This window comes from Lepidochelys kempii, chromosome 5 (assembly GCF_965140265.1).
Source record: "Lepidochelys kempii isolate rLepKem1 chromosome 5, rLepKem1.hap2, whole genome shotgun sequence".
Taxonomy (NCBI): Eukaryota; Metazoa; Chordata; order Testudines; family Cheloniidae; genus Lepidochelys; species Lepidochelys kempii.
This window is the reverse complement of record NC_133260.1, coordinates 113,862,780-114,151,137: the sequence shown is the minus strand read 5'-3', so window position 1 is coordinate 114,151,137 and position 288,358 is coordinate 113,862,780. Positions and strand designations below refer to the sequence as shown.

The 288,358-nt window shown below is 42.2% G+C and overlaps 3 protein-coding genes and 1 long non-coding RNA gene across 4 annotated transcripts; 2 read left to right on the top strand and 2 right to left on the bottom strand.

The window, feature by feature from the left end:
• Positions 1 to 75,962: 75,962 nt before the first annotated feature.
• Positions 75,963 to 195,714, bottom strand: LOC140911765 (uncharacterized). The gene is made up of 4 exons (XR_012159118.1): positions 195,456 to 195,714; positions 141,781 to 141,881; positions 79,542 to 79,625; positions 75,963 to 76,106 (listed from the first exon to the last, which is right to left on the bottom strand). It is a non-coding gene; the product is annotated as an uncharacterized lncRNA (long non-coding RNA).
• On the top strand, positions 183,467 to 191,149 carry LOC140911763 (cyclin-dependent kinase 4 inhibitor B-like). The gene is made up of 4 exons (XM_073345515.1): positions 183,467 to 184,052; positions 186,905 to 187,262; positions 187,609 to 187,695; positions 190,751 to 191,149. The coding sequence occupies exons 1-2, from the start codon at positions 183,924 to 183,926 to the stop codon at positions 187,184 to 187,186; spliced, it is 411 nt and encodes a 136-aa protein (XP_073201616.1). The 5' UTR covers positions 183,467 to 183,923; the 3' UTR covers positions 187,187 to 187,262; positions 187,609 to 187,695; positions 190,751 to 191,149.
• A 10,334-nt stretch (positions 195,715 to 206,048) lies between the features above and the next one.
• Positions 206,049 to 211,151, top strand: LOC140911762 (cyclin-dependent kinase 4 inhibitor B-like). The gene is made up of 2 exons (XM_073345513.1): positions 206,049 to 206,196; positions 208,408 to 211,151. Exons 1-2 carry the CDS (start codon positions 206,050 to 206,052, stop codon positions 208,687 to 208,689), a joined length of 429 nt encoding a protein of 142 aa, XP_073201614.1. The 5' UTR covers position 206,049; the 3' UTR covers positions 208,690 to 211,151.
• A 17,718-nt stretch (positions 211,152 to 228,869) lies between these two features.
• Positions 228,870 to 284,323, bottom strand: MTAP (methylthioadenosine phosphorylase). The gene is made up of 8 exons (XM_073345512.1): positions 284,203 to 284,323; positions 272,909 to 272,995; positions 265,255 to 265,313; positions 259,085 to 259,252; positions 245,576 to 245,678; positions 240,618 to 240,857; positions 236,671 to 236,793; positions 228,870 to 230,260 (listed from the first exon to the last, which is right to left on the bottom strand). Exons 1-8 carry the CDS (start codon positions 284,233 to 284,235, stop codon positions 230,222 to 230,224), a joined length of 852 nt encoding a protein of 283 aa, XP_073201613.1. The 5' UTR covers positions 284,236 to 284,323; the 3' UTR covers positions 228,870 to 230,221.
• Positions 284,324 to 288,358: the final 4,035 nt, after the last annotated feature.

Genomic DNA, 288,358 nt, shown 5'->3' with positions numbered 1-288,358 from the left:
ACTTCAGTGCTGGCTTTCTATTTTCAGTTGGGAACAGTGGCCACACAATATCACAGTGAGCTACAGCAGAGTTAAAAGTCAGAATATTTGGTGTTTTCACCAATGAATGCTAGAGGTAAGACTCAAACATGACTCCACTGTTTCAAGTTCCATTCTAAAAATGAATATGAAGTCGTTCAGGCACAGATAAGTGTTGAAGGGAACTTCCGAAATAGATCACTGAATTATCCTGGAGTCATTATCTCGACCATGCAGTGGATTAAGTAATGGCATTCCTTCAAATTTCAAAATCTCACATTCAGTGGGACTTCTCAAGGTGTACAGTATTACTTACTATGAATACCAGAGCTGGGCAGAATTGGGCTGTGAAATGCAGAACAGAAATAGATTATTATGAAGAAATAGAGAAAATAGTAAAAGATTCCCCACAGCCCCATGTATGGAAATTCCTATTAAATAGAAGGTTAAAGCCAGAACTATTTTTGCTGTTAGAAGAAATACAAGAAGTGTGATAGGATAGGTCAAATAAAAGATTCCCAACAGTAAGTATTTGGTTTCTCTGAACAAGTGAGAAAATGTGAATTTATAAATTGTTCTTAAATTGTTTTTCTTACACATTGCTCCATGGGGTTGGGATCTCTCTTAGAACCTTTGGCCTTTCCTTTTGTTCAGCTTTCTACTCCCTGAAAAGTTTGCATTCTTTTTGTGCCATACAGCCGATGGAAAAGTCTCTCTCACCTATCAAGGCAATCTCAGATTTAGTTGTCTCACTGGTCTTTTTAGTACATAGATGACATACAAAAATATTGTAGGGCTTTGCTGTGGGATAAGCATCATCTCAGACCTGGACAATTGCTAGCAAGGCACAAGTTTCATAGTCACAAGAGTATTCACTTTTACAACATGAAACCCATGTTTTTGTATTGACCAGAAGGAAATTAAAAATCGAAATGGCAGCAAGCAGCAGATCTGTGCAGAGAATGGAAGTTCCATTTTGTAAAGGATTTCAAGATTTTGAAATCTGTCTTTGTTCCAAATTGGAGCAAAACTGGAAAATTACAATATTCTCCATAAATGAAAATTCAGAAGGCAAAAATTTGGTTGGTGGTCATTTGAAACATTTCAGTTAGTCAAAATCAAAATATTTTGTTTCCATGTTGACTTTTAAAAATTTTATTATAACATGTATTTAATACATAATATACAATACAATTTAAGTTTGAAATGAAAAGTCCTTTCAAAATGAAAAACCTGAATTGTTTCATTCCTCACAGGTCAAAACTTTCTTCCCATTTTTTTAAACAATATTCTGTTAAAATCAACCTGATTTAGTGTTTTGATTTTGATCGAACTGCATAATCCGATGGAATATGGTTCCATCAAAGTTTCTCCAGCCAGCTCTACCTAGCAACAAGTCGGTTGTATATGAAGCTACCAGCTCATGTAGGCAGGACACATGATAAAGTGTCCTATGACAGATGACATGAGCGAATATCTTCCTGGTATTGTTCCACTGATTTCAATAGAGTTCCATCAGAGATAAATTTGGCCTTATAATTTAATGTGACAAGCTAAAAATAATGAAGCCAGAAGTGACTTTTCTATCTTCACTGGAGCACAGCTTTGCCACAGCTCATGCCTGCCCTTTGCCCTTTCCATGCACATACACTTGCCACAAATACTATCGCTCTCTCTCAACGTGCATGTCCTGCTTTCCCTATTACGCATTCCACAGTCAAACAGAATGTTCTCCATGTCTCAGGCCCACTGAAAAAAAAAATGGCTACTAAAACCTCTCCATGGCTATACAAGCTATTCTCATACAGACAATCCATTGAACAATAGTTATCTGAATCCCACATACATATGTATGAAGCAAAGCTGTCAGCTTTTAGATAGAAAGGAAGGCGTTTGCGTTCACCTTCCTAAAGGTATTAAGATTTGTAATAATTCTCGGGCCATGACAGTAGAATACTTCCAAAGAGGTTAAGTTCTAACTCTCAAGAAGGCTGTTTCCAGCTTCCTCTAGTCTCACTGTGGTCACTGGCAGTTCCATTGTTCCCAAGGAATACCTAGGAGATATCTACTACTGTTAGGGGGCAAAAGATTAGACTTTGTTTCTTAGACTGTCCAGCCCCCCACAAATCCACACAAATAAATGAATCAATTCAATGAGATCTGATATCAAATGCTCAGCTGAATCGGTCCCATGTGACTAGAGCTGATTGGGAAGGTTCCTCAGCTTCACAGTAGAATTTCTGGTCAAAACAAGAGAGATCCATCTAACTCAGAATAACCAATAGCTAGGGCATTCACCTGAAATGTGGGAGACCTAGGTTCAAGGACCTATGCTGAATCAGGCAGAGTAGGATCTTGAACCTGGGTCTCCTACATCCCAGGTGAGTGCCGTAACCCTGGGCTATCTCTCACAATTGTTTTTGTAAGAGAAAAATCTAGGTTTTTGCTCTGATGCAGAAAAAAAAATGGGGACACCTCAGTTTTTCATAAAATGAAATTTGTGTTTTCTGGCCAGCCCTACATGTGACATTTATGGAATTGCTCCTTGGGAATTATTTAGCCACAGTAAATGTAATGGCTAGTCCTTCTCCACAGTTATCTTAGTATCATTTGTGGGAATGCACAATATTATATTTTGTGGGCAGTCCCATTTGTTAGAACAAAAACTAAAGGCTGACAAACCCTTGTGTTACTGCTTGGAAGCCTGTTAAAATCAATCCTACCACTAAATTAAAAGTTTGAGCTCTCAATCCCTGCAGCCCCGACAGTCAGGGCGTGGGGTGGCTGAGAGCTCGGCCCCAGCATCAGCCAGAGCCCCTCCCCCATTCTGCCTTTTCTGTCCATGGCCCCACCCATGGCTCACCTCATTCCACCACTTTCCCTGTAGCCTCACCCCCTACTCACTCCCCTGCCCCCCGCTGTAGGCCTGAGACCAGAAAAGCTCTGTGCCCCCACCATGGTCCCATAGGTCTTCCAGCTGTGTGGGTAGGAGATTTTTCCAGTGGCCCCAAATCCATCACAGCCCTTTCCCCTGCTCTCCCCCCACCTCCCCCGGCAGTATGAGGTTTGGGGAGGCTTAGCCTCCCCCAGCCTCCATTATGCACCTCCCATGGTTACGGAGATAAGCTTTTGAGCCACATGGAGCTGTTCTTCAGGTCGACCTGAAGAAGAGTTCTGTGTTGCTAGAAAGGTTGTCTCTCTCTCCAACAGAAGTTGCTCCAGACCTGAGAATTTGACAAACCTGTCTCCAAGGTGCTGCAATGCAGGTTTAGGAATTTCTTTAATCTCATCACAGCGAGCAGTGGGGTGGGCCTCAAAAGCTATAGTTGAGATGAGCAGAGAAAAGCCTGGTTCCAACTCTGAGGGTCCTCTTTCTCCTTCACCTGGGTTCTTTGATGTCCCCAGCTCCCCACCCTTCTCAAAAACCTACGGTTAGTTACTTTTGCCTGCCTCTTGAGCTGTGACTCTCCAGTTCAGCCACCTTCTCACAGCTCCCTGTTCTTGAAGATCCGATCACATGAACCAACACTCCTGAGTCATACAAAGAGAATGGGATGCCATGTATGGCACTGGGGTGGAGACTGTTGGAAAGAGAGAGACAAGAACCTACAGGTTTTAGTCACTGATTGCAGACCCGTGAGCCCCTCACCTAGTGATACTCAGACCTCAGTGGTTCAGGAGCCAAATTAGTGATCAGCATTATCCAAAAGAGCCACAGGAGTGTGAATTCACTGTTTCATTTATTATAACACTATTCATATTTAAACAGTATGAGAGGGAAATATATATTACTCTCATAACAAATAAGTTAATAACTTAGTGCAAGTTGATAATTAATTACAAAGTAAAAGCATCCTGATTGAATTATTAACCAATCCAAGTTATTAACCAGTCACAGTGTTTTGATATCATGTGCAACAAAGAGACGAAGAGACACATTAAAGAGCCACTTGCAGCTCGCAAGCCGCCGTCTTCATATCGCTGCCCTTACGAATGCTAATTAAGCAAAACAAAATAAGAGGAGGGATTCCTCTTAGGGGTATTGGCATCCATTCATACATCCTACATGTCAGACCTAGGCCCCTGTCAGTTTATGTGGAGATTAAAGATCCAACAACCCTACTGAAGTTATTAGAAGATATCCCTTGACCTTAGCCAATGTTCCGTTTATCAATAAAAACAGGTACATCTAAAGCAGGGCATGAACTGTGGAATTCATAATAACTGCTGTGTTTGCCTGCACAATACCGCACCACTCTACTTTGTAAACTGCTTGTAGAGGCTGACCTTGACTATGAAAGGCCAATGCATATTCTGCTTTCTTTGAGCTATAGCTTTTAGATGAATTTCAGCATCATGCCCTCCATTTTGCTCACGACTTGCTGAGCTATAACTGCGCAACAATTAACGCTAAAGATTATTTTTTCCAATTTCTCAGACTTTCTTTAAATCAACACTTAAGTGTAGCACAAAGTAGAGAATAAGCTACCCAGAACCTTCCACATACAAAGGGGGGCAGAGAGAGAACATTCTTTCATGGTTCATTTGTAGGAATACATATGGGAAAAGGAAAAAAAATAAGGAAACAAGAAAAAGGAGCTAATTTAGGGATAATGAGTTCAAGAAGGACTCAGTAAAGAAGAACAAATGTATGGCAATAGATGTAAAGCTTAGCCCTTGGGCAGGATTACATTCAGAGCTTCTGCTCCAACCACATGTTGTCAAGCATAACTGAAGCGGGAATGTAAAACAAAAAAAGCCCATTTATCTTTCCTGCAGCATGATAACATCTGAGAGAAAATTAACTGTTGATTTTAGAAATACTTGTTTTGCCAAGTAAAACTTTATCTTGTGTTTAAAAATCACTCAGATTTTCCCCTTAATCCCTCTTCTCTCTCCCCTCCTGCCCCAACCCCACCCAATTTGGACAGAATTGCCCCATGAAGCCTCGAGCTAAAGTTGTAAATAAGCCAATACATTTCACACCTGCCCTCAGCGTCTGATGAAGCCCAGACACTCTAGGGAAAACATAACATAGCACTTGCTGTTACATGACCTGGTTGCAGCATGGGTCAGCTGGTGAGAATGCGGCTAATTTTCAGACAACGGCTAATGACAGGGCAGGAAAGCCTGCTGATGAGAAAGTCCTGATCCTGAGACAATGTGTACAAAAGCCTGAGTTAAGGAGCACCAAAGTCATTGCTTCCTAGTCCTGCCATTGAATGTGTGCAAAGATGGGGAGGGGGAAAGAAGAAAGATAAGGCAAAAGGGTCCATTACTAAGGGCTTGCCTTTGAATGACTGAAAACTTACCCCTTCTTACAGATATTAACTCTATTACAACTGAGTGCTTTGACTAACCCCAGTCTTTTCTGGATAATTGTTGGGTTTTACAGAGGTAAGCAGGATATTCCTCTCACAGTTGCCTGACTTTCTATAGTGTTCAGCTTCCCTAAAATTGCCCTTTCCCCAATAATGAAGATTACACTGCGTGTAACTCCCATTTTTTCTTCTTCAGGCATAACAATCTCATTCTTTCTAATCTAGCCAAATGCAGACGGAGAATGCTAGAGGGGCACAGATGTGGGTTTCCGGATTACTGATGACATCTACTACTGCACAAATTCCAAAAAGACTCACACATGGCTTCATAAGGGTAACAGAAAGACTGGGACTTTCAAAGGTGCCTAAGGCAGATAGGCACCCAACTCCCATTGAATTTTGATGGGATTTGGGCACCTAACTTTTGAAAGTTCCAGTCTAAGTCCATTTCTTTGCTCCCCATCCCCAGAAAAGTAAATCAAAATCTGTAAAGAGATCAGCCCATGATGTTCATCTATCTGTAACAATGAAGCCATATCTGAATAACTAAATCAGTTTTCCTTTGTTTTCTAATGGTTGTATTAAGCAGGTGCACTAAGTTTTGAAATTCATAGTTCAATGCCATAGAGATGGTTTTATGAAAGTTTTAATTCTTTGGACCAAATTTTCCTCTTAACTACATCCATGCAACCACATGGGCTTTAGGAAAGTTGGATGTGAATAAAAACAGAATTGGTTCTTTAATTAGTAAATTGCAGGGGAAGACTAAAGCAGGAGCCTTGGATACTAAGGGACAAATTTTGTCACCCTTTATCTAACTGAAGTCCACGACAGTTTAATTGAATCAAGGGTGACAGAATTTGGCCCTTAGAATTCCTGCCCAGCAGTCTGAGAGACCAAGAATTTGGGAAGAGATGATTAAGGGGCCATTGGAGAAAGTGAGGAACAGAGAGTAAGAATGTGTCTGCAGTGCCGGAAAAAAGAAAAAAAAGACTAAGGAATCCAGGGGTCAAATCCTGGGCCAGGAGTCATAGTTCACTCTTCATAAGGTGCAGAAAATGCTCTTTTGTTGTTGTGGTTGTTTAGGGGTTTGATAAATATCATTTGTTTATCCTAATTGTGAAGTTAGAGAGATGGATGAAAGTGCCCTTAATGAAAAGCAACTTGTTAGGATATAAACTTTAGCCTCTGGTTAGCCAAGTTCAGGCTGAGGCTAGAACACAAATAAAATGATGCCAGAGTCTGAAATTTAGGGAGAAGTTTTCAAGAGAACTCCTGTTGGACAGCCACTTATATGTGCACCTGTGCAAATGCTTTCAGCAGTTTAGCACATGTGTGTATTCAGTGTTAGAATCCGTATCCACAAAATCCATTTGGTGCAATGGGCTATAAGAATGCTGGGATTATTTCACTTGGTAAGCTTTGTGTTATGATCTGTTCTCCTTTGGGCTAGATAAATAAGGAAGGGCAGAATTCTTTTTTCCTAGGCTATGTAATTGGCTGAAGTTTCATCCTGTGCATGTGTGTCAATGCAGCCACTAATGAAAACTTAAATTCTTACAGGGTTTTTTTTTCAAATGTATTGTTTTAATTATTCTAGACTTTTCTTGTTGACATGCCTTCTGTTCCTCTCTAAAACTTTAACTATTTGCAGTGGACTCAAGATCCCACTCATAACGTAAAAGTTACATTAAAAAAGAAGGAGAATTCAACTATTACACCTAGACCATGAAGCCACATCAGTAGCTATGACTGTATAGTACACTAACTTTACTGTACACAGTCAGGACCATATTCTGATACGCCTGTAGGTTGGGATTGTCAAAAGAGCCTGAATGTGCCCAAATCCCATAGAAAGTCAGTAGGAGTTGGGTTCTGAACTCTATTTGACTTCCTTGAAAATCCCAGCTGCCATTTCCATTTTTTTCCAGTGGGAATGGTATGCAGATGTGTAGACAGAATGTGGTCAACTAAATAAAAATTATGTGATTAAATAAAAAAGGGGAAACAATTGTGGGCCTTCAAAGCAAAGGATTTTGGATACAAGAGCCATAGATCCATGTTCATAAAACATGTATAGTGTTTGCCTTTAAGCACACACACGCAAATCAACAGTTGCTCAAAGCAGCCATGACATGGGACCTGAGATACCACAAGTTTCCTCTCTGCTTAGACTGGGAAATAAGGTTGGGTATTTCAAAAGTGCTCAGCACTGGTGTAACTCTGCTCTCCTTGAAGTTAATGCAGCTTTAAACATGGATTTCAGGGAGAGCAAAGTCAGGCCAATGCTGAGTGCTTTTGCAAAAATCCAACACTAAATGTGGGGTCTTAAACATTACTGCGTGGCAACGGTGAGCAAAAGTAGGCTTTTTAACTAGTGAGCTGTATTTGCTGATAGATGCCAGGTCAAACTTATTTAAAATCAAATTGAAATACACAGGTTTAGTTTTCAAGATTTGCTAAAAAAAAAATCTATGTTATCAGTCAAAGTAATAAACTACTGTAAATGAATCTCTCTAAAGGACCAAACCCTGCTGCCTTTTCTAATCAAAACTCTCACTGAAATCAATGGAAATTTCCCCTGTGAAATAAAACTTCAGGATTTAGCCTTAAGTGACTGGCAACTAAAAATCATTCTATTCCCAGAACCATGTCGCATTGCATAAAACATTTCTGGAGTTTGGACTTCATAATATTACACAAATTCAAGACAAATATTGATCCTTATTTGATCAAAGTAATTCTCATGTTAGGTAATCTGATGGGGATAAAAAGTGTTGAGATTAGGCTAGCAAAATTTTTAAATCTTGTAAAGCAGCAATTTTAGAAATATAACTGTTAATAATTGATTTAGCAGGGGTCTCAGGCTGTAGCCAACTGTCTGTCCACACACAAACAATCTCTTGTCATATCAGTGATCCAAAGCATAAGGGGGAGAAAAATCCTAATAATCTGTAACAGGAGACTCGCTTAGACTTTGCTTAGTTCAGAACTAGGAGCAGCCATAGTTTAGGGACTGCCCTGCTAATTAAAAACCAGTGTGCAGCACAGAGTAGGATCACTCTCCTTTCCAGGTTTGGCCCACATAATAACAAAAACCTCTGTACAGTGCAACCACGTTGCTCCGATGCATCATGTTTGGCTCCACACTGTTGCCAGCTAGTAACCAGATCCTGCTGGGGACTTAACCAGTTAGTGAAGTCTTTCTATCATGGCTGCTGAGTGTGTGTCCTATACAGTACAACAGACAGGATTCAAACTGGCACCTTTCTAGTCCCTAGACAGCAGCTCTCCAAGGGCACCAGGAAAAGAAATTCCTCCTGTTCATGCCATTGAGAATGCAAAACCTGTCTTTTCTATGTCATCTGCAAATGCATCCACTGTGGATACGAATGGCTATAACAATGCACCTATGGTAACAAAAGTAACATGATCTTAACCCCTCCATGCACATTTCCAGACAGTTAATAAAGATGAGGATCCAAGACCATTTTCTTCCTAGACACACCTCTCTATGGCTCAATGTATTGCCATTTATGAATGACAACCATAACTCAAGTCCTCCGAACCAGTGTACTGGTTTTGAGCATGCGCCCATTTTAGTGGTGTGGGCCTCTAAAGGCTGACCTACATAGAGGATAAAAGCCCTACTTCTATAACCATCTAGGAAAATTCTTCAGCAATTCAAATGGAACAATAGGAGGTGGGGGCTGGATTTGAAAGCATCAAGAATATGGAGTGGGAAAAGAGCATAATGGTATTATCAGTGGGGGATTCATTGAGCTGCTCTATCCTGAGCAACAAAACATGTTTTATAACAATAATGGGCCTAATCCTGAGAGGTTCTGCATACTTGGAACTCCTGTTGACTTCAGACTTAAGGGTTAGATGTTCAAGATGGACTCAGCACTTCTCAGGATTCAGTTCAATTCAATATGAATTGCAATATGAAGGGCAAAGAATCTCAGTGGTAAAACCCTGGTAAGATAGAGACATATGGTTTTATTCCTTTTACAGAGGAGTACAGTGAAGCACAGAGAAGTAGACTGAAGTAGAGCGACTTCTTTACATCCACAAAGCAAATTAGCAGCTGGGCTGGGAATAGGATTCCTGATGCCAGTTCCCTGATGGGATAACATGGTTTTGGTAATTAAATATTCATGGTAAATAGGCCCAATGGCCTGTGATGGGATATTAGATGGGGTGGGATCGAGTTACCCAGGAAAGAATTTTCTGTAGTATCTGGCTGATGAATCTTGCCCATATGCTCAGGGTTTAGCTGATCACCATATTTGGGGTCAGAAAGGAATTTTCCTTCAGGGCAGATTGGAAGAAGCCCTGGAGGCTTTTCGCCTTCCTCTGTAGCATGGGGCACGGGTCACTTGCTGGAGGATTCCCTGCTCCTTGAAGTCTTTAAACCACGATTTGAGGACTTCAATAGCACAGACATAGGTGAGAGGTTTTTTGCAGGAGTGGTGGGTGAAATTCTGTGGCCTGCATTGTGCAGGAGGTCAGACTAGATGATCATAATGGTCCCTTCTGACCTAAATAGCTATGAATCTAATAAAAGACTACAATATCTCCCGCTGAGTGAAACAGAAAGAACTTCCCCCTCAGTCTTAATAATTCACCTTTACTATCAACAGGTGAGGAATATCCTGTTACCCAGTGGCTCCCACTGAGATCACAGGTTAATTGGGATTGAGCAATACATAGGCCTTGTTCTGACCCTCCAGATGAGGTAAATTTCACCTACAATGAAGAAATGCCAAAAACTGATTCTCACTCCACCCATCGACCTTCCACAGCATAATTAAAGGGTACTAGTCCTCACTGGATACAAAGCAAAAACAAAACAAAATGCAGAGATTCCAGTCACTACTTATTTCCCTAGAAGTGTTGCTCTTGAAATACCTTATCTTTCAAACTCCTATTTCTAAAACTTCTGGTACAATTAACCTATAATTTAAAATTGTATCTTCTCTAGCTAGAAACAACCAATAACATTTCACATGGAAAGGAAACTTTTTAAGAAGTGGCAAGATCAAAGTTGGACTTGTATTAAAAAACAAGGTACATCCTGAATTACAGAGTTTTTACCATGTTTCCATAAATTACATCCATGCAGGGTTGTGCATTAGACAAACACTGTTGTTTTCTGAATTGTATTTCCATTGTTTCAAAACTACCTGGAGCCAACTAACCAAAGGATCATCCTATCAAGTCAAAACATCTGCTTGGTGAAGTGTCTTTTTACACCTTTTGTGCCACCAAGAACCTTCTTTGGCACAGCCATGGGTGAACCGTGAGTGAAACAGGTATAGAAGAACACACTGTGCTTGTATGCTCCTTGTAAAATAAAACACAGAGTTGTATCTGACATGAATTATCCAGCTCCTTAGCTGTAATGTCAGCTGTAGTACAGCACAATAAGCTAAAACAGACCAGGCATTGTGCGACTAAAAACTCTTTTTTATTTTCACCGTATAGGCCCCACTGCCAAGCTGTTAAGAGAAGAAACATGAGCAACAAAAATACTCCTGGGTTAGTAAGTAAACTGTAGAGAATGCCCGCTTAATTATTGTCTTTATAACCAGCAGTGAGAAAATGTAACACTACTCCAGTCCCATAATAAATTTTATCAGTATTAAAATGCTAAAGTTTCCTTTTCTTCTTATGGGTTTTCAGATTCTGGGAAGGTATCAGATTGTGTGTACATTATCCAAACAATGTGAATAAGCCTCATGTATATAAAGACAAGTATTTATTGGCAGTGAATTATAGCTGGTTTTGCTCCAAGTTACAGGTTTGTGGTGTGCCAGTGATAGAAACACAGAGCAAATAACTGAATGTGTGTCTTGGGAAATTTACCTAATACTTACTGCAAATACATTTCCCATCTATGAAACGGAAATAACGAAGTTCAGGTCTTTACATGACAGACTTCCAGCATGTTGCAAAGAAAAGGAGACTTTCCCCATGCCATCTGGGAAGTCCCTGATCATGCAGGTTCAAACAAATCCCTCCAATTCTGGAAAGTCTTCTTTTCAAATCCAAGGGTATTACTTACATTATTGGATCTTCCCCCACCCCTCCAAAGAAGTTACATGCCCACATTTCCCACTGATTGCAACTGGAGTTGTGGGTACTCGGCAAGTCTGAAAAAAATCAGGTGAATGGTGATGATATAGATACACAATGACCCGATATTCACTGGTACCAAGCACATACAATTCCTGTATTTTGTCCTATTTACTTCTATAGCCCTTATCAAAATACCTATATATATTCATAGATATTAAGGTCAGAAGGGACCATCATGATCATCCAGTCCAACCTCCTGCACAACGCAGGCCAAAGAACCTCACCCACCCACTCCTGCGATAAACCTCTCACTTATGTCTGAGCTATTGAAGTCCTCAAATCATGGTTTAAAGACTTCAAGGTGCAGAGTATCCTCCAGCAAATGACCTGTGCCCCATGCTGCAGAGAAAGGTGAAAAACCCCCAGGGCCTCTTCCAATCTGCCCTGGAGAAAAATTCCTTCCTAACCCCAAATATGATGATCAGCTGAACCCTGAGTATATGGGCAAGACTCACCAGCCAGATACCCAGGAAAGAATTCTCTGCAGTAACTCACATCCCACCCCATCTAACATCCCATCACAGGCCATTGGGCCTATTTACCATGAATATTTAAAGATCAATTAATTGCCAACATATATATACCTCACCAACACTCATGAATTTAACTTCACAACACTCCCTTATTGCCTCAATTTTGCAAATGGGCCACTGAGGTACAGAGAGTTTAAAGGCTAGATTTTGAACCCCTTACTCAAACATGTAGTAACACTGACTTCGCATGAGTAACGAGTGAGTTACTGTCACCAATCTGAGTAAGATGTTCAAAGTTAGTGGCTTGCTCGAGGCCACACAGGATATCTGTGGCAGTGATGGGAACTGAAAGAATATCTTCGTGTTCACCCAGCAACGTAACCACAGGACTACCCTTTCTTCTTACGGAAGTCAATGGGAGTTGTGCTCAGCAACTCTGAAAAAGATCAGGCCATGATGCATACGAGGGTTATGAATCAGTGTCCTGTTCATTATGAGTGCTCTTCAGAACAAGTTTCAACATCCTGACTGATGACCTCGTGATCCTTGATCTGAATTTTCTTTGTCACTTCTGTTTTCTTTTCTTTATCAGCTAGTATAATAGATTTCTAAGGTCAGGAAGAGATCTTAGGGATCATCTAGTTTGCACTCCTGTGTAACATAGGCCATTTAATTTCACCCAGTGATTCCTGCTTCTACACCCAACGATCTGTGATGGAACTAGAGTATGTCTTTTAGAAAGACATCCAATCCTGATTTAGAGGCTCCATGTGACAGTGAATACTCCACATCTGTTGAAAAGGTCAACCTGGAAAAGTTCAGATTTCATGTTCAACACCGAGGAATTTAGCTAGGTAGCATGGAGTTACCCAAACTGGAATTTGGCCAGTACAATAAGGTTAAATATCCCTACTATGGGATTTCTTAATGACTACAAGTAATCAGGATCTAACTTTTATGTCTCATCTGCAAGATGGCACCTCTTGGAGTCCCGCGCCTGCCATTTGTACAAGTTTGGCAACTGTTTTGACTGACAGACACTATTTATATTCAGGGGGCAAATGATACTTCAGATTCTTGCCCCTGATTTCTTGCATATGGCAGACAATTTACACTGAAATGACAAGAGAAACGTGGACTCATCAGTTTCTTCCCACTCATTTCCATTAGGCTACATAATGGGGAATGACTGCAAGCTGCTACATCTTGATTCAGTAAAGAAATTCTTTCTTCCAGAGCTGTTAAATCTGCAAATGACTTTCTGCTTTGCAAAAACAGAAAAGTAAAGGACATTTTTTTAAAATCAAAGTTATATAGAAATATTGTTGACAAAAGCTTTTAACAACATTGCACCATTTGTTAATTTGTAACTTAACAAGATGCCACTTAGAGTAGGGAGAGTGCTTCAAGGAAAGCTCTCTTTCAATGTTTGCTCAGTGTTAATCCACAAAAGAAAAAAAAAAAAAAGAAAAAATCTACTGCCAGAAGCCAGACAAAAGACAGATTACATGGCTGTTGAGCAGCTTATTTTTCCAGATGGTCAACTCATAGACTTAGTTCACGGGCGAATAAAAGTCTAACACAGTGAAAACAAGTCCGGTAATGTCACCAAGTCAATTTAGTAAGCACAACTTGTGCTTCTCAAACAAATTATTTCAAAGTTTGGAAAGTACTCTTGAATGCATATGAATGGAATCCCATCAGCAGAGATGGATGGAATATTTGGTTAGTTGTTAAGAAAACAAAGCTGTGAAAACTTCTTTCTAGTTGTTCAGATTTGAATTTGTGTCAGCAAATGTTGCAAAAACTAGAGTTTTACCACTCATGTCTTTAAAAGATTCAAACACCCAAATCTTCTGTTCCTGGTCACTTAAAGCTCCTATTATATCAGCAGAATTTTTCAAGGCTTCTTGTGTCATGAAGAGGAAGACATTTCTGAGACAAATTTTCAAAAGTGGTCTCTATCTTTTGATGCACTGCTTTAGACACCAAGGACTTGATTTTCAGAAATACTAAAAACTAGCAGCCTCATTAATTTCAATTGGAGGTATACGTGCTCAGCAATTCTGAAAGTCATGGCAAAAATAGGTATGTGGGTATCCAAAATTTAAGGCCACTTTTGAAAACTTTGAACTTAGTGCTTCTCCGGTAGCAGCACTAAGATCACATGTCTTTGTCTACACTGACTACAAAATTGTGTTTAGCATCAAGTTAGTTTATACAACTCCACTCGGAGGTTGGCAGAATCTTGCCTTACATGTTATTACTACATTAAGACATCACAATTGTAGCTTTACATGGTTATATGACAAAGGAATTCCTCTGTCATACTGTACACCCCCCAAAAATGTAAAAACAACATTGGCCCCTCAACCTGCCTAGCATTTATTCACACACACACATACACACACACACACACACTTTAATAAAGCTTTCAAAAATCAAGATTAAAATAAATTTATTTGGCACCATCTTAATGGATCTTTCTATTATAAAGCAGTAGATGGACAATCCTGGAAAGGAGGTCATATAAATGCTTTCTGCTGGACTGTATTGTACAGTCATTCTTAAAGATGACATTTCAATTTCATACTGTGAGTACATTAAATTGGGCTAATCCATGGGCCAGAGCAAAACTTGAAAGGAATGTCAGACTGTCATTCCAGAAACAATGCAATCTGTTTTTGCAATTGAATGTAAAACAAAACACCTATCACATGCATCAATGGAACAGCCCCTAGGAAACATTGATCAATGTATGCAGTATACTGTAGATGGCTAAAGGTCACAAAAGGTTTGGCTACTTTCCTTCTCTGTTAAAAGCTAGTTTTAAAATTAAAAACTTGAGTAATAAGCCTCAATGTAGGGCATTCCCTGGGGATTAATGACCACTAATCCCCTGCCAATTGTTATTAATCCCCAGGAAATGCCCTACACTGTTCTGAGCTAAACATGAAAAACCATACATGTATATATTATTTTGTCATTTGTTTTTCCATTTGTAAGAATGCAGCCATCACTGCTGGCTCTGAGCACACATGCAAATTCAAACAGGATAGAAAGCATTACAACTAACAGGAACTAAAATCCAGGCCTCGATCCTGTCAGTCCTTACATGGTGCACAGCAGGGTGTGCCAGATTGCTTCACTTCATCTCAAGCACAAGTAGCAACTCTTCCCCGGTAAGTGCAAGATGTAGCCCTCTGTACTGAGAGGCAGTAAGTCTCAAGACCGTGGCACCCCCACCCCCTTATGAATGGTTAGTACAGATGGAGAGTTTGCTGAACAGAGACAGCCTGAGCTTTTCAGAGCAAATGACTGGTAATCAAGCCACCAAATGCCCCGGCCAGCTTTGAAAATCCTACCCAGGGGCTAAACCCTGCTCTCCTCCTGCTACTAAAGTTCTAACCAACGGGACTAAGAGGGGAACATGTAAATAAGAACTTCAATAGTATGGTCCCCAATTCAACAAAATACTTAAGCTGGTGCCTAATTTATGAGTAGTGCCCTTGACATCAAGTGAGGCACGTGCTGAATCTGAACCATGTTGAGGATCTCTCCTCAAGCAAGCATGAGCTTCCTCCACTCCAGTCTTTTTTTAACTCTTTGTGCTTATAAGGGAGTGGGTGCACCAGGGGGCTGAGTCTTGCTGATTCATTTAAAGGAGCCAGTGGGGGAGGGAGATCTTGAGCTTTGTCTTGCTTTTAATTATTGACATGGCATCAAAAACCCAATCCTATAAACACATGGCCAATAACTAACTCACACATCTCAGTTCCTACCAGGATACTATAATTAACTGTTCTCACTGAGTCATAGGTGCCATGAAATCTCACCTGTTTCCCATGAAATCCGACAGTATCACGAGAGCGTCAGGTGCTACTAATGGTGTTGTACAAATAATGGATCACAGCACTGACCATTTGGGGCAAACACGTCAGTTTGAAGGGCCTGCTGAGGACACCGACAGTTGCACTGTCTTCAATATATATTTTATAGATATATATTTTTAGAAGGGAAATAAACACTTTTTTTTTTTCGGTCATAATACAACCACTAACTGAGGGGAGCTAGTGCAGTGTATAGGAAAGGGAGCAGTAACCCTTCAAATAGTTTGAAGAGCTCTCTAGCGATGCCTACCGTGTTTTATGTTTTAGAAGCTGTCAGAAACCAGCCGGAGCTGCAGTGTGTATGTGGCTAGACAGCGCATATTTAAGACCCAACTGTGCCCATGTAGAGCCTTAATTCTTTACACAACAAAGAAATATGAAAGACAATAGCTAGGGAAAATATTCCCTGTGGACTGGTAATTCTATAAATATTCACTGTGGTGTTTCTTGTACCTTTCACTGAAGCATCAGGTATCGGTCACTGTCAGAGGAGATGAAATGCTGAGCTAGATGGACCATGGGCTAATTTAATAGGGCAATTCTAGTTATTCTTATTTAGTCCAAACAGGTTCTAATAGCGGTGACACAAGCTAATTTATTGTCATCCTGAAAATTCATGCCTCTTAGGGTCTGATCCTGAGACATGTGGACCCCTCTTCTGCAACTACCACTGGCATTAATCGAAGACGCACATTTTCATAGAAAATTTTGCTATTTTCTTTTCTACTAAGCGCATAACACTCAGACTTACTTTTTTTTTTAAACCACACACACACACACACACACCCCACTTTCATACTGTTTTACTGAAAGGGATGATGGCAAATTAAAAATCACAGACAAGATTTTCAAAGTTGGACATGTGAAATTCCTCATTAACGTGTGTGCACAACTATTTTGTGTGCTAATATCCATTATGTGCATGGATATCTGGTTTTCAAGCATGGATTTGGCCAATTGGGTACCTTGCCTCATGCAACTTACTATGTCCTAAGACAACATGGAATACAGCAGTGAGATTTTGGAGGTTTTGTTATTGGTAAGGGTGAGGTTGTTTTTGTATTTCCCCTAAACATAATGCAAAATTATAACTAGAATTCTTTTGTCCTTGATGATGTTGCTATAATTTGTGGTGGGAATATATTGTAATGAAATAAGTAATATGCACCAATCGCTGTCACCAAATGCATTGCTACCATGAACTTCACAAAGGGCCCCATTTTGCCGGGAGCGGTGAGATGCTGAATGCTTTCCATTATGCACTGAGAGTGATCAGACCCTAACTTAGCATTGAATTGTGAATGCTTTCTGAAACCATTCAATTATGATTAAGCTGAACACATTCTTCAGACAATTTTAGGAATATTACACCTTTAAGTAGTCCAGAAATCAAGATCATAATTAGGGACTACCATTTCCCACATTGTCCAGATAATTCTCCTACAATATAACCATTGTGACTACTTTGAAACCTGGGAATCTTGGGAGAAAACTTCAGAGCTGGTGTTGGGAAACCAAATTCAAAAATAGCCCTTGCTCTCTGAACACTTATATTCTTCCCTTCTCTTTGTGCTGCTTGCTGGTCCCCATTGTGCGATGATATCATTTGTGCACACATTCAGTGTTAGATTTTCTACCTGACTGAACCTGAAAACCTAAAGCTTAAGTACTAAATGTTTCCCTAAAGGTTTGAATGGACTTAAAAGGACATAGGTGCAAAAGAAAAGAAAAAGAAAAAGAAAAGAAAAGAAAAGAAAAAGAAAAAGAAAATAGAGGGGGAAAGCTGGTTGCTAAATTGTTGCAATAATCTCATGCTGTGAATAAAGACTTTCAGGGTTAGAGAATGAAAAACACACACTTCTAAACAGATTTTTTTGTTGCACAGGTGGCAAGCTCTGGAAATACACGATACTTGGAAAGATACACAGAAACCTGCTATCATTTTATTAAGTCTCCAGGACAGCAGACTTGTTTTATGATTATTTTAATTAGTTTTGGATCTTTGATCTATGAACGTTTGAGCCCAGCACTAAAGGAAAACACAAGGAATGGAAGGTTGGTTCTTACATTCAGATACATGCCAGTCCACGTTTTAACTATGCAGAGAGTGTATGTATACCCCCTTTACATTTTCTTATATTTGCTAAGGTCCTTATGAGGGTACTTGGATATAGCTGTCAGCTCTTTGAGGTCCTACAGTTGTTCAGGTTTAAAATTCCTCCTATTCTGCAGGAAAGGAGTGCCCTTTACAAGAACTGAGGAAATTGCCTTCAGGATAGGGGACATTGTAAGGTGCCAAGACTATACAAAGCACCTATATGGCCAATTAAAGGTTTCTCATTTAAGGACAGCAAATGATGCAAATTTATACCATTACTCCATAAATTGCATAGTATGCTAACTCTATGCTAACTTAAAATATGCAAAGACATGTTTTTGTCCCTAGGAATGCACAAAGGCCCAGATCCACAAAAGTATTTAGGCTCCTAACTTCCACTGATTTCCAAGGAAGTTAGGAGCCTAAATACCTTTGTGGATCTGAGCCTTTGTGCTATCTGGATTTTTGTTGAGAGCATATGGCAGGTTTAGGATCAAATTCAAACCTCCAGATCCAAACCTCTCTGAATCTTTTACACTGGTGCCTTGAAATTCTGCAGGAAAGTAGTGCCTTTTTAAGGGAGCTCAGTGTTTCCCAAGGAAAGTCCTTGCAGTACATGTGGTTTTGAGGAGAGGGAAGGGAGGAGGGTGCATCAGTTCATATTCTGAGCCCCTGGATCCAAATGTTCATTTTAGATCTGGGTCAGAAGTGAAACTGAAGGGCACATCGGTGATAACGGAGTCCCTAAATGGTGGATTTATCACCAACTTTTATTTGGTCTCTATATTTCCACCATCCATGGGCTGCAATCAGTGCTTAATTTGTAATGAACGCAGTGCCAGGGCTCAAGCAATTTTTTGTTACTTTCATGACTGACGCAGTGAGCCCAGAGTTGCCAAGTTTAGAGGTGCCAGGGCTCAGCACTGTCTGAAATATGGCATGACCAGATCTCTCAATATTCTGGGCCAACCAAAGTCTGGGGGCATCAGGATCACATGGAGAAACAAGCTGGGGCCAGCCACAGAGAGGGAGAATACTGCCAACTATATTGTCCTCTTGACAAACAGAAACATAAGACTGAATTCAGTGTCTTGCTGAAGCTGGTCTAACATCCCAGCATTTGAGTAAAACTGAGTGCAGCTCAATCTTTGCATGTGTTTGGTGTTTTGTGGCTGTGAGGAGCCATTAGTAGGACAGAAATTATGTGAGAGCTCGTCTTCTCATGGCTGCTCCCTCCGTATATGAAGCAAAATGCAGTGAAGAGACCAGTTTTCTTATCTGGGCCCCCTAAAGGGCTCCCTAAGGTGAAACAAAAGCCAGCATTAAAGAGAGAGACACAAGTACAGATACTAAAATGTTTGCAGTTGTTCAGGCTTACACAAGTTTTACAGGTGCAGCAGGTACCCAATGCACAGCCTTAGTAACCATTCAAGTCTAAGGGTTGTGGCATTGTGCCTCCTCCACAGTAGGAACATACCCATAATACACTGATGAGAAGTGTAACCTGGCTCTTGAGTTTGAGGGGTGGGGGCTAACTGAGGAGTCCCTGCCAAAGTACCCATGGATTTTTTTTTTTAAAATGACCTAGTTAGTTGTATGGGGATTGAAAAATGGACCCACAACTCAGTCCCAGCTCAAGCAGATTTGAGATGAAGACTACAGAATTTGAGACACCCACACTGCAGAATGTCATGATATCATAAAGAGAGCTCGAGTTAGTTTGTTTTTAAGTGGCATCCTATTCAAAAGCAAACCGTTCTCACAATATTCCTTCATGTACTTCTGATGGTTAGAGCTGGCCATCAGGCTAATAAATGGGTTATTTTACCAGGATTCATGGTGAGTAGAGGTGTTACAACTTTCCTCTCAGCATCACTGTTTATTTTCAGCCACTTAGTCCAATAAAAAGTTTACATCACATGTTAAAAATGTGCTTCCAAAAAACCCTAAATCAATCTGCCATCAGCAGTCTCCACACAATGGAAACACTTCCTCATCTATAGGGAGGAGAGATTACTTTTCCCTTAGCAATTAGCTCTTCAGTCACTTAACTACAGACAGATGGTGTTGCTTAAACCATTATTCTCATTTAAGATTGTACAAGAATGATAATTATGCACCAACAGCTCTGTGTAGTTCAGTGATCAAGAATCTAATTGATAGCAAATAATGTCCTCCTCTCTGTATAAGAGAAAGCGAGTTTGATTTAGTGGAAACGCCCAATTGGAAAGGTCATATGGAGATAGCCATGTGTAGCAGAATTCATTTGGGGCCTGCTTATGTCACCCTTACTCATAATGTGTAGCACTTTCCTGCAGAAGTTACAGCTTGTTGGGAAAAAAAAAAAAAAGGCAAGGCAAGTATGTGTTGTGGAAATTCTCAAAAGAAATGAAAATGTTATTATTTCCTGTGAAACGTGTTGGCTGTAAAACCATTCCCCCCATCTAAAAGTAAACAAGTCCTCCTTTTCTTTTTGAGAAAGTGAATTGAAACTCTTTGAAAAATTTATCAAAAAAGAAATGTCAGTCAAAATGAAAGCTCCATGTGAACATTTTCATTATGGTGAAAAAATGAATTTCCCACCAAAAAGTCAATAGAAATGTTTTTTACCAGCTCTATACACTAATAATCCTATTGAATCAATTGGACTGTGTGTCTAGTAAGGGACTATACAATAAGAGTAAGGCTGTCACAATTAGACCTGTGATTTTGAGCCTACTTGCAATATATCATTTACTATATGGATTTTATTAGCCTAACTGTAGGGAAAAAAAATTAGTGTTCCAACATAATAAGCAAGTAAATTTTACAACCAGCAGCCTGCATCATATTGCTTTGTGTTGGATCAAAGTGTGCTGGAGTAAGTTTGTATCTGTTATGTACCTTCATTCTAAATACCTTGGTTTTTACAGTAATGAAAACAACAAAAAACAAAGATCTCAAGTATCTCCAGTTTCCACACAATCAGTTTAAATGAACATCACATTGCACTGGTAGAAGTTGTAGCAAATCTTACTTTCCTAATCAGTATAAACAAATGTTTCCCAAATGTCACAGTGGAAATGCCTGTTCTCTTGGAATGACTTGATAAAATGGAGAACAGCAAAAGATCTTCAGGTTTTTTAAAAAAATAAATAAAATTGTTTATCCTCATCTGAATAGAAGAAAAAGCTGGCACAGGGGTTTTGTAGGGACGGGTGGGGAGAGATTGGCTGTCAGCAGAATAAGAACAGTGGTCGCTCTCTGGTTGTTATAGCAGGTTATTGTGGTAGATGGGAGTCAATTTTGACTCCCACTACAGAAAGAGGGAAATTGCTGTTGGACCCACATAGCGAACATCTACATGTCTTTGTAGCAATGCGAGACTCACCGGCGCAGCACCTCCCGCTGGTCATCCTGAGAATTAGCTCTCCAGCCTCTGGAGCACCCTCTGGAGGCCAGTGTCCCACTTGCTTCAGGCCCCTCCCCCATGTCCCTCCTGGACCCCAGTGCCCCTCTACATCAGGGTTTGCCCCCTGTAGTATCCCCATAGTCTGGATCTCCCTCCCTGGGGAATCCCCACCCTCTATCCCCACCTTGCCTCAGCAGGTGCTGCTAGTCCTCATCTAGCCCCTGCACACTGGGGCAGACTGCAGTCTGTACCACTCATCATCAGCAAGGAGGGTTTGGACCTGCTGCCTTTGCAACCTCAGTACCGGCTTTAGGCCTTCAGCAAGGCCTGCAGACAGGGGGTTTTCCTGCCTGGAGCTCCCCAGCCCTACTTCTCTCTAGGTACCCCAGTGAGCTCCCAAGCAGCCAGGCCCACCTCTCTCCACAGCAAGAGAGAGACTACATGAGCTCCTGGTTCATAGCCTTTAAAAAAAAGCCAGCTGTGGCCTGATTGGGGCATGTCCCCAGCTGTGGCTGCCTTCCCCATCAGCCTAGCCTTTGGCTCACAGCCCCAGCCCTCTGCCAGGGCTGGCTGTAACCCTTACAGGCCTGGAGCGGGTGACCACCCCGCTACAGTCCCACACCCTTGTTCCTCATCTGTGTCTGCCCTGCACTTGAGCCCCAATTCCAGATTCATGGAGCACAGAGAGGGTACCCCTAGAAGAGCTAGGTTTCATGTTGCACAGATTATGTGGATCTCTTACATTATCCTCGACAACAGGACCACAGTGGTTCTGCTGCATGTATGGTAAATAGGAGCAGAACTTTGCTAATATTAACGATTTTGACCACATATGCGTGTGTACTGGTTGGCTCAGAAGTCAAGAATAGTTTGCCTGGAACTCATACTGCAGCCAAGCAGATTTCCTATCTGAACAGCTGCTTCCTGACTGGATATCACAAGTATCTAGTATTTTTTTCCCCCACCGTTAACTTCATCTGCTCATCAGAATGTGTGTTTTGGACTACAAAAAATACTCCTCAGAAATAAATGTGGAAACCCTTATCTTTATAATATACTTGAACTAAGAACTAAATAATATCCAGGGCATCAGTAAACAGACTTAAATAATGAAGTATTGCTTGCTTTGGGAGATCCAGAATGTGTTTAATTACGGGGACCGAAAGAAAGAAGATCTTCCATAAAGCTTGTTCTTAGTCTGAAGAGTCTAAATAGAACTATGGACATGAAAATGACAATTGCTTGAATTATCATATGCTGCACACAGATATTAAAAGGCATTGCAGGAAAACCTGTAATCTGATTCAGACCCTTAGCTTTCCAAATTCTAAATGCAACAGACTGCTGCTTATCTTCATGGAATAGGGGACTTTTTCTGGAAATCAGGAGGCATTTTATGTGATGAACAATAGGGAATAAAACCTGTATGTGGAAAAGAGAGAGCTTTATAAGAGTGAATCTATAATTTAACACCCAAATCTGGTAATCCAAATACAGTGGGGAAAATCCTGGCATCATTGAAGTCTATGTGCATTTTGCCATTGACTTCAATAGGGCCAGGATGTCAATCACTGTGTCTGAAGAAATATGAGTCCCCATGCTACTTCCATATTTTATTTTACCCATGGCTGCCACTATTGTGTTCAAATTTCAGAGTAGCAGCTGTGTTAGTCTGTATCTGCAAAAAGAAAAGGAGGACTTGTGGCACCTTAGAGACTAACCAATTTATTTGAGCATAAACTTTCGTGAGCTACAGCTACTAGAAGTTCAACTACTTCTAGAAGGAGAATGCTTGAATCTGTTTCATAGCAAGGTAAACCCCAGCTAGACCCTCTTTCTTCCAGTTACCGTATTTCAGAGGGGCTCAGGATTGGAACCCAGAAGCAAACCCCCCCTCTGATTTTCATTTCGGTCAGATCAAAAACTGGAAGGGACATTTTATAAAATCTATCTTAGATTCAGCCCTGAGTTATTAATTAATTAGAGGAGCTTTTCTGGGAACCTGGATGGCACATTACCTAGAAATAGATTCTGCTGTCAAGAATACTTGCATAAATCCAGAGAGACTTCACTGAAGTGAATAGAGTTTCTCTGTTTTTATACTGTGTAGCAGAGCAGACAGACTACTAGCATTAACTGACTCATAGAATCATAGAATATCAGGGTTGGAAGGGACCTCAGGAGGTCATCTAGTCCAACCCCCTGCTTAAAGCAGGACCAATCCCCAACTCAAAGCAGGACCAATCCCCAACCTTCCCCTTGTTCCAGCTGGGAGATGACATGAGGTTTGGAAATAGGAAACACTGCTCAAGGGAAAGAAGACAAATGAGATCAGGTGAATTCATGGGACATTTATCACACACAAAAAAAGTTCTGTTAAAATCCTGAATGATACACACTCCAGGCAACCTCACTGGAGTGAATAGGGCTGTGAGGGGTGTGAGTAAGGGCAGAGTTTGGTCCGTAATGGTGATTTTCTACTGCTTATGCACTCCACATGAAACTGTTGGTATAATGGGAATAATAGGCACTGTCGATCTTCACAGAAATTAAATCTCTTGAAGACAGATTTTCTTGTTCAGGTCAAACCACTTTGTGCGTGTGTGTGGGTTTCCACTGTCAGTGTCTCCAGAATGCTCCTCTAGAATCTGAATGTAGCAGACATTGTGTGGCGGCTTAGCAGAGTACATGTGTTTGTGCTTATTGCTTTGTTTCCCTCCTTGGATAGCTGAGCTGCTTATGACAGATGAGAAGAAACTTAACACTATCTACTGACTATGCTACTTTGTCATGTGAACTAGAGGTAACGCTCCAGGCAAGTCCAAGACGACAAGGTGAAGACAGACAGGGAAAGAGAGAGGCTAGAAAAAATAAAATAAAAGGGATCTTTACATTCCACGTGGGATCTTCTTCTGAGAATGAAAACATTTCTGTATTTGTTATTTGGTATCCATGGATAAATACACATCCCTCTGTGTGTACAATACCATGACATAATGTAAAATATGAAAGGAATGATCCTATAAATACCTCTTCTCAGTCTCAACAGAAGTTTAAATCAAGGACCAAATCCTACTTGAATTAGAACCAAAACATTTGGCAATACTAGTTTATTATGCCATTTGAAAGCTCTTCAGATTTCTTTCCTAGCCTCCGCAAATAGAATTTACTCCCTTTGTCTTCCCTAGTCCCCTTGTAACCTGTTTTCCACTATTAAATGAGTAAGCACGACCTAAACCACAACTGCATAAGATTGTTACCTCCTAAGATTTAAAGTCAGATTCTCTGCTGATAGAACGGGCACAGCCCCACTTACTTCAATGGCATTTTGACGCCCACAGTTTGTAAAGGCAGTCGTGCCAGTCCATAGTTTTGCATGGCTAGCTGCAAAATTATCCCTCTGCTAGTTTGAATACAGAATTGGTTAAGAAACGACAAATAATTTAACTCATGTTCCCCTTGTAAAATTATATTGTGAACCACTTGTGAATTGAGATCTATCAATTGGTTGCATTTGTTTATGCCAGGTCTGAATTTGGCCCCATGAGCAGAACTCTGATCTTAGTTGCAGTCTTATAAATCCAAAGGAATTCCCCTGACTTCAGTGCATTTCTTTTTGACTGATACCCATGTAACTGAAAACATAATCTGGCCTTGTAGGTTTACATTTTCTAGTACTCTGTGTTGTGTCGAACTGGCTGAAAATTTCTAAATTTCCAAGAAAAATTGTTGGAATTTTCAACCAGCTTTCAATTGTTGGAGTTTTATGGTGTTGTGGCATCCTAATCATACAGCACTTCTACAGTCTGCTGTCTTTAGAAGTGGTCTCAAGCTGCAAAGTTTAGATCTGGATCTTGGCTTTCCCAAAGTGGAGGGCTGTTTGGAAGCAGAACATTGCTTTGCTCCCATCTCCAGTTGCTCTATTAGATTAGCACAGGGGTTTCCAGCCACAGAAACAGAATGATCAAGTGGTTTCAGCACTGGACTGGGATTCAGGAGATATGGGTTCAGCTACTGGGTCTGCAAAACACTTCTAATGGGACCTTGGATAAGTCACTCAAGGCTAAGTTCATACCTTGTAATTTGCCTTGAGGGTGAGACAGCATGTAGCTGCACTGCATCAGGACCACAGCAAAAAACTCACCAGAGACTCAGACAATTCTGTCCCTGATTCCTCTTTGCTCCCTGGAGAAACAAAGATGCACCAGCCCTTTTCCTGCTGCAGCTTACTTTTCCCTCTGCACCAGCTCAGCTGTGTCTGGCCACGCCCATGTCCATTCCCCATCTGCTTCTATAGGAGGCAGAGTAGCAGCCCTACAGTGGTTGCTCTTCCACGTGCATTATGATCTGCAATGTGGATCGCCTACACAGGGGAGTGACAGGGTACTTCACATCACAGGGGCATAGGTCAGCTCATGACTGAGCCCTTCCTGTCTCCATCTGTCAGTTCTCCAGTGATAACTCCTTCCTAACTCAGGGGGTGTTGTCAGTTTGACATACATTTTATTATTGCTATCTTACAAGACACATTCTAGAAACTACAAGCTCATCCCAAAGCAAGGTATAGCATACTTACACCCACATCATTCCTATAAATATCTATTATAAATTTATAAAACATGGTTTTTCAATACCCAAGAGAAAATACAATAGTAAAAAAAAGGGTTTCTTTGTAGTAAAATTACAGTGCAGCCATTCCTGACTATAAATGTGAACAGTGTACAGTTACATTGTGGCTGATTACATTACAGCTATGGTAAAACCATCAGAAACATGGTAGCTCTGTAGTCAGATTATGGCAGGCACCTTATTATTGCTGACAAAGATATGCTGATCTGTAATTTGATATTAACACCTGTTTAGTGACTCTAGTTTTCCTACAATAATTATAGCTTGTCTATAAGTTTTATTATGCTATAATATTGCTATTAACACGAAGTTATAGTTATGTTTTGAATCTGACTCGAATGCCAGGAAAATTTCCTCAAATCCTGTCTCTGCATAACACATTAAAGAAGCTCTCACACGCACACACAGTTGCAAGTCCTCTGCTGAGTACTGGGTGTTGCAATCCTTGCATAAGCATGAGCATTCAGAATGAAATGTGAGTCAGAACTCCATATTTCCTTGCTTTTGTTGGCTTACATTAGTCTGACAGCACTGCAAATTGAGGGAGATTCTGTGAATTTCATACAGCGGGAAAAGGGTTTGTGGTGGTGGTGGGTTTTTTTAGTTCCATGTTAACTAAACTGCACCAGATCCATAGCTGATGTAACCCAGCATAGCTCCACTGAAGTCAGTGGGATAAGGAATGACACTGGAAGCAATGGAGCTATATCAATGACCTCCGCTGAGAATCTGGCCCATCGGGCTTCCACCTTCAGAGCAGTCATTCTCTCTGGTAACAACTCCTTTGCATCCCATCTATGTTCCCTGGCCAAATTCCAATCTCAAGGCTCAGTTCTGGCCCTGAGGTCCATGTGTATATTTCGCCATCCCACATGAAAAATGGGCTCAGCTGCCTACACAGCAGTATATCCCCCTCCTGGTCCCAGACACTGCTGAGGTCTCTCTGTGGATCTGCACAAGGGGAGAGGGGGAAGCACTGGGTAAGCTGGTAAGGTTCACTGGCCCATCCTTCCCTGGTTCCACAGAACTCAGACTGGAGAACTATTTTGCAGCCTCACCTCCACAATGCAAATCCCCATTGAAGTAGTGTCCCACAGGAAACGGCTGTGACACTCTATACCTTGGGGGGGGAGCATGCTGTAACCCCCATATTCATCATGTGTATATATAATTGTGACACCTCATATGGCCTGCTTTATATGAAATATCGGGGAAAGGTTATGATCTGCTGAAAGCCGTAGTTCTATCTAAATATGTACATCATTAGTGCATATGAAGTGATGAGATTGTGTTGTTTGGTTGTCACTAAAACATGCTGAGAGTTGGGGAATTGTCCAGATATTCACTCCAGAGACAAGGACAAGGGAGCTAACCAATGCCCAGGCGGCATTGTCGAACAACCATCAACAGCGATTGTCCTGCAAGGGAGCTACAATGCAATGACTCACTTGCACAAGGCCACACCAGGGGAATTGCTCAACCTCACCTGGTGACTCAGCAATGCTCACCAGACATGCCTGGACTTGTGTTCTCCAAGCACATGGGACTAAAGGTATAAAACAAAACACAGGGAACCCATGGTTGGCATTTTCTCCTTCTCCCACATATGCTGCAAGCAACAAAGACACTGAGAAGACTGAAGACTACATCAGAGGAGACTGGTCCAGGTTTTAAGGGTGAAACCTGTGTACTATGAACTGCAATATCCAGTGGGGTGAGAAAAACTGCTTAATCTAGATGTTGCCCAATCTAATAGGGTTGAGAGTTTAGACTGCGTGCTTACATTTTATTTGATTTGGTAACCACTCTGACTTTTTGCCTATCACTTATAATCACTTAAACTTTATCTTTTGTAGTCAATAAATATGTTTAACTGTTTATCTTCACCAGTGAGTTTGCCTGAAGTGTTTGGTAAATCTGCTCAGGTTTGACAAAGGCTGGTATATGTCCACTTTCCATTGATGAAGTGGTGAACCAAATAATAAACTTGCACTGCTCATCTTGAGCCGTGCACAATGGTGTATTCTGAGATACGAGGCTGGGAGCTGGAGGGATTTGGCCGGTGCTTTTCTCTGTGTGATTCATGAGGGGCTCTGGGAGCATTCATGCAATGTAGCTGAGTGTAGGGCTCCACATGCAGTTATGCTGAGTGATAATAGCGCCTGTGGGGGTTGCTGCTTGTCACTAGCAAAGCGTTGTGAGAGACAGGCCAGGCTGGAGAGTTAAGGGAGCACAATGGTCCCATGATTCCAGGCTGGGCCCTGGGGATCCCATCACAACAGCTGCTGTGGATACCCCAGCAGCATGACTTCATTGGAGCTGAGCTGTGGGAGAAGGGGAGGGAAAGGCACACATACAAAGGGCCCTGACCTCCTGCAGAGCCTGGAACATCAACAGGGTTTGGGAACTGGTATCCCTGCTTGTTCCACATGGGCAAACCCCACCCCACTGACAGAACAATTGGAGTGAAAACAACATGAAAGAAGCGTCACAGAAATTTCCTCCCCTTTGCCCTTTCTCTTTGGGCCCCTGTGTGGGGGTGTATTAGGCCCTCCCATTTCCTTAGACTGGAAAGGACCTCGAGAGTTCTTCTAGTCCAGGCCCCTGCATTCATCCTGTGCAGATCTCTTCAGTTCCCTTCCTCCTGCTTAGAAAAAATTTTCATCCAGTCAGGGAACAGAAACTATATCATGTGTCTTCATAGACTTTAAGGTCAGAAGGGACCATTATGATCGTCTAGTCTGACCTCCTGCACAATACAGGCCACAGAATCTCACCCACCCACTCCTATAACAAACCTCTAACCTATGTCTGAGCTACTGAAGTCCTCAAATCGTGGTCTAAAGACTTCGAGGTGCAGAGAATCCTCCAACAAGTGACCCGTGCCCCATGCTGCAGATGAAGGAGAAAAACCCCCAGGGCCTCTGCCAATCTGCCCTGGAGGAAAATTCCTTCTCGACCCCAAATATGGTGATCAGCTAAATCCTGAGAATGTGGCCAAGACTCACCAGCAAGCCAGCCAGGAAAGAATTCTCTGTAGTAACTCAGATCCCACCCTATCTAACATCCCATCACAGGCCATTGGGCATAGCTACTGATAATAGTTGAAGATCAATTAATTGCCAAAATTAGGCATCCCATCATATCATTCCTTCCATAAACTTATCAAGCTTAGTCTTGAAGCCAGATATGTCTTTTGCTCCCACGGTTTCCCTTAGAAGGCTGTTCCAGAACTTCACTCCTCTGATGGTTAGAAACCTTCGTCTAATTTCACGTCTAAACTTCCTGATGGCCAGTTTATATCCATTTGTTCTTGTGTCCACATTGGTACTGAGCTTAAATAATTCTTCTCCCTCCGTGGTATTTATCCCTCTGATATATTTATAGAGAGCAATCATATCTACCCTCAGTCTTCTTTTGGTTAGGCTAAACAAGCCAAGCTCTTTGAGTCTCCTTTCATAAGACAGGTTTTCCATTCCTCGGATCATCCTAGTAGCCCTTCTCTGTACCTGTTCCAGTTTGAATTCATCTTTCTTAAGCATGGGAGACCAGAACTGCACACAATATTCAAGATGAGGTCTCACCAGTGCCTTGTATAACGGTACTAACATCTCCTTATCTCTACTGGAAATACCCTGCCTGATGCATCCCAAGACCGCATTAGCTTTTTTCAAGGCCATATCACAATGGCGGCTCCTGATCATCCAATACTCTGAGGTCCGTCTCCTTCCTCTGTTACTTCCAAGTGATGCATCCCCAGTTTATAACAAAAATTCTTGTTATTAATCCCTAAATGCATGACCTTGCACTTTTCACTATTAAATTTCATCCTATTACTATTACTCCAGTTTACAAGGTCATCCAGATCTTCCTGTATGGATATCCCGGTCCGTCTCTGAATTGGCAATACCTCCCAGCTTCTGCAAACTTTATTAGCACATTCCTGCTTTTTGTGCCAAGGTCAGTAATAAAAAGATTAAATAAAATTGGTCCCAAAACCGATCCCTGAGGAACTCCACTAGTAACCTCCTTCCAGCCTGACAGTTCACCTTTCAGTGTGACCTGTTATAGTCTCCCCTTTAACCAGTTCCTTATCCACCTTTCAATTTTATATTGATCCCCATCTTTTCCAATTTAGCTAATAATTCCCCATATGGAACCGTACGACATGCTTTACTGAAATCGAGGTAAATTAGCTCCGCTGCATTTCCTTTGTCTAAAAAATCTGTTACCTTCTCAAAGAAGGACATCAGGTTGGTTGGACATGATCTACCTTTCGTAAAACCATGTTGTATTTTGTCCCAATTACCATTAATTTCAATGTCCTTAACTACTTTCTCCTTCAAAATTTTTTCCAAGACCTTGCATACTACAGATGTCAAACTAACAAGCCTATAGTTACCCGGATCACTTTTTTTCCCCTTTCTTAAAAATAGGAACTATGTTAGCAATTCTCCAGTCATACAGTACAACCCCTGAGTTTACAGATTCATTAAAAATTTTCGCTAATGGGCTTGCAATTTCATGTGCCAGTTCCTTTAATATTCTTGGATGAAGATTCTTGGATGATGGCCCCCCAATTTAGTCCCATTAAACTGTTCAAGTTTGGCTTCTACCTCGGATGTGGTAATATCTAACTTCATATCCTACTTCCCATTTGTCATCCTACCATTATCCCCATTAAAGACTGAGGCAAAGTATTTGTTTAGATATTGGGCCATGCCTAGATTATCCTTAACCTCCACTCCATCCTCAGTGTTTAGCGGTCCCACTTCTTCTTTCTTTGTTTTATTCTTATTTATGTGGCTATAGAACCTTTTACTATTGGTTTTAATTCCCTTTGCAAGGTCCAACTCTACATGACCTTTTGGTTTTTCTCGCTTTATTCCAACGTGTTCTGACCTCAATAAGGTAGCTTTCCTTGCTAATCCCTTCCATCTTTCACTCCTTGTAGGCTTTCTGCTTTTTCTTCATCACCTCTCTAAGGTGCTTGCTCATCCAGGTTGGTGTACAATTCCTGCTTATGAATTGTTTCCCTTTTCTTGGGATGCAGGCTTCTGATAGTTTCTGCAACTTTGACTTGAAGTAATTCCAGGCCTCCTCCGCCTTTAGATCCACAAGTTCTTCCACCCTGTGAAGATCTCTTCAGTTCCCTTCCTCCTGCTTATAAAAAATTTTCATCCAGTCATGGAACAGAAACTATATCATGTGTCTTAGGTAACCTGGCTCTCACACCACTAATAATGAAATAAACCAACTCTATTTGTTGATAATTTGCAAACAGATAAAAGGTAAAATTTGATGAATAAATTATGTACTATGAATTCCTCACCCACCTCTAGTCATTCGCTTCATCTTGCCTGCCTAATTTGCCAGCATTATAAATTTAGCACTAGGAGAACCACCAGCATCAATGTGCAAATAGATTCAGTGTTAACATTACCTAATATCTGGATAACATCTATTGCAGTGCAGTAGATCATCCGTGCAAGGCATTCTGAACTGAAGAACAACGTAGTGCGTAGACGAAAGATACTTTCCCCATAACATCAAGATGAGGCCAGATTGTCAAAGATTTTTAGGCACCCACCTGTGTCTTTCGGTCCCTAAACACCTTTGTAAATGTGGCCAGAAGCCTAGCAGAATGAATTGCCACTGTTTTTAATCAAGTGAAAACACAGGCAAAAATAACAATGGACTACAAATTCTACACAATAAGCGGTTGTATACATGTGTCTTTTTGCATGCTGAAGGATGCAGAAATCGTTTTTTGAAAAAAGAAATGGCTACTCTACTACTTATGTCTACAGAGCCAGATACCGTCCTTTCATTGAAATGGAAGTTTAATTTCAGGCAAATTCTTGCCTACCTATGGCTAACTAAACCACCTCATGCTTAGCAGTAACCACCATCTATTTTTAAGACCTGCTTTGCTGATCCTCAGTGTTAAGATTTAAACAAATGCTTGTTCTGTGTGGACTAGAAGTATAAACCTGTGCTCCGTTGCTTCAGTGATTTATGAGTATTAAAACACATCACCAGAGCAAGACACACTGATGATAAATTATGCAAACAGCATCATGCTGCACAACATAAATAATCCAACTCAGAGAGGAACAGTGCCAGGAGATGACTGAGTTCAGTCATTCCCAGTCACAGTGTGGTGTTGCTGTTTGTCCTCATCATGTTGTTTGTACACAACTATGTCTGTTCTGTGGCTAAAACGAAGCATCAGGGGTGTGAGAACTGCTTAATAGACCTCATCACTGACCGAGTACCTCACAGTCATTAATAGGTTTTATCCTCACTGTACCCTTGGGAAATAGGGAAGTATTATCCCCATTTTACAGATGGGGAACTAAGGTAGAGTGTAGATTAAGTGACTTGCCCAGTGTCAGACAAGAAATCTATGGCTTAGCTGGAAACTTAGCCCAGGCTTTTTAAATCCCGGTTCAGAGACCTACCTTCCAAGCCCATTGGAAGGTATTTGAGTTCATTCTGATGGTAGAGGTGACTGTTTAGGGAACACCTTTGGGACAAAACAACACCCTTTATCTTTTGACTTTTGATTTCCCACTCCTAGTTTTCCCCCTTGAAGTCAGGAGAGCGAGGTGTTCCCTAACGCTTCTGCCACTTCCTGGAGCCAGCTTAGCTCGTTTCCAGTAGCACTTACCAGCTGTGACTCAAAAGATGCTTTTTCTGATGTTAAAGGCATTTATATGGTCTCTTCTCTGCTTCTGTTTTCTACCTCTTTGCTCTTGTCCCTTTCTCTTTGTTGTCTCTCACTTCTTCCAGACGCACCCCATTGTCTGTCCCTTCATTCTTTCAGTTGTCCATTTTTAACATTTCCATGATCTTTCCCATCTTCCTTTACTTTCTCCCCTCTTTTCTCCTTTTTATTGCTCTCCTTTTACTACCCTTTATCTACTCTCCTCAATGCCTTTGTCACATCTCCTCCACCCCCTCCCTTGTCTATTTCACTAACCTCTACCTGTCCCACTAGTGTCTCAGACTTAACTGTCTCTCCTAGACTTAGCATCTCCTGTCAGGCAATGCCCCATCCTACCATTTGCAGGAGACACTCAGCAGTGTGCCTGAAGAGACCCTACATAGAAAGAAGCATTCCATCTGGAATGGTGCTCCCATCTGAAGGACGCCAACATAACCAGTACAAAACCAACCAGCTGAATCTTTAAAATATGTTGTTAAGCGCTATACACAGTCTGAATGCAAAGCATTCAGTCAGAAGAACTGTGTATATTACACCTAAAAGTAATCATAGATTGGAATAAGCAAAGTAGACCTGTCAGAGGAAACAACTATTAATAAGGTATTCATAAGTCTATTTCAAATAACGAAATGCTGGTACGTAGAGGAGCCAGGGATTTGGGAAGTATCTGGACTGTAAACTTCTTAATCTATCAGGCTTAAAAGTTGAAAATAAAGGTCAAAGATAATTAAAGGCACTGATTTAAAACAACAAAGGATATGACTACAAGGCAAAAATAAAAAAATAAAAAACCACGGCAGCTCATTTCAGAGCCCAGGTCAACTGATTCGGGCTCTCAGGGTTCACCTACGGGGTTAAAAGTACCAGCATAGATGTTCTCACTCAGTCGGGCTCCAACTGGGTAAGAGGGGAGGGTCTCAGAGCCCAGGGTCCGGCCTGAGTGGAAACGTCTACACTGCTGTTTTTAGCATTTGGAGTAATTTGGCTGGTATCTCCTGAACCAATGCATTAGCAATACCAAGTGGCAGAGTCCTTCCCACTACTGTAAAGGCGGGGCAACTTCAAGTTCAAAAAAATACTAAAGTGGGTCATGATTCAGAAAAGGTTGAGAACCCCTGGGCTGGTTGCATTATGTCTTATCATTGCTGAAAGCATGAAGGGTGGACAAATGTTGAGGAGAAGCTGAACGTTGGTCAGATGACCTATTCCACTGCAGAACTACGTTTACTATTGTTGTTATTTGTATTACACTAACACCAAATCTCAGGCCCCATTGTGCTAGGCACTGTACAAACATATAGCAACAGATAGTCCCTACTCTGAAGAACGCACATTCTAAATATACAAGATGACAAAGAGTGGGCAAGTGGGCAAAAGGATCACATCGTCCAAGCAGAAGATCAGGAACTGAAAAAGAGAGAAGAAATGCTTGGCCCAAAGTCTCATAGGAAGCGCGAGGCAAAATCAGGAACCAAGCCCAGGAACAATGAGTCTGAATTACAAGACTCTCTACCCTCCCTAAAATATGACAGAGGAATATCTAGAAATGTAGGAATTGCCAGACTGGATCTGATCCAAGGTCCATCTGGTCCAGTATCCTGTCTCTGACAGTAGCCAGCACCACATGCTTCAGAGAAATGTGCAAGAACCCTGCAGTAGGCCGATGTGGGATAATCTGCCCTTCACATTAGGTCTTACCCTGATTTCATGAAGCATGATGCTTACTCACCCTTGCAAAATTTTTGTTAGCCTTAGTGATTCTAACTGTGGATATTCTTATTATCCATATAAATGTCCAACTCCTTTTTAAATCTGAATTATTTCTCAATTCCAAGAGCTTCTCAGACTAATTTTCTGCAGACACATACCTCAAACATCAAAACAATGCTCTTGTATTTCATTTTGGGTATTGGACCAAATTCTTCCCTCAGACACATCCCACAGGCAGCGTCCGCTGGACTGAGAGTCACTGTTTACACATACATCAGAAGAGATTTTGACCCACTGTTGTTTCATAGGATTTTCTAACTTTTGCTATAGACAACTTTAAATGATGGGGAGTGTTTTTCATCTTTCATTGCTTGGGACCATGAGCTCCCTCTTGTGGCTTTGGCAAATGTATTTTAAAAACAGACAGATTAAATGGATATGCCACCCTTAGATCAAGGTAAGAGTTTATGTGGTATTACAATACTGGCATAGCAACTACTAAAAGAAAAATGCTATTTTGCTCAAGAATAAATTATAACTGTCAATAAGGCAAGAGAAATAATATACATATATATTTCACCCCAGAGCCATAGGCCTTATTCTCTACTGCCTCGTTCCTGGTGCATTCACCTACATGAGTGCAAAGTCAGTGCAGAGTTGGGGTAAAATGCACTGAATTGAGAATGGTAGCACTTTACACATATATTGCACAGGTTTAAATGAATATATTATATATAGGGGCAAGACAATGGAAAACGAGGGACTGAATAGACACAGAGACTGGACTATTCTTGCCTCTACAGCTGGACAATGCAGGGAAACTTGCACCATGCCCCTGCCCTGTTTGCACCTAATTACGCATAAACACAGGACTTTACCTTTCATGGCTGTCACTCCAGCTCTAAATTTGCTTTAAAATATATGCATTTTATTAGTTTTCAGATGCAAGAGACACTGTCAACAAGTGGCCAGTTTCTGTGATCCTCAACTGAGTAAATATTTCATCGCCTTCAGTGGGAGTTTTGCTCAATTAAGGACCACCGAATATGGGCCAATATAACTCCATAATTAACCATGATACCAGTTGTAAGTTACAAGTTGTAATGTTACACAGTAGCAACTGTATATTTAGTACCACATAATACACAGCCTAATATTACTAGAGCGTGTTCAGTTGCTTGCAGTTTTAAATGGGAGATAGCATCTCAGATCACTACAGAATACAAACCCGTCCATTTTGAGCAACTGGGCAAGAAAAACAAACCATAGTTAGCAGTTAATGAATCAAAGTGTGAGACTACAACTTGGCTCGCTGATGGCTACCTAGTTAATTAACTTCTAGGCAGAAATAGTAATCTTCCTTTCCTGGCATGAACAAATCTCATAAACCCAGTGTACCAACCTTCTCATACTATATTTTTCCCCTTAACTCCATAGGCATCATGTATTTTAATACATCATGTCAAAAATAGTCTTAAAATTTTCACCTACTTTTTAAAATCACTTTCGCTTTATAAAAAACAAAACAATCACACCTAGATATTTGTTCTGTAATCCTGTTTAAGGGGAAATACCCCCTTTTTACTGTATAGCTTCATGGCCTCTCTGACTCTGGATGCTAACTGAATGAGACTGTGTTTCTTGAAGAAAACACATTCATTTAGCCAGAGTGGCTTGGTACGTCAGTTGGCGCAGCGTTGCTAAGACTCTTGTAATAACTGGCAATCCCAATTAGCAATGAGCCTTTAATGACAACCATCTCTCCCCCTTGTAACTTGTACTTTACAGATTTGCCATTTCCTTACAATAACATTTTAAATATTAGCTAATATCACAACTATGTAAACTGCAGTGATGAATACATACCTGAACAGCAGCTACATTATGTGCTTTCTAGCCACTCTTCCAAAGTCACTTTTTCCTCATTTTTTCCCCAATTATCATGTTTTCTCTGGACAGGACCACTGTCATTCATTCATTCACTGAAAAACACCATCTATTTGTTATCTTCTGTCACAGCCCTGTGTTTTCATCAGGAGAACTGTCTGCTACAATGAATGCTTACATTTAACAGTTATTGACATAACCGTTTAAATTTTGTTTCAGCACAGACTTGTGACAAAGTTGACTAGAAGACTTCATGAATTATGTCTCTCTGACCACAGTGGGTTTTTTTTTTCCTTCTCTCCAAAAACAAATTACTGGATAATAAATTAAATGTAATAACCAAATTTTATTCTGAAGTAATGTACAGTGTGAGTGTTTATTGTACACAGGGGGGACTTTCAAAGGCGCTTCAGGGAGTTAGGTTCACAACTCCCACTGAATTGAAAAATGCCAACACCTCCCTATTTTTATATACATATATACCCACAAATATATAGACACAGACAACTGTAACTGGAGGTGGCAATGCCAGCTCTGCCCATAGTGCACACAATTACATACACACATGCACATCTGTTTTAGAGTTGGGTGAATACTGGAAAACAATTTGTGAATTAGTTTGGTTTTTATTAAAAATGTATTTCTAGTGGTTTGTATTTCTTTTCTTTTTGCTTTCCACAAGTATTCTAGCAAATGAGTTTACATTGAGAAAACAGCCACTTTTGAATTTTGGCTGTATAATCCCAAATATTCACCCTAGAAACCCGATTCCAAGATTCACACTCCCAAAACCAGGCACATGCTGTGAGACTTAAGTGTCTAATCAAGAACAGCTCAGTGTCAAATACTTCCATCAAACAGCTCATGACCAAACTATGGACCAAAAATTATTCACAGCAATTACCAAATAATTCTGAATAATGAATACATTTAAGAAAATTGCAATGAGTTTGTAGGCAATTTCAATTTGCAACAAAAAGAAGCAAAAATCTTGATGTATTATTCTTTATACATTACAAGTCCAAATGTAAGGGCTAATATGAAGTTTTGTTTCTTTTAGAAGTAATAGTGCCTGATTCAGCCAACATTTATGCACATTGAGTAACTTTGCTTGTATAGATTTATCCATAGAACTGCTTATGTGCCTGTATTTACACTCCTGAATATTGGGAGACTTGGCCCCATATACAGTACTTGGTTGGTCTAATTCTTCTTTCCTGCATGTAAATCACTTGTTACTCTGCTGAAAACCAGTGGAGTTACCCCAAGATAAAACCACTGTGAAGGCCAGATCCAGCTCCCACTGAAACAAAAAAACTCAAAACTCCCAAATGACTTCAACAATGCAAAATCAAGCCCTCAGGAGCTGATCCAAAGTCCATTGAAGTCAATAGGAGTCTTTAAATTGTCTTCAATGGGGTTTGGATCAGATCTTTAGTGAGAAGGTGAAACGAGAATTCAGTCATCTATGTGCATGCACCTGCCTGTATGAGTACAATACAACATAGTTATAAAGATAGACACGTTTTTAATGCCCACTTCTTAAGTGAGTGAGTCATGGAAAACTGTGTATGAAGCATGAAAATTGTTATGATAACTAATTCTCTTGAATATATATGAAGAGAATATATTTTAGTAAGTCACAAAGATTTTGGCTGGACTACTCCAAATGTTTTGATGCGGTTTTAAATGTTTTAAAAGTCTGCCAGATTCTCCTGAAAATGAGATACTACTTGTCAGTAAACTATGTTTAATTAATATTATACGAATGACTCATTTTCAGTAAATGCAGCCATGAGCAGACAAATTGAACGCTGCATAAAAGCATTCAGTATTTCTGTGTAAAGATATATTTTAAAGTGCACATATTCTACACAAGGCACCTCTCAAGGTGAGGAAGGAGAATCAGCAAAGATGAGACTACTAAACTAATATTCAAATTGTTATTCGGGCAAGAAATTCTTATTCCCATGGAGTGCAAGTCACCCGTGTGCACAATGACCGCACAACACTGATGTCCTATTTTGAAGACTGAAGTGGGACTGAAGTTGTGAATACACCTTCTGCTGTCCCTCTGCACTAAAGGTGAATTTCACCCTGTGTGTAAAGAAGGCATGGCCTTCCACAAGGAGACATGGTTCGGGTTGTGACACAGAGGCGTCTAAGCAGACAGCTCTCACCTCACACCTGAGAAACTCACTACACCAAACACATGTAGAGTTTAAATTCATAACTTTGCTACCCACTAAAAATCATAGACTGAATAGGATGTATGGGTTATTCCAACAATCTATAACTCCCTACATGCCCCTTCCCAGCTTCCCTGCCCCACTCTTATTGGACAGGTGTTAACAGGACACTTCACCTTGAATGGTCCCTCGAAGTATGTGTTAACTACTTATGCTAAACAATCTGTTCCACCTTGTCTTTAGCTGTGACCCTCTGAGTACATTTCCCAGACCCAAAGAAGAGCTCTGTGTAAGCTTGAAAGCTTGTCTCTCTCACCACTAGAAATTGGTCCAGTTAAAGATATTACCTCACCCACTTTGTCTCTCTTATATCCTGGGACAAACACAGCCACAAACAACATTGTATACAACATGTTTTACAGGCTATTTATCCATAAGGAATAACACGTACCTACAAAAATACAGGGATGGGAGAGTGGCATTCGGAGCTTGTGGGTAGGGAAATGGATGGACACAAGGAGCCCACCCCTGGTGTGTGCAGTGAGCTCAGTGTACACAAGCTATGAAGTGTGCAATCCCCTAGTAATTAAGGATGACCTTAAAATTAATATTGAGGAATCCTCTCTCCACAGAGCTGCACAGACCTAGCGCTTTGTACTGTAGAAGCTACAGTATGCAGCCACTCGTCTCTATGCCTTCACTGGAGATTGGTTAGTTTTCTGCAATTTGCTATTGCACTCTGATCGTAATGCCTGCTCTGGAATTCCATAACGATTTCTAAAGTTGCAGCAAAAGAGCCAGAGGTTTTCAATATGACCACAGGCCTGTGCCATGAAACACTGAAACCTTAACTGTCATTTGGAGCTAGGACAAAGTCAGAGTTAGATACAGCAGGTACTAAAAAGGGCTGAATTCTCCCTTCTGTAAAACAAGTGAAAGGGAGTCAAATCCCACATCGGGAGTTTGTCAGCCAGGGGTCTCTCACCAATAATGCTAGGTACTCCTCCTGAGAATCTGACTTTGCATTGTGTCAGTCACAACAGCCCCATTGATTGCAGCTGTTGGGGCGAGTTAGGAGGTCAGGTACTACAGTGATGGGCATAAAATACAAGAGCTAGAAGAGAACAGAATAGTTGCAGAAAGAGAGATACCAGAAAAGCTTCCACTCCACATGATATGCTCTGTTCCAGATCCTATTGCTGCCCTAGTAGCTATCCACCCATTAACCCCTAAGATTCCCCTCTGTGGTCTTACTGCACACCCATGGGGTAAGGCACCCTGTGGAGTCACAACTCCTGAGGGAATTGTGCTGGCAGGGAAGGAGAGGGCCAGCAAATCACTGCAGAGAGATGGGTCCTTCCTGCAGAGGCTCTGGGAGCTGTAGGGTTGGAAGCAGAATGTCTAAACCCTTTACCTCTTACATGGCTACACCAGTAGGACAGGGCATTAGAAAGAAAATCCAGGAGGTGAACTTGATGGAATTTCTTGGGCCCTCTGTGGCTTTTTAAATAGGAATGGACGATATGGCCTTAGACAGTTATTACTTTACTAAAGCGTTAACTCTTGCTAAACACTTGGAGCTCTGGAACCATGTGTCCCTAACGTACACTATATTTAACATTAACCATAAAAATGTATATGGAAAGACCTGATCTCCTGGTCCTCCCAAGCACCTGGTCCTCCAGGACTGGGATGTGCACTTTTCCCTATAATTTATTATTACAGACTTTTAGTTATAATACATCACATTATAACTCCACCTGCTGGACAAGGTCTGTATCTAGTCTAAAGTTATGTGGACGCTGCTTTCAGAGCATTGTTTGATTTTAAGGAATTAGGAGAGCGTTGTTTTTACATCATCTCCATTTATTTATATTTCCAAGTTATTCTTTGTTATGTTGACATTAATTTGTACTCAATTATAAATTAATGTCATTAACACACATGATAAAACACAGTGGATTAGTGCAATATCATCTAGATTCTACTGGACTTGATTCAGTCAAGTACAAAACCAGGTGTGGGGGCCTTGGCAGAGGGGAGTTTGCCAGAAGGGGGTTTGTAGTGGTGTAGCGGGCCTGTCAGAATAGCCAACACTGGCTGAGGTGGCAGCATGGCCAGGGTGCCCAGACGGTACAGCCCATTAATTAATGCTGCACCTGAGATAGGGAATCCTACAAACACTCCTTGTCCTCCTTCTGAGGTGATTTCCCTCCTGGGAGCAGCTGCCCCCAATGGAGCTGGGGGGGGTGCAAATTGCAAGGCTGATTCAAGCCCATTATGTCTTACAATGGAAATTTGCAAAGAGCGGCAAAGAGTTCAGCTAATCCATCACAGCATCTGACATCCATCTCAGGGTGACTTTAAAATAATTCCAATCCTTAGATTCCTCTATGATCAAAGTGTTATTTGTTGATTAAAATTAATTTACATTTACAAGAAGTGTTTTCACCTTTTAAAGATTGTTATGCATCATAATGGATAAATGGAAAGAACATGTCATATAAGTGATCAGTAAGAGCACTTAGGCCGCTCTAAATTTTACCAGGACCCATTTTGACCCCTAGTAAGGCTACGGATCAGAGGAGGAAAAAACTGTGTCTTCAATTACCTTTGCCTGGCCCCATCAGGAGTTTAGTTCAGCTCAGAATTAAGCTCACTGTTGAGACAATAGGTAAGAAATTATAAACTCAGATGCCACCAGCACCAAAGCAGATGTGTGGGTCTCGCTTTCCTTTTTTGCCTTCAGCTCAATCTCACCTGTAACAGGGAAGCACAGTTACCATCCCAGCTGCTCTCAGCTCAACCATGTTTGCATTCCATCTAACCCTGCCATCACTCCATGTGCATTTACCACCATGTCTCAGCCTGATAAACTTCAACTGTGACCTCCTGGGTCCTGGTGCATTGGAAGAGAAAGTACGTTTTAAAGCATTGGCTTCTTAATGTGGGGAAACCCCTGGGAGAAAGAATATGGACTGGTCCCTAGTGAGGAGAGTAGCAGTGCTCTGCAAGGCTCCATCAGAAGCGTTACAGCTGGATTATCTGTGCGCAGAGCCTAAGACCATGGGAGCTAGGAAAGCAAAACAAGTTATTTACAAAACAGTCAGCTCATTCCCTTTTCTCCTGGATTTTCACAGGTCCTCTAAAGCTCCCTGGTTGCTGTATGTGAAATGTAAATCCTACCTTGCAACATTCAGTACAGTAACACTACAGTATTCTTCCCCCAACCCCAAACACCATAAGCTCTGTTGTGCCAAATTGCTATTTATCCATCGCCATATTTAAGAAATTTAAAAAAACAACAAAGTGGTGCAATAGAATAACAGCTATTTGCCATGGACAGCAGCAGCAGGATCCAAGGTGATCATTATCTCAATTACTTCAATGTTCATTTTCTCATTGGATAGCCTGGGTGCTGGAGAGCAAATCTCAGAGATAATTGTATACATTCCCTGCATTATACAGTGCACACCAGTCCCATAGGCAGCAACATGCAATTATATTCTACTAATTAATGTGCATTAATGAGTTTACAGGCTTGATGGTCCAAAGAGGCTCCCTGCTATGTGAGATCATGACTATAAGGTTCTCAGAATAGCTACCCAGTACAGACCACTTGTGGCCTGAACAAAAAAAAAAAAAAAAATTATATATATATAAATTAATAATGCCCAACCTCCAGTGAAGCAACTAAACTAAGCCCTCAGATAACCAAGAGTGTTTTTTGAGGGGTTTCATGTTTTTGTTCAGTGGCTCCCCCAATGAGTGAGTAAGGCAGTTTTAAAGCAAGACGGACTATCACATTTACCGGTAGGGAAAATTGTCCATATTTAGGGCATCCCTTATGGGTAATATCAGCATGCTGCAATTGGTACCCAGTTCACTTCAAACGCTTTTGCTAATGAAGAATCTATGCAAAGTCTCTAAGGACTGAGCACCTGCAGCTACTACCAAAGTAAAAGGCATGTTCAACATTTCTCAGGATCAGGCCCTGGGCAAATAAAGAAAATGTTTAATTTTCCCCCACTCCCTGAAAGCTCAGTAAAATTCTTAAACTTAAGAATTCTTAAGTGTTTAACTCCTATAGAAGTCAGTGAGACTTCAGCACATGCTTAGGTGCTGCCCTGAAGCAGGGTCTAGATGGAAGACACTCTCTCCCCCAGGCAGCTCTCAGAAATGTGTCCAAATATGCAGGTTTCTTATGTTTCTACGGGGCTTAATGCAATGGGGTCTTGATCTTGTATTGGCCTCTTTGGCAATACAAATAATAAATAATCATCCTGTAGCTGCATAGGTAATGCACATTTTTGGGAGCTATGTTTTGCATCCTAAGTAAAAAGCTTTTTCAGTCACTTGTGATATTGCAAAAATGCAGAGCTGTAATGAGGCATTTCAGTGCCTGGGGTGAGCAAGCATGTTTGTACTCCCTCGAGGTGACATGGGGGAGCACGTGGGGTCACAGATTTTTGCCTTCCATTTAGTACAGAGGTTTTCAAATTGTTGCCTCCTGCCAGGAGCTGGTTGGAGCCACCCGGCCTGCTCAGGCCCCTGGCTCTCTGCATTGTGGGAGCCAATGTGTTGGCTGGCTTCCTGGCAGAACCTCACTACCCTGTTCCCTGAGCCAGGCTGCCTCTGCACGGCCAGGCACTACCCAGGCAAGGCAGACAACACAGCTCCAAGCTGCGCCCCTGCCGCGTTCTTGCCTCTCCCCTGAAGGAGCCTAGCGCTGGCCTCTGCCTGCAGAGCCCAGCTGCCATGAGAGGCTCCCCACGGCACTCAACTCACTGCTGCCCTGGTGCTCCCAGCTCTGCTGCTGCTTCTCAGCCGAAGGCGACATATGGGACAATCACGTCCCGTCCCGTCCCCCCCCCCCCCCCCCGAACCTTTAAATTGTGCCCCTGGCCCCCATCAGGAGTTGTGTGTTACCACGGGGTTGAGAAGCAGCAGCAGAGCCAGGAGCACCAGGACGGGGGTGAGTGAGTGAGTGCCTTGAGGAGCATCTCATGGGGGGCTGGACTCCGCAGGCAGGGGGCTTCTCCAACTCTGTGCTAAAAGGAAGACAGAAGTCTGCGGGGGGGGGGGGGGGGGGCAGGGTCACATGACTCCACATGCTCTCCCCAGGCAACCCCATTTTTCCACCCCTGCAGCTTCGCACTCTGGGCAGCTGCCCTGCTCACCTTGCTCTGGTTATGGCCCTGCAAAAATGTCAGGCATTTTTAATGGATGTACTTGAGCATATTCTGAGAAAGGCACCACAAACCTTCACACTCAGCCAAGATGCATTCACACTAAGTATTGTGAAGAGCAAGAAGGGCCTCCCAGGTGGTAAATGTTCCTTCAAAGTGCTGAGCAGAGCTGAACTTTTCCAGCTGAAAGCTTTTCCACTGAAAAATGCAGATTTAGACTGATTAAACCAATTCATTCATTCAGTTGAACCTCTCCCACCCCAAAATAAAAATCTGAAAGCAATTAGTGATTTGTTTTGACATTTTCTAAACAAAATGTTTTGATTTTTAGATTCAAAACAACTTGTTTCTAAATTTACTACAATTTAAATTTACAAAATTTAAAAAACATTTAATGCAGCTCAAAACCTAAACAAAACCATTTCATTTCAGGTCAGGTCAAACAAAATATTTGTTACACCCCAAGCTAAAAAATTTTCAACTTTTTGATTTGCCAAAAAAATGAGAAAAAAATTTAATTATGGGTGTAATCCTGGCTACATTGAAGTCAACAGGAATTTTGTCATTGACTTTGGTGGGATAAGGAATCCTCCCAATGGGACAATTCATGTAAAGATAACAAAATCAAGCCTAAAGAAAAGGAGTACTTGTGGCACCTTAGAAACTAACAAATTTATTTGAGCATAAGCTTTCGTGAGCTACAGCTCACTTCATTGGATGCATTCAGTGGAAATCAAGCCTGTTTCTTGTTGATCCATTCCTTAAAGTGTGTTGCAGTAAGTCAGGGAAGATGCTTTCACATACATGACATCCACTTGAGCTGCAATCAATAAGCATTCCATAAAGCTTGGATACATTTTATTACTACCAGGTTAAAAAAATACTTCCAGCACTGGCAAATGTATTACTAACAACATAATTGCCTTATTATATAACTCTACTAAAAATTTGCAATACACCCAAGACATGACAGTGAAATATTTATTTAAATAATTTTGAATCAAGGAAACCATTGACTTTAAACTAGAGTTTGCTGAAAACCCTATGGCATTTTTACTAGTGACTTATAATAAAATAATTGGGTAGTTAGTAAGTAATGGCTTACAGGAGGGACACAAAATGTATCACTTGTGCAGAGAGACCCTGGAAGCAGAAAGTTGCAGTTGTCAGCATTGTAGGTTTCTTTCATTCTGCAAAAGGCAAAAAGTGTTTTTCCTTCTAGTATAGAGGCCATAAACTATACGTTAATCTGAGATTAAACTGCCTCGATTCAGTATGAAATATTTAAAGTTGAAAGAGGGGTGATCATATGTGAAGAAGGGTGGGACCTTGTTATAGCCCTGAGAGCACAAAATTCAGAACAGGTGCATCTGGAAATTATTTAAATTGCTCTTCAGTGATTTTTTTTCCTCAAGTCTCATGGTCTGATTCTCCTGTTGCTTACAGCAGCTTTACACTGGTGTCACAGCACTGACTTCTGTGCAGATACTCCTAAATAGTACCAGTGTAAGCAAGAGGCGAATGAAGCCCTCATTTTCAATTTCTGGAGTAAAAAGGTCTGATCTTGCATAGAGCTGAGCTCCCTCAATTCTCACTGGAGTCAGGCAGCTCTCTTCCTTGCAAGATCTGGCTGTAATGGGCTCAAACCAGTGCCCAGTAAAGTCAATAGGAATCTTTCCATTTAATTTGGTGGCTGTTGGATTGGGTCTGTTGGGATTTGTGCGCTAGGAAGTAATTAGTTCCATAAGGTTTCATTTACTATTTGCTCTGTACATACCTCCATGCAACACTCCTCCTTTCCCCTGTTTCATTTCTCAGAGTGTGAACGTATCAGAGTCACTCCTCATGGAAACTGATGGGTTAAATTTGCTACCGAAAAGATAAGTGAGTTTTTTCAGAAATAGTTCCTTTACAAAATAACTTTTTCTTTTAAATCCATTTTTCAGGTAAAGCTCCTTCCAGGGCTTCCATTAATTAAATTTTCATTCCATTTAAGAAGCATTGTCTTGAAAAGTATGAAGTAGTTATCAGCAACATCAATCGGAGGGGATCAAAAGTGCTCCTCCCTGACAGCCAAGAATACATTGGTTTTAGTTAGAGAGACTGGCTATTTATTCTCTTCCACCCAAAGAATCAACATACAGTGAATCCAGGGGAAGCAATTCAGTGCATTAGCTGCAATAGCAATCTATGGGATAATGACAGACCAACCACCGAAGAACAAACAATGGATACAGAGAATGTAAATAAAAACCCAGTCTGTGCTGCCAGGATTTATATCATATCCTTATTTCTGATCACCAGGTTACCAGAGGACTTTTTAAAGTCTTCGTCTGAGGGGTTAAAATTGCATAAGTTCTGACTTATTTCTGTGAACATTATGGTAGTGGACAGATTTATACTGTATCTCGAAAAACAAATCAAGACAAGCCTATGCAATGTCATGCATTCCACCCACCTGGCTCTCCAAACCACAGCACAGAGATATGGAGAGGAGCTGCCCTGGGAAAACCTCCTGTCAGAAATCATAGGCCATCTTTCGGAAAATTAAAATTAATCTTGCTGCTGGTATCTTTAAGTAATAACTATACACATTTAATGCAGTTAAGCAGAACTTAATTAGTTATCTGGTCTGTGGCAACTGATCTGAATTTGAAAATAACTGTGTTCCTGTGAAAGCAAATCAAGTGTGGTTAGCTATTCATTCAACCATTACTACTGGGTATTGAATATTTTTCTTCAACAAAAATTCCAGAGCGTAGAAATAGTTTGCAGGGAAATAATTCGGTGTACCCAGAGATATCTCCAAAATCTTCTAATTTATTTGCATAGTTCAGATCCAAGCACGTCTATGAAACAGCAGTGAGCTGGAGGAGCACTCTGGGTATTGGCATGCAAGCGAGAAAGAGTATGAATGAGCTAGAGAGTAAGCATGGGACACCTTGGGTTCTGTTCCTGGCTCTGACAATGACTAGCTGTATGGCTTTAGACAAATCACTTAACTTCTGATTCTTCACTCACTTATACCATTTTTAAACTGGCATAACTCCATTGAGTGGGTGTCATCTACATGATGTGTTAGTCCACACTAGAAAGGTGTACATTCTAGTGTGCTGCTCACTAACTGGGCCGTGTGGACCCTGCTGGTGTGCACTAAATGTTCCCTAGTGCATGTTAAAACAGTATTGTTTGAAAACAGGACTACATTAAATGCACACTAGGGAATTTTTAGAGTGCACCAGCCGGATCCACACGGGTCAGTTAGTGCACAATACAACAACTAACACACCATGTAAACAAGTCATTGGATATATTCCTGATTTACACCTATGTAAGTGAGGGGAGAGTCAGTCCCAACAAGCCAATAGCATAAAATGGAGCTAACGTGTGCCACTTTCATAAAGTAATTTTCAGACCCTCTAATAAAAGTTTTTATATAAGCACAATATACGTGTCATGATAGGAGTATACCAAATCTCCCGTATCAGAATTCCAGTCACTTGAACATTAAGAAGATGGTCTTAGGGTGTGTCATGACACTGAATATTCATTTGTTTATTAAAAATAGAGTTTGGCTATTTAAACACTTGGATTTTTGTTGTGGCAGGCACAGACAGTTTTTTTTAAAATGCTGATCCATTGTATTTTGTTGGTGTTATTTGAAAATAATTCTCCTTTGAGAGCATCCCCATAGTGGTCTGATTGCCAGAAATTAATAACACATCAAAATATCCAAAAATGGTTCACGTAGTACTTTCAGCAGTGCCTGCAGCTTGCACACACCTGACCTTTAATTCCATTTTATTGCATCTTTTGGGCCAAATCCCTATGTCCAGCAAATAGCCCAGAATTTAGGTCTGAAGCTGAGGGGCTCAGAGCGCAGGGCTGCAGCTCTTGTGCTTGCCCCCTGCTAGGGAGAACACCTGAGGAACCCACATCGTCTTAATAGACGCACCCCCGTGTCCTCAGATGCAAGGAGCCTCTATGGAGCTGTGCTACACAGGACACAGGGGGTTATGTCTGGACCTCCTGCGTAGGCTCGCCAGCTCCTACTCCCCATCCCCTCACACAGTGTAAATATACTGGTTTTGATTTGCCAGGGCCCTCTACCCATGCAAAGATGGAAGGCAGGATTTGTGCCTTTGGTTGTTTTGTCTCAATTACTTAGCAGCTGAATTGATAATGGATCTCCAGAGGATCTGAAAACAGGATATTTACTGAATCTGCAGTAGCCTTCGCAATATAATCTCACAACTAATATGTACTATTGGTACCAATAGATGTGTTCATATTATGCCTCCCTCTTCCTGCTGTAAAATAGGATTCATGTCCTTCAACAAACAGGCCTACTATTTCCTATAGACTGAATGATAGAAAGACGTACACAACATAGGGGAAATTCTGCTCACAGTGACACCAGCGTAAATCTGGATTTCAAATGGTTTATAGAGGTGTCTCTGGGAGCAGACTCTTGCCTTATAAATTCCACAGCACATGTTTACTGGACATAAAAAACATTATTTAGACCACTGTGCTTGATCACAGTTTTGTGATTGCACATTTTGTATGTAACTATTATATATAACGTCTTAGCAAACTTAGTTTGTGGTTGAAGACAGACATCGCTCATAATGAAAGACAGCTTAGAGGTAGGTATCCACTGCCATTCAAGTCTCTTTTTTTTAAGTAATATTTTCAAACACTATAAAAAATGCTGGAGGTTGCTTTTTTCCAGCCAGTGTAAATAATGTGGACTTTGTATCCATGACATCATTACATGGAGCTCTTATTCAGCTGCACAAAGACATAAGTGTATACGTGTTCTCTTACCATGTTTCTAAAATTCCAAGCTCACTAGAACTATTAATGTGATGAGCGATAGCTATTGACTGTTTAATGAAAAATAAATTAAGACACCAGCTTGTTACCATTCTGAGAACATACATCTATAAAGGAAAAGTAATAAAAAAATCTGCTTGTTTGCTCAGTTTATGGACACAAGAACTTTTCTGAACAAATGATGAAGTCAAAAATACTCCAGTTAATCACTTCACATGTCATAATGTTGAGTTAAATAGTACAGTTGGGAAAATTTGTTTTTGCCAGATTTAGGGCTTGAACCAATGTCTGCTGAAGTCAATGGATAAACTACCATCAACTTCAATGGACAGTGCATCAAGCCCCTAGAACACACTTAAAAATTGAGGGTGCTAGATTTAGAAGAGAACTCAGCATTCCGGTTCAAGTTCTATCTAAGTCTGGTAAATCACTTTTGAAAATGGGAGTTAGATTCCCAAGTCACTTCAGCTCTTTAGAAAATTTTACCCTTAGGCTATAAACTGTTTTGGTTTTATTGTTTGTTTGGTTTTTTCATTCCTGTAGTTGTCTTAGAGTCAGAGCAAGAATTTTTAAATGAAACTCTTTACTATTTGCATAACACTCATTTTCATTTGATTAAAACACTTGTACACGTTTTAACTACACTTTCCTGGAAAAACAGCAGTTTAAGTTATGGGGAAAATGTTGTGAAATGCAAAAAAATTCCTAAATCTTAAGAAAAACTTGTAACATGCTTCTGGTTTCTTCCATCACTGTGGAGGGAAAAAAAACTGGTTACCTTTCCAAAGAGTCTTTTTTCTTTGCCAAGGGCAGAAGCTCATACACAAAATCTCAGAGAGCTACGGTGTATTGTGACACACAGGATTCCTTCCTTTCCTTTTTCTTCTCTTTCCTGGGTTGGAGACCACAAAACGTTAAGCATCCTCAACTCAGCACTGAGCATCTCATATAACGAGGCTTCTCCCCTTTGCGCTCTCATACAAAATGCACATGTACACATGCACTCCCAGAGCTTATCTTTAATCAGCTTTTGATCCTTGTTAATACATTATGTGATATTAATACACATGCTACTGAGCCAAATTTGCACATTATCCAAATTGAAGGGATTGTAATCTTGTATAATTTGACTCTCTTCTGAATCACTCATCATATAAATTACATCATCTTAGTCTCCATAAGGGCTTGTCTACATGAAAAAGTTTTATCATTTATATTGATTTTACCAGTGAAACCAATATAGTTATACTGGTATAAAACTCCCCACATGGACACTCATTCTGGAAATAGAGTGGCTTTTTTTTTTCCAGTTTATCTTAAACCCCTTCCAAAGCCACAAACTAAATTGAAACAAGCAATTTCGTGCCAGAAGAAGAGGGTCCACCCACAGGGTTGTACCAGTATAACTATACCTATTTAAATTCACTCCTTAACTTATATTGGTATAACTTTCCCTAGGTAGACAAGCCCTTAGACTTGCCTCTGAATTTGTCCCTATTTTACATGCATCAGTGTTTACGTTACACTAAAAATATGCTAAATAAATACAATAAAAAATTAAGGAATGAAATGGATTTTCACTCCAGTTGAGAACAACAACAAAAAGACACAAAGTGTAAAGCTTTATTTTCAGTTCTGCACATGGTATTGCATTTGCTCATCTCACTTGTGTCATGTTGTGTCATACAGAGATGAAATTGAAGCATGAAATCTAGTTCAGTATCCAGATCCAACATCTGATGGGTTTCAGATTCAGTGTTCCAGTTCAGTTCCATCTCTAGTCACGTCCTGCCTTGCTAGCAGTAACAGAAAACCAAAACCAAACTTTCAAAGGGAGCTTTCAACTAAGTCTCAAAAATAGTGCCGGCATTTTTCCCATCTGTGTTTCTGGAAAAGCTGCCCTTTGTATGTGCAAACAGCTTCTGCACTTGCCAACTGTTGAGCTGATGACTGCTTTGGAAAACTTAAACCATTTGATGGCTCCACTGCCTAGGGCACATCTTGGTCCCCAGAGAAGGGAGTTAGATTTGACATTCCAGGAGAAATTCACCCCTGTGAATAGAGTCAACACAAAGCATATGCACCTCCTCAGTCCCAGTTAAGCCCTGCAAATCAAGGTGCATAGCCCTTGTGCTGGCCCTCTGCAATGGGGTGAATTTAACTCATTGCAAAAGAAAGCTGAAGGAAGAAAAATAGCTTTCACTATTAGCAGGTTACATTGTAATGAAGGTAAGGCGGTACGGGCAGTTCAGTAGGCAGCTTTTCATACAGGATGCCCGCTGATACTTGGGGCACACTATCTGATCTGAATTTTTGGCACATGTTACATCTTTTTATTGATGTTAATTTAAATGTATCATTAATTGCAAGCCCAGCTACTGTGCACAGTCTTGATGCTTCCACCTTAAAAAAAAAAGGGGGGGGAGGAGGCAAGTACTCATAGCTCTGAGTTAATTGATACCCAAATTAGACCTTCATCAACTTTCAAGCAGGGTTATTCCCTGCGGTCATTGGAGATTTTTCGTTAGCAGCTGATTGGACAATATGGTTTAAGGTTTTGCATTTACACAAGGAAACAAAAACAGAAAAAGGCACTCCAGCTCATTAAGGACCTCTCGAGCTGGTGTAAATCAGGAGTGAATCCACTTAAATCAGAGGAGCGACATCATTGTAAAATTGATGTAAGAGACTAGAATCAGGCCCTGGCAGTGTGATTCACTAAGACAGTTGACAATTCAAAGAGCCCGAGTCTCCTTCCCTTACACCAGGGCCAATCAGAAGCAATTCCAGGTCAACTAATTTACACTAGTGTAAAATGGTTGTAAGTGAGAGGAGAATCCCACTCCATGAATGCATAGTCGGCTCTGAGCTAAATCCTACAATAACCACACAGTGCCCAACACCCCCCTCTGCAGTGAGGACACACGCTGCAGAACAAATTGCAGTACAATGGAATGGAAGTGAAGATGGACACCGGAACTTTAGACCCAGATCTGTACTTCTCCAGAGGTTGAGGGGGGAAGGGGTATATTCAGTGTCCAGTTCAGACCCACTTCTACAATCTATCTTAGGTTCTTATATGACCCCATCAGCAAAGTATCTGAGCACCTCACCACCTTTAATGTATTTATTCTCCCAACACCCTGAGAGGTAAAGCAGTGCTATTAAACCCATTTTACAGATGGAGAATTGAAGCACAGAAAGGCTGATTTGTCAAGGCCACACAGGAAATCTGGTGAAGAAGAGATTTGAACCCTGGTGTCTAAAGTTTTAGGCTAGCGCCCCAGTCACTGGATCAGCCTCTCTCTCTCTCTCATTTCCTTTTCATTTCTTGGCAGGAAAGAGAAGGTGAAGAAGCAGGTGTTCTCTATTTTTGTATTCATACATCTCAGAAAACAGTATTAAAAAGAAGGAAAAGCTACTCTGTAGCCCCAGAGCCTGATGCTGCTATCGACATCTTACAGTTCTGATTTTAGCCCCCATCTGTGTTAGCAAAATGAGGCATTGCAAATAGGAACACAAACAACATTCCCTGAATGAATGATGCCACCCAGACTGCAAAACAAGACCCTAATTCTTCTGCATCCTGTATCCTATTCAAAACATAATCTTAATTTTCCATTGCTTAAAATAGCTAGAGCACATGTGTTGTGGATAGCAAAACATGTATGGCATGAAATGAATGTTATAGTTGGAACTAATCAACATTTTCCAAATTTCCAGAAGTTTTTATCATTTTTTTTCCCACTGAAAATTTTAAATTTTAACTATCATCTCTACCTACCCCCAAAAAAATTCTAAGATTTTCAGGTTTTCTGACCAGCTATAGAGCTGGTTGAAATTTTCCATTGATCCAAAAAGAAGTTTAATTTTTTAAAAGCAAACAGTAAAAAAAAAAATCTCACAGGCTTTTTTTTTATTTAATAATTTTTTCAACCAGCTCTAGCTAAGCAGTGTATTAATGCATAGTATCTAGCCAAGCAGAAAGATGGAGATATTCATGTAGCTGTGGATTATTTCAATCCCTGTGGACCAAATTCTCCCACTGACTTCAAAAGCATGACATACGTAAGGCCTGTAAGTGTTCTGTAGTCTCTCCAGCATGAAATTTCCCAGTGGAGTCTCTCTGGGTTAAATGAGACCAGAATTTGGCCCACTGACCAAAAATCAAGCACAGTTGATTGGATATAAAATGATCTTAAAATTAGAGTGCTAAATTTCAATTAACATAGAAGTTTCCATAACCTCTTAAACAGCCATGAAAAATGCAGCAAGGATAGTTTCTCAGGTCAGAAAAACTGCAGTTCTTCAACTTCCTTAAATTCATTAAATGAAGCCCACTAATAGCAAGATGGGTTCCTCACCCCCACTTTAGAAAAGGTTAACTATGGGCCAAAACCAGCTCCTCCCCTGGGGCCACAGAGGTCTTCAGACAGTGGAATCAGGGGATGGGGAATGGGGTACCAAAGCATCAGCAGCTGCAACTAAATACTTCTGCTGAGTGAGAGCATTGTTATACTCATAAACCAGGCCATTGATTATTCAGGAATATTTTATACATAGACTTTAATGACAGAAGGGACCATTATGCTTATGTATCCTGACTTCTTGCATAATACGTCTGTCAGAATCAAGGCAACCCAGCCCACAGTCAAGGTGTTATCAGGAGCTCAAACCCTGGCAGGGACCATACCGCTATGCACCAGAACTCTCCTGCTGATCTTTGACCTGAGTCCCAGATTTAAGAAGACAGAGGGTAGGGAACGGAGCTCTGGCATTCCACCCAGTTCAGAACAAAAGAAACTCTGTGCTCCAAAAGTTAAAACATTGGCTTTCTGACCCTAAAGGAAAATTAGAAGTGTGCACCTGTGGTTAAATTACATTGAAACAGGAGGGGGAGCTCTCACCACATTAGCCAAGGAGGAGGGGAAGCATAGCTTAACCAAGCCAGGGAGAGGAAAGGGAGCTGCGTTTCACCACCACCACCAATGCCTCTCCTTCTTGCTTTAACCCTTAGTGTACGTTATCACCTGTATGGTGCCATGCAGCCAATAGACCAGAAGACAGTGGTTTCCTGTCACACTGAGACTGCTTGTACTCTGTTTACTGGACACTGAAGGAATGGGAGCAGGCCTTGCCTGTCTGGAAACTCTGGTTTTTTAGCCAAAGCACCGCCCAGTCCTGCCACCATGCAGTCAGAAGCTGGTGTCCTACAGCTTGTAATGCAGGTGACTGGAGTACCTATGAAGGTGCAGACAAATGACAGAGACACCTCCACCACAGCATTGCCAGTAGCGGGCTGCATTTCAGCCCTAGCAGTGGCCTAGTGCAAGCTCCTCTTCCTTACCGGTCAAGACAAAGTAATGACAAAAGGAGTTCAGGGCTTCCCCAGGGAAAGGAATGAGTTTGACGCTAAGGGCGTAATAGCAACTGTTAGGTTTTTCAGTGTGACAGCAGGAAGGAAGAAAATTTAAAGCCAGGCAAATCTCAGCAGTACCAAACATTCAAAATCTTGAGTCAGGTTCCCCAAATCAGGAGACAGTCTTTAAAAAAATCATGATACTATTTTAAAGTAATACATTTGGGGCTATATTAATTTGCTTTGTAATACTTTAGTGTACACTTGGTTTATGTTTTCAAGCTTTTATCCACAACCATGAAGGCTAGAAATGTTTATTTTATTTTTTTAATGAAAGCGAAGATTCTCATGCACTCCCTTGTTTCCAGCAGCTAGGGCTTGGAGAAAAACACCAGACATTGCACGACTTGCAATAAAATCATTGAGAGTTGGCAACACTGCAGCATTAGCATACCCCAATTACACCGAGCCTCACCGCAGTAAAGCTATACAGCTAGTCATGGAGGAACCTCAAAAGATTCCCAGCATGTACATTTATCCAAACCATCAGAGCCTACAAGGGACCAACTAGTCCATGCATTCCCCCTGCCTCCACTCATCAGACCCTCCTCCAACAAATCCAGTTACACTTACCTGGTGTTGTCTTCTCATCAGAAGAGACAACCTGCTAATCGCTCATGTCTTCAGCGGACAATTAAGCAGGGTAAAATCCTGGATATTCTTAGAGTGCCATGTGATCTCCATAATGACTAGAGTTGCTCAAAACTCAGAATTTCCATTTTTGGTAGGACATTTTGACTTTCAAAATTTTTCTTTCCGAATCAGGACAAAACCAACTATTTTAGACATTGCCTGCAAAACAAAAATTCTGAAAAACTGTTTGAGACCTTGGCCAAGAAAAGAAAAGAAGCACTCAAGGCTGAATGTTCAAAAGGATTTAGGTGTTGTGTCTCTGAGCATCACAACGCCCAAGTTTGAGAGACCTAGAAAATTCATCATGATTCAAAAAGCCTGAGCAAGGCCCTTAGGCCACCTATACAATGAATTGGGAAAGACTGGCACCTTAGAATGCAATTTACAAAAGCCAGCAGGCTAGAGAGGGTAGCCTAAGGTAGCCAAGGGGAGGCGATGGTTGGAGCATGTGTGTGCTAAGCCTCACCCCTCTTGCTGGGATAGATGCCTCTGCTCACTAAGAGTAACAGCCGTGTTAGTCTGTATTCGCAAAAAGAAAAGGAGTACTTGTGGCACCTTAGAGACTAACCAATTTATTTGAGCATAAGCTTTCGTGAGCTACAGCTCACTTCATCGGATGCATACTGTGGAAAATAGAGAAGATGTTTTTATACACACAGATCATGAAAAAATGGGTGTTTATCACTACAAAAGGTTTTCTCTCCCCCTACCCCACTTTCCTGCTGGTAATAGCTTATCTAAAGTGATCACACTCCTTACAATGTGTATGATAATCAAGGTGGGCCATTTCCAGCACAAATCCAGAGTTTAACAAGAACGTCTGAGGAACAGTGGGGGGGGGGGGAGAAGGAATAAGCAAGGGGAAATGGGAAATAGGTTACTTTTTATAATGAATCAACCATTCCCAGTCTCTGTTCAAGCCTAAGTTAATTGTATCCAATTTGCAAATTAATTCCAATTCAGCAATCTCTCTTTGGAGTCTGTTTCTGTTTCGATTTCTGTAATCGCGTGACAAGGGTGATTGAAATGTTCTCCGACTGGTTTATGAACTTTATAATTCTTGACATCTGATTTGTGTCCATTTATTCTTTTACGTAGAGACTGTCCAGTTTGACCAATATACAAGGCAAAGGGGCATTGCTGGCACATGATGGCATATATCACATTGGCAGATGTGCAGGTGAACGAGCCTCTGATAGTGTGGCTGATGTTATTAGGCCCTGTGATGGTGTCCATTTATTCTTTTATGTAGAGCCTGTCCAGTTAAATGGACACAAATCAGATGTCAAGAATTATAACCTTCATAAACCAGTCGGAGAACACTTCAATCTCTCTGGTCACGTGATTACAGACATGAAAGTTGCGATATTACAACAGAAAAACTTCAGAAACAGACTCCAACGAGAGACTGCTGAATTGGAATTAATTTGCAAATTGGATACAATTAACTTAGGCTTGAATAGAGTCTGGGAATGGTTGATTCATTATAAAAAGTAACCTATTTCCCCTTGTTTATTCCTTCTCTTCCCCCCCCCCCCCCTCCCCCAACTGTTCCTGAGACTTTCTTGTTAAACCCTGGATTTGTGCTGGAAATGGTTCACCTTGATTATCATACACATTGTAAGGAGCGTGATCACTTTAGATAAGCTATTACCAGCAGGAGAGTGGGGTGGGGGGAGAGAAAACCTTTTGTAGTGATAAGCACCCATTTTTTCATGGTCTGTGTGTATAAAAACATCTTCTGTATTTTCCACAGTATGCATCCGATGAAGTGAGCTGTAGCTCACGAAAGCTTATGCTCAAATAAATTGGTTAGTCTCTAAGGTGCTACAAGTACTCCTTTTCATTTTGATTTATTTCCTCAAAGGAGTCACTGCATATCCCCTGCTCTGTCTCTGAGGCAAGTTGGAAAAATCTCTATGCTGCACTATCAGGAAGACTCACTCCTGTATGGGTGCCTGTCATACGCCTTGTTCACTCAAAGAATATCCTATCTTCTGAAGAGATTCACTGAGCCGTCTTTAAGCATGCCTGGGTGTACCAGGAAAATGGGAGAGACAAAGCATAAACCCACTTAAAATCAAATGAATAAATACATAGTAAATTGGCCTGTGGAGTAAATTGCTTATCAGAGAGAGTGTAATCAAATAAATCGTGCAGATTAAAATACAACTTTTAAAATCATTGTTAGCTTAGATTTTTGTTTCATAACGTTTTGTGTAACTAAGATTTAACAATTCTGTACAAGGTTTATTAGCGCCACCTAGTGCTAGTATTTAGAAAGTGACACCACACTACTCGTCCCCACTAAGCCATTGAGTAAGCAATATACCCACTGTTGTCCTTGCTATTGCTAGAAATATAAGATGCAGAGTCACAGGCTTTGTTTTGGCATCATCCATAAAGACTGAGTGTCAAATTAATAACCTGGATCACAGTAAATCAGACATGGAAACAGTCTGTCAAGATCTGATCACAACGCTAGTGCTGATTCTTTAGCAAATCAGGTTGCTGCCAGACACTGGAACCTTCTCATTGTCAGACTGAAGGCTGTGTAATGGCCATCTTGCCCATCCTTGATGAAGCGTTTGGTTTCAAAGCTAAAAGCTGTCTTTTTGCTTTGTTAGAATGCATTTTATTTGCTCTTCTTTTTTTAGGAAATAAACAATATAATAATGATTGGTTAAAAGAAAATAAGAAACAGGGACAGTTAGATTTATTTTCCCACATTTTAATGGGGTTTAAACACCATTTAAAATGACACACATTTCATATCGATTGCACATGTCCATCTGTCCACACGGCGTATATCTGTATACATAGATGAGATCACCCCCACTTTCCTTCCCACTCCAGCTCCTTTACATCAGATAAAGAGACTGGCATGGCAGAAAGGGGCCTTAAAAGCCTCATATTCAGGCAGGGGAGGATTCCCCTGCTGCAGGCTCTCTGGTTGACAGCTGTAAGGCTGCCCTCTAATTACCCGCCCTCACCGACTCTAGTGTAGGAGGCAGAGAGATAGGGCAGGGAGTGGGAAGGGCATGTCAGGTCAAGGTTGCAGCATAGGATGCTACAGATATTCTGAGCAGCACTGTAGCCCAGGAGCCTGATGTAATTTAGACAGCCCCCCAGAGCTTTCCAAATTAAGTTGGAGGCCCCAGAGGGGCCCCTCCTCCGAGCTAAGAGCTCTGTTATGGGCCTCTGAGAGCTGCAGCACAGAATCTCACCCATAGCCATTATGTTCCTGTACAAGAAAGATGGAAAACTAAAAAGACAACATACCAAACGTTCAGCATCCAAAAAAAAAAAAAAATGACGACTATCATTTATTTATTATAGCACCCTCCAGGGTCTGTACCTTCACATCATGAGGGGGTTTATAGTGAAGTTGACCACCTGTGTCCTTGTGGCCCAAATGGCCACGGAGGCGAAAATGACCAATAAAGCCTTGTGAAAGGGCCATTCCGGGATCCCGCAGATTGAGCTGCATGGAACTCAATACACAAGGAGGGGATGCCTCTTTGGGATCTGCCATGATGATGGTGATGATCATTTATTATATCATCCCTCTGCGCTCAATGCTTTCTGAGCATTCAAGAAGGAGGGTCTCTACTCGAAGGAGCTCACAGGCTAAGAACAGATAGACAAAGAAATAAAGGTTAGGGTTAGGGGAACAACAATATCCACATCAGCTCAATTCATTGAAGGTTGCATGTCAGAAGTAGGTCTTTAATAAGGGTTTAAATGTGTACAGTGTGGGGGCCATGTAAATGAGGCCATGGTGGTTGTATAATATACAAGAGACCACATACAAGGCACTGAGGTGAACGTGCAAGAAACTGACAAATAGGTGGACAAGATTTATTTGCACTGAAATAAAATAACTGAATAATTAAAAAATTCTATTTTTATAACAAATTAGTTCATGCAGACTGCAATGATAGCTTGGAGCAAATCCTTAATCTTTTATTACTTGAAAGCATGGAACTCAGCACTCAGGCATCTAATGAAAAACTCATTTTAGGAATAACTCAGTAAGCCAGTACATTTCAGAGATGAGTTTGGCCCAAAATCCTAAGAGTGACCACTGATAGCTTCATTTACTAGTTTTATTTACTAAATAAAAAGGTGGAATTTTCTATTTCAGTCTTAAATTGAATCTGCTTCAACCCAACTGGAAAATAAGTGGATTCGAGGAGTGACTTCCAGACTTTATGATCACAGTTTTCAGCCAACAAAGAAAAAGTAGCCAGTTTTAGTTTATTTTAAAATTGCTTGCCTCTCAACAAATTGTGAGGGATGCATGGGTGTATGTTAGGGATGGATAAATTGTTTCTGATACAATAAGAATGCCTGTGAGCTGTTGTACGGTAACTCAAACCCTCAACTTTTTGAGGGTTTAAAAATGTTCAGATAATCATTAAGAGCATGTACGTAAGAGAGATGATATGCACACACGAGTGGTTCTTGGTTTATACAGGATACCAAAATACCATAAGACCCACGAAAAGGCAGAATGGTCTAATCGTCTGAGCAGTAGTAGGTAACTAATGCCACAAGGCAGCAAAGCCTTTGCATATATGTTTAACTTAACTTTACGGGTGCCATTCAAGGCAAACTTTATCAGGCAAACCAATTTCTCCTTTCATCATGGTCTTGTGATACGACATTTACACCACACAAGATACTAAAGATTAATATGACAGGTTTCAGAGTAACAGCCGTGTTAGTCTGTATATGCAAAAAGAAAAGGAGTACTTGTGCCACTTTAGAGACTAACCAATTTATTTGAGCATAAGCTTTCGTGAGCTACAGCTCACTTCATCGGATGTATACTGTGGAAAACACAGAAGATGTTCTTATACATACAAACCATGAAAAAATGGGTGCTTATCACTACAAAAGGTTTTCTCTCCCCCCACCCCACTCTCCTGCTGTTAATAGCTTATCTAAAGTGATCACTCTCCTTACAATGTGTATGATAATCAAGGTGGGCCATTTCCAGCACAAATCCAGGGTTTAACAAGAACGTCTGAGGAACGTTCTTTTTTTTTTATATATATTTTTTACTTTTGCGAATACAGACTAACACGGCTGTTACTCTGAAACCTGTCATTATGCAAGGCACTGCATTTAGCCGTATGGAGTTGAAATCAATCAACTGCATGAAAAAACTTGTACAGATACAGACAGACATCATCTTCCTTTCCAAATGCAAGCGGACGGACATCGTACCAAAAGGACTGAAGGTAAAAAATCCATTACAATCTACATAGCACACAGACTATGCTGACAGCTTGTGCCACACGCTCTCAAAGAAACTGCGGAACCACCTGATCAACATCCTCTACAGCAAACAGGGAAAGATAAAGAATGAGCTCTCAAAACTGGATACTCTCATAAAAAAACAACCTTCCACAAAAACTTCCTCGTGGCTGGACTTTACACAAGGGGCCACAGCAATGGTTCCCTCAACCCACCCAGCAATATTGTTAACCTATCCAACTATACTCTTAGCCCAGCAGAAGCAGCTGTCCTATCTTGGGGCCTCTCCTTCTGCACCTCCACCCCCACGAACATGATATAGTTCTGTGGTGACCTAGAATCCTATTTTCAACGTCTCCGACTCAAGGAATATTTCCCACACACCTCTGAACAACATATTAATCCACAGAGACCTCCCTACCAACACTATAAAAAGAAGGATTCTAGGTGGACTCCTCCTGAAGGTTGAGACAGCAGTCTGGATTTCTACATAGAGTGCTTCCACCGACGTGCATGGGCTGAAATTGTGGAAAAGCAGCATCACTTGCCCCACAACCTCAGCCGTGCAGAACAATGCCATCCACAGCCTCAGAAACAACTCTGACATCATAATCAAAAAGGCTGACAAAGGAGGTGCTGTTGTCATCATGAATAGGTCGGAATATGAACAAGAGGCTGCTCGGCAGCTCTCCAACACCACTTTCTACAAGCCATTACCCTCTGATCCCACTGAGAGTTACCAAAAGAAACTACAGCATTTGCTCAAGAAACTCCCTGAAAAAGCACAAGATCAAATCCGCACAGACACACCCCTAGAACCTTGACCTGGGATATTCTATCTACTACCCAAGATCCATAAACCTGGAAATCCTGGGCGCCCCGTCATCTCAGGCATTGGCACCCTGACAGCAGGATTGTCTGGCTATGTAGACTCCCTCCTCAGGCCCTACGCTACCAGCACTCCCAGCTACCTTCGAGACACCACTGACTTCCTAAGGAAACTACAATCCATCGGTGATCTTCCTGATAACACCATCCTGGCCACCATGGATGTAGAAGCCCTCTACACCAACATTCCACACAAAGATGGACTACAAGCCGTCAAGAACACTATCCCCAATAATGTCATGACTAACCTGGTGGCTGAACTTTGTGACTTTGTCCTTACCCATAACTATTTTACATTTGGGGACAATGTATACCTTCAAGTCAGCGGCACTGCTATGGGAACCCGCATGGCCCCACAGCATGCCAACATTTTTATGGCTGACTTAGAACAACGCTTCCTCAGCTCTCATCCCCTGATGCCCCTATTCTACTTGCGCTATATTGATGACATCTTCATCATCTGGACCCATGGAAAAGAAGCCCTTGAGGAATTCCACCATGATTTCAACAACTTTCATCCCACCATCAACCTCAGCCTGGTCCAGTCCACACAAGAGATCCACTTCCTGGACACTACAGTGCTAATAAATGATGGTCACATAAACACCACCTTATACCGGAAACCTACTGACCGCTATTCCTACCTACATGCCTCCAGCTTTCACCCTGACTACACCACACGATCCATTGTCTACCGCCAAGCTCTGAGATACAACCGCATTTGCTCCAACCCCTCAGACAGAGACAAACACCTACAAGATCTCTATCAAGCATTCTTACAACTACAGTATCCAGCTGCGGAAGTGAAGAAACAGATTGATAGAGCCAGAAGAGTTCCCAGAAGTCACCTGCTACAGGACAGGCCTAACAAAGAAAATAACAGAATGCCACTAGCCGTCACCTTCAGCCCCCAACTAAAACCCCTCCAACTCATTATTAAGGATCTACAACCTATCCTGAAGGATGACCCAACACTCTCACAAATCTTGGGAGACAGGCCAGTCCTTGCCTACAGACAGCCCCCCAACCTAAAGCAAATACTCACCAGCAACCACATACCACACAACAGAACCACTAACCCAGGAACCTATCCTTGCAACAAAGCCAGTTGCCAACTGTGCCCACATATCTATTCAGGGGATACCATCACAGGGCCTAATAACATCAGCCACACTATCAGAGGCTCGTTCACCTGCACATCTACCAATGTGATATATGCCATCATGTGCCAGCAATGCCCCTCTGCCATGTACATTGGTCAAACTGGACAGTCTCTAAGTAAAAGAATAAATGGACACAAATCAGATGTCAAGAATTATAACCTTCATAAACCAGTCGGAGAACACTTCAATCTCTCTGGTCACACGATTACAGACATGAAAGTTGCGATATTACAACAGAAAAACTTCAAAACCAGACTCCAGCAAGAGACTGTTGAATTGGAATTCATTTGCAAATTGGATACAATTAACTTAGGCTTGAATAGAGACTGGGAGTGGCTAAATCATTATGCAAGGTAACCTATTTCCCCTTGTTTTTTCCTACCCACCGCCCTCCCCCTTCCTCAGACATTCTTGTTAAACCCTGGATTTGTGCTGGAAATGGCCCACCTTGATTATCATACACATTGTAAGGAGAGTGATCACTTTAGATAAGCTATTACCAGCAGGAGAGTGGGGTGGGGAGAGAGAAAACCTTTTGTAGTGATAAACACCCATTTTTTCATGGTTTGTATGTATAAGAACATCTTCTGTATTTTTCATAGTATGCATCCGATGAAGTGAGCTGTAGCTCACGAAAGCTTATGCTCAATTAAATTGGTTAGTCTCTAAGGTGCCACAAGTACTCTTTTTTTTTTAAAGATTAATATGGGGCTCAAAGGCCAATTAACCAGCCTGTGTGCACCTAGGGGGAAAAGCCAGGTCAAATGAGAAATAAAGCCCAGGTGGGTGAAAGCAAGGTTTTGTCTCCATAAGGAAGCTGAGTGAACCCAGTTGAGGAGAGAATGTGGAAAGTGCTGTCTTTCTGGGAAGCAATCAGAAGGGAAGGGAAGGCTGGGAGGAGGAAAAAGGAGAAAAAAAGACCAGCTAGGTATCTGCAGGAGTAAGCTCGAGAACTAAGATGGGGTCCAGCTAGAGTCTGCTGGAATCCCTGATCCAGGACAGAAGTGTGCCAACCCCTGGAATGGGGAACTGATTTATCCAGGGGAAGCAGAGCCATACCTGTGCTAACTGAGCATTGCTGGGCTGAAGGTTTAAGGGACGAGGGGTGTTTGTTTGAAGGTTGATAACAGACTCTGTGGCCAGGAAGGGGCTGGACCCTGCAAAGCAGTCTGGCTAAAGAGTCAGGACACTCCTATAGGTGGAGTAAGCCAAATGACAGTGAGGGAAACTGAGGGCCATGTTGCTGCAGTCCTGCATCCAGCCTGGAGAGGACAGGGTAGAGTGGCAACTTTACCACAGTATAAATAAATATGCAGTCTATACATCCAGCAGGAGCTACCCAACCATCTTGGAGCAGATTTATGTGCACAGGCATTTTTATTAACTCCTACCACCTGAATGTACCCCATGCATGTTACAGGTGCTGCCTTTTAGTGTTGTCTGGGCATCAGCATTACTACCGTTGTCTCTTTGCCACTGTGTTTTGCAAAATCTCCTACTATGTATAACTATCTGTCTCCTCTAGCTGTGGGCCTATCTTCTGCCACATTTATAAGGAAATGCAAGTGTAAATGCACTGATCACGTCTAAATGGCATTGCGCAGGGCATGCATAGTCCCTCACAGAGGGTGATGTTTGAGGTGGAGTTGGTCCTCCCTGGAAGAACCAGGGGGATCTAAAGTAATGTGGCTCTGAGTTCCTAACATCTATGGCAAACAGCATGGCTGAATTGTGTTTCTGTTTCAGCTCATATGCTAGAACAGTAGACAGAGGTCTACACTGCAGCCCCATGCCCTGAGTCTGGGTTAGGGGATTCATTTCATTCCCTCAGCCGTTGTATATTTCACCCCTAAAGTCTGATTACTCAATCCAAATCCAAATTCTGTAGTTCAAGCCTCTCTCTAATTATTTCTATTTAAATCTCACTTTAAAATGTCTCTTATAATATCTTGCCTATGTCTCTTATAATGCTTCTCCTCACCCCCTAATCTAGTAGGATTACAATTGAATGTATGGTTTAAAAAGCTGAAAGCATTTTTCTTTCCTTTATATTATATATTCTTTGTTGCACAGTAAGCATTGATACCATAAGGTGGGGTGGATGTTTTTGTATTAAAGATGCTATACAGAAAATTGGTTTATTACTTTGAGCTGTTTTTCCACCTCCTTTTCTGTTACAAATTATTTATGGCCAGTTATTTTAGTTTTTAAATACAGCAGAGAAGCTGGATCTAGAGACATCTGTTAGCATTAAAGACACTTTGTTTTTCTTCAGACTGGGAAATCCCCATGAATAAGAGAAGGAAATATAGGGGTTTTCCCTGAGCAACAGAGAAGTGTTTTTAAAGTGTTGTTGAAACAGGACCTGTGACAATCAACTTGGGAATGCTGTGTATCATTAGGAGTGACTCAGTAGGCTTGTTTGGGCAAAAAAGTTGTCCAAAAACTTGACAGGGATTTAATAGCAATGAACACTTTACTTATTGGTCTGTGGGATGGTGTCTTTGTCTTCTAACGTACCCCAAGGCAAGTGGAGGAACAAGGAAGCAGGACTAACAGTTACCAGGATTTTGTTCAGCTGGCTTTGTAAGGTCTGCTGATGACATGCTGGGGGCAAATGTCCCATCTGTCTGGACTACTCTTTTCTAATGGGACAAAGCAGGTGAGCCTGCCTTGGATTCAGCTCCTCTGGATTCTTTTCCACAAACCATCATATGAAGCAGCCTGAACTGATATTAACTTCCACCATTACCATGTATGTAGCTATGGTGGCAGGGGGAGGATGGGAAACATGGCTACTGCCCATATGACCATAGGCCAACAAAAGCAAGTGGAGCAAGGTAGCAGAGGGGAGTTAAGGATCAATGTGTGATGCTTTTACATTTGCATTTATAAGTAAGTGATGGAATCATGGTATTGCACAGTATTTTCCATTATTAAGCTACCGCAGTAATGTGTATTATCTTCAAGTGGCAAATGTAAAGATTTTATTGGTGACTGCTGTGTTGGGGTCAAGTTCTGCTAGTGGATGGATGTACATATGAGGTTCCCATTGAATTCTATGGGGACTTCATGTGTAGCCACAGGCATGAAGCTGCTTTTGAAATAAAAATCCTCTTTCTCTTTACACAAAAAGAGAAAATATTAGTAAAGAGGTCAGAGAAAACGTATCTGATGTCAGGCCACCAGGCAGACAACAACTGATAAGAGCAATACAAACACCTTTTAGTCACACACAGGCAGCCATAAAAACAAGATTAAATGAGAGGGGGAAATGGCAACATACAGAAGAGGATGTGTTTTATGGCTGTTTGAGGAACCTGGCCACTAAATTGCTACAACGTGTCATCAATAGTAAAACTAATAGGAAAGCAGTCCTTTTGTTTTGTCCAGTCCCATGAATACCACTCTACAGTTCACAGGCATGTGACAGGAGACACAACTTGACTGTAATATGAAGTGAATATTGCAATACACCATTTTTTTGGTTCCACCTAAAATAAGTATATGAATACAAAAGCTACCACACAATGCCTGCTTTCCTCAGATTTTTTTTTTAATGCTACGTGCATGCCTCATGAGCATTATAGTTTGGCTGTCTCATGTCCCCATTTTCCTCTATGGGCTAGGCTCTCCACCCACATTACTTCCTTCATTTTGCATCATGGGTAGGATCTCAGATTACTCAACACAGAGGAGAGACTATGATGCATCATGGGAGATGTAGTCTGAAGAGGAATCCTGGCCTATAGAGAATAATGGGAGCATGAAGCACCAGAACTACAACTCCTATGAGGCACTGTACCAATATTTCCAAATCAAAAGTTTTAATTTTTTGGCCAAAATATTTTGGTATTGGAATTTTTGCTGCTCAAAAATTATCTAGTTGAATTGTTTTTCAAGTTGTTGTTTCAGTTTTTAAATGGAAAATTTTTTGACCAGCTCTACTAAATAACTCTGTAGTGCTCGTATCAGGGAAAGTAAGCTACAGCATTTACTTTATTGGGAGATTCTACGAGGGAGCAACCATCCAATCACTATGTTCACAAAACCTGGCCTCAAAGGTGAGGTTTGGAAAATCCTTAAGGTTGATAGCTATGTATGAGAGATATAAGGACCCCATGAACATCACACCTGTGAGATAAAGGACATTTATATATATTAGAGGAAACCCAGCTGGATGTGGATACGTAAACTGCTGTTCTACACAGATCTTGTCTGCACACAGAAGTACCACTTGAACTATACCGGTATAGTTACACCAGTACCACCCCCTACTGTGAATACAGTTATTACTGGTAGAAGAGTGCTTTTACTGGTATGGCATATTTCCATACTGGAAGAGGATTAAGCTACACTGGCAGTTTTATACTGGTATAACGGTGTCCATATTAGGGGTTGTACTAGTATGACTATTTTAGTTAAAAGAAAAATCAAACCGCTAACTGACATATTTATAGTGTTGCAAAAACTGAGGTTATACTACACATCAGAGAAGTGACTAAAATTGCAACATGTGGTTACATGTTTACTCTGGGTCATTGACTTCCAGTTTAAAAATTAATTGTGCTTGAGGGGTTTTTTGTTTTTGTTTTTAAACCTACCTGCTCTGAAAACTCAATCTGAAATCTAAATTAAAAAAGGTTTGAGATTTGGGTTTATTTTACTACAATTAGTCCTGTAGAGTCAACACAGTTATATGAGTTAGATTGTTAACTAATTTCCAAATTCTGCACACACTTCCACTAGTGCAGGCTCACTGAAAACAATGAGGCTACACAGTCAAAAATGAGGACAGAATTTGGAAACAATAGGGATGCATGGGGGCAAACAAGAGCAGGCTCTACAGATACACAGGAAAACAGACATACTTAGGGACACATGAATTAACCACCACAACAGGCAGAATTAGACAACTTTATGCTATTTAAGAGAATACCAGAATTATTATTGACATGCTACAGACATTTCAATAGGTCACTTAAGCATTATAGCATCCTAGTAATAATTTCCTTCATATTCTTCTAAAAGTGTTTACTTCTACTTACCTTCTATTTTAATTATCTTTATGTGCCTGAGCCTACTCCCACATATTTTTCCAACCCTTTAAAAAAGGTTCACTTCAGTTTTTATTTACAATGACTTGGTTTACAATTTCATTTCCCAGAGAGATCTAGAATAATTCAGTTTAGAGCTTCTAGATTATTTCCCCTTTTGCTATCTCACATATCCCTTCCACTCCCTCATTACAAGGCTGTGATAAGCAAGATGAGCTGTGATTTTGCATCATCTGAGTCCCTATGTGTCAAAAGAAGTTGGGCTTATCAGGGCCCGACACCTTAACTTCTTCCGCTTTGAAGTCTTAAGGAATTCTTGTTCAGTATGGGGGAGGGGGGTTAGTAAACTAACCGCAGCAGACTCTGATTCATCTTTATACTGTCTAACTTTGATCCTTTCAGGTGTTTTATGGAGGAATGCAATCTCAATCATAAAGCAAACTTTTTCCCGTACCAACACCTCAGCATTGTGTGGGCAGTTTTCTCCATTTGTTTGCTTTCCTTTACTTGTGAGATCTGTTTCTGATCGCATATTCAAAAGAACACCTTTCTGGGTGTCTTGTAACCAGCATAAGCATTATGTTGCTGCTCTTTTTAGAACACAATGTGCTCTCCAATAACCTCTTTGAGTATTACAGGCCTGCTGAAATAATTATTTATTAGCTACCAGCAATGTCCTTGATGCTGTGCAAGATACAAATAAAGACAGCTCTTCCCCCAGGAGTCTACAACAGACATAGAAAAGAAAAGCCACAACGAGAGGTCCAGAGGAAGAAATTAAATAAGAATAAATATTATTCCTATTACAATTGTGCCTCGAGGCTATGGCACCCTTATCCTAGACTCTGATCAGCAGTGTAGCAAGTGAGAGTCACTGCCCCGGAGACCTTACAAGCTAAATACTTCCTTCGTCATGTCGATTATTATTCCTATTTTACTGATAGGGAACTAAGATACAATTTGGCTTTTGAGATATTAAGGGATGTGCCTACGGTCACAAAATGACAATAGCAGAGCTGAGAACTGAATTCAGGTTAATATCCATCTTGTCCATAAATATATGGTGTTCATTTTACCTACAGTCCCCCTTTTTAAAATGCTATGGTGGAGATGACATTTCATTGAAATGGGTTGGTGTTTGTGGGCCGCTGAAGAAGGGTCTTTAGCAGAGGGGACAGGGTGAGAGCCTGGTGCAGTGGAAATAAGAAGTCATTCCATGCATGGGAGGCAGCAAGGAAAACAGAAGAAAGAAGGAATCAGAGTGATGAGGTTGGTGTCACTGGTGGGGTTAAATGGGAAAGGAAGAATGCAATGAGAAACACGACCCAAGGCCAGGTAGAGTCATGCAGGGCCTGGAAGGTTAGGGCAAGAAGTCAGAATGAGCCGGGGGAACCAAAAAGGGACCCAGAAAGAGGAATGGGGTAACCTGACCAGGTACTGAAAAATAAACAAGATTTGGTAACTTCTCAGGGTGTGCATGGTGAAGGAGATAGAGAAGTCAGAGAGGACCTCCTTGTTATGTTGTTTCACTGGCAGGGTTATCAACAATGGACAAAGGTGGGAGAGGAGAAGGCTTGAGGTTTGTCCTGCAGTAACTCCCTGTTCAAGGATATTCATCTAGGCATATCAAATACACATCTGTGCATCTTCTTCATCTGGAACTAACAGCTCTAAAGATCAGAGACAGTAGTTCCAAAGGAAAGGGAGAATTGCCCTACAAGGACTGTTCACTCTCCTGAATTTATTATATAGAAGAAATCTTCAAGAAATATTCAAATGTGCTGAGTCCCTAGCTTGAAAATTTTGGTTTGTCAGGCACATTCATTGCCATTTGTGTGGCTAGCTCTCTGCTTAAAAGTTCATCCATTTCTGTCTATCATAATTACTACAGGTAAAAAAGCTCAGGCTTGCCTGCAGGGATTGTTTCTTCTTTGATATCTTGTTCAGTTCAGAGTGAGCATAGCCAGTGTGTTATAAATACTACAAAATATACTAAAGCAGGGTTACCCCTTATAGAACAGTTTCTGCTGCCTGTCTTGTTCCAGGTGTGTTCCACAGAAGATATAATGCCATCAGCACAGTGTATGATGGGTCAGAGAGTGTGCAAAATGGTGAAATATGCCTTTGTGACCCCAAAAATCTTTAATTTAAAGTTATATTGTGAAAATTTCTCCTACTTTACTTGGGGAAGATTTCTTTTTTCAAAGTTAAAGAATTTTTCTTATTCCTATTTGCTGATCACCTTTAATAACACATTAGAATTAGCATGTAAATAGTGCTTTACATCTGCAGAGGTTTTTATGAACATTAAGGGCCACAACCAGCCACACTTATTCAGAAGGGTGGGACCTTATTCTGGGAGCAACCCTAATGAAGGAAACGGGTCTCAGGGTGTGTAAAAGAGGCAGAGTCTGGCCCCGAGAGCCTGATTTTCCAAAAGGTAGGAATCACACACACACACACACACACACACAAATGCACCTATAGTGTGCACAAACATATGCATTAGGCATCATATTCAAATCCATTGACAACTCCATTTCATCTACCCGAAATAAAATGCTGAAAGCAAAACGAGGTCATTAAAGGGATGGCCTGCTAACCTGTACAAATGGATCTGAATCCAACTTTTGTCACCTAGTTTGTGATATTATAAAAGGAAGTGTGGAGCAGTAGGGCAGCATCCAGCTGGAGTGGCTAGAACACAAGACTAAGTTAGGACACCTTGATTCTAATTTGAACTCTCATACTAACTTGCTATCCAATCTTGGGCAAGTCACTTCCCTTCTCTGTGCCTCGTTTTCCGCATATGCAAAATGAGGCTAAAAATACATTCATTCCTACCTCACAGGGGTGCCAAGGGATGCTTGGGCTGCCCTTTGCAATTTTCAGATGGAAGGTGCTATCTACATGCTAAGTATTATTATCCTTGAAGTCTACACATCTATAGTCTTATATACTGATAATATACAGTAAAAATAAACAAGTGTGGCATTATATGAACAATGGCAATCAATAGAGAAAACCCAAATTTAAAAAAACAAAAGTAAGGAGGAATATGCGGTATGGTGGTTTTGTGTACTAACTTTTCATTTTGGAGGACATGAGTTCATGCCCTGGCTGAAATCACAAGTATGATGGCACTGATCATCTCAAACTAATCTCTAGCTGTGTACATTTTAAAACCATTGCAGGCAGATCTGCATGAAGTCTCCAGGACTGCAATAGTAGGGGTGTGTTGTACTGAAGATGAGGCATGAGGATGTGATATATATATATCACTAAATTAATTCAAACAAAAAAAACCAACCAAATGTAACCCCTCTATTAACATCTAGCTTACAAACAGTAATGCTTATTTTGCTAAGCTCAGATAAGAGTATAAGTATCCAGCTTTGCATAGCTTCTAATGGCTGACTAAAGCCAGGATGTTGGTATCATTAATATTGCACTATTCATCTTTATTGTGAAGAGTCATTTCCTAACTGGAGTGCTTGAATGAACAGGCGAGGTAGAGAGAAAATCTTGGGAAAATGCTAATTTTGCTAACAGCACAGTGCCAGCTGAAATCTGTGTGAAAACAGGACGTCTGTATTTAACTGGGTCTCTGCAGTGGTTCTATCAGCCATCTCTGCTTCGTGCACTCTTGCCTGGGAAGTATTCTATGTAGTCAACAGAGCAGAGGACTAGAAGCTAGGACTTTGGGGTTCTGTTCCCGGTTCTGCTATCAATTTTCTCTCTGACCTTCAGCCAGTCACTTAACTTTTCTTACTTGTTATGTTTCTGTGCATTTTTTACACCTCAGGAAAGGCTCCAAAAACTGGCTTATTCCCTCCAAAAAATGCTATTGATTTCTAAATTAAGAACTCATAAAAGTACGATACTGATAGACTTGGGAATCAAAACCTCCTTTCCTCTCTACAGAACCCCAGTAGTGTGGCTCAGCTCTCTTCTGGAGCTCACCTGCATAGATGAGAGGGTAGTTCTAGCCAATCCTTGTCTATTGAGAATGACTAGAAGAGTGCCAGTTATTGACAATGGTGATGGAGTGGCACGATATGGACTCCAGCTCACTTCCATTGGCTCTGAATCAAACACGAAAGGCTCAGAGTCATAGCACTTGAACCAACAAGTTGACCCCTAATCATATTTTCTGTTTCTCCGGAGACATTTAATTTCATACACTGAAATAAAGGAGCATTCATTTTCTTCCGCTGGTTTCACTCCAGGCTGCAAAGAGGAGATAACAGCATACTATGTGCAAAAGAAAAGAGAAACTTTGGACCATGTGATAGAGAACAACAATAAAAAGATCACCACATCCACCAGTAAACATTTTCTATTTAATATTTTACATCCACATCAAGTACTTTTTCTGCTGCGGTCATCATTTATTTATTTATAACCTTAAAATGTCTCATTCATAATGGATGGCAATTAACTATCGGACAAATTTGCTAATCTTATACATGTTGAGCAATCATTACATATGTGAGTAGACCCCCTGAGGTCCTGAGACATGTAGATAGTTTTGTAATACATGTTCAAAACCTAGGTCCTACATTTTTTTAAAATCAAACAGCCAATTAAGCAGTAATAAACGTTGCTACAGATTGCTTCCACATCAAATTCTGCCTGGGTACTTAAGTGGCATGTTTTAGTTACAATTACCACATCCATTTCCAAAGAATCCAATAGTGTATATGGACAGTTTTCTGAGTATGCCTCAGGAGGCTATGAACTACCTCTATCCAGTTCTAAGGTGGATCAATGTCCTTTTCAATGCTATGCAAACCTGGGTAATTGAAATCCAGCTATAAAAGAAACTAGGTTAACCAGAGTTTGATGATACCCTTCAAGACAGTAGTGAGTATGAATATTTGCCTGCTTTCCAGACTGGCCATCTTTAAAGCTTCTCTTCATTTCGCTCCTGAGTTAGGAACGAAGGGTGAAATCCTGGCCCCATTAAAGTCAAAGGGAGTTTTGCCATTGACATCTGCCATTCACAGCCAGAATTCAGCCTTTCTATATCCTACTGGTTGGCTCTCCCCTTCATCTTTAATCCTTTTAACCAAAGGATTGGATGTCTCTCAGACCTTGGCACAGTGTTGTACTGTATTTAATAATGACTTCCTAAATCTTCTACAGGCATGGACAAAAGAGTTGATCATCTTCCATAAAAATGAAATTAGCTAAGAGCTCAACCACCCTTAGAGAATAAAAGCTGTTATAAATATGTGCTAAATATTATTAATTATTAAAAGACCATTGTCAAGATAAAAATCACGGTTGGGCCTTCGCCTGAGAACTACTGTTAAGGTCCAATTACAGATATCAGTTACTTCAATCTAAAAGTACACTGTAGCATATTGACAAAACTATCACTTCTTATTCACACTGAATAAATAACACCTGTATAAATCATTTTAAAACAATGCTCATGTTCCTAAAAGTGTGAAAAAAAACCCCATCCACAACTAGTTGTAACTTTATCTATGAATATTAATATTACACCAAATACCTGTGTACACATGACTCTATATATAACAATGCTACCTCAGGCATCTATAGTGTAATCTAGAACAATACTCTTCCAGTTTTCTGTGAACCTCTGTTCTTACAGTTTGTGTACACACACACACACCCGAAAGCCTTATACCTGTCAGTATATTTTACAGACATATTTACCTGCAATAGTCCTTTTAAAAGACAAAGAAAATAAACAGAAAACAATATCTAACATGCTTTACTTTTAAGAATGCAGAATTTGAAACACAGCCTACATACACTACAACCCAAACATCTGATTTTGCAAAGTTTTTTGGTCTTCTAAGAGCCTTCTAAAGTTAGGGTCCTCCTGTATAGCAAGCAAGCAAGACTATAAAGCAGTTTGAAGTTCTTTTGGGAAGAAAAGCTTTTACGCATTGAACCCCATTATTTAACCTCTGTAAGCTAGGCTCAGGCACCACAACCCTCCAGGGCAAGACTCATTTTTATAATCTTGTTCCTGCTTAACTAATCAGCTGTTAGTCTTGTGGAGTTGTCTTCTGCCTCTATCTTAACATAAAGAAAGGTCTTGCTAATAGGGCTTCCCTATTCAGTCTGTTCTGAGATGGGTGTTATATCAACCAGGCAAGGTACTAACAGGCCTCAACAGGACTTTATTTTCAAAGTGGAAACCTCTACCAAGCTGCTGCTGCACCCTCTGTAGCTCTCTCCCAGCCTCTCAACTCCTCCCCCCTCCTTCCCATTTTCTGTCCTTTCAGACTCCCAACAGCCAGTGCTCCCAATTCTAATAATTACAAGCAACATCTAAACACCACAATAGGCCATGTCAGTCATAAAAACCCAGGTAATTCTTGCTAGATGAGAGAGCTACCTCCTTAGTGAGACGTTTCTGCTAATGGCTTTTTACAAATAAATTCTTCTCTGAATAATATGAGGATTTCCATCTTGGGCTAACCAGACACTGGACATCAATGCAAGTGACTGAATAAAACTCAGTTTTAATTATGCCACTCACATTGCATTGGTTCACTAAGATAAAACTCAGTGACAGGACCTTTGCCTCTTATGGTCTTCATCAGGCTATAGACCTGACTCAAACAGAATATGTCAGACAGTGGTGCAGAACACACTATGCAAGAGCCATTATGAGAAAGTCCCATTGTGAATTCAATGCTCTTTGAAGAATTTTTAAGGCATAGCGGTTGAGAAGTCATTGTTGCAGTTATGGGCATTCGGTGAAGAATGACATCCCTCTTTCTGTCACTGAATTTCAGCTAGTAGAAAGCAGTCTGAGACACGTTAGTAGCTCAAACAGTATCACTGTATGACAGTGCAGTAGGTTGGTCGACACAGAATCGTTCCAGATGCTCTGCATCATGTTGTCTTTGGCTCAGCTCACCCAGAAGGGGGTTTGCTCTTGTTGCAATAAGGGAACACATCAGGAAAAGTACAGGGCTAAGAAGTAAAAGCAATATAGGTCTGTGTATGTTCACAATGGCAGTAACAGCGACACAGAAAAAGTATAACTCCACCAGCAAACACTTCCTACCTAATAATGAACTTCCTTATCAGAAGTTGTTGTTTTTTTAAAGAAAAGAACAGCTAGCTGCTTGTAATGCCTGATAATCACACAGAGTCTTTTCTCCTTTCAGGATACACAAACCACAGAACTCCAGTGACTCACACTGAAAGAGCTTTTAAATGTACCAGGGACGGAAGGGCACGCTGTTTTTGCCTTAAAACTTCCTGCCAAACTCAAACTGAGCATATGTAAATACTTTTTGGACAAAGTTTTAGCAATAATGAGAAATTCACCTCTCTGTAACCCTTCCGGTGAGAGAGCCTTGCCTATCTTGTGAACTGTCAGATTGTATCCTGTTTGCTGCACATATCCTTTTTTATTACTGTCGGAAGTGCAATACTGTAATCTATAAAACTACTGTCTGCACACCAAGGGCCATAGTGTTTCTTTGTGAGGATGTGACTCTCATTATCTTTAATAATTACAAGTCATGCGTGAGATGACTGTGTGTCAGTGGGAGAGGAGTTACTGGTCTAACTCATCTGGACCGTATGCTCTTTGGGACAGGGACTGCAATTTACTAGGTTTCTAGAGTGTCTAGCACAACAGGGCCCCAATCAGTTTGGCATCTTGATGTTACTGCAACATAAACATTATATAATCAAATAATAGTCATCCATGGAACCACAAGTGTGAATCCCAATAGAACTGACTCAGCCCCTGATCCTTCCAAAGTAAACACACTGAACGCCACACACTTTACTATGTGCATGGCTATCAAAGGAGACCTTAAAAACTGAGGTTCTCTTTGCTATAGTGCACATCGGGAGTGAAATCATAGTCCCATCAAAGTCAATGACAAGACTCCCATTAACTTCAATGGGGTCGGGATTTCACCTTGGGGTTCTTTTGGGCAGGCTTCTTCAGGGGTCTGTTCTGTCTCACCGGCTGCCCAGCACATATATAGGGTTGCTCGGGGAAACAGTGAAGCCTGTCGGGCCACAGTGTCATCAATATGCAGATGTCAGGCATCTTTTTATTGAACTCAGACATGGCAATGTCTTTGCAATCCGGGTACCTGGTCAAGTTTTGGACCTAGATGAGAATGAGTTGTCTGAAGCTCAATTCAGATAGGACAGAGAGGATTCTAGATGGGATAGGGCAGCAATAAAGGTGAAATTCACCTTGGGGCAGAGAGCCAGCAAAAGGCCTATGTACTACTTAAGACCTCAAAATAAAGTGAATTGGTCACTGATCTTTTCTGGGACTCTGTACAGAGGTGGATTCCACCCTTAGTGTATTATAGGAATGGCATCTGTACACCCTTTGCCAACGGAGTTCTTATTCTGGACAATTCTTTTGAATCCCTAAATGCCCCAGGAATGGCAATTTGCTGTAGCAGCCAGATGTATCGTTTATTATTCATAAATAGAGTGAAGATTACACTTATTTCTCTGAGTGACAGAAATCCAGGCCTTTGTCACTCCCAGAGTGAAATACTCCAGTGAGAACTGAAGACTGACACTTGAAGACCATATAGAAGTGGTGCAGAATACAGCAACTTGTTTACTCAGGAGGTGTAAGCTTCAGGGAGCATATGACGCCATACCTCCAAGATTGCACTGGCTTCATTCATGCCATGCAGGTTTTAAATTTACCCTCCCCAAGTGTTACAAGTGACTACATTTCAGTGGTGTTTTAATACACATAGTGTGTTTAGGAAGACAGGCTCTTTACAAACGTAAATTACTACACTTGAAATGTTTAATCCTGATTGTCATTTATCTTTCAGCCACACTAATATCTCTCTCTTAATCTGAAAATTCTCACAAAATAATTGGGCAATACGGTTATGCATTATCAGTACAGATACCTGTGGCCCACCAAGCACTGCAGGAAAATCTAAAGCTAATTTCAAAATAAACTATATGAAGAACATATGCTTTATTTTTGTACTTAATTCACATTAAAAAACAAAAAATTCCAAAGATACCTGAATCTGTTCCAGAATTTCAGGCTCGCTGCATGGAGGCATCACAGAAACCAGGGTCTCTTACCCCAAATATTAGATGCAGCTTGTAGAAAAGTCCATGGGGCTTTGTTCCTATGGTGCTCAGGAGCTTGCAGACTTCTAGAAGGAACGCTGCAGTGGGGAAGCAGACTGTGGTCAGCTGGAAGCTGGGAAGAGTAGATAGGGCTAATTGAGGAGACCAAAGAAAGCCTTACTTTGGAACCTCTTCACTGAAAAATGTACATGGTCAAGTTGCTAGTGGACAGGGGCCAGGGAAAGGGCCCTTCTTGCATAATTTAGGTCTAAGGTAATCCATAGGTCAAGAGGCTTTGATTATCTTAATTAAAAAGCCAACTAAATACCTACACAATAAAGCTGACAGTTTTGTTATACAGTGTAGACGTCTCATCAGTTTCAGTTTACATAGCATTACAGCACGATTATGTTTCTGAACCCTCACTTCTCATTACCACCCACGTGTGCATCAGTCTGTGTTCAAACAGCTCTTTGCAGGTCCCAAGGATAATGAGCCCACAGAGGCTACCACAGGAAGGAACTGTAACTGCTGGATGTGATGACAGAAAAATTGTGACTCATGTGAAAGCCAACTACTTGGGGCAGCGTGATTCACACACATTTATAAAGTTTAGCTGCCAAGCCCATCTAGTTCCCCAGGACAAAGAAACTCACTAAACTAGCTGCTCCCCACAAGCACCAAATAGGATATCCGCTAAAAAGTCAATTGTAAATTAAGCTTACAGAAGAAAAGTGGCACTGAACATACTGTACAAAGTCCCCATACATTTCATTTAACAGTGCTATAATTACACCTCGCACCTCCATGTGATGGAACCATCAGGTCTTCCATAGAACAAGGAAATTCTATGTGTCTAAACCAGACTGTGCTCATCACTGTACCATGATTACCTAATAAAGTTACCATCACCTCAATATAAAGACCCACAAGTGCTCCACTATCTGCCGTTCTTCCCCTTAAGGAGCCAGGGAAGTCTATAGTTAGCTTTAAAAACAAACGCACACACAAAAAAACCCTGCATTTCTTTCTCCTGCATATTCTTTCAAGATCTGCAGTCACCCCTCAGTGCTGAGTCTTTTCTTCATATTTCTGCCGCCCACATTATGCATGGATGAATTAGTAGGTTGAGGGAAAGTCAAAGCTTCTGTTAAATCCTTGCCTTTGTTAACACTAGCAAAGTCCTACAGTAGGAGTTCTCCACCTTTTACATAACACAACCCACTTTTTCATACCAGGATCATCTTCAAGTGTCCCCGCCTTCTAGGCAGGACTCCCTCTCCTTAAACAATAGTGGATCAATAGAGTGCTTGGACCACACGCCCTTCCCATAGAGACACGCACTCTAACACCTGTTTGCAACCACCACGTTGAAGACCTGTGTCCTATAGTCGTGAGATCTAGCAGAAAGATTCAGATTTTAGGCCTACTGTAATCAAGTCCATGGGGGTAATTCTGTGGGGTTGTAACGGGGCTCACTCACCACTCTGGTGCCTCCTTCTGGCTGTCTTGGGGATAAGCTCCACATGTTAGTGCACCCTCTTCGAGTGCTGCCTCACCACTATCACTCCTGCTCTAGGACCCACGTCTCTCCAAGGACCGTGGCATCCTCTTCAGTGACACATCCCTCTGGCCATGCAACACACTGTGCTTCCTCCTTCCAGGGGATCTGCAGTCTGTTGTTCAGCCACTTTCCTTAGTGACTACTGCAGCAAATTGTCTGGCCGCTTCCTCGTGGCCCCAGCATCTTCTTTGCCCTTGCCTCAGGGCCTCAGCCTGCAAACCCCAGCAGCCAGCCAGGAGCCATCTCTTGCTCTCCCAGTCCCTGCTAGCTGCACTGCTCTGTCCAGGGTGTAGGCAGTTCTCTCAGCCCTCCAAGGACACAGTCCTTCCTTCCTGGGCTCCCAGCAGAGAACTGCACTCCTGTCCTGCAGCTCCCTTTTTATATGGGCCTGCTTGGCCCTGCTTGACTGCTCCCTGCAACCCATCTCTGATTGGCTGCCTCCTGCACAGCCTCCCTAGGGCTCTATTAACCTCTTAGAGCCCCATGTAGGGCTGGAGCCCCATCACAGGGTGTACATGGTAATTTGCTACAAAGGTCACTGCTACCCTGAAATCCTTCTCTGTGGCTTGCACAGACCACTGAAGGGAGAGGAAGTACATATATCAGGCAAGACTGAGACAGGGCTGTGGGAGACTTAAAAGAGGCCTGGTGAGAGCCAAGAAATTTGTTGATGCAGATTATACGTGCATTTGTGTGTGTATGATTATGAACCTACCTTTCTGAACATCAGGTCCTAAGGGCCAGACTCTGTCACCCTTACACACATTGAGTCCCATTTCCTTCATGGGGACTTCCCTCACTATAAGGTCCCACTCCATTGAGTAAGGGTGTCAGGATGTGGCCCATAATGTTTATAAAAAATACCTTTGCAGATGGGAAGCACAATTTAAATGCAAATTATTAGATGTTATTAAAGATGATCAGCAACTAGGAGCAAGAAAACTCACTGGATGAATTTAATGCTGATGCCCTGAGCTCCATCTATCAATAATGGCCCTATGCAGTGTTGTTGTAGCCGTGTTCATCCCATGATCTTGGAGAGACAAAGTGGATAAGGTAATAGCTTTTATTGAAGAAGGGCTCTGTATAAGCTCAAAAGCTTGTGTCTCACCCACAGGAGTTTATCCAATAGAAGATATTACCTCACCCACCTTGTCTCCATAATGGCCCTGTTACTTTTATGGATTTTCAGGCACTATGATTTGCAGGCCACACTCCTGTGATTTCCCCTTATTTGCCCATCCCAGCAGATGTCACCACACAGCACACTGACTCCTCATATATCTGAAGACACATCATCCCTTCCAATACCTTCTAATGCACAAAGGGCCCTTTTTCACTACAAGGGGAGGGAGTACTTCTGAAATCATTATTTCTATTAGTACTCATTTATGCAAGTGCATTTTCTTGTGTGTGGACAACCCAGAAGTCACCACAGCAAGAAATAGTATTGATAAGCTGTAGAAAGACAATTAATTCAGGGAAATCCTATGTCCTGTATTATACAGAAGGTCAGACTAGAAGTTCACAGTGGTCCCTAATGGCCTCATAATCTATGAATAAGATGCAGTGAGATAACTAAAATAGAAAACACCTTGTTACCATGTTTCTGGGGCTGGACACGGGCACAAGAAAGCGTGTTTTGGTCATAAGGACATTGTTATAAACTATCAGCACATGCGATAGGTTCTCTCCACCCAGAGTGTTTATCAAAGCTCAAATTAAAGGGGAAGTTGTAGGGGTGGCAAAGGGAAAACAAAGTTCCTCTTCTCAAAATAAGTCAATCATCTTAATCTCATAGGCAAGGACAGAAGTATTTCCATTAAATATTTACTCTTCAAGCCCTGCTTGTCACAGTCCCTATGAACTTTGATTTCTTTCCTAGAGGGTCAATTCTATGCAATGTCTTCCACCAAATTAATATACAACATTAGTTCTACGCTATATGCAATTAGCCAAGCAAACTCACTTTTCACCTTTTTTTTGCTTATCGACGGTTTTCTTTTTTTAATCTCTGGAGTCTGTACTTCCTCCTTCCTCTTTCAATGTTCCCCTGTAATCAAAGATACAGAGGAGATCATGGAGTAAGAGTCCAGTCAATACAATCATATGTTGAAAAATTACACAGTAGGGCTCAGCTCTCCCTTACAGTTCTCCCAAACAAATAAATAAAGTGAGATTCCACTGGTTAAAACACTTTGCAGTGTGCAATCCCTGTCCCGTTTCAAACACGCACTCCTCCCACGTGGAGAGTTAGTGGGAAGTGGGGGAACTTGAAAATGTGTAACTAATTATTTATTCACATTATTAAAAGCTCAGCACCAGCTGTTGCAGTGCGGGAGACTGAATGGTGATCCATTCGCTGATTTCAGCTGTGATTACACATCACCAGCCAGTGCTGCAGTGAACCTGTGTAAGTGCAAAGGAGACAATACTACAGGCAGTTTGGATGCCAGACCTCTCAGATACCTGGTTTTTATAATGATGGCTTTAGAAATAGCAAAACATCATACTATTTTACTTAAAATGGAGGGGGGTAGTGGTGAAGTGTTGAGTAGGCCATGGACAAAAGTGATGGTTAGGCTCATCATGATCACAAATGCCACTCCTGTAGATATATAACTAAATAATTAGCAACACAATGCACACATGCATGCTCTCTCTCATGTAACTACTTGTATATTTGTGAGAGGTTTAATCATTTTTCCTCTATAATATTCAGGTTCTGAACACCACATTACTTATGTTTATTCAAATATCTTGATATAAATGATGGGTGAACCTCTCAGTAAGTTTGGAGGCTCCATCAGCATAATAATCACATATCAGTATTTCCTTGGTCCAGAAAGCAGCCTGGAAGTCTTCCTAGGAGAGATTTGGAACTACACTCACATGATATTTTCTAACCGTATTTTGGTTCTTCTGCTTCCAGCTGAAAACAGGAAGTGATACAATAAAATGTATCAAAGTGAAAAAAGAAAAGTTAACTGAATTTTTTCCGTTTGGTTCAGGGTTGGCTTAGATTTTGGCTGAGGATCTGAGTTGATATTTGTTTTATCTGAATCACTTCACCCACCCCTAACTGGTATCCTGTCTTTTAAAAATACATTTGAAGGCTTATCCATGCTTCCAATAGTAAATAGGCCCTGTACAACAATAAGAGAAGCTTCTCATGACCTCAGGAAATTGCTCAATAGCTACAGAGCTTGGGTGGTTTCAAGCATCACAAATTAATTATTGAGGTACTGTCAAGGTTCCTTCCCCACTCTGAACTCTAGGGTACAGATGTGGGGACCGGCATGAAAATCCCCTAAGCTTATTTTTACCAGCTTAGGTTAAAACTTCCCCAAGGTACAAACTATTTTATTTTACCTTTTGCCCTTGGACTTTATTGCTGCTACCACCAAGCGTCTAACAGGGAAAGAGCCCACTTGGAAAAGTCTTCTTTCCCCCCCCCCCCGACAAAATATCTCCCCCAAGCACGACACCCCCTTTCCTGGGGAAGGCTTGATAAAAAATCCTCACCAATTTACATAGGTGAACACAGACCCAAACCCTTGGATCTTAAGAACAATGAAAAAGCAATCAGGTTCTTAAAAGAAGAATTTTAATTGAAGAAAAAGTAAAATCAGGATGGTAAATACCTTACAGGGTAATCAGATTCAAAACATAGAGAATCCTTCTAGGCCAAACCTTAAGTTACAAAAAGACAAAAAAACAGGAATATACATTCCATTCAGCACAGCTTATTTTATCTGCCATTTAAACAAAACAGAATCTAACGCATATCTAGCTAGATTAATTACTAAGTTCTAAGACTCCATTCCTTTCTGTTCCCAGCAAAAGCATGACACAGACAGAGAGAATCTTTGTTTCTCCCCCACTCCAGCTTTGAAAGTATCTTGTCTCCTCCTTGGTCATTTTGGTCAGGTGCCAGCAAGGTTATCCTAGCTTCTTAACCCTTTACAGGTGAAAGGTTTTTCCTCTGGACAGGAGAGATTTTAAAGGTGTTTACCCTTCCCTTTATATTTATGATAGGTACCATCTTTTTTGTCCCTCTGTGAAATACAGAAAATGTGCACTTCCATAATGTAACCTCAGAATAGACAGAAGACAATGCCAAGAAAAGCAGATCATACATTTGTCCCAGCATGATAGATTATTCTGCTTTCACATGGACTTATTTTTCATGTGGCAAATAGGCATTTATCAAAGCAAGATATCTAGAAATATGTTGGATGCTTTTGACAAGTTGTCGGGGGGAAACACACTGTCTGTGGTACATGGGGCAAACAAAGTCTTGCCGTTACAGACAGGTCATGAAGGGAGCTCTTCCCATGGTCTAGGCATATTTTATTGTTTTAAGGGAAAGAGAATCTTTCCAAATGCCCTAATAACCACAATCTAGTAAGCAGTACAAGCCAGTGTGTGGCCTCCAGGAAGTTCAGGTGTAAAAAAAAAATCTTCTAACCTGTTTAGATTGGTGTTAAACCACTCATATGGGACCAGAGACTCAGTTGATGTCAACCATGGTAACTCCTTTGACTACAATAATTTACACTACCTCATCCACACTCAGAATCAGCACAGAATGATACCAGGGACAGAATTGAGAAAAGGGAGTTAACCTTCCTGTACACAAAAGGTGGCATGACTGCCCTGTAACTCAACCAGTCTGTGCCTGTGTTTTCTTGCAGCATCAAAATTCATGGGTTTGCTAAGCCTTCATTCCTTTGGGTCACTGAGAAAGGATCTTTTTACTTTTGTTTTAGGTCTCTAACCCATCTTCCTGCTAATTCAAGAGTCTTCCGTACAGTACAAGTTGAACCTCTCTAGTCTGGCACCCTCGGGCAGGGCCATCCTTACCCATACACAAAGCACGCAGCTGCGTAGGGCACCAGGAAACTTGGGACACCAAATTTCCTGGTGCCCTGCACAGCTGCCTGCTGCTCCAGCCCCTGCCTCGCCTCTTCCCCAGGGCCCCCGCCCCTGCTCAGCCCCCACCCTGCCTCTTCCCATCCCTGAGGACTGCAGCAGAGCCGGGCCTGCACTCACTGGTGGCAGGAAGTGGAGGGACCCAGCTTCAGCCACGCCACTGGTGAGTGCTGCAGGATGGTTCCACCCTGCCCCCCAAGCCAGCCACCCACCCCCCACAGAGGCCTGAGGGCTGCCCCCCTCCCCGCTGGCGCTGGGGCATGTGTAGAGCTCCAGAATAGCTAGGGACAGCCCAGCTCTCAGGACCTGACCTGTGCCGAACCAGAGAATTTGCCACACCATGGCGGGGGGGTCAATGCAGAGTGCGAGTGGGTCTTCTTAGGTGCAGGAAGTAGGAATGCGGGGAGTGCTGCAGCACCCCCAGGCTTTGCGCCCAGCACCCAGGGTCCCTGCTGCCACCTGGGGTCCCAGCCACTGGCCCCAGGTTCTCCCCCTCCCTCCCGGAGTTTGAATGCTGTGAATCAGCTGTTCACGGTGCTCCAGAAGCACTGGGAGGGAGGAGGAGGAGTTGGTAAGCGCGGGGTTGTCAGAGCATGAGAGGCACAGGGCGAGGTACAGAAGGGGGAGCTTGGTGCCGGTGGATGCTCCGCACCCACTAATTTTCCCTGTGGGTGCTCCAGCCCCGGAGCACCTATGGAGTCGGCAACTATGCCAGTCCATGGATGTTGCTGGACCAGGGAGTGCCAGATTAGAGACATTCAACCTGTATTTGTTTCTAGTGCTTTGTCCAATCAGTTTTTTAAAGGTTTCTTGATTTGGGGCTTCCATCACCTCTCTTGTGAGACTCACTCACAGCCATATAGATTTCATTGTGAAGAACCATTCCTGACATCCCGCCTATATTTTCCTCCTCTTGATATTATCCTGTTGCTTCTAGTTTTATCCCCTTATATCCTGCTAATTAAAGACCTGAACCAAAGTCCATTGCAGTAAAGAAAACTACTCCATTGGCTTCAGCAGACTGTGGATCAGGCCCTATTTCCTTTTCTCCCTTGATACCCGCTCCCTGAAAGGAGAGACTTACACAAACAGCTAGCAATATTTTCCCTGTGAAGTACCAAGATTGTATCAACAGGAAGACATTATGGGGACAAGCTTTTATATAGACAAGTTCTGAGCTCCCTGAATTTCATTGGTGTTTGAATTTATTACTTGCTTTGGTAAGATAAAAAGGCAGAGCAAAACCTTCTCCCCCTGATTTGTAGCCCACCAAAATTCATGCACCATTGCCAGCCTCAAACATTCAAAACTCATATGTCTGGGGCACAAATACCATGAGTCTAGCTTAAAAATTCTGAGTTTTTCAAATAATTTGCCTTCCTATTGTTGATCCTTTAGGGTTCAGATTTTCAAGCATTTCTCTGCAACCATGAGACCTAGAACCTTACTTAGGTTTCATTTAAAACAAACAAACAAAGCAGAGATTCTCACAATCACACAATTCCAGGAGCAGTGGCCTTAAGAAGAAAACACCAACTATCACAAGATTTGCAATAAAATTGTAAGAGCTGGCAATGCTGAAAGACAAGTAAAAGTGGCTGGAAAGTTGGATTAGATTCATGGCAATACACTGAGAAGTTAGGTAAAAAGAAAATACTGTTGCTGAAACGTTGCAACATAACACTCCTTTATTTCTTAGAATTCAGAATGAGAAACCAAAACCAGAGCCACAACTCTTCCCATCTTACAGTAGGCTAGCTGGCTGGCTGCAGACTGACTGTTGCTAGGCCCAGATTACACATTTCCCTATAGAGACCCCCTAGCCTGCAAGCAGGACCAGGAAAAAACCTGAAGTTTAAAGTGACAGCCTACAGTTTGAACAGAGTTTTCAATATATCACAATTTGTGCAGGAGAAAACGCCACTGGCTCAAATCTGGCAGGGGCTGCTCCATCCTATCCTGCACCAGCTCAGCCGCCTAACTTGTGACCCTCCATCCTGTCATGCAGAGAGGCAGGAGGTGTGGCAGACAGCTGCTTCACTACACCCAATGCCCTGCTGCCAGTGGGGCCCTGGGAGGCCTTACACTAAAGGGAACTTATGCGGGCAGCATAAGTTGCAGCTGTAGAAAATGGTTGAGAATCAGGGAGCCCCAATCTGCTCCCTGTTGAGCGCTGCACACACACACTGTACCTGAACTCTCCTCAGTCTATCTCAGCCTGTGTGCAGTGGAGAATCTAGCCCACAGAGATCAAATAAGTTGATTAAGAAGCTTAAGCAGGTGACAGTTTTATATAGTAACTTTTCTGATTATAACCACACTAACCACACTCCTGAGTGTAACCACACACTTACAAGTCAATCTATAAAATTCAGCCTTTTTGTATCTGCTTTAATGCACTTCACTCAGCTGCTGTTCTTTGGTATTGAAAATTCTCAGAACAGTGGCTGTTATTACCAGTATATGCAAGGGGTGTGTCACTTGGAGTTTCCACACTTGGGGCAGCAAATGACGTTTGTATTAAATAGGAGACATGAAAGGCCAAATTCTGCTCTCCATTACTGCCATGCAACCCTGTTGTAGGCAATGGGGCCAACAGGTGAAACTAAGGGTTGAACATGGCCCAAAGAACATCACAAAAGGCTGTCCCCAATCTGCAGTCCTGCTCAAGTACTGTCATTAATAGAAAAATACTGAATGAATCAGAATGGAACCCTTTTGTTATCCAGTACTCTATACTGAAGTCAGAGGATAGGTAAGTACACACTGCAACTAAGGACAAACTAGCTAGAGCGGAGATTGAATGGAAGGTATATATCCACTGTCCACATTTAATTCATTCAACAGATGCAGTTTTACTCTCAGTGAATCTCCTGAGCTTAGGTTTTTACTATTTTAGGAAACAATATCATATATGCCTTCTTCCTCTTCTCATGTGCTGAAATTACAGTCTATTTCGGATTGAACTGGAGATTGGGGTTTTTTTTTTCTTCCTGTTACTTACAATCTGAAATCCCGTAGATGTTCATGTACTGTAAAATGTGACACCTTTTGTTATTTTTCCCCAGGATGGTCAATCATGAACTTCTTGAAAACTTGTCCTTCCTCGGCTTTTGCGACTCCATCCTCTCTTCCTATATATCTGGTCACTCGCATCTCATTTGGTGGGCCCTCCTTTTCCTGTCTGGACATTTTGGTCATTGTCCACAACAGTTGTTTAACCTTGGCCCCCTCTTCTACACTCTCTCCCTCAGGGACATGATCGATCATGCAGCTTCAGCTAACATTGTTATGCAAATTACTCACAAATCTACCCTACCACTCATGAATTATCTCCATTCATCCACTCCTCCAACTCAGCCTGTCTCACCATCACTGTAAGTTCGATCTCCTTCTCTTGCCTCCCATACCCTTCAGTGTTTTTATTGAAATTACCAACCTTCTCCCATAATGTGGATGTCACCTTTGTCTGTGTCCCTCCCTCTCTCTCTCTATCCCATACATACTAGCAGAGTTCAAATCTTGCCATTTCTTCCTCCCTGTTTCACAGAGCCAAGCATTTCTCTCTGTCCACCCTCTTGCCCAGAACCTTACCTCTTGACTTAACTATTCCAACCCCCTCCTCCTTGGCCTTCCCAAAACCTTCATTCAAAATGCTGAGGTTGTGATACTCTTACAGACCTTTTGATCTGTCCACATCTCCTCCACTGGCTTCCCTCCCACTACTGCATCAAATTTGATTTTTCTATCTTCACTTTTAAGGGCCTTCACAACTCCTCTCTTCCTTAATTATCTGCTCTTGTATTTTTTGAGTGACTACATTCTCCCTCTACTCCACGAATGATGCCAGCCTTGATCGCCCATTCTTCTGCTTCCCCCACAAGAGCCTTTGCACCTTCTTACACATTGCATCTTATGCCTGGAATGCTCTCCCCAATTACAGCAGGCATTGAAAGAGAGGCAGGGTGGCCCAGCAGACAGGGCATTCCAGAAACCAGGGTTCAAGTCTTGACAGGCTCTGCCATTGGCAGGCCACTTTACCTCTCTAGGCCTCTATTTCTTCTCCCGCCTTTTTTCTGTCTTATCTAGTTAGAGATTAAAAATCTCTGGGGCATGGATTGTCTCTTATCATGTGTTTGTACAGTGACTGCCACAATGGGGTCCCAATCTTGGTGGGGTGCTATTGTAATCCACATAAATACAGAGATAAATAAAGCTGTCAGCACCTTTTCAGAGCTTTGTTTGTATCTTTATAGTTGCTAAAACCTAACAATACAGGGCACAGGCTCAAGCAATATAAGCTACTTAACACAATCCATTTCTGGTATTAAATGGTATTTTATTTGCTGTTTGATTGGAATGACCTGATTTATAGCACATCTCAGATGAATGTCTTCATGTCATTTTTACCTTGGCTCTCTGACTGTGCAGCACAGAGTCATCATCACTAGATCGATGCAGACTGGAATAGGGTAATAAAAAGAGTAGCGGTAACACAGTTTCTTCCTCTCTCCTAATATTCAATAACCCTTTTCTTTTGCATGGCAAATTGCATCATTGCCCTGTAAAATACCATATTATAGGTTGTAGAATACTATTTTTCTGATACCAACTGAAGGAATTAATAGGAAACCCACCACCCCATCTCCCACATTTACTCTTATTCAGTGGTGTTAAGGGCACTTAATAGTTTCCAGAAAATGCTTGTCTCATTGCAGGATTGGGCCCTAAGCTGCAGCAAAGTCAAACATATCAATGCCCTTAATATGACCTTCAAAGGAAAAATAAAATTGGTCTTATGCCATTGTTTGCTTCTTTATATGTGCAAAGGAAGCCTATTTAACTCCAGTGCCTCATACACACTTGGGAGAAATGGTTTCTTTGTTCAAGGTTCAACTCTCCCATACTTTTGTTTATAATGTAATTGCTCATAACTTATACCTCCCCCAAATCCTTTTTCCCCCTCCCCAAAAAAAAGGGCAGCAGAAGAACCTGGGAACATCAAACCTGTGATCCCTGATATCTCTAAGATTAAAAGTATCAGAAAAAAAAATCCACTCTTCTTCATAAGTCACAAGGAAACAAACCCATTTTTTAAAAAAAGATCCATTGCAAATCACCTTGTAAAGCCTACTACTTATAAATCTACTGAGCACTAATTCCATTGACCCTTGCTATTACCCACTTAAAGAATTCTTCCCTTTTCAATTTGTATTTGTACATAAAGTTTGGCCAATGACATTTCATGCCATGGCTTATTAAACTTTTAAAATATGCTAAATTTCCTCTTTCTTCCTGTCTATTTTTTTCCACCAAAGCCTTCCGGATATTTGTTAGAAGTCCAAGACTGTTAACAATGAAGTAAGCGGATATGTCCACCCACATTCACAGCCTTGTGGTCAGTCCTACAGATTCATTCTGGTCATTTACTACAAGGGCTTATATCCTAAATTCCCGGTATCCAGTGCTTAATTTGTGCCGGGGCTTGCCAGGGCTGAGCCCTGGCACTTCTAGGCTTGGCAGTTCATAGCCCCGGCACCTCTGGGCTTGGCACATCAATTATGAAAGTAAAAACATTGTTTGAGTGCAGACACCTAATTGCTTGAGCTCCGGCATCTCTTTCACTTCAAATTAAGCACTGCCTGTATCCCAGTCTCCTGATTAACTGGAGTGTTTGATTATAGTGGCACTCTGAATATTTTGTTAAACACAGGTTATGAAATGTGCAAAGAACAGAAAAGGAAAAGGACTTTGGTCGATAATAAAAGGAGTAACAAGAAATTATTAGAAACTTAAAAGATCAGGGGATGGAGATTAGAACATTTGCTTACAGATTTTTCTTCATCTTGAACACTGAACACAGTCGGTCTGTCTGGCATTACATACCTCTCAGTTACCTTCTGATTTCTTATATACTGAACCAGGCTACATGATCTCACAAGAGAGAACTTCATGTATCTCTTAGAAATAGGCCCTGGATCTTGGTGACCTGATTTAGAGATGTGCTGAGCTCCCACAAATTTCACAAAGCACATCAGAGGTGCAAGTTCTCAGCAGCTTTGAAAATCAGGCCATCCAAGTTGCTCAGCCACTGGGACTAATGAATCTTGGATCAAGCCTTCAAAATGGATAAAACTGAACTGTGGCCACTAAGTGCTGTCCCACTGCTTGAATTAATTAGAACAATTGGAAACATTTTGGCAAAGTGCATAGAAACGATCATTCCAGATAACACTGCACCTTTCCAAGATGATGGCTGAACTGGGTGTGATATTGGCCCACTATTTAAATACTGCTTCTGCCTCTGCAAATATATCTTATTTGGTAGAATGGTAGTGTTTGTTTTACATGTTTTGCTGGTGTAGATCCCCATCCCTAATATCAGTGCCTACTTTCTGTCAGCTAGAATTCTTGCTAATATTCGTCTGACAAACCCTTTCTATCTTCTCAGAGGCGTGAGGAAGTGTGGTCATTCTCATTTGTGCCTAACATTTCTGGATATGCAAAAAGAGAATGTACAAATTCAATCAGTTCTTTATGGAGATTAACTTCTTCTGTTTATAAATGAAACCAGAACATTCACTTGGGAGTTCGTTTGCTATTATATATTTGAGAAAAACTTTGGATGAGCATAAGGTTAACTGCATCAAATCAGGGATTCTCTCTTTCAACCCATAGTCAACATTATACTCTAGAGTCCCTATTAAATGGCGTGTTTCCGGGATAAGAAACCTGATTCTCCGCCACCTTGCACCTCGTTTGGTCACCTAGGGCGAGATTTTCAAAAAGACTGAGCACTCACCCTTAGTGCCCGACTTTCAGGCTCATGGGAGCTCCTGAGTGCTGAGCTTTTTTGGAAATCTGCCCCTTATACAAATGCAACATGAGTGCAGAGCAGAGCTGGCCAGGGCGAAGGAGATGGGGATGAGAATATGCCACACCTTTTGACAGGATGTAACAGCATGCCCACTCCCCCAGGAAGACATTCTGCCAGTCTGAGCATTGTCCCATATTAGGGGCTCGGTGCAGTTTGAACAGCCGAACCCTTTAGGGGTATGTCTACACTTCAAGCTGAGGGCGTGATTCCCAGCTCCAGGAGAAATACTCGCGCTCCAGCAGATTGAGCTAGTGCGCTAAAAATAACGTGCGCCCATGGCAGTGAGAAGGGTGGCAGCGGCTAGCTGCCACAAGGACGTGCCCATGGTCTTGAACAGGTATGTACTCAGGGCAGCTAGCCCATCCCACAGCTCACATTGCGTGGTCTGCATTCTATTTTTAGCATGCCAGTGTGAGTACTTCTCCTTAAACTGGGAATCACCCAGCTCCAAGTGTAGACTCAGCCTATGAATGAAATGTGTCTTTTACGGCCAGTCAAAAAGAATTTTGGCACAGCCTAATTATACTGCAGCTGAAGCCCTTTCCCTCCCCCCGCAACTGGTGGGGACTCAGAGAGACGCAGCATTTCTCAACGGATGGGGCACTTGACTAGGAGTCAAGATCACTGGGTTTTACTCCTGACTCTGCCACATGACTTCTTGTGATTTTAGACAAGTCACTTCACCTCTCAGTGCCTCGGTTTCCCCTCCCGCCTTCTGTCTGTTTAGACCAGGGGTGGGCAAACTTTTGGCCCAAGGGCCACATCGGGCTTGCAAACACTATATGGAGGGACGGGTAGGGAGGGCTGTGCCTCCCCAAACAGCCTGGCCCTCGCCCTCTCCCACTTCCTCCCCCCCGACAACCTCCCAGAACCTCCAACCCATCCAACCACCCCCCTGCTCCCTGTCCCTGACTGCCCCGACCCCTATCCACATCCCCATCTCCTGGCAGGCCCCCCGGGACTCCCACGCCTATCCAGCCCCCCTTGTTCCCCATTCCCTGACCTCTCCCCCAGAACCTCTGCCCCATCCAACTGCCCCCTGCTCCCTGTCCCCTGACTGCCCCCCAGGACTCCCCGCTCCCCACCCCTTTACCATGCTAGAGCCAGCCACTCAGCCATGCTGCCCGGCAGGAGCCACACCACCGCACTGTCCGGCGTGCTGGTAGCACCTTGAGTTGATGCTGCGGGGTGGGGGGACAGCAGGGGAGGGGCCGGTGACTAGCCTCCCCAGCCGGGAGCTCAAGGTCTGGGCAGGATGGTCCCCCAGGCCAGATGTAGCCTGCGGGCTGTAGTTTGCCCACCTCTGGTTTAGACAACAAGCTCTTTGGGGCAGGAACTGTCTCTTATTATGTGTATGTACAGTGCCTAAACACAATGGGCTGAAACCTCTACATGCTTCTGTAATGCAAATAATAAAATAATAAATGTGGTCATTGTGCTGCCCACTTTACTTATAATCTTAGACTTCTCTCAATTCTGTTTCCTCTAAGATTTTACCAACGAACAACAAAAATTCAAACTCCTTCACCAGTCACAGCCCCAGGCTATATCTCAGAATTCATCTTCTTTTGTTTCCACACTGCCACCTCCGCTCTGAAATGACACCCTCTACACCGACCTTGATTCTCCCTCCCAAGGGGATACTTTTTCAGTTCTCGTCCCCAAAAATCTCACTACTGCAACATCACCATATCTGGCAAGACTTGACAGTGGAAATGCAGCGCATAATGAAAATAGCAAGATGATTTGTTAGGAAGTGCAGATGACTAAACTAACTGATCACTTGATTTTATTTATGTAACCCTGCCCTACCCATTTCCTCACTTGTATATTATAAATTTAACCTAGATTGTCAAATCTCCAGATCAGTCTCTCTCTGTATTATGTAAAATGGCTATCACACTTTTGAACTCTGTACCAATTATAAAAGAAAAATTATGGAGTCAAGATGGGAGGGCAAATAAGACTACACAAATCAGCATAGAAAAGTTGTAACTATTTAAAATACAGGGTCCAATCTTGCTCCCAGTGAAGTCAGTGAGAAAATTGTTTGTGGTGCAGGATTAGGGCCACAAGACAGAGATAATTTCTCAGATATTTCTCATTGCCTAATAGTTACCATGAATCAGGGCGCTCCGTGGTTAAACCTAGGCTGGGGTGTGACACCCTGTACCCCATGTTGACCACTTTTATAAAATTATGATACCCCACAAGACATACTTTGTACAAAATGTATCTCATGAAACCTCAATCTTCTGAGCATAATTGTCCTGTTAAAATGCATGTAACAACATAGTGTGTAAAGCGATGAGATTTTACTGTATGATATTACTGAAGTATGGTATGATTCTGGGGAACTCCCACAGACTAGTTCCTCGGAGACAACAAAGGACTGACCACACCCAGCCAGGTATTAAGAAACTATCAGTTGCTTAAGAGGCCATTCTCCAGCAGGTGAGAAGGTATAAACAAGAAATTTACATTTCATTACAGAGACGGTTCAAACGTCACATACACAAACTGCTGAATTGGAATTCATTTGCAAATTGGATACTATTAATTTAGGCTTAAATAGAGACTGGGAGTGGCTAAGTCATTATGCAAGGTAGCCTGTTTCCTCTTGTTTTTCCCTACCCCCCGCCCCCAGATGTTCTGGTTTAACTTGGATTTAAACTTGAAGAGTGGTCAGTTTGGATGAGCTATTACCAGCAGGAGAGTGAGTTTGTGTGTGTATGGGGGTGGGGGGGATGTGAGAGAACCTGGATTTGTGCAGGAAATAGCCCAACTTGATTGTCATGCACATTGTGTAAAGAGTTGTCACTTTGGATGGGCTATCACCAGCAGGAGAGTGAATTTGTGTGGGGGGGTGGAGGGTGAGAAAACCTGGATTTGTGCTGGAAATGGCCCACCTGATGATCACTTTAGATAAGCTATTACCAGCAGGACAGTGGGGTGGGAGGAGGTATTGGTTCATATTCTCTGTGTATATATAAAGCCTGCTGCAGTTTCCACGATATGCATCTGAGGAAGTGAGCTGTAGCTCACGAAAGCTTATGCTCTAATAAATTGGTTAGTCTCTAAGGTGCCACAAGTACTCCTTTTCTTTTTGCGACTACAGACTAACACGGCTGTTACTCTGAAACCATACACAAGAGACTGCTTGTTGCTTGCATCCCAATGGGGGGGGGGGGATGGGAGGGGGTGTGTGTGTGTGTGTGTAATCCTCAAAGAGGGAAGAAGGGTAAAAGAATGAGAGACAATAGCCTGTGCCTCACCACTCCTTCTCCCATCTCTCTGCTCATGACATCCAGGAATACCTGAAGGACACTGAACTGTGGGAGGTTTCAGAGTAACAGCCGTGTTAGTCTGTATTTGCAAAAAGAAAAGGAGTACTTGTGGCACCTTAGAGATGTGATGGTGTCCCCTGAATAGATATGTGGGCACAATTGGCAACGGGCTTTGTTGCAAGGATAAGTTCCTGGGTTAGTGGTTCTGTTGTGTGGTATGTGGTTGTTGGTGAGTATTTGCTTCAGGTTGCGGGGCTGTCTGTAGGCAAGGACTGGCCTGTCTCCCAAGATTTGTGAGAGTGTTAGGTCATCCTTTAGGATAGGTTGTAGATCCTTAATAATGCGTTGGAGGGGTTTTAGTTGGGGGCTGAAGGTGACGGCTAGTGGCGTTCTGTTATTTTCTTTGTTAGGCCTGTCCTGTAGTAGGTAACTTCTGGGAACTCTTCTGGCTCTATCAATCTGTTTCTTCACTTCCGCAGGTGGGTATTGTAGTTGTAAGAAAGCTTGACAGAGATCTTGTAGGTGTTTGTCTCTGTCTGAGGAGAACTGTGGGAGAGGTCGCTGGCTGGAAGGAGACCCAGCCTGTGAAGTTTACGGCAGCTTATGGTGAGACAAACATTCTGGTTTTACTTTGCTTGTCAAGTTAGGTATTAAATTGTGTATCTTTTATTTTCTTTGCAACCAATTTTGACTTTTATGCATTATCACTTGTAATCACTTAAAAATCTATCTTTCTGTAGTTAATAAACTTGTTTTATCTAATCCAGTGTGTGTTCAGATTGAAGTGTTTGGGAAACTCCACTCGAGACAACAAAGCTGGTGCATAATCATTTTCCTTTGACAAAATGAGAGACTTTCTATGAGCTTATACTGTCCAGGTGGGTATGGGGCAGTACAAGACACACATTTCTGGGGAACAAGGCTGGGACTGAGAATTTGCACGTGTTACCTTGTATGTAATTCATGAGTGGCCGGGAGAGCATTCATGTATTCAGTTGGGAGTGATTTGACATGCTAGTGGCTGTGTATGAGCAGGACTGCGAGCAATGGCAGTTCACAGCAAAGCAGTGTGAAAGGCACCCCAGGCTGCAGAGTTGAGGGGACACGGCTGTTCAGCAGACCAGAGTGTACCCTGGGGAATGACAAACCAGGATTCACTCCTTCCTAGTTACAAAATTGTCAGTTACCTGCTTCTGATCCATTACAATGAATCTTCCTAAAAGTTTGGAAAATCATCTAATTCTGCTTAACAATAGGAGCCTGATCCTCAGCTGGTGTAAATTGACCTAGGCTGATCTACACCAGATGAGGATCTGGTCCTAATTGTTGGCAGATGGTCAATAACAAAAAAGAATTTGTGAATGTCTTTTCAAATAAAATTTGTGAATTAACTTTAATGGTATTCACACAGCCCCTTTAATTCACTTTGTGAAAACAGTCAGAATAGTGGACTTTTGTCTGCAAGAATACAAGAGGCAAAAGAGTTGTAGATGCTTCTGCAAAATAGTATTCACATGATCACAACCTAGATATTATGTGTAATTTATCTGTACTGTGACATGCCACGTACCCTTTGGGTGCTGCAAAATACTAAACCATAGTATGTGGTTTCTTATGCAATATTAATTTGTACATGGTGATCATTCTGTATCATTTATGGTGTACAGTAAACCACCTCTAGCGTAATATAAAGTCACACACATAACAAGGAAAACAAGAACTGAAAACAACATGTATATGTAATGTGGCCGAGTTCATGTTGTGGCAGAAACTTAAACTTTAAAATTTCCTAAGTTCTATTTGCTTGATATCTCATATTTCACCCTGCATTAGCAGTCAGAGTTTTTGTTTGGCTGATTTGAGTATTTGTTTGTTTTCTTTTATTTATTTTCACTCAATGTCCTTAAAACAAAAGAAAGGGGGAAAGTCACCTTTAAGAGCTTAATTAACTCTTAAATCTTAATAGAAGGTTAATGGTACATTACGACCAAGTTTTGTGGTACCTTATATAGGTTCTTGGCGCTAAAGCACGTACCGTGAACCCAACATTTTAAGGCTTTTCAGATTTATGCTGCTTTAAAACACAAAGTGTTCTGCTGCGCCGGAACCAATATTTATTTTTATACATCACACTTTTGTAACTTCAGACATACACAAATGTTCTTCCAGCTTGGATTGTTTTCCCTTCCTCCCTGAGGACTCTATTGAGCAATTGCCTTATAGCCTGTTCTCATATATGAGTATGCACATATCAATGGCTTTAGCTGGGGTTTATATAACTAGGAGCAGAATTTGCCTTGGACAATTTGAAGTTTTTATCTTCAGCCACTTTTAAGTCACAGAAGTATAACTGCAACAGACAGGAAAGGTGTATTCCTTTCTCCACCAAAGCACAGGATGAAAAATGGATTACACTGATTGGACTCAGACTTCCCAAAAACTGATTCTTTGAACTGTGACCAAACATAGAACATTTCAATCCAAAAAAAAGATAAATTTTGCCTTAAATACGTATAAATAAAAACTTATAAGCAACTGAAAAATGGGTGAATAAAAACCACCTCTCAACATTCACTAAAGCGTTTCCTGCTACAAACTCTAGGATATTATTATACGTTCTTCCCAAGAGAGGACTTTTCAGTGTGTAGAAGAAAGCAGCAGGTATACAAAGCTCAACCCAGGAAATACAGAAGTGATGCTGGTAGGAAGAGAGAATGCCAATTTCTTCACAGTCTATCTTAATCTCCCCAGTGATCAAGGGTACCGGTTCCACAATAGATCGAGATGGTGCAAAGACTCTGGGTCTTGCTAGACTCCTCGGTAATCTTAGAAATGGAGATTGGAAATCTTGGTAAGAAACTTTTCTACAACCTTCGTCCTGCCAGGAGGCTTCACCCACTCTCTCAGCTAAGGACCTAATCACAATTATCCACCACCACCAGGCTGAAATGCTGGTATTTAGTTAACCACTTTACCCAACACAGTCCCGCAAGATCACCATGCTCCACACGGATGATGCAGCTTCCAACAGATTCCAGACAGATTTCAAAAATCCCACAATGTAAACATCCTCAGGGGTGGGACACCGGCTGTGGTACTCCTTGCTAGAAGAAATCTAGCTGATCCTCAGGTGAAAAACACTGGTAGAATTCATGTAAAACAGCCTGGTATAGTTAGTGTAGAACAACCTTCCCTGTTAACAAGCATTGATGCTGCTGAGAAAGGTTTAAGTGGGTTCTGCTGAACCTCTGAGGAAGGTGAGTTGTTACCTCATCTAAATAAAAGTGGTCCTCTTGAAGAGGGGATGTGGGCCGAGCAGCAGACAAGCTTGGCAAGATTTGAGCTGATCTTTGTATTTTCTTACGATGGTTGTGTTTATTAATAAAGCCAAACCTCAGGAAGGGGGCAAGTTTGAACTTTTTATACTTTGTATCTGCATAGCAAAGATGGGAAAGATGCCTACTCAGACACACCTTTGCCCTTTTCCCCCACAACTCATGCTCTTAACCAATGAGCCCAAAAAAACCCACAACCCCTATGCCTATGTGGAACAGAGAGAGAAAACAACTTTTTTTATTATGGGCTTTGGTGCTCTCTTGTTTTGTGCACCAGTGACAGGCATTATAGAAAAACCTTAGCTATAAAGGTAGATGGGAAGAGAGAGATTTAAGAGTGGTAAAAATGAATGTTTGTAAAAGCATTGGATAGAACAGTTTGGAAAGTTTCTGTGATTTTTCCAGAGTCTATGTGAGACTTGCTCTGAAATATGCCCTGTCAACAGAGCCTGTATGACCTGGGACCTACCTAGAGAGCTGCATCCCTGGGCATGTCTGCCTTTTACACCCTCTCTTGTATATAACTACCAATTTACAATACTTCAGCTCAGAATGTAACTGTTTTATCTACTTACTCTTCAATTATAGTGACATTTTATTGTGTTGTATATAACACATCATATGATTCATAATGAGTCACCCAGAGAAAGGTCAGGTGAATGCTTCTGATATTGCAATAACCTTGAATACACAAAACTTTCTCACAGATTAAATAAATAAAAGGTACTCTTTAACCTTTGCCCTTTGGACTGACCAAGCAAGCATAACTTTTAAATTCCCAACCAATACTTTCCTCGAGTTAATATTTAAAGAGACATCTGAGGTGAGTGTATGCAGGAATTTTAACTTTGCACAAGAGAACAGCTTTTCATAAGCATGTATCAGTGAAATACAGGACAGGGGAATTTTCATTAAAATACTGAGACAACGGCCTCCATTCTGACCCAGTAGTGATAGACCCCCTGGCCCACACAAACCTATAGAGGGGAAGCAGGAAGCTTCCTCAGTTCTCTATTCCTCACTATCGGGTGCAGAAGATGATCCGGGGCTTTAGGAACAGAGGTCTTGGTGCCAGAGGTGAGAAGGTTTGGTGATAGAAGGGAAGCTCTGCCAACCATTGTGGCTGGCACTACAAGGAGTCATCCATTCCTGGCCTCCTCGAAAACCTTTGCTGGCACTGGAGAAACAGCTTTTCACCTCCTTACTGGCTGGGAGTTTGCATGTTTCTGGCTTGTGGGAAGAATATATTGCTATCATGCAGATTGCAGGGGCTCAAGTGGTTTACAAAGCCAACTGTCTAGTGAACATAATACACCTACTTTTCTAGAAGCCAGGGAGCTTCTTCTCTGTCCTCCACACCAACTGGTAGAGAGCAAGTGTCTATGGCCATTTGCTGTTTACTCTGATGGTGTAAATTGGAATACCTGCAGCTTTGGAAATATGCTGTTTTAATGTGTTCACTTCCTCCCCTCTTCTTGGCATCTATATCTGTGGGCATGTAGTAAGAATTTCTTCCCTAAAGCCCTTGGCTTTTAAAACATGATCTCCTTTTTTGCACTTGAAAATAATTATTACCTGCCCAAATAAGGACATGTAGAGGTCTCCCTAACTGATTGTGCACACAAAGACAGTACTAAGACCCCTACCTGTCCTCATTTGCACCCCACCAATAACTCCAAAATTCCAAGATCAAAGGCTGAATTAACTCTCCTGTAAAAATCAGGGCCTTGATATTTAAATATGATCAATTATATTATCTTTGGTTCCTTGTTAAATTACAGAAAAAAGACAAAGACCCACCACAGCTTTTCCAAGAATTCAAATAAAATAATATAAACACCACCAATAAAACAAGTTAAGAATTCTTCACGTGATGATCATAAAAGCACTGAAACTCCTGATAAGCAAAGAGCTGATTTTCTTTGGGTCTTGAGTTCTGGCTTTTGGCAGGTAAAATTTCCCCTTTACACAAGATGAAATACAGAAATCATCAGTTACCTTAGTAATGCAATGAAAACAAGTAAATGTGTCTATCCAAGGGCTGACTAATCTACCCATAAATCATTATAAAGTTTATGGGAAAGATTGGGGTGAGGGGAAACAGAATTGCCATTATATGGCTTCTCTGACAAGGGATCTGTACCTATTTGTCTCTAAAAAATGGCCTAAATGCAAATAATAGTGGACTGAAAAGCTTGACACAGGCTCTGAGAGATTCCCACAGTTTGCCTCCACAGGCTCATGAGCTGTGCCTGTTTGATGTTGGAGCACTATGTACTCCTAGTCTAAAATGTGTAAAAGTCACTTTGCTGAAGTCAGTTTCAGGAACTGACACTAGAATAACTGCCTGTCGTTTGAACAGCCTGTTCTCCGCGCATGAGTAGCCATTTGGGATGTGGCTGATAAATTGTATTTTTATAGACATACCATATTTGTCTTTAGTGTCATTTGTTATTTATTTAACACTGTGGGTTTACACAGCACTTTATAATAGGTAGAATATGTGGAACTGAGAGCAGAGACCTGCCCTGGAGTCTGTACCTGCAATGTGCCGAGTTCCTTGAGTAGTGTAGAATTCGCTAAACTTCCACCGTAACCAGTTCTGAGCACTTGGCAGGATCAGGCTTGTGAGCTCAATCCTTGAGGGGGCCATTTAGGGATCTGGGGCAAAAATTGGGGATTGGTCCTGCTTTGAGCAGGGGGTTGGACTAGATGACCTCCTGAGGTCCCTTCCAACTTTGAGATTCTATGTCTGTGTCTATGTCCTGGAGGAGAATAGGTCTCAATACAAACTCTATTCTCAGGTTCATCATGTGGCTTTTGGACACGCCCAGGGAGATTTAGATTTGTAAGTGAAAACATTGTCTTGGCAGCTTGGAGCAGACATAGTTCAGTTCCCATAGACCTAATGCAGTTCAAAGGGGAACGATACTCAGGCTTTTTGAAATTACAAGAGCTCAGAAGTGCCTATCAGCATGAATAAATTCTGAAATGGACTAAATAGAATCTCGCATTCATGGTGTTCTTAAATTTCATCCTTTCTTAATATGAACAATGAAACCCACCATAAATCCATCGGCTTGCATTTTCCATGATAAGTGCTCAACCTACTGCAGACCAACTTCGGTTTCTATTACCAAAAATACTTCTATGTCAGGTCGGCCAGTCAAAAAGTGCATTCAGCTGAACTGACTGGTCCCTCATGAACTGTTAGCCTCCTCCTCACCCTGGTAAGTCTCAGTAGTCGCATGGGCTCAAACCAGAACTCTGACTACCCCCAAGCCTTGACAGCGTTTGAATCCAGAGCATGTGTGGATGATTATTTGTCACTGTGTTCTACTAATTTGTATATGATCCTGTTATTCTGTGTTCGCTTCAGCATGACCTAATGTGAAGTTCCCAGACGCAGAGAGGTAACTATCCTATAAGGCAGCAATTCTCATCAGGTGTCAGGACACCCTGGGGGTCTGCGAGCCATTTTCAGGGGATCCATCAAAATAAACCATAGAGCAGGGCCAGTGTTAGACGCACTGGGGCCCAGGGCAGAAAGCCGAATCCCAAACCCCGCTGCTTGGGGCTGAAGCCCAAGCCCAAGCCCCTCCTCCCCAGGCTGAAGGCAAAGCCTGAGCAACTTAGCTTTGCAGAGCCCCCTGTGGTGTGAGGTCCTGGGCAGTTGCTTGGCATGCTATCCCCTAACCCCGGCCCTGGCTATTAATCTACTGAAAAACAGTTGTCATGGCACGGGTGGGCTGTGGAATTTTTATAGCATGTTGGGGGGGGGGGGGGGGCTCAGAAAGAAAAAGGTTGAGAACTCCCACCACAACATGTCCTGATTGAGTTAAACTACACCAGTGTTGTGGGGACAAGCGTGCCTGGAAAAACCCTGAGCCTGGAAAAACCCTCCTGGTGAAGATTATAATGTATCTTTATCTGGAAACAGCTCTCAGTGCATGATCTCAATATTCTTAAAATATGGCTGGGGAGGAGAGACAGGACCATTGGATCCAGGCCCAGTAATCTAAGTATGCCTGCAGGGAGGCAGTGGAAGGAGAAAAACAAGGGCCTGATTCTCAACTGCCTTTCACATCTGTGAGGTCATGTGCACCTGGGCAAAGTGGGTATAAAAGCATTTGGTAGGATTTTACAGCCCCTTTGCACGGGGTGCGTAGGCAGTGAAAAATCAGACTCAAAAGCAGAGGGGGAAGATTAGGTGTTCAGGAAGGAAGGAAAGCAGCAGGTGCATGTCTGTCCTCAGGAGGAGTCTGGGAAGACGAGTCTGCTTAGACTTTACTTTGCCATTTTGATGTGTGTCTTTGTCCTTCTATTGGCTTTTTCCTGAGATTTTCTGAATGGCCCAAGGAATCAAAAGAGCTCCTATACTGGAAAGGAATGCAACATGAGCTAACAACATGCTTCCCTTCTGGCACAGCAGAGTGGAATTCCTCCTCCTCCCCCCCCCCCCCCCCCGCCCCTTGATTCCAGAACTATACAAATAATGATAAACTCATAAAATAATACTTTCTATAGCATCTTCCATGCAAGGAGCTCAAAGCACTTTGCAAATAAACAAACCTCACTACACCAAATGAGGTAAATAAGAATTACTATCTCATTTCACAGATGGAAAACTGAGGTACTGGGAGAATTTCAAGGTCACACTGGAAATCTGTGACACAGCTGGGAATAAAACACAGGTCTCCTGAGTCCAAGCCGTGTGACCTGACCACAAGAGCACCTTTCCTTCTGCTAATAAAAGGCACATCACATGCACAGCTGAGCTTCACAGACAGGAAAAGTCTCCTGTCTATACTCATGTGAATAAGCATTCTTCACTCTGCTCTGTTCTTTCAGACAAGGTGTTTGGAAAGTGTTTTTTAAAACAGCCTGACTTCCATTTTCTTCATATTCTAACCTTACATTTAAAGCAAAAGGTATCTAATCATTTTGCCGTGATACTGAACTAGGGTGACCTGATAGCAAGTGTGAAAAATCAGGAGGGGGGTGGGGGGGAATAGGAGCCTATATAAGAAAAAGACCCAAAAAAAACAGGACTGTCCCTATAAAATTGGGACATCTGGTCACCCTATACTGAACCATCAGGTGCTTCACACCATAAGAAGGGCCAGTTAGAACAACATTAACTTGGAGTGAGGATCAGAACATTAAAAGTGTAATTTAATGGATGGCCAACAGGGGGAGAGGCAGCCCAATTAGTCAACTTCCAAAGAAAGAGCAGAAAGCTAAAACAATTTAAATGCAGCGGTTAGATCGTTGAGAGTTGGTGGTGAACAAGCAGTGCAGGATTGGGCTCATTAACCCATTAGCTGATTCTACTTTGAACTGCAGTTCTTACACAATAACTGCAACACTTTTAAAGCCTAGTACATTTCAAAGCTCAAATTCAGGCCTCTCTCACTTAAAGGAATGTGCCCACCACCTTCACCTACTCCCAGTCTCCCTATATAGTTTTTCACAGTACCTTACTGAAAAACACAAAATGCACAGAGGCTCACGTTCCATTGTTCACAGATTAGCTGGGGCATTGGGAGACCTTAGTATGTTTTAATGCCTACCCTATGCATTCCCAATTCCCTGCTCACTCTCAGCCTAATTGTGTTGGAATAAAGGGACTTGTATGAGAGATGAAGGAAATTGACTATAATTTTCAAAAGCACCCAAGTGATTTAGGAGACTAAATCCCATTGACTTTCAATTAGACTTAGGTTCCTAAATTCTTGCTATTTTTGAAAATAGGATTTAGATGCAGATTTTCAAAAGATATTTAGATGGGCACCTATGGGGCTTTAAGAAGCAACTAGACATCTAACTCCCATTGATTTCAGTGGAAGTTAGATGACTAAACTGCCTAGGTGCTTTTGAAAGTCTCACTAGGCACCTATCTAAATACCTTTGAAAATCTGGGCCTAGGCTTCTAAGTCTTTTGAAAAATGTATTCATTTATATTATTAACCTTCAGAGAAGACCCTTACAGGCAACCTGCTAATTTAAATTGAGGATTATTGTAAAATTAATCTTAACATTTATTTGAGGTTATTGGACAGAACAGAAAAATGGGACATAGGTTTAAGTTAAGAGGAAGTGTAAGAATCCAGGAGGTATTACTTCCTGGTGAGTGTGGTGAATGGGTAGAATGATCTTTCAGTCAAGGAGGTGGGTTATGTGTCTACACAAAAACTGGGTTCCTGGATGTAATTTAACAAATTAAAGGATTATTAGATACTTTTGTTGTAGGAAATAGCTGACTCCTATTATGAAGGGCAAGGAGAGGTATAAGATTTTGCATTTCATCAGAGAATCTCAAATAACTTTAGAAACATTTGTGAATTCTGCTTCCCAAAACTCCTATAAGTCAGGGAACAAATAGGTTTTGTGACTTGCCCAAAGTCAGAGGGGAAACCTGTGGTTAAGCAAAGAACAGAACCCAACTATTACCCCTGGACCCAGACTCTACAGCAGTGGTTCTCCACCAGGGGTACGCGTACCCCTGGGAGTACACAGAGGTGTTCCAGGGGGGTACATCAACTCATCTAGATATTTGCTTAGTTTCACAACAGGGCTACATATAAAGCACTAGCAAAGTCAGTACAAACTAAAATATCACACAGACAATGACTTGTTTATACTGCTCTATGTACTGTACGCTGAAAGGTAAGTGCCAGATTTATATTCCAGTTGATTTTATAATTATATGGTAAAAAATGAGAAAGGCAGCAATTTTTCAGTAATAGTATGGCTATTTTTGTATTTTTATGTCTGATTTTGTAAGCAAGTAGTTTTGAAGTGACGTGAAACTTGGGGTACACAAGACAAATCAGACTCCTGAAAGGAGTACAGTCTGGAAAGGTTGAGAGCCACTGCTCTACAGAATACGTTGGGGACTATATAAACAGTATATGTCTGGGCACAACTTGTGGACACAATCTGCTTATTCTATGTAGCCTTGGCAGTGGATTTTCTGAGTCATTGGACAGACACTGATGCAGGGTTATAGTGCCACTGGAGATTGGACTTTCCTGAAATGGCATCCTAAACCCAATCCCTGCACTGCTGATGAATGGAGGTTAGTGTTAGAAATATAAGAATATTCAAGGACAGTGGACAAGCTTAATAGATTTGGGCATTCCAGTTCAGTTTGGACATTCACCCCCAAATCTGCATGCTTCTCCAAAGGCTGTCTGAACAATATGAAAGCCTTAAATTTACAGATTCACATATTATAAAGCTTGAAGGGACAATTGTGATAATCTAGTCTGATCTCTTGTACAACATAGGCCATAGGACTTCCCTGAGCATGTCTTCCTTTTAAAAATAGCCTGTAATGGAGAATCCATCTCAATGGTAAATTGTTTCCGTTGTTAATTACCCTCACTGTTAAAAAAAAATTTAGCCTGTTTCCAGTTTGAATTTGTCTAGCTTCAACTTTGAGTCATTGGATTTTGTTATACTTTTGTCGGTTAGACTCAAGAGCCCATTACGAAATTTCAGTTCCCCATGCAGGTACTTATAGATTATAATTAAGGCTACGTTTAAGTCACTGGTATTTTTAGTAAAAGTCATGGACAGGTCATGGGCAGTAAACAAAAATTCATGGGCAGAAAAAAAAATGACCTGTTCATGACTTTTACTATATACCCCTAACTAAAACTTGGGCGGGGATCCGCAGGTGCTCTGGGGGGCATGGCCCAGGATCCTGGCTGGTACTGCGGGGGAATGGGTGGCAGGGGCTCCCTACCTGGCTCCACATGTTCCTGCAGCTCCTAGGCAGCGGAAAGGCCAGGGGGCTCGGCGCACTGCTTCTGCCACAAGCGCCAGCTGCGCAGCTCCCATTGGCCAGGAACCACCGCCAATGGGAGCTGCAGGGGTGGGGCCTGTGGATGCAGGCAGTGCATGGAGCCCCCTGGCTCCTCCACCTAGGAGGAGCTGCAGGGCCATGCCAGTGGGAGATGGGGAGCCCCCCACCCCAAGGTAAGCACCCACACACACACCCCAACCCCCTGCCCCTAGCCCCCTCCCACACACCCAAACTGCTGCTGCTGGCCCAGGAGCTGCCCAGCTCAGGCAGCCCCTGAGCCAGCACCGGCCGCTGCAGTAGTCACAGAAAGTCACGGAAGCTGTGACTTCCGTGAACCTCCATGACAGATTCGCAGCCTTAATTATAAGGAACTCACTCCATCTTCTTTTTGTTAAATTCAATAGATAGACTCCAGGAACTCAATCACTAGAAACCATGTTTTCTAATCCTTTAATCATTCTCATGGCTGTTCTCTGAACCCTCTCCAATTTATTAACATCTTTCTTGAAGTGTGGACACCAGAACTGGACACAGTGTTCCAATGGCAGCCACACCAGTACTAAATACAGAGGTAATATAACCTTTCTACAGAACAGCCCCTGTGTATGCATCCAGGGATCACATTAGTTCTTTTGGCCACCGCATCGCACTGGAGCTCATGTTCAGCTGATTATTCACCATGGCCCCCAGGTATATTTTTTTCCAGAATCACCACTTCCCAAGATAGAGTTCCCCATCCTGTACATCTGGCCCATGCTTTTTGATTCTAGATGTATACATTTACATTTGGCCATATTAAAATGCATATTATTTGCTTGCACTCAACTTGCCAAGTGGTCCCTTTCGGTCTATATCAGTGACCTGTCCTCTTCATTATTTGCCACTGCCCCAATCTTTGTGTAAGCTGCAGACTTTATCAGTAATTATTATATGGATTCTTCCAGGTCACTGATAAAAATGTCAAATAGCACAGGACAAAGAACCAATCCCTGAAACACCCCAGTAGAAACATACACACTCAATGGTGATTTCCCATTTAACATTTTGAGAGTCAGGTAGCCAGTTTTTAAATCTATTTAATGTGTGTCATGTAGTTTGGTGTCATAGTTTCTTAGTCAAAATGTCATGCAGTACTAAGTCATACGCTTTACATAAGTCTATGTACATAACCTGAGTGCCATGACCTTCATCAACCAAAATTGTAATTTCATTAAACACAAATATATCGTGTTTGTCTGACAAGATCTATTTTCCATAAACCCATGTTGGTTGGTATTAATTAATAAGGAATTACAGAAGGAAATATAATCAAGTCCCATATCAGCCACTCTCTTGTTTTGCCCAGGATTGATGTCAGGCTGACATGCTTATAATTACCCAGGTCATCCGGTTTATCCTTTTAAAATATTGGCACAACATGACCTTTCTTCCAATCTTCTAGAACTTCCCCCATGTTCCAAGAGTAATTGAAAATCAACTTTAATCATCCAGCAAGTTACTCAGCCGGGGTCAGTACATCTCCCAACAAGCTCCCCCATGAGATTTACAGCACCTCTCCCGATCAGAGCTAGAAATGCCACAAGAATAGTCTTTCTAGTGGTATTTCAGCAGGTGCGGTCCTGTTTCAAAACTGCAAGTACAAACCACAAGAGACTTTTCAGCTTTGAAACATTTAAGACCTCCAAAAAGATTCTATTCTGAAAATGAGGCATAGATTCTCAGAATGTGGAAGAAATGTGGAACAGATGCTCGTATTACTCACCAACACAAACAAGCATAGACTGCAATCCTTCATATTGCTGTGCTCACAAAGATCTTAAGTCTGTGTAGAGCCACTTTGACTTCAAAAGGAACAAACTCTGCATGGAATACGGGTCTGTACTGGTGCATCTATTTACAGAAATAGGGCCTTTTATACACATCTGGCAACTGCCTCTTTTGTTTTAAATAGCTGGGTTTCCATTTCAGACCTGGTAGTTTTCTTTGCTCTGTGTGTTGTTTCTGATTGCTTCACCTGGAGACAGTTTTCTGTTGGACACAAGTAGGTAATTAATAAATACTTTTTTAAAAGGATAGAAAAGTTGTAGCTTTGCTGGGAAATCAGTCTGGACAGTTCAACAAGAGATGCAGGAAACTTATTGAAAGTGACCTCAGAGATCAATTCATGACAGTGTATTGAAATAGAAGCTGTTTCTCGGATCTATATCTGCTTATCTGTTATCTCACCTAGTGGTTTTTAACAAGAACTCACTCCCAGATGCTAGTGGATGATGAAGGTATATTGGTGGAGTAGTATGGTGAATCTTAGCACAGGCAGAAGTGGTGTGTGGCAGAAGAATTCATTCCCCAGTGATGTCAATCACGCTCTGTTCACAAAAAACTAACATTCAATAAAGAAAAATATTTAAATGAAAACCAATTGGAGAGTGTGGTGCCTTCGGCTCACAGCAGAGAAGGACTGCTCTAGTATTCTGGTCTTTAAGTCAGATCAAATGAAAGGAAGCGAAGAGGAGCACAGCTCCCCCTCCCCTATGCCACCACTGCAAGCTTGGTTCATTGAGTGCAGGAGAGCTCCCCATCCTCTTTGAAATGGGAGGGAGGGAGCTCTCAGTGCACCACCCAATCTACTTTAAGCAATGGTGCCCCCTGGATCCACATGTGGACCTCCCTTCTCTAACAGAAGGTGGACTCAGCCATCTTCTCAGCACTGTTCCACAGCCACCTCCACACAGTCAGCTGAGGCCTCTCCATTCAGCCACCCCAGGCCCTGGGCATGACATGGTGGTAAGTATCATCCCTCACCCAGCTCCAAGGACCTAACCCAGAAAAGGTCAAAAACCCAAGTAATATTTCATTTTCCACATAGACTTCACCGCTCCCCTCATCTCCAGGGTCCCTGAGCTGTGCTGTTAGCTTGGAATAAGGTACTCATTTTAAGTAGCAAAGGTGACAGAACTCAGTCCTACAGATTGTTAAGTATCTGAGGCAGCTGCTGGTGGTTACTTCACTGCATATCAGAGCCATTCACTTGAAATACTTTCAGTATCTGAGAAGCTTTGATGGAATTTAGCATGACTGTGTTGTTGTATTTGAAAAAAATCTACTCTGATATTTAATTGTAAAAGAGTAGGAGAGGTGGTTGAACCTGTTTTTCATTATTCACATTATATGTTACATGAAGTTATCCTACACAGTGAAGAGAGGATAAAATATGTTGCACAACAGTAATGACAATGAGATGTTTTCCACCCATTAACATTCACGTGTCCTTTGGAAATTGAACTCTTAATACTATTAACACTTGCATGAAATATGTATCCTCTCTTCTTTCACCGCAGTTTATCACCATTGTCATCCCACAATGAAATCGCCTCCTGGATTTTCTCAGGGAAGGCAAAATGCACATCCCTGACATAAGGGCAAACACCCAGCCAAATGTCAAGCCCTTGCTTCAAATCATGGAGGCCCTAGAGCTTCTACAATAAATGATTCTAAGAACTCTTTTTAACATGGGCAGAAAAACCGAAATAACTGAACTACTTTAGTGAAACTTCCCCCCAGAAGTTAACCCTTAGACAAACACTTGGCTTGGAAAATTCAGCTCAAGTAGTTAAAAGTTGGCAGTTATAAGCAATTGAAAACACGGTCTTATAATGGGAAATGTCAGAAAATATTAACCATAGTCAGTACTACCAACTCTGTATCATCTCTGGCTATAGATTAGATGAGGTCATTGAAATTTGGTTAAAGATAAAGAGTTGCTGTACATCACTTTCTCTTCTGGCTACAGATGCCCTACTTAGCCCATTGGAATGTGGACGACGCTAGACATCATGGAATTGTTCTGCGTTAACATGGTGTTAGACATCTGACCAACTGAGGTCAATTTTATCATTCTTATTCATTCATCAGGTTCCTGTGGGAAAAGTTATAGCTCTGTCTTGTGAAGTCATTTTTGAAAGGCTTTGGAAAGGTCTCTTATTTAGTCTAGAAATGATAAACATCTTTGCTTATTGAATTTATCTGATGATAGGATGCTGTAAAATACAAGACAGGACATCAATTGAAAATGTTAGGCAACATATGATTTGGCACATATTCTATTAAATATATGATCAAAACCAAAAAATTTCCAGGAGTACAAGTGCATATATCCCTTCAATAGTAGGATAGATCAGTAAAACCAACACACACATCACCCCAAAACAATCAGCTGTGCTTTAAACCACCTACAAGTTGTCTGGAAGTTAGCATAGTTGAAAATTCCTGTGGTTTTCTTATTTCTTTTGTGTTATCTCACTTAGACATTTTAGATGCTTTATTTTCTTTTTTGGAATACAATGTTCTTTATACATGATCGATGGTTTGCTGTTCCAATCAACAGAACAGAACAGGAAACAAAAGGTTGGTGGGGTGGGTTTTGTTCGGTGGCTGTGTTTTTCGGGTGGGGGGGGAGGGGTTAGAATGCCTTATAACATTCGTAGAATTTTTGTCCTGGTAACCACAATGTTTTACTTGGCAATACTGAAGTATGAAAAAGATGCTTAGGACGTGACTGTTTATCAATTGGGAAGTTAATAAATCTGATTAAAGATATTTAGAAGACGACTTAGATTTTAAATGCAAGTGACTCCCATTAAAACTATTTCCAAGAGGTTCATAAGGTGAGCAAAACTGATTAAGTACTACCCTGAATATAGTGCAGTTTTAATTAACCAACACTAGCTTAATTTTGGTTGTTCACTTGTAACAATATCTATTCTAGAATTATTCTTATCTACATCTTTATTTGGAAAGAAGTTTGTCTTTTGTAATAAAAACTTTTCTGAGATGTGGCTATCCAGCATAGTCCTCGGTCTACGTAGGTACTGCTCCAGCCCCTATCACTTTAGCATCAGAGTGCCTTACAAACCATTCATTAACGTATCTTTATAACATCCTTTTAAGATGGAGGTAACAACACTTGCCTATTTTACAGATGGGGAAACTGAGGAACAAGATTAAGGGACTTGTCCAAGGTTACAAAGAAACTGTGGCAAAGCCAAGAACTTGAACCAGATCACCTATACCCCAGTCCAGTGCTTTCATCACAAGAAAATCATTCCTTTCTGATACAAGTTGGAAATAAAAACCACTCCAGCAAGCAAGTGGACTTTTCAAAAAATTGTATATTGTGTGCCTAAGGAAAAATCTTCATGTTCCTGGTCTTTTAAGTCCATTGGTAGGTGGGTAAGCCTGTACGTTTATAAACTCTTTTCATACTTCTCAGAGACATGGTAGACAGAACTCCGGCCCGGTAGCCAAGAAGTCCTTAGTTCTAATTCAGCTCTGTCACTGACTCACTGCATGGCCTTGGACAAATCATTAAAAGTGCAGTTATAGTTAGAAAAGTAGCTGTGCAAAAATGGTACCTTTTTACACAAATGATCATAGGGTCTGATCCAAAACCCACTGAAGTAACTTTCCATTGACTTCGATGTGCTTTGGAACATGCCCTTATGCCCCAGTCCTGCAAACACTTATTCATGTGCTTAAATTTATTCACAGTGGGCCTGATCCTGTTTCCATTTACATTAATGACAAAACTTTCATTGACTTCAGTGGGGTAAAATCAAACTCTTAGCAGTCCCATAAAATTCATAGTGCATAGTTAATCACACAAATAAGTCTTTGCAGGATTGGCCGATTAGTGCATACTCAAAAGTTATATCATGTGACTTCAGAAATATATATAATCTTTAGTCTGCAGAGTAAAGTCAGCTAAAAGAGAGCTGGATTTCATTCCTCCCTGTGCATTAGTTGTTTACTAAGTTCCAATCAGTTACACCACTGCTAACCCAGTGAATACTGCAGACACAAACACTACAGAGCATATCATTTGTAGATAACCAGGCTACAAAGCTGTGAGTGAGGACAGAATTTGGCATGTAGTACATTTATGACAGATTAAGATACACAAGGAAGAAAAAAATCCAGCTTTCAGACTCCTCAGCAGAGTTTGCAGGGCTGGCAGTTAGAAAAAATAATTTCTTGTAAACTGAACCCATTTGATAAGGAAATGATTCAAACAGTAAATATAGGGCCCCATCTAAAAAGTCAGAAAAAAAATAGTAATCTCACCTTTCAAGAAAATGGTGATGATAATGTGTTCTTACCTACCTCACAGGGATATTGTGAGAATTAACTGAGGTCTGTACAGCACTTTGAAAAGGTTAAGTGCTAAGTATTATTGGTATTGCTCTCAGTGTCTACTCATATTTTCAGAGTGAGACCCATGGTGGTGATTTTTCCATCTTAATAAAGAAAAAGGAGACACACAACTAAAGTGGTGCAAAACTTCAGGAAACCTGAGACTTAACCTCGGTCATTTCTGGTTTTGGGTCGAAACCATGCAAATACTTGATGATTTCATCTTGAAGCCAGGCACAACTGAACAATTTCAACTACGTTTCATTTTAAGTTTTTTGGCTTTGAACAAACCAAAACTCATGCATATGAAACAAAAATCAGAAAGCCCCAACAAACTGAAACTGCCAAGTTCAGCACAGTTCTACCGACAGCCATAAACAAACCCATGAACGTGCTACTTCATTTTATGCTTTTATTTCCTTTGGAAAATGAAAAATATTAAATCCTGATTTGATTCTACAATAGACTGATAAAATGGTACAGTCCAAATGTCCATGCTCACTTAGTACCTTTCCAAACCTTTATTTGCAAGATTGGATTCACTGTTATTGCAGGGAAAATTGATTTGCCTTTTTTTTTTTTTTTTTTAAGTTTAGAGTTTAACCAACAACTTGTGCAGTTTTCAGGTTATCTGATACAGGAAATAAAAAAAAAGAGGAAATGTATGTATTTACCATTGCCAAAGTTGATAAACTCATGAGATAGTTCTGCAGTTTTCAGTGCAGTGACCATGTTTATTACTTCACGAGGTCCTCCTGAAAACTCTAGTCTGAACTGCATGAGGAATAATTGACAATACACCAGAACCCTGCTAATTCACATTAATCTGCACACCTAATTCGTGGCAAAAAAATAAAATAAAATAAGTTGTCTCTTCACAGAAATTTTATTAGCAGGAGACCTCGCTACAGCACTCTATCACTGATACATCATTACTTTTAACAGTATACTATATATTTACTAGAACATTATGAAGCATTATCAGAAATAATTAAATTGAGTAATTCCTTTTTTTATAACGTAATAACCATATCGCAGAATAGTCAAACTGCAAGACTAAAAACAAATGAATTTTAATCCCAGATACAGTTATTACAGAGTTTAAAAAGAATACTATAGTTCAATGGGTTATTTGTCTTTACTGCTATAGTCAGACTGTCTGTTATAAATTCCTCTGCTCTAAATGGCTAATGTCCTCAGAACTTCCATCCATAAACATGACCAGTTCAGTTTCTGATCCTCTCTGCACTCTGTCACCCCACTTAATTCTAGTCCTTCCAATAGCAACCACACGCATTTTTGTTCCCCTGGAGGAAGGTTATTCTCCTCTGCCCCTCCTATTAGGAGAGATTTTTTTTATTTAATTCAGCTGTATTTGATATTGGGCATTAGGTGGAGTGACAGAGTGGGAAGCTGGTCAGAAATTGAGGGGACTATATTTCTTGCAAGCATTTTGTCTTCTGGATGCAGTAGTTAGAGGGCAAAGTCCGAATAATCAATATGTAGTTACTGAGACATAACCAAACAGTGATTATGCAACTCCCTGTATTCTGATTGTCTAGTGACCCAGTCAGAGTACAGAGATTTGTATTCTGTACAGTTTGTTAAGAATTACCTGCAGTCCTGTAAAGCCCCTCAGTCAGAGTTTAGGGAAGTGCACAACTGAGAAACAAATGCACAGCTATCGATCAGCAATTGTACAGTATCCTCATGCTTCTACTGGCCGAGACAATTCACCACCAATGGAATTAAAAGTAAGATGCAGTTGCCAAAATAAGTCTAGCTCATGACTGTGGCAGGGCAGGGGTATAAACCCCTTGGATGCCCTGCTAAAGAGGGTGGCTCCTCTCCTGCTTCCTGGCAGAGTGGCCAGGTGCAGGGGCCCAGACACTCAGCAAGGAGCTCAGTTGCAGACCCTAACCAGGGCAGGCTCAGGGGAATCAGCTGAGCCAAGTGGAGCCAGCTGGGCTGGTGCCTGGGAGGAGATATAAGCCTGGGAAAGGCTCAGCGAGGAGGCTAGCGAGGTGAGAAGACAGGGGGACTGCAGCTCTGTCGCTACTGACTGCAGGAAGCCTCACGGGCCAGAAGACCCAGAGAAGGGTCAGTGTCGGAGAATTGAGGCTGCACTAAGCACTGTAAATAAAAAGACATGGGTGAAACAACTGAAAGAGGTGTTGGGACCCCTTCTTTGACCAGCCTGAGCACAGGGACACGAAGCAGGGAACCTGGGCGGACCCTGTGACAATGATATTATGATCTAGCCCCAAGCAAGGGGCAGCAAAGCAGCCTGGAAAGGGTATTGTGACTCTGGGACTCACACACCCTACAGCCAGGGGAGGAGGAGTGTATGCTGAAACAGGTCCTGCAACCTGCCCAGCCCATGCTCCCTGGTATGCTGTCATAGCTGCATGGCCAGGCACTTTGACATGGCTCTGCCCCCTCCTGCCTACTGGGGCATGGGATGGGTGTAGTGCTCTGTGGAGCCTGCTACCCTCTCTGGAAGCAGTGGTACACAAAGAGAAGAGAGCAGGCAGGGCCAAGCTGATGCTATAGTCTATACCAGTGTCTCTCTGCCCTGCTCCAGCAGTCTGAAAGCTAAGCGCTGCTAGACATCTGCACAGTGCTGAATTTCCTCCTCAGTGACAGTACTCTGAAATGTACTAGACTGTGGATTATGAGGGTTTCATATTTATTGTGGCTCTCTGATTCCACATAGCACACATAGCTTACAGGTAAAAAGGCACTTTGTCTCTCTCTGCCAGCCCTACAAACTCAGCCCAGGATCTGAAAATCAAAGCATGTTCTTTTCAGCTTTTACATCAGAACCAGTAAACAAAGACTCTGCAAACCAAATGCTGCCTCTAGTTACACACTGTCCAACCACATCGTCCTTGGATTGTGCCCTCAGTAACAACTTTGCAATTCTGTTCCCTTCAGTGGGACAGGGAGAGGCCTGGGCAGAACTGAGGACATCATCTGAAGACAACAGGTTTGTATAAACAGGGAAGGGAGAGGAACACAAAGAGTAAAACAGGGAGGGGGTGTCAGTGGCCATTTACAGTCTTAATGATATCCCTTTAAAAGATGCCATACAGGGGTTTTTTTCCTAACAGTTTAGTTATCATTAAGTATTTCTATGGTAGTGGATACGTGGCACTTTACAGGACATTCTAGAATGTTTCGCCAAACAGCTCCAGGTCACTCTCATTTCCCTAATCTTCTCAGATCTTGTAGCAATGACCTGGACATTGCCTTGCCCCCAAGATTAAGAAATTTACAATTTTATCACAAAGCTGTCTGAAAGATAAAACAATTAACAGTCCTGCATTCTGAGTGCAGCATAGGGGGTCAAGAGCTGAGGGGGCCACTGACCACAGAAGGCCTATTTCAGGCCAAAGAGTGAATAGCTTACCAACTAAAGCTCACAATCTCTGCAGCTTTCTAGACCACCTTCACACATACTGCCTCATACACAGCTCTGCCCTGGACTGAGAAGGCCAAATTTACAGAAATAGAAACTCAAGATCCACACACAGAAATTCACATGTGATTTTCCACCTTTTTTTGTATATGCAGTTATCACCACTGCCCACATAGTTACCCAATTTGTGCACAGAAGTGTAAGCCTGTAACTGGGCAGGCATTTTTGCATGTAGCCCTCAGGCCACTGTTCTGGAAAATTTGGCCCAGAGCGCTCCAGGAAATGGGTCTGGTTATTCCCAGGAAGACAAGTTAGCAGTAATACCTATGCTACTAGACTTAGAACTTTCAATGTAGATAGTAGTGTGGGACCAGTTATTTTAAAATTCTATCAGCTGTGACGTTCATGGAACTCTGGACTGGAGTAAGACAAAAAAAAATTGGTTCTGTAATTTTTGCTGTGTTAACCGAGGGTGGGATTTTGAAATGCATGCAGCACTGGTCTAACTTTTTTTCCATTGACTTCATTGGGAGCAGAATTAGGCCACTACAGAATGCTTTAAAAATACACACACACACACCTTAATCCTTTGTCGTGTGCTTATTGCACTTGGTGAAAGCATTTACAACACTTAGTCAGGGTATTTCAAGTATCAGATTATATCTGCCTTCCAGCACAATCACTATCAAAGTTATGGGATATCCAGTTTCTTTTACCACGAAAGGAGACAAATTATCTAATAGCAGTTCATGAAGGGATGGAAAATGCCCATGATTAGACACTACATATTTGAACAAGTTTGGTTTGCCGCAGTTTGGTTTAATCTTTTCTTTAGTTTGGTTCACATGGATTCCCACCTCTTGGTTCCACTCAGTGTCTCAGATTCAAACAAATCTTTTCACAGGGCTTTTCTCTCACATTGTTCAAAGCAGGAAGGAGGACGCTCCCTTTGGAATGGAGCAAAATGTCAAATCTTCTCCCTACTTCAACATACACACAAAATTAAGAAAAATTCAGTCTCTTGCACAGTGCACTTCTGAGTATAAAAATAATTGTACATTCTAAGGGCCTGATCTAACACCCATTGACGTCTGTAGGCTTTTGACCAGGCCTTAACTGTGGCCAGGACAGATTCTCTTACAACATATTAAGACTCAACAAGTCATGCTATTTACGAGCTGCACAATGTTCTTTAGCCAAAGTCAAAGGCTATTCAGACTTCTCGGCATGTTTGATAAATTGTAACGTACAACTTGTTCTCTTAAAACCCTTGGCAAATTTAAATCCATTCAGCCTCATAGAAGTCGCCACTGGCATCTCATCATACTGATATGGGACCCAGTCCTGCTCCCATTGAGCCAATGGGACCTAAATAAAAGCAGGATCAGTCCCTTAGCCCTTTAAAAGAGGACTCTGAATGCTGCAACTACATAAGGAATTCTGAGTTCACAGGTACTACTTAAGTAAATGCATGAGGAAGGGTTGCAGGACCAGACCTTAGATGTTGTTGGAATCAATGATACAACTCGCAGTTACAGGACGTGACCCCGGTGAAATATCAAGGCTAACACTATAGCAAGAACTGCCACTGTGGGGTGAGTGCCGGGCAGGGCCCAATCCCCCCGGGGGGCAGGATACAACAGAAACCACCCCAGGGCCTCCACCCCCAGACTATTTACTGGCCATAAACATTTGCAACAGGCAATAAACATTTACATATGGTCCTGAGCCCAAAAAGGTTGAGAACCATTGTTTTAAACCACTCTCCATCTTCCATATTTAGATTCATTTGTGTGGGTGGAGAGGGACTTTCAGGTTAGTGTCCCTGGTGGAGAAAGTCCTGTAGAATTTAACAGAGATGAAACCAACAGCATTCTCTAGAAATTACTCTTAAATCCCCATAGAACTGAGCAAACAATGATATCCTAGCAACAGATGTTTTTAAGCATCCTATATAGTTTTATAGCAGAGATATAGTCACTACAGTCTGTGGGCCAAGTAAAAGATCTCTAGAAAGGCTACTGAACAACTGCAAAAAAGAAAGGACGTATTGTAGACGGCAGCAGCCGGAACAGCAAGTCTTTTGGCATATCCTTCTACTCTTCATGCCCCATTGCAGAATGTGTAAAAAGTAAATATGCACTATGTTCAGACCCATTATTTATTACAGATTAAAGACAAAATAATTTGATCTTCCAGATACCACTCCGTACCAAGGATGCCTAACAGGGATACTTCCATGTATCCCTGGGCCAAATGTACAGGCTGCACTTTTACCATATAAGGGTCACTCATGCAGGAAAAGATTTCATATTCTTAGGGAGGAAAGGACACAAAGTGTTGCATAATTTTTAGTATTTGTTTTTTTTAATGGAATGTTTTCCATCCTGGCGATTCAGCCCTGAAAGGTAATTGTCTGACTCACATTGTCTAATCACACAAAAATACAATAGTATCCGGTATGAGTGGGAATCAACAAGTATTAATTTCTGCTCCATGTTTCCTGCTGCTGAAAACAGGTTGTTTTGCCGAATTATAGAGAAAATGTTCTTTCAGTAACATATTTAAGTAGTGATCAGCCTGGACCAATCCTGGATCCATCCAAACACCCTCAAACACGGAGTTGAAGGGGTACATATAATGGCCTGAACAAACACCGCCCGCCCCCACCCCAGCTATGAGCACCCTCCAAGCTGGAGGGGTCTGATGTACTCCAACTGATGTAAGTGAGAGGAGGTTCAGGGCTGCATTGTGTGAAATGCACACCTGAATTTTATGGTTGGAGACCACCTCTACTTTTAAGAGGGACAGAGAGTTCGTGTCAGGTTAAAATGGACAACAGTAATTAGTTCATTAGTCCAGATGACTGAAAATCTGCCATCATTCATGGTAATAGGAAACCTGCCAAAATTCATCTTTGTCAACAGATAATTAATGGCCAAATTACACCCTTGAATGCATGCACACTTCTCCCATTAACTTCACCAGGAGTCACATGCATGCACTGGGGGGCATCAACTGGCACTATGAAAATATTTTTCCTCAACATTATCTCCTGCGAGCAGAACCACAAATCCTTCTCCCGTTGAATCACATGGCAGAACTCCCTTTGGCTTCAGCCAGAGCAAGCTCAGGCTCTCAGTTAACAGGCTTATTTAGCATAGAGGAAGATGAACTTCTTTAGTTCTGAAACTAGTGAACAAATACATTTGAAAAAAAATTAGAGATTTCAGATATTAAAAAGGGATGAAAAACGTATAGGAAATAAGTGTGGAAAAAGAAGATTAAGGGCCAGAACAGTGAAACCTGTGTGCCTGCAAAAATGCATGCACATCTACTGCGCCAGCAAAAACGCACAAGCATTCACTGCATTAGAACCCATGCAATGAGGTACCCAGCTCCATTTCCGGAGCCTTATACTAGCATATCTGAGCTGCTGAGTGAATTCCATTGGAAGAATATTGTTCTGCACTGCACTGATGGGCATGCAGAGGTGTGCAGCTTTGAGACACGGTAGTTGCACAGACGTTTTCATTCTCCTTCGAAAAATGTTGCCTTATATATGCCCACAGCCCCACCAAAGATAAATGAAGAAGGCAATATATTTTCCTTCATGTGCATTTCCCTATTGCTAGATCCAGTTAAATTAACCTTTGATGGCTTTGTCCCTCTATACAAACTGTGGGAAACAGTTTTAAAAATTCTGGGAATTACTTGCCATGGCAATGCATAGACCTACAAAAACAAACGCGTAAAACAGCTGCTAACTTGGGGATCTTTCACTGGAAAGGAAACCCCCAGGCTGCTTTTTCTCCCTGTTCCTTGAGCTGGAAAATCAGTGCTGTGCTAGACAGGAGTGCAGTTTCCACAGACTTTGTGAGAACAGCGTGTATGGATCTTTGGAAACGTCTTTTAGTCCATGTATGTGTTACACTTACCATCTTCTTTCCATATCATTTACCTCCCTGTGACAAAGCTCCTCCTCTACCTTGGTGGGTCTTGCGCTTATTAGCGGATTTGCTCGCCTTGGAGTTTCACGGCAGCCCTCAGCTTGGCCGTTTTCGTAAACCCACAGTCCAGGTCGACTCCTCCTGTGTCTGACCGGGAGTTGGGAGGTTTGGGGGGAACCTGGGCCCGCCCTCTACTCCGGGTTCCAGCCCAGGGCCCTGTGGAATGCAGCTGTCTAGAGCGCCACCTGGAACAGCTGTGTGATAATTACAACTCCCTGGGCTACTTCCCCATGGCCTCCTCCCAACACCTTCCTTATCCTCACCATAGGACCTTCCTCCTGGTGTCTGATAATGCTTGTACTCCTCAGTCCTCCAACAGTCCGCGTTCTCACTCTCAGCTCCTAGTGCCTCTTGCTCCCAGCTCCTCACATGCACACCACAAACTGAAGTGAACTCCTTTTTAAAACCCAGGTGCCCTGATTAGCCTGCCTTAATTGACTCTAGCAGCTTCTTAATTGGCTGCAGGTGTTCTAATCAGCCTGTCTGTCTTAATTGTCTCCAGAAGGTTCCTGATTGTTCTGGAACCTTCCCTATTACCTTACCCAGGGAAAAGGGACCTACTTAGCCTGGGGCTAATATATCTGTCTTCTATTTCTCCCCTGTAGCCATCTGGCCCGACCCTGTCACATTCCCCCACACAAAAGAGAAGGTTTTTTTGCCAGAAAGATTTGAGCACCCACCCCAGGGAGGGGAGGAAGGAAATCCACCTTCCTTATGGTGCTCAAGCACCTAAAATAATTAGCCTCTACTTTTAAGAAATCACTACTTTTGAAAATGATAATACTTTAGGCTAGGGATGGTGTCCCTAGCCTCTGTTAGCCAGAAGCTAGGAATGGGTGACAGGGGATGGATCACTTGGTGATTGCCTGTTCTGTTCATTCCCTCTGGGGCACCTGGCATTGGCCACTGTCGGAAGACAGGATACTGGGCTAGATGGACCTTTGGTCTGGTCCAGTATGGCCATTCTGATGTTTCTATGTTCTTAAACATTTTAAAATATATTATTGCTTTGTTATGAAGCCACCAAATTTGGAACACACCCATATTGGTCTCAAAGGGCACAATCCTCTAGCCAAGCTTTGCAGATCTGTGAATAATAATGGTCTGCACCTCCACATGTCTCCATACAGAATCCAGTCAATGGCCCCGCCTGGAAACACTGGGAGCTACCATAACGTAACTGTTGAATAGTAAAAGCCTAATCTGCAGCTGAATGAAAGCATAGCCCTCATTTTGTGATCTCTGAATACGAAATTTCAATATCTGGCCCACTTTAAAAAAACATAACAAAACAATACAATATGTATTCAGCCCCTGAGAGTCTGGATCTGTTCTCAGTCTGGCATTGCTCCGCTACAGACAGTGGAGTTTGTGACCAGACAAGCTGTCACTGGGGAATCAGGGAAGGATCCCAGGTTAGGATAAGTTTAACAAAAAGCTAGACTTTCCCCCCCCCCATCTGCTTTTTGTTAGAGCCCTGAGACTGGAGTGCTGAAAGCATGAGTCAGAGCTCCCCGCTACCACAGTGCTGGGTGACTGGGATAGTCCAGTTTCAGGAAGAAAAAACACGAGTTCTTGGAAAGTATTATCCTATTACCCAAAGTGTTACCTGGCAGTTCTGTGTTCTTGGGGAACCAGGGTGCAGTACCCAGTCTGTCTGACTCACAAAATATCTCCCATTTCCCCCAGCCTCTGCTTGAGCCAAATCTGCATCAGAAGATAGATTTACAAAAAAAGCAATGAAAAGGCAGTGGGAGACACATCTAAACCCCTGGGATAAGGATGATAGGATTAAGGAAACTCCCCGAGCCTCATTTGCATCGAAGATGGGACAAGGAGGCATTTCCATTAGCATACAGAACGGAGAACAGAGATTCCAAGGCAAGAACCGCACGGAAGTCTGGGACCAGAAAAGCAGGGAAGCACTGCATGATGAGGGATCTCTACTCCAGATGTTAATGAACCCATGCCTGCACACACCCAGCTCAGTAGTTATCAGACCAATTCTAGTAATAAATCCAAAATAGTGAAGCTCCCTAATTGCATTGTGAGCTCCCTCCAAGGAACACCACCAATAGCCAGAAATGATCAGCTCCCATTGTGTAGCCTGAACAAAACAACTTTAGTATACTCCCTTGAACCATCAGTTTACACATAAAACAAATCTAGTGTTCTCTCTTGAAACCATTGTTGTTTCTCTACAAAAACCCCTACCCATGCTCAGGTAAGTGTTCTGATGCTTGGATCCAAAATCTGCATCAGTTGCACTGGGACTTCATCTTCTCCTGACTGATCGTGCTGGTGGCTCTGCTGTCTCCAGTACTCTGGCCCCTCAGCTAACACCACCATCAGGGACCCCCCATCGATTCAAGCTTCACGCAGTGGTGAGAACCAAGCTCGCTCTCTCGGTATAGCCTTCTGTCTCGGACTTGTGTGATCAGTTATAGTTTTGTAAACCTGACTTTATAATCAAATTTAAGTTAGATTTAACATTATAACTGTTTGTTTGTTTGGCTCCCCTATGGTTATTACCTGGCAATAAATAACTTTCATGATTAAGCTGGTTGCTTCTCCCCCCTCCCCTTGGGTGTTTTTTGGTTTCCTCATTCGCTCTGCAGCAACGCTCCTCATACCTAAGCAGCACCCAAAAATCCTGTGGGGTTTGCTCATCAAGTGGGTTACTACCAGAACAATTGTAACGTGAAAGTGGGGATAGGGATGTGCTAAACCTGGGACATATGAGGGTGGCAGCTTGGAAGTGCTGCTCGACCCAGCCTGCTCAGGTGAGCTCTATTCCGGAGCGGTGCCCGTGGCACATGAGGGTGACCGTCTGGAGGTGCTGTTCAACCCAGCCTGCTGAGTCCAAGGGCCTACCAGGGTGGCAGCTTGGAAGTGCTGCTCAACCCAGCCTGCTGAGTCCAGGGACATACAAGGGGTCAGCTAGGAAGTGCTGATTAACCCGGTCCTCTCAGACGCACTCTGTTAATGTGTGTGTTCATTTGATTCTGGGGCTGGAAGAACCCAGCCCTGAGGAACCTAGGCCCTGCACGATAGCTCCATTGGGAGGGGACTTGCAGCAGGGAGAAGTAGAGCTCCGTATGAGAACACAAGTAGTACATTGATAGAATTACAGAACCCCCCCTCCCCCCCCCCCCCGAAGAGTAACTCTAATAAATGAGCATACCCCAAAGTAACGGGAAAAGCTTTACCAGAAGAGAGAATCCAGGGCACGATACAGAACAGGCTTGCTCTGCAACAACATGGAAGGAGTAGGTCATGTGAGGTTGACTGAGCCATTCTGGTATCTGAGGTGTGGTGGGAGGACAAGGGAAAGGCCTGGCTGCCATTCTTTTCATGAAAACAACAAGGAGTCCGGTGGCACCTTAAAGACTAACAGATTTATTTGAGCATAAGCTTTTGTGGGTAAAAAATTAGAAGAAGTGGGTTTTTTACCCACAAAAGCTTATGCCCAAATAAGTTAGTCTTTAAGGTGCCACTGAACTCCTTGTTGTTTTGGTGGATACACACTAACACGGCTACCCCATGATACCAGGCAAGGCATGTTTTTTTCATAGCAAATCCTGAAACATGATGGGAAGAAGTCTGGGGCCTTTAAAATACCAACCCCCTCTCTCTGGGAGTTATAGGAAACACAGCTATGAAGAAGGAGGTGGGGTCTTGATGAGGATAAACCTAGGAGACAGAATTTGTGGGGCATGTAAATAGAAGCATTGGGTCACCCAGTGGGATAATTTATAATCTTTAATTACTGCTGTATTGTGAATATTCTTAGAATTTCTATCACTTTGCACTTTGGAGAACTGGTCTGTATGTTAGTCATTATGTCTTATGGTATAATAACCCCCATGATTTAATAAAATAAAATAATAATAAAGCCTTCATCTTTGTTCTCCTTTATCCAGGAGGTGTCCTGATGCTTTGATGTGATTTGTGTACAGAGTTATGCTAGATTTCTTGGGGTAACTGAGTGTGGAATATGGACCTTAGTCATTTTATTTAAGTTTGATTTTCTATGAAGTACCATGTATTAAGTTACTATTCCATTATGTGGGTATCTAGTCACCTAAAAGCCTTATTTTCTCTTGGACACAGATTCACCGCTGAACAGTAATTATTTATTATAATGTTTCACAAAGTTGCTCAGAAATACCTTTGCATTAGCAATGAATTTTCTCACACTCCTTGCTTCATGATGCCTTTTCTATGGAGGATATTTATCCAATATTTCTCTCTCATTTGACCTATCTGTTAACACTCTGGCTACAAAGAAACATTGTTTCCAATTACCTCTTGTAAAATATTATAAAAAACTGCCTCCAATTTCATATGGAAATTTGTTGTACTCAATACGTGGGTTAAGTGCTAGCTATTACACTGTAATCAACAACAACAGTATAGTCAGAGTAGACCAAAACTTGCAGTCATTACTTGACAACATGCCCTTCCAAGTCCCTTTGAGCACTTGCATAATTTAGGAGCTCTGTAAAAGTGGGATGGCAGAGCTTTTAGATTTAAAAAAAAAAATGCATGTAAAAAACAAATTGAAATATTCTAATGGGTATACTCAAATCTGTATAACTGGAAACTAACTAAAAATTACCCAGCTTATTTTCTTCAAAACTCCACTTGTTAGGTGTTTGAACAAATAATATTTTAGCTGTTTTTAAAGTCATAGGCATACAATTTATTACGAGAACACATACACATATTATTCACCCTCATGCAATGCCAAATATGATTCAACAGATTTTGCTTTTTAAAAACCCTGCAGATAGCCTTTGGGAATTTGGAGAAATTTTTGAACTGGAAAAAGGAGTTTAGAAAGTGAACTGGAACTCAACCTTAGGGACAGCCTTCAGCAAGGGGTGATGTGTAAGCAGCTCCACCCCGGGAGTAACGGCAGAAGGCATTTTTGACATCTCTGTGAGGCACAATGCCATCCCTAACAATTCTCTGCTCTACAGGAGAGGGGAGACTTATTGTTGTCCTGTACCGGTAGTAAATTAATATCCATCACACTCTAGCTCAGCTGCATTGGCCAGGAAGTGAGCGGGGGGTGGAGCAAAGGGCTGGGCCTAACGTCAGAGTGGACACCCTCACAGGGGAACGAGTAAACAAGTGCATAGCCACACTTATTCCTGCAAGCCTGGATCCAAGGTAGGTAGCCCACGTAGGAGTACAAGGGGCATTCTTACTTCTGCGTGCAATCACTTGTCCCAATCTAGCCCTTAATGGGAGTTTCAAAAAATGCACTAGTTTATTCAATGCAATAAAATTAAAGTTCACAGATATGAACTCCTCCCTGGATTCACTGCATTATCAGCCTGAAACCAGCTGATAAATAAAGAGAAATAAAGAGAAAGTAAATCTCGTGATCATTTTATTGACCCACAAAAAGTATTGGGAAAGGACTTTTATCAGCTGACATAACGTACAGAGGTATTTTAATTCCAGTGCTTTATCTTTATGACAGACAGCTGATTGCCTACTATAAATTTTGAATCGTTTATCTGAGAAAAGGTCTTGCAGTTGTTTATTACAAGGAAGGTTTTGTTTTACACTGTACTCTTATGGACCATGACTTTTGAAGTAAGGCAAACTACCCTTGAATCATCCACCTTGATGGGGGGGAGGGGTTGAAATTAGCAGATTACTTACACATGGAACTAAAATGTTTCCTTTGAGCTTTTACTAACTGTGTGACTTAATTTTCTCCTTTATTCTGTGGTTTTATCATTATTTGGGATGCAGTATTTTATTTGCATTATGGGAGCACATAGAAGCCCCATCTGAGAGACAAGGCCCCTTGTGGTAGGTGCTGTACAAGCACACATTAAAAGACAGTGCTTGCTCTGAAGAATTTACAGTCTAAATAGACAAGACAAAGGAGAGGGAGAAGAGAACATAAGAACAGTCATACTGGATCAGACCAAAGATCCATCTAGCCCAGTATCCTGTCTTCTAACAGTGGCCAGTGCCAGGTCCCCCAGAGGGAATGAACAGAACAAGTAATCATCAAGTGATCCATCCCCTGGCAAACAGAGGCTAGGGACATCTCCCTGCCCATCTTGGCTCGTAGCCATTGAAGGAGGGTTTTTTTTAGCAAATGGGAACTGAGGCACAGAGCAATTAAGTGACATGCCCAAGATCACACAGGAAGGCTGCAGCAAAGCCTGCTCTCTTGAGAGTTTATCCACTGCCTTAACCACACCACCATACCTCCCCTCTAAACTTTTTTTTTTGGAGGACTCAATTATAATGTGGAAAAAACCCCAAATCTATAGGATGAATACGTACTAAATGACTGATTTTATGTAAAGACACTGGCAAGACGAAACTTGACTGATTATGCAGTGTAGTGTCATTAAGCACGGGCTTCACACATTGACAGCTTAGTGAAGAACTCTGACACGTACATTTGGATGACTCGAGGAGTTGGAAGTGGGAGGCAGGGCCTTCCACTTCCAGAGGTCTTCTGACTCCAATCCAAGAGTCATTACCGTCGGGTGGCTGCTTGCAAAAAATGATGTAATGCTCCATCTCCTGTTCCTAGTGGACAGACTAGCCACATCATAGGATGACCATCATCCTAACTGGTACCTTTGTTCACAGAACCAGAACTGCAAGGGATTTATTTCCACTGCTAGATTCAGGAGAGAAAACACTATGAAAAAAATACTATTACAGTACTTTCTGCTTGCCCACACCCTGACTCCAGGATCTCTCTCCCTCGTCTCCAGCCAGCCGGATCCACAGTGTTTTCCACACCCATTTTCCTCCCACACACTCCACCCTTAGGGCCCAGTAATTCCTACTCAAGTTACATCAACTATCTTGAATGTGTAGGGATAATATTTACATACTTGACAGTATTGTGGTCCCTTTTGGCCCAAGCAGTTAGCCTATATTCAGGGCCTTTCTGTTTGGTATCATCAATTTATCCTCCTATCAGGTATATTCTTTGGCATAATCCTGTTTATTTACAAAGAAAGTACACAGAATCCTGTTTCCCTGAACACAGAAGAAACACAAACAGGAGGCAGTTTCCTTCCTTGCTATTTCTAAGTCTGCCCTCTCCCTGCAGTTCTGTGCCCAAAGAGCGCTGTCTCGCTACTCTCTCTTAGGGCCACACTCATGACTGCTTCTCTCCTTTTCTGCTGATTTTCTCTCACTAACAACACACAGCCCTTGCATTTGCATCTACTCCCAAGGTAATCCCTCAGACCACACAGCTTAATTCTGCTCAGGTTTTGCCATGTGGACAATTTGTGTGTGTGAATAAAAAATAAAATAAAATAAATAAATAAAAAAGGGCTTAATGTCTCCTTCCATGTAGCCTGAAAGAGTGGTTAGCACACATATCAGCTTTACCAAGGTCTGTGGTATCCATAGAGCAAAACCCACTTGATGGCAGCCATTAACACCATCCAGCAGACCAGTGTTTAGGAGAGAGCTGAGTGGATGCCAGGGAGTGATTGGGAAAGCTCTCGACTTTAGGTGGTGAAATAGGATCCTCTGTTTTGTGGACATTAAACTATAGAAGGACAAAAGACCAATGGACTGGACATACACCAAGAACACTGAATGAGTGCATTGGTATGAAGTGGAAATATGAGGCGGAACATTTGTACCTTCTTCAAAGTAGGGACTGTCTTCTGTATTTGGAAGAGGCTAATCAGAGAGTAGGCAGCGTGGTTGTGGAAATCAAAGACTAAGCAAAGATAATTAAATTATTTATTTTGTTGTAGGCTACCTTCCATAAGGAAAAATAAAACTAAGTTATTATTAAGAGGATGGAGGAAGGCTTTTTAGAAAGCTTGCAAGTCTCGCAAAAGGTTAGACCGTATTTCCCACTCTCTCTCTCTCTGCTCTTAGTCACTGTTGTTTTCAAACAGACCTGCGGTAGTAAAGACTAATTCAAGTTTCACATAGCAATACAATAAAAATAAAAAAAACATTTTCCTTGACCTACCACTGCATCGTTCAGCTCTGAATCTATTCTCATTGTAACAGACAGAATGACTCATCTTGTCAAGTAAAATCTGATGCACACCACAAACAGCAGACCGCTTGCAGATGACAAGTACATTTTGAAAAATAAAAATTAAGGCTTAATTTCCTTTCAGAGCCACAGCCTCAAATGCATTTTTAACATTTTTTTATTCCTACCTCTATCCATCCCTACAAAAAGCAACATTTTATTCATACCTCCAGGAGTCTGACTACAACGACCAAGAGAGTATGAACAAAACAGGGTGAGGGAAGAGAAAGAGTCTCTTGTAGAATTACATATCCCTATTAATAACACTACATTTAAGTCCTTGGATTCAATAGGCTTTGGACAAGGGCCTTAAGGAGAGCACTATCTTCTCAAAAAGCAGTGACAGATGGATTTTTAAATAGATAATAAAGTTCTCTGCCCATTTCAAGTCAAACAATATTATGTCCTTTATGCAAAGACTGTCCAGTAACAGAGCATCTGAGTTGTCAAGATTAACCCCAAACCTTGGCCATTCCCAGTTCATTCACAATTTGCAACACCTGGGGAAGAAAGGAAGCAAAGATCAGATTTTAAAAAAAGGTTGTCGGCATACATACTTTACTTGTGCTCTGTGTCCTCATCAAAACCTAAATCTCTTTATTTTATTTGAGCAGCCAAGACAGCAGTTCTAGTACTAAAATAATAAAGTGAAACAGGAATCCTTAAATCAAGTTGGAGGCAGTGGGAGAATGGTATAATATTTTAATTCCAGTTAAAGCTGCCCTCTATCTCAAGAGATCCCTTCATAGACGTAGTCCTGCTCTGTCACATAAAATTCCTTCTCTTCAGTCAAGATGACGACTTTTGCTATCTGAATTATGTTGAAGGTTTGTTCACTATTGTCCTCTAGCAAATGCTTTTTTGGCCCACTCAGATTAGCTAGGGTTTTCAAAGATGGGAGGAGCTACTGAAATCTGTTTGCCAAAATCTTGGCCCAGAGTTTACCATTATTCTGTGATGTCAGGAAAATCAGCTGGCACATTTACTGGGTCCTTTCCCAGGTTTGTGATTTATTCAATGTGGGTGCAAATTTGGTTAGAAGTTATCCATGTGTTTCCATTAGCATAGTCACAGACTTCAAGCCATACGTCCCACTTCTTCTGAAGATATACCATTTTGTAATTCTCTAATTCATGACCTACTTCTTCAGCTGTGATTAAAACATCTGTTTCCTCAAGTGTAAGCAGCGAAATATGACAGATCTGTCATCGTCCCTCTGTCAGGTAACTTTGCACTCCAAGGTGGATAGTTTCAAAGGGCCCTATTCATTCCTTTGAAAAGAGCCTACACAGTTCCAAACCACAGAGCCAAACCTCTACAGCAACACAGGGAAAGGGCTTTCCAACTCCTGCACACCATTAAGATGAGCTCACTGCCAGCTCCGAATAAGTCATCATCAAGGCAAGATCAACTGGATTTACCTTCAAATAGATCCAACAGCTGGAAATCCCCAGCTCCTAGGCTAGCCCTTAAACTGGAAGGGGTGTGCTGGATCCCTGTAGCCTGGCTATAGATTTGGGTGGAGCACATGACATTCCCAAACCCTGTTTAGTTCCATTCCCACATAAAGACCACATCTTTGGCATTTGTATGGGTAAAGGTAATTTTCATCCATACAGCAGTCTAAATTTCATATTCATTTTCACGGTGACTTAAGTTAGCGTACTCTTCCCCATTTCATAGAGTGACTTGAATCATTTTCAATATGGCTGTTTCACCTACTGTGCCAGTTGCCATGCCACCTTTTCCCCCATTTTAGAGAGATGGGCGTGGTCTAATGATCTGAATACCAGACCAGCAGCTGTGACCTCTTGGATAACAGATTCCAGTACCAGTTCCTGCTGTAGACTTAGACATATCATTAACTTCTCTGTCTTAGCCTTCCCCATCCTCAGGGGCATTGTAATAATAAACTAAATACATGTGCCTAGCATTTCAGACACATTAGTCTTCATCACTTCCCTCTGAGGTAGGCATGTCTCTAACTTAAGTGGTTATATGGCCCTGATTATGGTACTATCTTTCAAATGTATTTATCCTCACAACACCGCTGTGAGGTAGGGAAGTGCTATTATCCCCACTTACGCATGAGGAACAAGACACAGATAAATTAAATGACTTGCCCAAAGTCAGACAGTAAGTCTGTGGCAGAGCAGGGGACCCAGCTTGGGGTAAGTCCCAACCTAGTGCCCTAACCACTAGACAATTTTCTCTCATCTTATTATCATCATTCAAATTCAAACACAGTGAGAGGTTAAGTGACATGCTCAAGGCCACACATGAACCAGCATTAATACTCAGGAGTTCATGGCTCCCAGTCCCAGGCTTTAACCACTAAATTATGTTGTTTCTGTTGTCAGGATTAATGAATGTTTTAACTGCAACGTAAGTGATCTAGAATATTAAAATAGTATTTCCCTGAGCTTTCAGACCATGGTCAGCTGGATGCCCATGTTATCTCCTGCTGTAAATAGGATTAGATATTGAGCTATGGTGATTCTTGAACATATACACATTGATGACGAACTGTCATATTTGAACTCAGAAAGGATTTTTCCCTCCCAGGCATTATGAGAAACGGGTTCCAAGGTTTCTTCCCTGGAACAATGAACAGGAGTGATCGGTTTAGAATCACATGGTTGGTTGCCACATATAATTACAGGGGTTGGGCATGGGTGGACCTTGCTCATTCCTATTTTTTCCTTTTTGTTTCCTTCAGACTTCCACTCTAGTCTCCAATGACCCCTGCAAAGTACCTGCTGTGTGATTATTTTCATGTCATCACCCCAAAATTTCCAGATCTACTAAATTATTAAAACTGTTTCTTAACAAAGGACTCTCATCCCCAACATTTTCAGGACTGTCTTTAATGCATCCCAGCTCCCACAGGTCTCTATAGATCCTGCAATATCTCCATATATTTTAATGTCTCACCCCTCATTACCTTTGTGGAGCATGATTCCTATAATTCTAGTGAATCAAACCACAGAATAATTTTCCCAGCATCTTTGCCAAAAGCCCAGAAGAATTTAGCATAGCCAATGTATGTTAGGGATCTAATTACCGCAGCTTGTGTAGTTTCAGACACTGCAAAGAACTCTACTCTGGAATAGTTTTGATGCACTAGAATATGGAACATAAATCCTTGGGATGACATAATAGGCATTCTTCAAATTATTACTGTGACTAGTATTTTAATTAAGAAAAAAAATCAGATCTTTTATTGCATATAAAATATATAAACACTCTTGGGTTTCTGCCTGATTCCTATAGTTCCTCTTTATAGGATAGCAAAATGTTGGGTAATCTTCTCCAGGAGTATACTATTGTGGAATTTTAGGATGTGTGTATGTATAGTGGAATAGCTGTTTAAGTTCACTTGCCACTAAGACCTACCATTTGTCTCCAAGATCAATTTTTCAGCAGAAGGGGAAATTACTGGGGCGGGGGAAGGGGGAGAGGAAGCACTTTTTGTTAGTGCAATTGTCACCAGCTATCCCCTTAACTTCCTGTTGTGGGCATAAGCAACCAATCAACCCACCCACTGGTGCTCCAGCCTTGCCACCTCAAGCAAAACCAGAAGAGTTTCCTAGTTGTCTGTGGTGTCACAGTAGTCCCCATTTGGGGCCTAAATGATTTGGCAACCCTCAATATGCTTGCTACTTCCTCCTGCTAACACTGCACCTCACCACTGAGCATCTGGGGCAGTGAGCAATCCCACCAGAGACTCATTTGATTTATCCTGCCATCATTAGTGACAAAGAAATACGGACATTCATGTCTTGTGCAATAGCTATACTTCCCAAATCTACCTAGCTCATCAATTGTATCCTCCACATGAAACAATGAATTACTTAGAAAGAATAGTAGCCCCCTGTTTGTCAACTGACATCCCGTAACCCTTCCACATTCTGTTCCCAAACTTACCAATTAACAACTGGTGCCTGCTATAGACTCTCTCTGAAGTGTCCCTTCCCCTATTAGATTAAAAGATTAACAAGGAAGAAATTCCCTGAAATTTCCCCACAACAGACTCTCTTTCAATAGACTTACAGAATGCTCTGGAGTGAGTCCCACGTCCTATGCTCTGATACTGAACTGCCCAGTAGTATTATTTGTGTTTGAGATGGAATCTTATTTTCATTTGAGCTGTGAACGCTCTGGGCCACTCATTAGAACTGAAGCAGGGAGCTAAGCTTCTATGGGTAAAATTTTCAAAAGGGCTAAGTGGTTTAGAATTCAAAAGGGACAGATTTTTTAAAAGGTATTTGGGTGCTCAAACGTGCACATAATGGGATTTTTCAAAAGAAGCCATCTCCCAATGGAATTTTGAAAATCCCACTAAACACCTATCTATATCTTTAAGCACCTAAATACCTCTAAAACTCTGGCCATGTGTCACATTACAGGTCTGTGGGCTAGATCCACAAATGGACTTTAGCACCTGCCTCCTTAAATGCGTATGTCCAACATTTAGGGCAAGCCCACTTTACAAAATTAAGTCAACCTAAGTTACATTGATGTACAGTGACCCCAGTGATTAAATCACTTTTGCAAGTCCACTCTACGCTCCTTGTGTTGGCGGTGTATGGCCTCACCAGGAGCGCTTGTACCGATGTAACTGTCAGTGTGGGGCATTGTGGGATGGCTTCTGAAAGGCAGCAACAGTCGATGTAAGCAATACAGGGTCTACACCTAACCCATCGTACCCTAACTACATTGACCTAAGCGCTATGCCTCTCGTGGAGGTGAAGTTAAGTCTGTGTAGTGGGCGAGTTACTTCAGTGGGAGCTACATTTTAGAATAGACGCTTAGCTGCCTTACATCAGCTTAACTCTGAGGTGTAGATCAGGCTTCGGGAACCACTGGGATCCTCAAAAATCCCTATTCCGCTGCCAATGCACAAAGCCACCTAAGTTCTGACTCACCGACCTGCTTCGTAGCCTGGTTCTCACCTAAGCCCCAGTATGATTCACAGCCTAGGCATGCCTATTTTATTGGACCTTAAAATCTGAGAATCTATTGGCCTTGTCTATCTTGATTCATATGTGTACTCATCTTCCATAGTTTCTATAGCTCCTTATTGCCAGAAACCCACACTGACTGGGATTATATTAGAGAAATGTTTGAGACAATTATTGTAAACAATAAAAGAACCAAGGAAATTGTTAGGGGGCTTATTCCTTCACCCACTTACTTCCCTGGTCCTTCTCGCATGAACAGAGAGCAACAATACCCGAAGTCCAAAGGTGCAAACAATTCGATGTTTATTGGGGTGAACTTCCAGCAAGCATGATTCCAGTTTCCTTCCTTAGTATCCTCCTTCCCAGCTCTGACACCACAGAGCCTTACACCTGTGTCCCTGTTCCCATTCCTACCCTTAGCCAAACATGATTCCAACTTCCTTACTCCCATTCCCTGTTCCCATCTCCCCCTTTAGCAAAACATGATTCCAATTTTCTTACCCCCATTCCCTGTTCCCATCTCACACACCCACATGCCCATGCCCACCCCCACCCACACCCAGTCACTTCCTCATTGACTACAGATTATATAGTAAAACTTGAGTTCTGCTTAGCTATACCTTAACCAATCATTCTCCTGAAATTTAACTAACCAATCCTAACATATTGTAACATGATTATGTAACCAATTATATCCCACCACCTCAATTAGTTTACACCCAGCAAAATTAATTATACAGCAGACAGGAACAATCACAGAACCAGACAGAGATTATACAGACAAACAACAGCAAAGTGGGAACTATAATGACAAAACAATACAGAAGTGAGGATTTCACATCCCAGCTATTGATAAGTGAGTTCTTGCCAGACAGGATGCTATCAAACTAAGTTTCCTTTTACATTTTCTAGGCACTTCCCTTTCTCTGGAGGTGATAGGAATACAATCCTGTCCTGATAGTGCCTAACAGCCCAATAGCACCTTATTTCAATGTGACTAGTTTGGAATGTGAGGATGTGACCGTTCGCTTCCCAGCTTATGGCTGCCTCTGCTGCTTAGCCAAAGGCCTTAGCCTAAGAACAGGGCCTCAGACTGTCACAGTAAGAGAAGGCCCTTACACCAGCAGACAGTGATCTTGATTCTTTCTTTTATACCTCTATCACTAGCCAAGTGATAAGAATACACCTAAATTCTTAGAGTATAGGCCTTTACAGACAGGCCTGAATATCTATATCCTAACAGAAATTTTCACCATGGTGGAAGGAAAAAGTGATGGGGTTCTCTCTCAGCTCCATAGTCTGGAAAAGTGACTCGATAATGGAGAGCAATATGTGTGTGCTGTATGTCCTGTTTCTGATCCCCAGGATTTGTGATACCATTTGCGTTGTGATATAAACATCATAATACAAATAGTATTGTATTTTGGTTTGGCAGGTGCAGTTCGCCTGGACAGACTCTCACATGGGCAGTTCAGGAAGGTTATTTTACCACCCAATTGGTTACCCAGCCCAAATTCCCCCTTTGCCTCATTGACTGGGATGCACAAAACATATTTAATGCACTGACAGAGTTTAACGAATGAGAAGCAAGGATAAAGACAGTGGGCCAAATCCTCAACTCCTGCAAATTAGATAAGTGCAATTGAAATGAATAGAGCTATACTGGTTTGCTCTGATTATACCCTACATTATCTGACTTCAGGGCCTGGGGAGAAGTTCTATGGCAATTTGGGCCAAGAAAGTAAAAGCACAAAGAGCGAAAACCTAACCTCACTGAAGGCACAGGGAGTTTTGCCATTGAATTCAGTGAGGCTGCAATTTTACCCAAAGGATTTAAGATTCTTTTCCCACTGACCAGAGTTTTGCCACACAGGTGAAGGGAAGGAAAATTTAACTCATTTAAATGGATCATTGATCCAGAGACAACCAGCAACTTCAATATGGTTTACCACCAACCTGAGAGGAAAAGTATACATTTTGGGGAGATACCATGGCCCAAATTTCCAAACAAAGACACCCATGGTCTTTTGTTAATACTTTGTTCAAAGAAGACATTTCATTTTTATTCCCAGGTTGTATCTAATAAGGACAGTTATTTCCAGGACACCTTTCTGAATTTTCCACAACTGAAGTCATGTCTCCTTTTTAAAGTAAGATATTTGGCATTGTTAACGGACCCTGTGGGTAATGTTAAAATCAGACTAGAGTTACTAGAGCATGCCCAGTTTTATTTGGCTTTATGTTTTTTCTCCATTAGTGGTGGGCACATGACAGCGTGTGAGGGGAGACGCTTCTGAAATGAAACATTCCTGCCTCCAACCCTGCCCCTGACTACTGGTGGTCAGAGTTACAAAGACTTGTTAGCTATTTGATGCTTACTGATTAGTAAGCACTTGCCTCTGGAAGAATATCCCAGGGTACCATTAAGAGGTGAACAGTTGCCAACAGTTAACATTCTGTGAGAGCTGAGATATTTTAGTTATTTTCCACAATCCTAAGGAACACCAGAAGTAGCCATGGAAAGAGCAACAGCACTTCACAAAAGTTACAGCAACAATCAGCAGGAAAGTGATTAAGCATTATTCTGTGACAAGGAGCAAGGGATCTGTGAATTCATTTATTGTGCAAACAGTGCAGATAATGTAAAAACTGTCTGTTGCAGAGTATAATATTCCTAGGGTGTTCTCTTCCTCTGTGAAGTTCTGCATTGTACCTACCTACAAAACATTCATGAACCTTGTAGAGACTGCAGAGAAAATGTGTGCACATAATGTATCTTTTTTATCATTTGTCTTGTAGTAGCGCCTTGGAGCCTCAATAATTGGCCAGGACCCCGTTGTGCTAGGTACTATTCAAACAGTGAACAAAGATGGCCCCTCCTACAAAGCGTTCCAGCCTAAGTATACATATTAAAATCACATCATATACTATATACACACAGCATTGTGTGTGTGTGCGGGAGAGAAAACACTCCTCTCAAGCTGAAGAGTTTAAGGGGGGAGCAATCAAGAAAATATTTGAAGTGGGGAAAAAAAAAGTCCTTTGTTTCACATTTGTGGTTTTCTAGCCCTTGTGATCTTCATGTATATGAAGAAAATAAACTATAAAGGGGCTGGATTTGTTTTTGTTAGCAACGTGTGTTCCTGTAACCAACTGATTGGATAATAGGACTCGTATGATTGCCTTTTGTCTGCTGACTCACCAGAGGGCAGCAGCCTTCTAGATATTATGTCAGCATATAAGAATCTAAGACATGCTTGTTATTCTTTGAAACAGGTCCTCAAACAGTCTCCTTGCATGTTATATACTGATGTCAGCAGTATTGTTTTCTATGTTTTGCTGGCAGTCTGATCGCTGTAACATTTTAGAAAGTCAGTGAGCCAAGGGAAAGTGTCTAATATTAAAAAAAAACAACAAAAAAAACACCCTCTTACAGCTAAATGTTTCAGTATCAGTATAGTACAGTAACACCAGCTCCCGCACACACAGCCTATTTTCCATGTCCCACTTGAGAGAGGAGTTCAGCTGAAAAGATTTTAAGATAGAAGTTCTCTTTTGCAGTTAGACCAGGATTACTGGGTTTAAATGGGTGCCATTTTCTACCCATCAACTTTCCCTGCTTAGAAACACTGGAGGGCAAATCTAAACCTCTGAGTTTGGGAGGGGAACGTTCCCTTCTGCTAATACAAAAACAAGTCAAGCTAACTCTCCATGTAGGAGAACAGGAAGTATGGTTTGAAAGATGGGCCAATTGAATATACACCTCACTGGCTACTGTTGTATTCAGCTTTCTGAAGTCAACCAAATACTCACTTCACACATCCTGATTGTTGCTAGCAGCAGCAGCCCTGAGCCAGCAGTGCTGATCAGCACTCAAAGCTCTGTCCAGCCTAGCCCAGTCAATAGTACTTCCCATCCTCCCAATCAAGTAAGGAGAAAAGCAGAGAGAAAGCCATCCTGACCCCCAAATTCCCTCTGTTGCACTCTCCCTAGACCTATTTACCCTTCCCAGAGTTATCAGTAATTAATGTCTGAGAGTTAAAAATTACTTCATTGCAGAGGGGGAAATTCCTGGCTGGTGTAAAAAGGTGTAGCTCAATTTAGGATCAGATCCTTAATCTCTGACTCCTTTCCCCATCTGTAAAATTGGGATAATACTTTCCTGCTTCACAGCGCTACCTCACGGGGATGTTGTGAGGATAAATACTTTATAGATAAATAGATACTTTATAGGAGTCAGTCATGCTATGGTTATGGGTGCCATAGAAGCTCACTGATAGACAGGAAAATTTCACTGTACTATTCTGCTTACTAGAGTCCTGAGTAGTCTAGTGTAAAACCAAATTAATAAGTTTTCAGCATAGACTTAGTAGTGTTATTTTTTATGGAACCTGGAGATAATCTGCATGCAGATTTAAGGTCTGATCCCATTTTCATTTAAGTCCATGGAAATTTTGCCATTGTTTACTGTTGGAAGAGGACTGAGTCTAGAATTTATCTTCAACTACCATTCTAAACAGCAGATGAAGACTGGCACAAAGGAACCTTAGAGAGATGAGGCCATTCCCTCAGTGAATGTTGTCAACACATCTGTGCCTTTTACTCTTTCCTTATTCATTCATATATATATATAGAGAGAGAGAAAGATATACACCACACCCCTCAGGCAAATTTTTTTTAAAAATCCTATGTCATAGTTCATGGGAGGGCAAGAGAAATTATAAAGAATACAATGGGAATGCAAGGCCTTATCAGAAGCCATCCTCAAGAGACTAGAAGAATTTTGTAAGCACTGAAGTGTGGCATGCATGCAAGACCACAGACCTCAGTAGAACAGTTTCATAACAATGTTTTCAGAGTGCGAGGGGGCTTGCACACAGCAGCAGGCTTCCTTACACTTAAGATTAAAGGTCACTTTCTTCTTTACCAATGTAACTACTTGGTTTTCATTGCCACACTTCAAAAGAAAAGTGTGATTTGGGTTTAGATATGGCTGGGTACCCAAAGAGATCTTTTTGCTTTTTGAGTATGTATCAGTGATAGATTAATTATTTGGGTTTATTTTTATTTTTTTCATATTACAGTAACATCTAGAGGCACCAACTGAAATCATGGCCCTATTGTGCTGGGCCTTATACAAAACACAAGACAGCCTATGTCCGAATGACCTTACAACCTAAATAGACTAGGCAGACAAAGGTGGGAAGGAAAGCTGGCACCAAAAGGTGAAATAACTTGCCCAAGGTCATGCAGCAGATCAGTGGCAGAGCTGCGAATAGAACCCAGGTCTTTTAAATCCCAGGCCAGTGCCTAATCCACTTGTTCATGCTGCCTTGAGAATAAGGACCTTTGCTACCCTTTTTGACTTCCTTACCCCTAAAAGTGTAGCTACTTTGTTCTTGTCAACATCATTTGTGGAAAGAGATTATACCACAAAATGGCATTACTGAGCTCTTGCCAGTTGGAGAAAGATGCAGCTTCCATGGCATGCACAGATAAGCATAGCATCTCTGAGAAGAAATTCAAGGCTACAAAGTACATCAAAGCTTCAAGTATATTTATACCCGAGACCAATGTCAATGACCCAATGCAGCCTTTACAACTTCTTAGACCCTCACAGTTTCAGGAGCCACACACCACATGCATAAACCCAACTTGCTAGCTAGAGTGCCATGCCCAATTCATGATCCCAAGCGACTTCAGTAACAATTCACTACAGACCATGTAACTGCCATCCCAAGCCCCTCAATCCTGCAAGGTGTTTAAGGCCTTCTGGGCATTTTACTGGATGTGAGGAGTTTGAAATTTTCTAAAAGGAGAACACACCTCTTTTTGTAAGTCTCATTTTACAAAAGGCTTGGCTGATTAACCTCACTTCTGTGAGCTGTGGGGAGGAACCTCCTCTCTCCACTGAGAAGCCCCTAGATTCAGCTCATATGTAAAATCTAGACCCACAAGAAAAAAAGAGGTAGAAATTTACTTTTTTTAAAATGAATGCTTAAGTCTCTAGTAGTCACTTGGTACCCTGTTATAAGCCCATCAGGGATGACATGCCATTCTGAAGTGATCATCCAAATGTTAATTTTTTTTTAAGTGGAGGTTCATCTACTTTGGTCCCAGGCACTAGATCTCAACCAAATGTGCCCATTAAATTAGGTTCTCTCCTCCATTTTTAACTATGGAGTGGTGGTAGGGCGAGTTAGACTCTTTGGACAGCAGTGAACATCTTTTGTTTTGGTATGTTAAAAGACAACCCCTAATTCACATCAGATTTTAAAGAAATATTGTTTAATTCTGGCCTAAAACTGTAGGTTTATTAATGATCCGGAAGAGGGAGTGAACAGTGAGGTCACAAAATTTGCATTCAATACCAAAATTATTGAGGTTTATCATGACTAACAAACTGCGGAGAACTTCACAGAGACCTAACCGAAGACCTCAGTTGTGACACCCTGGGTCACTTTGAATAGTACCTTACTAGACACACTACTCACCATGAGGCAGGGAGCCAAAGCTACATGAATGGGGAGCACAACCGCAGATGAAATTCATGGTTAACAAGTGCAAGGTAATGCATATGGGAAGGAACCATTTGAACTACCCATACACATTGCTGGGTTCTAGCTTAAGTATAGCAACTAAGGAAAGAGATTGTTCCACAAGTGACACGACTGGACATCATTGTGGACAGCTCAGTGAAAACCTCTGCTCAATAGGCAGCAGCAGCCAAGAAAGCAAACAAAATAGGAGCTTGTACAAAGAAAAGGAGAGACAATAAAACTGAAGATATTAGAATGCCTTCCTCATTGGGCATACGGTGTTCAGATCTGGGAATCCTATCTCAAAAAAGAGCTAAAGCTAGTGCATCTTTTTGTAATAATTTTAACATCCATCAAATTAAGTTTGGGTTTGATGGTTTTGTTCTAATGGCTTTGTTTTAGAAACTGGAAACTCTGAAGTGCACTCCCTTTATCCCCATAATGATAGAGGTTATTCTCTGGTGTTGATATCATCTAATTATTTCCAGTGGATGGCACTGTGTACTGAACATCAAGAACCTGCTGAACAAGTTAGGCTTTCTGAAAAACAAGCAGAGTCCTTGTTAATTGGGCCTCGTCAGACCTAGATTGCGGTAGTTCTTTCAACAAAACCACCCTGTGCAACTTCATTGTAGATCTCTAAAGCTATGCTAGCTTTGAACATATTGCTAAATTTTAAACATTGCCAGGTGGTGCCTGGTGATTTAGTTCTGTCCCACACAAATTCGGTACCACTGCTATCTACAGTACCACAAGCTTAGTTAGTGAGAATGAGGAACTTCAAGCTCTGTTTCAACTCAGTTTTCTGCTTGGTCTTCTCCTTCCTCACCACTCCTAACACACCACCGCCCAACCTTCCTTCACTCTAGCTGGTTATGTCATATGTTCTCCATCTGGTGCTTTACCTCCCCAGCCTTCCTTATCTTGGGCCAGTCACAGTGCTGCTGCTTCTGCCTTCAATTTGCTGTAATGTGTAAGATAAAGCACATTAGAAGTAGTACAGTGGATCCAAAGAGTTCTACCTTGATAGCTCTTTGGCATCATTTTAGGGTGCTTTGTTAGCAAAGCACATACAGCAGTGTCCCTAGCAGCTTAGTTTGTATTATTTGTACAATCATTCTGACACAAGAGTTCACTCGAAAAATCTTATGTAGAACGAAAGCATTTCAAATGCAAATCATGTTTCATTTTTAAAGTATTATTTCAAAGCCACAATGACTTACGGTAAAAATCCAATTTATGATCAGTATGGCACACAATCTGAGATTAGTTCACAGCCAGTGGTGAGCTATATATGGCATCAAATATTTACCTTTTGATACATAAACAATGGGATTGTGTCTAGTAGAAACCTTCTCTTTCACGTCATGCATTTTATCCCAGAATACTACTGATATATTAAACAAACAGAATACTGACAATTAAACATTATATAAACCATGTCCAAATATACCCACCCTGTTTAAAAATAGCCAATCATTAACAGGACTTAATTTTGTTTGGAACCTGCCCTATGATCTGGGTAGCAAAGTTTCTTCATGAATATATGAGAGTCCCCAGAGTTATTACAGCTCCCCTTCCTAATAGTTCTAATCCTATAAACGTTTCTGATTTTTAAGAACACCAATAAGCACTTTTTTTTGTTTCTTCCATGCAAGGATCCATAGACAATTTACATCCATTCACTATTTAAGTATCAAACACCCTTGTGAGGAAGGCATAATTCTATTTATTTTTCCAAGAGGCTAAACCAAGGCAAAGGGGGACAGATCCTCAGCTGATGTAAATTACCAAAGCTCCATTGATGTTAATGACAATTTACACCAGCTGAAGATTTGGCCAGTGACAAAGTAAATCAGCGACAGGGAATACAGGAGTCCTAGGTCCAATTCCCTGCTTTCATCACCAAATTGTCTCCTTATGTCTTCCTCAGCAAAGACTGCAAAGCCTTTGGAAAAAACTTGAGATCCATGGTATTTACAATGAAAAGTCGCAAAGGGTTTTTTTTTTAAATTAGTATGATGATACATTGGCCTTAGGAATAGCTGCAGACATTCTTTAAACATTCTCTTTAACTAAAATAAAAAGGTCTTGCACTCCCAAAAATTGAATAGAAAAAAAAAACAATGTTTATTTACAAAACTGCTGGCTCACTATACCCCCCACACTGAAATTCCTATGAGACACAATAAAGATGCAAACAGTAATCTGAATTCCTAGCTCAGAGAGTTAAAGGAGAGGGATGATATCATGGCTCCACTGAAGACTATGGCAAAACTCCCACTGACTTCAACAGAGTCAGGATTTCATCCAAGATATTTACTTGAATTCCTGTAGGTTATAGCTAATTATATTCATTGTAAAAAGGACAGAAGCTGCCCGTTTTAACGTTTGAAGATATCCAGCCACTTATTCAACTGATTTTCAGCTGTCTTTTTAAGCCGGATAAGATTTTCATCCATGAATATTAAAATCCAAATTGAATGTACGAATACTTTATTTTGGTCTATAACTTTCTTGGTGCTGCATCTTAGGAAAGCTGTTTATCAAATACTCCTATTAAAAACATTCCCCATTACATCAATTCAAAAATCCCATGGAAACCTAGTTAACATGAAATGGACACTCCTTTGGTGATAACTCTGTATCTAAATTTTATAAAACATGCCAACAACTAAAGAAACAAAAAGCTCCTGGTAAATGAATCAAATGATTATAGCAACAAAAGGTTCCTTTCTGTCTGTTTCATTGAACATTGCAGGAAAACTTACCTTTCTTGATAGAAAACAAATAGTCTAAAATACCATAATCTAACAACATTCCTCCTCTAACAAGCTGTGAATTCTGGCCTAGTCCTGCAAACCATTAATAGACTTCACTTAAATGGTTCCACTTAAGTCACTGGGACTATTTATGAAGATACAGCTATACTACAGAGTGGTATGAACCTGAAGCGTGGAAACTTAAGAGGCAAGCTTAGAAGCGACTATTATGGATCTCAAGTATCAGCGGGGTGGCCCTGTTAGTCTGTATCCACAAAAACAACAAGAACTCTGGTGGCACCTTAAAGACTAAAATTTATTTGGGCACAAGCTTTCATGGGTAAAAAACCCACTTCCTCAGATGCATGGAGCGAAAATTACAGATGCAGGCATTATTATACCAGCACATGAAGAGAAGGGAGTTCTCTTACCTTACCTTCTCTTACAAGGTAACTTGTAACTCCCTTCTCTTCATCCCTTCTCAGTTTCGTAGTTCTAGCTATTGTACTGCTTTGTTGTTTAAGACAGAGTACTTGCATTGCTGCTACTTATACATGTAGATCGAGATCATAGCCAGGCAGAGTTTTATTGAAGCGGATTCCAGCCTTCCGAGTCATTTGGATCAGAAGCATTCTTCTTGTCATAAGTTATCTAAATTACTCTTATACATTTAAAGTATTCTTCTTCAATGCTTGATGCCCTCAGACTTGTATTTAAGATAATGTAAAAGTCATTCTTCATTGGCAGGTCAGTTTCCTTGGCTGAATTGTGCTCTCATTATTATCTGAGTGAGACCAGACAATCACTACACTCTCAAAAGAACGCAGACAGAAAAATGTTAAAAGACCAAACCACCACATCACCTGTAGGTGAAGCACTTTTCATGAAGTGTTTACTCTGTGTCTTACTTCTCAGTCCTTGTCCTCATAGGAAATCTGCACAAACACCTTCAAAAGACGAGCCTGTGAGCTTAAATTCATAACTTTGCTGGACACTAAAAATCATGGTCTTAATAAAGACACTGGATTTATGGCTTATTACAACCCACTAACCTCCCTTTTTAGTTTATGGGCTTATCTACATTACCACTTAAGTCGACGTAAGTTACGTGGCTCAGGGGTGTGAAAAAGTCACATTGACTTCAACCGGTGTCCACACCACGCTATGTCAGCGGGAGACACTCTCCCGCCAACATAGCTTCTGCCTCTAGTTGAGGTGGAGTAATTATGCTGACAGGAGGGCGCTCTCCTGTCGACCTAGCATGTCCTCATCGGACATTCTACAATGGCGCAGCTACACCAGTGCATTCTAAGGACTTGTCTAAACTAGGGAATTTTGTACCAGTCCAACTATAATCAATGTAGCTTTGTGATTTACCCCCAGTAACTTATCAGAGGGAAAAAAATCACACTGGTCTTACACTCAGACAGCCTAGCTACACTGGAGGTTTGCATCAATGGAACGACAGCAGTACCAAAAAAAAAAAAAAAAAAAAAGACACTCCCCTCCCCAGAGGATTTAAACGAAAGCTATGAGATGCCTTAATATTGGCAATTCAAGAAATTAGGGGTTTTGAGCAGGCAAGTATTTTCCACTTCAGAACTGGTCCTGACTCCACAATCTTTTAGTCTGTGTGGTGAACCAAAGTGTTTCCAGATCTTTTGTTTATCTTACCAGACAAACAAATTTTAGCTCCACCCTGGCCATGCAGCCTGTGGGCCTACAGAGAGTGGGTGTATTTCGTAGTATTTCAGAGTCTGCACAGCCTTTTTTCCTGGAAGATATTTGCTTTCCTTTTGAAAGGGAGGCCTCTGCACGACCTGCAGTTTTCCTTTATACAGAGATAGACTTCTATTCCTGAGGTATCTTATATCTATATCATCCCTTCAGGTATACTGAGATATGTACCTTTAACTATTTGAATTGTAATTTATACCCACTCATTTAAAGTCTGATTTTTTAAAAAAATCTTTAGAAAACCATTTCATATTGTAATAATAAATTGGGACCATACTATAGCGATGTTCCATGGCTACATCAAACATTCCACTGTAATGTCCTAGCATGAACTGAGCCAGAAGTAGTGAAGCATGGGAGGAATGGACATCACAGACCCTAAAAAAAAAAAAAAAAAAGGTATTAATTTAATAGTGTGCTCAATGAACCTCTAAGCTCAGAGATCTAAAAATCTCTGTGAAAGTCAGCTTTAAGATAAACGAAAGAAAAAAAATTAAGTAATTTTAAAAGTGCCCTGCAGAGGAAAATTAGAGCTGGTCAGGAATTTCCCATTAAAATGTTTTTTCAATTAAAATTTCATTTCTGTAAAATTCCATGTGGAAAATGTTGATTTTATCTAATTTTTTTTTTTACTGAGAAAATAGAAATTAAATATTTTGTTTCAGTTGGATTCAACCCAAAACAAAAACACATTTTGGACAAATTCAACCTGAACTGAAACGTCAAACCAAACCAAAATGTTTCAGTTCTTGTCAGTTCAACATTAATCTACATCCTTCTGAGCTGCCACAGAGCTTCACGGGAGTCCCACGACATACAGCATCATGAGATGTAGTCTGGGCAGGGAACATGGGGGCAGAAGACACCCAAACTACAACTCCCATGAGTCACCATGGCAGCTCAGTGGATGCAGTTTAATGGCAAACTGACTCAAAATTAAATGTTTCTATTCAATTTCACAAATAATAATAAAGTCTTTCAGTATGAGAATGTTGAAATGTTTCGACATTTCTCAAACTTTTAATTCTGAAAGTATTGAGATTTGGACTTTACATCCAGATTCAGGATGAAAATGGCAAAACATTGGAATTTCCCATGAGATGGACCTTTGATATTTTTTTTTTAAATCAGCTCTAATGAAAAGCAAATATTCACCTCATCAGTGTGCTCTGAATAAGAGAAAGTCTCACAAGCATAAACAAAATGTAAGGCAAATTAGACTAAATCCTGACCTCAGGTCACACTGTTGTCAGTCTGAAATAACGCAAATAAGTCAGTGGCATTTGTACAGATTTTTACCAGTGTAACTGAGAACAAAAACTAGGCTGTTTTTTTTACCAAAATCATGAAGTAGCAAATAGGATATGGGTAGTATTCTTTAAATAAATGTAACCTGCTAGTGGCATTAACCCTGTTCTATATTTTAGAAGCTGTCAGAAACCAGCAAGGGCAGCAGTATGTATATAACTAGGCCTTGTGTGTTAACATATAGTTAGTAAAACATTGGTATTTGGAACCTACATGGCTTCTACACAAGAACAATAGGAAAAGAGCAAAAGACAACTCATGGCAAATCTATCTTGCTGTGATACTGCAGAAGGTATCAAAGTGATATACAATTACCCACAAAACTATGAAAGCCTGAATAGGGATATTATATATATGTATAGTAGTGGTGTACAACTCAGTTTTCAACATTTCTTTCAAAATGCTCAATAATAGTAATAATAATACTTCATATATAGTATCTCTCAGGCCTGACTCTGATCTCACACCAATACATACCTGGAGTAACTCCACTGAAGAAAAATAATAAAACAATGGAATTATACTGCATTTGCACCACTGAAAGTGAAATCAGAATCAGGCCTATCATCTGTCACATCCCTTGTACTAGCTCTATCCTTCAGCAGGATTTCTGGAGTTTAAAGAATTGGCAATATATACCAGAGAAATCATTGGGGCTGAAGATCCCCCCTGTTCAGAGGCCCAGCACAAGGCCTATGCACCACTTAAATCCTCCGAATAGGGCTCACATGGGATTTGCTGGGCTCCTGTACAGGGGTGAATTTCTCCCTTGTATGTTAAGTATGAGACCTCTCTTCTCTTAAACAGCCATCAGGTACTTTACTAGCAGTGGAAAAGGACTTACTCAACTATGCAGTTCTCAAGTGCAGGAATGCACATTACAGCAAAATAGTCAGTACCAATAATTTCATCCTTGTTTTATTATTTTATAAGTGTGTAGATTCAGTTTTCTCAAAGAGTCATTTGGTCCCTGGCATTAGCAGAAGCTAGATCCCTTTCTGCAAAGATTTGGTCTTTCAGGCACTGTCTTGTGAATGCCTGAATTTGAAGCATTCTGAGTGTACAGGGCTGTTCCTCTCTATCCGAAGTCCCTTCACCTTTTTGGCCTTAGAACAGGATATTTGGAATGTTTGCAGACCATACTTGGCAGGAATGAAATCTGAATTTGTGTCCTGAATAATGAACTTTGACTATCAAAGACTACTGAGAACTCCAGTTAAAGTTGAAATGATCTTTCTTCATCAGTCCCCTTCTGCCTATATTTCTCCTTGGCTAGACAAAGGTTTCCATGGAGTATTTGAGTTCCCACTGTGTGCTCTTTCTGATAGATTGGGTGTGCTCTCTCTCCCTGGTCTGTATCAGTTTACCAGAGTAAGATGTTACTGAGTTGGGAGCTCTGAAATGGAGGGACAGCACAGCGAGACAGGCTGAAGTAAGCCTAACTCTTTTTTCCCCTCCTACGTGTAAAGACCATATTTTAAGGTCCTGTATTTGGAGGGCTATGTTTGTTTGGATTAGCTCGTCAAAGGGACGGGACACTGCATTCGTTTATTAGTTAATTATAATAAATACCTATTGCTGGAGGAGTCTTACCCAGTTTTAGGTTTTATTTCCATCACCCCAGGATCTGAAGGGACGATTAGATGGAACACCCTTCAGAGCCCATCAGCCCATCAGCCATATGACTTTTGTGATAATCTGCGGAGCTGCCATTACTGGACCAGACCCAGAAACTAAACACTGGTCTCGGATATAATAGCACAGAACAGGTCAAAACTTGTTGACCCCAAAAACTTTTCCCACTGAAACATGGGGTTTCATCAGAATTGAAGTGTGTGTGGGGAGGGGGGAAAGGTAAACGCTGGCAATGCAGTCCAATTTTTGGACAGGACATTTCTAAATAAAAAAAACTTTTAATTTCAAATAGACATTTCAAATATATTGAAACATTTTTTCTGATCAAATCTGAAAACTTTTGTTTCCACCAAAAATGTTCAAAAATTTTAAATTTCAGCATTTCCCATTTGAAATTTTTCTGAACTTTTCTTCCCAAAAAGTGTTCACTATTTTGATTTCTCATTTCTGGACAAAAACATATACTGAACTATCAGAGTTTTCCATAGGATGAAATATCAGAGTTTTCCCACCAGTTCTACAAAGCACTAACAATAGGGCCACTGGACAGTCCCTGGTCTAAAACATAGTTCGACTTCTGTCAGCCTCATGCTGCAGTGCTCCCCACCACCTCATTCCCAGCCACCCAGCAGCCTCTCCATTGGATTGCCTTCCTCCAGCTCTGTTTCTGTGTTCCCATTAGAAAGCAGCAGCTTGTTCTGTTTCTCTACACTCATAGCGAATCTACTCCACACCTGTCTGCTCAGCTCCTCTCCATTTCTGAGCATTCAGTTTGCTGTACCCCTCCCTGCTCTGAGCCTGCATTGCATCTTTTAAACATTGTACAAATATTTATCCTCACAACACCCTAGTGAGATAAAGACTAACTACCTTTTTTCAGTGACTAGCATAATGGGACGCAATCTGATTGGGGACTCTAAATGCTACTAGAGTACTAATATTTTTCTGAAAAAGAAATTAGTAGTATCCCCATTTTACATATTGAGACTCTGAAGCACAAGAAGGTTAAACGAGCTGCCCTAATTCACAGGGCAAGGCAGTTCAGAGTTAGGATTAGAATTCTCATGCTGCTGCTCTATCCTCAGACCATCAGACTCTGCTGCTTTAAAGATGTACAAGGGGCCTGTGTGAGAGCGGATACAAGGAACAAGGCATTCTCTTGATTTTCAGAAATTGTTTTATCTCCCAGCTGTGTTTCTTACTCTTTCAGATGGGAATATTCCCCCCCCCCTCCCATTTTACAAGGCAAGTGACACCACTCACAGCCACAGATAAAATTGTCAAACATTCAAAACAAGAGGGTACAGCTAGTGTTGGCTGGAGAAACTTGACCAAAAAAATCATATTTCTTCAGAATATGAGGTTCCATCAAAATTTTAATAGTTTTGCAAAATCAGGTTGATTTTTCCAGAATTTCATTTTGGAATAAAACAAAAGAAATTTGACACTTTGGAATGAAATGTTTTGAATTTTCATTTTGAAATGACTGTTTCAAAATTCTTTTTATTTTTATTATAATATACAATATTACATTACATAATAGAACACAAAATAAAAAAGTCAAAGTTGACAAAAATTAAACATTTCAAATGTCCTGAAAAAGAAACAAAAAAACTACTCAATTTTCCTTCATGGAAAATTTTGAAATTTTCATTTTTTTACCCTCCGATTGGGATGAAGCCAAATTTCAATATCTCAAAATCTTTTGCAAATTGTAACTTCTATCCTGTGCACAAGTCCAGATACAATAGGTATACTGCAAAAATCTTGCATTTGATACTAAATATATTTAATTTACAGATTGTTAAAGAGATCAGTTACCCAATTTGCATGTGCAAAAATAGCAGAGTGATGAGGTTAGATGGGAGAGGGTGCACATAGGTTTTTACTCATTAGTCCTCTATTCGGAATATCTGACTTGTAATGTAAAGGAGCATCAGGTAACAGCAATGTCACAAGCCTTCCATTAAAATCGAAGTGACCCACTCACATCTAAAACCCTTACTCTGAAGGGTTACACATCAGGGTATTACGAAGTATCTCGGAAAATGTCTAGCTAGCTTTTTGCACTCGTCTTATGTAATATAAAGCAGCTGAAATTGTGTTTATTTTAAAAAGTTGCCCAATAACTGAATGCTTCAATGACAAGTTTCAGACTGGAGCCAAGTTTGGAGACAAATTTATAAGCATTGGGGGGCGAGGGGCAAGAAAGAGAACAAATTTTTAAGTTAAAGTAATACACTAATAATCCAATATTTATGGAGGGAAAAAACCAAAATCAAAACAGCGCAAAATGGTGACTGAGGTAGAGAGACCATAAGGACTAAAAAGTGTTATTTTTTTCCACAAATATATCTTCCTACGTAAATACCACTTCACATGAAGAAAATAAAAAAGTAATAAGATCACTATAAATGCCATCATTATATTGCCATTGAGATGTAGCCATTTGACCCAAGCAACATGACAACAGATTTTTAAGGCTGAAGACTGAAGAATAAACTACTCTTTAAAGGTCCAGATAATTAGATTAGTTATTCCAGTTAGAATCTGTGCCTGGATACCAGAGTTAACACACTCAAACTTGAGTTACATGAGGTCTTTAATGAGCATATGTGGTTAGGCCCACAGTTTGACATCTCCTTCAAAAGAGGACGCTTGCAGCGGTAGCAGTGTCCCAAGCATTTCATGAGGCCATTGGTTCAGGAGAGAACCAGTGTCCTGTAGCCCCTATATGCCAGCAGGCAAGATGGTCTATCATCATGTGGTTAGAGTACCAGACTGATGCTTGGGAAATCCAGGTTCATTTCCTAGCTATACCACAGGCTTCTCTGTGTGGCCTTGGTCAAGTCATTTAGTCTCTCTGTACCCCAGCTGTTAAAATGGGGATGACAGCACTGTTTTACCTCCAAGGAGCTGCCCAGTGAACTTCATTAATGTTTGTGAGGTATTTGGGTGCTATGGTGATGGAGGTCAAATGCATACGGAGATGGGGAAGTGTACCATTGCATTCTCCCAGGGTAGAGCACCAAGGAAATTCCTCTTTCTAAACTAACTCTTCTCTGGCTCTAAACAGTTAATATTCTCTAAACACAGTTTTTTCCTTGTTCTTCTCTATGTGTTTTTCCTGTGGTTTGCATTATCATTTGCTATACAAAACAGGCAGGTGTCTCTCATCCATTCTCGGTCTCCAGATCCAACCACCTCACGCTGGCCTCACACTGCCCTGCCATCATAGAGGGAGCGACGCAAGCAAAAAACTTCACCACCTAAACAAATCCCACCAATTAAAGAGTAGGGGTGCCTTACAAGAGTCAGTCAATTGAGCCTACATGGTGAGTTTGGGTTTACTAGGAATTACAAGGGCCACGGCAGACTGGTTCAGATTCAAGGAAAGGAGGAATATGAATGTCCAAAACTAAGTTTTATCTACAATACACTTTTTTTAAAAAAAAAGTTCTAGAAAGCATTTGGTAATATTGAGGTTTATAGATCTGAAGAGCACCACAGATCTCACTTAGGCACCACATTACACAGCGATAGCTGTGCTTGTCAGTGAAAATAGAAATGCTGTTATGGAGCTCTCCTCCTTAATGGGTGGGTTCATCAATCAAATTCTGTACTGATTAACACCCACACCATCTCTTCAACCTCAGTGGGGTTACACAGGGTACAAGGTAGCACAAAATTTGGCCCTGTAACTCTAAGTAGCCACAAAAAAGCAATGTTCTGCTTAAGCCAAAAGACAACTCTGAAGGAAAACTGAGGGCTAATCTCCTGTTATAGTAGCCTATCATAAATGGAAACATTTCAGCTACTTATTGAGGTAACACCTACCTGTGCAGAGTTATCAGTATCTAAAATCAGTTTTCAGCAATGATACTTGAACCTGTGCCCTTTGTATTTCTATGGTACCTTTCGCTTTACAAACATCATTGACTTAAAATGTATTCCAATCCAAATTCATATTTGTCACACATCTTTCCCTTGAGTCAAATCCTGAGGTCCAGAGCACCTGCATCTCCCACTGAACTCAATGGGGCTTACAGGTTCTAGGCCAAATCCTGAGATTTGCCAGTCTCCTGCTGCAAGTCTGTACCATTGCTCACCCAGTATATTTGATTGATTGTAAAATATCACACACACCTAACAGCTCAATATGATTAATAATGAGGAAGAAGGCACTTGAGGCAAATACATATTATTACATCCATTTTACAGTTGGGTAAACAGGGACACAAAACTTAAATGATTGGCCTAAGACTACATAGTCTCTGAAGAACACTTAGAAGTTCTGACTTTTAGTCCCCTGATATAAGCAATGGATCAGTGCCTCTCATAAAGCACAAGGAGATGTTGCAGAAGCTCAGCTCAGATGAGTTCATAACAAGGAAGGAGTGGTAAAAGAAATGCAGGAGCTTATTTAATTGATGAGCAAGTTCTGCCACTAGGCTCTCCTCTGTCTCATTCACAACCCCTCAGACACCCCCCTCCACCCACCGCCCAGTTTACACTTCTGGACTCTGGCTCTTTTAGGAGGATTCAGCACTTCTCTTTCCAGCTTTTGATATGAAATGTACCTTTGCTGTAACTTGAGAGGAAGCATTGTCTATGGTGACAGCTTGGGATTGAGTTAAGAGTTCGCTTCCTGGCTGTGCCAGAGGCTTTGCTGTGTGACACTTTCCCCAGCCTGTAAAGAGAGAAAATATCCGCTACCCAGGAATGAGCAGAGGCTTAATTCACTCACTCTGTAAAGTATTTTGCTTTTCTGTAGCGTCAACTAAAATCTAAAAGTATTATTAGTTGCTCAGTGCCGGGCTAACCTCCTACAGGACAACATGGAAGGAGAAAGTGCAGCCCATGAGCATGCCCTCCATTTAGTACCTGGGTTAGCAGCTCTGGAAAAAAACGCACTGGTTTGTAACTTTAATTTTGAAAGATATGAAAAAGGTGCAAAATCACCAGTTACCCAAGAATATTTTCAAAGCTAAGCTGAAAACCTCCAGGTACGAGAAATAAGTTACAAATGCAGCTTTTGGATGCAAAATGTCCAGCTCAAAAAGCTGTAGCTTTTCAATTCTATTTCCTTTGCTTTCGTTCAGAGCTACTGTAGTAAATAGTTTTCTTTCCAAAAGTCTAACTAGTACGGGGAATTTAACCAGCTGCAGAACTGAAACAGCTTAATAAGATAGTACTGAGAAGTACAATTCCTGGAACTCATTCACAGTGTTGCTATCTATTGCTTAGTAATACAGTAAGTGACTTTTCAGTATTTATTGAGGTTTCCGGTAAATATATTGGGCTAAGTGCCAGAGCTTAAAAATCTAAAACAGGTTTTTGCATGTTTTATTGATGTGAATTTACACAGGCTCAGTTCACAGAAGGAGCTGAATATTAAGCATGTTTGAAGGGGGATCTGAAAATGATGCTGCCCAGAAAATGTTTGCATTATTTCTAATTTTTAAAAAGGTGCTGGGAACAGGTCACAGTTATCAATGGAGAGCTACCTCAGACAGCATGAACAAAGAAGTGTACTAAGAGTTAGACTCCACTGTGCTTCGTTCTCCTATGATTTCAAATGGATCACGGATTTACACCTAACATAAAAATTGTATATTGTTTCTTTCTTTTGTTCATTTCAACCCCAAATGGCCTCTAGGGCTGTTACTCCATGTAGGTTCCCTGAGCATCCCAGACTTTCTAACCAGAGAGGCTCTTTCTTATTCCCCACCCTGTAAGGATCCAAGCAAAGCCCATATTTAGCTTCACACAATCATGTAAGAGTATCTCCTTCACAGTGAAGGAGTCCTACTCCACCCTTCCTGACTACCACAGAGGCAGGGTAATATTTTCAAGTGTGCCTAAGCAACTTAGGAGTCAGAGTCCCACTGACTTTCAAACAGTTTTATTCCATTGGGAGTGGAGAGGAGTTTCAAACTCCTCAGTGACTTTTAAAAATAGGACTTAGGCACTTTTGGAATTTGACCCATAGTCATTAAGTGTTCATCAGTTAACATACAGTGATATCGGAGATCATTACAATGGGTATCAGGAAGTATGCTGCAATATCTGTGGATAAGTGTCAACATTTTAACTATGGTATTGCAGTCAGGCTCCAGGAGAAGACAATAATGGAGGAACTGATCAATTAGACAGATATTTCACATAAGTAAGTGCATGCCAGTAAGCGCATGGCCCCTATAAAAGGGTTTGGTAAGATAGTGTCCCACTCCTCTCCCAATAAAAAAAAGTGTTGGCAAATAATTTACGTTAACAATTTTGCCTATATTACTAATCTGTCAAACTATTTATTGCATTCTGGATACTTTTTCAAACCAAAAATTCACATCTCCGTTATTCACATACTCAGATTCCAAGGCCGGAAGAGATCACTGTGACAATCTAGTCTGACCTCCTGTATAACACAGGCCAGAGTACTGCCACAAAATAATTCCTAGAGCATATTTTTTAGGAAAAAAAAAATCCAATCTTGATTGAAAAACCTCTCTGATAAAATACCAACAAAACGCCCATTATAAGTAGCTACACGGGGAACAAATATTTGATAAACTGTAATCCAGTCACTCCTTAATCTTCTCTTTGTTAAAATAAATAGATTGAGTTCTTTGAGTCTATCACTACAAGGTAGGTTTTCTAGTTCTTTAATCATTCTTGTGAGTCTTCTCAAAACCCTCTCCAATTTATTAACATTCTTCTTGAATTGTGAACCTCAGAATTAGATGCTATATTCCAGCAGTGATCACATCAGTGCCAAATACAGAGGGAGAGAAAAAAAAAAAAAAAACAAAAAAAAAAACCACACACCTCCTACTTGAGATTCCCGTTTATGCATCCAAGAATCTCATTAGCATTTTCGCCACAGCATTCAAAAAATCTCATTAGCTCTTTTGGCCACAGCATGGCACTGGGAGCTCATTATCTACCATGGCCCCCAAATCTTTTTCAGAGTCACTGCTTCCCAGCATAAAATCCTCCATCCTGTATCTATGGCCTACAATCTTTGTTCCTTCCTAGATGTATGCATTTAGCTGTCTAAAAACCCATATTGTTTGTTTGTGCCCAGTTTAACAAGCGATCCAGATGGCTCTCTATCAATGATTTGTCCTCTTCATTATTTACCGCTCCCCCCAATTTGTCTTATCTGCAAACTTTATCAGTGATGATTTTATGTTTTCTTCTAGGTCATTGATAAAAGTGTTACATGTGGTAGGGTCAAGAACCTATCCCTAAGGACCTTACTGCATGGTGAGGATTCCTGGTTTACAAGTATTGCATAGAGATCAGCCGCTATTTTTGTAAACACCTGCACAGGAATATTACGGAGAGATCTGTGTTCCACATGTTGCCACTAGAGTAGCATTTAATTAAAGATAGAAGCTGGTTGAAAAATTTTCAACACTTTGATTTTCCATCAGAAAATGCAGTTTTGTCAAAATCAAAACATTTTGTAGGAACATGTGGATTGAGACAATTTGCCAACAGAAAAGAGTAAATAAATCATTTCAACTTCTCAGTTCATTTTGTTTTTACTTATATTAAAATATTCAGTATAATGTTATATATTCTATGAATGTGACATCATCATCAAAACAAAACATTTCAATGGCCCTGAATCTTCATTCTTCAAAATTTTCAGCTGGCAGGAAATTTCAGCTTTTTTGTTTTGATTCTAAACTAAACCAGATTCTGAAGCGTCAGAACTTCTCGTGGAAAAGAAATTGTTTTCTTACCAGCTCCACTTCCAAGGCCACTCGAGTCATTTTAGGCCCCAAATCTATGGGGTTTTTTAGAAGGGTTCTGAAAATTAGCGAGAGATGGACTTGAACCAAAACTTTGCATCTGAACATTCTTGTACATCATGGGGGAGAGCGAATGAAATCCAAACCCAGAACCAAATTTTACACGTGGCCTATGTCTTCATCATAGGCCAAGTCAAAACCCTGGATTGGAGTTGCACCACACAGCACTACTCATCTCGTGGGATTTTCAATCTGCCCCACCTCCAAGGAGATTCTTTGATACAGGGCCTCTCAATAGCTGGCTCTAATGCCAGGAACCTGGCTGTTCTTAAAGGTTTTAAACAACTGAACCGGTCAGTGTTTTAGGAGTTAACAAATAAATGCTGTTTCTAGTAGGATGTACTGTGTCCATCCCCGGCTGGCTGCCACTGACCCCGCTGACTACTACACAAACCAGGAAGGAAGTGTGAATCAGAGCCATGGGAACTTAAGGCTCCATTAGCAAGGCCAAATCCGTAAGAGCCAGCCTGATGGGGAGACAAATGCTTATCACAGTGGAGATTAAAGGTTTGTCCACACTTACAATGCTACATCAGTGCAGCTGCAGGACTTCAGTGAAGACACTACCTATGCCCCTGGGACAGCTACTCCCATTGGCATGGGAACTGCACCTCATCAAGAGAAGCCCTCCCACTGACATAGCACTGCCTACACCGGGAGGTCAGTGGGTATAACCGCGTCGCTCTGGGGTGTGGATTTGCTACACCCCTGAGTGACGTAGTAATACTGACCTACGTTTGTAGTGTAGACCAGGGCTAAATCATTTAAAAACTATTCAAGTATCTGACAGAATCCCCATGTGGCCAAAGCTTAGCGGCAAAGATCAGCACAGAGGTCAATGCAAGGTCTCTGCTCCTCAGAAGCCACAAGTGCTATCAGTGTCAGAGCCAATGCAGGATTCCCAACCCACGGGGAAAATATATGAGAATAGTCACATGGTTTTTCACTGGAAAACCCATTCCCATGCAAAAGTTACTATGAACCAAACTCACTCTTGCTGCTCCAGGGAGGTGCAATTCATCCTGCTGAAGCCAGCTGTGTATTCCTGTGCTGCCATCTTTCGCAGATGTTCCATGGAGAGCAACAGAACTTACACAAGTATGTTTGGCAGCATAGAGAATACCTGTGCTGTGCCCGGATGTACCTATACTTTTGAGCAGTTAATTGCTGACTAATATTTGCACATCTCCTTATGATCGGTTTCAGGTCATGCTTGTTTCCTCTGAGCCTATTCCAGAAAGTAAGTAACAACGGAAAGCATTTAAGTTATTTTTAATCCAGATTTCTAGGGATTCAGCATGGTATCCTGGGATAAGTAATAACATTAGTGCGACTGTACAGTAAGGAAGATATGACAATGTGATTTAACATCTTTACTTACATACGTAATATTCACATAAGCATATAATGATATATTGACTAACTCCATGGAATCAAATCACAATTTAAGGATTTGTTACAGCATAATTCTGTTCCCAGAAAACAAATCTAGCCCAGCATGGCTCCTCTGAAGATAGCAGAAATATGATAAGTGCTAGCGTCATAAAAGATTATTATTAAAATCAGTCTTGGGTGCTACCACAAAACATGTTTCCAAGCAGAGAAGAAAGCAGTCCCTGCCACAAGGAGCGTGCAGCCTAAATAGACACAAACAGACAATGGGTGGAAGGTGGAAGTGCCACGACAAACCAGCAAAGTGATCACAGTGCCAAAAGGCAGGTGGTTTGTCAGTTACATTTTGAGTAATATAATCTGAATTCTGCTACATCCAACCATACAGCTTCTCATCCTCTCCCTGCTGCAACCCCCTTTTGAATTCCCTACACCCTTCCTTCCCAACTCTAGCCTTTTTCACCTGCACAAGTACACTTCACTCATAAGACTATATAAATGAAATAAATAAGGAGATGATTTAGTCTGCCAGCATCTTGTCAGATCACACAACAAGTGGGACTATGGGAAGGATTTAAATGAGGAGAGGGTAGCGTCTCTTAGACTGGCTCAGAAAGGACATTGTATTTTTAGAGGACAGTGCAGAAAGAGATGAACTGTTATTTGGGCACAATTTGTTCCGTAAATAGAGCTATGGCAGTTTATATCAGCTGAGGATCTTGCCCAGTAAGACTTCTAAGATAAACTACTAATATTCCCTCTTTGTACCTCTGCACTGGAGTTCCATAGCAGTGCAAACCTGTATGGAGATCTGTGCAAACCATGCAAACATACAGGCTCCTTTTACGTGCACCACTATGTAAGAAAAAGATGAAAACACTATTTAGGTTCAGAAACATATAAAATCATTAAGTAGCTAAATATCTGTGTTTGCCAGCCTGGCTGACCATCTGTGCAAAAACCCAGAGATAATAAATCGTTCTGGAAAAGAACACAGTGTAGAAGGAGACATGCCCAGAAAGCAAACAAACTGAATAATTCCTCTGGTGGTGTACGTGCAAAGAAAGGAAGGCAAACAGGAGTTCTATAATACATATTGTTTTCAGAGCTTGCCCATCTTCAAGGGCAGCATAATCCAGTGCTCCAGGCATACAATACAATACGAAACTTAGAAGTTCCTGTTAGCACCAGAAACCAGATGAGATCTCCTTCTCTAGTGCTGGGCAAGTCTTTTTGGGCAAAAATTTCAAGCATGGCCACTGATTTTGGGGTACTTCAGTTTTTATGCACCCTATTTGAGACATCATGACTTGATTTTCAGCTTCTGAGCACCTACACATCCTAGTGACTTCAGCTGGAGTGGCAGGTACTCAGCAGGTCCAAAAAATCAGTCTTTAGTTGTCTCAAATAGGACACACCGAAACTGGGTTAATTATAACCACCCACGTGGCAGGGATGCTTTAAGGAGTAACTAGTTAATGTTTTGAAAGTTCTTTGAAGATGTAAAATATTGTATAAGCAGTAAGAATTAGTATGGAGAGAGTTGTCTTCTTCTGTGGTGGGAGCTTTTTATATCATTTGGGGATCTTTCAAGAAAAATCTCCCATATTACCTCTAGAGAAAACGGCACAAAAGTTTTAACTTTACACCAAAAGCAATGCTACAGGAAGCAGACAAACTAGTTGCTTGTGCCAGATAATAAGACCACAGCTTAAATTAAATAGCAGCTTTTATTATTCAACGTTTTGTGTTTAAGTCAGTGACCAAGGAAGAGCAAAGAATAGAAACTAACCAGAATTTCACAGCCTTACTCTTTCCTTGGGGAGGGTGGGGGGGAAATCACAAATACCATGAATGACAACTCTTTTGGAGAGTAGGTTTTGTCATTAGTGTCCATTTGGGGGTATTTTCTTTCATGAGGCAAGTGCTAAAGAGAATAGACTCTTTTCCAAGTTTAGAACATTATAAGGCTTATTTAATGACAGTTTACACAACACACAAACAACAATTTTCTGTCATGCTCCAAGCTCTACAAGGAAGACAGGAACAGAAATATTCTAAACAACATGTGCTTGCTTTTTCTTTTATAAACACAGACAAGTAAAATACCCACCAGCAAAAATAATACAAGAGTCCCTGGTGGAGTGCAGTGATGGTGCAGGAATAGCACAAAAGAGAAGAATAATTCTTTTACTATGAAGAGGCCAGACTAGATAATCATATAAACTATCCCTTCTGTCCTTCACAGCTATTAATATGAAACCATGACTAGTTAACGGAGATGGAAAAGAACCTGAAACCAAATAAATTAACCAAAATTGTCATTATAAACCAAAAAGAAAAGGAGTCACAAGTACTCCTTTTCTTTTTGCGAATACAGACTAACACGGCTGCTACTCTGAAACCTGTCATTATAAACCAGACACTCAGAGCAAAACATTGAAAGTTTTGCCATGTTTCAGCAAATAGGTCAGCTTGTGATGTTTAGGTGCAAAACTTGGTCATTTCATATACTTTCAAACCCAACATAAGAACATAAAAACAGCCATATGGGGTCAGACGAAAGGTCCATCAAGCCCAGTATCCTGTCTTCTGACAGTGGCCAATGCCAAGTGCCCCAGGGGAATGAAAAAGATAATCACCAAGTGATCCATCCCCTGTCACCCATTCCCAGCTTCTGGCAAACAGAGGCTGTGGACATCATCCCTGTCCATACTGGCTAATGGCCATTGAAAACAGCAAACTGTAACTGCTCCAGCTGAGTTTCAGCATTTGTTGGAAACTCAAAGTGAAACCTCATATAATACAATAAATGACTGGTGAAAGAATCAGTGTATAAATTATACAAAGATGGGCTCAAGCTGCAAACATTTCAGTTAATGACTAGACTTGAACCCCCACGCTCCAAATCTTGGAGAGAGTGTTCGGATCTGCCATTTTGGTTCAGACCATTACAGATAAAGAGGTCCAGCCATTAAATTCTGGTCCCCTTTCAAGTTTATATTCCCAGAAATTTGGCTGCAATGTTTTGGTTCACACCCATACCTAGAGCTAACATTAGTGGAAGGAACTACTGAGGAGCTGATTGTTTTAGGTACAGAAATGTGCACATAAAGGACAAACTTAAAGGGCTCGATCCTCAGCTAGTGTCAATGGAACTGCACTCATTTATTCCAGCTGAAGATCTTGCCCAAAGCGTGCAGACCCGCAAGGATGTAATAGAGAACTCTGAGCTGCATGTACCCAGGTCTCATACCTGCTAGAAGTGCAGCTAGGAGAGGGAGTGGAACTGGGTGAAATTTTGGACAAATAATTTAGTCACCCAAAAAAATGCTGTTTTGAGTCAATCAAAACTAGCCATGAATTTGACACAAATTCACCAAATAGTTGGGGGAGGGAGGGAAATTGAGCTACATTTACAAGGTGACAAATACCATTCAGGAAACAACCAAGAGGAGAAACTCACCTAGGATGTGGGAGACCCAGCTTCAAATCCCCCTTCTGGAGCAGGACTTAAACACAAGTCTCCAACACCCTCATTGACTAGGCTATTGGGTATGAAAGGGCTGCCAGCTCCTCTGCTTCCAGTTTTGCAGATCTATTCCTTCATTTCCTTTGCTTTTCATTTTAAAAAAAAAAACAACACAATTTTTAAAAGGGTAAAAACAAAATGCACAGAAACAAAATGTTTTGTTCCACCCAAAACTAAATGACTTTTTGAATTCATCAAAAAATTTGGTTTTAGTTTGAGTTGAACTGATTTTATTAGAAGTATTTTCAGACCTGTCAGTGAACCAAAAACATCAGTTATTTGCCTAGCTCTATTAGGGAGGGCTCTGAGTCACTCAGCACTGAACCGCTCATTTACATTTCTTCATGAACAACAGTGCGGGGGTTGGGGGAAGCAAACAGAAAAAAGTTTCTCTGTTTTCTGAAACAAACCGGACAATGTATCAGAGAGAGGGTAGGATATAGAGTGAGGGGAACAGAGGGGAAAGTATATTTGCATTGATTAAAATCAATACAAATAGTGGTGGGGCACATCCAGGTACTAAGACAGTAAGGGAAGCTCAATTTGTTCTTTAAGCTGACCTGTATTCCTAAATTGATCTAGTTTGCTGAGCTCAAACACCTCACAAACAGCTTCAGACAATACCCATGCACTACACCGGCATGAATGCGGTTAATCCTGTCTCTCCAGCTGAGCTAACAGAGGGGCAGGAAGAACTCCATGATTATAGCACTGAGTGCTGTTATTCATGGAGGAGGTGCATGCACAAGGGACCCTTCGGATGCTACCATTTGGCCCCAAGAGAAGAGAAGGGGTAACATACATGTGCAAAACACCTGGTTGTCCTGAGCAGTCACTCCCTTATCTCAGTCCCCCACTTCCTTCCTCCACTTTGTAATATAGTGTTGATAGGACATCCCCTAGATAACCTTGCAACCTAATTATGGTACAAAACAGAGGGCGCTACCTATTGAATCAATACTATGCAGGAAACTGCTCAGACACTGGGAAGTTGTTTATACAATATCTTTCAGTACAATTTGGGGACTTTCCAGGAGCCAACATAACTGTGGCAGGTTGTGGTTTTCTTGTTGACCAATAAGGCCTACCAAAATCCTTTGTCAGTCAGGGTTCATCTTACCCTTAGCAGAATAGAGTTCTTTCTATGTGACATTTCATAGCATGGATCAACATTCTTTACAGTCACTAATTAACCCTCACAATATCTCCTGTAAAGTAGACAATGATTCTTATTCCCAATTCATGACTTTCCCAAATCCACAGAATAAGTAACTTCCTGAACTAGAATTAGAACACAAGAGTTCCTAGCTTTCGAACTTATATACACACTGTCAAGGTTCCTTCCCCACTCTGAACTCTAGGGTACAGATGTGGGGACCTGCATGAAAGACCCCCTAAGCTTATTCTTACCAGCTTAGGTTAAGAGCTGCCACCACCAAAGTATTACACAAAGAATAACAGGGGAAGTGCCCACTTGGAAACATCTTCCCCCCCAAAAAAAAATATCCCCCCAAGCACTACACCCCCTTTCCTGGGGAAGGCTTGATAAAAATCCTCACCAATTTACATCGGTGAACACAGACCCAAACCCTTGGATCTTAAGAACAATGAAAAAGCAATCAGGTTCTTAAGAGAAGAATTTTAATTAAAGAAAAAGTAAAAGAATCACCTCTGTAAAATCAGGATGGTAAATACCTTACAGGGTAATCAGATTCAAAACATAGAGAATCCCTCTAGGCAAAACCTTAAGTTACAAAAAGGCACAAGAACAGGAATATACATCCCCTTCAGCACAGCTTATTTTATCAGCCATTTAAACAAAACAGAATCTAACGCATATCTAACTAGATTGTTTACTAACTCTTTACAGGAGTTCTGACCTGTATTCCTGCTCTGGTCCTGGCAAAAGCATCACACAGCGAGAACCTTTGTTTCTCCCCCTCCCCAGCTTTGAAAGTATCTTGTCTCCTCATTGGTCATTTTGGTCAGGTGCCAGCGACGTTATCTTAGCGGCTTAACCCTTTACAGATGAAAGGGTTTTTCCTCTGATCAGGAGGGATTTAAAGGTGTTTATCCTTCCCTTTATATTTATGACACACACAATAGCAGTTTCCCATGTCTTCTGAATGGATATTCACATTTCAAGTTGAGAGAAAGTGGGTGGGATGTTTATTTCATAGGAACAGCCAGTGACAGTGTTATCTTTATTACCAGAAAAGAATAAATCTGGAGTATGTACTGCCTCAATGCCTCCCAGGGTGCAGGATGATGCAAATAAATAATCTAATTTCTCTGCAGGCTCTTTATCCTCCTTAATTGCTCCCCATACTCCTTGGTAATCCAGCAGCCCCACCAACTCGCTCTCTCTCTTTCATACTTTAAGTATATCAGAAGCAGGAAATGTGTATTTCCTGTTATCTGTTCTTATGACATTACCCACTTATTCTTCAAAATTCCCTGTAGCCCAGCTAATTTCCATTTTAAAATTTTACACACACACCCTTAATTTCTGTTGCTTTCTATGGGCTTCATTGGGGTGGGATTTCCATTTTATGAGCATCTCTCTTTGGCCGAAACAACCGTCTTGAGACTTGCCACTTAGCAATAGTGCTTTAGTTCTTCCTTTTCCAAGTAGGGGTCACACACCTTCTGTGACTCTGTTAAGGTTACTTAAGCAGCCTCCATGCTGAGTCTAAGGAATTTTATGTCCTCACATTTGACATCAGGATGTTTTTGTGCTAGCCATCTCTCATTGTTTCATTTTATAAAAGGCACCTAACCACAGCTCTAGGTGGATAAGATCCTTTATACATATATAAATAATAGGACTTGCTCTAATGTCCACAGTAACATGCTCAACTCATAAAAGTGAATCTACCTTCTCTGATGCCCCAACTTATCTGACACAGCTCAGGTAAGTAGATGTTCAGAGATTTGCAACCTCCTTCACTTTTGAGATTTCCAAGTGGCATCTGATTGATATGACACTCAGCAACAAAAAACAGTACAACTGCTGCCTTTGTCTCCCTTCCCTTAAATGTGTTATTTATCCTTACCAAACCAGTACAGGCTGCAAACCTACTTACCGCAGTAAGCGCCCTTGACCCTGACCGAAATGCTCTTTCGAAACAAGAGAAGAATGATGAACAATTACAAAATACATAATAAATATCCATTTTCAGCTAGCTACTCGTTCATCTAAAATCTGAAATGTTTGAGATTGACGGAGGTTTTCATGAATACCTGGCCACTGGCCTTTTGACTGTTGCTGATGCTGCAAAATAAACAATATAACCCATAAGTAACGATGAACCAAGCTCAGTGTTTGCATTCAGAAGTCGCTTTTTCTCTGCTGTAGCTCTAGAAATGAGTAGACTACCCTGTAAAAATGAGCGTTTTGATTAAGTAGTGGTGCCACTGGGGTTTTTCCAATTCATCCTACAATATACGATACAGCCTTTATTTGGGGGAGCAAGGACCAAGTCCTCAGATTGACTTCATTGGAGTTATGCTGATTTACGCTAGCTGCAGATCTGCCCCTCTGTCTCCTGCACTTGTATCTATATGGACTAAAATCTAGCAGGTTTCTCCCATCTCCAAATACAATTTATTTTCAAAATAAGGGTAATAATATCAAGACAGGCAGAAAAAGAGACATTCTCCGCCCAAAATAGGAGTACAGTACACTGCCAGACTTCTTAACCAGTCTGTAAGGCCAAATGTATCATTTTAGCCAAAATACAGTAACTGAATCAAAAATGATTGTCTTTAAAACTATCTAAATGGAAAACCCCTTTTCTCAAAAGGCTCATTATAAAGAGCTAAAATAATGAGTTGCCAAAAAACAATACCTTTCAATCACTTCCAATGCCACAGCTGCTTCAAATTTATTTTGAGATGCAAATTATAGAGGATTTAGTGGAGCCTTGCAAAAATTTATTCACCCACTCAGGGTAAGTAATTTCTCTCAACAGTATAGTCTGCCATTTACTCAGCCATAGGAGGGAGTAAATCACACTCTGCTGAGATTCAATTCCAGCTTGAGTAGATAGCAGGAGCTATAGATGGGATCCATAAAGGGACTTAGGTTGAGTGTCACGGAGTCTAACTTTTAGATGCCTAGAGAGTTGTAGGAAAAGCACCATGATCCACAAAGCCAAGTTAGGGGCCCAGGCTCTCTATGCACTGAATGGGGAGACATTCCCTTAGAATGTGTTGGACAAAGCTAGCACGCTAGGCGGAGAGCTGCCTAAGCTAATCAATGGGAGATGCAGATGAGAGGCGTATGTGCTGTGCTATTCTCTGTCCTCTCTCCAAGATAGGCACCTACGTCCAGGCTACAGGGAGGTGCCTATATCTCTTTAGCAATCCACGAATGGGAACCCACCATCTGGAGTCAGGGAGCTTACATACAGAAGGCATTTCTTACAGGAATTAGTGAGGTACCTGCCTCACTCCACACAAACCAGCCAGAGGTGGTGCTGATGGTGCCCCTCTGATAGCTTTTAGCCCAGCGGTTAGAGCACTCAACAGGGATGTGAGAGACCCAGGTTCAGTTCCCCCTTCTCTGCCAGAGGGGGAGAAGGGAGAACCCTGTTCAAATCCCTTCTCCCCGAGAAGATGGACCTGAATCTGGGTCTCCCACCTTCCAGGTTGCACTGTAACCACTGAGCTTTGGGATATTCTGATGTGGGTTTCCCGCAGTATCTCCTGTTGAAGCCGTTCCACTCTGAATAAATAATTAAAGCGAGATGGTAGGGACAGAGCCAGGGTCTCCCATCTCCCAGGTACGTGCCCTAACCACTGGAATACAGAAAGTCACTGGGCCAGAAGGAGAGTGTCATTTTAAGTATTTACCCCCCATGGAACAGTCACTGGGCCAGAGGGAAACAGAATGGCCACCACCACTGCCATCTCCTCCAGCTGGATTTTGAATGTGACCCAATCTCGTAGGCAGCCTCTGAGTATGTCTACCAGATCAGGCTAAATGCACCAGTTAGGGGGGCAAATGCCTATCATCTCCCAGTTCATGGATCGCTCTGTGGCTAAGGCAGGAGATGTGTGTCTGGATGCCCAGGGAGAGACAGCAGGGTGCATAGCCCAGCAGCAACAACATAGGTGCCCGAGAACCTTAGGTGCTGAATGAGTTTAGGCACCTACCGGATTCAGTGGGAGTTTGGTGGATCACAGGGAAGCCAAAACTGGGACTTAGACATCTGGGTCTGTGGTTTAGGTATCTAAACACCTTTTAGATCTGCGCCTACTTGCCTTATGCTCTCTTCTGTGAGTGAGCAGCTAGTAAGAGGGCAGAGAAGAATGGGAGGAACCCCAATTCCACCCCTCTTGCTTGTCAGCCAGAGCAGTTGTCTGGCACACTGGGAGAGTAAGGAGCTGCAAAATAAGGTTTTAATTAATTTAATTCTCCAGAAGGACAGAGGGGTGGAGGAAGCTGGGGAGAAATTGTGATGTCACCATTCATTCGCTAGCATGCTCCTGGGATGGGGCAGCCATATGCTTCCCCTTACTTGAAGCAGCTTGTAAAGTTACAATCTAGCCCTTCATTATCATGAATGATCATAGAAAAGGTGAACGAACACATTTTGTGCCTGGGCTAGAAAATTCTCATGACAATCAGGCAAGACTTTCAGAGCATTCAGCCAAGACCTCTTGCCCACAGTCTATGACTTGATTATGCCCCCAGAGGACATAGGGCTAATTTGACCTACAATCCAATTTGTGTTTTGTAAAGTGTCTTCCATACAAACTATATCCCAAAATGCTTTGCAGAATTAAGTGACAATACCACAGGGACAGAGAAATTAAGGGGCATAAGGCAAGAGAGAAATTTAGGTTTTCAGAGAGATTGACTGGGCGAGTCAGGGAGCTGGAAAGGAAAGTGAACTTGCTATAGTACTAGGGAGGGTGTGTTCTTAGAACACGCAATGAGAGGTTCGGATGCCAGAATTCTTTTCAGACGTCTTCCCTTGCTCCCTATGGGCCAGATCCTATGGGGCTGCCTACAGAGTAAGGTATCACTCAGGGTGAGGAAAGGTGGCAGATTCTCACCCTGCGTGACCAAGTCTTTTTAGACCCAAGTTTTCAGAAGTATCCACTGATATTGGGTGCCCAACTTGAGACTCATAAGGCCCGATCTTCAGAAATGATAGGCAATCCCTTCTCAGACTGTAATCAGGAAATGAAGAGATGGTGTATCTATTGATAGAAAGAGGGAAACTAGCTCTTCCCCCATGCTGAGAGATTATTTAACAAATGGTCGCTCTTTAATCCAGGGGTGGAACACACCACCCATTTTTGCATTGTGTTTAGCCAGTCTCAACATCTTGAGTACATTTTTATGCATATTTCAACACATGCAGTGATAGATTCAGGCAGTAAGAAAATAATCAAGTTCAGCTTGAACTCACCAAATCACATCACCATGAGTGCCCTAAATTAAAAAGGTGTTTGTTATTGATTCCAGCCTCCCCACAGTCAAATCCTTTGCTCCTCCTGCATCTAAACCCCACCAAGTGCTAAATCCTAGAACCACTATTGAATGAAGCTATTTTGTGAGCATACAAAGGGTATTTTGTTAAACCATTTAAGACATATTTTACAATAAATCTTTTCATTATCAGAGGCATTTTAAAAATGTTTCCCCGTTAGTCACAGTTTGCGGATTCACTATGTACAGTATTACGTTTGGTAGCTGATGCACAAAACATTCATTTTTTATACTTAACCATTTAAAACCTGTTCTTCATTGCCTGAAGGGGCTAAGGAGGCTACGTAAACATCATTAGCCATAGCAGGTATTTTCATATTTTAGGTTGTTTTAGTCTGTAAAAGGTTTTCTCTCAGGAAGGAAAATCAAGTGAAAAACCATTAGATCACAGGCACAGCTTAGGGGACAGACCTTCAGTTGTGAAGTCAGTGGAGCTATGACAATGTACACCAGCTGAGGATCTGGTTCAGAAAAAGTTCATTTATCAGACACACATGCAATGGCAGGAGACACTACAGACCTACAGTAAAACTTACTTAAGGCCCTGATCCAGAAAACAGATAGGCCAACACAGAGTCTTACATCCCCCCACTCCCATTGACCCTACACAAGCATAAGAGAGTTCAGTCAAGTACATCTGTTTGAAGACTTGGAGTTTACAAACACTCTGTAGAAGCATGCAGCACTCAATCCCTGCTCCAAAGAGAACTAATGTAGTCCCCTTTGCTGGGCCTTACCTCTACTGTTATCTTACATAACAAAAACTTCAACCTGAACTTCCTCCTCAAGTTTGCCTGTCCCTAGGACTTTCCCTGCGTAAATTCCTCTGTTCCACCTCAGAGTTTGCTCTGATTCAGAGGGTTATTCCAAAGCCCTCATAGCTTCATTAGAGTTGACAAGATCCACCTGCTAGTATGACTCATCCAAAATGCCTTTCTCTCTCTAAACAGAGCTCAAGCACCTAACATCAAGATAACAGAAAGGTCCTGCATCCCCAGACACAGTCTTGCAATGCATCAGCTGGTAGATATAATGAATGTGCTATGTGAAAAACCTGAACAATTATGGAAAGCCATAAAAAGGCTATTGGAATTTGCCTGGGTTTTTATTTGACATTGGTATTCAGCCTTGCTAAATTTCCCAGGCAGGTTGAATTAGACACAGTATTCCCCCACCCCTCTCTGCCTTCAGTCCAGTCCAGTCCAGTGCAGAAGGCATAGGTGTGGCAGCAAGGATTCCTGTATTTGATTTTTAACTCTCCCATTTAATTGCTGTAAAATGCTGAAGAAGATTCTGAACTTCCCAAAGCCTCATCCTCCCCCTGTTACGGCTGGAGAAGCTATCTACCACCTTTGGAAAGCACTCTGAACGTACAGAAGGAAAAGCTCCATGAAAGGGTTATTCATCTTCCCTTCCTGCCCGAAATGGCTCCATGGTGCTGCTTTGCACTGCTCAGCAGCTGCCATCTTTCAGCCCAGCTATTATTCCATTTTAGGGTTGAGTGAAGGGATCCCAAACAGAGCTTGAAAAAATTGAACATACACCTACTCACTAAAGGACTGAACCTATTAGCCAGAGGCTGATCCAAAAGGAGACAGCATTGTACAAGGCACTTTTTTTACCCCTCCCATTCAGAGGGATCCGGGGGGAAAAATCTGGGTAGAAACCCATTCTCTCCCCTCCTGGCTGCTGTCTCACTAGGACAGTACCCCTGAACTCTATTTAGCCCTTTCCCCCTCATCTTTTGTATCAGAGTTGACTCATCGGTGCCTGATAAATTTGGCACTCCTCCTCCCTCCATCCCCAGTTGCTGTGAAGGAGGGGGAACATTGCAGTCTCCTTCCTACTTTTCCCTAAATTATCTATTCATGGTTTCATCACTCTCCTGATACAGGACAAAGCTCTGTCTTTTCTTCCCCTCTTACTTGGGATGCTCTATTTCTCTTGTCCCTGACAATGGAGAGTCTTATTCTCTTTTACTCCTCACTTGCACTACCTGAGGCTTATGAGTTTCTCTGCTCCAGAACACTAGCAGACTCACATCTCTAGCACTAGAGAAGTGGCAAGAATGTCTGGGCTGCTGCTGAGCGATTTGGAGCAGCAGTAGTTTGCTCAGAGGAGTATCTCAGATTTTGATCATTTTCACGGCTACTTGGAATGTGACTGGTAAAAGTAGCAGCAGAACGGATCAGTCTCACAAATTGCACTCTGTTAGGACTCACATACCGGCCACAGTGTTTTCTACTTGCCACTAATTTTCTTTAATCCTCGCTTGTCCATCAGCTCATTAGGTTTGTAATGCACTTAGAGATCCTTTGGGATAAGACAGTTAACAGTCAGAGCTGAACAAAATCTGTTCTAAAGTGTGGCTCATGCCATTGACAATTTTAAAAAGGGAAGTCAGTGAATAAAGCCAGGCCATCTATACTTTGATTGTGGTTCAATCATCCTCTAAATGTAGTTAATAAGTAGCAGAATCATCAAAGGTTCTAAGAGTAGTAGCTCTGAGAGTAGTTTAAGGAGAACACTACTCATCATTTGTTATTCCAAACTGTTTCATAGGCAACATGAGGGTGAGCTTTGGGGAAAACGTGTGATATTTCATAGTTAACAATCATGGCTTTTATTTAGTAAACTTTAGATCAGACTCATGAAACATTCTTTTAGTGCAATGAAATCAGGGGAAAGTTAGCAAATGGGACATCGTGGCTGCATTGCAAGGTTTGTAATATTTATTTTGAAGCAACAATCATGGGGTATATTTCAATTGTGCTTTAGCTGTTTGGATGTAACATTTCTCCAGGGGCCAGATGGCTCAAGAGCCACCTTCACCTCTAAACTACTAGTTGGAATCCATACCAGGCTGGTAGTGACCAAATGTTGCTCCCTACTGAGGGCTGTTGAGAACCTCTGAAGTGAATTCATGGCTAATAAATAGGCGTCCATATCACACAAACAGCCCTGTGGTGAAACCTATTTGACAGTCCCAGCAGTGAAGCAAAGGACTGAAGGTCCAATTCTGAACATTTTTCAGTCCTTCTTTCCTGCAAGGTAATGAGTGCACCCCATTTCAGCGGGAATGGAGAGCAGTCAGCTCATCACAGAATCAGGCCCTGAACACACGTGTAGTATTTGGTCTATTGTGTGGGTAACATTGTGCTTAGTGACTATATATCTGGACCCACCAGCATTAAGCCACTCAGGTCTACTTCACTTCTCTACCCATTCACTTTAAAGTGAACCTGTCTCCTCGGTTATTCTCACCAGCTATCATCTCCCTCAGTGTCATAACCAGGGGGCATGTGACAAAAGGTGGAAAGTGTCCAAAATTTAAGACACCATTTTTTCAAATTGCAGAACGTATAGCTGATTAAATGAAACATTATTGATGCTAATGATAACTACTTCATGTTCAGATAAACAGATGTACATTACCAGCCTCCAGTTTCTAATCTATTCTTCTATTTTATCTTTCCTTCCATATATTTGCATCAATATTTTTTCTTAAAACGATTTTGCTTTGTTTCGTTTTCTACCTCCATCCTTCCCATCTTTATTATATTACGACAGGCATCAGCAGGTGGTGCTATTACGGAGTCTTCCATTTTCTTTTTCTTAACATGAGAGAGCAAATATTCAGTCTCAGAGAGGGAGCTGTGCAAGCAATAGGAGAATTTGCTCGCTTTGTTGGTCTCTGATTAGAGTCAATTCTTGAGGTCGAGTTGCTCTGTGAGAACCTGGCATTAATGTGTAGGCTGAGATTTCTGAAGGAGAGGAATGTCTGGATGTTTGTGACCGCTCCTGGTCCAGGACTGGTTATGTGTGTAAACAAAATAAGATACACTAAGAATATTCCTAGATGCCATGTCACTGATTTCTCCTCTGCTAGGAAGCTGATGTGCAAGGCCTTGGACATCTGTCACTCAGCAGAGGGTTGACACTGGTTTCAGAATGGGACAATGGCATCAGAAGAAGGAGCAATGATATTTTCTCAACTTAATTTCTTTTCTTTCACTCCCTTTTTCAACATCTTCCCTTTAGCTCTTTTAATTGGCATTTCTTTGCCTATACTTTTATCCATGTACTTTACCACTTGTCTCTGTCCTTCTTCTATTATCAGATTGTCTTAAATTCCCCCAGCATCTTCAGAACCTCAGTGAGCGATTTTGGCTCGCACTCAACGAGAAAAAAATGGCACTGGTCTCCATGAGACTCTGTTCTCTCTCTAACGGTATAGACAGCTCATTGTGACTCTGAGCAACCAAAAATACCATGAAAATTCTTCACAGCAAGCAAAGCTTGATTCTAACAGCCCTGATTAACCAGGCCATGCACCACATGCAATAGAACCACTGTGCAAGACTCTCTGAATACTATAGTGGACGTGAAGAAACCTTTCTCTGTCTTCTACACTACATGGTATAAACTCCAAAAACTCTTTATTTTGCATTTAGTCAAATTCAGCCCAAGGATCCCCCCCGACTTTAGCCACCTATCTTGTTTCATCTGTGGTAGGTCATCTGTAAACTATAACCACAAGGGAAATGGTTGAAACAGATAAAGATTCTTAGGGGCTCTCATGATGATTGTTTAAGTCAAGAGTTTATTACAAAGCCTTACCAAACCACAGAGTGAGAAGAATCAGGTGGCTGAGCAGCATCGCTCAAAGCTATCTGAAAGTGCTTTCATTCCACAACCCCAAGACTGCATGGGAACATAATTCTTCCCACCTGCTATTTACAGTTTCAGAAAGATGTGTCTTATGGATCTATTGTGACAGTGGTTCTGCCCGCATGTCCATTCTCACAGGTGCTTCATTGTGTATGCAAGGACTACTATGATGGCAGCAGGGAGAACTTCTCTCATGATAGATCCAGGGGGAAACATAACTCAAATAATCCACGTTTTTCATTAAAAAAAAATCCTTTACCCTTTGCTTTCTGTTCTGTGTTGCCCCATTCATCATGAAAAGTCTTGGAAGAACATGATGGCCCCAGTTTCATCTTGAATGTGTGATCTTGTGGACCTGCTGTAAATAGGTCTCCATTCGGGTGTCAGCAAGCCCTGCCACATTGTTTATCTCATGCAAAAACTGAAAGAGTAATTGTAAAAAAACCAAAACCCTCCTCAGTAATAGTTAAAGGGAAGGGGGAAATCCATGTTTGCAAAGATGATCTTTCCTTTCAAGCAACATAAACTAGACAATCCTGTTAAATGTCAGAACCATTAACACAGAGAAGGAACTATGCTGTATGCAAACAGAGAAGTTATCTATGTTATCAGATGAATAATAAAACAAAACATTTTGCACTTAGAGCCCCTTTCCAAGGATATCCAAGCACTGTAAAAACCTTAATGAACTCAGCCTCTCAGCACTGACGGGTTTCCCAAGTCTTCCAAGGTCCCACAGCTGGTCAACAGACTGAAGGTCAGGATGTCTGGATTCTTTTTTGTTGTAACCACCATTCTTCAAATTTATTTAAAGTTTTTTGGTGCCCTGGAAAGGATTCTTATATACTTTGTATTCACCAGAAAGGCCAGCAGGGACAAAGTAATTCAACAACTTCTCAATGGTCCGTTGTGCCATGTGTTAACTTTCACTAAATCTACTGCACCAAATGGAAAGTATTGTAACAGTCAGCAAAAAAAGTACCATTATCTCCTCTAGGTGGTGCACTCATCCCTCTTAAAATGTAGATGCCATCTGAAAGCCACTGCAAGACTTCTGTTGTTGAGCTTACAATTTGCAGATCCTGTACAAAGAATTTGCAATAGAAATAAAACATGCCAAGAGCTTATTTCAACCAATGTGTAGTTGTATTTGTTGGCTCTGTTGCCAGAATAATGTGAGGAACACAGCAGGACATTGCAGTTTTAGTCCCAGATAAGGCCCTGTTAAAAGAGTGAAGGTCATCAGTCCCCAGAGCAAACTTTTAAAAACACATTAAGTCTTCCGAAAGTTACTTTACAAAGTCAGTAAGCGATGAGGGTATGGTCTGACTTTTTAAAAAGACACCTTAAAATATAAGAACAACAGTTGTGGTACCCCAGAAACCCTTAACGGTGCCCCATCACCCTGCCCACTCTAGCAGGATTAGAGATCTTATGTATCCACACCAAACATCAGCACTGACATTAGGAGTCATATATTCTGCTATGCAGAGCATACTGAATATGGTAATTCATGCAAAATTTACCTACTACATCTCTGCAACCTGCACAGTCACGGGTTAATTCAACCCCTTCAATTCAGCCTGTGTGCACAAAGCACTGGCATCTCATCACTTGCACTTATGATCCATAGAAAAGATTGATTCATCATGAGAGCTGGGCAAAAACTTTTCAGATGAATAGTCTGTATGAGGAAAAATACAGCGTTGGTCAACCCAAAACTATTTGACGCACATAGTTTTGGCCATTCACAAAATGGCCGGAGGCAGTGGAGGTGGAGGGAATGATGGTGGTTCTGCTGTACCACCCCCTTCTTCTCTCATAACCTTAGCCCAGTGGTTAGAGCACTTACCTAGGATGTGGGAGATCCAGCTTTGAATTCTGGTTCTGTAACAGGCCCAAAATAGATTTTTTTTAAAAATTCACCACAAATTTTGAAAGATTCAGGTTGACCAGAACCTAAATGTTTTTCAATTTTTCAGAACTGCCACCAAACCAAAAATTCAGTTTTTTGTCCAGCTCCATCCATTACACATCCCACCTTTCCAATACAGCTGCCTCACAGCAGCCATGTTAAACATTTTAACCTTTTCTTAATCACGCTGTTCATTGTTGTGTATTTCTGGACTTAGTTCATACCTTTTATTCTTGTTATTAGCATAGAAGCTGTTAAAGATGTTGGGATAGGATGGAGGGGAGTACAGGCAAACTGCTAAAGTACATTTAGTGTCAGAGGTCCCTATCTCCCTGTGTTATGGGTTTGTATAGTACTTTGCACAAGGGGGCCCAACCGGTTAATATTAAATAATAATACACAGGCTTCATGATGTCCAGTAGCTGTGATACAGTAACACCTGTCCAAGATGTATGCCTTACATAGGAGCTGCAGAGAATAGTAGGGATACAGGGCAAAGTTAAGGTTATATGGGATAACTCTCTGTGGTTATCCATGTATTCCAAGATTTCTTGTTTTAAAATTTCTGACTGTAACTCACCATTTCCTGACCTTTCTAAGTTTGTTTTTGAAAACTGATGCTAGTTAGAAACATTGTCCATTCTTCTAAGGGCACAGAAAATGTTATGGTTGTCATAACAAATGGAGGAAACCATACACTTCTCTTTTGTGCCTTAGAAATCTGAAACCTCTCTTGACCAACTACAGATGCCCCCTGACTTACGCAATCGTTACGTTCCGGAAAGCCTTGCGTAACTTGAATTTTGTATAAGTCGGAAACATATACCCATACGTTACACAAAAATTTCCGCAACTCGAAAATCCTATTTCCGGCTTATGGAACTTTTTCCGTAAGTGCGAATTTGCATAAGTCAGGTCTTGCATAACCCAGGGAGTGTCTGTATACCCAGTTTCTTGAATGTCACAACACCAGCCAGCAGCAACACCCTGGAGGCAGCAACCCCCAAAATTCCCTGCCTATAGAGTACATCGCTAGGTCTATGTAGGAGAGATGTTATGATTCTGCCTTCTTCCTGCCTGTCTGGGGGACAATGGTTGTTACAAAATGAAAACACACTGAACAGTCTGATGCAGGAGGAAATTAAGATCTTAGTCTTCAATATTGCTGGCACATAATTGTAGATAAAAACCTTTCCTGGGCTCGCGTACCAAACTGTGGCTACAAAAACACACACAGTTAATAACAGGAACAAACCTAGGACCTTTACTACTCACAACACAGATCTATAGGAGAGCTCCTTGGCTGTGAAATAGTAGGTTTTATTGGGACCAGTCACTAGAGGGAGTCATGATCAGACAGATGCACTAAATCAGAGTATTACATACAATGACTACACATAGTTTGGTAGCTGTACAGAGCAATGCAGCAATTATCAATTTTTATTTAAATCAAAGCTTGATTTAAGGGACTTAACTTTTTAAATTCATTTGGAATAATCATGATAATACTTTGCATTCTATAGCTCCAGAGATTTCAAAGCACTATATAATCATTAACATAGTAAGTCTTGTGGTAAGGGATAGAAAAGGATCTCTTCACTCACTAATTTAATGTAGAATGCCGCCAGCTGTGGGACGCAACACAGTGAGTTTAACAGTGTGTAGCAACATTCCAAAACAATTTATGACAGGAAATGATTAAAAATATAGTATGCAACTGAAACAGCAGGGAAATATAATGAAACCTAATATAACTAGCTGAGTTAGAATGTGGCCAGGACAACAACCCTGCTCACATAAAAAGTGACATGAGATTTCCAGTAACCTCAAGCAGCTTGTTTCACATATCATCCAGTAGGTAGCTCCTCCAGCATCAGCATACTTTTAACACTGTCTTGGGAAACTGGTTCAGTTCTGACTCAGAGAGGAAGAGTGTCATCTCTTGACTCACCAACACCTTTTCCTGCAGTACTTCAGTGGTCCTTGGAGGTCTCCCATTCAAGTACTGGCCCACCCTAATTTGGTTATCTATGTCATTACAACACATGCTGCTGTAGCAGAGACCATAACTGGCAACATAAAACAATTACCAGATTAAGTCTGGTGTCTCATCTTATTTCTCTTGTGTGGTTGACTAATTATATTTGTGTTTTGTAGGGTTATTGTAATTTTGTTGTGTTATTTTTTTATTGCGCAACTCATTTATTTGTATTTATTCTGACATTTATTAAGTTTCATATTGGTACAAACTCGTAGAGTTAAACCACATTTTATTGCATGGTTAGGGTTGACTTATTTCAGGCTGCTCTGGCCTCTAGAAACAACCATGTTTGGGTGACCGGCCTACAACACAATGGTCCCTTGACACTATTAAAACACACAACTGTCTTGCAATGGAGACTGTGCACTGTGGTTTAACTGTGTCCCAGAACCGTGCTAAGGCTTTGGTCTTGGTCGCCAAGCAGGAGTCAGGAACACAGTTAAAATAAAATAAAGTTCAGCCCCATCCCCTGCAGGATTAAATTATGTTTTGAACATAAGAGTATTGCTGTACTGGGGTTGAGTCACCCAACACCGCTATTTCTACAATGAAGATGGGCCTTTTGCAATACTTGGCTGAGTACAGACCTGAGTAAATCCTACACATAGAATATTAATTCAGTATTTTTAAATTAATTCACTTCACCTGTGCTGGCAATGTAACTACTCTAGTGAACAAGTTTACGAGCAAGTAGGTTTTGTCAAAACAGTGCATTGTAAGTGAATACCGCAGAACACTCGTGGAAAGCTAATCTCAAGCTCCAACTCTTGACTGATCTCACTAGAAGCCTGATTCAAAGGCCTTGTCCGCATACAAATCTGAACCAGTCTAACTGACTAGATTTAAAAGCAGACACTTAGTTAACTAGTGCAAGTTTGTTTGCAGACAAGGCCTCAGACTTGCACTCATCCAATCAGGGACCAAAAATACGTCATTCTGAACTGCAAACAACACATGTTTGCAGTTCAAAATGCCATTTTGAATTGCAAATATTGAATACTCATAGCATAGACTATTCCAAGCAATGCTCCCTGTGAACAGTAGGAGCAATCCAGAGGCTTTATGTTGGCATAAAACACTTGAAGGATTTTGAACAAACAGAAATTTCTGGAAAATGTGATCTGTTCACAGACAATTCACAAACCGTAAAACCAGGCAACATTGTTTCACCTATGTTGCCAGAGTTGCACTCGTAATGGAATTTAGTGATCTTGGAAGGCTTGTGAGTATTGTGCATTTTTGGAGCACGGCAAAGAAGAAACAAGCCAGAGACAATCATCCTGTCTCCAGTTAAAGGTGAACAACAGCACACACAAATTCAACAAGCAGTCCTTGAATAAGCAGGATCAAAACTAGTGAATGGTTCAAAGGTCAAACTCAGATACTCACTGACTGGGCTGCAAGCAGAACTGAAACTAAAACTCCACACGCAGCAACACCTTCTCTTCTGTAGCACAGAACCCTACACCCAGGCCTATTCTCTGGCTTTTGGCTGTCAACTCAGGCTTCTGCCAAGTTGCTTCAGCCATGATCCTCCTCTATTTCTGCCTTTCAGCTACACCAACGAAGCTTTACAAGTAAAGAACAAATGGAAAAAGATCGAGTTCATGTCTTTTTTTCTTCTTTGCAATACCTAAAAAGCAGCCTGAAACGTGTTGTGTCTCTCTCCCACCCCACAAAAAAGTGCTTAACAAAAGTTAGAAATTCATGTCTTGTCTACCTAGGAAGGCTCTATGGCATTTGGAAAACCAGTAAAATTATGTCTTGTCAAGAGTCAAAGAACTTAAGTTCAGCAATTGGAAGGGGTAGGGAGTTTTAGTCAGACTGTTTAAAACTTTGGTTTTTCACTAACATTTATTGAACTCCAATGTCCAGTAAATACATGGGAGAAAGGATGTTTTTGTTAAAGTTTAAACATTGCCCACACACACACACCACCATCTCAATTAACAGTGTGTTTTCCTTAAATCTCCAGCTCCTGGATCCATCTGATTACATAAGAATCTCAGCTTTCAGGTTTAAAATATGTTTCTAGCCCTCATGGTTATAGAGAAAAGCTTGAAAACATGAACCCTAACGGCTACAAACATCAGAAGACAAATTAAGGACCCCCAAAGTTGTTGGTAGTTTTAAATGTGATCAGTTAAGCCAATCCCATGATTTTGAGGTCTAAATCATGATTTTTCAACACTTGTGTTTGACAATACCTGAACTCACAAGCTACATCTCCTAAAATCCTCAAGGACTCCTCCAGCAAGCCATGGAACATGAGATTTGACATTCCTGATTATTGATTTACAAAGCAATTAATACGCCGGGGGGGGGGGGTAAATACTGGTGCTTTCCTCCTTCCCACAAATCATCTTCAAGAAGCCATAAAGGGTATAAACCTAATCTAATCATATCCTTTTCAGGACAACTTTTCAAAAAGTCGTGGCTTCCCCACTGACACGGGGGGTACTCAAAAGTGTAGCGGCCTCCTGACTCCACTCCTCAGCCAGTAGCCCCAGGGCCATCCTTAGGCATACTCAGCATAAGCGGCTGAGTAGGGCACCCGAAAATTTGGGGCACCATCCCCGCGCTGGCCACAGCTGGAATCCTCTCTTCTCCGGCCCCACCCCCAGAGCAGAGTCCCTCCCTGGACCCTGCCTGCCTGGGCTGCTCAGTCTCTGGCGGGGCCAGGACAGGAAGAGCGAAACTTCCACGAGTCGGAGGGGGGAGGAGGACTTAAAGTGACAATGTGCTCACTGTCTCTCACACTTCCCTAACACACACACAGAGACTGGCTCTCACACCCACATACACTCTGCCTCTCACAAGTAACAGTCCCCCAATACAGATTGTCACACACGCACACAGTCTCATACTCCCCAAACATACGTTCTGTCACACAGTCCCCAACACAGTCACACACACACACACACAGGGTCTCTCCCTGTCTCTCTCATATGCACTGGCTCTCTCTCACGCACACAAACACACACACGCGCACTTGTATTATTGTTGTTGTTATTACTGCTTGGTACTACCTGTCAAAATGCTCGTGCTGAGCCAGGAGTGGCGAGGGGCTGCAGGAGGGCTGTGGGCTCTGGCAAGGTGCAGCCCCCCCGTGACAGTGCAAAGCCTGCCTTGAGCCACTGCCACAGCATCTGTTGTGTACAAAGCTCGTTGTGTGTCAGCAATGGGGAGGGTTCTGGGGGTCTGCGGGTGGGGTTGGTGGCTGTGCCCCCTCGACACACGGGGGTAAGCAGCGCCGGCTGGGGACCGCCTTCAGTGGAGCATAGGGGCACCAGTTTAATAATACTGCATAGGGCCCCATAAATCCTAAGGATGGCCCTGAGTAGCCCAGTATGCTAAGGGAAAAATCTAGGAGCACTTACTTCTTTGTGTAATGCTCTCTTTGTAGTCAATTAAACATTTGCCTAAACAAGGAGTGAAGAACTGGGCACAATGTGATTAGCCCATGATACTGGTGGATTGGCAGGCTAAACTCCCATTAAGTTCAATGGTGCCAAGATTCCACTCCAAATGTTTTTGAAGTGTAGGGATAAAGTTTTAAACTTTGTTCATTTTAGTCATAGGAGTAATTCTTACTCATGTGAACATGACTGGATCCAGTATCTTTGGGAAATGTCTCTTTTTTTCCTCCTACATAATTGTATTAATTATGACAGTTAAATTGGAATATAAAATGGGTCTAAAGGTTCATAGTTCTGTGCACACATCTAACCTATAGTTAGAAAGTCAATAGCCTTTTGGAGTTTGGTTGAATAAAACACAGCTGTGCAATTACACTATAAGAACTTGTTTATCAGAAGTAATCAGTCACCATATGGTTGAATACCCTATACACTTTGACCCATTCATTATAATCTAAATGGAACGTATTACAATGCCATTCCCAGTATATATGTGTGTAGAATGGATTCTACACTAACTAAAAGACCTGTTCTTAGGAGTAAGTCTTTTCTGATGAGAAAATGTGAAGACAGTGACATGTCTCGTGACTTCAGAAATTACTCTGCAGTTGACAAATATGGAGTACCATTTGGCTACCCAGATTGAGTGCAGTCTGGTTCATCCAACTGCTTTAGAATATTCCAATGGTCTAGAAATGCAAACTTGGAAACCACAAGCACAAAAATCCACGTTTAGGTAGGACCATACAGGCACAAAACTCTTCATAGATTAACTAATTAGTCATCCCCAATAGCTCTGGGAAATAGATGGGTAAGTATTATTCGCACTTTTCAGATGGGGAAAGTGAGGCAGAAAGACAAAGTGACTTTCCCAAGGCCACGCAGCAAGTCATTCGCAGAGCCAGGATTCAAAAAGCTCATGACTCCCAATCTTGCACTTATTCTTCCAGACCACTCTGCCCACAGATGTCATGAAAACAAACAAAGCATTCATTCAGAAAAGACAGCAAGGAGACTTTTCAAACTGGAGAACTTGTTCTTGTTCCAAGTTCTGAATCCATCTCCTCTTCTGGAGTTAACTAAACCTTGGGATTTGAAGACTTTCCTGTCACTGGAAAATGACTATACAACAAATTATATAGGTCGTTCCTAATAGAGTGGGTCACCAAAATGTCCATCCTAAAAACCACATGGAAGAGAAAGATCATCTTACTGGACCTCCTATGGTCCATGAAGACCTTCCTGGTGCTCAACACAATTCAATATTTTGAGACCCTAGAAGTAACAGGTTAGAGTGGTTTAGAGGGAGGCAATCTGTTGTCCACAGTTTGAGAATCACTATCCTAATATAATAGTCTGTTTTACAGCTATCTGACACATGAAAGGCACTGGTTACTTGTATGAATGCCCCTTTCTGAATGTTCCCTATATTTCCTGCTGTAGCCCACACAGTGAGTATATTGCCATGCTAAACTCTACTGGGAGAAGGTTTAGCTCAACAATTTAAAGAATATTAATTCAGCCTCTGACACAGCAACCATAGTTGGGGCCAAATTTTCAGCAAGCCTCCTTAATTACACAAGCATGTGCAAAATAGGTAACTGTGCCCACAGATCGCCCATTTACAGACGCAGCTAAGGCAAATGACCATAAAGTTAGTAGAGCTGCGTGTGCAAATGCAAGGTGTTGCATCTGCACACAGTTAACAATGTCAGCTGAAAATTTAGCCTTTAATTTCCATCATTATATAAACACCATTTAACAATGGCCATGGCTAATGTAGTTTCAGTTTCTGCTTGTACTTCCAGGCAAAAAGAGGCATTTTATGGCCTTATCATTATGCTCGTCCACTGTCTGTTCATATATTTATTTTGGACAATGATAAAGAAAGTTTACTCACCAGTAATCCAGAGTGTCATGTTCTTCCCTTCTCCCCTACACTCCAACAGCCTTGAATATATCAGTGTTATGGTACCAAACAGGAATCAAAATTTGCCAATCAACAGCAGCATTTAGACCTCCATCTCCCCTCTTTCCTTTTTCCAGAGAGAGTAGAATAAGTAAAAAGAACAGACAACATACTCCAAGCAAAATCCACTATGGGATTTAGGTTGGAAGGAGAGCAAGCTGTGACAAACAGGATTACTGTAATTAATCATCCACTGATGTACAGCTCTTTTCTACTTGGCAACAGCCTTGACTGTCTGTGCAAACAGCAGAAACTCCAGGAGCAGGACTGACTTGTAATGGAGCTTAGAGAACTGCTCTTCCAAATTCAGAACCTGCTATAGATGTCAAGTCCAGCTGACACTGGCAGATGAATACCAGAGGAGCACCAGGTGGCTCCCTTACAAACAAAGGCAAACAGTGCAAGCCCCTGAAACTGACATAATGTAGGAAGAGCGACATTTAACACATTTTGGAAATGGCCAGTATCAGCATTGTGTTCTTGTGACATTTGGCATTTTTCTTAAAATCCCAGTTCCTGGTTATCACACACAAGGATCTCATCTTTCATTTTCTTAGCTCACATTAATTAGCATGTGTTTTATGCCCAGAAGCACGAGGGTTTATATCTCTTTCCAAACAGTTTGGCTTTTTAATCCTTACTACTGCATCTTTGACTATTCTTGTTATCCCTATACAGGTCCACCCTTTTTGAGGGAGATATCTTGTCCCTTCCAGTAGGAGCTGATGTCTACTCTCTCAAAATAAAAAGAAATAGAGATATACTTGACAATTTTAATTTTCATGCTCCTCCTCATCAAACATAGTAGGAGCTGATGTCTTAAGCCTGCCCTCTATCAACATCATTTTCATTTACTGAAAGGGTTTGGGGTGTACACGTCTCTTTAATACATATTAATTGAATGTTACTATGGCATTGTGTTGTTTTCTACTTACTGTGAAATAGAAATCATGATAATGAGCATGGATTTCTCTGTCACACTCGTGATAAATGACATCTTGCTATTAGTACGATTCTGCTACAAATAATAAACTGCTACTGAGTAATATTCTATTGAATACATATTGCAGATGCTAAGTTATCGTCTTGAAACTTGTCTTTTTTTCATTTGACTGTAGATCTTAAATTATTTCAGACCATATAGTATTTGTCTGGTTGCTGTGGGATTGGTTTGCATTACTGTTTCTCTCTATGATGTGTGTACTGATTGATGTGTTTGCACTATACACTTGTGGCAATATGTGTGAAAGGAATAGCATAATCAGAAATTACTGTTTTTAGGTGGTGGTGGTGGTGGTGGTGTTGCAGCTAATTCACTCTCACACGATTAACTTTGAAACCGGAAGTAATTGCTGTGAACTGGGTGAGAACATGAAACACCAATGATTGGATATACCCTCTGTCATTCAAACCAACAGCATATTCAACCAGAAGAAAAACACTGAGACCTAAACTCTGTGGCACAGTAGGTTTCAGCTAAAACATCAAATTTTCGGCCATGGTTTCTCTTGTGGTTTTTGTTCCTTTCTAAGAATCAACATGTGGGATTTTATTTAGGCTGCATCTTTAAGAATTCTGTGCTGTTATTCTTTTCTAGTTTGTTTGTTTTTTTAACTTTTTGAAAAATCAGAAAACACCTTTTACTTTTGCATTTTGCTGTATGTCTGTAAAACATTGTTTCTTGAGGTGTACGTCACATAATAACCCACTTTGGAAGCGGCAGAAAACAGAATGCTATTTTTAAGTGTCTGTATGAACCACAGAGCCTAGGAGCAACAGTCCTTGAACTAAACAAGTGAATAAAAGAGCTCACCTTTTTACCATACAATCTGCAATATGTCTTCTTACTGATTATAACTTCCTGTTGAAGCACCCAGTTTAAAAAGTGAAGATGGGCCCAACAGATATGGGGCCTGATGCTCATCTACATTAAGACCTTCCTTTACAGTGCTCCAACAGTCACAACTGCGTGAAGGCCCCTTTACACTGCCAGAGCGGTGAAAAGGGGCCTGAATGTAAATGAGAATCAGGCCCATGATGTACAATAATAGTTTAAAAAAGGAGTACTTGTGGCACCTTAGAGACTAACAAATTTATTTGAGCATAAGCTTTCATGAGCTACAGATCTGATGAAGTGAGTGGTAGCTCACGAAAGCTTATGCTCAAATAAATTGGTTAGTCTCTAAGGTGCCACAAGTACTCCTTTTCTTTTTGCAGATACAGACTAACACGGCTGCTACTCTGAAACCAATAATAGTTTAGTTAGTTGTGTCCTATATCTAGCAGATTTATTCAATTATTTTAATATTCACTCCTGCTACTGTTAAAATTACTTTGTAGCATCTGTAAGTATTAAAAGACAATGTCTTCCCTTAATATTTTTTCCATTGAACTGAGGTCTACGTGACAAGTTACTGTGTGACCTAATTCCCTAAAAAGAAGAAGGTGTTCTTTCTTCAATAGATAGTTCTGACATATATGTATCATGGTTATTTCTAAGGTTCCCATCACTTAAACATAAATATAATTTATGACACCATAAAAAATAAACGTTGAATGGGATACCAAGAGCATGAAAATGAACAACACACGACGAAGCAATGGAATATATATAGCGGTTCTGTTAGATAAAGAACCAATTGAAAAATAGTTCCCTAAAGGACCCAGTTTGCCCCTTTATTCACACTGAGTAGTATTTTATCCTGCAAGTTCTCCCACTCAAGTTAATGGGACTACTTGCAAAGTAAAATACTATTCTGTATTTTACTGAGAATTAGCCCTATCAAGAGATAACTGGCAGAAATTGCTGGGATCATCTATTGGCAATAATGTAGAACTTAAAGTGTTTCCTGATAATGTGGATGTTCCTTTATAAAGAGACAAGGAGAGAAAACAATTAAGTTATTATTCCACTGTTTTAGTTATTTCAAGTTAAAAGATGTGTCAATAGGTGATTTCATGCTGTTTTGGACAACCATAGCTGGACAACATAACAGTCAAAGCAGTGAACAAGATATGGGTAGCATTCAAATTCCATGAAAGAATGATCTTAGAAAGTTGTACATGTCCAAGTAGCCCATGCGCAGGTATCAGGGAGTTCTTACACTCAATATGTTGCTATATGGGTACACAGTTGAGGGCACAATCTGGCTTTTAAAGTTTATTTAAACTATATGCTTGTACAGCACCTAGCACAATGGGGCCCTAAAGATATAGCGGAAAATCTGTAATACAAATAAATATTCTTTTCTTTTTACTTACTTAAGGTAAAGGCTTAAAGTGTTAGTGAAAACTGGAAGAATGATGAAGCTCTGGGGTAGAGCAATATGTTGTTTTTGATTCAACAAGGACTTTTGTATTTTTTTTTCCTCCTCAAAATCTTTCATTCTAAAGGTGAAAAGTACCTGGGATGAATGCCCTGGGCCATGGAAATTATAGGCCCTAGGCCCAAATTGATATTTTCTCTTTCTTAACATTTTACCACACATCTGATCTCTTAACCTTCCCATCTGTCAGCATCCCTGCAACCCCACAACATGGTTAGTATGATGACATGATTAAATGTAGCTTTTCCACTGTCACATAAGTCTCATTTACTCCTTAGAGTGGAAAATGAGGTTCCCAGAGAGTAATGGACTAGTTGAATTTTCTCCAATGACCATGAAAGGGAGAGGACAGACAAGACCAGCTTTAAGAGTGAGGGATCCAGATAGAGTTACATGGTTTGGGGGCTAAGGCCCTCAGTTACCTTTTGGTGTCCCACCCGGTAGAGGGATTGGGTTGCACAACCACATTGAACAGCTGCCAGCAGGAGAGCTGTCCTTGGTGCTAGTGGCTCCCCCAAAGATCCCTGCCGCAGTTCCCACCGAGGAATGCGTGCCTGGTTCCTAATCCATGGGATGAATGCTCTGGTAGTCAGAGCTAAATTGTAATCTCTTTCTCGCCAACACTATCACTGTGCTGCTTCCACCACCTCCTCTCTCTCTCATCTTTCAGTATTTTTCTACAGAAATCAACATGCAAAAATATTTGCTTTCACGGTCTAGCTTTCCAAATACCACACTATATATTTTTTATTAATCGACTAACATCTATATTTTTAAAGATATACAGCAACATTCCCAGCTGCCACATGCCAACCCATAATTTGTTTGCATCTCGCAGAACTTTTAAAAATAAAACTCTTGAAGAACAGAAAATTTCTTCCTGCGACAAGTACTGTGGCATTCCTGAAAAGGGTTCACAAGCCTTGTTCAACTTTATCATGACAACAGCCATCTACATCATCATATTTCATTCTATTTATCTGAATTCACTTTATCTTTATCATCCGCAATTGATAAGCATGCTGGTTTTGCCAAGGTACTATATTTTTATTGGCAGAGGCAAGGAAAACAAGAATTGTACAAATATCTTGACACTTGAAAGTGAAACCTGCATACTCTCCAACACCTACCTGGAAGGTACAAAGTCTTTAAGTCTGGTTTTTAAAAATGGATGATTTGGAAGGGGAGGTGGAGACATATGACTTCTATTAGTTGTACCTAGAGGTCCCAACCAATACAGGAGCCCCTTTGCCTTAGGCATCTTATTTCTTAGTATGTGTTTGTATAAACTTCCTCAAAAAGCTTGCAAACTAGACAAGTGAGAGGTGAGAAAAGAAAGGGAAGAAACACATATGACTATTAAACAATCATATCTTGCTCTTATATCGTGGTTTTTATCAGTAAATCTCAGGGTGTTTCACAAAGGAGATCAGCCTTATAAACCACATTTTATAGATGGGTAAACTGAGGCACAAAGCAGCGAAGTGACAATTTCTGAAAGGAGCTCAGGTGACAAGGGGCAGTATAAAAACTTGAGTAGAATAAGCGGGGGGGGACGGGAAACTGAGGCACGGGTTGGCTGAAATGGCTTGCCCAACGTAACACCACAGGGCGGTGGTAGAGTTGGGAAGATAACCCGGATCTCCCCAGTCCCAATCTGGTGCCCTAGCCACTGGGCCGCCCAGCTTGTCCTAGCGAAAAGCAGGATGAATAATTTTTTGCGTATCTATAGTACCTGTCATCTGAGGCTCTCAAAGCGTTTTACAACCGCCCGTGGACTGGGCTCCACGCCCCCTGTGAGGCTGCGGAAGGACCGGCCCTACTCTCTAGATGAGGCCACTGAGGCACGAAACAGAGGAGACGGCTTGTTCAAGGTCACTCTGCCCGTCAGCAACAAGCCTCGCGCTTCAGTGGCCACTGCCAAGGCTGAACGAAGGCTCTGGAGGGGCTGGGGGTTGTTGGGCTGATCTTCCCCCCCCCTCCCTCCCTCCGGCGCGTGGGGCTGGCGGGCGAGATGGGGCCGCAGCCCGGGGAAGGAGCCGCCTGTGCTGAAGGCAGACAAGATTCCTGCCGAGCCCGTGCCAGCGCCGGGCCGCCCTACCCCCGCCCCCCTCCCTGGCCCTGGGAGCGCCGTCCAGCAGCTGCCCCCGCCGCAAGTCCGCCGCTGACTCTGCGACAGCGGGGAGGGCGTGCGTGGGGGCGGGGGGACGGAGAGGGGAAGGTTCCCTCCCCAGAACCTTTGGCTGCCTGCGTTCTACAACAGAACGCCAGTCGGAGGCCACGAGCGCATGCGCCTCCCGGGACGGGCTCTCACGCCGCGCGCTCCCCAGCTGTTCCCTGGCTGGCCGCTGCTTGCCTGGGTGCGTGACATCAGGCGCTGGGCAAGTCAGAACACGTACCGGGCGGCAGGGCCGGGGAGGGGACAGGCGCGGGGCGGGGAGGGGCGCCAGCTGAACGAAGAAAACAAGTCCTGGGCTTCTCCAGCTGAGCCGCAGAGGCGGCGTCCCTGCTGCCTGCCGGTGGGACCTCACCTCTCGCTGGGCGCCGCGGAGGTGCTGAACCTGGGCCCGGGAGCAGCAGGGGAAGAAAGAGGAGGGCAAAGCGGGAGAGCGCAGGAAGAAAGCCCGGGGAGCTGTTCAGATCAGACCCGCCTGCCCGGTGGTGGGCACCGCTGGAGCGGCTGTTCCCCGCCCCCCTCCCCCAGGAAGCGCCGCTGCCCCTCGGGGTTCTCCGAGGAGAGGCGACCGGCGGCCGCGCCGCGCTCTGATGGCTTAGGAGACCTGTGCGAGCTGGACCAGCCCCGAGAGCTTGCCGAAGGGGGAAGCGCCAGACGGGTGCCCCGGACACTGGTGCGAATAGATGTGAGATCCAGCGGCGAGGAAGAGGCATGGGCCAGCCTGGGGCCAACGACATGGCCAACGCCGCTGCCTTAGGGAATTTGGGGAAGGTGAGGGAGCTGCTGGACCAGGGGGCGGACCCCAATGCAGTCAATTCCTACGACAGGACGCCGATCCAGGTACAGGGACCAGCGAGGGGGGTTCACGGGGAGCCAGGCAGGAGACTCAAGACCCGGTGGGAGGTGGGAAGTACACAGGGTGCAAACCAAAAAGACTGCAGGTGCTGAGCGCTTAGCACGCTCTGGTTTTAGTGAAGGCAGCGCCTCGGAGACTCGGGCCCTTTACAAGCCTCGCAGACATTATACAGCTATCATCACACACAGCAGCTCCAAAGTGCGGGGAGCGTCAGTTGTTACTTTCACCTCGGACTGACTGCTCATAGCGTGGGGGTGGCAAAGCGACACATCAATGTAGTCCTTCAGAAAGTCAGCCGATCCCCTTCCACGATTGTTCTTTTCGCTATTTATTCGCCATGCACTCAATCAGGCTGCTGGCGATTAACAAAAGTAAACCTAGTTTTGTTAGCGTGTGTCGCATTTTGTGACTGTTTTTACGCAGGGAGTGTTGTTCCTCATACATGTGCCAAAAATCACCCCTTCTGCCGCGAGCCTAAAGTTGACACTATAATAGCCGATAAAATCAAAAGGCGAAGCGGAATGGGAAATTCTATCCAGTGCATACAAACGCTAGCCATTTTCTCACAAGCTTAACAAAATGCTGAAATGGCGATACACCATCTCGGTGTCCGCAGAAATATGTAGAAGGAACACAGTATTTAAAAAAAAAAAAAAAAAGGAAAGGAAAGGAGTACTTGTGGCACCTTAGAGACTAACCAATTTATTTGAGCATAAGCTTTCGTGAGCTACAGCTCACTTCATCGGTATTTAAAGTCACAAAACACTAAATCTGACTCCTCAGATAAACATCAGACATTATTAACATGCTAAAAGGACATGCATGCTTCAGTTGGCTTGTTCTAATAAAGATATAACTCTATACCCCATTGAATATTTATCCTCTAGTATTTCTTGGTCGTTTTCAGGGCCCGATCCTGCAGCCCTACTCATACAAAGCCCCCACTGAGTTCTATGGGGGCCCCCACTGAGTTCTATGGGGGTGATCTGCATGAGGGAGGACAGTCCGAAGGAGTAGGCACCAAAGCCACACTTATGAAATGATCGAAGAAAATTAGTTCATCTCACTTAACCAGAAAACCGAAAGTCTATTACAAACACGCCGATCTTTCTGAAAGCAGTTTTAGTTTTAATAACCTATAGTTTTTATCGGTAACTGTAATTGTGACACGATGACTCAAACCCACCAAGTGCTTTAAATTCTCGAATTTCAGCAATTGCTATATCTGTGCCTAAATATCATTTTCGGAAAGGGTGCCCTCTCATTTTAAATCTCACTACTGGAAGTAGTGATATAATATTTTCGTCCGAGACCAAATACGTTAACTAAACGATATATGCGTAGAAACACTAGCTCATGCAGAAAAAAAGGGGGGGTATGCATTAGAGTGAGTTATTTATGTCATATATAGTGAAGTACAAACATTAAAAACTTTAATCTCCTTCAGGAGTACTAGAAACTAAAGTACATTCTCAATCTTGATTTCTACTTAGGTTCAGTTATTTATGTATTTAGCAAACGTTTATGTATATTCTCGCACAAAACAAAATTGGAATTACCTGAAAAGCTATGTTGTAAGAGATGCAAGGACAATTTAGATTACAACATCAACATTTTACTGAAAAGGGAGTAATTTGTGCATTTGATAATAATCCTTCAGTAGACATGGTGCTGCACCATTTAATTTGCTGCGTTTTTGTGCAGTATCTTTCAGCATTTAGATTTCAACATAAAAAAAAACTAACTTCAAAAGCAGTGAGCTTTCTAGTATGGTTCTAAGGTCAATAGAAATTGTAGTGTTTTCGTGGCCACTGGACTAAGTTAAAACTGTATTTTAAATCCCTTAAAACGAAACACATATACACAGGCGAGTCACTGGTCTAGTAAAATCGTGCCGGCAGAAAGGGTAACAGCAGCGTAAGTGCTAGTGAACGATCTACTATTTTAAGCACCGGGGTGGGAGGGCGGAAGTGCCATAAACTAAAGGAAAGTTAATTATATTTAAACTGAAATTCGATATTTTTATACAGAGGGAAAGATTTAAATCTATATCTACTATTCAAAAAAGCAGGGGGGCGGTAGTTATTGTTTTTATTGCGGTGGCTCTTGTGAGTATTATAAATGAACTTTCCAGTTTGAATGTTGTATTTTCATAATGAGCAGCTTCTTACTCAGGTCACATTTCTGTTTGCCTTAAGGGGAATTTTGCCAGAGTAAAGACTGCCTTTTGGGTCCACCAAAGAACCTTCCGTTTTGGTAAAATTTCAGACTTTCCGAAAACCGGGGTTTCCGTTTGTGCAGAGGAATGGTCGGTAGCATTTCTCTGTACATGTGCTCAAAAGCTAAATGCGTTTTTGGTCTAGAGTTTTCCCCCAAATGCATTGTGCGTGCCGCGCATTAAGAGGGGGTTATTTACAGTTCAGCACGTGTGTGCGCGCCTGTATGCACACTGATATTTAATACATACATGATATAATATCCACATTTACATACCTGGGAGGGGGGACCTGAGACTTGATTTTCTGGCCATTTCAAGCAGCTTCCTGTTTCTCTTGGTCTTGCAGCCTTTGTGGTATTCGACGCCTTTAGAGCCTAGGAGGCGATTGACTCTGATCAACATTTTATTAACCTGTTTTATTAACCTGCGGGCCTGATCCGATCCCATTGACTTTAATGGTAGTTGGATCAGGCTCAGACTGAAACTCGGTAGTTAAACCGCTGGCATTAGTTGCAGAGACCCAATCCTGCAGTTCAATCCCTACCCAGGCTTGGCCACCAGTGGGAGTTGGCCAAACACGGAGTCAGTGACTGACGGCTTCTGCCCCTCTCCTCCCAGGTCATGATGATGGGAAACACCCAGGTGGCGGAGCTGCTGTTGCAGAGAGGAGCGGATCCCAACCGGCCGGACCCGCGCACCGGCTCCCTCCCAGTGCACGATGCGGCGCGAGAAGGTTTCCTGGACACCCTTGTGGCGCTGCACCGAGGCGGGGCTCGCTTGGATCTGCGGGACGCATGGGGCCGCCTCCCCATTGACCTAGCTGTCGAGAGCGGGCATCAGCAAGTGGTCAGCTACCTCCGCGCCCAGCCTGCAAGGGGTGTCGCTCCGCCCCAGGCATAGGGCACGGGCGTGTGGCCAGCCGTCTGCGGGGCTTTGCCCTGCTCAGCCACACACAGCACTGAACTGCAGGCACCAGGTTTGTCTCCAGCAGCCGGGGACCACGCCTCAGGAGTAACCCTGACACATCAGGCTGGAAAGCAGAGGGTGGCCGCAGGGGAATGCTGTGGCCACCACTCATTAGGGTTCACCCAATTTTGTTCATCTTTAATCCAGTACTGTACCCTCCCCACATTTACAGAAGAGTCCACATTCATGGGTGTTATAATATTTCCTCCTAGAACATAACTTATTGTCCGTTTTTTTTCTTAAACGTATGAAGTATAATAAAGAGGAATAATATATTGTAAATATGCCACTTGGAAATGTTCTCTTAAATGCACTAAAAGCAAACACTATCTTTTTTTTTTTTTTTTTTTTTTTAGATTTTTACTTTGCACAAATATGTATATCAACTTTTACTTGAAAAAAATGAACGTTCAAACACAACCACTGTAAAGGAAACCATGAAGGTAAATATACAACTTAAATTAATAAACTATTACTAGTCTGACAGAAACCAAAGCTTTGTGTAGTTCTTGGGTTGCAGTTTTCCTTCCCAGATCTGGAATACAAACAGATTCCTAGTGCCTGGATTTTCCAAAAGATGTGGATAGGAAATAAGCTAGACATCTTTTCAAACATAGAAACCAGAGAGAGTCTAAGAATTTTAGATCCCTAGGGCCAGATCCAACTCCCATTGATATTAATGATTGACTTTGATTTTAATAGAAGCTATCTGAAGCTCACAGTGCTAAAATGATCATTTTATTTTATTTTATTTAACATGGTTTTAAATCATTAGGGATACTCCTATTTGCATTTTAGACTCATATTTTCACTTACCAACTGAAGGTGTAGACCATACAATCAGGTGAAATCATATAAGCTGTTAAAAGTCATTATAGGAATAAAATATTTACAGTGTGTCCCACAAAGATTAAGAACATAAGAATGGCCACACTGGGTCAGACCAATGGTCCATCTAGCCCAGTATCCTATCTGACAGTGACAGGTGCTAGATGCTTCAGATGGAATGAACAGAACAGGGTAACAATCCATTCCTTCCAGTCCAAGCTTCATGCAGTCAGAGGTTTAGGGACACCCAAAAAATGAGATTGCATCCTTGAGTATGTTGGCTAATAGCCATTGATGGACCTATCCTCCATGAACTTATCTAAGTCTTTTTTGAGATCAGTTATACCTTTGACCTTAACATCCCCAGGCAATGACTTCCGCAAGTTGACTGTGCCTTGTGTGCAGAAGTACTTCCTTATATTTGTTTTAACCCTGCTGCCAATTAATTTCATTGCAAGAACCAATGGTCACCCATTGTGTGAAAGGGTAAATAATATTTCCCTATTCATTTTTCCCGTCATTCATGATTTTATAGATGTCTGTAAGATCCTCCCTTAGTCATAAGAACATAAGAATGGTCATACTGGGTCAGACCAAAGGTCCATCAAGCCCAGTATCCTGTCCTTTGACAGTGGCCAATGGCAGGTGCCCCAAAGAGAATGAACAGACAGGTTATCATCAAGTGATCTATGCCCTGTCACCCAATCCCAGCTTCTGGCAAACAGAGGCTAGGGACACCATTCCTGCCCATCCTGGCTAATAGCCATTGATGGACCTATCTTCCATGAATCTATATCTAGGTCCTTTTTGAACCCTATTATAGTATTGGCCTTCACAACACCCTCTGGCAAGGAGTTCCAGAGGTTGACAGTGCGTTGCATAAAAAAATACTTTCTTGTGTTTTCTTTAAAACCTGCTACCTATTAATTTCATTCGGTGGCCCCTTAGTCCTGTATTATGAGAAGGAGTAAATAACACTTCCTTATTTACTTTCTCTATACCACTCATGATTTTATAGACCTCTATCATATCCCCCCTTAGTCACCTCTTTTCCAAGCCGAAAAGTCCCAGTCTGATTAATCTCTCCTCATATGGAAGCCATTCTATATCCCTAATCATTTCTGTTGCCCTTTTCTGAATCTTTTCCAATTCCAATATATCTTTTTTGAGATGGGGTGACCACATCTGCATGCAGTATTCAAAATGTGGGCGTACCATGGATTTACATAGAGGCAATATGATATTTACTGTCTTATCGATCCCTTTCTTGATGACTCCCAACATTCTGTTTGCTTTTTTGACTGCTGCTGCACATTGAGTGGATGATTTCAAAGAACTATCCACAATGACTCCAAGATCTCTTTCTTGAGTGGTAACAGCTAATTTAGATCCCATCATTGTATATGTATAGTTAGGATTATGTTTTCCAATGTGCATTACTTTGCATTTATCAACATTACATTTCATCTGCCATTTTGTTGCCCAGTCACCCAGTTTTGTGAGATCCTTTTGTAGCTCTTCACAGTCTGCCTGGGACTTAACTATCTTGAGTAGTTTTGTATCATCTGCAAATTTTGCCACCTCACTGTTAACCCCTTTTTCCAGGTCGGTTAAATAGGACTGGGCCCAGTACAGATCCCTGGAGGACACCACTATCTACCTCTCTCCATTTTGAAAACTGACCATTTATTCCTACCCTTTGTCTCCTATTTTTTAACCAATTACCAATCCATGAGGGAACCTTCCCTCTTATCCCATGACTGCTTATTTTGCTTAAGAGTCTTTGGTGAGGGACCTTGTCAAAGGCGTTCTGAAAATCTAAATACACTATATCCACTGGATCTCCTTTGTCCAAATGCTTGTTGACCCCCTCAAAGAATTCTAGTAGATTGGTGAGGCATGATTTCCCTTTACAAAAACCATGTTGACTATTTCCCAACAAATTATGCTCATCTATGTGTCTGGACAATTTTGTTCTTTACTGTAGTTTCAATCAATTTGCCCAGTACTGAAGTGAGGCTTACTGGCCTGTGATTGCCAGTGTCACCTCTGGAGCCCTTTTTAAAAATTGGCATCACATTAGCTATCCTCTAGTCATTTGGTACAGAAGCGGATTTAAATGATAGGTTACAGATGACAGTTGGTAGTCCTGCAATTTCACATTTGAGTTCCTTCAGAACTCTTGGGTGAATACCATCAGGTCCTGGAGACTTATTACTGTATAGTTTATCAATTTGTTCCAAAACCTCCTCTAATGACACCTCATTTTGGGAAAGTTCCTCAGATCTGTCACCCAAAAAGCTAGGCTCAGGTTTGGGAATCTCCCTCACACCCTCAACAGTGAAGACCGATGCAAAGAATTCATTTAGTTTCTCCGCAATGGCCTGATCGTCTTTGAGTGCTCCTTTAGCACTCATCTCTCTAACCTGAACAGTCCCAGTTTTTTTTTAATCTCTCCTCGTAGGGAAGCTGTTCCATATCTCTAATAATTTTTGTTGCCCTGCTCTGTACTTTTTCCAATTCTAATTTTATATATATATATAAGATGGGATGGCCACACCTGCACACAGTAATCAAGGTGTGGGAGTACCAGGGATTATAGGATATTTACTGTCTTATTATTTATCCCTTTCCTAATGGTTCCTAACATTCTGTTATCTTTTTTGACAGCTGCTGCAAGTTCAACAGATGTTTTCAGAGAACTATCCACAACGACTCCAAGATCTCTCTGAGTGGCAACATCTAATTTAGATCCCATCATGTTGTATGTATAGTTGGGATTACATTTTCCAGTGTACATTTCTTTGCACTTATCCATACTGAATTTTATCTGCCATTTTGTTGCCCAGTCACCCAGTTTTGTGAGATCCCTTTGTAACTCTTCACGATCAGCTTTGGACTTAACTATGCTTTTTGTATGCTTTGCAAACTTTGCCCCACACTTTTTCCAGATTGCTTTACAAAGTGCAGTGCCACAAGCAGGAAACCGTGAATGATACAGGTTTTTAAAAATCCTATGCTGCCTGACACTGAAAATACAAAATAGTTCTATAAATTTCAATATCCTGATGTTCCCTGAGTCTTCATTTCTCTTTTAATTCCCTAAAAAACAACTATCACACAATATCCCAAAGCAAAATATTCAGGACCAACTGTATGTGTGTGTACGTGTGTGTGTGTGTACGTACATTCACAATCAATTTAGGAAAGTCTCACCCCAAAATGGAAAGAAGTCTCAAATACATCTTAGGGAGAAACTGCACTGAAAAAGTTGAGCTTCCAAAAGGGCGGGGGGAGGGAAGGAATGTTTAAAAAGGACTATTCATCTAAGCAATTTCAAGCCTTTGATAATGTACCCAAAGGCATAATTTCTTAGCAGGAAAACAAAAAGCTGTAGCCCAGAATTCAAAAAATAGAAAACTGAATCCAGTAAGTCAATACACACTCCAATTTTTTGTATTTTTTATTTTGGATCTGTGTGGTCAAAAAGAGAGAGAGAGAGAGAGAGAGAGAGAGAGAGACTCTTATCTCTGTAGGGTTGAAATTTTGGTAGCAATAGAACAGAGCTGGTAACACACTAAGAGGCAAAAACTCACGATAAAAGTAAATTTCTTTCTGTTCTCTGACTTTGAATGACCTTGATCATATCAGACATCCTGTGTCAACTGCTCATTACAGAATGAAATTCACCCCATGAAGAGGGCTAGCAAGAATCCTGTGTCTAAGGGTAGCCCACGAGGAATAAGTGTACTTGAAGGCCTCATGCAGCTCCTCTGCAAGGGGTGAATGTTAAACTATTTTCCATACAGATTTGCTCTTCACGTTTTATTTATGTTTCTAACAAATCTGGAGCAAATCCTGTTCAATTTACTCACACGGGTAACCCCACTGGTCTCTCTGGTATTAGCTGGGCAAATTAGAAGGCAGGATTTGGCCCTTTATTTGGATTGCTGCTGTTCACATCCCTGCCATCTACAAAATAAATCTCTTGTAACCACTAATGGGCTCTTCACCAACCAAAGGCCTAAAACAGATTATTCTCCTCCCTTTGGGGACAGATTAATGGAGATTTTTAAAAGGCATTATTTACTTTCATTTGAACTCTGGGGAAAGAGAGGATCCCTCTCCCGACCTTCCTTAGCAACCTCTCTAAAACCAGTATTTGCTCTCTAGACTCCATTCTGGAAATTTTGCCCTTGACTTCCATGGGAGCAGCAGCAAGAAATGTGTGCAGTGATAATCGTGTCCACCAATTTTAACTTCCCCTAGTTGACATCACAATTAAACATCAATAGACCTAATTCAAGCTCTCCCCATTTTTCAGAGTAGGCAGGTGACGGCAGAATGTACTCCTACTTCCATTCTGGGGACCCATACCCGGGCTACTCCGATGGAGCACCTCACCCCCTCTGAGCACTCCCCAAGTCACCCCGGACCATCGAGAAGTGTGCGAGGGACTGTGGGGAAAGCAGGATGTTCACGCTGAAAAGCGGACACCATGTCTCCAGGTCTAAACCACGGCTCAGCGAGTGGAAGGTTTCATTGAGATCCTGCAGTGTCGACTCTACAGACTGGGAGGCGGGAGGAGGGGTAATAGGCGTGGGATTGCAGCAAGGGTGTTCCGCCTGGCCGTGCACCGCTATATCTAGCCCGAAGCTACACTTTGGCTACACATTTCTACAAAGTGCCCAGTATCTAAACATCTTCGCGGCTAGTGTAACTTCATTGCGAAGTCGCCGTCTTCATGTTTAGCAGCGCGGCGTGTTTTCTGAAGTAGCCGAGACATTCGACGGAGGTTATGCAGACGCATCGGTAGGAAAATCGCTCCCACAGACCGCGAGAAAGAAAAGAGCAAAAGGTGAGCGGTTTTGTCCCCCCAGACAGAAAGAAAAGAGCAAAAACTTGACCGGCACAAGTGTATCACATAGGACCACATTCTCAGCTGGTGTAAGGCACCATAATGCCCCTGGAGTCAGTGGAGAGTTGCAGATTTACACAGAGGGTTTGACCCACAGTATCCCAACATTTATTTGACAATGGATTAAACCCTATTTGATACACAGGTAGGTGTTGCCCATAAATATTATTTTCACACTAGTTGTCCTTTGGGGGCCTATTTATGCTCTCTGACGCAAGTGGAAGCTTTTCTATTAAGCTTTTGGGGAAACTATGGGGCTTTTAGGAGGTCACTTACCTTCTTTTTCAATTCTCCTCTCCCTCCCGCCCTCCTCCCCCTTCGGGCACAGTTTCCCTAACTTTAATCCAGACTCTGCTCACTTTATTCCCGTGAGTAAAATGACCAGACAGCTGATTTTCCTCTTTAGCTAAATTAGAACTGCTGCCCAAGCCTGCAACTGGCTCTCCCACAACCAGAAACATACCGGAAGAACCTCAGAAACTGGGAGCTGATCCTGCTACTCTAACTCGTGTGAGTCATTCTTACTTACGCAAGCAGCTGCAAAGGGCCTATTCGGCGGTGACGTTCACCACCGTGCAGAGGTGGAAACACAAAGCCTATCGCAGCAACCGAGTGCCACTATTTTGAGGGCTGGAATGGCACTTCAGTAACTGCCCAGGGCTTGTGCTGGCGGTCAGCGCAGGGGTGAATTTTATCGCACGTGAGGAAGGTTACCAGTACCCGAGCCTTTACCATAAACTTTTGAACCCTCTGAACGTAGAGCCCATATTATCTCAAGGGCAGCATCCTTGGCTGATTGTTTGCAGCATTAGGCTCTCCTGACATTCTCTTTGCCTCGAATAGAATTACAGGGTTTGGACACTACGGCTTGTTTATTAACAAAATGTCTATAGTTTGTATTAAATAATACCATTGTAATTGACTTGGAATAACGTATCTAACATAATGGCATTATATACGTCCCCAGGATAAGGGGCACTCCCACCACCATTTTTGAACTGGTATTCGCAGTAACTATAGATAACTATTGAAAAAGCTTTTTTTTTTTTTTTTTTTTTTTGCTTCCACCAGTAACACAATGGGTCAACTGCTCCTTCCTTTACTCACACCAATAGTCCTAGTGAAATCAGTGGGACCACCAGCTTTGCTAAGGCAAGGCAGCAGGATTTGGCCCATTTTGTTTAATTACTTCATCTACATTTTATTGCTGTAAGAATTTGTTAGCCCACTCCCCCCCCCCAAAAAAGCCACTTTATTAAATTCCTGTTTTCACTCATTCTTTCCCCAGAGGTGTTGGATAAAGTTTTAAATGCTTGTTTTCAGGCTATTGATTTTGTTGTTGTTGACAGCCCAGAGGAGACGGTTTCTGAAAATATGTAATATTCACTCTCTGTACATATGAGCCATCCCAGCTCCCCCGTCCCACGTTTACAGTATTAAAAACAAAACCAAACTCACCCAAGTGCCCTGGAGTCCTCCTCCCTAATAAAAACAAATTCAGAAATGTTCAAAAATCATCTTTAGAGACTTCCTGCCCTTGAAGTGTTCCCTGCATTCTTTGCCCACCCCAAACGCTCACTACACTTCTCTGGGTGTCTGGAATGTGCAGAGGCTGCAAAACGCAAGGCCTTCTGAAAACCGAACTGTCTACACGAAGGAGGCTATCTTGGCACAGCTCCATCGCCCTACAACGGCCGGCCTAACCCAGACCCGCAAGGCTGCGGCTGCTACGTAGTGCCCAATTCGCGCACCTGAGCCAGACTCTTGAGCCCATTTTGTGTCTCTGCTGAAATGGCGCTGAGAGGAGCAGGAGTTCTCGTTTCTATCTGCTCAGCGGCATGGGAAGGACGGGAAGAAAGTATCTTCCCCAGACATCAGCGATCTCGCCAGGATTTACTTCGTGGGTGCTGCCCCCAGACCACAATTTAGTAAACTAGGGAATGCTGGGCCATTTCTGAGCCAACAAAAATTCCAGGAACTCCCTTCGACACGCTCTTAATACCCGCTGGGAAGGAGATGTAAACAAGCCCCGATCAAACGTGGTTTTCTGAGGCATCTTCTTAATTTGCTTACTCAACACAGGGGGGTTACTACATTGACTCAAACCTGACTTCCTCGAGAAACGGAGCATGCAATTTCTTTTTAATAATACTCCCCCGCCCCTCACCCTCGCCGCTAGCTTCCCATCACGAGCGAGGCTTGTGTTTGTTTGTGTCTTTGTTTTGACACTTCACAGATATCTTGCTTCTCTACAACGTGACACACTGGGATCAAACCGAAAATAAAACAAGTCCGGGCATCCGCACAAACGCTGGCGGGGCGTGAGAGCTCATCCTTAAACTCCCCCAAGCCACCGAAACGGCGTTTGCTTATTGAACCGCGACTTTAAAAAGTCACCTATCGGGAGCAACTGAAGGGGGTGGGGCGACACACGAAATCAGCCGCGCAGTTAGTTACCCCTGGTTGTAAGTCGCGAGTAAAAGTAGGGCCCGATCTGCGGGGCGGCACAGACAGCAACGGCAGGGCTCCGCGCCTCCTTCAAGGGGCCATGTGACAGCCGCGGACACTGTTTGTCGCTGTAAAGCGACACGGGCCGCTATTCGGGCTTTTCTCCGCGATTGGCTCTCGCCGCTGCGCCGCTTCCTACCTTCTTGCAGGGAGCCGGCTCCGCGGGGCGTGCGTCGCCGCCCCGCCGGCCCGTGGGGACCCTCCCCGCTCCGCCGGAGGCTGGGGGAGAGGGGGGGGGGGGGGACGGAGCGCCTCCCCCCAAAAAGGGTCCGATTTAAAAAAAAAAAAAAAAAAAAAAAAAAGCAAACAACACACCAAGCTAGAGAGGAGAGCGAATAATGTCGTAAGAGGCTTTATTTAAACCACTGGCTGTGATTGGCTGGCTTTCCTGCGGCGTTCGTGCACTTGGTGGAGCAGCCGGCGATGCTCGCCGGAGCGAGGCGCAAGGCTGGCTGCCGCCTGCCGGCCGGGGGGCGGGACCCCCCTCGCTGCCCCCCGGCGGAACTGGAACTCCCCGCTCGGCTCGAGCAAGCGGGGGGCGCGGGGGGAAGGGGGGAGAGAGGAAGAAGAGCAGAACTGTCTGCAAATGAATGGAGCGCGCGGCTGCTCGTGCAATGGCCTGGTCCTGCCTATAGGGGTATCTATATAGCTCAACACTTCGGGGGGGAAAGGCGGGGGGGGGGGGGAGGGAGAAAGGGGGGGGGGAGATTTCCCGCTCCTTCTGCCCTGCGTGGACAGTTACTAACCTGAGCCCCGCAGGGTGCGCTCTCCAAACCGCTGCGCGCTGCCAGGAGCGCCCCAGCCAGCATGGGCATGAGGATAAAATGCACCGTCCGATGTAAGCGCCCGAGAAACCTCCCACGCGTCAGGGCTGTTTTGCTCAAGATCATCCAAGGCTTACTGAAGGCTTATCCAAGATCCAGGCCCCTTCGCCTTTCCCTCGTGGTGGTTTTGAGGAAGCGCTGCAGCAGGCGGGCTGAGCCTGGGCACCCCGCTGAGAACAGGTAGGAACCAACCTCAGAGAGGGGTGGGATTGGAAGGTGCCACTCTTGAGACTGAAGGTGAAATTCTGCCCCCCCCCCCCCACGGAGGTCAATGGCAAAAATTGCCAACCACTTCGGTGGAGCCAGGCAACGCCAGGAGCTGGCTTCACCATAGGAACCTGCTGTGTGCAGAGACAGCCAGTCCTACGGATACTCTTGCTCTTGGGTCATTTCTTGCTGTCCCGACTGATTTCAGGAACTTCTGCTTACGGACTGATGGCACGAGGTGGTCCCATATGCCAGGGCGCGCTCTTTTGGCCCCCTATAATTTTCTTTAGTGTACAGCAGCAGATTTTGTAAACGTTACAATACATGACAGTCAGTAATCGCCCACAAACTATTGCGGCATCGTTGTGGCACCTTGTTTGTTCCAATCAGATACAACAGGCAATTTTTCTAGAGTAATTAAAGTGCACCTACCATCACCATCAAGTATGACAAACTGGAGACAAACGTTCTCGTGAGTAGGCACCAAAAATAGTGTTTTGGAGGGAGAAAATGGCCGATTATACACACACACCACTATTTTGTGACTAGCCAGATAGGAAAGTCAGCATGTTTGCCTTTTCATTGTGATATTTTTAACAGTGAAATCGATTGGCCAGGTTTTATATTTGTTATTGTATAAACATCCAAAACTAAGGTATCAGTGTATCAGATTATCAGTTCATAGAGTTAATTATTAAAATTCATATCTAAAAGATCCTGAGGGGCTCACTCAGGCAAAATTCAAGCACTTCAGTGGGAGTTTTGCCTGAACTGGGACTTCAGAACTGGCCCTCGCAGGGTCTATTTGGCCCTGTACAGTGCAGTTTAGGCATTGTTTATTATGATTTATTGAATACACAATAAGCATAAAGTATTCTGTGGATTATCTGGGCATTATAAAATGTGGAGCAATGTTAAACAGAGGAAGAACACGATTTCTGTAGTCTAATAGGAAGTGCCAAGACCGATATTAGTGGGGACATAAAAACACACTTTTAAAAAATCCAAACCAGAGGCCCCCTTGGTTCTGAGATTTTTTTATATATATATCACAGTGTTTGGAGCAGGAAATAATTCTGTGCTGCTGATGGAATACTGAGCACTGGTTAGGCCAGTGTACAGGGAAGGTTTTGATCAAGAGCAATTATGCAGTGTACATCATTATCTTTAAATATCCATATTTAAACTAGATGTTGGGCCTCCTTACTTCAACCGCAGCGATAATAAGTGCTAAAAAATATATCCTCATCAACATCACCTCTGTGATGAACCTGAAAAGCATAAATACCAAAATATGGGACTGATCCTGAAAATATTTACTGCCTGTAAGTCAATTCACTGAAGCCAGGGTCAGAAACCCTGCTCTGGCCAGCAGTGTTTTGCTCTGTGTTTCTGCGCCCCCAAAGAACTATTTTTATATAATTTAATTTTTTTAAAAACTATTAAAAAGCAAATTAGTGCTAAAAAGTTCACTAAGGTATTCAAAACATGATTGTTTTTCTCTTGGAAGGCCAAGTTATGTTGTGACTGAGCTATAAAACTTGGAATTCCCCCTCCGGCCCTATCATAGCTGTTCTATACAATATAATTATATTAAAATAAATAATAATAAGCCTGGGAGAAGATTAAAGTGAATCGCGAAAAAGAGAAACAATTAAGGGCCCAGACTGTAGGCAGATGCATTCATAGCCCTTGCTGAGGGTACTGGGAGTTGTGTGTGTGTGTGTGTCTGAGGGTAGAATTGGACACATTCATTTGAAAATACAGCAGCTGCACTGATCTTTCCCTTTCCCTCTCGTCTGGATTAGAATTATTCTAATTTAGTTGTTTTATCAGAAAGGGAAAGATCCGGGAGGAAATAAAAAGCGATGAACCGACTGAAAACAAATAACACAGGGCCCAACTCCAACAGGGCTTCGGCTCTAACTCCCTGGAGCAGTGCCAAGGAACTGCTTCTAAAAGCACTTACCGAACCAGATAGATCCCGAAGTTTACAAAATGGCTGATTACATTTTAAAGCAAATCCTGCGTATATGAATGTAAGTGAAAATTAGGCAGAAAGTTACTTATTTTGTATGCACTCATGTAGGATTTGTGCTGAAACTTGGGACATTTGTTTTAATTTGGCACATAAAGTAGTTTGTTGATTTCAAAGCCGTAAAAAATATTATAAAATGCTATTAGGAAACCCCTGCATTCTGATTAATCCGCAGCCAGCGTGAGATTCTTGAATATCGTAATGGGCCTGAACCCGCCTTTCAAATAAAACTACTGTATTGTTACAGTAAACCTAGAAAATGCATACAGCACGGTAAATGAAACTATTAGTAAAATACAGAGAACATTTTGTGGCATTGGTTAAACCATAGGTTCAGGAGACCAGGAGTTTTTTCCTGGTTATGTCACCTACCTTTTATGCGACCCTGGACAAGTCACAATCGCCCTTTGCCTCAGTTTCTCTGCTCCTACGTCCACGTTCGAGGTTTACCGAATGTGGGGAGGGCTTAATTAATTATATGTTTGTAAAGCGCTCTCAGATAGTTACTTAGCATTCGTCATCCAACAATTGCCATTCACCTGCTTATATTTTATTCGTATTATAGCTCTACCAAAGTTATCCTCTACCATAGTTCTTTTTAGATTTATTAAAATTAGTCAAGCTATTTGCATACAGGCTAAATCCATCCTTTTAGTTACTTTATTCAGAGACTAAGAAAGCCCTTGCGTACTACGTTATCATAAAACCATGACCCATCCATCCGATTTAACACTAATGTATTGCTATATTAGAAAAGAGCAAAGAGAAAATATTTCAATTATCCGTTGTTAAGGGGGGCACATTTTTCCCTTATTTGCATGTTCACCTATCACAGCAAACAAAAAATTATATCACTTTGCTGGTAAGTGGAGGCACTTTAAATAGTAAAATAGGTTGTTTTCTGTTTCGGATATAACCAAAATAGTTTAACTTTGTATAATTGCAGCTTCCAACTAGATCTGTTTTCATCATTATTCCAAATTATTTTTTCAGTGCAGCTTTAGAGAGAGGCAGAAAAATAAAATCCTTAGACCAGTTAATTGGGGTTGCTAAATTGTTTAATGTGAAATGGAAAAAATTATACAGGAAGTAAGGTTTCATCAAAAAGTATAATTCTCTTTTTATCCCTTCCGCTGCAACAAAATATTTTTCCCAGCAGTAAAGAGGTGCAGTAACTAGGTTAATCAAATATAATTCTGTGATCAGCATTTGTTCAGCAATATTGTGGTCATCTCAGATATTCTTTTGTGGTACCTGCTAGTAAATGCGAGCTGCTTGACTGAAACAGCACAAGGTATTCTATGGTGTGGATTTCTGAGAGAAGCGTAGATGGATTTAAGGGGGGTGCAGAAGGAAAAGGGGATAGTTTTGAGGCCATGGGTAGAAAAGGTTGAAAACTGACGATGGAGGGGGGGATCTTATTAGCAGGGTTCTCGGAGCCTTTCTTCTGCTATCTTGTTTGATGCTGATCTGCAGTTTTGTGGCTTGTGTCAGTTCCCGTAAAATAACTCTTTTCTCTTATGATTGGGCCAAATCTATGCAGGACACCCGAGTGCTGTGTCAGTTTCTTGGTTTATAAAGGCTTTTACGATTATTTACTTTATATTAGCATGATAGCTCGATGCATTTTCCAGAACATTAAAATAAACCAGCATTTTTGCAGCCCATTCCCACCCCAATACGGATGAAAAATTCGGACCTGTAAAGAAAGATGCCAGAAGGATCCAGTGGAACTTGCATTGCATTGTAAACGTGCCAGACTTGGAGCCCTTAGTGAGAAGCTGGGCTCAGATAAGGAAACATTACACATTTGTGGACATCCATTTTCAAGATACACTTTTTGCCTGACAGTTAGTGGGATCCTCTCTTTGCCGTGTGCGTACATACCAGGGCTGCTATCACAACTCCTACGCCAATCGCCTTTTGTCTGGTATGAAATAGCACCGTGCTCTATATACACAAGAGCATCTTCTAAAGTCACCCCCTTATCAATGTGTGTACTGCTAATTCGGGTAACTGGGTAGCTCTGAAGTTTCTTGGGACTCCTGGATTTGCTTGCCGCAGCAAGCAAAAACATTTTTTTAATCTGTCAGCTGCTTTTTCTTAGTATTTCTGTAGCCATCCCACCATTTTCTACTATAAACAGAAAAGATTAAGGAACTAAACTTCAGAATTGTACTTCCTTAATCTAATCTCTGTATCTAAACAGAGTTTATCACCGTAGGATCTGGGCACTGATTCCGACCAGCTAGTGTTTCGTTTTTATTAGTCTCGGTTTTTTCCTTTATACAAATCAGTTGTATAGTTGCCCACTGTGCTCCGGAAGCTGTAAAATCAAAGATGAGCATCAGACTGTGCACATCCACTGGAATTAGGGCCTGATTAATTTCATTCCCACTGGAGAAAATCCAAGGTAACTTCGTTGCCTTTTGCGGAGTTTTTCACGCCGGTAAAAAATTCACAGCAGCGCTACGGGAGTTACTAGCGAAAATTCAAGGTAGGAATGTGATCAGAATTCTGCCCATTGTCCCTGCAGAGATACCAGGAGTACAAACAAAGCCCAGGACCCTGAAAATTCCTTTTTCACGTGAATAATTTTATGCTCGTGTATAATTCCTTCAATGTGGCTGCTCCCATTTTTGCAGGTTCCAAGCCTTATTCCCTCCCCAGTAAACCAAGGAGTCATTTGACTCAGTATCTGACTCAGGAAGCAGATGCTTTGAATAAGGTAGTTTTGTTTTTACAGTCACTTTCTGAGCATAACACCATTTTAGGTGGGTAGTTTAAAATGTGAAAATCTAAATCTCTGCTACAATTTCGCCACCTTGTAACTTGTTCCTAAATATTCTTGTTCTGGCAAAATAATTTTTAAAGTACTTCAGAGCTTTGTGGTTTTGGTATTTGGTATTATTAATTTAGATCTTGGTAAGATTGGGGGGGGGAAAGGAAGTGCAATTTTGTAACTTTGAAGCACTGTTTCTATGGGAGAACAACATCACCTTCAGGTCATTCTGTGCACTAGTTCTCCTATCAGAAGGTGAAAAGTAGAGGAACTACACAAGGCCTAAGCAAGGTTTCTGTGGTGCCTAGGCCTCCTGATGGCCTTCTTCCTAGGAGTGGATTTCACCCAGGGGGAAAAAAAAACAGAAAGATACTTTCCAGGTACAGTGAAAGCACACAGGCCTCTCAAAAACCTGAACTACCTCTTGATTTCCAAACATTTGGCCTCTACCTCCTGCTGTTTTTTCTCTCTACTACAACTGATATAAGAGCTGTGTTTTGTCATCAGTACTATCCTCAGCATGTCCCTGATGGCTTGACTCAATCACTATTTCTTCCCTCCTCTGTGAATAGCTACTAGATGGAACAAACTTCTTGCAGCACAAAATTCTCTGATCACATGCCGTTTACAGTGATACATTTCTTGTGAACTCACAAAAAACACCCTCCTTCAGAACAGTCCACAGCAAGTGTCACAAGGCAGCAAGTTACCTACAGGATAGACTGAAGGGGGGTACCGTGAGGTTACTGGGAAGGCTAAAGAGGAACTAGTTCTAGTGATGTGGTGTAGGCTTGATCCAAAGTCCATTGAAGTGAGTGGAAAAATTTCCATTGACTTCAGTGAACTTTAGCTCTGGTCCTCAATTATTAAGATGTGGACAAGTATTTCAGGTTTGGGGACAAACAAGAAGTTATATATAAATATGTAATTTCTTTTTCCACAGGAGATTTTACACACACACACACCCCTATGGAGAAAAAAATCACAAGATTTGGTTACAGCCTGGAGGTGAAGGGAGGGGGCAAGAGAATAAATACTAGTTAATAGGGATGCATTTATTTGATATTACTGAGCCACCAACTCACAGCTTCCACCTCTCCCGTCAAGTGATCTTAAATGTGACACTGGAATGTGTCCTGGATGGAATTAAAACCCTCTGAAAGGAGGTTTGCTGAGGTGTGTGGGGCGGGGAGGGGTAAACAATATAATTCTCTCTGTAATGTTTAAAAAGCTACCCGCAAGATTGTCAAATCCAAACGGAATACTTCCGTGTCTTACGCGGAGGCTTCAGATGTAGGCTTACGACGTGCTGGTACGAGGAGCGGGTGTCTTACCAGCAGGGAGGCATTTCAGAATGTGTAAAAAGGGACGCAGGACACACACATAATGAGGTTTCAGAGTGGTAGCCGTGTTAGTCAGTATCAGCAAAAACACTATAGTGACTAAGTGCTTCGTCGCCCCTGACACAGGCGCTATTTCCCACTCACCTACGAAGCCCAGGCCCCGATCCTGCCATGCCTTGTGCATAGATCGACCCCTGCGCCCATGGGGAGCCCCGTTGGAGTCTATGAATGAAATCCTGGCCGCAATAGAAGTCCTGGCAAAACTCCCATTGTCTGGGGAGCGGGGTCCAAGATTTTCACCGACTAGAGTATGGAGCTCCAGATAGGCGCAGTGATCAGTCCAGACACGCTTACATTGCAAGATCGGCCTCAGCAAACTGAAAACAGCCGTTTTTAATCATTCCTTCTTTTCGGAGTGGGGGCATGGAGTGCGGGCATGTTCACACAGGGGCCCTCTGCCCCCACTCTGTTGTAAAGCAGCCTGCCTCGTGCCCTGCCACAACCCCTACAGGGGCACTCCACCCCTCGGGGAGGCTAACATAAGTTAACACGCAGTCTGGCATCTAAACTTCTGCTGGTTTCCTGCATGGGTATGTGAAGGAAGAACACAAAGATGACCCACATATCCCTGCAGCCCACCAGAGAGGGGCTACTGCGGGGTTGAGGGAGAGGATATTTTTTCCCTTCTATGCTAGGCCCGGATCCAGAACGGTTACTTGCTTGTGCAGAAGTGCAAGGGCGCCCAAGACCCTAACCTGCCCATGGGCGGAGCCGATTGGGTTCCCCTCAAGGACAACCTTACATTATAAAATGCTGGCAAAATGTCAGAATACCTGTTTCCCCATTCAGTGGTTCTTCTGTCAGCTTTTTCGTGCTGTGTTGCCATTGAGCTCAATAGGATCACTGGTGTAAGAAGCAACGGAGTAAGTATGTGGGGGGGGGGGGGGGAAGGGGTGCCCATACAGCTCTATAGCCAGGGCTTTGGCCTGCGGATACAAAATAAAGGCATTTTTATCGTGTGTCTCTGGGTGGCTGTAGGTATTAGTGATGAGCTGCAATACTTTCCGCCTCTGTGACGTTTGTTCAAACGGATCCCAGGATCTAGTATCAACCTTCCACCGCGCATCGTGCTCCGCACTGCAATCTGCCTTTATTGCCTGGGGCATTTCTTCCTCCTCCCCCCCTTTTCCCCCCACTGGACACACACCACGTTTGTCTGACCGTCTAATTCACGTGATCTCAGATTGACTACCGGCTTTACAAGCATGACTTTTCCACCTTACAGAACAATATGAATATGAAACTACAGTCCAGGAAGTGATACCATTAACCTGCTTAGTGTTGGGTTCTACCCTCATTTTAAACGGAGTGTGGACTGTGAGATTTTCTGGGCTGGAACCTCGCAAAATGGTAATGAGACTCTTGACTGCGTTATAGAGTTGTAACTGAATGTGATAAGTTTATAGCGCTCTACAGGGCAGAATTTGGCACGTACAGTGGAGGTGGATTTCACCTCTAGCGAAAACAGGAAAATCTTACTAGCTTCAGAAGGTACTATTCGTCTTTGCTTTCATGGCGATTACTTACTTGCTGGGATGTTGCTCATGGCGATTACTTGCTGGCATTGTTCTTTGTAGGTTAAGTGGCATGCATAAATACGCTGCTGTGTTAATTTCACCGGGGTGGAATGGACATACATATTCAGGTAAGTCTAGCAGTTTATTATCTGCTTCTATATTTACGAGTTAGAGGGCTCGGATTGTGCAATCATGCTGGGTTATCTAAAATAAAACCGCGTAGACTTCTTCTACGGATGACTCTGTTCATGGAAACTTTTGCTGTAAAGTGAATAAAATCGGCGTTGTTCACATTTTCTGCCTCCACTTCCTGAGTATTGCTCCAAAAATTAGACATGACTCGAAAATATGGCACTGTAACGGGAAGTGCTTTGACAGCCCTTTCCCGCACAGGTGCTGTCTATTTTGCGCTATCTAAGGTACCGGTCGCGGCTGGTGAAGAATCCAGGATTTTCCTGGGAACATGAGCACCTTTACTAGAAATATCTACTCACACAGTGCCATGCATGCAACATCACTGGTTAGCAGACAACACAACAGTCACATGACAGTACTGTATAATGGAACCACGACTGCCAGCGAAATTTGGGAGCGTCCTCTCCTCCTTGATCTACTTTACCCGGCGAGACCGGGTGTGCAAATGGGAGCCTCCCGGGGGGTGAAATGGTTAAAGACCCGGGGGTGGCCAAGACGGTAGTTTTAGCTGTAGACAGCGGGTGAAGGGGATCAAGAAGAGGGGTTACAGGCAAAGGGGGCGCGGGGGACTGAAGGAGATGGACAGGTGCCTGGGAGGTGCGGATGAGGGGTAATGTAACCGCACAAGCAAGGGAGTCTGGGTGGTTGACTCAGTGGGATGGATGGAGGACAGCAGTCAAGTTATTTTATCTTGCGCCCTTCTGCCCTGGCTTGCCCTCCTCCCCCACCGCTCTGATGGGTGTCTCCAAGAGAGCAGGGCGCTGCCCCTCACCTACCACCCCACCCACTTATTTTCGGTCCACCTCCCCGATCGAAAGAAGTTTTCTCCCCGGAGCTCGCGTGGGTGGCTCTGGCGAGATCAGGAGAGAGATGTTGACCGGCGGAGGTCGCCTTGGGTCCGGATTCGCTGTCAAGTGGCAAAGTAACGGGCAAGGTAGAGGAGACGGCGCCTGAGCCGAGCCACAGGGCGCCCCTCCTTGTAGATCACCCTGAGCAGGAGGAGGGTGAGCACCGTGGAGGGGGACGCGTGGGGGGATGCACGTGTGCGGGGGTGATTGGGCGAGGCGCGGGGGGGGCGGGGGGACACACACACCGCGGCTGGAAGGAGAGGAGAGCGGGTGTGCAAGCGGCGAAGCAACAGGGCGGAGAAAAGCTGGGAGGGCGCGCAGCGCTAGCGGGGGAGGGGACAGCTCCCGCCAGGGCGCCTATGACGGGCAGGGATTGCTTTCCAATCCCGGCCGCTGCCGCAGCCCCTGCCGCCTCCCCGCGCAATGGCAGGGCTTCCTCTGGGGGCGGGGGAGCGCGCGTGCAGCGGGCCGGCGGGGCGCGCGAGAGAAGGGAGACCACAGCCAAGTTACTCCTGGCATCGATCCCGGGGCTGGGGGGCTGCAGTGACACCCATGGCTGGCGGGCGGGGGGAGCCCCGCACGCACGTGCCCCTGGAGGATGGGGGCCTGGGACGAAAAAGAAGGCGGTGCAAACTGTCACGCTGGGCGGTGCCAGCAGAACCGCTAGTTAAGGCGGTGGAGTGGTGGTGGGGGGGGGGGGGGCGAGCTGGCTAGTTGGCGCCCTGAGGCATGCAGGCGGGGGCTGTAGCTGCAGGCGGCGAGAGGGACCTGCTGGCTAACGCCGCGGCCCAGGGGGACGGGCAGAGGGTGCGGCTGCTGCTGGAAGCCGGAGTGAACCCCAATACGGTTAATGCCTTCGGCAGGACCCCGATTCAGGTACAGGGTCACGGAGCCCAGCTGGAAGGGGACACAGGCACCGGGGAGCGCGAGCTAGAGGGTCTTTGCATTTTACAGCAGCTGTCCAGCGCTGCTGGTTCGAGGGGAGATCGCCCTGTGGGGGGAGAGCCTACTCCAAACATGGAAAAATTAGAGATTGTAAAAAAATCTCTAGTTTCTGTACACCTATTGAGTCGGCCATTAAGGGGAGCGCATGGGAGTCACTTAATAGAGAAACGAATTCTGCTTCTGGCTGGCTAAATAGAGATGTGATGTTTAAAAATTCATTGCCCCTCGTTTAAAAGTATTATTCGTCGGTATTATTCATTTTAGGAGTTAAAGTATACATTTTCCACAACACGAATCGAAGTGGGGCGCGTGTAATTATGGGGGACAAGAAGAATAAAGCAAAGTGCTAGCTCATTATGTATGAATATGGATAGAAATCGTCTTAAATTTCTATACCACGGTCCACTTTGCTTTATTGTTCATATCCCACAATTATAGGTGCCCCGTTTCGATTCTTCACCCCTTAATAAGTTCTAGAGGGAGAAAAAACTGAAGGAGTGTTGTGATAAAAGGTTTACATTAAACAGCACTATTTTAGATGTTTTAGCATCAACTTCATTCATTTCAGAACATTAAAAATTTAAAAGTTATATTTAGGAAATGGTACTTTGTTTCTATTACTATTTCAAACAATCTCTTGAGCATATAAAATGCCAGATCACAATACATTTAATCAAGCATAACTGGACTCTGAATGACTGCCATTTTGTTTGACTGTTTATAGGGGGAAGGAATTATATTTGCAAGGAGTAAACATGGCAGAGGGGAAAAAGAAAGGGTTTTGTGGCTAAAGTTCATGTCCACATATGTAGATAACTTAAAAAAAACCACACACAAAGTTATCCACATAGGTGGATGAGTTGTTATTGCTTTTTGTGTGGTTTTTTTTTTTTAAATTATGTCCATATATGTGGATGAGTTTAGAAAAAACTAAAAACCTTTTTTTGCTGCCCTTAAAATGGCTGTCTCTCAGACCAGTTTACATAGATTCTGTCTGTGCTCAATTACATTTGATAAAAATGTTGCAACCGATTTCTATGATGAGTTTTTATTCCTTTTTTCTTCTTTTAAAAAGTGCATCCTTTAACCCACTTTCTATTTATCTTGCCCACAGAGATTGTTGGTTAAAATAAATTGAAATTTGGACACATTTAATATAGTGAAACTTCAAATATATTTTACTAATCATTTAAAGCATATTAAAGTAACTCTACATCTTGTTTGATTGTGCATGTGAAGCGGAATACACATGAACAAATTTTACACACTTAATATTTAAGTATGCTGCAGAATCAATCAAGTATATTAAACCCAGGTCAAGAGTTATTTTGGATTTCCTTTTATGATTTAAAACAAAGACAAAACTTCCCCTCCAGCTCTGCCGCCCTTTCTTTGCGCATTAATTTTCAATGGAAATCTGTCAAATGAAAGTCTTTTCTTCTAGTCAGTTAATTTTTTTATGAATTAGTTTTCTAGTACATTTTCCTAGTTCACTGCACAGAGGAAATTTTTCAAAGAACTGTTCATCTCTCATTCACCACTTGTAAATGAAGGTCATGTCTGCGTAAATTGACTTGATAAATGTGATGGCGAGTTTTATTTTTTATCAAATATAAAAAGGAGTGCAGTCAAAAAACATCGCTACTGAGCGAGGGGGCTTAAGGATGTATTTTGTACATATGCTCTTGATTTGCACTGGGTAAACTCTTTTTAATGTTTACCTTTTTCAGTGTTTAAGATGAAGTTTACAGAATAATATTATCAGAATACATACTCATTTGAAATATGTATTTATGTAGTTCAAGAGCTATGCACCGTATGCAAGTAGCTAAATATACAAAACCCTAGAAAGCCTGCCCTACTGATGCTAATGGCAGTTCTGTCATGGACATCTACGGGGTCCGGATATCACCCTGAAGATTTACCTCCTTGGAACACAGATGTAATTCCAAAGTCAAGCGACCAGATTCTGGTCTCCATTACGCCGGTGTAAATCCAGAGTAACGCCTAGAGAGCGTAATGCGGCTCAGACTCTGACCTTAACTCAGATAACATTCCCATTAGACCAAACGAGATTCTTGCTAAGAGAGCAAGACCGAACCCTAAATCGATCAAGGCTGACTGACGGCTTCTCCCTCCCAGGTCATGATGATGGGAAACACCCAGGTGGCGGAGCTGCTGCTGCAGAGAGGAGCGGATCCCAACCGGCCGGACCCGCGCACCGGCTCCCTCCCAGTGCACGATGCGGCGCAAGAAGGTTTCCTGGACACCCTTGTGGCGCTGCACCGGGGCGGGGCTCGCTTGGATCTGCGGGACGCATGGGGCCGCCTCCCCATTGACCTAGCTGTCGAGAGCGGGCATCAGCAAGTGGTCAGCTACCTCCGCGCCCAGCCTGCAAGGGGTGCCGCTCCGCCCCAGGCATAGGGCACGGGCGTGTGGCCAGCCGTCTGCGGGGCTAACAGCTCAGCCACAGGGGCCTCATTAAATGCTTGCCCCGCTGAAGTCAATGGAAATTTTCCTGTTAACTTCAGTGGAGCCAGGATTTCACCCCAGGTTTTTCTACGGCATCCGGTGACCCATCCGCCAGGCAGCTGCAGCCTTGTGGTTCTCTCGCTGAGACTGCGCTGCCTGGGATGGACGGTTCACAGGCTGTGGTAGAAAACAGCCGCTCTCCTTGGTTCCAGTCAAACTGTAAAGCGTGTAGAGAGAGAAAACCCACTTCTGGAGGACCAGCTTGATACTCAACTTGCATACAGTCAGATTCCTTTGATAGCGAGCAGGCAAACAGATTATTCTTCCAGTTACAGTAAAGTTGCTCCAAGAGAAGATTTCACGGTAAAAGGGTCGGTAAGGTTGCACTGTATGGAGGAGGCATCCTGCCTGCCTGCAGCCCCCAGCTGGTAGCACTCTTGGGGGCATGCCTGCTTTTTCCTCCAGTGAGTGTGTTGTCTGGGATTTATCCACCTTATAACCGAACGGAATGGGGTACCTTTCCAGAATGCAGGCAGGACCATGAGCTTGATCTAATTCCCTGTTAACAGCAATGGAAAGAATCCCATAGTCGTGTAGGCAGCCTGATTCCATTCCCATTAAACCCTTCACGAAGGCAGCAATAATGCTACATAATTTCCCAGCACAGCTACAATATATTCCTTAAAATGTCACACAAGCAGCATCAGTTGCAAGGGTGCCCATTAGGGCGTGACTCAAAGTGTTTCCCCCGCCTCCCACCCCCTTCAATGGGTTTTGAATCAAGCCCTTCATTTAAAGACGCTAAATAACCTGCATTACAGCTAGAAGCCCTTGACTTTCTAAAATCTAGAGCCGGATCTCTCTCTGAGCAACCATCAGTATTTTCCCTGCTAAAATGCATTATATAAGCAATAAATACATGCATAGTACAGTCATAAATAGGCTCCTTAAACAGTACCTACTACATAAAAACTTCCGAGGAAGCTATCCTGCAAGCTGCTGAATGCTTTCAATTATTACTTAAAAAAAGGAGTATATTTTACTCATCAAGATAAGAGGATGTTTATTGGATGGCAGCCTTTCCTTAGCTGTACTCTGTTACAGTCAGAAAACCCTTGCTGTTACATTTGCTCAGCATTGGTAACGGGATTATGGGCCCGTAATCCCACACCTACTGACACTAATAGGAATCTTTCTCTGGATACCAATACACATTGGATCAAGCCCTCTAGGGCGAAGCAAATGATCTGAAGAATATTAGCTTCTTATGAAGCTAATAGCTTACCTCTGGAGAGCTACTACTTCCAATTAGATCGAAGGGAGATATATGCACACGAACATTAGAGAGGTGTTTGTGTACAGTTATTTTAAATAACTGGACTGGGAGGATTCTGGTGTCTGGTTTTTAGATTAAAACCCCCAAATTATAAAAACCTCACAATGTGGGGTAAAGGACCTTTATATTCCTTATTATCCACCAAGAGAGTCTCCCTGGGCAGATGAAGCAGCGGGAGAGTATATTGTAGATCATCACAGTGGGGGGAGGAGGGGAAAATGTTGTATTCAGCATATTAAATTCTTAGATATACTAGTGTGGTTTTTGTGATTGGTATTAGACCCCTCTCATAACAGGATTCAAAATAGGCAAGTTGACTTATTGATTTCTGTAGTGATCTAAGTGATAGATCAATGCTAAATCACAGAGTAATGCTTTTATTCATAACAGTACTAGAACAGACAGATCTGCATTCCGATATTTTAATTTAGATTATTTTAAATTAGATCCCTCACACTATGAGGAACTTTTCCCGTCTAATTTTACTTTCGAGGCATACACCCACATTAATTATCCCATTCCAATTCCTACCAGGAGGGAAACTCTGAAAATACACTCAGATTCAGAAACCTTTCCAAATTATGAATTTTATACTAGCAATGCGAACGTGTATCTCTAGAAAATATTCCTATTATGAAATCAATAGGCGCTTTGCCATTAATTTTAATGGAACCAGGATTGGGACCATTATTACAGCGTTTTGTTTTTAAAATCCGCAAATAAGCAATGGGTACAAGCAACAGGGACATCCAATACAACAGCTGAAGAGCGTGTGAATGTTCGTTATTATTGCTATCTGCCCACCAGCTTTCCCCCCCAAAGGACATCAATGAAAGAACAGTTTATAAATATGTTTGTGTATCGCTTCTGCTTCCCATTCAGTACTGCTTAAGCTGATTAAGTAGCGGTTATTATTCACGTGCAAAATATTAAAGTGGGTTAATCAGAGAATCTAAAGTGATGGTTATTTTATGTTTGCACTAGTGTCCTAGGTTGGTCGCAGGATGTTAGAGAGATGAGGGAATATTTTTATTGGACCTTCTGATGGTCAAGAGACAAGCTTTGGAGCTCACATATAAATTGGTCCAGTACAAAATATTCCCTCGCCCACCTTGTCTCTCAATGTTGTTAAACTTTCTAATATAAAATTCAATATTTATTAGTTGAGGTTATGTTAGAGATAGGTTGTCAGAAAGCTTATAAAATGTCAAATTGAACACCATGTGTATTTCAATAGCAGATTTTTTAAAAAATCACTAATATGGAAAATGGAGTTCGTCTGGCAATTTGCGTGGATAAAACACTTCAGAGAAGCAAGAAAATTCTACCAGACTTGGTATCAGTGCCACTCTGTGGATTTAAAACGTCATGTATAATTCTTAAATATTAAAGATAAAGATAACACATACACCTGTAATACTTTATACCTATATCTATTACATTCTCAGAGTATTGAAGTGATGCCAAACTTAGCAGAGTTTTCTTGCTTCTGTTTTTTTAAAAAATGTAGTGTACCATGCTACCCATGCAGATTGCCAAAATGAAAAATAGTTCCCCATAACGGCAATTGGGGCTGTGTTTGAATTCTAGGTTAGGAATAGGCGGCACTACACCGTTTTGGATCCATGTCTAAGAAACTTTATTTCAGTTTTCCGACAACTCCCCGGAAAACAAAACAATCCCCATTGGCAACTCGGGATCTTATTCTGCAGTCGAGGCGCTAGGGAACGCCACCGCACACGGCGACGCGCGTGCAGCTTCCTCAGTTGTAACTCCGGCAAGACTTTCACGGTCATCCTTTGCTCCAAGTTCTCACAGCAAGAAAATCCTGAAAGCATTTTGGATACTCGAGCGCTACTTAACTCATTCAGGTCCTTCCGTCCCCACTGGTCAGCGGCAGTTTAAACCGCGGAACCCTACGGAGAAAAACCCAGGACTGGAGGTTACTTTAAAGAAAAGAAAAGAAAAAGGGCTCAGCTGGAAGGGGCTGATCTCGCAGGAAGGGGCTGATCTCGCAAAGTGCTCGTCCGCTACCGTCCCCATTGCTCGGTAAGGGAGATGAGAGCACTATTCAAAATCAGGCCACCCAGGGCCCAATCTTGCAAGGTGATGAGCGCCCGCAACCCCTCTTAAAGTTAAGGGAGTTGGGGGGCGTTCAGCACCTTGTAGGATCGGACTCCGCTCGCGTTTCCTCACATGGTGCAAAAAACTATTAAGTGTGCAGGTGCAAGGGTCCATCAGGTGCAATGCGCTGAAGTCACATTGTCCCAGCCCTCCCTCACAGGACACAGAAGTCAGCACAAGCCTTTGTCTTGCTATGAATGTGCTGTAGTATGAACTCCCCGACAGCATGTAGAGTCCTCTAGGGAGGGGAGCTTCATATGAATCTCAAAGAGCTGTGGGTTGCGGTGCCTAGGAATGATTACACCGTTTTGACAAAAGGGGAGGGCGCATGCGTGTATTAGGAGTGCCTTTATTACCCAGAAGGGGTGGAGACCTCAGTACTTTTCCAGATTAAACGCACCTCATTCTATGAATGGCGCAGCACGTACATCAAAGGCGACTCTACACGCAGTTATAGGTGAAATCCTGGCCTCACTGGAATCAGTGGAAAACCTCCTATTGACTTCAATGGGGCCAGGACTTCGTATACGAGCTCCGCGGAAATTATACGCCGGTTCTTCTGGGAGCACGTCGGAGTGTCACACTATAGGTTTAATAACGATCTATATTAAAGTTTAACTCTATGTATCTATACTTAGACAGGACATCAGTGGGAGCGGGGGGAGAATAAAAACCTATTTCCGAATTAAGCAACTGGGGTAATCTTTGGGCTAGATCTTGCCGCCACTGAAGTGAATGGAATTTTTCCATGGAATTTGAAAGTAACGTGAGAGTAGCCAAATTTACTCTGGAGGGGGGGAAAAGTACACAGGAGTGTGCCTAAGGGGGACTAGGGTTTCATTTGATGCGACTTTGTATTTGTAGACACGGACAGTGAAGAGGGTCAAGGATACTGCTGAATCAGTTAGATGTAGTGTGTATATCCATATAGGTCAACTGGTTCAAAATTATCCTGGCGGAGTTGGGAGGGGAGTTATGCATGTATGCGATTTTGCCCTGTGTGTCTAGATCACACTCTAGGCAAAGTCATACCTGGAAAATCTGACTCCAGTCCCTCTTTTCATAAACCTGTGATGAGCAAGGAGGAGACGTTTGATTGTCATAGCAATTCTCTCCCTGGAAAATTGACTCAAACGTTGCAGCATAACTCCCTGCTTCTGTTCCCAATGAAACCATGGATGATGAGCAGTCTGTCTACAGAATGTTTTAGGATATCTTGCAAATATCTTTGTATACATCTGGCATGTCTGGGTGAAATCCTGGCCTTACTGAAGTCACTGGGAGTTTTGCCACTGGCTTCAAAAGGGCCAGGATTTCACCCACATGTCCTTGCTGCCTCCACACAGAGACTGGAAAAGCAGGATCTGCATGGCCATTTGTCATCATCTTCAAGAAAGGTGTGTTACTTCAGTCTGAAAAGTCCTAGAGAAGAGTCAACATGTATTTAAACATATTCCTCATTTTAAAAAACAAAAACCACTGATCCCAGCTCTTCTAAAGCAAATCCGTCTCCATTTTCCAGGCCCAGCAAGGCTCTGCTAACCCCTTTACATTAACAGCAGTGTGCAGGCTCATACAGATTCAAGCTCCCCATAGGCTCTTCTTGGGGTCTTTACTGCTCTCACAGTCTCAGGCTCCCTACTCGCTGACAAAGGGAATCAATGGCGCAGAAGCTTCTCCTTTCAAAGCCCTCCCACGTGGCTAGCTTGACGTTCCGTTTTAGCTTTGGCTGTAGAAATCAGCGAATGGATGTAGAAATCCGGGGGTGGAGGGGGAGGAAGAGGCGGGGACAGCCAGCCAGGGCCGCCCCGAAAAGGGGGCGGAGAAGGTAGCCCGGTTGGCTGCCCCCCTATCACGGGACTGTCAGAGCATCCAGGAACATCGCTGGAGCCTGCACGCTCGGAGGGGCGGGAGGCAGCAAAGGAAGGAGCCGCTGTGCAGCCGAAGGCGGGGGGAAGACGCAGTAAAGCGAGAGTGCCCGGGGGTTGTCGGGGGATAAAAGCAGAGTCGAGGCACTTACGGGTCCTGGGGAGGAGGCGGAATCCCAGCCTCGAAGAGCTGGATGGGCCGATCCTTCAGCCCTCTGTCGGGCAGAGCTCTCACAAGTGCAGGAGCGGGCTGGCTGCAGAACCCAGCCCCGGATCCTCAGCGCTGGGCCGAGTGGCGGTAGGGTGGAGCCTGGCCAGCAGCTCTGCGCTGCCCGGGGTGCGCCCGCCAGCCAGCAGGGGCTTTACTGACCCCCTGCTCTAAAGGGGGAAGACACCCCCCGACCCAGCGCTGCGTGGGTTAAGCACCCCCCCAGTAAACGCAGGAGCGCTGGCCAATGCGGGAGGCGTTCGTTCTTCTGCGGGACACCCATTTCCACCCCTGCGCCTCCCGCCCGGCTCGAGGGAGGACCGCTGTAATGGAGGGGCGGGGGTTAATACTGAATTAATAAAGATCCTCCCCCCCCCATTCCAACTGAATCGTTGTTCAACAGCAGCCCTGCCCTCCTGGCTACAGGAAAAGCCCCCGAACACGTGGTAACAATGCAGTTCTTTTAATTCCACGGCAAAAGGCTTTCTACAGCCCTTTAGAGAGACCCCGGCATCGTGTCTGTGGTTGAAATAGCGGCTGACATGTCTATGTAATAAAAGCGATCCGCGTAACCCCCGCCCCCCATACTCCAGTTTTCCCTTGGTGCGTTTTGACATTACCTGGGTACAGCAAGTTCCACTCTTCACCCCCCCCCCAGGGGCGCAACCGGAATTTTTCTAATAAGGGGGCCGAGGGACAGGCCCCCTCTCCGGTAGGGCGCCTGTCCCGGGGCAGAGGAGACGTGGGAGGCGAGGTGCTCCAGGGGAAGGGCTCGGTTTACGGCTGGCAGAGGGCGCTGCTGCCTGGCCTAGGGGCTCGGGGAGCGCCCCCTCCCCACGCTGGAACTCCGGCATGGAGCTGCCCCTTTGGGCGGGCATGCGGGAGCCCCAGCCCAATAGCTCCTGTGCTGCGGGGGGTCTCCTCTAAGAGCCGGCCAAGGGGAAGGGCCATGGCTCCCCCCTTGCGCAGCTAGCTCGGTTCCCTTGGGGTATAGGTGGGTTTTTCTACCCAGTGAGAGAGATTTAAACATTTACAACCTCATCAAGTACAGCTGGTCAATCAAAGATGCCCAGCACAGGTTACAGGGGCTGATCTCATTTGGAAATACGGAGGGCTGGCATGGGCAGTGCCCCTTCAGGGGCAGAGGAGTTCCTCGAGGCGGCGCTCGGGAGGTTTTAGAGAGTCTCCTCTCCGGGTAGTCACTTCTCACTGTCCCCAGAACAGCTGCCACCCCGTGCGCGCTTGATGGCGCGCCAGCTCCGCGTTACGCAGCGAGGCCGGCTTCGGGGTCCCGCCGCAGCGACCTAAGCCCGGAGCGGCCTCGTAAAACGCCGTGGAAGACAGGCTACACTGGAAGAGCGAATCTACGGCGCTGTTGCGTTCAGTGCAGCCATCTTGGCCGCTTTGTAGGGGTCCCTGAAGACGTGAAGTCTCCAGTTTGCTGCAGTGGGCAGCATCCCACAGGCAACGAGGGCACAGAAGGTAGGTCACACGATGGCTCAGGCCCAGACCATAGGGCTCGCAGAATTATCAGCTGTCCAGTTTCTCCTCCAACAGACTATAGGGTCTGACGGAAATAAATGCTCACCCGTGGGACAGACGGTAAAAAGGTGGTAAAAAGGAGAATGAATATGACCGGCTCCGTTCATATTTTCATCCCCTGTAGATTATTCCCAGTCACAACGACTCCACACTGTGAAGTTTCAATGGAGGGGAACGGGGTGTTTAATCTCGCTGTGTCTCTCTCTCTCACACACACACACACACACACACACGAGAAAAGGTCCCTTTCTAATAACCGATAGTCTGTGGTTTAAGACAGATCCAGAGCTGGGGGTTTGGGAACGGTGGAGACCTAAACGATTCCTAGAAAGTCATCCATGAATTGAAGGCTGAGCAGACTTTGCAAACCGATTTTTCTTTTGGGGCGGGGGAGGAAGAGGGGGAGAGATGCTAAGGTAATTTAGGAGTCGATAGAAGTCTCAACACTAAGCCACATTCTTTCCACTGCTAAGCGTCATTTACAAGAATTAGGGATAATTCTTACAGTGAAAGAAATTGCAACCTTTAGACATGCACGGGATAAGTTCAGCTGGCAGCGACGCACTGAGAGACGCGTCTTTTAACGGGCCAATCTAGCTGTGGAGTTTATAAAACGGTTTGCATGAGTACCCGCCCACCATCATGAAGATATAACAAAGCACTGAATTTAGCATTTGTATAGTGCTTTCCAACTTCCCCTGTCTGATCAATCCCCACCACACCCGATATTGTATATGGGGAAATTGAGGCCGGAGGGTAACATGACTCAGTCCAAGTTGACAGACTGTCGGTGTCACAGTCTGGAGAGGAGTTCAGGGTGGTTCCTGGCTCCCAGGTCTGTACTGCGCGTACACAGGGCTCGAGTTCATACATGGGGAGCTGAAGGAAAGGAGTCCCTGCACATCACTCCTGCTGTTTGTTATACACTAGGTTATCGTGCGTGAGCTTTCACCAGGAATGTATCTTTATAGGTGGCTTAGTTGTTGGAAAGAACCAGATCAGGGGAAGTGAAGATCAGGGATGCCCCAGTCCAGTTTGCAGAGCACCGCAACACACCCGCTGCATTGCGCCGGGTCTTTGAAGCCCGCTTGCCCCGTTTGTGGCTGCAGTCTAGGATTCATATAGTAGGGCTGGGGGGCAAACAAGAATCCAAAGCTTTCAGAGGTGGTTTTCCTTCTGCACTGGCCCCTGACCTGGGAGGCCCAGGTTTAAGTCCCTCCTCTGCCCGAATGGAGGCAGAGACTTGGATCTAGGAGGCCCAGATTCGAGTCCCTCTTGGCTGTTGGAGGGGCTGTGTTTGCTCACTCCCTGGTTTTGACCAGAAATGCCATCCTCGATCTTTCCTGACATCTGTCAAGACAGATAGATTATGAAAATGGGCTGGTTTCCACCACTGGGCATTTTCTGAGCTAAATGTTTCATAAAAAAAAATCCCCTCAGCTGCTCTGTAATGTAGCCCAGCAGAGCGGCTGCCCAGGTCCATGTTTTCCGTGCTGTGCCCCTGAGCCAGCTGTCTCCGATCTTATTTAAACGGCCTGGAGGAACCCTCCCCACTAGAGTGGGCCTGGGGCCAGCAGCCGGAGGCTTACGCTGGAGTTACTCTGCACCGCGCAGTGAACAATCAAGCCCCAGATACCAGTAGTTGCTCCTAACCTAAAATGGATTCCACCGCCCCCACGTGCACTTTCTCCAGTGTGCAGAAGTCGCCCACTGGTTCTTTTCTTTCCGCCCCCACTGACCTCTGCTCTTGAAGAGAAGGTGCCGAGGGGGAATTCAGTGAGCTAAGCTACTTGGTGGAGCACTGAAGTGAATCGAAGCCAGGAAACTCAGCTGCATCAGGCGCCGGCCTCGACTAATGCTTGTCGGTGGGATCTGGCTGCTCCACGCCAAGTGGGTGAAAAGCGGGGCTGACTCGGCTGCCTAAAGGGGCGCCGGCAAGCAGCTTTGCTTTACCCAGAACCACCCGCCCAGTGAGCAGTTTGCCCCAGATGGGTGAAAGTATCTGAGCAGAGAGAGGCTGCTTTTAAAAACCAACCGACCAGCCACGCGGTCCAAGCCGGCAGTAGCTGCGCTCCTGTCTGGGAAGCCGGAGCGTGAGCCAGCGGATGAAGAACGCGCGCCTGAAGCCACCCCGTTCTGCAGCCCGACCGCAGCTCTCCATCGGCCACACCCACGGCACGATGCTAAAGGTAGGGGGGGGGGGTGTGGGCGGGGGGAATTCAGACGTCCCCTCCCTTCTTCTCCCTGGTCACAGCTCCCCTGGTCAGTCTCTGCGCTTGATGCTGTACAGATCATGGCCGAGACAGGACAGGCTTCAGCCCAAAGAGGCTCCAGGTGTCCTGGCATTGGATTGAACCAGAGCGGAGCGGTCTTGTCAGATCAGTTGTTCATGGGTTATTTATATTTTGCACTCTCGGGCTTGAGAGAAGGCCGGGCTTTAAACACGCCTTAGGCATTTCAGGAAGTAGCCTTGCTAAGAATTTGAAAGGAGGACCATGCCCGGCTTCGACAGCAGGACAATGCCAGGGCAGCAGTTCCGGACCTCTCCACACAGAGGATTTAAATATCTACCGGTGGGGCCGGGGGAAGAAAAGAGGGACCCTGGTAGGGAGCGGTCACTAAGGGGTGCCTGTCTCCTTTGGCCCACCCTTAACCACCGATTTTTGCTTTTCTAATGTGCACGCTTCTCGGAGGTAACGGGCATGATTGTTGCCCCACCGAGATTAGTAGGGGCCTAAAAGCAGCATGAATTATAAACTCATTTTCTAGAAGGTAGCCACCATTAGGAGGATTATATAGAGCCATCAGATTACTAGGGAGTCACCCTTCCTAGCTTCAGTAGGCGGAGCTCACAGCACACACATTTCCCCCCCCCCGCCCCCCAATAAGCTCTTTGTTTACCACCCCTCCCATCCCCCTCCATTTCAGACAGTCTCTGCATCTCCCGGTAATCTCCCCTTAACCGGGGGTTGTGTGGTCCGTCCCCCCCATTTCCCCTGAATGGCAGCATTTCTTTGCTTATTTCCACATCCCCATGCCCTCCATTCCCCTTACCCCACCCCCCACAAGCAGCTCTGTGTGCTCCCTTTTCCCATTCTAGGGTCCCCAATCTCCCCACCAGGGGTTCTGTCTGCCTTTCATTCCCACCTTCCTCCATACAAGCTTCCCACATTCCCTATACCAGGAGAGGTATGCACACCCCTATTCGCCTGGGAGATAAATCATTAGCTCATCAACATGTTAGATTATATTGGAGGATGAGGAGGGGTATTGTTATGATGGAAAGCATTAATGGGTGCCACCAGCCAGTTACTTGAGCTGTGGACAGTTGCAGAGGTACTTGAGGCTTTGACTATGCTAAACAAATGGTAGGCTCTCCCCCGCATTTGTTTTCCTTCAGATCAGTTGGGCCATTGATGCCTGGAACATTTCCTGAAATTTTGGAATTGATTGGATGTGCTGTCCAAGTTATTGCATTGCATACAGAAGTGCGATCAAGTTAAGTGTAAGGCCTTCAAAAGTTCAGCAAGACAGGGACATGTCTACTTGAGAACATCAGTTTTTCCCCCTTCCCCCCCCCCCAATAGCAATGAAGATCAACAGGGCTAGAAATAGCCACCTTATGACAGGACAATCTGGAGAATACATCTAAGTACACACAAATGTGGAACTCTCTCTCTCTCACTTTGCATCTGCTCTAGCCCTCACTGAAGTCCATGGGATCCTTTCTATGGATTGCAATGGGAGCTGGATTTGATCCTCGAGGCATGGGCACTGCTTCAGCACCGCTCCCAACCATGCAATTGGCTGTGTCCGAGGCATAGTGATGTACTGCACATAGACCTACCCGCAGAATGATGTGTCTGAGGTACAGAGTTGTAGACAGCCTGGTCCCTGGAAACGGAGCAAAATCAAGCTGGAACTTGAGTGATGTGGAAGCCTGTTTGTGGCTGTAAGTACACCTGTTTTGTAGAATAAGTAGCTCATAACTGGTAGCATCCTTCAGGGCAGGACTTCTGGGATTTTGTTGTGTTATTTAATATTTTGGTTGACGATAGCAACTTTGTTCCCAGATGGAAGTCAAGAGGAAGGGGGTGCTCCTCAACTCTGAAGACCGGGCCATTTGTTTAGGTGCCTAGGCACTGCCACTTCAACTTTTTAGCTAACGGTTTTTGTTTGCTTTCGTTAAAATGCAAGGAAGCTCTCTGGAAGGGGCAGCAGGAAGTTAGAATAGTTACTGAGCTATTCTGATGCAGAAACAAGAGAGTAGCCAGAACCTAAGACTGGAAGTGCCAATGTGGTGGGGGTGAAGAGAAAAAAGTACACCCCTATGCAAACAAAGAGGAGAGGAACAGAGTAGAAAAGAGCATGGAACAGAACTGCAGGCAGCCTGGGGGAGAAGAGGAGAAAGGACCAGATACAGGATGCTGAGTAAAGTCAGTAATCCCATGAGATGAGAAATTTACATTTAAAAACTAGTTCTATTAGGGGTGATGGAAGAGAGCCAATTCAGTCCTTCTCACAGGCTGACAGAGGGAAAAACCCTCAAACCTCTTGTTTTTCCTAAAGAGACCAGCTAATTTTATTTTCAGGCAGCCAGCAAAATATGTACTTTCACAACATTTTTAAATATTAGCCACCGTTCAAAACAAAACAAAGGTACATATATTACTGAAAGAACTCTCACTGAATGGACAGCTGATTTCACAGAACAGGACTCTCTTCCCCCCCACCATTTCTGGCTACTTTCTATAAGGGTCTGCTAACAGAGAAACTTTTTACCTTGTGAGGGTTCCTCAGGGTCCAAACTTCCCAAAATCCCAGCAGACTTCAGCAGGGGGGAGACAAAAATCATGGGGATCTTTCTGTCCCAAAGGGGCTGTACCATCCAGCCCAGGTGCCATCCTCAATTATACCTGCCTGTGTAGGTGGGGCAAAGCTTTCAGTCTCTTTTCTATAGCAGGTTGAAGCCAGTACCTTAAAGGGTTTGTTAATTCATTATTGCCCCATATCCAGTGCTTTTTACATTACACATTCCAAGATTTTCCCTATTAAAGTTTTATAACTAATTTCTCTTTAGAGCTGGAACATTCATAAAAACTGAACAGTCACATTTGTAAATGAAGTACTTCACCTGTATTCCCCCTTTTTCCTATTTATTTTCTATAAATAGTCTAGCAATCACATGTGCTGGCAGGAACAGATACTGATGCAACAAATGTCAACAGAAACTGATGACGTGTCATCTGATCTGTGCATCCTGTCAGAACAGCTTCATTTAAAATCTTCTTAAACGGTCAGAAGATAAAGGAATTATTTGCTGATTGGATGCAAATAAAGAATATTTTCAGGAAGATTGAAGTCTATTCCCAAACAAATTTGCAATCAGAAAAAGGTGGAAGGGGAAAACAAAAAAACCCAAAACTTTTTTCACATCACCCAGTTTTGCTCTACTAGTTAAAAAATGAAAAGTTCTAAGCAAATCTAAATTTGGGGACCTTCACTAGGAAAGTCTACTTAAGGAACCATTTGAAAGTTTTCTGGATTAAGATAGATTTTTCTAATATGGGTTGACAGTTTTATATTTTAAAGGGTTTAGTTTGCCCTGCCTCATCTCTTGTGCCTCTGTCATTTACATCTGTACAAAGTGAATGACAGTGCTACTAAATTAAATGTTAGTGCTTTACATTAATTTTGCACAGGGCCAAAGGTCTACATAAACTGCAAGGCAATGTGCGATAGCATGGGTGCTCACCTCACCCCACCCCCATGTCCTCTGGGGTCACCTCATACATACTCTGGTGGCCCAGGGGAGAGCAACAAAAGTATCCCTGTCTCAGTTTCCCTTAATGGGCTTTCAGTTAATTCAGAGATGCTGTTATGTAATGAACAGTGCCCCTTCTGGGGTCTAATTTATTTAACAAAGACTAAACAAACATGCAAGCAAGTCAATATTAGTCTGTCCTACCTGAGTCCATCCATCTCCATCCAGGCCCATCACCACTAAGACCTTCTCAGACCAGGATCCTCTCCTCCCATCATCTGGATAAGGGGTCCATCTCAGGGCTCCTGCAGAGGTCAAACTGTTGCAGCTCTTCTTTGGAGCAGCAAGTTAAAGTACCTAAACAACCTTGACTTCTTGCTGCTCTCTAGTAAGTTCCATTCATGAGGACCAGGCTGTCACCACTCATAGCTCTCACAGAACTTAGTTCCCCTCCGCCCATCCCCTTCTAGTAAACTCTCAAACCAGCTTCCCTGAGAAGTCCCTCTTTTCAGGTGTTAAGGGCTATCTGCCCAAGCCCTTATAAGCCCTTATGAGGCCCAGGTGTTCACTAAGTAATTAACTGTCACTCAGCCATCTAGGTAATTCATTACTCACAAGCAGATCTGAGTTGGCTCGTTCTCCTTAGCAGAGCCTATCACAGGTAGTTTGGCCCCTGATTCCCCTGAAAGGGCCAGCCTCTGTGATGAACTACTGTTGGAGTTATTACTAAGGGCTCCTCGGTTATGGGAAATAAGTTAGCGAGTCTTAGTTCAGATTCTAATGAGCAAGTGTGTACAGTAGAACCTCAGAGTTAAGAACATCTCTGGAATGGAGGTTGTTTGTAACTCTGAAATGTTTGTAATTCTGAACAAAACATTCTAGTGCTTTCAAAAGTTTACAACTGAACATTGACTTAATGCAGGTTTGAAACTTTGCTATGTAGAAGAAAAATGCTGCTTTCCCTTAATTTTTTTTAGTAGTTTATGTTTAACATAGTATTGTATTTGTTTTTTGTTTTTTTTTTGTCTCTGTTGTTGCTGCCTGATTGCCTACTTCCGGTTCCAAATGAGGTGTGTGGTTGACTGGTCAGTTTGTAATGCTGAGGTTCTACTGTATTATAATTGAGCCTCCTTGCTGGTAGCTTCAGGATGGAAAGGGTATGGAGACTCCAAAGAGGTAGTCCTTCTAGAAGGGAGTTGAGGGCTATTGATGTGATAAAGCCACGGTCAGCTTTTCTGCCCTGTCATGACTGTTAATACAGCACTGTTTGTGAGTACAAACTCTCTTAAAATTCATCTGAGAACGGTCCTGCTCAGTTTGCAGTTTGTCTTTGAGAGCAGATGGTGAATTTCATGTTTGAATGAGTCAGTCTTCTTCAGGGCTGCAGCTACAGAGAAAGTGCTGTCCAAAAAGCATGTACAGAAATTAAAACCACATTTTCAAATTTAAACCACATTTTCAAACTTGCCTAAATACATATACGCTTTACAACATAAGGCCAATTCCCTGTCATGAGTAAATAATTACTTTTATAAGAATCAGAATAGGCTGCAACACACCCCTGTGTGTTGCGAAATGTTAGGTTCCATTCTCTCACATTGTCCTTCTTCAGTCATTACCATAATGATGGTGGGTGAGAGGAAGCAACCGTTAGAACGGTTAGCCCACAGTCTCTGTCTTAAGGGCCTGATTCTGCCAGGTGCTGAGTTCTTCTTGAATGTTGCAGATTGCTCCTAATGCTAATAAGCACCTATCTGCTTTGGGTAGAAAAAACCCTTTTCCAAACTAGGACCACCAGAACACTACAGTGTTATCAAAGCTGTTAAATTGTCTTTAGTATTTATATCAATGCATGAGCTGGAATGTTTTCAGTATGCATATGATATTTATGTCAAGTCTAGGCCACCTGACAGATGCTAAGAGGGACCTGGGTGTTATGGCAGACAGAAAATTGGACGTGAGTTAGCAATATGATATAGCTGCAAGCAAGGCCAGTTTTGGACTTCACAAGGAAAGGGGAGAGGGAAATGATCCCATCACTATGTGAGTGTGGTGCACCCGTACCTGCTATATTGTATTTGCTTCTGGGCATCACATTCATTGCCAGTCAGATCCTGACAAGGGGGAGGGTGCCCAGGGAAGAGCAACTGAAATGATCAGGGCACTGGAGGGAGTTGATGTATAAGGAAATATTAAAGGAACTAAATGTGGCTTGGCTAAGCAGTGGCTGGGGAACCAAGGGAGAAGGGGTGGGACACACTATTAGTTTATAAATATCTGAAGGGTGTGAAGGAGTGAGAGGAATCATTTTGCGTGATGCAGAGGAGTATACGTAGGAGTACTAGGATGCAACTGAGAGAAGGGATGATCTAGGCCGAAATGCTGATGAGTGAGATCTATTAGGCTCTGGAAATATCTCCAAAGAGAAGTGGCAGAAGTCCCATCTCCTGAGACATTTAAATCTAGGCTGAACAAAATAATAGAAACCGTGCTGTAGGGGATGGCCCTGCAGGAACTTCTGAGAGCAGGAATATTTCTACCATTTTCACTTTATAATCTCTTTGCATTTTGATTTCTCTCTCCCATGACTCTTCTGAACATAAGAACATTCATGGAGGGCAGGTCCATCAGTGGCTATTAGCCAGGATGGGCAGGGATGGTGCTCCTAGCCTCTGTTTGCCAGAAGCTGGGAATGGGTGACAGGGGATGGATCACTTGATGGTTACCTGTTCTGTTCATTCCTTTTGGGGCACCTGGCATTGGCCACTGTTGGAAGACAGGACACTGGGTTAGATGGACCCTTGGTCTGACCCAGTATGGCTGTTTTTATGTTCTTATTCTTCCTGGTTTGTTTTTTTTAATACTGTGCTCCAAAGGTAATTGCTAATTTCCCTTCATTCTCTCCTCAGGATATGTCTACGCTACAGCAGCACAGCTACAGAGCTGCAACTGTAGTGTAGTGTAGTGTAGATTGTAGTGTAGACCCCTCCTACGCGGACGGAACGGGTGTTTCCATCGCTGTAGTTAATCCAACTCTCTGAGCGATGGTAGCTAGCTCAAAGGGAGAATTCCTTCCATCAACCTAGTTGCATCTACACTGGGGGCTAGGTTTACCAAACTGTTGCACAGGGCCCAAAATTTTTCCCAGGCATGAGCAATGTAGCTAGGTCTATCTAATCTTTAAGTGTAGACCAGGCCTCAAAGCACATTGACAGTGGAACAAGTTGGGACGGGAGCAGGAAGCAAAGGAATTCCACATTCAACCTCACTCTCACACCCCCAAAAGGTTTCCTCCACCTCAGTATGGCAGGCCATGTCTACACTACCATCAGTACAGTGACACAGCTGCGGTGCTGCAGCTGTAACACTGTAGTGTAGCTGTTTCCTGCAGCATTGGGAGGGGGTTTTCCATTGACCTAGTTAATCCACCTCTCAGAGAGGTGGTACCTAGACTGATGGAAGAATTCTTCTGTCGACATAGCAGCATCTACACCAAAGATTATGTTAGCCCAACTATGGTGCTCAGGGTACAAAATTTTTCATAGTCCAAAACAACATGGCTAGATCGAGCTCATTTTTAAGTGTAGACCAGGCTTAGGTCTTAGAGGCTGAATTATTCCTGGGAAGCTCCAAAAGTGGACTTTTTCAGGTTGGTCCACCTGCAATACCACACCTCAGGCCATGCAGACTCACAAGTTGGGCTGGAGTAATTCCCCTGTGTGGTGAGAAACTTGTTTGTAAGACGTCAGCTTGGTTTATTTGGGATAACCCCCATAAACTACCACTTTATCTGGATTCCCAGTGCCAAAATAGGCTCTCATGAACCATCAGGTTTACTCACAAAGCTCAAATTTATGTAATTCACACAATCTGTCTCTACTTCTCTTACTAGCTACCATCTTCGCCTTACAGTTCATGCCCTGAGAAGTTAAGGCTTTATTTGCAGGCTGTACGGCACAATATCCTTTAGCTTATAAAATATACATTATACGCAGTAAAGTTGTACTGTGTACTAACAATAGGCTAGTTAACAGACTCCTGTTCAAGCTCCACTGGGGATCCCTACTAGCTGATTGAGTTGCAGGAGATGGCATGTGTGTGTGTGTGTCACAACTGGCAGATTTCATCTGCCTGTAACATTGTGCGGAGGGGATACAACTCAGAAAGTGAAGTAAGGTAGGTGCTGAATGCCCCCTCTGTCCTGTGCTAGTGGAAGCATTTAGCTTATAAACCTGACATGATCTCATTGTTAAACAAGATCTTTGCAAGTCACCCTTAAAGCTTAATAGACAATGTAAAAAGCAAAGGTGAGCTCAGAATGGAATCCAAGAACTGGGCACCCCTGAACATTGAGAAATTTTGGATATGAACTTCATGTCCTGGACCCATCTCTAAAAAATACCTCAGTGATAGAGAAGCAAAATTATCACACTCAAGAGTCCAAAAATTAATGGGTCATTCAGAAGTAATTTGAAGGTCTATGTACAAAATTTTATAACACAATGTATGTAAAACTCTGTAGTCTGCAAAGCACATTAGGATCTCTCCAGTGGAAAAGTCCAATATAAATGTGAAATATGACTACACATCACAGTTCTCTGAATACAAATGTTGTTCATCTTTAACCCTTTAACGGCTGTTATGCCCTTGACTGCATACCATGCAGTTAAGTAGGCATAGCTCTGCTCTGTGTCAAAAGCTTCCATCCTGAGAGCACAGAACTAGCTGAACAGTTGCTTTTGTGGATCAGGGCAATGGGAGTTAAAGGCAAGTGACTAATTAGTGATTCTGCTCACAAACCAAGTTCCAGAGCTATATGAAATCTGCTACTTTCAGTTTGCAAAGCTTTCCAAACCAAGGCCAGCTGGCTCAGTTTGCCTGGGTTCACACCCCAGGAGATTTGTGAGGCAGTCTCTGGTCCAAAGAGCTCACAATCTAAGTAGGCAAGACAAGTGGCCAGGAGACGTGGCATTCCCATTTTACAGATGGGGAACAGAGGGAGAGAGATTAAATTACTTGCCCAAGGGTCACACTGTGAATTCATGATAGTGCTAGGGATTGAACCCACATCTCCCAAACTCTACTCCAGAGCCTTAATGACGCTACCATTCTTCCTTTCTAATTTCATACATTAATTTTGAGACACGCAAATTTTATCCTCGCCCTTGCTCCTCACAGGCTGTGTTTCCTACCTAAGATAGGGGTATGAGGCCTTGCTCAATGTTAACGGTTGTGAAGTGCATGAAATTATTAGCACCAGTCATAAGAAGAACTCAATCTTCTGGCTTCCAGTTTAGTGTACCTCTACTTGGCCAAAGGGTCTTTTGTTGGCATAGCAGAAGCAGCACATCTTCTCTTATACCAAGGGATGCCTGGGGGGATCCATGCTGCCTGCGTCCCATCCAAGTCAGTTGGGTGGCTGCTTCAAAACAGTGCAGTAGGCTCAGTGACTCGGGGAAGTATGTACAATGCAGAAAGACTGGTCAGAGGATATAGGCACAAGCCTTGAACACTTTTTTTGCACATGTGCAAATAGAAATTTTCTGTGGTTTGTAACTCAGTCAGATCGAGACCGACTTCTATGGGGACAGCAAAACGTTTTCTGACCACTGGATTATCCCTCTGTCAAATTTCAAGTTCTGGATCCAAACTTCTGAGGTGCTAGAGCTCTACAAAACTGGTCTGAAAATATGTAGAACTGGCAAAACCACCTTTTTTCCCCCACAAGCTTTTTCTCAAAATGGTTGCCCTGTGTTTTTGGATGGGGGGGACTCCATCTAAGGCAGACACCGAACATGGAAAATTTCAGTCCAAAAACTTTGATTTGCAAAGTTGTATTGCTTTTACAAATGGGGATTTAAAACAAAGTTTTAGGCAACCTTTAGATAGGATGCATTACCAGTACCTGCCCTCCTTTTTTACTCCGCCCGAATAAAAACAAAAACACTTCCCGACAGAAGCAAATTATTTTTTAAAATGACAATATAACTCCATAAAACCATTTTCAATGTGTGTTTTCTCTGTAGTATTGGAGTACTAAATTCACAACTCCAATAGCCACAGCAGATCAGACCACTGGAGCATTTAACCCAACGTCATGTCTCTGGCAGCAGCTGTACAGAATGCAGCAGGAGAGGGCTTAGAAATGTCAAGGAATGGATTTAAGTGGTGCAGGAGGCCTACGACAGGCTCTCCCTTTTTAGGTACATTCCAGCATCTATGATTAAATCCACCTGGAATTCCTTTCTGTTTTGAATAGATTTTACTAACACAAATGACTTTGCGTTATTGGCAAATTTCACTAATAGATGTCCACTTTCTTCTGCAAGGCCCCAAGTGTGTTTCCACCTGCAGAATTCTCAAACCAGGAACAGGGTCCAAATCAAAAACACAGCACTGGGGCCAGTTCTGAACTGAAGATCCACCCTTTACTACAATTATTCTCTATTGCTTCACCCAGTTTAAATTCATGCCAGGCCTTTCCCACAACAATCAGGATTGTTTGTCTTAATATCTTATGGAGGACCTTACTAAAAAGTTCTGGAAAATGTTAATGATGGTGTCCCCCTGGTCACCTTCATCTAGTTATTCACTTTTTCAAAGAACTCTGGTTGTAGTAATGATGACTGATGCAAAAAAGTAGAACTAAATTATCTTCTGACATCTAAATTTCTCTCCTAACCTTAGTGGTCTCAAGGGCCTACAGTGAGACACACATGGAGACTACTTGCTTTTAATGTTTTTAGATTGTAAACCTCTTTGGGTAGCGATGTCTTCTTGTTCTGTGTTTATAAAGTGCCTAACACAATAGGATGCTGGTCTATGCTTGGAATTCCTAGGTTCTACCGCAATACAATAACAACAACAATTAAAATGTTTTAAAATACTTTAGCTTTAGTTTTTCTTCATGTAGGACTTCATTTTTATCTTAACAAATCGTGATAATTTGCCTTTTTCATTTCCAATCTTCTCACCTGGCCTGGTTTGTGTTTTCATCTGTATTGTTTGGGCAGGATTTCTACTTTCTGAAATATGTCTTTAAGATCTAAACTCATGTATATGTCCTTAAGATCTAAACTCATGTACTCTTCTGCTTAACTATGCAAGGTTTTGCATAGGTGTACACAAAAGTAGTACAATACACTCCCAGATCTTCAACTCCCATTAATACAGTGTTAGTGAATTACCGTATAGACTAATTCCATGCTGATCCAGTATTTTTGAATTCAAATGGCTAAACTCAGTTATCTGAATAATGTCCAGAAAGAAAACAAAGCCATTCCCACACAATTTATAGAAGCAGGAGGTTACATTTGGTTTATTTATTAGACAAGCAGCAGCAGATTATTTTCTTGAAGGCAAACTGTATTCATTCTGCATATGCAGTAGAAGATGTAGAGTGCATGAATATATACATGGGATACAATCAACAGCAGATACATTCATCACTAACATAGCTGTAAATCAGAATAAAACTAAAGAAAAAGAATTCTGTAGACAAATGTAACAGAAAATGCTACCCCTGGTGTACAGAACAGACAGTGGCATCAGGCCAAAATGTTGTTCTAAATTTGTCACTTCAGTTTTAGTTAATTAGGGCCTGAGACAACTCCAATGAAGACAATGGAAGTCTTTCCAGTGACTGCAGTGGGCCCTGGATCAGATCCTTGATGGACATCATTCCTTCCGAAACTCAAGCAGCTCAAGCTAAAATTGAGAAACATAAGTTCATAAAGTTTCATGAGTCTAATTTTTTAAAGAGATTGAAATCCAGACTCCAATTTTGCAGGAATATTTAAGTACCTGTAAATATATGTGCCTGCAATCAACTGCAGACACAAATCTGGATGTTTGTCTCCTGATTTACTCATGCAATCAAGTAAACATTTAAAATGGTGACATTTGAACTCCAAATTATTGCTGCTGCAAAACAGCTGGCACAGTTACTTATGGGGAAACAGTATGGCAGTAAAAGTGGACATGCTTTTAAAATTTGGGCTTAAGATGTCCAAGTCACAAACCCACAGAAAGCAATTTTTTTCATAAGTGAACAGTGAAAATCAATACAGGTAACATATATAAAAAAATATAAAAATATTGCAGTGTATTTTCTTAAGTAACCTATAGTCCTTCAGTTATATTTCTGTGATAAAAGATAGTTTGCTCTCAGAAAAAGGAGATAGCAAAGCAGCTAATAGCTCTGTCGTTTTAACTTTCTGAAGTCTTTATTTTTTTAAACTGATCAATAAGAGTACACAATCTAAACCCTCCTCTTCTCTTGCCTTCTTCCAGGCCATGAATGAACAGCTATTATTGAGCAAAGGATGAATGAAGCACTTTCTCATCTGAAGTTTGTAAACAAGAACAGAAGTTCTAGGATCTTAAATAGGATAATTTGTTATGGAATGCTTATCCCATTGCCCTACCAAGTCACACAGTCAATAAATTCCAAGGCTATTGGTAAGTTCTTCAACAGTCTTTAGCATGATACTTTACTAGCAGACAAGAAATAGACCAGTGCAACGTTTACTGTATTCTTTCATGCTAAACATCAAATTCCCAAAACATTGTAACTGTTAGATGTTCAAGACTGATCCTCTCCTTTCTTCTGAGCATCCAAACTTCAGAGCCCATCCATGCTTTTAATGTTTTGGTAACATGACTGAGCACTGCACAGTACACTGAAATACAAAATCAAAACAGTTGAATATACCCTATCCCAACACACACACACACACACACCCTTTACATTTTAAAGCATTCTCAACAGCAAACCATGCTGATTGCATGCAGATTAGAAACAGGTATGAATTCTCTTGATGTGTGCAGTAGCCCTGAAAAAAACCAGATGGTGAGACAAGGAGAACAGATCCTTTAACCTCCAACAATTGTGAACCTAGTACCCTGTAATTACAATTTTCCATACATACTAACTGGTGATTGTTACAAATCAACTCCACAAAGTTCTAGATTAAAATTAATACTTAGCTTTAAAAACTAAAGTTAAGAAAAGTCCCATATTTGGGTACTTTAACTGTTTAAAAAGTAGCATCTTGGTCACACCCTTTGGATTTATAGAAATCTGAAAGTAAACTTAATCCTAAAATTCTGAAAATAACAAAAATGCTAAAAAAGAAAATGGGTTTTGCATGTTCCTTTAACTTATGTAAAAACCCCTGAGCATCAGAAAATTGAAAGTAATGAGAAACTATTGTTTTCCTTAAGATAGTATGCAGCGAATACAATGCTCATGACACTTAAGGACTGGCCTGGGCCAAGCTGAGTGTCTGAGTCTGAGAGATGTTGAGCACTCGCAATTTCCACTGAGTTTAATGGGAGAAGCTCGGCCCTTTTGGACCCCACTCCCTGATCCTGCAGTAAACCCTGCATGGAATCCCATTTCACACAAGTACTTTTAAGCACATAGACTTCATTGAGACCATTCCCATGAATATAGTTACTTCATGTACATACACTTTTGTTGGATCAGGGCCTCAAGAGTGTAGTGATTACACATGTCACTTAGGGTACAAGTAAACTCAGATTTAATTTAAAAAAAAAAAGGTTAGCTAGGAAACACATTTTAAAGCCCTTCTGTAGACAGGGGCAAACTATATTTTAGCATGTGTTAACTGGTTAAGGAGATCCCTGAACTCTTACCTACTAACCACCTTGATCAGCCAACATGTTAAAATACAATTTGCCCTGTCTACATTAGGCCTTTGAATTATTTAAAACATCTAGGCAAATAAATGTTGTGGGATTTTTTGTTTGTTTGTTTTTTAAATGTATCAAAAGTCAGTGGGTCTCTGTATGGGGACTGGAGTCTGTCTGTGTGGCACTCACACTTTGTGTGAACAGACTTCCCTACATGTGCTCTAGAAGGCAGTCTTAACATGAAATTTCTTTTCTATCCCAGTACTCAGCTACTCTCAACCCAAGACTGCTGGTTGTGCCACACTGTGTTAAACTGTATTGTGTTTTTGTGTTGGGTCCAAACACCATCACTGATCATCACCTAGCCCATGAGTTGAAATTCTGGTCAGCAAAGAGACTGAGTTTTTCTCTGTCCAATGTTTTCCCCAGTCAAATGACTAACAAAAGATAGAGGACATACTTTCAAGATAGAATAGCATAGTAACAAACTTAGACTACCTCATGGATATGCTAAATAAAGAGCAAGTCTAAACATGTATCAGTCAAAGGGCTATTCATGAGCTTTCACTTGCTAAACAAAACTATGTAGGGCTCTACATAGTTTACTTAGCTTTGTTACTAAAGTATCACAAACATAAGATCTGTTTTCAAATCAAATGAGTCTTCCATCACTTATGCAATTGATTCTGTGTTTGGGCTTACAAGTTAGTTAACATTTTTGGTATTTCCTGGTTGGTGGCACAAATGCAATGACATCAGCATGTACTGTTCTGGAAGCCTACAGGCATTCTATCCCATCTGTTCCTTAAAGGAGCAGCATTAGTACAACTGCTATGCCTTCAGAGAGGTTATTATTAATGATCATTTATGAAGGCTATGAAATACAGGGAGAGTCTGAAGCAGGGATGACTCTTGGTTTGACTCAATACAACTTCGATAATATATAAAATTGACCTGTAGATGAGCTGTATGAAATGTTATTGTAGCCATGTTGGTCCCAGGATAGTAGAGAAATAAAATGGGTGAGGTATTATCTTTTATTGGACCAATTCCTGTGGGTGAGAGAGACAAGCTGTCAGGCTGAAGAAGAGCTTTGTGTACGCTCAAAAGCTTCTCTCTCTCACCAACGGAAGTTGGTCCAATGTTTCCTCACCTACCTTGTGTCTCTGTCGATGAGTTGACATTTAAAAAAAACAAACAAAAAAAACCTCAAAAAACCAAACCACCCACATGAAACGGTTAAAGCTCATTTTTATATCTCTGACCTCCAAACTAAGGTTCACTTTCTTTCTCACTGAAGAGAGGACCAGGGAGGGTGATCAGAAATATATCTGAGAGCAAAAGACAGGAGAACAGGCACGAGACGACAGGCAGGGTGAAAGATGCTATGCTGAAATCTTGTCACAGGAGTAAGAACATTTCACTCAACATCTCTGTTAAACACTGCAAAAACTTCTAATGGAGGAGGTTGGCCCATGCAAACTTCAGCTGCAAGGTGTGGGGGCAGGGGAAGGAGAAAGAGGCAAATGCCTCCCTGAGTAAGTTTCCCCACCCACAGTAATGAGCAGAGGGAAGGAGAGTGGGTGAGGGGATGTGGTGTTACCAGTAGGGGCTGAGGGCAAAGGCTCTGACCCCAGTCTCATGCTTCCCAGAATTGCTGTTCATGGAAGCAAGCTTTTTACAGCAGTCCATCAGCACACAGCTGCTGAAGCATGGAAGTGGTGATTGTTCTTTTACCTGTGTAGCAGGCCCCCAGAATACCAGCTGGGATCTGGCACGTGCTGCCACTTTGTTTTTAGTTCAAACAGGAAGAGAGGACAGGGTCAGAAAAACAAATTTAATCACAAAATAAACTGCTGACGTTTAAAGGGGGCAAACAAGAATTTACATGGAAGAAAGCTTTGCCTAGCTCCAAAGTGGGGGAGGGGATTTTTTAACTGTATGGTTCAATTATAACATAAACCCAGTGTATCTCTGTCCCTACTCCATCCCATAATTGTTTCTATCCCTATCTACAAACAATAAAGCCCAATCCCAAATCTTATTTACCACCATTCAGTGCTTCAAAAATCCTAGTCCTCCTCAGCAAAACCTACCAAACTGTCTAACCCTCAGCCTTTCCTACCACTTTCCCAAAGTGCCACAGGCCTGGCACAACTTCTAAACCTCCTAGCTTCCTTCCAGGACTCCAACCCAGCAATTCCTTAATTATTCACGTCAGGCAATTCCCTATTCCTGATCCCAGCCCCATTAGCAGCTTCCAAGACCCTCATCCCAAATTCCAAAAGCTACTCCCAGTATCGTTTTCTCCACTCCTTAAACACTCAGACCTGACCACAATCAACAAGGGAAGGACTGAAGCTTCATGACTCAGGGCACAGGGAACCTCAGCTCTCTCCAGCCAGCAGCACTGCCCCACCCTGATGTACAAACTGACAGGACAACCCCACAACTGACACTGAAGTACACAAAGGGTACATCTACACTGCCACTAGACACCCATGGCTGGCCCATGTCAGCTGACTCGGGCTCACAGGACTCGGGATAAGGGGGTAACCACCAAAATCAATCTTCTTTCCCCATCTCAATCCACAAAAATCATCCTTAGGGAAATAGACTCCATGGCTCTGGGACCCCAGACATCTACACCACAATTGAACAGTCCCCTAGCCTGAGCCAGCTGACATAGGCCAGCCATGGATGTTTAACTGCAATGTAGACATACCCAAGGTGGCCAAGTGACACGGCAAGACATGTGATTGTGAACTTGAAAACATCTGTGGGTCAAACAGAGGTCACTGGATCATTTTTAATTAAAACAAAACAAACCCAAAAAGCCAAAAACTTTAGAGTCCATTTCCCTGAGGATGATTTCTGTGAATTGGGAAGGGGGAAGAAGGTTGACTTTGCTGACTACCCCCCTCCTCTACCTGCTTCACAACTTCCCAAAGACTGCAGGAGGGTGAAGAGAGCTAGCTGGCCTCCCACACAAGTGTTGGGAGGAGGAGACAGCATTACAGGTAACTAAACTCCCCTCCCAGAAGACAGAAAAAGACAAAGCAATATTAGGGCTTATCAAGGCTGGAGCAGGGAAGAGGTGAGCCAGGGACCCATCTTATGGTTTTGTATTGTAGCCATGTGAACCTACCCTACGGTCAATTCAAAGCTTAAACTTGTTTAAGGATTCATGCTTGAGTTTTGCCTGAGACAGCGTGGTTTTGAATACATCAAAAACATAAGACTCACATCTCCTCCACTAATTGGCAGGGTGAATAAAAATCAATGATTTTTTTTATTTAAATCAGATTTTTTTGATAAAATGCTTTTTGAGGAAAAAACCTATCTAAAGATAGTTTTAATTAAAATACATTATAGCTCAAAGATATTTCATCATGGAATAGGGATTATAAATTCTAATTCTATAGTATGAGATAATATGTTCATGTACTGTTTAAGAAAAGTGTTGTAAATGAGTTCCAATAATTCATGGATTAGGGACCCAATCTTATGGGGTTCTACAGGCTTCTCTATAGATTATTTAGGTTAATCTTTCTATCTACCGAATGGGACAGTCTACAAGATACCATCAGAGATGCTTAGTTTTACAGTTCTCAGACTGTGGATTTGTTTCTCCAGAGGTAACATGCTTGTTAACAGCAAAAATGTTTTTAAATAAATAAATATATAGAGGTGAGAAATAACAGACCTCAACTCTATTGTCCCTCTGCAAATTTGTGTACACAGAGTCAATCCCTTACCTCTCTCTAAAAGTGCAAAGTTTCAAAAAGTTCAATGAATAGAAGATTGTTGGGGGTGGAATAGCTCTGGACAAGGAGAAGAAGTCTGGAGATAAATGTGAGAAGGGAGGGACATAACTTTTTTGTTAAAATACTATATGTTTGCTGTTGAAGAAAAAAATCCAGAATACTTAACATTGTTGTTTTAGTTAAATAAAAACAGTTTAAATGTTTGTCTGGTGATGTTTTCCTCCTAATACAGCAGGGCAAGAATATCCTCCAAATATTAGTGATTAACATGTTGAATTGGAGATAGTTCACCTCCCAGTGACTTCATAAATATCTGCTTCAATTACCTTTGGTAAATGAAATAACTAAACTCATTTTCACTCATTTTCTGATATAGCTGTAAAACTAATCTGAAAAGTTTTCAAAATAAATCACTGTTTAAAAATGTATAGTGTGTACCTTCTAAAAATGAAACCTACATCTCTCTCTGAGTTGTGAAGAATATGTATTAAGGTTATAACAACCAACAAGAATGCACTTTTATGTAGAAAACCACGATTAAATAGAGTCTTCCTGACTAGTGATTTAAATCAATTTGATTTAAATAAAATCCACCCTGCTAACTGGACCACATGAAAACACAGATTTTTAAAATAATAATTTTTGTTGGAACTTCAAATTTCAAGTGCTAAGGGAGGAGCACAGAGGGAGCCCTTAAAGTGCAGAGACATCAGCATTCACGGACTGGTCTTGTTTACTGTCCCCAGGCCTCCCTCCCTTAAACAGCACCACTCTCCCTAACACAGCCTCCTTCCCCAATACACAGCCCTTCATTCCTTCAGACTGCCACACATACCTGGCTTGCCTCTGCTGCCTGCCCTTCACAGCCCCACTCCGCCCTCTGTCCCCCTCAGCTCCTCTGACACTAGAAAGTAAGGGAGTCAAGAGGAGTCAGGAAGTGCCTATGCATGAGGAAGGCATGGGGAGGAGTAGGAAAGAGATCAACATTTTAACATCTGAGACAAAGATTCTCTCCCCTAGGCAAAGGTATAAAGTGACTGGATGAAGCTGAGATGCAGAATTTGCATAAGCCAACCCTGTATGTTTTAAAAGTGTTGTCTGAAATTCTCTCTCCATAACACTTCAAAAAGGTATTTCCTTTTCAACCTAGCAATCCCCCTTTGTGCATCTACTGTCACAGCAGTGCCAGGGTGAATAGAATTCTGAACATCTACATTGTTCTCCTCGTGTTACCCACCGAACGACTTTCCTTTTGCAAACTCACAAGTGCAATTGGGTTTAACCTTCTCCATTTGGCTCACTATTATTTTGAGCTCTCCATGGAATAGAGATGTAGGTCTGTAATATGGAGACTCATGCAGATTTGTACTTTTCCTTGCTATAGGAGTACCACAGCTTTAATACATGTACTGCAGATGTCCCTCTACTTTTTGAAATACTTGTTGTAAAATTGAGGCTACCTGTTTGCAATAAAGCTTGTCAAACTCTGTAATGAACCTTTCTCCCCTGGTGACTTCCTTGCTTATTGCGACATTGTTGAATCACACATTTTTTTAAATGGTGTTTTGAATGGCAGTATCGTGGGCCATACACTTACACAGCATGCACTTCTTTCCTTCTCCTCTCCCCACAGTGCCCCCCAAAACCTGTTCAAATATTGTGCTTACTTTCATGTTATGCAGAGTTTCTGTCCAGTCCATGGAACCTATTTGAGGTATAGCAGTAAGAAGTATGCTTGTTGCCTTGTTTGCATTTTCTTTCAGAGTCTTTAAAACCTTATCCACTGAAACCTAGAAATACAATAAAAAATAATGATTTTCTCAAACTTGTTTGTAAAATAGATAATGTTGCACAAAACTCAACTCCTAATTAAGCAACACCCTACGTATCATCCCCCATCCAACTGTTTTAGCTCAGAACAGAACACATGAATAAAAACAAAAAATCCTCTATGCATTTTAAATTGAGATGACAACAAGCCACAGAGGAGATCTTTTTAAAGACTCAATAGTTTCTTTTTTTGTTACATTGTACAATGGGAGAGTGATTCTACAAAGTCCATACTCAAGATACCTCAATGAAACTGTTCACCAGAGTAAGGACTGAAGGACTGGGGCATTGGTGTGGAAACGGTGACTTATGTTTACTCTAGCCATCTTATGCTTCGTAACTATAATAATACTGAGCTGACACATCAGAGTAGAGTGAGACCTCTTGCCACAGAATGTTTGAAAATGTAAAAAATTACTTTTTATACAAAGACAACCTTGGACAACCTGAGAAAGTGGCTATTAAGTTTTAACTGCAGGAAAAATTTCCACTGCTATTCTCAGGATGACATTGGCAGCTTTAAATAAAATGCTGCAGTGAGGTAATTTTCACAGCATCAGTCAAAGCTTCAATGTTCTTTGTGAAGGTATAAGTTAGATTTTAGTGGGCCATCACTGGCTGAAATCTTACTGTATAATAATGGACACTGTAGGCACATAAATATTTTCAGTCTTCAAAAATTCAACTGAAGAATCTACAATATCCTGACTGTGTCTATCCCATTACATGCATTTTATGGGACTATCAATGCAGAAAACAAGTGAAGTTCTCAGGGATCCATATCCTCGCTGCTGTTTGCCTGCATCTTTGTGACGCATCTGTGCACAGACAGATCAATATTGCAGAAAACTGATTCAATTTTGCAACTAACATGGTTCTTTCCAGATCAAAACTATGTTAAGATGGAGGTAGGGTTGAGAATGCATATAAGTAATGTAGGGTAAAATACACTACAGGGGTGTTGTAAATATCCCAAACACAAGCACTGCAAACCCAGAAAATTCAGAGTTAAGGTTAAAATTGAAAGAAATCCAAATATGTCAAAAGGTATGGAAATATACAGTTAAGGAACCAAAACAACCTTCTGTCTTGTAAAGGTATCATCCTGGAAAAAAAGAACCAAATCCATCTTTAAAAATCAGTTGCATTTAATCTGGGATTACATACACCATTTTGCATTTATCATAATTGTATTGTTATCTCAGGGCATCACTACAGGACAGCAATAAGGCTGTTTAGATACCTTACCTGTGTTGTAATTTTGTGAAGGCTACACTGTATTCTTCCTAGATAGCAAAGATATTGAATCCCAACTTAGAATCATAGAATATCAGGGTTGGAAGGGACCTCAGGAGGTCACCTAGTCCAACCCCCTGCTCAAAGCAGGACCAATCCCCAATTTTTGCCCCAGATCCCTAAATAGCCCCCTAAAGGATTGAACTCACAAGGCTGGGTTTTGCAGGCCAATGCTCAAACCACTGAGCTATCCCTCCCCCCAGTGCTTCAAATGCAATAAAACAAAGAACACTCCCCACAAACAAAAACTTAACTATTGAGCTTTGACCAGCACCTTCATAAATGGACTAAGAGTAAAATTCTGCTACTGATGCCCTCCCCATGATTTAAGTGGCAGCTGTGCACACACATCCAATAGAAGATCTGGCCCTAAATGTTGATTTTTCTTTCATAGATTTAGAATCATAGGGGTAGAAGGGACTGCAAGGGTCATCTAGATTCATAGATTCATAGATATTTAGGTCAGAAGGGACCATTATGATCATCTAGTCTGACCTCCTGCACAACGCAGGCCACAGAATTTCACCCACCACTCCTGCAAAAAACCTCTCACCTATGTCTGTGATACTGAAGTCCTCAAATCGTGGTTTAAAGACTTCAAGGAGCAGAGAATCCTCCAGCAAATGACTCGTGCCCCATGCTACAGAGGAAGGCGAAAAACCTCCAGGGCCTCTTCCAATCTGCCCTGGAGGAAAATTCCTTCCCGACCCCAAATATAGCGATCAGCTAAACCCTGAGCATATGGGCAAGATTCATCAGCCAGATACTACAGAAAATTCTTTCCTGGGTATCTCAGATCCCACCCCATCTAATATCCCATCACAGGCCATTGGGCCTATTTACCATGAATATTTAATTACCAAAACCATGTTATCCCATCATACCATCTCCTCCATAAATTTATCTAGTTTAATCTTAAAGCCAGATCGATCTTTTGCCCCCACTGCTTCCCTTGGAAGGCCGTTCCAAAACTTCACTCCTCTGATGGTTAGAAACCTTCGTCTAATTTCTAGTCTAAATTTCCTGGTGGCCAGTTTATAACCATTTGTTCTTGTGTCCACATTGGTACTGAACTTAAATAATTCCTCTCCCTCTCCGGTATTTATCCCTCTGATATATTTATAGAGAGCAATCATATCTCCCCTCAGCCTTCTTTTGGTTAGGCTAAACAAGCCAAGCTCCTTGAGTCTCCTTTCATAAGACAAGTTTTTCATTCCTTGGATCATCCTAGTAGCCCTTCTCTGTACCTGTTCCAGTTTGAATTCATCCTTCCTAAACATGGGAGACCAGAACTGCACACAGTATTCCAGGTGAGGTCTCACCAGTGCCTTGTATAACGGTACTAAAACCTCTTTATCCCTACTGGAAATACCTCTCCTGATGCATCCCAAGACCGCATTAGCTTTTTTCACGGCCATATCACATTGGCGGCTCATAGTCATCCTATGATCAACCAAGATCCTTCTCCTCCTCCATTACTTCTAGTGTAACCCCCGCCAAGATTCAGGATTTGTTGTTTCTAAGTCATCCAAGACAGATCCTTTAAGGCCAGAAGGGACCACTGTAGTCATCTTGTCTGATTTCCTGCACAACACAGGCCACAGAAGTTCACCTATGTATTTTTCTATTTTCAACTATTGGTTGAACAGGATGGTCTCGTTTAAAAAGACAATGAATCTCAATTTAAAGACTACAAGTGATGGAGAATCCACCACATCTCTTGACATCGTGATTCCAATGTTTAATGACACTTGCTGTTAAAAAAAAAAAAAGTGCCACATTTCCAGTTTGGAATTATTTAGTTTTCTGTATAAATTATTTTTTAAATACACTTGCTTTCAGGCCAAAACCAAAATGCCACCCAAAAGCTAGGAAAGATTTCATATAAACATAAAAAATATAGAACAAACAATTTTACAGTGTTGCTTTGACCATGTATTAACTAATATATACAACAGTCTGCATTTCTGCAAGTCCTACAGTTGATGCTGCCATTTTCTGTGATGACTAAGGTTCAACTGGCAAGCACCGTAAGCATTCTGCTGGTTAGTGGTTGTTCTTGAATATATTACATGAGAAAGAGGTATAAGAACTAAAAAGGATATGTTTTTTTGTGGAGAGCTCAAGAGACTTAGGACAAGGTCAGTTACAGGAAAATGATGTCACAACTGGCTTTATACACATACCCTGATTCACACAATAAGAGGTGAACAGTTTTATTCTGATAAGAGAACTTTTTAAAGGAAAAAGCAGGGATATTGGACTCAGTCCTGCTCTCACTAACACTTTTGTTATTTCAGAATGCCTCCAATGACTTCAACGGAGTGAATTAGGGTATAAACTGGTATAATTAAGAGCAGAATTTGTCTGGTATAAAAGGGCCTACTGTGATTTCTATCAAGAACTGTATAACTTTATGCACTTGCACTACATATAATTTGCCATAATCTAAAACAACAAGACCAAACAAAACAGAAGCTTCACTCACGGCTTCTTCATGCTCCTTCCAGCAGTCATAATCTGTTGCCATAGCAATACTTGCATAGCAGATTCCGGCTTCTCTTGCAAGAACCACCTCGGGAACTGTGGTCATGTTGATAACATCAGCCCCCCAGTTGCGAAACATCAAGCTTTCTGCCCGAGAACTGAAACGTGGCCCCTCAATGGTGATCATTGTCCCCTTTGAGTGGCACTTAATCCCATGCTTCTTGGCAATCTCCATAAGAACCTTCAAAAATATTATCACAGAAATAGCAAATTATTAATCACCTACGTGAAGCCAACTATTTCCTCATACAAGAGAAGTAAGTAAAGAACAAATCTCTCTCTTTGGGGGGTACTCTTGTCTCTCACCTGAATAACTTTCACACAATAAGGCTGTCTTTATACCAGTGGTGACCAAACTTACTGACCCTCAGAGCTGCATACGATAATCTTCAGAAGTTCGAGACCCACAAGACACTCACAACCTGCCCCGCGGGGTGGCCCCTGCCGGGGCTCAGGGCTTCATCCTTGCAGGGTGGTGCCTGGTTGAAGCCCCGAGCCCTGGTGCCTTCCCTACTCCCTCTCCCCTCCCTAGCCCCACCACCCTGCTGCAGGGCAGAAGCCCCGAACTCCTTCCCCCAGTCTGGTAGGTGGAGAACAGGTAGGATGCAGGGGGAAGGGGACACTCCAAGAACCGCACTTTAACTGTAAAAGAGATGCATGCGGCTCGCCAGCCATCGTTTAGCCAGACCTGCTTTTTACTATGAATGTGAGCCTAATTTGACAACAAGTGTCAAACAAGGAAACCCACTCCCATTTCAGCTTCCTCTCTCAGGGCTGAAAACAAATAGTCCTACTGATGACGATAGGATCAACTGTGTTTTAACATCCATTGTCAGAAAGGAGGCTAAATACCTGGATGCCTGCTCTGCATTGCTGTAGTGGGTGCTGAACTCATCTAATCCAGATTATACCAGTGGGATTCTGTTTCCAGCACTGGGTGAGGAGGACAGGAAGCAAGTGTGTTTGATACCCAGGCCTTGCTTACAGTGAGACTTCTGGTCAGAACAAGTCTAAACAATGTGGTAGTGGAAATGCTGGTGGCCAGTTTTCACGAACAATACCACCATTGCTCCCAAAGGTGGAGCTGAACTGATGATGGCAAGGGTGGGAAATTTTAAGAAAAGTCTAAGTATGTGGGCGAGGGAAACATGGTGGAAATCTGGAGAGAAATGCATTGATTTGGAGATGTGAGGGTTATACCTCTCTCTTAATTCCCACGCCAGTGGCTAAACTCTATGTGTTGACGTACACTAGATGTTGGTCATTAGTCTGTGCAATCCTGACCAGGAATATTATATCGCAGGGGTGGCCAAACTGTGGCTCCGGAGCCACATGCGGCTCCTCAGAAGTTAATATGCGGCTCCTTGTACAGGCACCGACTCTGGGGCTGGAGCGACAGGCGCCAACTTTCCAACGTGCTGGGGGGTGCCCACTGCTTAACCCCTTGCTCTGCCACAGGCCCTGCCCCCACTCCACCCCTTCCTGTCCCCTCCCCTGAGCCTGCAGTGCCCTCGCTCCTCCTCCCTTCCACCCCAGAGACTCCTGGACCCCACGAAACAGCTGATCAGGAGGTGCGGGGAGGGAGGGGGAGATGCTGATCGGTGGGCCTGCCAGTGGGTGGGAGGCACTGGGAGCTGGGGGAGCTGATGCGGGGCTGCTGATGTGTTACTGTGGCTCTTTAGCAATGTACATGGTAAATTCTGGCTCCTTCTCAGGCTCAGGTTGGCCACCCCTGCTGTATCGGTTCACTTTTACTATTTGTAAATTGTTTCCAGTGAGTTCCAATCTCTGAACTAGTATCAACTGTCACAGTATTCCAAAATAGTTTCCTTTTATTATAACACAGAAAAGGATCATTCCTTTTTCATTCTGTATTTCAGGGCAACTTCTCTTAATTTAGTTTTTGGATTTACAGTTTATAAAAATTCTGGAAAGTTTATTTTTCTCTGATATTTTTTGTATATTTAGTTGTTAAAAAAAATCTACGAATTACATATCCCAGTTGTTCCATCCAGCCACAACACATTTATAGTTCTGGATTTTTGTATGGTTTTAATTATTACAATTGGGTTAGGGGAATTATACTAATATACACCTTTTGAGGGGTTCTGATGACATGCTAAGCTCCAGGACATAGATCAAACATATTATGATAAAATCAGAACTTGAAGAAAAATATCTGAATTGCAATAAAATTATCTATCTTTAACTTCATAATTTATCGATTTAACTGCAAAGAGCCCTAGATTCATGATTTATCTATTTTTTTGTTTTGGAAACAGTGATGTGGTTCCATCAGTTATGACTGTGTGTGTGTAGAACTTCCCTTTTATTATTGCTGCTGTAAGAAGCAAAGGACTAACTTGAGTCACTGAGAAATACTATTTTTGTTAATTATACAGAAACAATATCTACCTACAATGATGCAAAATGGTAAAAAGAGCTAACAGCTCAGCACTGATACTTGATATATTAAATGCTCTGGACATAGACTGAGTCACCTGCTTAGCACTCTATTGTTTTGTCTGCCTTGGAATGGTAACTGATAGCATGATGACTAAGTGGGTTGAAAGATTTTTAGAATTCTAATCTGACCATAATTTCTGTAAGTGATTCTGTGCTCTCTCTGTATATGCCATTATGCAACTTGCATTCTGCAGAGACTCTTAACATGAATCTCCTTCTTCATTTTCCCTCTGCTCAGATGGAAGAACATTCTGGCCCCACTGAAAAAAGGCATTTTTAACCATAAACAAGCTCTTCCCTAAAACAACAATACTGAAAAATACAGCAGCATTTCCTATTGTTAAAATAGCACAACCCTCCTCCAAATAACAGAAATCCCAAGGTACATACAATAAGACCAGCAATATTTAAAAAGGATAAGAATAGATTAGTCTCCATCCTTAAAAGTATTAAATATAGCCTGTTGTAATAATTGGGCCTACAAATTTACCATGATTGTGAGCTCAACTTTAAAAGTAAGTAAAAGTTCATAAGATGTCACAATAACCTATAATCACAAATGCTGATGGGAAAAGGTACAAAAGGGAGAAAGACTGAATTAGTCTAAATAAAAAGGCCTACTGATGTAACTCAAGGACTGTGTTAAGATCACGCTTGGTAAACAGGAGCAGCTGATGAGCAAAAGTTATTTTGTCCATCCATTAGGCCTAGTATCCAACATACTAGGGGATATCAGATACCAGGGGATGGATTATTCCACCCATCACTTCCTTTTGGGGTCCTTAAAGAAAGAAACTTCGGGAGAGAAAAATTGACTAGCAAGCTTTACCATCATGGCTGCCACCCGCACTGTCTCCTGGACCCCAGACCTTCTTCATCCTAATCCTGAGAAATGTCCTGAGCAGACAGGGCTTGAGAGAGGCAGATGACATCACCACTTCCACCAGTTCCGGCTGAATCCTGAACACCATCTCGAATGTGAGTAGGGTGACCAGATAGCAAGTGTAAAAAATCAGGACAGGGGGTGGGGGGTAACAGGTGCCAATATAAGAAAAAGCCCCCAAAATCGGGACTGTCTGGTCACCCTAGATGTGAGACCCCCCATAAAATGCATCCTTTTCCCTTCCCTGCCTTATTTCTCTCTGTGCTATCTTCTTTCTTTTTCCTTCTGTCTAAGAAGAATCTGTCTTAGCTAGCCAAGACTACATATTTTACAACATTGCTATAAGCCTTTGACAGAAAGAGGCAGATAAAAGCTGAGTTTGCCCAGTCTCAGAGTGGCTAATAAGACAATGTGCTGGGACTGTGTTTTTCCAGCAGCGAGGTTGCACATGAAAGTCAACACCAGAGACAGAAGCTGCATTTCTATCTTGGCTGTTTTTTCTCTCCCCTGTGTGTGTGTTTGTCTTGGTTTGTCTTCTTAGGAACCTGGATTGGACTTTAACAACATCATCAATAACAACAGCTCCAGCCCATTTCAACTAGCTTCTCTTTTCTTCAAAAAAAGGACAACCATTCCCATCTTTAATACCATCTAAAAGACTGTCAAACATGGGGGCTTTTCCTTATACAAACTCTCCAGTTAAAGGAAAAAGAAACAAGAAATGTTAAAATAAAAGCCTTATTTAACTACTTTACATTTCAAATGCTTTAATTCTTTTTCCTTCTTATCAAGCTTCTTATCTTGACTCAAAGCTTAAAAAGGATGTTTAATGGTGTGTTTGCCATGGTACTAAGCAGGCTAAAGTCTCTCTATACCAAACGCTGAATCTTGGTTAAAACTGTTTAATGACTGGGTTGTATTAACCCCTTTAATTCTTTGGGCCCATATATTCCATCAAATGAAGACAACAAGCCTTCATCCTGCTATGTCACATGCTATACATGGGTAAAGCTGCTCAGACATTGTGTAAAAAAACAAGTGCCACATTGGTACCTTCTGTGACTGTTATGTTGTTATTATTAATGATTTGTATTGCAGTAGCACCGAGGAGCCCGAGCCATGGATCAGGACCTACTGTGCTAGTTCAGAACATACACAGTACAAAGAGGGTGCATGCCTCAATTTTCTCTCCCTTGTTTGCCCACAATGTCATTTTAATGGATTGGTAATTAATAATTTAGAAGCCTTTCATCCCCATGAAAGTCCCTGTGGAAATGCAGGTTGCCAAACGCTTTCTTAAACGAATGACTACACAATCGGCATTCTTTTCCCTGGAAGACAGAACTTGGTCTGCCTTTTTCATCATTAAACCACAAAATCTTTTATTTGCATGTCTAGCAAATTCTAATTTTATTTTTAATTTGGTCAAATGCTTGAGACACAGGACTAGAGGGGCGGAGACTGCACCTGGATTATGGAACCACTTAGTCAGTCTATAGCATGTCCAAACAGCTTTTAAATATTTGATTTTTCTTATGAAATCCACTAACCTCTCTGGTTTTGGTGCAAAATGGTTCAGCCATTGGAATATGACATACTCCTGGAAGATTGGAATAGCACCCATCATAAAAAGTGTTATGTCTTTTGATAGTCCTGGAAAAAAAGAGCATATTTAGAGATAGAAGCAGCAGGAAATTCATGGATGCTGAATGATTAAGTTGTCAACTGATGGGGAAAGGGCATGAAAAATCATGTTAATAAACATCTCCAACACTATTCTTTACCTGTTTTGCCCTGATATACATCTTCTGAAATTGTGGTGGAAGGGAATGAAGTAGCAGTTCTAGCAGCATATTATCAGTTAATTACAGAACATTAAGTTCAGTCAAGTGGAATCTAAGTATGAATTACTTCTATAAAAAGATGACAATTAATTTTCAGTTCCTAACAAACTCCAGTTTGAATGACTCATAAATGTACCAAAAAAAAAAAAAAAAAAAGCAGCGGCAGTCACCTTACACTGAACAAATGGGCACTTTGGGGAACAAAACATGCACAAATTCAACCACAGCAATATTGAAATTAGAAGTCCTCCTCTTCTCAAAAGAATTATATCCATGTCCACAGCTTGAAACTGAAAGCAGACTTTTCCATTTGAAAAGGTGATCCCTACCTCCCTTCCTCCAGATGGGAAACTGCTTCCCTGCATGAAAGTAACCAAACAAACATGCAGCTCAACACAATGCAGAATTGTCCATCGCTAACAGAACATATTCTTTCCATTTTGCCATCTGTCAGAATTGTGACTAAGACATCATTACGCGCTCAATAGTGCTGAGTCACCCATTCAGTTAATTGGGTGGTGAAAATCCTCTGAAAACAAACCTTCCAAGAACCATTCCCCACTTAGTAAGAGGAAAAAAGACATTTGCCCTGTCATTTGACTTTTTAAGTTCGAGTTAGTTGACTTGAAAGGTTAACTTCACTTTAAGTAACTTTTTGTTCCACCTTAACTTGATTTCCCCCCTTTAGACAAGTGATGCAGTCATGCATACAGGCATGAGTATGTTAATATTATGTGTACCTAATACTGATCTGTTCTACACTGAAGAATAATTTATGCGTGGACAAGATAAGAATCAGAATACATCAAGCGTACCACTGTTTCGGCATGAGTGGTACTGAATCCCCCCCAAGATTTAACTTGAGCTTTCTGGTTTGGAAACAATTGTGCTACCATCTAAAGTTACTTCATGGCGTTGAGAAGAATGACCCAAATAGACTGCAATGGGAGTTGTGCCCACGTATATGAAGGCTGCATTGAGCTCTACACAAAAGAACTAAGTCTATGTAACTGTTTTTCTGTTCTAACGGCTGTGTCATTACAAAGTGGGAAGCTGCAAATGAACATAAATGTGTGATGGCAAGATACTGTTAGAATACTAAATATTCTGTATTCCCGAGGCACAACATACACAACAAGTGGTAACTATTTGCCACTGGAACCTGCTACAGCAATTCACTGCCAAAGGTATGGCACACACATGACTTGTCCCCCTACTGGAGTTTAACACTACTACTTTGCAGGTCTATAGTTCCTCCTACCTGAGGATCCCAAGGTGCTTCACAAATGCTAATGAATGTAAGGGTGTATCTGCACGACCCATGTTATAGCATGGCCACAGCAGCACTGTGACGTGGGCAGTGTAGACACGCTTTACCACTGGGGGGAGAGCTCTCCTGGCGATAAAAAAAACCCACCCCGAACGAGTGGTGGTAGCTTCATCACCGGGAGCACAGAAATGGAGGCACAGGGAGCTGAGGTGACTGCCCCGTGTTCACACAGAATCAATGGCAGAGCGAAGAATGGAACACAGGTGTCCCAACACTCTCTCATGTGTCATGAACACAAGGCCATTTTTCTTTAGCTTCTTTAATACTCTCTGCCGTTTGAGTGACCTGGTTCAGCTGTACTCTTTCAAAACATATGGGGGAGAGAGAGAGAGATAAAAGGAAGGGATAAGAGGGAAGGACACTTGCAATGGGATCTGTGTCCAAATCTCCTAGTAAGTTTTGAAAATCCGACTCATAGTTAAGTGTAAGATTCAGTCACAGAAGTCACAGATTCTGTGACTTTACTGGACCTCTGTGACTTCTTTGGCTTCAGCTGTCAGCAGCTGTAGCAGGGCCTGGAGCTGTGCACCCCACCCATGGCTGGAGCTGGGAGTGTGTGCTCCTAACCTGTGACTGCAGCTGGAGCCGGGCCTGTATGTTCCCCCCACTCCCTGTGGCTGTTGGCGTCCCTGCCCCGTGGCTTTGGCCAGGACTTTGGGGTTGGGGCTGCCAGTCCCTCTGTATGGGGCTCCAGCTGTCATTCCTCTCCAAACCCTCCTCCACGGTTATTTTTAGTAAAAATCAGAGACAGGTCACTGGCTCCTGTGAATTTTTGTTTATTGCCCTGACTTTTACTAAAAGTAACCATGAGAAAATCTTAACCTTACTCATAGTGCACAAAGGTATAATAGATGTTTAGCATACATGCAAAATAGGCAGGCCCCTGCCCAAAGAATTCAAATAGGACAAATTACAAATAAAGGTAAATTACAGAGAAAAAGTGTATGTGTGTGGGGGAAGGGCTATAATACAAAAAGATAGTTTTTAATATTTAAATTTGACCCTTATGCCAAACATTTAACTATTTGTTGACCCTATGCTTGAATGTTTATAATCCTTGCCTAGTATATTTTTATATTATACATTTCCCCCCAGAAGACCGAACTTTTTCATAATTAAACCACAATTTTTTTTATTTTCATGCCTAATAAATTCTAAGTTTCTTTTTTAATTTGATCAAAAGCTTGAGACACAGAAGTAGAGAGGTGGAGATTGCATCTGTATTCTGGAAGCACTTAGTCCATTATTCCATTATAAACAACAGGGGCTGTCCAAACAAGTTTAATTTCTGTTATGAAATCCTCTAGTCTACTCTTTTTAAAATAATGATGGCCCTGATCCTGCAAACACTTTAGCCTATGCTGACATCTTTGCAGGATCAAGGTCAAAGGGATCACAGGTAGAAACATTCCAGGAACTTCTGATGAATGGAGAGTTGGTATCTCTCCTTGCTGGACCCAGTTCAAATTTAATAAAATGTCTTATTTTGAAGGCAATAGGACTTTTCCACACTAAAAGTAATGCACGTGCACATTTGCATGATTGGGGTCTTTGTGGGTTGGGGGGAAAAGGGGCTATGTTTTGTTTTGCTTTATTTTTGTGACATTTCTCTACTTTCTGGAAGGAAAAAGAAAGTGGGAAGAAAGCAAGAGAAAAGGGACAGTATTTTTGATAATGCTTTATTTGAAAAAAAATTAAGTTTGTAAAGAAGGGGGTTTCCCTAACTGGGTTTTTAAGTCAGATTTAGGAAATAATCCCTATTCAGGAATGGTGCTTGCAACTTTAAACATGTGCTTAAATCACACTGAAGCGAATGGGACTTAAGCATATCTGGAGAGTTGAGTGTGTATGTTCCTGAATAGGGACAGCTTTAACAACATATTGTAGTGCTTTTCTGAGTCAGAGGAATAATTTTTGACCGTATTGTATTGACTCTCCACTGCTTTACTCACCCTATTTTAAAATACAGTTATGGTTAACATTTTTGAATGAAAGGACAACAAAAGCCACATTTGTGAACAATACAGAAGATTTTCTGCAAACACTTATAAAGACTAAAGATTTAATTGAGAATGATAGATTCACACAAGATTTTTCCTCCCTCATAAATCCCTTGGAGCCTTTCCACCGTCCCGTGTTATAAGCATGTATTGTGTATATTGTCTGATTTGCATAGTTTGATGGCTAGGCTTTTTGGTTTAAAGGGAGGAATTACGAATAACTGGGAAATCACTCAGAAATGCTGCCCCCTGTGCAGCAGAGAGAGGGCCAAAGTCTGAAGTCCTTCCTCAATCCTCGTTTGGGCAAAACTTCTTTTGCACAAGGTAGGTTTAAAAAAAATTAAATAAGGGCTTCAAGACTTGGCTCATATTGCATGCTCAGCTGTAGTACAACATTCTAATCAGTTTTTCATTTATATTTTAGCACCAGCTTTTTAATAAGTGGTGATGTCACTTAAGTTCTGGTTTATGTTAAGAGGGGAAACCAATATTTGAACAGTTAGTTTCTTGTTTTTTTCTACTTGTCTTTAAACACTTGTATGAACAATGATGTGTGCAGAAAACTTTGCATTATTCACATTGCTTGTAAAAAATCTCTCCTCCAAGTTACCAGTAAGCACTTTTCTAAAAATATTTTAAATACTAAATTCCAGTGGCATGGTTTATACTAAAGGAAGCTTGAAGAAAACATTTTAAAGTTTAAAAAGGAGTACTATTCTCTTCAATATGAAGCTATTCAACAGCAAGACAGGTTAGCAATTTAAATTTGTAAGCAAAACTGTATACACTATATGAAATGTGTCAAAACAGTAACATAATTTTCCTTTTATGGGATAAAGCAGGGCGGCAACCAGAATCCAGTTAATTTAATATCACATACTAGTCTGTGATTTCCCTGTGTCAAGTGTCTGCTAATGAATTATTTAGAATGGGAGGAAATGAAAAGCGAGATAATCCTATTCCTGCTTGATTCTAGTTTAGACATTATTAGCCAGTCACTTTCACTTGAAATGATCCTGAGCAAATCCCAGACTGGAGTTTCTTGCTTACCATATTTGAACTATTTCTGCCCCTAGTTGTGGCTCATATACCAAAGGTTATAGAGAAACCTTACCAAAGACTTTCCAATATAGATTCAAATATGTGGGAGCTGCTACCCCAGGGATAGATCATGACTATATCTACTCTGACAATGTTTTCACACTCAATGTGTCACAATCTCCCTCCCAGTTTCCCCACTGTTCCAAGGAAGGAATAAACTGTGCTGGGTTTAATGTCTGATGTGCCTAGGGTGACCAGACAGCAAATATGAAAAATCAGAAAGGGGGTGGGGGGTAATAAGAGCCTATATAAGAAGAAGACCCCCAAATCAGGACTTTCCCTATAAAATCAGGACACCTTGTCACTCTAGATGTGCCAGTTACATGGGTGTGTGAGGTGTGAATGTGTGTGAGGTGTGAATGTGTGTGCGCGCGTGGGGGAAGAGCTAAGGTTCTGCCCACCTCCTCTCACCTACTTGTGTAGAGGGCAGGAGGTGGAGGGGGGGAAAGATATGGAGTATCTCTACAGAGCCTCCCTCCTCACTTACCCTGCTACCTATGATGATGTGGGTAGCTAGTGAAAGGGAATGCCTTACGGCCTCTTACTTATTTACTTGTGCAGTCCCGATATCCAAGCCACAATTTGGCCCTATTAGCATTATGGCTCACATACACTTTGATCAGTGGTCCCTTACCTGTATTACAGCATTAAATTGTGTTCTCTTTAGGTGTCTCTCTCTTTGTGAAATATATATTATTGTTTCTTTTTTTCTGGCTGACTATTCACCTGCTGTTTTAAGACTGAATCCTAAAGGAATAATTGATATTTTCCTTGTTATGTGGATGCAATTAGTTAGCAGAAGCCGTTTGTTGAATTACCTGAATAACTGCTAGTCAGCATTACTACCAAAGCACTTGTGATTGTTTCATAACTGTACGCTAATTTGATTTTTGGCATGCTCCTTTCTCCATCTCAAGTGATTACTACTAGGTGCACTGACAGATTTATAGGTGCAACAGGATTTCAAGTTATGACTAGTTGTAACGGCTGCAGATATTGCCAGACAGTCTGGAATTACCTGTAACCGAACGACAAACAGTTACAGGAAAAAAAAGTCGCTATGCAATAGTGGCATCACATTACCCATGAGAACCGTACCCTGTTTCTCTTCTCCCCAGAATTGTATCTACCAATGAGGTTTCTAATTTTTGGTTCTTGTTTTCCTGCAGAGCCAATGAAGCTATGGCAAGAGGGAGCCAGACTGTATTCTGGTTTCTGCCCCATTATAAGACAAATAGTTAAAAACTACGTTCCTGTTGTGGAATCTTTGAACTTATTATGATGTAAGACCCAAGAAAGAACAAGGTTTGACTTTCAGGTCTAGGTCAAGTCTGCAGTAAAAAGATTTACTTGCAGGGGAGTGGGCCTTATATACACATGAAGTGAATTTCAAGTAACTGAGCTTTATGGGGGTGAACTGTTTGGAGGTATACACGTCTGGGTGAAATCCATTACCTCAGACTGTCTCCAGGGAAGGGGACAGCAGTGTATACCCCTCACCACTGCTATTCCAGCCCTTCATTCCACTTGCACAGAGTAGGAAGGCAGCAGAATTCAGGTAATGGTGGATCCATGGCCTCCTTTCCTGGCTTGCCCTCAAGGATGTTATGTGGGGCTGGTGCAGAGGCCCCACCCTTCCATGGACTAAGAGAGTATGCAAACGTGCCCTGCTGGGCCCCTGTGCCTGTGTCTCCCTTTACACAGCCTGTTATTGGATTTAAGCAGAGCAGCAGGCTGTCCATAGGGTTAATGTACTCTGAGCGAATCTGATATGGAGTCACTGAGGCACAAGAAACATGGAGCCAGACAATATTATTTTTACAGCCACTCTTCAAAGTGAAACTGTAAATATGCAGACTGGCTGAGAGAAGTAGCCTTTGCTAAATGTTTTCATTTTGTATGGAAACTTACGTTTTTCTTGTAGTGTTATATTATATCACTAAGTCCATGCCAGTGGTCAAAATTTGACTAAATCTAAAACCACTTCATTGCGCACCCAGTCCCATTAAGTCCATCCCACATTCCCCTTTCTTCCTCTGCAAAGCATTACTAGTAACAAAGTGGCAAAACTAAAATTCATTATGAAAGCTAATCCTAGTGCTCGGTTTTTTTCTTTTTTGTGGTATCTCGGTTCTGTCTCCGGGGGCATTAAGGAACCCCCTCCCTCCCACCCAGGCAAGAAGCTCCTGCCTTGTAACTGTCTCAGTGGTACGTCATACAGAAAGTTCGAGGAACAAAACTGACAAATGTAGAAGCAGCCTTTTAATGTGGTAACACCTCTTCCCAGAAGCTTGCTTTGCATACCTTCACCACTGAACTTTCCAGTGCAAACAGACTACAGGTTGCATTCTCATCACATTTTTACCAGCAGCTCTCTGCAACAGGTGGGACAGAAACCTGCACAGTGCCTCGGGGAGCAGTGCAGTAGGTCTTCACAAACAACAGCTTGTATCATCAAAAGAACTCTTCCAGACTTACTTCTCTCAAAGGCAATGTCTATGAAAAGGGTGAGGGTGGTGGTCACTGCCTACAACGTGGTTTGTGGCTCAGCTGGGATTTTTGGACAGAAGCAGGGAAAAGATCAGGGAGTTATTTCATTACATTTATAAAACAAAAATCATTAGTTTCTACAATTTGCACGCACACACAGAAATAATCAAAGGCAATAACAACATTTTTAAAAGAACCGGCCCTTAATATATAAAATTACGTACAAAAAAGCACTTTAAAAGAATGGTACTTAGGTTGCAAAGTCAAGCACTCAAAAGTTAAGAAAATGCTAAATTTACAGTTGCCCCTGCAACCTTAATTCTGCCCCCCTCTTGCATATGCAGCCGGGGCACTGCATAAGATAGGGGTCCTGCAGGAAATATAGTGTGTGATCATGTAGTTAAACAAGGGGGCTGCATTAAGGTTGTGCAGGCAACAGCAAATTTAGCATTTCCTAGCTTTCGACTGTTTGACTTTCTTTACATGCAGTCTTTTTGTGTGTAATTTCATTGTTCATTTCCAGAAAAAAAAACAAACAGATAAAAACAAAATTCTATTATGTCCAATTATAACGGCCTCCCCCTTTAGCTACAGGATGAACTATATTAACTGGCAACAGCAGAAGGCTGTTATCCGGGGGTGAGGGGAGGTGGGCTGCTGGCAACGTGCTAGGTCCAGACGATGCTTAGGTAGATGTCAATCTGGTGTTCTCTCTTTCCTACTCTAGGAGGTGGGGGCTCCTGCCTCATGTGATGCCCCCACAAGATGTGGCGGGGAGGTGGTAGGGACTGCTGCTGCTGGGGCCAAGTTATACACGCTTTCTGCTCTTTTGAGACTCAGATCGTGGTTGTACATGATTCTCTGCAATTGTGTGTCTGAGCAAAAGGTCTTTAACCCATGTAGTCATACTGGGACCCTGTAAAGAGAAGCAATGCAAGAAGCCTAGGAGGAAATGAGAAAATCAGTGTGCTGTTATTTGTACCAATAACTGAAAGCTAATTTATTATTTATACAGTGCCTTAAGTTTGCTAGGCACTTTACAAAACAAGACAGATACAGTGCCTACCCTGAGGAGCTTATACTGTCTCACTTTTAGGCATGACAGAATAAGTGAGAGCAACGAATAATAGGGGGAGGAAAGGAGAAACAGCACCTCAGTTGCAATTGTAAGATCACATGGTTACTTGGACTCATGAGGTGAACGTTTTGAAGGTATTCAAATTTTTTTTTTAAGCAGGCATTCAAGAGGGAAGGCAGAGGTGGAACTAGAGAAAAAAAGACTAAAGAATAAGGGGTAGTTAGGGATGTGGGGATGCCCAATGGGTTAGGACTAGTACAGCTGCCCCAGGTAGCTAACAGGAGGAAAACTGAGAGGTGACTGTGAAATAAAGATTTGTAAGAGTGGGAGAGAGAGAGAGAGAGAGAGAGAGAGAGAGAGAAAGAAAGAAAGAAAGAAAGAAAGAAAGAAAGAAAGAAAGAAAGAAAGAAAGAAAGAAGATGGGCAGACAGGAAAAGGTTAAGTACACAAGAGCAGGAGGGGAGTGGCAGACAGGGTAAATGACAAAGGGGACAGACAAAATGTGGAGGTGCAGCTTGAAGAAGTAGGGTCTCCAGGGGAACTGGGAGGGAGGGCTTGGGGCAGAGTGGGGTGGGTAGAAGTTTCCTGCTGGAGCCAGGGAACAGCGAGGGGTGAGACAGCAGGAGAGAGAAGGGTGCAGCTAGGGAAGCAGGTACTTGCAGAGGCCAGGGGAATGGGAGCTGTTGCAAGTGAGAGTGAGGTGACTGCAGCAACCTGCTCCCAAATCGCCTGAAGGAAGGAGCAGGTGATAAAAAGATCCATGACTTGTGATAAATTTGTAAGCGTTGGCAACACTGCATTCTAAGCAAAATGTACATAAATGAGCTACAGCATGACGTGCAAATACAGGAAACAGTTTTTCAAAAAGGGCTTCTATCAGGGGTTCAGCCACTTAGACATGCGCTATATTTAAAATCACACTGGTTTCAGTTTTCCAAGAAACAGCACATCATACAACCAAAGGCACTTGGTGAGAGGTTACAATTTAAAATTAATGGCACTGCAGAAAACAAGCCTAGACATGCAAGCATTCAGCCTTAACAGGCAGTGTAAAACTGCCAGAAGCTAGGATAAAAGAATGAGGAATTTTCCCACAGACTCCTCTTAAGTTGCTAGAGGATGAGACACACAAACAAAAAGTTACACATGCAGTACGTTTACAAAACGTTGGCATTAAATTCACATATTTGCAAAAAGGTATAAATACACTGTTTTTTAATCCCCCAAAACATTCTCAGGTTTTTGTTAGAAACTGGAATGGGTAATCAAGGAAGCAGTCTGCAATGAAGGGGACTCTTTGGGAAGCAAAGCACTGTACACACTACACCTTCATTAGGATTCTTGGGAAACCAGAAATGTTATTAGCAACCCTTCTTCTTTTAAAACACTCCAAGGATTTGTTCCACTCTCTTTCTTTGACCTTTGTCTCTGTTTCCCTCCCTGTGCTCCTATCACTTGACTGTACTGCTCTCCACTTGGTCCCTCTGCTGCACAGTCTCAGCACTGTACTGCTTCTGCAAGAGTCTTTTCCTGTATAGCTCCTATCTACAGCAGTTTTCCTGCATCTCCCCATCTTAATTCAAATCTCTGCTGATTTTTTTCTTTTGCAGATGCTTGAATTTCATGTGTGTGGCAGAATACACTCCTGTACTCACACCCTACACACTACTGCAATAATATTTGTAAAAAATATGCCTTGTAAGATATCATTTGAAAACTCAGAACTCAATGGTCAATAATATCATGGTAAAGTGTATGCAACAACATTATATTCAAAATTAGTAACAGAAGCCAAAATCCGAACTGAAATGTGTTTGCTGATAGGTCAGAATTGCTGGACCAGGATTGTGGCTATACACAGACTCTCAGGGTGTGACCTGCATGCTATTAGACTATTGGTGAGTGGCCCAGGTGGGAACTACAGTAGCAAAGCATGATAAGGCACCCCATGTTGCACGGACAGGGTGACACAGCCCTTCACTAGTCTGGACTGCACCCCAAAATGTCATAAACTACTCCTCATTTCCTGTTGAAAATAATAATTTCACAACCATTATCCACTGATGTCAGAGTAAAATCAGGATCTTGCAGCAAACTGAACTCTAGTGGCTCCCACACACACCACGGAAGTGTTTTTGGTCAGCATCAAGAGTAAAAATCCATCCACACATCAGCACACCTCTACTGGTGTCTAATTGAATAGTGTCAATGAGATCATGTAGTAAGAGACAAAAATAGATACATAGTGAAAATACACTGCCTTTGACCCCTGAATCACTATAAACAATGCTCAAGTATCCAACATTTCTTAAGCAAATGAGCTACTTGTCAGAAAATAACATGCATATATATAAACTAAAAAATAGTAAGAATGTGTGTGTGTGTCTCTCTCTCTCCCGCCATCTCCCTCTCTCAAGTCTTTGCTTGAAGAAAAAGCCATAAAGAAACCTCAGTGAACCTTGCACAGGTGGGTCATAGTAAATAAGGCACCTGGCTTAACAGATGGAGGGATACAAAATATCCCTCAAAGATTCAAAACTCTAAAAATCAGTCTTAAAATAACTTCCCTATAGCATAAGTCATATACAGAATATGTGACAGTTTGAGATGACCAAAATGAATCATTCCTGGCCTCACCACTTGTGAGAATTACACAACCCAAAAGTCATCACACAGAATCCTAAAGTTGCTTGCCCTTGAAGGAGGAGCTCACTGTACAACATGCAAAACAACTGGTTTGTGTGTATGGGTTTTTTTTGGGGGGGGGCGGAGGAGGGAAGCGGGGAAAATGTGTGACATTGAGACAATCATATTTTCTTTTGTGTCAACCAACCAAACTTTATAGATCCAGCTTGTCCTTGAACAAGATAATGTTAAAAAATCCCTAGCTTTGTCTCAACGGACCCTTTTTCCATCACAAGTGAAGCAGAATTTTGAGGCCTTATTCTTGAGCACAACCAATGCAGTTGGACAAAACTGGCAGTCTATCTCCAGAGATGCCCAGTGCTAAAAAAAAAACTTGCCAAAATTCTTTCCACTTTTAAAGTGTTTAGAATTCTATAGACAATTCAAATAGGCCTAATTTCTGTCCCAATTCATAATTTAACAAAGCTGAGTTCTTTGTCAAGTTAAAAACAGTTTATAAAGATGAAATTATTATTGCTTTTGCTTTTATTTTTAGAGATAAGCGCATAAGTCAAGTCTGCTACTCCCAAAAATAATTCTAAAGACTTTCTTAAAGAACTAACTCTCTCCTAGAGCTACTATCACTGCAAGTTCACGGTCATATGCACAATTACTATGGACTCTTCTGTGTAGGCTTGTGAACGACATTCACAGAAGTTAATAAGAGCTGTCGATGCTCAATGCCTCTGAAAATCAGGCCTCTTTTATTTAGGTGCCTAAAGATGATATGAGTGCCTAAATGTAGGCACCTGAATTTGAAAATGATGGCCTTGGTTGTTTACTTTTCTGCCTCACTAAGATCTGCTAACTTGGTTGTCACTGTATGCATGTTTAACAGACATGCACTCAGAACAGATGTAGGTTTCAGAGTAGCAGCTATGTTAGCACCTTAGAGACTAACAAATTTATTTGAGCGTAAGCTTTCATAAGAGCTTACACTCAAATAAATTTGTTAGTTTCTAAGGTGCCACAAGTACTCCTTTTCTTAGAACAGATGTAGATATCCAAAGTAAAACCTTGGATCCATTTACCTGTGTGCACTTTGGGTTCAGAACATTGTGATTTGGGCCCATCTCTAATACAGATATTGCTCTTCAAGATCAGGGCTATAAATGAAAATAAAGGTTTCACACCTCTTAAGTAAGCCATAACTCATAACAGAGCACAAGTTACCCTTGCAGCCCACAGTCCTAGTGCAGCCTCACTGTTTATTATTGTAAATGTCATACTTCCTCTCCTTAAATAAGTTTGTGTTGTCCCTGATTTTTGGGCATATACTTTGAAAGCCAGTGTCACGTAATTGGGCACAGACAGGCTGAGAGCTGAAGGGTAAACATTTAAAGTCTCACAAACAGACATATCTCATTCTGGTAAGTCATGAGACACTAGGAAAATAAACTAACGAAGTTTAAGTCACAGGCTGTTTATATGTTCATTTCTACAAACTGAGTAATTAAAAGCTAAGAAGAGTCAGAAAAGAAAAAAAAAAAGGCTACTGACAAGCACAATCCACTCATTATTACATTATGTTTGAGTTTATGCTTCTAAAAGTCCAGGAGACGAAGAAGAATAGAGCTGTGGTTTTATCTGGTAGCAACAAGGGCCAGATTCTCATGTCAGATGTGTGCTTCCCATTCCTATATAGCTACTGCTTCTGCGTGCATGAACATAGTAGCTCGTGTTTTTAAATGCATGTTGCTGCAACCCACGCATCTGATACAGGAACTGAGCCTTGACAATGAATCCTAGTTATTTAGATCTTCACTGTTGATCAGATCAGTGCAGTGCAGTGCAGATTCAGCAAACCTATTTTTTCTTATTCTCTAAAGGGCCTTGTCCATATCTAGACTTACACAGCCACGAAAGCATTGCTTCAGGATTTCTTCTAGTACACACAGTAGACAAAACTTCAACAGCATTTGAAACAAAAATACAGGTTGTTTAATGCCTTTAATAAAGCTTTTCTTTTGCAAGGGCTACTACTTGAATGCACTAATCCTGGTTAAGTGCCCAATCCTCACTCAGTCAATTCACTTTGTATTTTTGTGCCTCAGTTCCCCATCTGTAAAATGGGCATAATAATCCTCACATTCTTCAACCTTTTCTCTCTCGTCTATTAGACTGTAAGATATTTGAGGCATAGGCTGCCTCTTACTATGTGCTTGTACAGCACCCACAACTGGGGTTTTGTTGGGGCCTCTCGATGCTACCATAATACAAATAATAAAATCATCAAGGTGACTTCCTCCATGAAATGAAGTCAAAAGCCTTTCCCCATCTCATAAGATGCTCCCTTTTTGGCTCCAATACTGAAGACTGTGACTTCAAGCCAGTGAGCCTTAAATGTTTATTAATTGTTATTATCATAGCACCAAGGAGCCCCCCGTCATGGACCAGGACCCCATTGTGCCAGGCGCTGTACAAACACACAATAAAAGACATTTCCTGCCCTAATGAATTTACCATTTAAGTTAAAAGCAAATATGACTGGATGGCTCTACTTTACAAAACACATCACATTGCTCCTTTACCTGTCAATGAACTGGTCGATCATAACAATATCTCCAGGCTGTATTTCTTCTCTTAATGAACCACAGGCGGTAGTTACTAAAATATGAGTACAACCCTCTTCTTTCAATGCCCAGATGTTGGCACGGAAGTTGACATTTGTTGGCATAATAGTATGGTGTCTCCCATGCCTGCAAAGACAGAAGTGGGAAGTGAGATGAATAAAATAAAATTAAACAACCAACCAACCAATGAGGAGTTCAGGAAATGTAATTTGCCTAGCAAAGCTACAAATGGAACTGTATTATAACTTACACTGTTGCCAACTCTGAGGATTTTATCACGAGTCTTGGGATATTTGATGTATTTCTTAAAGTATCAGCTCCTGGAGTCATGTGAACGTGAGAATTTCAGCTTTCACTTTTTAAAAAAGAATAAGTTTCTAGCTTTCATGGTTGTAGAGGAAAGCTTGAAAACATGACCTGAGTGCACCCTAATGGTAGGAAACCCCAGAAAGTAAATATGAAGTACCCAAAATTTATTATTTTTTTAAAAATCTTATGGTTTCTGAATACTTGGTTGACAATACTGGTTGACAACCCCTTGGTTGACAAGGGGTTGACAATACTGAACTTCCCATGTACTGTAATCCATTTATGGATTTACTTGCACAAGAGCCCACACAAAAATTCTGTCTGTAGGTTCCATTTACTTGGCCCCCATTGTTACTTCTCGTATGATGTGCCAGTGCTGTTATCAGAAGAAGAGTGGCTCTGTGACACTGTAATATTCTATCATCCCTCTCCAGCAGCAGATGTGTTTAATTTTATAAATATAAAGGTTATTTTTCTGTCAGCATTATGACCACCATCTGGGATCTGAAAGTCAAGCTGGGTTCTTTTACCTCTTACATCTTCACTATTATAAATAGAGATAAGTAGTAAAGATAAGATTCTGCACTCAGAACAAAACCAGCAATGTCTAATGATAAAATGGGCAGAAAAGTATCCAGCTCACCCTTCCATCCACAGCTCTCACAGAGCCTGTAGTAGTAAGATAAAAAAGTTAAAGGGGGGAGTGGAAGATTTAACACCCCATCCCTCTCGAAAAAGTGCACAAACATGGTATTTCCTCCACCCCTCATCTTTTCAAATCATGGTGGGGAAGCTGTATGACATTCAATCTTTCCTTCTTTCTTTGGAAGAGGATGCAATACTACCCCGGGGCTAGGTCTACATTAAAATCTTACATCCGGGTTTGCTAAACTAGCATCTAAAATGGCTTACCCAGCCTCTCCAGAATGGTAATAAACTCCATTTTTAGACCACCACACGTCAGTCAAATACACTACGTTAAAAAGGATATTGAACACTGCTGTCCACGTCAGTCCAGACAATCAAGTTCTATACTGACCAAGGTATATGGGAGAGTCGTGTTTGACATTGTCTAAAGAGGCAGAACAAAAATACTATGGTATACACCTAATATCAGGATAAGGCTACTAATATTTTGTTGTTGTTGTTTGGTCCTTGGGAATCCTAGTGTATAGTTTTAAAGATATACAAAGAAGCATAATTAGACACACTATAAGTTCCAGTTTGCATGTCTGTATCTCAGAGTACCATGTTCTTGTTGAGCAGGGGAAGGGGAAAGGAGTATCACACTAAGGCATAGATGGCAGGGGAAAAAAAGAATAGTTACATAAACATAAGTGCAATGAAATGACCCAAGTCTCCCCAAACTAGTAATATAAACAGGCTATCAGACAGTATTATATTTCAAAGTAACATGTGGGAGGTAGCCACACGACCCCCACTAATATTAATGGGACTTACATGGCAAAATCCTGGGACGTAATGCAAGACTTCCCACAGGGCGGCACATAACTTATTTTAACCAAAATAATCAAGGATATCAGTAATCACATGAAGGGCCATGGTAAGTAATATGGCTAACCTCAAATTCTTCAGCTCTGAAAGAACTACAGTGACTACCCCACCCAATTCACAGATTTATTTTTTTTTAATTCAAGCCTCTCTTGGTTTTCTGTGCTTATGTAATAGGACATTTTTCCTTTTTACTGGAAAATATTTCATGACCTCATCTTTAATAAACTAGATAGTTAAGGCTATGAAAAGAATCCAAAGGGAAAAAGGCCAACGGAAACACAGCAGAAGACAAAAAGTACCCAAAGAAACAAATATTGGAGAAATCCAACCAGATGCGATTTCCACAATCAGCAATTGCATCCAGCCACAAAAGAGTTTGGAAAGGAGAAAATAAAGAGGAAAATAAAATCGCAAACTAAGGCAAACACAGAATCTACCCACCATACTCAAATAGTGACATATTAGCAGGTGTGCTATATCCACCCTTAAAAATTATAAACTCAATTCTGTATAGAAAATGGAAGAGAAAAAACAAAAAAAGATTTTACTTAGCAGAGAACTAGATACTGTAGTATGAAGATGGCAACCACTCCAAAATCCTACATTTTACTATGTAAGCCTCAGGAGGTGTCAAGACCAGAGTAAGCCAAGCAGGACCCAAGGCCTATCTACCTTTAAGAGAAACTGTAAAATAGATCGCATTTTATACAGTGCATAAAAGAGGCATATTACTGCCCACATGACAGTGACTTTACTAGAGGAAAAGACCATAGTAGAAAAGAAGATAGCAGCACAAGAAAATATGGGAAATTTCTGCCCCCCCCCTTTTTAAATTAAAAAAATTAGGGCTGTCAATTAATCACAGTTAACTCATGTGATCACCTCAAAAAAATTAATATCATGATTTTAAAAAATTAATATCATGATTAATCACACTGTTAAACAATAGAATACCAATTGAAATTTATTAAAAAATTTGGATGTTTTTCTACATTTTCAAATATATCAATTTCAATTACAACACAGAATACAAAGTGTACACTGCTCACTTTATATTATTTTTGTTTACAAATATTTGCACTGTAAAAATGATAAAAGAAATTGTATTTTTCAATTCATCTCTTACAAGTTCTGTAGTGCAATCTCTTAATCATGAATGTGAAACTCACAAATATAGTTTTTTTGTTACATGCCTGCACTCAAAAACAAAACAATGTAAAACTTCAGAGCCTACAAGTCTAGTCACTCCTACTTTTTGTTCAGCCAATTGCTAAGACAAACAAGTTTGTTTACATTTATGGGAGAAAATGCTGTCCACTTCTTAATTATAATGTCACCAAAAAGTGAGAACAGGCATTGGCAGGGCATTGTTGTAGCTGGCGTCGCAAGATATTTACATGCCAGATGTGCTAAAGATTCATATGTCTCTTCATGCTTCAGCCATCGTTCTAGAGGACACGCTTCCATGCTGATGACGCTCATTCAAAATATAATGTGTTAATTAAATTTGTGACTGAACTCCTTGGGGGAGAATTGTATGTCTCCGGCTCTGCATTACCTGCATTCTGCATATATTTCATATTATAGCAGTCTCGGATGATGACCCAGCACATGTTGTTCATTTTAAGAACACTTTCACTGAAAATTTGACAAAATGCAAAGAAGACATCAATGTGAAATTTCTAAAGATAGCTACAGCAGTCAACCCAAGGTTTAAGAATCTGAAGTGCCTTCCAAAATCTGAGAGGGATGAGGTATGGAGCATGCTTTCAGAAGTCTTCAAAGAGCAACACTCTGATGCAGAAACTGCAGAACCCAAACCACCAAAAAAGAAAATCAACCTTCCGCTGGTGGCATCTGACTCAGATGATGAAAGTGAACATACATCGGTCTGCACTGCTTTGGATCCTTATCGAGCAAAACCCATCATCCACATGGACACATGTCCTCTGAAATGCTGGTTGAGCATCAAGGGACATATGAATTTTTAGCGCATCTGGCATGTAAATATCTTGTGACTCCGGCTACAACAGTGCCATGCAAAAGCCTGTTCTCACTTTCAGGAGACATTGTGAACAAGAAGTAGGCAGCATTATCCTCTGCAAATGTAAACAAACATGTTTGTCTGAGCGATTGGCTGAACAAGAAGTAGGACTGATTGGACTTGTAGGCTCTAAAGTTTTACACTGTTTTATTTTTGAATGCAGGGGTTTTCTTTGTACAAAATTCTACATTTGTAAGTTCAACTTTCATGATAAAGAGATTGCACTACTGCACTTGTATTAGGGGAATTGAAAAATACTATTTCTTTTGTTTTTTACAGTTCAAATTTTTGTAATAAAAATAAATATAAAGTGAGCACAGTATACTTTGTATTCTGTGTTGTAATTGAAATCAATATATTTGAAAATGTAAAAACCACCCAAAGTATTTAAATACATAGTATTGTATCATTGTTTAACCGTGCGATTATTTTTTTAAATCGCACAATTAATCACGATTAATTTTGTTTAATCGCTTGACAGCCCTACAAAAAATTAAACCTTGGCTGTATCCAGAATGCAAAATCCAATTTTCTCTAGATTTGCTGGAGGATCTCTTGGAGGTCTCAAAGACGTATATTGTAAGCTCTCTCTCTATCACTAAAGTTTCAGCACACGCATACACATCCCAGCTCTCCCTATCTCTTTAACAAAGTCATCTTTTCAACCAAGCATTCACTGGAGCTAAAGAGGCATTAACAACAACAAAAAACCAACCAAACAAAATTCCAATAGTCTGGCTAAAAATCCTTTCCTCTCATAATTGTTCGGCCTTCAGTTCCTTGTGATGGCATAACTGCACTAGTTCTACAGGTGCCAGAGTGTCTTTCAGAGTAAACAATATCTAGATTTCTAACTTAAAAAGGAAACAGAAAAAAGTCTGCCAATTTTTTGGGGGAAAAGAGGGAACAAGCCCCTTCTTCCTACCCCTCACTTTTGCAAGTCATCTTTAAGGCTGTATTTTCTTTTTTTTCCCCCCCTTTTCTTTTTTTATGTGGAGGGGATTAGACCGGATGATTCTGCTGATGAAACCACAGTGACACATTTACATTTTCCTTCAAGCAAATGTCTCCAGCAGCTGCACTTTTTCTTGTCAGTCAGTCAGGGCAGAACATGTGCAGTACCCCAAACATCCTTTGTAAAACATCACCGATAGCAGAGGGAAATGCTTCATGAAGCTACAGGAACTGTTTAGATGCTCATTAAACATGCACAGGAGTGATTTTTCCTTTCCAACATCTAAAAATTAACCACATGCCCCCCCAAAAAGTAGCAAGGGCACAACTCCTTAAGAACCATTTACATGCAAAGTTTCAACCTTCACCCAGGTTAGCTGTCATCATGACTAGATGAAATTAGATTTAAAAAATTCCAAAAACCTAGGAAGAGTCCTTACTAAGTTCAAACGTGGCTGGATAACATTTCCTCAAATTTCCACCCCCACCACCTTTATACCTATTTCCAGCCTTACGAAGGACCCCAGAAATGATCTGGCAAAAGCTATGAGGTGGTTATAAACCTTTTTTGGCTACAAGTGAAAGGCACACTACATTTCTATGGTATTTTCTCTCTATTGGATAACACCACAAAGCAGATTCTTTTACTGCATCTGCTTTCATTTTAAATCTGAAAGAGTACAATGCCTTTGTCACTGAAAGGTGGATTGGATCACTGTAGGATCAATTATGCCTGGAAGGACGAGTTGAATCAGAACAGCTGTACCTCTTACATAAAGTTCTAGTCTCTAATACAGCAGACCCTTGATAGAGAGCACATTGCTATAGCACGGATTCACATACAGGGCAGTCACAGCGATGGATCCCAAATTTAAATATTTAAATTGGAATCCATGGTAACGCAGCCCCCGGTCTAATGCAATCCCCGCGTTAATGCGGTATCGCGCATGGATCCCGAACCCCACGTTCTAGCGAGGGTCCAGTGTAGCACTAAAACAAAGTTCTGTTGAACCAGTGGAGACTGAAATTGAGCTAGGGTTTGTGAATGGATAGTGTTTTACAAGAGTTCCAGATGCCTGAACTGCTCTATAAAGGACAAAATTATGTCACACAGACCAACTTTAAGCTCCTGATTCTTCTCCCAACTGAAGTCAATGGAAGTTTTGCCATTTGCAGGATCAGACCTAATTTGCTAGTCATAAGAAGCAGTTAGTCCATCTGACACAGACAGAAAAAGGAAACATCTTCAACAAACCACTTTATTTAAGACATGAGGAACGCAAAAATCCTTTGAAGAGCTCTTTACCTTGCTAGAAGCACACAGTCAACATTTTTTATCTTTCCCAATATCAAAGCATCCGACGGCTGCAAAAAAACAAAACAAGGAACAGTCACAATATGCCAGCAAGATCAGAAACATCTACCGATATTTATGCTGATCAATATCACTATGAAAAGAAATAAAAGTTTACTGCTGTAACCTCACATTTTCTTCAGCTCATAAATAACTGCAATTTAATGTGACTGATTACTAAAGCCAGCAGACTCAAACAGATGACTAAAAACTAGAACTGGAAGGGCATATTTTGCAATCACATGGTTTCAGTGTATTAATACCATCACTAACATTTGAAGTCCAACCACATATTTCACACAGCTGTTCAAACATGTTACAAAAGAACAGGTTAGACAAACATCTATAAAGGTATACTTAACCCTGCGACAGCACAGGGAGTTGGACTAGACAAATCTGTAACGTCCCTTTCAGCCCTCAATTTCTATGATAAACATTAAAAAACCCAATACACTAAGGTTACCTTTAAAAGTAATTGCATCCATGGTAACTTTTGTTTTTTCATAGCATTCTATGTAATACAGGTGTCACCCCTTAATTGGAAATGCTAATTATTTTGTTAACTGATCATCTGCATTTTAAAAAAGATATTAGCAGATGAGTTTTCAGGAAACTTGTTAATTTGATACATGATTAAAAATATACACAGAAGATATACAAGTAACATTATAAATAACACTTTCTTTTCTTACAGCACTATTAGAGAGAGTTTTGCAAAAACTGACCATTCAGGCAGTGTTGAAATACAGTAGATCAGTGGCTCCCATATTTTACTGGTTCATCATATACAACCTTCTTAGAAGAAAAGATGTTAGGTCTTAATAGTCTTAAGTATTTACAGACTCATTTTAAAACAAGTTTTGAATTTGGCTGGTGGAGATCTGCCTGGGAAAAATAAGAAGAGAAGGGACCTGGGTGGAAGGGCTACAGGACATGAGGTTTACAGCTGGCCAGGAATTTTTCATTAAAATAGTTTATTGTCGGAAAATGCCAATTTGTTGAAACCAAAATTCTGTGGGAACCTATTGGCTTTCTCAGACCCAGAATGGCATTTCTAGTCAAAAGCAGAGACAGACCCACCTCACAATAGCGTGATGGTCAAGGCACTCATTTAGAATATGAGTGACCTTGGTTCAAATCTGTGGTCTGCCTGATTTAGACAAGTGCCCTGACCATCAGGCTATTATGTATTCTGAAGTCAGGGATCTCTCTCTGTTGTGTTATTTTGGGGGGTTTGTTTTTTGTTAAAAACTGCGAGAGATCTCAGTTTCATCCTGATGCAGAACAGTAACATTTTTTGAAATCATGAAAATATCATGATACAGGAAAACAGTTTCCTACCCAGGTCTAAGGAGGTTAGACTAAAGGTATGGATTCTGGCTGGAGTGCACGGAGGGGGGAGGGGCTCTGGTGGGGTGGAGGGAGAAAATAACAAGCAGGGAGGGGTGTGATGTGGTGTGGCATGTGTGTAAATAAAAGGAAGCTAGCAAACAGGAGTGGCTAACAGGAGAGTTTTGCGAGAGAGTTCTCCACGTGAAGGAGGGGCGGTTACGTGACCCTTGGGGTAAGTTTGTTGTCTGTAATGTCTGTGTTTGTGATGTGCTTACTGCTTAACTGAAATATACTGTGTGGTCTGTTTGTTTGGGGGACCGTGTGCTGAGTCTAATGGCCTGCTAGACAAGGCTAAGAGCGTCTTAAAGAGGCTTTGATACCTAATTCCTTTAGCACCCATCAGCCCTTAACCAGGGGGCAAGGCTACTCAGGAAGACCAGGGCTTTAAAAAGCCCGCTCCTATGTGACCAGAGGCGCTAGTAGGGTGACCAGATGTCCCGATTTTATAGGGACAGTCCCAATTTTGGGGTCTTTTTCTTATATAGGCTCCCATTACCCCCCACCCCCATCCCGATTTTTCACATTTGCTGTCTGGTCACCCTAGGCGCTAGCGAACAGGAGAGTTTTGCGAGGGAGTTTAGAAGTGTAGTGTGAGGGGGGGCTAGATACACTTACCATTCAGAAGTTTTAAAAGAACACTCAGATGAGGAAACTACAGACCCCAAATCACCAAAAAACAACAATGCCATGCGAACGCCTGTTCTCGCTTTTTGGTGACATTGTGATTAAGAAGTGGACAACATTATCTCCCGTAAACGTAAACAAACTTGTTTGTCTGAGCAATTAGCTGAAGTAGGACTGAGTGGACTTGTAGGCTCTAAAGCTTTACATTGTTTTATTTTTGCATGCAGTTATTTTTTGTACATAATTCTACATTTGTAAGTTCAACTTTCATGATAAAGAGATTGCACTACAGTACTTGTATTAGGTGAATTGAAAAATACTATTTCTTTTACCATTTTTACAGTGCAAATATTTGTAATAAAAATAACTATAAAGTGAACACTGTACACTTTGTATTGTGTTGCAATTGAAATAAATATATTTGAAAATGAAGAAAACATCCAAAAATATTTAAATAAATGGTATTCTATTATTGTTTAACAGCGCGATTAATTTTTTTAATCGCTTGACAGCCTTACAAACCATCTCCCTTGCTCTATATACCCATAATCAGTGCTACAAAACGTCAGCCACTAATTTTGAAAATGACATTAAGAGGGACTCATGGTGCATTACCTTCATTTATGCTGATAACATACTTTCTGGATAAAAAGTGAAGAGACTGCACCTCAGCATCTAACATCCTAAAAGCTTGGAAGGAGGGAGAAGAAAAGGGCCCTAGGCAGCAGCCTACTTGTTAGTGTTCTAGAGGGCCCACAAATACAGCGGGTCAGGAATTGTTCAACAAAATGGGTTTTCATCAGAAAACGTCCATTTGTTGAAACCAAAACTTTAGAGTGGAAAGGGTCGATTTTGATGAAATTTTCATTGGGAAGGTTTCTGAGGTCCAGGATGGAGTTTCTGGTCAAAACCAGAGAAAGACAGAGACTCTGACTTCACAGCCCCATGGCTAGGTCACCCACCTGAATGTGGGAAACCAGAGACTTGAATCTGGGTCTCCCATGTCCCAGCTGAGTGCCCTAACCAGCAGGCTATTGTGAGGTGGCAAAGTGCCTGTCTCACAAGTTTCCATGAAAAACTAGAAAAGTTTTAGGGTTTTATTATCCTGATGCAAAACAAGATTTTTTGTTGTTTTTGAAATCTTGAAACTTTTCATGAAAGCCATTTCTCACCTAGCTCTAAGCCTCAGTATATCAAATGGAAAAGTCCCTCCCCTTCCTGCCTACCTATTCCCAACCTTACCCCACAGTGGTATCATCTCCATCACTGGGAAATACCATTGCTTAAATAGAGCCATATACCCTAATAAGTTGATGGTACTTCTACTAACTCTGCCATCCTCAAACCTGTTACCTTACTAAAAGGTTTAGGGCGGGCAAACTTTTTGGCCTGAGGGCCACATCGGGTTTCCAAAATTGTATGGAGGGCTGGTTAGGGGAGGCTGTGTCTCTCCAAAGAGCCAGGCATGGCCCGGCCCCCCGCCTCCTATCCGACCTCCCCCCACTTCTCGCTCTCTGATGGCCCCCCCGGGACTCCTGCCCCATCCAACCCCCCGTCCCCTGACGGCCCCCCCGGGACTCCAGCCCCATCCAACCCCCTGTCCCCTGACGGCCCCCCCCCCCCGGGACTCCAGTCCCATCCAACCCCCCGTCCCCTGACGGCCCCCCCCGGGACTCCAGCCCCATCCACCACCCCCTGCTCCCTGACCACCCCCTACCCCTGACTGCCCCCCTCTCATTCCTGACTTGCCCCCCGGGACCCCTGCCCCATCCAACCACCCCTTCTCCCTGCCCCCCAACGCCCCATCCAATTCACCCCCCTTCCCCCCAGGGACCCCTGTCCCCATTCAACCCCCCTGTTCCCCACCCTCTGACCACCCCCCCCAACTCCCCTGCCTTCTATCCAACACCCCTTACCGCACTGCCTGGAGCACTGGTGGCTCTGCAACTGCGCTGCCTGGCCGCCCAGAGCATTGCGCCAGTGGCGTGGTGCGCTGAGGCTGTGGGGGAGGGGGAACAGCAGGGAAGGGCCGGGAAACAGCCTCCAGGGCCAGGAGCTCAGGGGCCAGGCAGGAGGGTCCCGCGGGCTGGATGTGGCCCGTGGGCCTAGTTTGCCCATCTCTGGTTTAGGGCCTCATTTTCAGAGATGTTGAGCTTCTGCGGCTCCTGTTGACAAAAATTAGAATGGCAACTCCTCCGAGATTCTGAAAACCAGGCCCTAAATAAGTGGAAATGAAGCTGTGCACCAAAAAGTTTAAGCCACCTTCTTCAGTGCCAGTCATTCCACTGTTATCCTGGGTCTTAGAACCAAAATAGACATTTACAAAATCTTTTAATTTTACTTCTTTCTTGATCATAATTACTAATTTATTAACTATCTTCCCAATGTTTAAAAATATCCACCCATACAATTTTAGAAATGCTATGATGTCTAATACTTCCCATAGGAACACTATTTGTAGTTTAATGCTAAGTACAATATCTCAGTTGTCATTTGATTTTATATCTGCTGTTTTATTCTCATTACATGGTCTCTTCAAGTGCTGTATTTTATTGGACTATGTATCATGCTTTAAAGTCTGCCAGAAATGGAATCACAATGCCTTTAGAAAAAGGGAATTGTCCAGAGGATTTATCATATCCTGATTTTTTAGAAAGTCCCTATTTAATTTTAACCTACTGACATTTGAAACATCTCATTAACCTGGCTATATCCCTTACCAAATGCTTACTCACTGTTCTGAGCCAGATGTGGCTTTGGGAGAGCAGTTTCCTTAGGCATCAGGATAGAGAAAACCCTTATTGTCTAGTTACCAAGCGATTTTGTTCTTACAACATTCCATAACACAACTCACTACACAGCTAGTGTTTATCAATTTATGAAGTATCGCAGCAAATTTGCTGTGTACCTTAAAATCATCCATAACATAGCTCAGAGCTAATGCTGCAGGATAGTAAAATAATGTGTGTGTTTAAAGCCACAGTTAATAAGATCTACTGAAATTGAATACCTCATATCAGAAGAAAAATCAGAGAACAGAACAGTAGATTGATGCATTAGCTCTTTCACATTGCAAAGTGTAGATTCAAGTGTATTTGGAATTATAAATAAAATTATTTTGGTGGCCTCAATCTAGATGCTATGAGACATTTTTCCACATCATCATATTTTGGTACACTTTGCAGTCTGAGGTTTGATGGGGGAAATGCAGGGATCCCTGTGATGGCATAGCAGTAGTGCACCGGGTCAGATTTCAAAGTTGCAAGACCAATCAGTCCAATTCTCAATTTCCCTCACTATGGCACAATTTCCTTCTATATGCTTGTGAGAAAACATCAATATGCACATTTAATAATAATGAAAGTTTCCCCACATTGTCCCACCAATTTACCCCAAACTATGATCTGAAGAGACCTTTCCAAGGGCAAGAGGACAGTTAAATCTTCCATGTACATAAAGCCCCAGAATTATATACTAAGACAGCCAATAAAAGGTGTCAATTGCAATGGCAATTTTCCAATATGCACAATTTCCACTGAGAACATTACTAAAACCAGCAGCTAATCTCATATAGGGGAAATGTCAGATGGCAACCATTTTGTTTTTGCTATTCTAGCCTGGATTCAAGACAACATCTTAGAGGTGAAAGGATCTCTGTTCTATATGAGACGCTTGTTTTAGTTTTGGGAGCAGGGTGGGGTAGATGGAGGGATGCAAGTGAATAAGTCCCCTTCATCCTCTTCCCAGTACTCTTGCAGATTTTACAGGGTGGTTGGAAATTCAAATATCTTCCTCTAATTCAGCTTTCCCCCTACCTTATTACCTCCCCACCATGGCCAATTGCCAGAGTCCACATTTACTCTGTTCTCCCCCCGTGTCCCTTACACTCACAAAGTCTTCCCCAACACCACTTTTGTTGGAGGTAGAGTTCTCCTTCCAGATCTTGGACCCTACAGGGTAGTGTTGAACCCCATGAAAAAGATATACAGGTTTAGGTTTCCACACAGGTTCCTCCCCATAAAATAACTGTTATTGCCACGTATCATATGTCTTATGAACTGCACTGGTAGAAGATGGTAAACATACAGCAAAATATCACATGGATGGTTGTTCTGAACAGTGCTCAGTTTCCTGTTTTGCAGATATTATGGAAGATTTGCGTTTAATTTCCCATTTTATTATACACTACCTACGTAAAGTCACTTACGCTGTCTGCCTCAGTTCCCCACCAGTAAAATGGGAATAACAACACTCCTTTTCTTCCATCCTTTTTCTGCCTGGTCTATTTAAATTACAAGCTCTCTGGGGTACGGACTGTCTCTTACTATGTGCTTGCGCTATAGGTATAAACAGTTGGCTAAACAAACAGACATAGGGTGAGATTCTCACCTTAGCTCCAGCCACTTTTGCTTGGTAAAAGGGATGGAGTAACATAAAGCCTCTGAAAGCCTAGAATCTGGCTGGTAGGGAATTCCTCCCTGCACAGGACCAGCAAAAGACAGTCGTAAGGCTGCCTCACAAGGATCCCCTTGTAAATCTTGGTGTAGGGGGGAGTACCAGGGTGGGGTCACAGCAAGTAATACTGCAGAGATCCTAAGTAGTGCTGAGGCCCAGAGGCTGCCAGGGAAGGCTGCTCTAATTTAGAAAGGCCCACAGGGCTGTCTAGATTATGCCAGAGGCTGTGGAGCAGCCCAGAATTGGAAAGTTGCAAACCACCATGTCCCAACCCTGGGCTGAGAATTCTCCATTGTGTTTCTTATCTCATCATATTTAAAGAACAGTGGATGTGGGGGAGAATGGGGTGTATTCTCTTCCACACTTGGTTGTCATTATAACACCTTGCTTCTCGCAGTCATTATAAGCTGACTATGATACGGTGTACAAACCCCACACTGCGCCCAGGTATCCCCACCTCCCCAAACCTGCAGAGCATCCTCCAACTGCAGAACAGGCTTAAGAGCGAGCAACTCAGCTCAGAAGGGGAGGTGGGGAGGAAGACACATCTACCTTGGGGTTTCCTGGAGAAGGGTGCCGAAGAAGCCTCCCTGTGAGGAAGAGGACTGCATGCTGTGCCCAGTTGGGGCTGAAGGTTTAGCTGCCTTTTCTACTGATATCTTACGTTGTACTTGGAGCTGTTGGGAGAGATGGAGGGACCCAGGAAGGGTAACTCCGAAGAGACTGCAAGATGCCAGATCCTAATTAACTCTTATAGGGCCTGGGCTGGAGCCCGATGGAGTGGGAAGGCACAGGCTGACCTACCAACTTCTTCTCCTGCAGATGGAGCATAAGCCTCATAGTAAGGAGAAGGCAAGGACACTGAAAACACAAGATGATGCTAAGTCAACACACAGGTGAGGAACTAGACTGAAAAGCTGTCCTGGGCAGGGCGAGGCTGGATGCTGGGAGCACTGCCACCTGACCTTCAGGAACTCTATTACACTGACCAACACTCAGCAATCTATTGTGAGCATTGTCTACTTTGTACCTCCTAGGCTGAAAAACTTACCATAAAGCACACAAGTAAAAGACTCTTAAAAAAAAAAAAAAAAAAAAGCATCTTAGCAAGCCATAAGAAAAATATTATACAGACCTTGCCATAAGGAGTATCCACATATTTTTCTGTTCTTCCTTCCAAGATGTCAGGATCGTCCAGGCCAGTTCCACCAATAATTCCAATCTCACAAACAAACAAAAATAAGTATTAGAGCTCTAGAGATTACACTGCATGTTAAATCTGACAGTGACACTAACCCTGGATTTCTAGCCAGCTACCCAGTTTATTTTCTGACTCATCTCTGCTTGAGATGGGCCCAGAACCAAGGATCCAAAAAGCACCAATCATTATAGCTACAGCTCAGGTTTCTCATGAAGACTTGTAGCATGTCACTTTAGGCCATATTTCATATAATTTTCCCCAAGTACAAAGGCTTGACTACCACTCCCCAGTTCAAACAGACACCAAATTTAGAAGTTATCAAACTGCACGAAGAGCGAGCCACTGATTAATCATTTATCCCCAATGTGAAAGTAAACATGGGTGTTAACTGGCAAACTTGATAACTGATGCCAAAGAGATCAGCACAACTTATGCTGTAATCAAGGCTGTAACACAAATAGTATTCATACGAGATTGTTGTACACCTGTTCTGCAATGGGAAGAACAAGGACAAAGACTGAGGGCATGGCTACACTTGCAGATGTAGAGCGCTTTGAGTTAAACTAGGCTTCACAGAGCGCAGTAGGGAAAGCGCTGCAATCTGTCCACAATGACAGCTACAAGCACACTGGCGTGGCCACATTAGCAGCTCTTGCAACAGCCACAGAGAGCAGTGCATTGTGGTAGCTATCCCAGCATGCAAGTGGCTGCAATGTGCTTTTCAAATGGTGGTGGTGGAGTGTGACAGGGAATGTGCTGTGTCTATGTGGGGGGAGAGAGAGTGGGTTTGTGGGGGGGCTGGGAGCATGTCAGCATGCTGTCTTGTAAGGTCAGACAACAGCAGACACCCCCCCACCCCCCCCGCCTCACACAGAAGTCCACGCTAATGGTTGCTTTGTCCCAGAGCAGATAAGCATGCCGGATGTCAGAAACGGAGCTTTCAAAGGGCATATCCGCATTCTTGCAGCGATTCCAAAACAATGACAAGAGTGGCCATTTGACTTAAGGAGACTATGGGACGTTTCCAGAGGCTGATCAGAGCGCAGTAATGCAAAACCTCATTCACACTGACGCCCGGGCGTTTCAGCCAAGGTGCAACAAGCGTTAATCTTCTCGCCAAGGTGGAGTACCAGAAGCGCTCTAGCCGTGGAGTCAGAGCGCTCTACATGCCTTGCCAGTGTGGACGGGTAGTGAGCTAGGGCACCCAGGGCTGCTTTAATGCACTCTAACTTGCAAGCATAGCCAAGCCCTCAGTAGCTCTGGTCACCAGGGACATAATGGTCCCCAGAAATGCAACACCTGAATTGATACAATTAACCCTGATTGCCATTAAGGTATGGCTCTTAAGTTTCTTCCTCTCCCAATAGCAGTTGCTTCTAGATGCATGGGGAAGAGACAAAAAGGAAAGTGTGTTGGCAACTAGTTAGATTTGTCTGACACAAAGCTATTAGCTGAGAAGCTACTAACTTTCAGGCCATGTAGCCTCCTAGAAAAAACATTATTTGGCTGACTAGAGCCCCAGTTCAGCCAAGCACTCAGTTACCCAAACCTACACAGTGCCCCACACCATTTTATCTCAGGTTAAATTGCGTAAGACGTTCACATTGAGCGAACAGACTTTTACCCAGGATGGAGGCTGTCAACCAAAGAAGCCTTCCTTGCTTGCCTGCAATATGCGTAGAAAAGATAGGAAGTATGGCAAGAAACCACACTCGCTTAACCAGGAGATCTTCAATTATCTAAAAAAAATCAAAAAAGAGTCCTACAAAACGTGGAAACTAGGTCAAAGTATAAAGGATGAATATACACAAACACCACAAGGATGTAGGGACAATATTAGAAAGGCCAAGGCACAAAATGAGACCAGACTAGCTAGAGACATAAAGGGTAACATGAAAACATTCTACAGATGCGTTAGAAGCAAGAGGAAGACCAAGTTCAGGGTAGGCCCGTTATTCAATGAGGGGGAAAAAATAACAACAGAAAATGTGGAAATGGCAGGGTGTTTAATGACTTCTTTGTTTTGGGTTTCACCAGAAAGGTTGGTGGTGATTGGATGGCTAACGTAGTGAATGCCGGTGAAAACGAGGTAGGATCAGAAGAGGCTAAAATAGGGAAAGAACAAGTTAAAAATTACGTAGACAAGTTAGACATCTTCAAGTCACCAGGGTCTGATGAAATACATACTAGAATATTCAAGGAGCTGACTGAGGAGTTATCTGACCCTTTAACAATTATCTTCAAAAACTCATGGAAGATGGGAGAGATTCCAGAAGACTGAGAAATGTCATATATAGTGCCAAACTATAAAAAGGGGAATAAGGAGAACCCGGGGCATTTCAGACCAGTCAGCTTAACTTCAGTACCTGGAAAAATAATGGAGCAAATAATCAAGCAATCAATTTGCAAACAACTAGAAGATAACAACATGATAAATAACAGTCAGCATGGATTTGTCAAGAACAAATCCTGTCAGACTAACCTAACAGCTTTCTTTTACCAGAGTAATAATACTTGTGGATAGGAGGGAAGTGGTAGATGTGGTATATCTTGACTTTAGTAAGGCTTTTGATACTGTCTTGCATGATCTCTTAAAGAAACTAGGAAAATGCAACCTAGATGGAGCTACTAAAGATGGGAACATAACTGGTTGGAAAACCATTCCCAGAGTGTCGTTATCAGTGGTTCACAGTCATGCTGGAAGGACATAATGAGTGGGGTCCTGCAGGGATCAGTTCTGGGTCCAGTTCTGTTCAATATCTTCATCAATGATTTAGATAATGGCATAGAGAGTACACTTATAAAGGTTGCAGATGATTCCAAGCTTGGAGGGATTGCAAGTGCTTTGGAGGATAGGGTTAAAATTCAAAATCATCCAGACAAACTAGAGAAATGGTCTGAAGTAAACAGGATGAAATTCAATAAGGACAAATGTCAAGTACTCCACTTAGGAAGGAACAATCAATTGCATACACAAAATGGGATATGACTGCCTAGGAAGGAGTACTGCGGACAGGAATCTTGGGGGGGGTGGGGGGGGAGAGGGAGGGAGATGAGAGTGGATTTCAAAGCTAAATGTGAGTCAACAGTGTAACACTGTTGCAAAAAAAGCAAACATAATTCTGGGATGTATTAGCAGGACCGTGGTAAGCAGAACATTAGAAGTAATTCTTCCACTCTACTCCACACTGATAAGGCCTCATATGGAGGACTGTCTAGTTCTGGATGCCACATTTCAGGAAAGAGGTGTAGAAAACATGATTTGTGAGGAAAATTTTTAAAAATTGGGTTTATCTAGTCTGCAGAAGAGAAGACAGAAGGGGGAACTTAAAAGTTTTCAAATACAAAAAGGTTGTTAGAAGGAGAAAAAAAAATAAATTTTCTCCTAACCTCTGAGGACAGGACAAGAAATAATGGATTTACATTACAGTAAGGGAGGTTAGGGTTGGACATTAGGAAAAAATTCCTAACTATAAGGTAGTTAAGCACTGGAACAAATTGCCTAGGAGGCTGTGGAATTTCCATCATTGGAGGTTTTTAAGAACAGGTTAGACAAACACCTGTCAGGAATGGTCTAGATCAGTGGTTCTCAAAGCTGGTCCGCCGCTTGTTCAGGGAAAGCCCCTGGCGGGCCGAACCGGTTTGTTTACCTGCTGCGTCCACAGGTTCGGCTGACTGCAGCTCCCACTGGCCGTGGTTCGCCGCTCCAGGCCAATAGGGGTTGCGGGAAGGGCGGCCAGCACATCCCTTGGCCCGCACCACTTCCTGCATACCACCATTGGTCTGGAGCGGTGAACCGTGGCCAGTAGGAGTCGCGATCAGCCGAACCTGTGGACGCAGCAGGTAAACAAACCAGTCCGGCCCGCCAGGGGCTTTCCCTGAACAAGCGGCAGACCGGCTTTGAGAACCACTGGTCTAGATAATACTTAGTCCTGCCATGAGTGCAGGGGATTGGACTAGTGACTTCTCGAGGTCCCTTCCAGTCCTATGGTTCGATGGTTCTATGTCCATTCAACTTCTTTTTGATGGAGACACAGGAGGTCCCAGCAATGTCTGAAACAGTAATTAGGGATTTATTCTGAAAAACAATATGAGAGCAAACTATGCCTCTGAACTAATTTGTGCTACTTTAAAGGTGATCATCAGATATAGGAGTATTTCATCCACTCACACATAAAAAAGGAGGGAAGAGAGAGACCACTAAATCTAGAGCTGGTCAAAAAAAATGTATGAAGAAATGTTTTTCCACTGGAAAATCTCCATTGGTCAAAATGTTCCATGGACTGTTGATTTGGATAAAAATTTAATTTAGAAAAAAATTGAAACCAAGCATTTTGATAATGTTGGAACTTTCCATTTCAAACTTATACAAATGTTTTGGTATATTGTTTTGAAACAACTTTTTTATTTTGAAATTTATTTATAATTTTTTATTCTTGTAAAAATGGTATAACAAAATAATTATATTACAAATGACCAGTCAGAATACCAGAAATGAGCAAATCAAATACCAATGTCAAATTACCAATCACTATTTCATATATTTTATATTCATATAAATTTTAAATTCTTTAAACCCTAACAAAAAAAATTTAAACATATAAAATATTAAAATACGGTATATAAAAGCCATAAATGAAACAAACATGACCCAAAACAAAACATTTTCAGAAAATGCTTTGTGGGAAATTTTCATTCCAATTCAGAATGAAATTTTTTGAAATGCTGGAATTTCCCACAGAAAAGAAATTCTAGTTTTGATCAGCTTTTGATACATGAATTATGTATCCTTCTAGGTTTAAGGAGCTATAGTCCAACTAACCCACTGCACCTACAGAGACACCTTATTTTACAATTACTCAACCTTGCTTACCCAGAAGAATGCTGGAAAGGGACCAGAGAACACTTCCACTATGCACAGAACCCCCTCGGGACTTCATAGTTGTGCCCCTGGACCTACTTTTGGGTTCAGAGTATTCTTTTTAACCTTGTAACCTTCAAAGAGTGGTGCTTAATAATACCTGAAATGTAACAATGCGGTTTAGCATAACTCTGTATTTGTGTTATAAAAAGCTAATTACCATACGCGGAGTTTGCTTTCTAAACAAGGCCCGCCACAATCAGCCATTGCCTTACAAAGTAGTACCAGCTCCGCCTGCTGCTACCAAGCTAAGTTACACACATACAAAGAAATACCATTTCTGTTCTTGGCTCTACCACCAGGCCTCTACACAGAGTGCCCGACAGGGGGACAGTATTCACAGCCAGCATGGTGGCATCTTCTGTTAGTGAAAGTATGAAGAATGTGAATTCGTATTCTGCTGGGGATACAGGTTTGGTTTTGTTCTTTAAAAAGCTTTGTGTTCTGGTGCAGCCCACACAGAGTTAACAAGTTCCAGCGTAGCGCTAGCAACGAAGAGGGAATCTCCATTTAGTTTTAGCAAATGCTGACTTCTTCAACAAAGCTACATCCATAGGAATAAGGATTTGGTGCATGTTCTCTTGGGACAGTCAGAAAAGCAAAACGGTTAAGCTGTCAGTGCCCCACGTTCACAATGAATGCCGAGGGCAGACTGATTTATTACTGAATATTTCAATCAAAGAAAGTTGTGCAGCCTTCACAATCAAATTAATAATACAACGAGAAAGAAACATACACTTCCAAGTTATATGTTCCTTGGGCTTCCAGGTGGAACCAGTCATCTTTGTGTCTTTTAGGGTCTGATCCAACTCCCACTTAAGACAATGGGAGGTTTTCTACTGACTTCAATGGGAATTAGATTAGGCTCTTCAGAGTAGTGGCTGTTTTTAACTGTGTGATCTTTTACAATCCCAAGCACACTGTTGGCATGTAAAGAAATAAAAATTTTGCCCTCTGTTACACAAAGCAAAAATATTGCTTTTTTCAATTGGCAGTTACTGTTGCAGTGTTTGTCTGAATTTTAAGTGGAAGAACTCAAATCACGTTGAGCTTTTAAAAAACAAACAAAACCACATACCCCCTCTCTTGCCCACCCCCAATACCTTGTCAGTAATAAAAGTATGTTATCTAAACTCTCAGAATGGTTTCTAGCTGTACAACTAAGGAGGTGTATCTCTTAACAAAATAATAATAATAAAAAAGCACCACGTGGAAATCCCAGTGACAATCTAAAACAAAAATCTGTCTCTTGCTCTCAATTTCTACAACCCTACGTTTATAGAAACCCTACAGATGCCGTGTCATTATATTGCAATTAGCTCATCAGGCATCTCTTTTCAATAAGCAAAGACTGTGGTCTTTGTTACGTGCCAAATACTTTTCCATGTGAAAGCCTGGTTCATGTCATCTGCTGTGCGGTAGTATATAAACAGATTTTTTTCCTTTTGGTGCCACCTTGTGCTGTATGTGTGTTATTGCAGGCAAACAACTAAATTCTTAATACACTGTATAATCCAAATTGGCAGACTAGGGAAGAAAAATAAATCACATTAATATTTGCTTATAATTTTTGTAATAAGAATGGTTATTTTTGCTTTAGTGTTATTCACAGATCATGAGTATTTGGACAAATACTGCTTTGTTCATGAAAATACTCAAGAGTCCTGAAAGCTATGATTATTTGCCTCAAAAACTGTACCTGAAGTATTATGGGATATTTATTACTCCAGAGTCCAAAGTTTCAGTCATCCTCATATGGAGTAGAAACAACATCTACATGGCAATCAAAGGTGGGATTTGCAGGTCACGTAGACACACCCACACTAGCGTTAATCTAACTAGCATACTAAAAGTAGCAGAGATGACACTGGCATGGACTTCTGCATGGGTGCAGGAACAATTTGTATAGTGGGGGTGCTGAGAGACACTGAACCACACTGTAAATCCTGTATATAATGGAAACCACTTCAAGGCAGGGGGTGCTGCAGCACCCCACCACCACCACCTCTAGTTCCAGCACCTATGAACTTCTGCACAGATTAGCAACGTGAAAACGTATGCAGGTCCCTGCTGCATCTTCAGTGCTATTTTTAGCTGTACTAGCTATTACACCTGGGGGAATTCTGCGCCACTGTGAAATGCAGAATTTGCACAGAATTTGATGTTTCCCCTGCAGCATTGGGGCTGCAGAGCTGCTGGTGGCCATTAGGGTCATTGTAGCTCGCAGAGCACCAGCCTGGTGGGGATGGAGGCTCTGCAAGTTCTGAAGCCTTGCTTGATCCTCATCGGCCTAGGGATGGGAGAGGGTCTGGGAGTCCCAGCTCAGGCAAAGGGTGAGGAAGGGCACTGCGTCCCTCTGTGGGACAGTAAAGAAGCTGGGGGGAGTATAGGTCTTGGGGGAGGGAGGTGCAGGTGTCTGAGCCAGGGGGTGCCCCGCAGCCGGGCTCTGGCGGGAGAGCAGAATGCAGTTGTCGGTGGCTGTGTTCTGGGGAGAGGGAAGTGCAGACATCTGGGCTCTGGGGGGGAAGGAGGTGCAGGCATCTGGGCTCTAGGGGCGCCCTGCAGTTGGGCTCTGGGGGGAAGGAGGTGCAGGCATCTGGGCTCTGGGGGCGCCCTGCAGTTGGGCTCTGGGGGGAAAGAGGGTGCTGGAGCTGGGAGGTGCTCCACGGCTGGGGGGAGGGAGTTGAGGTGTCTGGGCTCTCAGGGAGCAGACACAGCCCCCTCCAGCATACCCCCAATTGGGTTTCTTTAACTCTCTACTCCTGGGGGAATCTTTTTTCATTGTTGTCTGTATTGTTGACATACTTTCTGACAGGTATTTTGAAATAAGTTACCAAAATAATTGAAACTGGAGTGATTATATTGTGTTATTGACAAATAATATATGCAGAATTTTAAAATATTGTGCGCAGAATTTTTAATTTTTTTGGCACAGAATTCGCCCAGAAAGTATGTCTACAAAAGCTGCTATTGCACCTGTGACTGCAGTATAGCCATATCCTTATGGGACCAATCACAAACTACGATCTAAACAGAGGCTGGAAATTGTTCAAATACTCTTCAGTGTTTGCTGAATTTTGTAACTCATACAAATCAGGATAGAAATTGTGAAAGGTTTTTATTATTCTTTGAAATTCTAAAAAAATGAATAAAAGGGGCTAATAATTAAGTTAGTTTTAGTTAGGAACCACATATCTGCCAACATAACTGCAGCCCAGAATTTAAGATTGAGGATAATTTCCACAGAGAGTGCTTTTCAAACTGAATTGTTCTATCCAGTAAAAATGATAAACTTTGTAATTAAAGACAACAATGCAAACTGGAGATATGGGGTTCTTCATCATATTATCAGCTGGCTGATGAAACAGGCCGATGTCTGTAGAACTTGGGCTACCTCCTTGATTTTCACTACTACTTTTTTGTCTAGCGAGGATATAGCTGTAACCCCTCTCATTAAGCAATATGGGATGGGCAGGGTGATTGTGACTCCCTGATTGAGAATCCACAATACAGCCAAACTGTTCTTTTTCCTAACTGACCTTACTTTTACTCCTTCCCTCCTCCCAAAACACAATCCATGTGACACTATTTTTTATTTTCTGCTTTAAAAATCACAGCAAAACTTAGTTCCACTAATAGAAAGTAGATTCTATTTCTAAATTTCGAGTAACAAAAATCACGGGTGCAATGGGATTTCAACACACTCCCTTTGTAATATAAAGCTGACAATTTAAACTCACGGGTAGGTGTCAGAGAGAGGGGCCCTTTGCTACGATGCTGTTTGAGGAGCTGGAGCTACCATCACAGCCCACAGACAGCTTTCATCTCTGGGAATGCCACCAATGCAGGGAAGGTCTTATGTCAAGTTGCAGGAATGAGGAGCAGGCTGTCATCATTATGGGGATGGAGGAGTGGATTACACTGGTGGGCATTGCTGGGGGATAGGTATGCCCCCCCCAACCTACCCTGTGGTGTTGGGGGAATATGAAAGTGGGTAGGGATTTTAGGGGTGGTTGCAGATGGAACAATGGAGATTGGCAAATAGGAGGACAACCTAGTGCAATATGGGAGGGAATGAATCATAGAGGCATGAGTCCAGCACCCTTATCTACCCTTTGGCAACAACTTGAAGCCACTGCAGAGAGCTGGGGAGGAAAGGACGAGTGCTTCACAGTGGGGAGGGGCAATGCAGAGTCAGAGTAAGTTTGCTGCAGAAAGAAGATGAGCTAACTAGGAGCTGGGGGAAATCACCGTCCCTCTTTCCTTGTGCCACAACTGTGCTAATCATGCTTGGGGACAGGTTTCAGCCTCTCGGACAGGTAGTTCTCTCTAAAGGAGCCAGCAAAGGCTCATTAGAGCAGCTTCCCCTCTGACAAGAGGAACTGACAGATAAAAGCCAGTTATTTTCCACTGAATGCATCCGATGAAGTGAGCTGTAGCTCAAGAAAGCTTATGCTCAAATAAATTTGTTAGTCTCTAAGGTACCACAAGTCCTCCTTTTCTTTTTGCGGATACAGACTAACAAGGCTGCTACTCTGAAACCAGTTATTTACCTGTAACCACTGTTCTTTGAGAGGTGGGTGCAGATATGCATTCCCCTCAGGTATGCATGCACCTGAGGGGAATACACAGCTGTGACCACTTGAAGAAGAGAACCCACATCAGCTCCAGCACTGGACTTCATGCTTCCCTTCCACAAGCCAGTCCAGCTGCTCTTCTTCCTCTTCCTGTTTCCCAGGCCCCTGGGGTGGTCAGAAGAGGCTGGAACTAGGCAACACAGCAGGTGGGCCTGGTGGCGGCATGGAACCACAGAGTTTACTGCTGCAGCAAGTCCTGCTTTCATAGACCTTCCTGTGGGTTGTCAGGGCACAGCAGCGCAGATAGTACCTCAATGGACAGATATCCCTGTGAGAGAGACTCGGCCCACCCCAATCACGGAAAAGGCAGACACCAACCGAGATACCCCAAATTAGCTTCCCTTTTCTCTCAAGACAGGGAAAATTGCTTGTCTACACATTGACCTCAAGAACTGTGGGAGCTTCTTCCAGTCTTCCTTGTTTCCCAGGTCCAAAAAGCATGTCCTACAGAGGCAGGCAAAGGGCTAAGCATAGCAGCTAAAACTACAGAGCCTCTGACATTGGTGTGCATCATAGGGCCTAGAGACCCCATTGTACAGGCTACAGTACAAACATAAAACAGAAAGTAGTCCCTGCTCCCAAAGAGTTTACAATCTTAACACCTAAATTAATGCTAAATCAGTATTAACAGAGTGAATCATCACATGAGCTGGAGGATAGTGGACCCTTGCAGCAGCGCTCCCATAGAGGGGGTCTGGGAAGCTAGTGTGTGATGGCACAGAGCCTCAGTGCAGATGGACCTGGCCTCTCCTAGCTCTTATTCCACAAGATACGTATGTAGGATCATCTACAGTTTTCAGAAAGTCAGGTCAGTGAAGATAGGACTACAACAGAATTCTGCAGGGTCCCCTAGCCTTAACTATGGCATTGAGTACTATAAATGGAGTGGGGGAGAAAGCAAATCCCCAAACCAGCAGCCAGTTAACAAATCAATACCTGGCAAACCTACAGTAAACAAGACACTGATCTAGCGAACAATCATGCTTTTACCCATCGCTTGACCAGAGCCCAGAAATAGCTTTTGGTAGAGCACAGGATGCCGAGTGCGACAACAGCCTCTAACTTTTCCTTTTAAAGGTTGGATTTTTAGACACCCAGCGTTGTCGCGTTGCCATGCTCAGCTGCTGCTGACTATTATTAGTTGGCCGAGGCAGCACCCTGTGAGCCTTTATGGTAAATGACCGCAGCTCCCTGCCTCCCCTCCAGACTCGACAAGGAAACCCGACAAAGAGACTTTTATTGGACAAGAACACATGTGGGAGGCCTCAACACGTCTGCACTATGGCCGTTGGGGGGGGGGTGCCCTGTAACACGAGCAGCAGGGCCCTGCCAGAAAGGGGGGGGGCCGACGGGGCCGTGCCCCCCCCAGCAGGGAGGGCGCGGGGCCGAAGCGGGGGCAGGAGGGTGGGCAGCGAAGGGCGCTGCCGAGCATCACAGCAGAGCAGACGCCGCTCACCCCGAGCCCATGCGCCCCGGCGCGGGCAGGAACCTGCCACATGCACCCCGCAGCCAGAGGCGCCTCCCTCGGAGCCCACGTGCCCCAGCCTGACTCGCCTGCACCCCGCGGCGGCCGCCAGGGGCTCCCGCGTGGGGGGGGACCCACAGGCTGGACCGGGGGGGGGGGGAATCGCCCCGCCTGGGCCCGGGCGGGAGCCCGCAGCGCCTCTTACCTTGGCGGCCGGGGCGGCCGCGGCTGCAGCCATGTTTGCTAGAGGAAGGACGAGGGGGCGGTCCCGGCTCGGCCCGCCCAGGCTAGCGCCGGCCGGGGGGCTGCAGTCGGCGGAACGAGTCCCGCCCCCTGCTGCGAGGAGGCAGCCGCAGCCGCTGGGCAGCGCCGGCTCCCCGGGCGGCCCCGCACTGCGCCGCGGGGAGCCTCGCCCTCCGCCCCGCAGTCTGCGCTCGCAGGGAGCCAGCCGCCGTCCAGCGCCGGCTGCGGGGCCCTAGCCCGGGGGAGGATGGCTGCTAGTCGGTGCTACCCGCGCGCAGGGCTCCCCCCCGGGGGCCCGCCGGCTGCTGCCCCGCGGAGCGCTGTGAAAACCCGCCCCTGGGCATCTGCCTCTCCCAAGCGAGCCGACGCCGGCCGGCCTAGGGCAGGGGCAGGAGTACCAAGCCCTAGTGTACGCAAATGAACCAGGCCTCCCCCCAGTCAGATTAGTTTACCCATTACCGTTTAAGGGTGTTTTTTAAAAAAGTTGCCTTCCGGTGATGAGGGTTCGTGTTTTCAAGCTTTTCTTCACAAGCATGAAGGCTACAAATTTTACTGTAAAAAAAGAAAAAAAAAAGGGGGGGGGGCAAAAAAGCGGAGATTCTCACATAACAACCCAATTTCTGTACCTGGCACTTTCACAAAAGCACTAAATATCACAAGACTGGTGCCTGAGAGAGTTAGCAAGACTACTGATATTTTCCAGGAGAGAAATAACGGCGTCCTGAACAAATGTGACAGTCATCGTGTTCTTATTCAAAGGGAAAAAGCATGAAACAGTTATCTGTTGTTATTCAGAACTGGACTGTTCCTCGCTTGGAAAATGGGTAAGGAAAGGGTGCCCTGTTCCATCTGGGGACACAGATTCTGAAGGATGTTTCACAGAATTACTATAAGCGCTGCAGTGTGCAGAACAAACCAAAAAGACACACAACATGTTCACAGATAAATATTTTGATCAAAATATTTGAGGATTATTGGCCCTGGTGAGTGATGTGAAACAAAATAGCAGTGTTGGGTACTGACCAAGCTTCCATGCCTGCAATGCTACATTTCGTAAACGTGCTAATCAGACTGTTTTAGATAGGATCCACAACAATGTCCTTTCAAACCCACACATAAGAATGGCCATACTGGGCCAGACCACAGATCCATCTAACCCAGGATCCTGTTTTCTGACAGGGACCAGTGCCAGTTGCCCAAGAGGGAATGAACAGAACAGATAATCATCAAGTGATCCATCCCGTCACCCATCCCAGCTTCTGGCAAACAGAGACTAGGGACACCATCCCTGCCCATCCTGGCTAATAGCCGTTGATGGACCTATCCTCTATGAACTTACCTAGTTCTTTCTTGAACCCTGTTATAGTCTTGGCCTTCACAACATCCTCTGGCAAAGAGTTCACACACCGCACAGTCAACCTGTGGAACTCCTATATGGCTGTTCTTATATTCTTATGTGTGGGTTTGAAATTACATTGTTGCAGATTCTATCTAAAACAGTCTGATTTGCACAGAGCTCTCCTTTTTGCTTATGCACAGTAAGAGATTTTCTTCTTAACCTAGCAGACCACAGTCACTATTACCCAAGACAATCACATTTTAAAAGTTTGAGGAGTTGGAACCAAGATAACTAGCCTTGGGAGACACCTGGGAGATCAAAGAAGTTAGCTAGGTGAAACCTGAACTCAGCTGAATTGTCCACAAGGGGACTGAAGACCTTCAATTTGTGTCTAGTGGCAGTGTATACCTGATGTGAGCCAGAAGAGAAAAACACGTGCCACACATTATCAATAAATCAGCTGGCAGCCCACCCCAGAATGGAAGTAACTGGTGATGCTCTGCTCACCTCCTCTTCTTCCCTCTTCCTCCCACTATTTGCTTCCCCAAGAACACTTCATTGTTAGGTGGTATGCTCATGGCATCAGTCTAGAGCCTCAGCTGCAGATGAGGACCCTTCTGCACAGCAGAGAAGAATGAATGCAAACACGCCCTTTTCACTCCCCCAATCCTGGGGCCATTTTCTGCCAGGCCTGTCCTTTATTGTGGGTAAAAGCAGCCTGCACCATCTGCCAAGGAGCCATTATGACATACAAAGTAATTCAACCAATGCCAACTCTGGGACATTCATCTGGTTACAGTGGGTGACATATACTACAATGGTTCTTCCCGCCTCTTCTCTTTTACAGTGGGATCAGAACATCAAACGTAAATAAATCAATCATCTCTCCCCACATCCCTTCTTAATCCTCTTCCACCTTAAATAAGATGTATGTCCTAAAATTTAAGCAGGTTATAATGTTTTAAAATTCAGATTTTCTTTTATTAGAAAGAAATGTTGACACTGGATTTATAGCTACAGAAAATATGATCTGAATGAACTTAGAAGTGATCTGATGTATATATGCATTTGTGTAGTCAAAACAGAGTTTTATATATATATATGTATATATATGTGTGTGTGTGTGTGTGTAGTCAAAACAGAGTTTTCTGTAGCTATGTATCCAGTGTCGTCTAAAATTAAGAAGGAAGAGCGGGGAAACTGATAAATGATTGATTAAGTATTATTTACAGGATGCAAATAGCAGAAACTGCGCACTAAACCCAGTGTTTATTCGGTAGGAAGATCTGTTCACAGAAGTTCATATCAAATATAAAAAAGTCAGTGGGCGCCATCTAAAAGTGCAGGTACTAAACTGCATCAAAAGCTGGGCTGTCCTGTAAGCAAAAATACAATAAATCATGTTTCTCTCATCCTCAACTCTAAGAATGAAATTCTGACTCCATTGAAATCAGTGGGAAAACTCCCATTTCACCTTTAGAATGTAGTGGAGAAAAATATTTTCACAAGGAAACATATCTCCATTTCAAGATAACACGTGTTTATGATAAATAGTGAGAAAGTTAACTATTGCCAAACTGTAAATAGATAGTAATCACTATCCTGCAGGTGGCAGTATATTTGCATGCTATTGATATTAAAACACTATGAGAGAAAGACATGGAAAGTACCATTTACTATTTCAGTACTTGGAAAGAGCTAACCCTAGAAGTATACTTCAGTAATCGGCATAAAAGTCAATAGCTTCACATTAACTGTAAACAGTTCCTTGAGGCAGTGACTGTACCTTTCTCTGTGGTTGTACAGCGCCATGCACTACTATGGGACTCAGAAAATGAGGGTGCACAGACACAATGTGGTTTACAGGAGATGAATGGCTTCAGAAAAAGGAATCCAATTTTTGACTCCCAAGTGCTATTTTCTTTTCTGAATAGAATGATCCCAGACATCGTGGGAAAAATTTTGTCCTCAGATATGCTCATGGATGACATTCACCCCTGGTGTGGTGGCCAGGGCAAATCCCTCTGCACTACTTAAGCCCCCAGTAGGAGCAGCACAGTGGATAAGGGTACTAGTACCTATATAACCCTATGTGCTGCAGAAAGGGTCTCCCTGCTGGGCCTCCATAGGCCAGGATAGAATGCTGTCAAGGTTCCTTCCCCACTCCTAACTCTAGGGTACAGATCTGGGGACCTGAATGAAAGACACCCTAAGCTTATTCTTACCAGCTTAGGTTAAAAACTTCCACAAGGTACAAACTTTTCCTTGTCCCAGTATGCTGCCACCACCAAGCGTTTTAAACAAAGAACAGGGAAAGAGCCCACTTGGAGACGTCTTCCCACAAAATATCCCCCCCAACCCCTACACCACCTTTCCTGTAGAAGGCTTGATAATAATCCTCACCAACTGGTACAGGTGAACACAGACCCAATCCCTTGGATCTTAAGGACAATGAAAATCAGGTTCTTAAAAGAAGAATTTTAATTAAAGAAAAGGTAAAAGAATCACCTCTGTAAAATCAGGATGGTAAATACCTTACATGGTAATCAGATTCAAAACATAGAGAATCCCTCTAGACAAAACTTTAAGTTACAAAAAGACTCAAAAACAGGAATATACATGCCCTCCAGCACAGCTTATTTTACAAACCATTAAACAAAAGAAAATCTAACACATTTTCTAGCTAGATTACTTACTAACTTTACAGGAGTTTTAAGGCTGCATTCCTGATCTGTTCCCGGCAAAAGCATCACACAGACAGACCAAACCCTTTGTTCCC

What these genes read in the sequence shown, in the direction of transcription:
- LOC140911763 (XM_073345515.1), top strand. Translation starts at nt 183,924, where the DNA reads ATGGGCCAGCCTGGGGCCAACGACATGGCCAACGCCGCTGCCTTAGGG. An exon ending in ACGACAGGACGCCGATCCAG is followed by an intron (nt 184,053 to 186,904) that starts GTACAGGGACCA and finishes CTCTCCTCCCAG; the next exon opens with GTCATGATGATGGGAAACAC.
- LOC140911762 (XM_073345513.1), top strand. Translation starts at nt 206,050, where the DNA reads ATGCAGGCGGGGGCTGTAGCTGCAGGCGGCGAGAGGGACCTGCTGGCT. An exon ending in TCGGCAGGACCCCGATTCAG is followed by an intron (nt 206,197 to 208,407) that starts GTACAGGGTCAC and finishes TCTCCCTCCCAG; the next exon opens with GTCATGATGATGGGAAACAC.
- MTAP (XM_073345512.1), bottom strand. Translation starts at nt 284,235, where the DNA reads ATGGCTGCAGCCGCGGCCGCCCCGGCCGCCAAG. An exon ending in GACTGTGTGCTTCTAGCAAG is followed by an intron (nt 259,253 to 265,254) that starts GTAAAGAGCTCT and finishes CTGTCTTTGCAG; the next exon opens with GCATGGGAGACACCATACTA. An exon ending in AAACTCTGCATAACATGAAA is followed by an intron (nt 230,261 to 236,670) that starts GTAAGCACAATA and finishes TTTGTATTTCAG; the next exon opens with TGTACTGTGCAGTGCTCAGT.